Source organism: Giraffa tippelskirchi, chromosome X, assembly GCF_054371585.1.
Source record: "Giraffa tippelskirchi isolate mGirTip1 chromosome X, T2T-mGirTip1v1.2.pri, whole genome shotgun sequence".
Classification (NCBI taxonomy): Eukaryota; Metazoa; Chordata; class Mammalia; order Artiodactyla; family Giraffidae; genus Giraffa; species Giraffa tippelskirchi.
Genome location: NC_137289.1, coordinates 84,231,786 through 84,470,207, shown reverse-complemented (window position 1 = coordinate 84,470,207; position 238,422 = coordinate 84,231,786). Strand labels below are relative to the sequence as shown.

The 238,422-nt window shown below is 38.7% G+C and overlaps 2 protein-coding genes and 1 non-coding gene across 4 annotated transcripts; 2 read left to right on the top strand and 1 right to left on the bottom strand.

Annotated features, from left to right (window-relative positions):
- Positions 1 to 18,284: 18,284 nt before the first annotated feature.
- Positions 18,285 to 193,739, bottom strand: NEXMIF (neurite extension and migration factor). 2 transcript variants are annotated; one of them, XM_081566914.1, is made up of 5 exons: positions 193,158 to 193,697; positions 96,649 to 96,710; positions 24,042 to 24,167; positions 18,975 to 23,346; positions 18,285 to 18,378 (listed from the first exon to the last, which is right to left on the bottom strand). In XM_081566914.1, the coding sequence occupies exons 3-5, from the start codon at positions 24,118 to 24,120 to the stop codon at positions 18,285 to 18,287; spliced, it is 4,545 nt and encodes a 1,514-aa protein (XP_081423040.1). In that variant the 5' UTR covers positions 24,121 to 24,167; positions 96,649 to 96,710; positions 193,158 to 193,697. The 2 variants fall into 2 exon arrangements, with proteins under 2 accessions (XP_081423040.1, XP_081423041.1); XM_081566915.1 differs by lacking the exons at positions 18,285 to 18,378; positions 96,649 to 96,710 and having other exon boundaries at positions 18,681 to 23,346; positions 193,158 to 193,739.
- LOC145535678 (EP300-interacting inhibitor of differentiation 1-like) lies at positions 140,224 to 140,769 on the top strand. Its single transcript, XM_081564059.1, has one exon. It carries the CDS (start codon positions 140,224 to 140,226, stop codon positions 140,767 to 140,769), a length of 546 nt encoding a protein of 181 aa, XP_081420185.1.
- TRNAF-GAA (transfer RNA phenylalanine (anticodon GAA)) lies at positions 159,893 to 159,964 on the top strand. The gene has a single exon. It is a non-coding gene; the product is annotated as a tRNA-Phe (tRNA).
- Positions 193,740 to 238,422: the final 44,683 nt, after the last annotated feature.

The following is a 238,422-nucleotide window of genomic DNA, read 5'->3' as shown; positions in this document are numbered from 1 at the left end:
AGGCAAGGCCCAGTTTTTCCCACCAGCAGTCCCTCCCATCAGGAAGCTTACACAAGCCTCTTAGCCTTCTCCATCAGAGAGCAGGCAGAAGAAATTAGAACAACCACAGTCTCACAGCAACTAAAACAAAAATCACATTACAGCAAGTTAATCAGCATGAAAAAGCAGAAAGTTATGTCTCAGATGAAGGAACAAGTTAAAACCCTAGAAAAACAACTAATTGAAGTGGAGATAGGCAACCTTGCAGAAAAAGAATTCAAAATAATCATAGTGAAGATTCAGGATCTCAGGAAAACAAAGGGGAAGATGCAAGAAATGTTTGCCAAAGACCTATAAGAACTAAAGAACAAACAAACAGATGAATAGTACACTAGAGGGAATCCACAGTGGAATAACTGAAGCAGAAGCACCGATAAATGACCTGGAGGACAGAATGGTGGAAATCACTGCCACAGAACAGAAAGTAGAAAAAATGATGAAATGAAGAGAGCCTAAGAGACCTCTGGGACAACATTAAATGCTGTCCCCTATATTATAGGGGTCCCAGAAGGAGAAGAAAGAGACAAAGGACCTGAGAAAATATTTGAAGAGATCATAGCTGAAAAATTCCATAACATAGGAAAGGAAACAGTCAACCAATTCCAGGAAGCACAGAGAGTCCCAGGCAGGATAAACCCAAGGAGGAACACACCAAGACACATAGTAATCAAACTGATGAAAATTAAAGACAGAGATAAAATATTAAAAGCAACAATGGGAAAACAACAAATAATATACAAGGGAACTCCCCCATCAGGCTATCAGCTGATTTCTCAAGAGAAACTCTACAAGCCAGAAGGGAATGGCACAATATATTTAAAGTGATGAAAGAGAAGAACCTACAACCAAGAATAATCTACCCAGCAAGATTCTCCTTCAGATTTGATGGAGAAATCAAAAGTTTCCAGACAAGCAAAAGTTAAGAGAATTCAGTACCACCAAACCAGCTTTACAATAAATGCTAAAGGAACTTCTCTAGGCAGAAAACAAGAGAAGGAAAAGCCCTACCTACAGAAAATAAACCCAAAACAATTAAGAAAATGAAAGTAGGATCATACATATGGATAATAACCTTAAATGTAAATGAACTAAATGCATTGACCAAAAGACTGGCTGAGCAGATGAAAACATGTGCATGTATGCACTTCCACTTCCATATCACTCTGCTTGACCCCCCAAATTGTAAGTAATTATTTTATATTGTTAGGTTAATCATGTTTCCATTATGGCTTTCAACTGTAATCATCTTTTATTTTTTGCCTGGTTATTGATTGTGAAAACTGATAAACATCATTTACTATTGTGATTAGGTAACTATTACTCACTTAATACCATTGTATTGGTTAACAGAAAAATAGTAGAACTCTCTATGACCAAAACTACCATTTAATAGAAAAACCTGTAATCACTTTTTAAAATCTAGATGTATGTCAGAATCATCTTGGAATTTTTGAAAAATACAAATGCCCAGGAATTACATTTTATTCACCAACACTCCAGATATGTTCCTAATGAGCAGTCATGTTTAAAAACAACTGGACTCTATGAGGATCTTTTACTTTTATCTAGTTTCACTTTTTCTATTTCACATTCAGTGCTCCCATTTCATTTAGTTTATGTTTTCCAATTTCTCCATATCTTCTTTCTTTTTTTTGATGTTCTTTCTCAAGCCTTTATCACACATAGTAGAAAAGCTCTTGTATACATATATACATAATGTGTACAATATATGTATTTCAGAAAACTTATGAATTTTTGCCTAGCTAAAAATTTTATGACATTTTGATTCCACTTGTTTGACTTAGTATAAATAGAATGCCAGATTTCTAATTAAGAAAACAGACGTGCAACAAGCAACAAAGGTTTACTGTCTAACACAGGGAACTATAGTCAACAACTTGTATTAACCTATAATGAAAAGTAATTTCAAAATAATATATGTGTTTATATATAAAACTGTATCACACACAAAAAAAAGAATTCTATTTTTTGAAATTTAGTAATGTTTATCTTTTTGCCAGTTTTTCTAAATGTCCTATGGAAATCTAATAATAATGTATGAGATACAAAATTTTAAATATATTTGTGTAGCATATGATTAATATAAATTAATGAAATAGAAATCTATTATTTTTAAAGTATTAGTGACATAACTCAAGATCCTCCTATTCTTGTTTTTCGGCACTTGACAAAATATTCCCAGAAAAATGTTAACATGTCTCACTATGATTATATATTTTTTCTTTTCCATGATATTTCTTCTGATTTTTGCTTTATGTATCTTTGTTTCTTTGTTGTTAGGTGTCTAATGGTTTATGATCATCTTTTTTGTGGATTGTACCTTTTATCATTAAAAATATTTATATTTGTTTCATTTAAAAATAAATAAATTTAATTAAAAAATAGATATTTGAAAATAACCCACATATTTTCAAGTGCAATGTAGATTCAGTTTTATTGATCATTTCTTTTACCTAGATTTTGCTCTGGTTTTCAATGTTGTTGATTTTAGCTCTTTATTATTTCCTTCCTTCTTACTCTGGCTTTGTTTTGCTTTTCTTTTTTCTAGTTTCTTGAGTTAGAAATAGGATTACTGCTCTGAGACCTTTCCTGTTTTCCAATGTAAGCAGTTAGTGCTATAAATTTCCCTCTTAGCACTTTGACTGCCATCCCATATATTTTGGTATTTTGTATTTCCGTTTACATTTAGCTATTTTTTTTCCTTTCAAGACTTCCTTTTTGACTGATGAATTATTTAGAAGTCTGATGTCCACATTTCATGATTTTCCTCTGTCTTTCTATTATTGACTCCAAGTTTGACTGGAGAACTTGGAGTGATCAGAGAACACATTCTGTAGGATTTCAATTCTTTTAAATTTGTTGAAGTTTGTTTCATGGTGTGGTCTACCTTGGTGAATGTTCCATAGTGAAGTGCAAGTTGCCCAGTCCTATCTGACTTTTTGCGACCCCATGGACTATACAGTCCATAGAATTCTCCAGGCCAGAATACTGGAGTGGGTAGCCTTTCCCTTCTCTAGGGGATCTTCCCAACCCAGGGATTGAACCCAGGTCTCCTGCATTGCAGGCAGAGTCTTTACCAGCTGAGCCAGGGAAGCCAAAGAATACTGGAGTGGGTAGCCTGTCCCTTCTCCAGCAGATCTTCCTGACCCAGGAATCGAACTGGGGTCTCCTGCATTGCAGGCAGATTCTCTACCAACTGAACTATCAGGGAAGCCTGATGAATGTTCCATAAGCTCTTAAAAAATTCTGCTATTTTTGGGTGGGGTGTCTTATATATGCTAATTAGATACTGTTGGTTGATGGGTACTTCTATATCCTTACTGATTTTCTGTGTAGTAAGTAGATCTATCAGTTGCTGAGATTGAGATATGGGAGTTTCTAATGGTTGATTTGTCTATTTCCTATTTTGACTCTATAAATTTTTGCTTTGTGAATTCTTGGGCTTAGGTTTTTGATGTGTACACATTTAGGATTATTAAATCTTCTGGGTGGATTTACCTTTTTATTCTATTTAAAGGTTTTATTTGTATCTAGTAATAGTCTTTTCTCTGAAGTCTACTTTATCTGACATTATGTAGGCACTTTTGCTCTTTTTAATTTATGTTTACATAGTATATCTCTCTCCATCTCTTTTCCCCCAACTCATCTATATCATTAAAGTTGAAGTGAGTTTCTTGTAACCAGTACATAGTTGGTCTGTATTTTTGTTTTTTTTTTAATTTACTTGTCCAATCTTTGCCTTTTGAATGGTTTAGACCATTTAAATGTGTTTAGACCACTTAAATTTAAGATGATCATTAATTTGTTAATACTTAAGTTTATCATTTTATTGTTTATTTCCTGTTCATTTCCACTGTTTCTTATTCCACTGTCTTTCTCTTATTGCCTTCCTGTGAGTTACTTGACCAATTTTTACAATTTTATATTTATTTATGTATAGTTCTTTGGGGTGTATTATTTTCTATAGCCTTATTAGTAGTTGCTCTGGGTATTACAATATCCATACATGACTTATTACAGTCTGCTGATATCACATCTCAATTGTGATGTGGAAATCTTATTTCCATTTAGGTTCTTGTAGCCTCCTAATTTTAAAATATTATTGTTTTGAGTATCACATGGAGTTTTAATTTTTTGTTTCAATCATGTCTGATATGGGTTGAATTGTGCTTCCTCAAAAGATATGTTAAAATACTAACACTTAGCTCCTTAGAATGTGACCCTATTCAGAAATAGGGTCATTGCAGATGAGGCCATACCAGAGTAGGCTGGACCCTTAATCCAATCTGACTGGTGTCCTTATAAAAATAGAAGAGACAGAGAAACAGAGACACACACAAGGAAAGCTCCATATAATGATGATAGCAGGGATTGAAGCACTACAGCTACAAGCCAAGTGCTGCTAAAGATTGTCAACAAATCACCAATAACTAGGGAGAGGAAAGGAAGGATTCTCCCCTTTAGGTTTCAGAAGGAGCATATCCCTGCCAACACCTTGAGTTTGGAGCATGTCCCTTCCTTCAGAACTGTTAGATAATAAATTTTTGTTTTCACAAGCCACACAATTTGTGGTACTTTGTCATAATAGCCTTAGGAAACTGATACAGGTTTTGGTAGTGGGAAGTGAGGTGCTGCAGTAAAAATTACCTAAATATGTAGAAATGGCTTTGAAATTGGGTAACAGAGGTTGGAAGAATTTTGAGGTGCTTGATTTAAAAAAAAATAAACCTAGATTGCATTGAAGAGACAATTGGTAGTAATATGAACATTAAAGGTACTTCTTGTGAGGAATCAGAAGGAAATAATGAACAAGTTATTGAACACTGAAGGAAAGGTGATTGTTGTTATAATGTGTCAAAAAGTTTGTCTGAATCATGTTCTGACTTTGGACAGAAAGTAAACTTGTAAGTAGTGAACTTGGATATTTAGTTGAGGAGATTTCTACACAAAGTACAGAAGATAGGGTCTGGTTTCTCCTTTCTGTTTATGATTAATGCATAGAGAAATAAACTGTGGAATGAACTGTTAAGTGGAAAGGAATTAGACAAGTAATAGAAATAAAAGGTATCAAAATTGCAAAAGAAGAAGAAAAACTGACACCATTTGCAGATGACATGATACTACATATAGAAAACCCCAAAGACTCCATCAGAAAACTATGAGAACTAATAAATGAATTCAGTAAAGTTGCAAGATGCAATTAACACAGAGAAATCTGTTGCTTTTCTATACACCAATAATGAACTATCAGAAAGAGAAAGCAAGAAAACAATCCATTTATAATTGTGTCAAGGAGAGACCTGCACTCTCAAAACTATAAAATACTGATGAAGGAAACTGAAGTTGATACAAAGAAATGGAAGTGTATCCCTTGAATCAGAAGAATTAATATTGTTAAAATGTCCATACTACCCAGGGCAACCTACAGATTTAATGCAATTCTATCAAAATATCCATGACATTTTTCACAGAACTAGAATAAATAATCCTGAAATTCATATAGAACCACAAAAAACCCCAATTGCCAAAGTAATCTTGAGAAAAAAGAACTAGGTTAGAAGCATTATGTTCCCAGAAGTCAGATCATACTACAAAGCTACAGTAATCAAACCACATAGTACTGGCACAAAAACAAACACATAGATTAATGGAACAAACTTGACAGCCAAGAAATAAACCCACACACTATGATCAATTAGTCTATGACAAAGGATGCAAGAATATACAATGGAGAAAAGACAGTCTCTTTGGTACATAGTAGTGGGAAAACTGGACAGTTACATGTAAAAAAATGAAATTAGAATATTTCCTCACACCATATACAAAAATAAACTAAAAATAGATTAATGTAAATGTAAAATACCTAAATGTAAAACCTGAAACCTCTTGATGCAAGTGAAAGAGAAGAGTGAAAAAGTTGGCTTAAAGTTCAACATTCGGAAAACTAAGATCATGGCATCCGGTCCCATCACTTCATGGCAAATAGATGGGGAAACAGTGGCTGACTTTATTTTTCTGGGCTCCAAAATCACTGCAGATGGTGACTACAGCCATGAAATTAAAAGACACTCACTTCTTGGAAGGAAAGTTATAGCCAACCTAGATAGCATATTAAAAAGCAGAGACATTACTTTGTCAACAAAGGTCCGTCTAGTCAAGGCTATGGTTTTTCCAGTGGTCATGTATGGATGTGAGAGTTGGACTATAAAGAAAGCTGAGTGCTGAAGAATTGATGCTTTTGAACTGTGGTGTTGGAGAAGACTCTTGAGAGTCCCTTGGACTGCAAGGAGATGCTACCAGTCCATCCTAAAGGAGATCAGTCCTGGGTGTTCATTGGAAGGACTGATGTTGAAGCTGAAACTCCAATACTTTGGCCACCTGATGCGAAGAGCTGACTCATTTGAAAAGACCCTGATGCTGGGAAAGATTGAGGGCAGGAGAAGAAGGGGACGACAGAGGATGAGATGATTGGATGGCATCACCGACTCAATGGACATGAGTTTGGGTAAACTCTGGGAGTTGGTGATGGACAGGGAGGCCTGGCATGCTGCGGTTCATAGGGTCGCAAAGAGTCAGACACGACTGAGCGACTGAACTGAAAACCTGAAATCATAAAACTCTTAGAAGAAAACATAGGTGGATCACTCTTTGACATAAATCATTGCAATAATTTTTGATCTGTCTCCTAAAGCAAGAGAAATAAAAGCAAAAATAACATATGGGACCTAATTACACTCCAAAGCTTTTGCACAGCAAAGGAAACTATTGACAAAACAAAAAGACAATCTACTGAGTGGGAGAAAATATTTGTAAATTATATGACCTATAAGGGGTTAATATATTAATACAACACATATAAACAGTTCATACAGCTCAATATCAAAAAAATCAAACAACCCAATCAAAAAATGGGCAAAAACTAGGAATAAAACTATCATATGACCCTGCAAGCCCACTACTGGGTATATACCCTGGCTGCTGCTGCTGCTAAGTCACTTCAGATGTGTCAGACTTTCATTTCCATATTCCTCTTCACCTAGGTCAATCCTACTCATCCTTAATGTGCCAGTCCAAGTATCAGGTCGGGTTTCTTTATTAGTGGTTCTCATAAAACTATGTTCCTTTCCTTCAGAGCTCTTATATCAGTTTTAAATCATATGTTCATAATTATAGTGATTTTTTAAACTAATGTAAGTTTTATGAGGAGAAAGTCAAAGTCCAATTTTGCTCACCATCAGTATTCTTGGTACCTAGCATAGTTTCTAAGGCATGGTAGGTGCTCAAAATAATTTGTTTAATTGATTAATGAACAAATGTCTGTAGTTGCTTCAGTAATTTATAATTTTGCTGCAGCAGCTCAATATAATAATAGCTGATATATATGGAGTATCTTATATATGTACTAGCCACTATTTTAAATTCCTTTTTAAAAATTAATTAATTTATTTTAATTGGAGGCTAATTAATTTACAATATTGTGGGGGGTTTTGCCATACATTGACATGAATCAGCCACTGGTGTACATGTGTCCCCCACCCTGAACCCCTCTTCCACCTCCCTCCGCATCCCATTCCTCTGGCTTGTCCCAGTGCACCAGCTTTGAGTGCCCTGTTTCATGCATTGAACTTGGATATGATAATATACATGTTTCAGTGCTATTCTCTCAAATCATCCCATGCTCGCCTTCTCCCACAGAGTCCAAAAATCTGTTCTTTGTATCTGTGTCTCTTTTGCTGTCTCACATATAGAGTCGTCATTACCATCTTTCTAAATTCCATATATATGTGTTAATATACTGTATTGGTGTTTTTATTTCTGACTTACTTCACTCTGTATAATAGGCTCCAGTTTCATTCACCTCATTAGAAGTAATTCAAATTTGCTCTTTTTAATAGCTATCTCATTTCCCAAATCCTGTGAGATTGGCACCGTAATTATTCCCATTTTACTGATAGAGAAATTGAGGTAAGCCTTACTGTTAACAAGGCATTTTACTTCACACTCCATGCTCTTAATTGCTAAGCCATCTAACCCAACCTCTTCATTTTCCAGATGGAAAAATGGAGGCCAAGAAGGGAAGTGACTTGTCTAAGTTCTTACAATGAATTTAGTGGCAAAGCCAGGAATAGAACCAAGGATCTTGATTAGTAATTTATAACATTTAACTACTTCATTCTGCTACTGATAATAAATTAACTCTGACATAACTATTACATCTATGCAATTATAAAACATATTATTATGTTTAATATAATGACTCTTTCAATTTCGTCTTTAAAGATGGCATCTTTCTCCAAATAAAGATCAAAAGTTTTTTGAGCTAGGAGTTTACTAATTTTCTTAGTTTTTAGCCTAATAAAAAGACAAATACTTGCAGGTAAGATGCTAGAGTGATTTCTAAGAAACCAAAATAAGAACTTTTAAGAAAACACCTATACATACCTGTTAAACAATAGCCAGAGTTAAGTATTACCTGACTGCCCACTTGGTTCCAAGACTTCACAAGAGTGATCTTTAATCCACAATAAGTCTATGGGAACAATAATCTTGTTGTACTAGTTTGTTTTTTGTTTAAGCAGAGACTCCGGGATACAGAGCCATCAAAGTAACTGATCACAAATTTCACAGTTATTAAATGGATCTAGGCTCATTCTCAACTGATTCCAAAATAGGGGGTAGAGTGGAAGATTAGATATTGATTACTGAGAGTGGCATTTTGTGACATTATTTCCTCCATAACAACGAATGGAAGATTCCCCACACCCCCCACCCAGGTGCTTAAGCACAGCAAATCACTATAGGTAGATCTCGTTTTATTCAGCTTTGCTTAATTGCACTTGTAAGATACTGCATTTTTTACAAATTAAAGGGTTGGGGCAACCTTGCATAAAGTAAGTTTATCGGCACAATTTTCCCAACAGCATTTGTTCACTTCATGTCTCTGTGTCACATTTTGGTAATTCTTGCAATATTTCAACCCTTTTCATTATCATATTTGTTATGGTGATCTGTGATCACTTATTGTTACTCTTATGACTCACTGAAGGCTCAGGTGATGGTTAGAACATTTTTTTTAGCAATAAAGTGTTTTTAAATTAAGATATGTACTTTTTTTGTAGACATAATGCTATTGCACACTTTAAATAGACTGCAGTATAGTTAAAACATAATTTTTATATGCACTGAGAAGCCAAAACATTCATGTGCCTTGCTTTAGTGTGATATTTGCTTTATTGTAGTGGTCTGGAACTAAGCCTGTAATATCTCTGAAGTATATACCTGTAGTAACTTTATGTGACATTATTAAACTGACCAGTGGGTGTTTTTTCTTTTTTATTAAATTATACCTCTCTGCTGTATATGTGAGCTCCTAGAAGGCAAGGCATGTGCTTTATACAGTTGACACAGGGCTTGAGGCACTGACCTTCTGCCCAGTTGAAAATCCACATGTAACTTTACAGTGGGCACTCTGTATCTGCAGTTCTGCATTTGCGGACTCAACCAACCTCAGACCCTATAGTACTGTAGTATCTCCTACTGAAAAAAGTCTGCATATAAGTGGACCTGCACAGTTCAAATTCATGTTGTTCAAGGGTCAAGTGTATTTAAACTTTTGTTTTTTTACTATCTAGCCCAATATCTGGCATAGCCGAATATTTATTGAATAATTGTCAGTATTAATACTTACAATCATATTTTTGAAGTGGTGTAGGCAATATAGTTTATGCTAGAAATAAATGTCTTGAGTTAGAGACATGGGCTTGGATGGGACAAGGACAGAGTGTGTTGTCAGCTTGGGTGAAAAATCTTTAGACTATTCATTGTATGATCTTGAGAAAGTTTACTGTACCTCTCCATGTTCCAATTTTCTTAAATGTAAAATGGAGAAAATGCCTCTTTTGCAGAGTTGTTACGAGAAATAGTAATTCATTAAAGTGCCTGGCATATAACAGACAATAAATAATAGCTATTATCTTGAGTCAGTGGAGAGGAGGAGAAAGACTAAAACTCCATTATATTGTGGGGAAGATATCTTGGAGAATTCATGCCCTTAATATGGGAGTTCCTAACCTGTGAATCCTCTGAAATTCTATGAGAACTTTTGAGTATGTTCATTTTCAGGGGGCAAAGGCCCATTGATTTAATTAGATTCTTAAAGTGGTATGTGGCCTGAAATATTTAATAACTACAGCTCCAATTATTTTAAATAGAATACTGTATAAAAGGGGTGTGATAATCACTCTCCCCCAAATTAAATCCATTAAAAGCTCAACTCCAAGATGTATCAAATGTCTTTAGACAAAGGACTTGCCATCTTCCCCATGAGCTCTGGTACTGTCTCAACTTTGATCAGGAGTCAGGAAGAAAAGGATGTGAAATCACTGGGAAAGAATAGAACCACTTATCCACTACAACCATGCCGTTAGTTTAGTTCAAGAGAAATCTTTCTCTAGGGCCATATTCACCAGAATACACCTCTGAATCCTGCACAGAGTGAAAAATATACATTTGTGATATCCATCACATAGGAAACTCATAGAAATTGGGAAAAGCAAAGACTCAGAACATTAGAGGGGCCCAATTGTGGGGGCTTTACCTGCTCTGCCCCTCATTCTCTATCCTCCCCCACCTCCTTGGTCTGGAAACTCAAAATCTCTTTTTATTCTTTAAAACAATGGCTTGGGAGCTTGGTTTCAGTCTTTCATAGTCCTGGTGAAGAGAAAAAAAGACAATATAGTGCATTTAAATAAAGGATTGCCTGATTGTTTTTTGGTGTTAAAATGATCTTCTGTGAATTGATAATGACTAGTTTTATTTTACATCTCTTCACTTACCAAAATAAAAAGTTGGTAACTATAAAGACTCCCCCTCCATCTCTTTTTCCTTATTTAAAAATTTCCCAAATCTGAAATCTAAGTCTGGAAATCACTGAATTAAGACAATGTTGCAATAGTCCAGGTGAAATACCATGAAAGCTTAAATTAATGCAGTGTCAATGAGCAGGGGGATAGAAAGGCAGGAGAATTGAGAGTGGCCAATTGGATATGAGGATAGAAGAGAAAAGAATTGCTAGTGAACCTTGCTCTCTGGCTTGAGTCACTAACTGGATGAATGGCAGCACCATTCACTGAGCAAGAACATACTCAGGGGATATACGGATAATGAAATGATCTTGAATACATAAGTCTGAAGAACTTGTAGAATGTCCAAGTGGATATAACCAGCCTATAACTGGAAATATAGGATGGGAATGCAGGAGAGATTTGTGGAAATCTAAGTGATAGTTCAAGTGGTGGAAGTGGATGAGATTCTCAAGTGAGAATAGAGGGTCACTTTCTCATACATATTTTTTCAATTTCCTTGAGTATATTTAAAACCAATGAAGTGGGTGTTGGCTGTGTGTGCCACAATGACCTTGTGGTTATCCGGAGCTCTAGGCTTTCACAGGTGGCTCACATGGACTGGGCACTTGGAAGAAAGTCGTTTTCTAGACATAGCCAATATTAAAATACTGAGCACCGTGGCACAAGAACTTAAGAAAGTCTCAGTTAAAAAGAATTATGAAAAATCTGATATATTTTGGGTACTGGGCAAATTAACATGCATTACTTTCCAATAAACAGCTTTGACACTTTGAGACGACTGTATCTCTGTAAAATCCATTTGGATCAGAAAATAAGGACATCATTTGTTCTAAGTCGTTTGAAGACTAGACACACTAGAAAATGATTCCCCAACTCAAGGGGTAGAAAAAACCCTGAACAAAACTTAACGAGTGCTCCCCAAATTTTAACATGAACACAGATCACCTAGGAATCTTGTTAAAATTGAGATTCTGATTCAGTAGAATTGTTGTAGAGCCTGGAATTCAACATTCCTGGTGAGTTCTCAGATGATGGTAATACTCCTATTCCTATTCAAAGTGTTACTCAAAGCATGGTTAGAATTTTCAATGGCAATTTGACATTGATCAGTGGACTTGTCGGGCTTCCCTGATAGCTCAGTTGATAAAGAATCCGCCTGCAATGTAGGAGATCACTGTTTGATTCCTGGGTTGGGAAGATCCACTGGAGAAGGGATAGGCTACCCACTCCAGTATTCTTAGGCTTCCCTTGTGGCTCAGCTAGTAAAGAATCCACCTACAATGAAGGAGACCTGGGTTCGATCCCTGGGTTGGGAAGATCCCTTGGAGAAGGGAAAGGCTACCCACTCCAGTATTCTGGCCTAGAGAATTCCATGGACTGTATGCATAGTCCATGGGGTCACAAAGAGTCGCACACGACTAAGCAACTTTCACACACAGTGGACTTGTCTCAAACATGGTACCAATTTTTTGCAATTCTTTCCTTTTTTCCTATGTTATGTTTGTTTTGAAATGTAATTTTACATATTGAATTGAATATATTAGAGCTTTTATTTTGCATATCGTTTTAAATTTTACTTTTAAAAATTCACTCTTATTGTGTTTTATAATAGTATTAGTTTGTAATGGATTGGAGGAAAACATTGGTCCTTCATCACAGACAGTTTGAGAAACATTGATCTAGACAATGAAGAACTTTTTATTTGGGACATAGAATTTAATTAGAAATGGTTGGTTTCTGTTACATATGATTCTAAAGCAGTATTTTAAACTTTTCTTTTTTATTTATTCCATAAACAATAACAAAACTCAGCTAAGTAACATTATGACAGTTTCACCATACACTCAATCACAAATATTTAAAACCTTTGCAACAAGAACAACAAAACCAGAGGTGTTACAAGAATAATTTACAAGAAAATCTATAAAACAGCAAGAAGCTCACAAATGTTCATTTTCTTTTGCACAATATCACTACACTCGTTCACAACATATTTTGTGTTACAAAATTCCCAACAAAAGTGTGTTTTTTCTTTGTATTGTGGTTTCTAAAACCAGAAACTTTGAAGTAAATATCCTTTTATTAGCACCTAGTGGTGCAGAAAAAGGAAAATTCTCACATACAGACACTTCACAGCACTTTTCTAAGAAAAATATACACTTACAAAATATGTTACAAATTGGCACACTTAAAAATATACAAGATTTTGTAGGCGTCTTAAGTGATCCCTAAGCTTTATTCTTCGATTGACTCTACAGATTATTTATAAAGTTTAAGTCTAAAAGAAAAAGGCAAATAATTTCCTAACATTTTAAAGTTGCAGTGTCATATGTCAAACAGAAACTTAGGTTACATTCATAAAAAGGGCCTTTAACACTTTTAAATTTTCTTAAATGCTTAAGGGGCTTGGGAGAGGAGAAAAAATGGGGATAATCATTTTATTTAGCACCATAAATCAGTAAGTTACTAAAGAGGTGCATTCAGTTTTATGGAAATTAAATTAAGGACTAGTACATTCAAAACTCTGTAGGCAGCAAACTCTAATCAGTGCTACAGAAATCCCAGTAGAGCATCTCAAGCTTTCTCTCATTCTCACTGGGAGTCAAAAACAAAAAGCCTCTTATAGTTTTCATTCTAAGCCTTTTCTTTTGTGCTGTAAAACTAGGCATCTCTCAAAGAGGCAAAATGATTTAAATATCTCCTTTCTTCTTTGTGAGGGGGGTGTCTTTCTCAGACTCAGAAATCACCGAGCCTGTTAGATGGACAGACATCCTTTCCATATCATGTTGATGAGTGTTTCTTTAGTATCTTTAATATCTATTTACTCAGATACCAATTTTAAAAGCCTCATTCACACCGTAAACTTTGAACTAAACCTCTTTCTTTTACATTGTCCTTCTTCAATGCTTTATCTCTTAGTTATTATTCTGAAATCAAGAGTACATCTCAAGTATCATGTAGCTGCATAGGGAGCTCTGCTTCACGACTGTAGCTACTGTTTGGTATTCTGAGAAAAAAAAATGTACCTTAAAGAGTAGCCTGAGTACTGCCATCAAAATAAGCCCATGCTGGCTGAGGACCTTCAAGCTGATACTGTTTCCCAAGTTAAACAGCCCACCTAAAGTTTTTTCTGTCTTATTTTGGTCCTTGAGAAACCTTTACAAAATTCCTGGGCTACACTTTGTTGACAAGATCCCTATTTGTTACTAAAAATATTTGATTTTGGTGCTGTCTTCCAAACACAATGATGGGCTTAGTTAATTTTATTATTAGAAAGTCAATCTCATGTTAGTTTTATTTCATAAAAAGGACATATTCCTGTAGTGATGGGTAGTCACTTAAAAATCTCTAAATGAAAACAAAAACTCCTTAAATTGGGTAATTTCTCAATAATACAGGAGAAAACCAATACTTCTAGTTCTAGCACCAGTTAGGACTAGCTAATGCTTCATTCTCTTCAGCACAGAAACTTAGCTCTCTTTCATTCTTGGAACTGTTCTGAGAGCATCTGTGAATTGAAGATGTGGCAGATCTGCATCAGACTGGTTCAGGTTGGTAAGACCAAGCTTGGTTAAGAGGTTCTTGGGTATGGGTTTTCTCCTTTAGGCAGTAACTGCTAATTAAAACTCACTAAAATGGAAATTTACTAGAACTGCAGAATCTCACATAACAGGACAAAGGATGCTAGCCAGAGTTGTTTACAGCTTGTGAACATCCTTTATGCCTCTCTCTCTTTTATGCACACTTGCCCCCTCCCTATCTTGCCTGCACACATGCAGATGCCTCTTAAGAAGCAAGAAAAAAGGTCAGAGAAGGTGAAAGTTATCACAAAAGTCCACCTAGCACCAAGGACTTCAGGAAGATGGCTAAAGAAGTGATGGTCAAGGTAGTGCTGGAGGTTTGAAAATGAAGAAAAGGTAAGGCCTTAACACATAACTACATAAAGTAACAAGTCAGAAGAGAGAGCTGTGAGGAAGCTGGTATATGAGACACTGGAGAGGCCATGGGTTCAAGTCAGTTATCAAAGCCCAAACATAACACTGAGAGTTTCAAAGAACATTGGTCAAGGCCACTGTTTCAGCACCCTACTCCTCATAGTCCAACAACTAACCAGGGCAGAAAGGGATCAGATCTTTCCTTATAGATATTCAAGGAAAAGGAGTTTCCAACTTTCCTTAGTCATGTAATATAATTCTGCACGTGTGTGCATGTGTGTCTGCATTTAAAATTAGATTTGAAAGTAGCCAAGGCAATGGAAAGTAATTAAGAATATGAAAGTTTCCCTTTGAACTTCCATAAGAAAATAGCCTGGCTAAAGTTCTTATAGTCTGACACTTTGGGGAGGTGGAATATAAGATTATAAAAGAAGAACATTTTTAAGATCAAGAACCGAAATTAAGTAAGGAGAATAATGGAGAATATCACTCCCAGGAAAGAAAAGATTCAAGGGGATTCTGTTGGGGAGGAATTATAGGAAGAAGCTTCTTAGAGAGAAGAGAGAAGGGAGTGGCAATCAGGAAATTCAGACCAAGGAAAATTCCATATAGCTGATTTCAGATATCTATGATAGGGTAAAAACACTACCTTTCTGTCACCGGTCCTCACTCCACTAAGGCAGCTGGTTGAATAAGGAATCTCCAAAAGTCAGGCCTATTATGTTGTTAGAGGGAGGAAAGGATTGCGAGAGCAGAGACAAGACCAACAAAGCTTCCCAAACTGAAGACCTCAGAACATGATATACTGAGAGGGATACAGAGTGCAATTTAGAGAACATTCATCTTCTGCCTAATCCTATTGTTCATTTCTCAAACTCGGTTCCTTGTTATGTATCAGTACAAACTAATTGGTTATAAGCCACCAATTTAGCCTTAAAAACATAAAATTAACTGTAGGCCAAGAAAAAAGGTACTTTAAAATGGCAGTTCTCTTTGGAGAAAGGGATAAACCATGTCCTAGATTAGGCTCCTAATGGGCTCCATAGGAGCGACTGAAAGAGTATCCATTCCAAAGGATTCATGATAGCAAGTTCTGACAAGGAAATTGTTTGTTCCCAACAGTTTTAGGCTGTCCTTCTATCCCACCTCACCCCATTCGCCAAAGCTGAACTGATACTGAGGAAAAGTGGGACAACTGCTCCCATATTTATTTTTATAAACCACACTGTACTCATGGAACATTTTCTTTATTCCTTCTTTCATTGCCACCATTTGATTACATAGAGAGCACTCCATTTCTGTAAATTGGTGACTTTGAGATTTGGAGTCTTGGGGATCAGAATACAGGCAGAGTGGTGATTCCAAACTAAATTCAGTTGGAAAACAGAAAAATAAAAACAAAACAAAGACTAGTTCCGGGGAACCAGCCATAGCATTTAGTAAAAAACAGCTAGCTATCAGAGTGGAGAAATAGAAGAAAATGTTCCCATTTGATTGTTTTTCCTTTTGAATGGCTGCTGAAGAGCAGGAGACATGTCACATCTGGTACTTTTCCATTAAGTAATTTTCCAGGACTCACCACACACTAGTGTCAAAACCTAAGAATAGGCCTGAAGCAGCCTCACGAAATGCTCTTTATCGACTCATCCCCACAGACATACACAATCACACCATCAAGAAGAAAAGTTTGTTCATTTTACTACCTAGTTGTAAGTAGTAGAGCTGGCTGGTAAAAGGAATCATGGACTGGGAAGTGTGTATACTTATATATGTGACAGGCTTCCTTCCATTTCTCTCTGACTACTTTCAAATGTTGCTTCTCTGTTTGTGAATATATTTAGGTGGCAATGACTAGGTAGGTTCATATTTTGCTTAAAATTTTCCTTTTGAAATATATTCCCTTTTTTAAAATCCCCTTTTCCCCCACCCACCTATTCTCCACCCTCCCACCCACAGCCTATATATCCACAAGTTAATAGGTTAGTAACAATATTAGTAAGAATAGTAAGAGTAACAACAACAACAACCAACAACATTAATAATATTAATCCCCTATATCTGTATAGCACTTTACGATCTACAAAGCGCTTTCACATCCATTATCTCATCTGTGCCATAATGCATCAGTCATCAGACACACAGGCCTTCAACTGTGCAAGGAAAAGAGATCAAATGTTAGAAGTCAAGTGGTGAATAGAAGGGAAGAAAAAGCTAGTTGTGAAGGATGTTGGAGCTGTGAAATTTTTTAGAAAGGGAAAGGGCTAAATAAAAAATGTGATTTCAAAAATTTATATAAAAGATTGAGATTTAAGTTTAGTGTGTGGCATCAGATACTCTAGTCATCCTCAGACTAAGTATATATGGCCCCAATTAGTTGTTACAAATTATTCAGTTTATCAAATATATGTATGTGATTCATAGGCATCGAACTGAGATACCTTAACATTTTCTTTAAATGACATTGGCATTGCAAGATTAAACACTTAACACTAAAACCATGATGTGAGTGCACTTCTGACAAAACTGGAATAAAACATTTATGAAACTACTTAAAAGCAATCTATGTATTTCATTTATCTTAGTCTTGATTTTATAGCTATTTTATAATTTATCCCAGACTATTATAAAATATATAAAACTGAGATATAAAGTATCAGCAATATAACTTTGCACTTTAAATAATTTTCAGATACAGATTTTCCTTTTAGAAAACAAACTTTAAAGCAGCTGCTTTGTTTCCTTGTAAAAGTTTCTGTAAATATACTTGGGTCCCTGATGGACTTAGCTGTTGTGACTTTCAGACTTTTCCAACACTTTAACCCTTAGACAATGGAACAAACAGACCTTTATTGTGCCTTATTTAATGGTTCATGTTTCCACACAGGACAGTAGAATTTTAATTTTAAAAATAAGGTATGTATTCTTATATTTTAAATCAATTAATGAGCTTTAAACTGTGGGGGTGAATATGTAAGATGAGGTAAGGAAATTTGGCACATTTCAAACAGTACCCTTTAAGTTTTGGTAAATTGTGTAACACAACATATTTTTCCACTGTGATCTACAGGTGCTATCCACATAAGTGGGGGTGGTTAATAGCAATAATCACTGGAATGTTTCTAGTAAATTAACAGGGACAAGTTCCCCAAATACTCACAACCAAATGTTGATATAGAAGTAAAAATATATACAATACAGTCACTTGTTTGTAGTTTGGCACAATGTTTTCCTTTATTTCCCCTTGGATAAATAGTGCATAAACTACTTGTGCAACTGTATGACTTCTAAAGTCTTTTACATAGAACATCAGATTAAAGTTTGCTTCTAAAGACTTATTCCCACACTTTAAAATTCTTTTCTTTAAGCACTTACATGTCAACATACATACCACAAGGCATATTTTGAAAGAAATAAAACACAAACATCAAATGTCTTTCTGGAAAATGCGAGTCTCTTCTTCAAACACAGGTAAAACCCAAAATGTTGTTTCTGCTTTTAGGAGATTGTAGTCGGAATCCCTGCAGAAAAACCAAACAATTTATGCCATCTTAGTTAGATTTAGTGTATGTCCCACAAAGGGATCATACAATCTAAATTTGTTTACATCATACTAGATGCCGTATGATGCAGAAAAAGATATAAATAGCAGGGGGCACTAGAAAGCACTCCTAATTGCCTTATGATGAGATTTTGTTTTCCAAATTATGCTCTTTTAGTTTAAATCATCTTGGTTTTTTTGTCTATATAACTTTTAAATTCTGTTGGTCAAAATTTTTCTTACTGCAAAGCCCTTCCCTTCCCCAAATCATTCAAAAGCATATTTTAGTTGTATTTTCTCAGTAAGTAAAAATTAATGCTGACTAGCAGAAAAAGTAGCCTTGTCAAAATTTATCCCTAGTCAAGCCACAACAAAATTGCCCAATCTTTTGGGTGGCTTAGAGGTATAGGGATTTTCATGCACTTTTTTCTTTTTGTTTTAATTTGAAAAAGAAAGGAATGGGACAGTTTCTTTCATGCAAACTTTTGCTTTCAAGAGGGAAAAATGAGGGACTGTGGGCTTAGCAGAGTAGGAAAGCTAAGGTGCATCATCTCAGCCATTTTGGTGCAGTATTACCTCAGTTTTTCAAAAGAAGCTGTTCCAACCTCATCCTTGTGGACCTGTTCTCGCTCCATGCGCTTTCCCTTACACTTCTCTTCTCTCAGGGCCTTGGAGCTGGTTTTGTGACGATATAACTTTTTGTGTGTTGGTACATTATTGCCTAAAGTGCTCAGGTTATTAAGCTTTTTATCAAAGAAGGCAGAGCGAGAATCCTCATTATAACCAGACATACTTGCACGACCAGGATCACCTATCGCTGCTTTCCCATTGCTTTTACTCACACCCTTGATAGACCTGTGATTCTTAGTGGCTCCTGGAGAGCCACTGTTGACCTTTTTTTTAGATTCCTGTGGTGTCCCAGCCAATATTTTGAGGGTTTTTAATTTTAGACTATTGGACTCAGGGGAGTAGAATATATTGGGGTCCCCATGGTGCTCCATGGGTTCCCAAAGGGGTTCTATGGAGGCCATCATGAACCTCTGCACATCTGCCATACCAGAGGCAATGTTGGACAAGATATATGACGGCTCCTGAAATTCCCGTTGGTCATCATCCAAAAGGTTGTTGGTGTTGGTGCCCATGTTCATGTCATTCCAGCCTGGGCTGCTCTCCTTCCCCAAAGACCAGTCTCCAGAAAGTCCCTTCTGACTTGGCATCTTCATAGAGGCCACAGGGCCATGTTGGATACATTCAGCCAATGTCTTCCCCATGGAGGATATGCTGTTGATTTGGCCTCCTCCACGACTGATGCCAATTTGCATTTTCTCTCCATTGATTGCAGCCATGAATTTCCCTTTCTTTGTTGACTTAGGGACCTGGCGGGAGGTTTTGCCAGGTGGTTTTTCAGTCCCTTTGTTGTTGCCTTTGGGGGATTTTTTCCTGTTGTTTTTCTGAGAAGAGCTTTGGTTCATAGACCCACTCTTGCTGGGTGAACTTTTCTTTCTTGATTTTGACACCTTGTTGCTGGTACTCACTTGACTAGATGGATCATTAAATGTTGATAAGCAAGGGGCTTTCTGGAGCAAGCTGACAGAATCCTCATCATTGAACATATGAAACTGAAACTGATGGTTATTTAAAGTAAATCCATCATCCACTTGAACCTGCCGTGAAAGGGTACTGCTGTCCCACTTGATTTTCTCCATATTGCCCAGTGTTCCTGGGACACCCTCTTGGAATCCTTTTAGTGTTCCTAGTGTCTTGATATTCTCACATCTGGCAATTTGAGGGGAAAGACTGGGAGTATCAGGTGGAGATATCTCTGAGAGGGAAGAGTGGCGGAATTTGTCAGGAGTGAAGTTGGAGATATCCAGGAGGTCAGTGGACTCCTTTAGTGGTGCTATCTCATCAATGCTCTGCTGGATTACCAGCTTGGGGCTGCAGTGGGCCAAGAAGTCATCAGCAATATCATCATCACCATCCTTTTCACAAGATTTCAAGCTTAAGGAGCAATAATTGCTTGAGTTGACAGATAGTGGGGCAATGGAATCAAAGCTAAAGAGCCGCACGTCGTCCGTATTGACTGAACCCTGCTGGAAAGGAAAGCAGACCTCTCCATTATTAAAGTGACATAATTGGTAAGAATCATCAGATGAGAGCTGGGTGTCTTGCACAGAGGTATATATGACCTTGTTGCAACTACTGCCACCACTATTGAGACAGACTGGATTGTATGTTGTAGCTGTGAGGCTATTTTCCATGGAGACTACTTGGGAGACTCCAAATTCACTGGACTGTGTTGGAGCTACCTCCCTTGAGACTTCAGCCATGAATTCCTGGGAGCCAGAAGTAGGTTTGTTGTGCCACACATCTCCATAGCTGCTTGATTCCATTTTGAAGTTTTGGGATGACTGAAGCAGCTCAGACTCAGAAGGTGAGGAAAGCACACAGTCCTGGGTGGGTTGGAGAGGTACAAATGATTTTTCTGTTTGAGTGAGCCTGTCTTCATTTTGTTCTGGAGAATGATGATTGAAGTATGAGATACCAGTATTATTTGACAAGTCAGAAGCATCTAACAACGTCTGTAGATACCCTCCAGGAATAACAGGTATATTGTTGGCAACATGAGCAGATGATAGAGGCATTTCAGAAGAGCAGCTGGTTGGTAGGAAAGTAGAATTCTTAGCAACCTTTGTCTCATGAAATTCAGATAGATGAGAACTGTTTGAGGTCCCAGGAATAGCTTCATTCTTTGAATTAGCCTTGGAGGATTGGTTTTCCAAAAGAGGGCTCATTTGAACAATTGGCTTGCTTTCTTGCCCAGCTTTGATTTTCTTGGATTTTAACCTGGCTTCACTTTTAAATTTGATTTTGTTAAGCACTTTCCTCTCTGGTCCCTTAAACTGACCATCTTGGGCTTTGACTTTCTCTGAGTCAGGACCTGTGATGTCATTTAAATGTGATCCATTTGTACAGCTGGGGGAAGCCAGAGGTGCTGACTTCAGTGTACCTTTCAGGTCTCCATCTTCTTTACGATTATTAGCTTGCCTCTCATCATTGCAGAATGAAACCTGCTTACCACTTGCTGACGTTTCTATGGATGAGATTCTTTGAATCCTGTGCCTGTTGCCAAGTTTAGATTTTCGTTTGCGAGCAGGTGGCAGAAATGACATCTCAAAGCTACCTGGTTCAAAGCTTTGCTTTTGGCATAAGGATGTTTTGCTGGAGTCTGCATTGCTGTTTCTCTGCTTTTTCTTCTTTTGCCAGAAGCCCTTCAAGGGAGCCAGTTTGGCATATTTGTTGAGCTGATTTTCACTCAAATTAACTGTTGTTTCACTGGCATCCACTCTACCCAACTTCACCAGCATGTTTTTCTCACCTTTAAAGCGGTTGATGATAATATATTTGATAATAACAGGAGGCTCCTTACGGGTTACTTTTCTTCTCTTTTTGGGACACCATTCATCATCATCTTCTTCTATAGAACCACCTGGCAGCCATTCCTTCCTCTCATTTACTTTTTCACCCTCTAGCGAGTCAACATCATACAGATAATCTTCACTATACCTGACTTTTCTCTTGGCTCGTAGCCCATAGTTCTGCTGGGAGGAGGAGCTGCCAGAATTAGTGTCCCGAGCCATATAGCGGCTACAGTCCTTGATCTCCCCCATGGTATCAAATGAGACCTCAATGAAGGAACCACCATCACTGAAATTCCCTGATGCCTCCAAGGAATTGGCAAGATGGCCTTGCTTTAGATTCTTAAATTGCCCTACTTCAGTTCCACTGCATGGTCTATTTAAGGCAGATTTTTCTTCGTTATCCTTCCCATCTTTTTTCTCTGCACCTTTTTCTTCCTGGCCTTCTTCTTTACCTTTCTTCTTGTCCAGGTTTTTATCTTCCTCCCCCCAGATAATGCTCACATCAGGGACCTTGAATTGGGAAAAATCGCTACTTTGCTTCAGGGCCCCAGTCTTAGACTCCCGCTTGGGGCAGGTAGTAAAGACACTGGGAAAAAAGTTGAACTGGGCATCCTCCTGCATCAAAAGGGTGGTCTTGTCTCGGACATTGTCCTGGAAGGACTCATATCGAATTTTCAGGGAGCAGACATCACTTCCCAGTGTTGACTCATCATCATCAAACATGTAGTTATCCACATCTTCTTCAGAGAACAGGTTGACAGACAGCTCATTCTTGGAACAGAGGTCAAGTAGTTCGATCTTACTCTCACTAATGAAAGTCTCAAAGTAACCCCAATCCTGATTGGAATTTGCCAGCAAAGCCTCTTCTGTATTGCACTTATCTAACAGTAATGCCTCATAATAACTTTTCTGACCTGGGTCCTCCAAGTCAATGTCAGGTTTCTCAGCTTCTCGTCTATCTCCTGCCCTTGATTTGTGCAAGGGGAAGCCTAGAAGCTGATCTGAGAGAAGCTGTTCTCCGTATTTCATGTTTTCTCCAGCATTAATACACTGAATCCCTATATCAGAGACGGCACAGGTTTCATAATCCCTGTTTAGATCACTGACTTTTAGACTGATCCCTGGCTCAGGATCTACTGCATCCTTGGATTCCATGAAGCAGCCCAAGCAAGTCCGGCTTGGCTGCATGAGGCAGTCCCCATTCAGAGCTGACATGCCTGCAGGCTCCATTATGGCAAATGGAGCTTTCTCACACTCATTGGGCAATGACCATGTGTTCAGACCCTTTGCAACACCAGATGTAAGGGAGATGGCATTCACAGAAGCACTATTAGCAGCATGCTCAGGTGCTTCAATGAGGCCCAAAGGAGAGGGAGGGCTCTGCATACAGGGCTTCTTAGAGGGTAGAGGCAGGAGACCTCTGGGGTACATCAGGTTCTCTTTTTGAGCCACCGGTATAGACTGGATTGGTGCAGCAGCTTCTAGAGCTGCAAATGACTTCATTGCCACATCCTGGTCCTCTGAATCTAGAGAAAAGGGGGGAAATGACAGAAATAAAGTTAAAGATCTTAGACCAGACTCATTAACTCTTTCCCTTGATCAGTTTCTGGTACTTGATCTTAATTATAAGAGGTAAAGTTCAGCTTCTCTAACTTCAGAACTAGAAACTACAAAGTTAAAGAATGACCCTGATTTTGTACTGAACATTTATGGGAATGAAAAGTAATTATTTCTTTAGGTTCAGCTTTTTCTTCAGACACACACAGCACTCTCCTCAGAAATGAGGGGAAAATGGATTGCTTGATCAATTGGAAAGTCAAAGCTTTCAGGGTGGGAAAATGCTCAGATGGGATATATTCATGATTTTTTAACTATAAAGCCTATTCCTATCCTTCAGACTTACCTCTGTTTTAGAAGCTTCTACGGAATCTAGACATTTTAAACTTCACATCAAAGCAGATTTCTAATTCACTATGAATTTAGGGGAACCTAAGTATTCATTTGCTAGAGATGATTTCGGAGAGCAAAGGCATTGGATTAGATACCTCCTAGAGACCCTTCTAGTCCAGTTACAGATTCGGTGGGATAAAGTTAAGGATTAACACCTATCTCAGAGGTATCCTAGACTTAACTTGCCCCTGCTCTGTGGATACTGAAACTCTATAGCCATAACAAAGGACTACTGGGAGAACTATTGCATACTATAATTAAATTCCCTTACCATTTTCCTTGACCCCATTAATCATAGTGTTTTCTCCGTTGGTTGAGGCAACAATAGCCTTATCTTGTTGGTTATCCATGAATGGAACCTCTTATTGTTTCATTCCAAGTCCAAATGCTGTCCAACCTGCACATTTCAAATAGATAATAATATCAGTCACTAAATTTTTTCTCGGTTTTAAGGTTATTTCAGCTAGAGAGGTCTTAAAAGCTTTACTGGAATTTACCTGTTTCCAGACTGGCTTCATAGCCACTACTGTTTTTGTTTCATAGCTTATACATACCATATAAGTCAGTTTGGAAATTCACAGTTCATTCATACATTCTAGATCCTTCTATCCCCTCTTGGCTACCATACTATTAAAACAGAAGTCTGAGGAAGCAGGCAAACTTACATCTTCTTTCAGATAGTAACACATTTAACCACTTCCAACCCCTGGCCAAAACAAGGCTGTAAAAATGTTTCCACAGATTACTGATATATACTTATATCCCCTTTCAGGTAATGAAATAAAGAACAGCTGCTTCGGACAAATAGTACTAGCAAAAATTAATGTATCATGAAATATATACAGGAGCAATGCACTTAATTATCAAGAATTATCTAATCTTGTCAGATACAACAAGAATACTGTGTCATGGAACATCTAAGTGCCACTGTAACTTTACTCTGGGATGCTGTTTTCCTGAGAACATAAATTTCTCCTCAGAAAAAATCTAACCAAGCACCCAGGATTCATTGCTCTGAATTAAATGCAAAAAAGTGTTGAGAATAGAGAAAATATGCTTTGGCAAAAGAGAGAAGTGGTGGAGACTGCTATGGGAGTTTGATAAGTTGGAAAGGGGAGAGGAAAGGAGCACTTAGGTGCTAGGCTGGATACAGTTACAGAAGTTCTCTCATTTTGTACTTATAATCACCTTGTAATTTTGGCTCTACTAGGTTCTTATTTGTTTTCTTTTTCTGGGCCATGCCATGCAGCTTCTGGGATCTCAGTTTCCCCACCAGGGATTGAACCTGGACCATGGCAGTGAAAGCACTGAATCCTAACCTCTAGCTACCAGGGAGCTCCCTTATTCCCTTAATTTTTTCCAAAAGGGCAAACTGAGTATCATAGATACTGGCTCAGATACTAATAGAGATACTATCATAGATATTAACAATGATTATCAATTATTTGGGCCTTTTCTCCCCTCTACAGAATCAGAAGGCTAAACCCTGAGCAGAAAATCCTTTAGTCCTTTCCTATGACTTTTTAGATCTCAGCTCTAAATGACACAACTTAAAGGTATGTATTTTCCCACATTTTTATTCATACCTTGGCTGTTTATAAAAAAAGATTTAGGAGGATTATAATTTTTTATTGCTGCAATACAAACATCTCTGCACTTGCTTTAGCTCTTCCCTATCAATCAGCATTTTAGGATAACAAATTTTATAGGGTTATTAAAATCTATTATGAGCTAAAATTGATTAGCACGTTTGGAATAACGTACAAGCTGCTTTGCTGATCATGGTAAATCATGCAGTGTAATGGCACTGATATAACATTAGCATGGAGACAGGTATTTTGAAGCAAGAAAATGCTCAGTTAAAGTGGAAAAGCAACCTCTCCTACCTGACCTTCCCTCAGTTGGGTCTGAAGAAGGCTCACAGATCTTGTCCCAGTAGATTGCTATGCACTTCCCCAAAGGCCTTTAGGGCTCAGGTCTCAGAGTCTGGATGACCCATGCCTACAATTGTGTTGGGGGCTGTCCTTGGCCTTTCTCAACTGGGAAAAAATTACGCAAGAAAGTAATTCATGTTTCTGCCTATGGATCTGGGACAACACAGCCTTTGGGACGAGTAGTGCTAATCTCTGGGATACCAGTTTAAATTAATTCAACAAATTTACTATGTACTACCTGTGGTCATGGTGGTGTACCAGAAACTGCAGTGGAAAAATAGTTGACTGAAACTAGATCCTTGCTTTCAAGGTGCTCAGAATTTATGGGAGAAAACAAGTCATAGACAAATGCTAATAAATATATTTTATTCACTGAAATCGGAGAAGGCAACGGCACCCCACTCCAGTACTTTTGCCTGGAAAATCCCATGGACGGCGGAGCCTGGTAGGCTGCAGTCTATGGTGTCGCTGAGAGTCGGACACTACTGAGCGACTTCACTTTCATGCATTGGAGAAGGAAATGGCAACCCACTCCAGTGTTCTTGCCTGGAGAATCCCAGGGATGGGGCAGCCTAGTGGGCTGCCGTCTATGGGGTCGCGCAGAGTCAGACACAACTGAAGCGACTTAGCAGTAGCATTCACTGAAATAGAGGGAAAAAGTTTCTATAGGAGTTCAAAATAGAGAGAAATTATTCAACTTCTAGAAAGGAGGGAAATCAGTGAAGGATTTACTAATAGCAGCGTTTGATTTGGACCTTGAAGGATGGTGTTCCAGGGAGTAGGAATGGGGAATAATAGAGGAGAGAAAGGCATTCTAGGCTTCAGGAACTTCATGAGTTGCCATGAGTCTCTCCCTACTCCAGTCAACCTAAACAACTGCTACAGAATCATAGGCCTGACACTTTCCTTGCATATAACACCCTTTTCCTTATTTGTTTCATTTTTCTTCTTTAAAAATTAATTTATGAAACAAAGATGAATATTTTTTATGATAAAAGGTACAATTCACCAAGAAGATAGACATCATAAACCATTAACAGCAAAGAAACCTTAAATACAAAGAAACAAAGATACAAAAGCAAAAATCACAAGAAATATAAGTGAAAAGAAAAAATATATAATCATACTGAGATATATTAACATTGCTCAGGGACTATTTTATCAAGCGCAGAAAAAACAAGAATAGAAGCATCTTGAATGATGTCATTAATAATCTAAATATAATAGATTTACATTTAATTAATTTATATTAATCATATGCTACACAAATATATTCAAAATTTTGTATTTCATAAGTTGTTATTAGATGTCCATAGGACATTTAGAAAAACTGGTAAAAATATAAACATTACTAAATTTTAAAAAATAGAATTCTTTTTTTTGTGTGATTCAGTTTTATATATAAGCACATATATTATTTTTGAAATTTTTTTTGTTATAGGTTATTACAAGACATTGACTATGGTTCCCTGTGCTATATAGTGAGCTTCTGTTGCTTGTTGCATATCTATTTTTAAAACATTATAAATATAGCATTCTATTTATACTAAGTCAAACAAGTGGAATCAAAATGTCATAAATTTTTTAGGCAAAAATTCGTAAGTTTTCGAAACATATATATTATACATATATATATGTATACAAAAGCTTTTCTACTATGATTGATAAAGGCTTGAGAGAGAACATCAAAGAAAAAGAAGAGATGGAGAAATTGGAAAACATAAACTAAGTGAAATGGGAGCACTGACTATGAAATAGAAAAATGAAACTAGATAAAGGTAAAAGATCCTCATATAGTCCAGTTGTTTTTAAACATGGCTGCTCCATAGAAACATATCTGGAGCTCTGGTAAAAAAAAATACTTGGGCATTTGTATTTTTCAAAAAAATTCCAAGATAATTCTGATATGCATCTGAATTTTAAACAGTGATTACAGGTTTTTATATTAAATGCTAGTTTTGGTGATATAGAATTCTATAATTTTTCTGCTGACCAATCATGATACAATGGTATTAAGTGAGTAATACTTACAGAATCACAATAGTAAAAGATGTTTATCAGTTTTCACAATCAATAGTCAGACAAAAAATAAAGGATGATTACAATTGCAAGCCATAATGGGAACATGATTAACCTAACAATATAAAATAATTACATACAATTTGGGGGGTCAAGCAGAGTAATGTGATAAGTGGAAGTGCATACATGCACATGTTTTCATCTGCTCAGTCAATCTATGTCTTTTGGTTGGTGCATTTAATACATTTGCAATTAATGTAATAATCAATATGTATGATACTATTCCCCTGGAGAAGGGAATGGCAAACTACTCCAGTATTCTTGCCTGGAGAATTCCATGGACAGAGGAGCCTGGCAGGGTAAAGTCCATGGGGTAGCAAAGAGTCAGATATGACTGAGTGACTAACACTTTCACTTTCACTTTCATGATCCTATTAGCATTGTTTTGGGTTTATTTTCTGTAAGTAGGACTTTTCCTTCTCTTGTTTTCTGCCTAGAGAAGTTTCTTTAGCACTTGTAAAGCTGGTTTGGTGGTGCTGAATTCTCATAACTTTTGCTTGTCTGGAAAGCTTTTGATTTCTCCATCAAATCTGAAGGAGAGTCTTCCTGGGTAGAGTATCTTTGGTTGTAGGTTCTTCCCTTTCATCACTTTAAATATATCAGGCCATTCCCTCCTGGCTTGTAGAGTTTCTGTTGAGAAATTGGCTGATAGCCTGATGGGAGTTCCCTTGTATATTATTTGTCAGTTTCCCCTTGTTGGTTTTAATATTTTATCTCTGTCTTTAATTTTCATCAATTTGATTACTATGTGTCTTGGTGTGTTCCTCCTTGGGTTATTCCTGCCTGGGACCCTCTATGCTTCTTGGACTTGGTTGGTTATTTCCATTCCCATTTTAGGGAAGTTTTCAGCTATGATCTCTTCAAGTATTTTCTCAGGTCCTTTCTCTCTCTATTCTCCTTCTGGGTTCCCTATAATGCAAATGTTAGTGTGTTTAATGTTGTCCCAGAGGTCTCTTAGGCTCTCTTCATTTCTTTTCATACTTTTTTCTATGTTCTGTTCTGTGGCAGTGATTTCCAACATTTCTGTCCTCCGGGTCATTTATCCGTTCTTCTGCCTCAGTTATTCTGCTATGGATTCCTTCTAGTGTATTATTCATCTGTTTGTTTGTTCTTTAGTTCTTCTAGGTCTTTGGTAAACAGTTCTTGTATCTTCTCAATCTTTGCTCCGTTCTTTTTCTGAGATCCTGAATCATCTTCACTATCATTATCTTGAATTCATTTTCTGGAAGGTTGCCTATCTCAACTTCTTTAGTTGTTTTTCTGGGGTTTATCTTGTTCCTTCATCTGGGACATAACTTTCTGCTTTTTCATGCTGATTAGTGTTCTGTAATGTGCCTTTGTTTTAGTGACTCCTGGATTTTGGTTCTTCTTGCTTCTTCTGTCTGCCCTCTGATGGAAGAGGCTAAGAAGCTTGTGTAAGCTTTCTGATGGGAGGGACTACTGGTGGGAAAAACTGGGTCTTGCTCTGGTGGGTAGGGCTCTGCTCAGTTCAGTTCAGTCGCTCAGTCATGTCCAACTCTTTGCAACCCCATGGACTGCAACATGCCAGGCCCCCCTGTCCATCACCAACTCCTGGAGCTTACTCAAACTCATGTTCATTAAGTCGGTGATGCCATCCAACCATCTCATCCTCTGTCATCCCCTTCTCTTCCTGCTTTCAATCTTTCACAGAAACAAGGTCTTTTCCAATGAGTCAGTTCTTCGCATCAGATGGCCAAAGGACTGGAGTTTCAGCTTCAGCATCAGTCCTTCCAATGAATATTCAGGACTGATTTCCTTTAGGATGGACTGATTGGATCTCCTTGCAGTCCAAGGGAGTCTCAAGAGTCTACTCCAACACCACAGTTCAAAAGCATCAATTCTTTGGTGCTCGGCTTTCTTTATAGTCCAACTCTCACATCCATACATGACTACTGGAAAAACCATAGTTTTGACTAGATGGACTTTTGCTGGCAAAGTACTGTCTGCTTTTTAATATTCTGTCTAGGCTGGTCATAGCCTTTTTTCCAGGAGCAAGTGTCTTTTAATTTCTGCAGCTTCGTCTTTGTCTTTGGATGTGGCATATCTTTTTTTTTTTTTGGTAGGTTCCAGCATCCTCCTGTTGATGGTTGTTCAACAGCTACCTGTGATTTTGGTGCTCTTGCAGGAGGAGATGAGTGCACATCCTTCTACTCCACCATCTTGAACTGGAAGCCTCTTTTATTATTATTATTAATTAATGTATTTTAATTGGAGGATAATTACTTTACAAGATTGCGATGGCTTTTTTTCCCCCATACGTCAACATTAATTTGCCATAGGTATCCATGTATCCCCCCATCCTGAACCCCTCTCCCACCCCTCTCTCCACCCTATCCCTCTAGGTTTTCCCAGAGCACCAATGCCCTGCTTCATGCCTCAAACTTGCACTGGTCATTTATTTTACATATGGTAATGTACATGTTTCAATGCTATTCTCTCAAATCATCCCACCCTTGTCTTCTCCCACTGATTCCAAAAGTCTGTTCTTTATATCTGTGTTTCCCTTGCTGCCCTACATGTAGGATCATTTGCACCACATTTCTAAATTCCATATATATGCATTAATATACAATATTTGTCTTTCTCTTTCTGACTTACTTCACTCCGTATAATAGGTTCCATCTCATTAGAACTGACTCAAATTCATTTCTTTTTATAGCTGAGCAATATTCCGTTGTGTATATGTACCACAACTTCCTTATCCATTCATCTTACGATGTACATCTAAGTTGCTTTCATGTCCTAGCTAATGTAAATTGTGCCACAATGAACATTGGGGTACATGTGTCTCTTTCAATTATGATTTCCTTGGGGTATAGTCCCAGCAGTGGGACTGCTGGGTCATATGGCAGTTCTATTCCCAGTTTTTTAAAGTAATCTCCACACTGTTCTCCATAATGGTTGTACCAGTTTGCATTTCCATCAACAGTGTAAGAAGGTTCCCTTTTCTCCACACCCTCTCCAGCATTTACTGTTTGCAGATTTTTTGATGATGGCCATTCTGACCATTGACAATACCATTTTCAATCAATACTCACTTTCATTCTCTTCACCTCTACTTTATACTCCAAAATATTTTAACTTAATACTCTAGACCTCTTTTTGCTTCCAGGTATCTTGCTTGATATTCTCTGTGCCTGGAATATCTCTCCCTACTCTTTCTCCTTCCTCTATTCTCTCCTTCCTCCCTTTCCAGCTTTTGTTTCATTTCCCTCTCCTATTCCCTACTCAAAATTTCCTGGCACTTTCCTTGATTCTCCCTACCACAAACAAATTAACTTTTTCCCCTCTCTGTGTTCCCAAAGAACTTTGCTGTTCTCCATGTTTATCATCTTATATAAACATTACTTCTTTATATCTGATACCCTCAAAAGACTAAGCACCCCTCAACTCCATAGGGCTTAGCTCAAATAGTGTTTAGAATATGGTATATACTCTGTAAAAGTTGACTAGAAGATGATGTTGAATGATAGAAAATGATGGGGGAGAATTTGGGGAACAGTAGTTTTTTTTCCCCTAAAACATCAGGTACATATAAGAAGATATGGTTGAAAAGATGAGAACTATACTGTGGAGGCCACCCAAATGTTAGTTAAAGAAGACACTGAAGGGTTTTGAGAAGAGAAATACTATGATTAGAACATTAGGACCAGTGAGACAGCAAGAATGAGAGGTAAGAAAATATGTTAGGAGACAATGTTCAAGTGTGAGTGGTCAAGAAGATTAGAATTAGGGAAGAGGAAATAAAAATGGAAATATTTTAGATTTGAGTAAATTGCAGAGGTATGTTGTAGAGATTTGGGAAATGATTTAGATGTGGCAGGTGAGGGAACAGGAGTTGGCATATGGAGAGGAGAGAGGTCAAAGAGCTCATTTATTGTTGTTTAGTCACTAAGTTATGTCTGACTCTTTGCAATCCCATAGACTGTAACCTGCCAGGTTCCTCTGTTCATGGGGTTCTCTAGGCAAGAATACTGGAGTGGGTTGCCATGCCCTCCTCCAGGGGATCTTCCTGGACCAGGGATTGAACCTGAATCTCTTGTATTGGCAGGCAGATTCTTTACCACTGAGCCACCAGGGAAGCTCTCAAAGAGTTATTGAATGATTGTAAAAGGAGCATTAGGAGTGGTTGGATTCCAGACCAGAGTAACCTCAGAAACACAAGTGCCAGGATGTTTATGAGAATAAAGCAAGATGAGTAATAAGCTTGATCGTCAGGTCCAACATCTATAATGAAGCCAAAAAAAGTCTTAGCTGGATAGGAGGCAACTGACCAGCAAGCTGATATGGCTGGAGAAACTACGGGTTTGGTTAGGGACTGAAATGGATCAATGAAATGAGACTGTTGTAGCAAACAGGTCCGCAGAAGTTCTCCAGGTTAGCCTAGCCAAGATCTATCTAGTCTAAATCTTCCCAGTTCAACTCCAGTCAGCTGACGGATGACAGAATCAGCGTTAGTATAGAGAGTACATAGTTATCCATAATTCTGCTTGGCTAATTCAACTTTCTAACATCTACCAGAATTTCAAGATACTAGGTTAGATATATGGAGATGTGATTTTTTTTTTCAACATTGTATTTGTTCTGCCATACATTGACATGAATCCACCATGGGTATACATGCTTTCCCCCTCCAGAACCCCCCTTCCACCACCCTCCCCATCCCATTCCTCCAGGCCATCCCGGTGCACCAGCCCCAAGCACCCTGTATCATGCATTGAACCTGGACTGGCGATTCACCTCACATATGATAATTTACATGCTTCCATGCCATTCTCCCATATCATCCCGCCCTCGTCCTCTCCTATAGAGTCCATAATACTGTTCTATTTATCTGTGTCTCTTTTGATGTCTCGCATACAGGGTTATCTTTACCGATTGACTAAATACCATATATATGTGCTAGTATACTGTATCGGTGTTTTTCTTTCTGGCTTACTTCACTCTGTATAATAGGCTCCAGTTTCATCCACCTCATTAGAACTGATTCAAATGTATTCTTTTTAATGGCTGAGTAATGTTCCATTGTGTATATGTACCAAAACGTGCTTAAATGAGTCATACAAATTTTTTAAATATAAGAAAGACATCAAAAAAAGATGATCACAGTAAAACACTAAAAAAATTGTATATATCTCAAAAGTATGGTATAATTCTATGTCATCTTTCACGATTAATAGTCCAAAATCCAAAAGATATGCACAAAAACTCATGTAAGAACTGATATCATAGGATGGATGAAGTACAACCACTAACTAGCTGGGTGACAAGGCTCTGCATGTTCCATCTGCCTTGATTTTTGGCAGACATAAGTCTAAGGGAGGGGTCTTCTTTGCTGTTAGGTTCCTGGGCAGCAGCTATAGTGGCTGCATTTTGGCATAGCTCAGTGGTTCAATATTTGGATCTCCATTCCTCTTATTTTTCCCTACCTCACTATTATCTGCACCATCCTTTCTGACATCACTGTAAAGAAATTCCCAAGAAGAACAAGTTCATAGGATCATAAATCAATGAGAAAGTAGGTGAAAATGCATTGTCCATGTTAAAGCACTACATAGATGCTAGAAAACCTTATATGCAATAAGATGTGAATTAGAAGTGGACAGAAACAAGAAGAGGCATTCATGGGCTCAAGTTGGGAATAGCCAGCCTCCCCATCAGACTTATAAACTTTAGTATTTTATTTTTAATTCTTAAAAAAATTTTAACGGGACTTCCCTGGTTGTTCAGTAGTTGGGGATGAACTTGCCAATGCAGAGGACACAGGCTCAATTCCTGGTCCAGGAAGATTCCACATGCTATGGGGCAGCTAAGCCCATGTGCTACAACTACTGAGCCTGCACACCCTAGAGCCCATACTCTGCAACAAGAGAAGCCATCTCAGTGAGAAAGAAGCCCATGCACTGCAACTAAAGAGTAGTTGCCCCAACTGGAGAAGCCCACATGCAGCAACAAAGACCCAGCACAGCCAAAAATAAATAAATAAATAAAAATTTAAAAATTTATATTGGAGTACTGTTGCTTTATAATGTGTGCTAGTTTCAGGTGTACAGCAAAGTGAATTAGTTTATATATATATATATATATATATATATATATATATATACACACACACACACTTATATCCACTCTTTTTAAGGTTCTTTTCCCATTACAGAGTATTTAGTAGAGTTCCTTTGAGTTGAGTTCCCTGTGCTATACAGTAGGTTAGTTATCTGTTTTATATATAGTAGTATGTACATTTGAATCCCCAAATCCTAATTTACCCCTCCCCTCATTTCTGCTTTGTAAACTTTAAGATTGTTTTCTATGTCTGTGAATCTATTTCTGTTTTGTAAATAAGATCAATTGTATCATTTTTTTCAGATTCCATATATAAGCAATATCATATGATATTTATCTTTCTCTGCTTGACTTACTTCACTCAGTATGACAATCTCTAGGTCCATTCATGTTGCTGCAAAGGACATTATTTCATTCCTTTTTATGGTTGAGTAATATTCCTTTGTATATATGTACCACACCTTTATCCATTCCTCTATCAATGCATATCTAGGTTGCTTCCATGTGTTGGCTATTGTAAATAGTGCTGCAGTGAACATCGGGGTGCATATATCCTTTCAGACTATGGTTTTCTTTAGATGTATTCCTAGGAATGGGATTACTGGATCATATGGTAACTGTATTTTTAGTTTTTAAAGAACATTCATACTGTTCTCCATAGTGATTTTATCAATTTACATTCCCACCAACAGTGTAGGAGGGTCCCCTTCTCTCCATACCCTCTCCAGCATTTATTGTTTGTAGACTTTTTGATGATGGCCATTCTGACCAGTATGAGGTGATACCTCACTGTAGTTTTGATTGGCATTTCTCTATTAGTTAGTGATGTTGAGCATCTCTTCATGTGCTTTTTGGCCATCTGTATTTCTTCTTTGGAGAAATGTCTATTTAGACCTTCTGCCCATTTTTTGACTGGTTTGTTTGCTTTTTTTTTATATTGAGTTGCATGAGCTGTTTGTATACTTTGGAGATTAATCCCTTGTCAGGTACTTCATTTGCCAATGTTTTCTCCCACTCTGTGGGTCATCTGTTCATTTTGTTTATGGTTTCCTTTGCTCTGCAGAAGCTTGTAAGTTTGATTAGGTCCTATTTGTTTACTTTGGTTTTATTTTCATTACTCTAGGAAGTGGATCAAAAGTATATACTGCTGTGATTTATGTCAGAGTGTTTTGCCCACATTTTTGTCTAAGAATTTTATAGTGTCCAGCCTTACATTGAGCTCTTTAATTCATTTTGAGTTGATTTTTGTGTATGATTTTAGAGAGTGATCTAATTTCATTCTTTTACATGTAGCTCTCCAGTTTTTACAGCACCACTTATTGACAATGTTGTCTCTTCTCCATTGTATATGTTTGCCTCCTTTGTCATAGATTAGGTGACCATAGGTGCATGGCTTTATCTCCAGACCTTCTATCCTGTTCCATTGATATATATTTTTCTTTTTGTGCCAGTACTATACTGTTTGATTACTGTAACTTTGTAGTACAGTCTGAAGTCAGGGAGCCTTGATCCTCCAGCTCTGTTTTTCTTTCTCAAGTTTGCTTTGACTATTCTAGGTCCTTTTTGTTTCCATACTAATTGTAAAACTTTTTGTTCTAGTTCTGAGAAAATGCCCTTGGTTATTTGACAGGGATTTCATTGAATCTGTAGATTGCTTTGAGTGGTATAGTTCTTTTCACAATATTGATTCTCCCAATCCAAGAACATGGTATGTCTCTCCATCTGTTTGTGTCATCTTTTATTCCTTTCATCAGTTATCTTATAGTTTTGTGAATATAGGTCTTTTGCCTCCTTAGGTAGATTTAGTCCCGGGTATTTTATTCTTTTTGATGCAGTGGTAAATGTGATTTTTTTCCTTGATTTCTCTTTCTGATTTTTCATTGTTAGTGTATAGGAATACAAGAGATTTCTGTGTGTTCATTTTGTATCCTGCAACTTTACTTAACTCATTGAAGAGTTCTAGTAGTTTTCTAATAGCATCTTTAGGATGTTCTGTGTATAGTATCATATCATCTGCAAACAAAGACAGTTTTACTTCTTTTCCAATTGGGATTCCTCTTATTTCTTTTTCTTCTCTGATAGCCATGGTGAGGACTTCCAAAATTACGCTGAATGATAGTGGCAAGAGTGGACATCATTGATTTGTTCCTGATCTTAGAGAAAATGCTTTCAGTTTTTCACCATTAAAAATGATATTTACTGTGGGTTTGTGATATATGGCTCTTATGTTGAGGTAGGTTCCTTCTATGCCCACTTACTGGAGAGTTTTTTTAAAAATCATAAATGGACATTTTCTGTTGATGTGGTGTACCATACTGATTGATTTGCAGACATGGAAAAAAAATCTTGCTTTCCTGGGATAACTCCAACTTGATCATGTGTATGATCCTTTTAATGTGTTTTTGGATTCAGTCTGCTTATATTTTGTTGAGGATTTTGTGTCTATGTTAATCAATGATACTGGCCTGCATTTTTCTTATTCTGTGTGATATCTTTGTTTTTGGTATCAGGGTGATGTTGGCCTCATAGAATGAGCTTAGGAGTGTTCCTTCCTCTGCAATTTTTGGAAGAGTTTCAGAAGGGTAGGTGTTAACTCCTCTAAATGTTTACTAGAATTTGCCTGTGAAGCCATCTAGTCCTGGACTTTTGTTCATTGAAAGACTTTAATCAGTTTCAATTTCAGTACTTGTGATTGTGAAAGTTAAAGTCCCTCAGCCGTCTCCAACTCTTTACGATCCCATGGACTATATACAGTCCATGGAATTCTCCAGGCCAGAATACTGAAGTGGGTAGATGTTCCCTTCTCCAAGGGATCTTCCCAACCCAGGGATTGAACCCAGGTCTCCTGCATTGCAGGCAGAGTCTTTACCAGCTGAGCCAGGGAAGCCAAAGAATACTGGAGTGGGTAGCCTATCCCTTTTCCAGCAGACCTTCCTGACCCAGGAATCGAACCAGGGTCTCCTGCATTACAGGTGGATTCTTTACCAGCTGAGCTACCAGGGAAGCCCCCAAACTTGAGATTGGTCTGTTCATGTTTTCTATTTCTTCCTGGTTCAGTCTTGGAAGGTTGTACCTTTCAAAGAATTTGTCCATTTCTTCTAGTTTGTCCATTTTATTGGCATATAGTTGCTTGTAGTGTTCTTTTATGATACTTTGTATTTCTGTGGTGTATGTTGTAACTGTTTTTCTCATTTCTAATTTTATTGATTTCAGTTCTCTACCTTTTGTCTCAATGTGTCTAAGTTTTATTAATTTTGTTTATCTTCACAAAGAACCAGCTTTTAGTTTCATTGATCTTTGCTATTGTTTTCTTCATCTCAATTTTATTCATTTCTGCTCTAATCTTTATGATTTCTTTCCTTCTTCCAGCTTTGGCTTTTGTTTGTTCTTTCTCCAGTTGTTTTAGGTGTAAGGTTGTGTTGTTTATTAAAGGTTTTTCTTGTTTCTTGATGTAAGACTGTTTTGTTATAAACTTCCCTCTTAGAATTGCTTTTGCTGCATCTCTTAGGTTTTGGACCATTGTGCTTTCATTGTCATTTATCTCTAGGTACTTTTTTGTATGTCCTCTTTGATTTCTTCAATGATCCATTGGCTATTCATTAACATATTGTTTAGCCTCTACATGTTTGTATTTTTTTTTTTACAGGTTTTTCCCCTGTAATTTACTTCTACTCTCACAGTGTTTTGGTTGGAAAAGATGTTTGATATGATTTTGATTTTCTTAAACTTACTGAGGTTTGTTTTGTGGCCCAAGATGTGATCTACCCTAGAGAATTTTCCATGTGCATGTGAGAAAAAAATGTATTCTGCTTCTTTAAGATGGAATGCTCTATAAATATCAGTTATGTCCATCCAGTTTAATGTGTCATTTAAGCCTCTGTTTCTTTATTGATTTTCTGTCTGGATGATCTGTCCACTGATGAAGGTAGGGTGTTAAAGTCCCCTACTGTTATTGTGTTACTGTTGATTTCCCCTTTTATGGCTGTTAGTATGTGCCTTATATGTCGGGGTGTCCTATGCTTGGTGCATATATGTTCACAATTGCTATATCTTCTTGGGTTGATGCTGTGATCATTATGTAGTGTACTCTCTTGTCTCCTGTAACAGTCTTTAAAGTCTGTTTTGTTTGATATGAATATTGCTACTCCAGTTTTCTTTTGATTTCCATTTGCATGGGATATCTTTTTCTGTTCCCTCACTCTCAGTCTGTATGTGTCCCTAGGTCTGGTGTTGGTCTCTCGTGGACAGTATATATCTGTGTCTTGTTTTTGGATCCATTCAGCCAGTCTACATCTTTTGGTTGGAACATTTAATCCATTTACATGTCAGGTAATTATCAATATGTATGCTTCTATGGCCATTTTCTTAATTTTTTGGATTTGTTTTTGTTGGTCTTCTTTCTTCCCTTCTTTTGTTCTCTTGTCTAGCTGTTTTTTTAAATTTTTTAATTTTTTTAAATTAGTTTATTTATCTATTTTTTAACTTTACAACATTGTATTGGTTTTGCTATACATTGACATGAATCCGCCATGGGTGTACATGTGTTCCCCTTCCAGAACCCCCCTCCCCCTTCCCTCCCCATCCCATCCCTCCGGGTCATCCTGGTGCACCAGCCCCGAGCACCCTGTATCATGCATCGAACCTGGACTGGCAATTGGTTTCACATATGATAATTTACATGCTGTTTGATAACTATCTTTAGTGTTGCGTTTGGGCTGCATTTTCTTTTTTGTGTGTGTATCTATTTTAGTTTTTTGGTTTGCAGGTTCTATGATGTTTTGATATAGCAGTCTATATATGTACAGGTTGTTTTAATTTGCTGGTCTCTTAATTTCAAATGCAATGTCCATTTCTTACATTTGTATTCTCCTCTTCTCATGGTTGCTTGTTTTGATATCATATTTATGCACTGATAATTTCCTACTATTAATTTTTCATGTTTGCTTTGACTAATGAGTTTTCCCATTTGTGATTTTCTTGTTTGTAGTTGTGGCTTCTCATCCCCCCCCCCCACACCTAGAGAAGTTCCTTTAGCATTTGTTGTAAGGCTGGTTTTGTGGTGCTGAATTCTCTTAGCTTTTGCTTGTCTGTAAAGCTTTTGATTTCTCTATCAAATCTGAATGACAGCTTTGCTGGGTAGAGTGGTTTTTTTTTTCAGGTAGAATATTCTTGGTTATAGGTTTTTCCCTTTAATCACTTTAAATATATCATACCACTGTCTTCTGGCCTTCATGGTTTCTGCTGAAAAATCAGCTGATAACCTTATGGGGATTGCTTTGTATACTATATTTGCTTTTCCCTTGTTACTTTTAATATTTTTCTTTGTATTTCATTTTTGTTAGTTTGATTAATATGTGTCTCAGCATGTTCCTCCTTGGGTTTATCCTGCCTGGAACTCTCAGTGGGCTTTTCTGATAGCTCATTTGTCAAAGAATCCGCCTGCAATGCAGGAGACCCCTCTTTGATTCCTGGGTTGGGAAGATCTGCTGGAGAAGGGATAGGCTACCCACTCCAGCATTCCTGGAAGCTCTCAGTACTTCCTGAGCTTGGGTGGTTGTTTCCTTTCCATGTCAGGGAAATTTTTGGCTATAATGTCTTCAAATATTTTCTCAGACCCTCTCCCTTTCTGTTCTTCTTCTGGGGCCCCCTATAATGTGAATGTTGATGCATTTAATGTTGTCACAAAGGTCTCTGAAACTGTCTTCTTTTCTTTTCATTTTTTCTTTATTGTGTTCCATGGTAGTGATTTCCACCACTCTGCCTTCCAGTTCACTTATTCTTTCTTCTGCCTCAGTTATTCTGCTACTGATTCCTTCTAGTGTATTTTGCATTTCAGTGATTATGTTGTTCATCTCTGTACCTCTGTTTGCTTGTTCTTTAAATCTTCTATCTCTTTGTTAAGCATTTCTTGTACCTTCTCAGTCTGTGCCTCCATTCTTTTTCCGAGATTTTGAGTCATCCTTACTATAATTTTTCTGAATTATTTTCCAGGTTGTATTCCCATCTCCTATTCGTTTAGCTGTTCTTGTGGGTTTTTTTACCTTGTTCCTTCAACTGTAACGTATTTCTCTGTTGTCCCGTTTTGTCTAACTTTCTGTTCTTGTGGTCTCCTTTCTGCAGTCTGCACTCTTGTAGTTTCTCTTGCTTCTGGTGTCTGCCCCCAGTGGGTGAGGTTGGACCAGGAGCTTGTGTAGGCTTCTTGGTTGGAGGGACTGATGCCTGCCTTCTGGTGGGTGAGGCTGAGTCTTTTCCCTCTGGTGGGCAGGGCCACATCAAGTGGTAAGTTTTGAGGTGGCTATGAGCTCAGTATGACTTTAGGCAGCCTGTCTTCTGATAGTTAGGGCAGTGTTCTTATTTGTTGTTTGGCCTGAAGTTTTACAGCACTGGAGCCTGTAGGTTGTTGGGTGTGCCTGGGTCTTTTTGCTGAAATAGAGACCTCACAACAATTACTATTTGTTGGGGCCTCTGCTACCAGTGTCCTTGCCCCCACAAGTGAGCTATAGCCAACCCTTGCCTTCCCAAGAGATCTTCCAACACCTCTAGTTTGGTGTAGCCTAGGTTCATATGAAGATACTGCTTTGTGGTGTGTTTCAGTGCATGTGAGACCTTGTGGTGCACCCTCCAAGAGTGGAGTCTCTGTTTTCCCCAACCCTGTGGAGCTCCTGCACTCAAGCCCCACTTGCATCAAGGCTAAATGCTTTCAGGGTTTTCCCTCTTGATACCAGACCCTCAGACTCCCTTGGAGGACTATTTTTATGTGGGAACACTTTTGTTCTGTGTGGGTTCGATATTTTTTGGTGCAAGAACTGGTTTTAGATATCTGCCACCTCTTTTCTTGGTGTATTCTGATCATTATTCCCTTGATAGGAGGTGTGACTGATGTGGTGAACACAGCCTGCACTGGGTATTGAGCATGGCATCTCTGTTGTGCTGTGGTTGTCACTGCCCTGTCAGTGGCAGGGTCTCTGCTTCCTAGCTATTGGAGTTAGAGACCTCTAGATCTGTTTCTTAGCTGTGTTTCTGATCTGCAGTGTGAGGTAGGTGGGATTGGAGCACTCCCACTGGAAAAGAAGTCACTGAGTATTCCTTCTCTAAAGCTGTTCACCTGTGAGTGTGCTCTGTTGTGTCACCTTTCACCCACTGTGTGAGCTCTCAGATTACAAGGTTGGTGGCACTGCTCTCAGCCGCACTTTAATAGTGTATATGCTGGCAACTGGCCCTGGTGTCTCTCAGGTATTGTTTTCGATCCACTGAATTCAGGTCCCAGAATTGCATTAAGTGTGGAACAGGACCTGCTGTGGGCACTATTGGGCTCACACTCTGATGTGGCCAACCCCCACGTGCACGTGCCCATAAAATTCACAGTTGCTAAAGCCAGACTTGTCTTGGCTGTGGGAGCACTCATTGTCCATTCAGATGTTCTGAAGGCACTGAGTTTACAAAGTCAGTTTCAGGGGTATAAATTTGCAGTTTGTGCAGCCATGGGGTATAAATTTGCAGCTTGTGAAGGTATAAATTTGCAGTTTGTGCAGCTCTTTTTCCTTAGTTGTACGGTTCTTGGTGTTCAGCTTAATTAATTATTAAGCCCTACTTCTTTCTGTGGGCTACCCACAGATATCTGCTCCTGAGGCTGCCCTGGAGCACATGAGGAGGGGACGTGAAGGAGGAGGTGGCAGCCAAGAGCACGAGAGCCCATCCGGGCAGGACCAGGTGTAGAGGAGAAGGTGGTGACTGGGGGTACAAGAGCCCATCCTTTTGGAGCTTGGGCACAGAGGAGGACATGGTGGTTGGGGGCGTGAGAGCCTGCCCCAGCAGGAGTGCTTCTTAATGCCTGGTTATGCAGGGGCTAGCACACAGGGAGAGAGGCTGCAATGGTGGCCCTGCCTTTTGCGTGTCACTCAATGGTGCTTCACTTTTACGGTGGTCCAGGCTTCTTCCACGAGCAATCCTCATTACAGAGCTCCTCACTACCATCCCCTAAGGCTGTCTTCTCATAGCCAATAGTAGTCCCCATCCCCAGGTCTTCTCTCCAAACCCCATTTTCCAGTACCCATTCCCCATCTGCACTGGCAGACACACATGTTAGGCTGGGGAGCACATGGCTGTGGCACAGACCATCTGCATAGGTCTCACTCTGTCCTGCCTGCCTCAGTCCGGTAGCTGGGCTCTCCTCTGAGCCCCTGAAGCTCCCCTTCTTTTGCAGCAATCTCCCCACCGGTGAGGGGGTTTCCCTAGATGCAGGAACCTCTTTTATTCCTCAGCAACCCCCCAGGGGCACAGGTTCCATCCACTTTCTCTCCTCTTTCTTTTCCTTTCTGGTTCCCTTCACTCTACCTGGTTACACAGGGATCTGTCTTGCTTTTAGGTGTCTGAGGTCCTCTGCTAGTGTTTAGCAGGTGCTTACAGAGAATTGTTCCATTTGTAGATGTATTCTTTTTTTTCTTTTTATTTTTTTATTGAAGGATAATTGCTTTACAATTAGAATTTTGTGGTTTTCTGTTAAACCTCAACATGAATCAGCCATAGGTATACATATATCCCCTCCCTTTTGAAACTCCTTCCCATCTGCCTCTCCATCTCACTCCTCTAGGTAGATACAGAGCCACTGTTTGAGCTTCCTGAGCCATACAGCAAATTCCCATTAGCTATCTACTTTACATAAGGTAATGTAAGTTTCCATGTTACTCTTTCCATACATCTCACCCTCTCCTCCCCTCTCTCCATGTCCATAAGTCTATCCTCTATGTCGGTTTCTCCATTACTGCCCTGTAAATAAATTCTTCAGTACATTTTTCTAGATTCAGTATATGTGCATTAGAATACAAAATTTATCTTTCTCTTTCTGGCTCACTTCATTCTGTATAATAGGTTCTAGGTTCATCCACCTCATCAGAACTGACTCAAATGCATTCCTGACTCAAATGGCTGAGTAATATTCCATTGTGTATATGTACCACAACTTCTTTATCCATTCATCTGTTGATGGACATCTAGGTGGCTTCCATGTGCTAGCTATTATAAATAGTGCTGCAGTGAACAATGGGATACATGTGTCTTTTTCAACTTTGGTTTTCTCAGGGTATATGCCTACGAGTGGGATTGCTGGCTCATATGGTGGTTTTATTCCTAGATTTTTAAGGAATCTCCATACCATCCTCCATAGTAGCTGTGTCAATTTACATTCCCACTAACAGTGCAAGAGTGTTTTCTTTTCTCCACATTCTCTCCAGCATTTACAGTTTGTAGACTTTTTGATGATGGCCATTCTGACCGGTGTGAGGTGATATAGCTCATTGTGGTTTTGATTTGCATTTCTCTAATAATGAGTGATATTGAGCATCTTTTCATGTGTTTGTTAGCCATCTGTATGTCTTCTTTGGAGAAATGTCTGTTTAGGTCTTTTCCCCACTCTTTGATTGGGTTGTTTGTTTTTCTGGCATTGATTTGTATTAGCTGATTGTATATTTTGGAAATTAATACTTTGTCAGTTGTTTCATTTGCTATTATTTTCTCCCATTCTGAGCGTTGTCTTTTCACCTTGCTTATAGTTTCTTTTGATGTGCAAAAGCTTTTAAGTTTAATCAAGTACCACTTGTTTACTTTTGTTTTATTTCTGTTACTCTAGGAGGTGGATCATAGAGGATCTTGTTTTGATTTATATCATCGAGTGTTCTGTTTATGTTTTCCTCTAAGAGTTTTATAGTTTCTGGTCTTACATTTAGGTGTTTAATCCATTTTGAGTTTATCTTTGTGTATGGTGTTACGAAGTGTTCTAATTTCATTCTTTCACATGTAGCTGTCCAGTTTTCCCAGAACCATTCATTGAAGAGGCTCTCTTTGCCCCATTGTATGTTCTTGCTTCCTTTGTCAAAAATGAGGTACCCATAGGTGCATGGGTGTATTTCTGGGCTTTCTAGCTTATTCTGTTGGTCTATATTTCAGTTTTTGTGCCAGTACCATACTGTCTTGATGACTTTGTAGTATAACCTGAAGTCAGGAAGGTTGATTCCTCCAGCTCCATACTTCTTTCTCAAGACTGCTTTGGCTATTCGGGGTCTTTGTGTTTCCATATGAATTGTGAAATTTTTTGTTCTAGTTCTGTGAGAAATGCCATTGGTAATTTGAAAGGGATAGCATTGAATCTGTACATTACATTTGGTAGTATAGTAAGTTTCACAATATTGATTCTTTCTACCCAGGAACATGGAATATCTCTCCATCTGTTTATGTCCTCTTTGATTTCTTTCATCAGTGTCTTATAATTTTCTGTGTACAGTTCTTTTGTCTCCTTAGGTAAGTTTATTCTTAGATATTTAATTCTTTTTGTTGCAGTGGTGAATGGGATTGATTCCTTAATTTCCCTTTCTGATTTTTCATTGTTAGTATATAGAAATGCAAGTGATTTCTGTGTATTGATTTTATATCCTGCAACTTTGCTAAATTCACTGATTAGCTCTAGTAATTTTCTGATACTATCTTTAGGATTTTTTCTGGCCTGAATTCCTTTTGTTTCCTTTTCTTCTCTGATTGCTATAGCTAGGACTTCCAGAACTATGTTGAATAATAGTGGTGAAACTGGATGCCCTTGTCTTGTTCCTAATCTTAGGGGGAATGCTTTCAGTTTTTCACCATTGAGAATGTTTGTTGTGGGCTTATCATATATGGCCTTTATTATGTTGAGGTAGGTTCCTTCTATGCCCATTTTTTGAAGAGTTTTAATCATAAATGGGTGCTGAATTTTGTCAAAGCCTTTTTTGCATCTATTGAGATGATCATATGGTTTTTATCTTTCAATTTGTTAATATGGTATATTACATTGATTGATTTGCATTTATTGAAGAATCCTTGCATCCCTGGAATAAACCCAACTTGATCATGGTGTATGAGCTTTTTGATGTGTTGCTGAATTCTGTTTGATAAAATTTTGTTGAGGATTCTTGCATCTACGTTCATCAGTGATATTGGCTTATTGTTTTCTTTTTCTGTGTTGTCTTTTTCTGGTTTTGGTATCAGGGTGATGTGGCCTTGTAGAATGAGTTTGAAAGTGTTCCTTCCTCTGCAATTTTTTGAAAGAGTTTTAGAAGGATAGGCATTAGCTCTTTAAATGTTTGACAGAATTCTCCTGTGAAGCCATCTGGTCCTGGGCTTTTGTTTTTTGGGAGATTTTTGATCACAGCTTCAATTTAAGTGCTTGTAATTGGGTTGTTCATAATTTATATTTCTTCCTTGTTCAGTCTTGGAAGATTGAACTTTTCTAAGAATTTGTCCATTTCTTCCAGGTTATCCATTTTATTGCCATATAGTTGTTCATAATAGTCTCTTATAATTCTTTGTATTTCTACACTGTCTGTTGTAACCTCTCCTTTATCATTTCTAATTTTGTTGACTTGATTCTTCTCCCTTTTTTTTTCTTGATGAGTCTGGTTAAAGGTTTGTCAGTTTCGTTTATCTTCTCAAAGAATCAGCTTTTAGTTTTATTAATCTTTATTATTGTTTCTTTCATTTCGTTTTCATTTATTTCTGCTTGGATCTTTATGATTTATTTCCTTCTACTAATTTTGGGGGTTTTTTGTTCTTCTTTTTCCAGTTGTTTTAGGTGTAAAGTTAGGTTGTCTATTCAATGTTTTTCTTGTTTCTTGAGGTAGGATTGTATTGGTATAAAATTCCCTCTTGGTACTGCTTTTGCTGCATCCCATAGGTTTTGAGTTGTCGTGTTTTCATTGTCGTTTGTTACTAGAAATTTTTTGATTTCTTCAGTAGCCTGTTGGTTATTTGGAAACGTGTTGTTTAATCTCCATGTGTTTGTGTTTCTAACAGTTTTTTTCTTCTAATTGATATCTAGTCTCATAGTGTTGTGAGATGTTTGATACGATTTCAATTTTCTTAAATTTACTGAGGTTTGATTTGTGACCCAAGATGTGGTATATCCTGGAGAATGTTCCAGGTGCACTTGAGAAGAAGGTGTATTCTTCTGCATTTGGATGGAATGTCCTGAAAATATCAATGAGATCCATCTCATCTAATGCATCATTTAAGACTTGTATTTCCTTATTAATTTTCTGTTTTGATGATCTGTCCTTTGGTGTGAGTGGGGTGTTAAAGTTTCTTACTATTATTATGTTACTGTCAGTTTCTCCTTTTACGTCTGTTAGTGTTTGTCTTATGTATTGAGGTGCTCCTACGTTGGGTGCATAGATATTTACAATTGTTATGTCTTCCTCTTGGATTGATCCCTTGATCATTATGTAGTGTCCTTCCTTATCTCTTGTAATCTTCTTTATTTTAAGGTCTATTTTGTCTGATACGAGGATTGCTACTCCAGCTTTCTTTTCTTCCCATTTGCATGGAACATATTTTCCATCCTCTCACTTTCAGTCTATATGTGTCTTTAGGTCTGAAGTGGGTTTCTTGTAGACAACATATTTATGGGTCTTGTTTCTGTATCCATTCAGCCGGTCTGTGTCTTTTGGTTGGAGCATTTAATCCATTTACATTTAAAGTAATTATTGATATATATATATATATGTTCCTATTGCCATTTTCTTATGTAGATGTATTCTTGATGCATTTGTGGGAAGAGGTAAACTCCATGACCTCCTACACCCCTGCCATTTGAGTCCTCTTAACTCATAAACTTTTAGGCCATAGGTAGCTCAACTCTACTGGCACATCTCAAGTTCCTTTACTTTTGTGAAATAATTATATTTTCAAGACTTCTGCCTTATATCTCTCTCAAGTCCAAGGAACAGTAGTAGGGAAGCCCAGGCACTGTTTGTCAGGTAAATAATGTATATTTATTTACTCTTTACTCTTATTTTCAAAGAGTCCCTCTCTTCTTATTGTCAGACCCATATGGGAAGTATAATGGCACATTAATTACAGGGATACTAACCTGGAACACCCATTGATATGTAAAAGATGGCAAATCTTTGAAAGAACTGTTCCACTGTAGCTTGGCAGTTTGTGAGAATAGAAGAATTGTTTATACATGAATTGTGTTTATAAAAGAATTGTGTCCTAATCACAGAACGCCTTCATTGCCAGGCAGCACTAAGTTACATTTAAAGCTTGAGTACAATAATTGTAGGCTGAATTATCTTTTTACTTTCTCTGTATGATTTCTAATATCTTTTCTTATTACTAATCTAGACAGTTAAATGAATTTTAAAAATATTATTAAATTATTTTAAGAAATATAATAATCGAACCACAGGGCTGAAAAGATCTTAGAAGACAGTCAAATCCCTAAATCCCCATTTTACAATGGGGTAACCAAGTCCCACAAAGGAGAAACTTCTCGGTCAGTGTCACACAGTGAGTTGGTAACACAAAACATTCTTTGAAAAATCCCCATGGCACCAAGTTACATATAAGGTAAGATATATCTTATAAATAAAAATAACCACTAATCAGAGAACTACGAACTTTTTGTCTTTACTGGTGGGAATACTGTCACAAATAAGAAAAATGTCTTTGTTTATCCCAAGGTGGGGAATGGAAGGGAGTGGAGAAAAAGCCAAACCCCAAACCCATCTGGGAATGAAGCACTGGTCTTCCAACCTTTGGATTCTAGGGCTTTGTGTAGGTATAACATTTCCAGAAACATCTCTCTCTCTCTCTCTCTCACACACACACACACACACACACACACACACACGCATGATGTTCATGTATACTCAGAAAAAATCATAGTGTCTTTTCTTATTGTAGAAGTAGAATGCTGCATATTAAACTAGAGTTGGAAGATATGCAGAGGTGAGAATTCATTTGATCTGAAAGTGCTGAGATAAACTCAACTACTTAATAATGCCTAGTCAAAACACCATTTGAAATCTTATATGTAGATTTGAGGGACCAGAGATACCATGACAAGTAAAAAGGCTTTTGAAAAAGTCCCAAGTGATCATAGTAGATTTCTTTTATAGCCTTTTACTTATCTTTTACTTCCTCTTAATCCCCAAAGAAGATAACAATATAAACATCAAATCAACTATTATATTTATTTAGAACCCCTAAGGAATTACAAATGTATCTACTTGTTTCTGGATAGATAGCGATTTTTAGTAAGTAGACAAGTATGCGTGCTCAGTCATTCATCTATAAATGGTTTGAAGTAAATTGAAGACAACACATAACCAAATACAAAGCATCCCATAAGCTAAAATGATACCACTAACCTGGCCCAGGAATTTGGAATCAATCATGGTCCTACTGAAGTCATCCCGTGAGATGATGTGCTAGCTGTTACAGCTAACTGGGTTCTTCACTTTTACCACTGATACAATCTCTGGCCTTCCTTCCTAATTTCAGAGATAGTTCCAAGGCTTTCCCAGTATGTGTACTTGCAAGAGGGGTACCTGTCCTCTATTCTAAGCAGTGAAGAACAGTATAGTTCAGCATTGATGAAGATCTATGGATCTGGGGCTTCATTGAGTACCTACTTCCTTGCATCTTTTGGCTATGTGGAAACTAGAACAAACAGCTGGTTGGAAGGCTGGGACTGTCACAAGTGTGAACATATGCTAACTACTTACACAACTATTAAATACCTGTTTTATATGTTAGACTATATCATGAGAAAAAGAGAAGTGAGAGGCACAAACTCTACTGCCAAGCCATGTATAGTCTAGGAGATGTAGGAGTATACTTGGTATAGCAGGTATCTCTCAGTGTGATAAATCTTGAAAAGTGAAAGTATTAGTCACTCACTCATGTATGACTTTTTGTGACCCCATGGACTGTAGCCCACCATGTTCCTGTTCCATGGAATTCTCCAGGCAAGAATACTGCAATGGATTGCTATTCCTTTCTCCAGGGGATTTTCCTGACCCAGGAACTGAACCCAGGTCTCCGCATTGCGGGTGAATTCTTTACCATCTTAGCCATGCAGGAGACATGATAACTTAGATTGGCTCAAATATTTACTTCTCTATGTTGACTTTACTTTCAAACTATTCTGCTAGCTGTATTAATCTCCATGATAGGTCTTTCAGATATTGGTCCAACTAATATTTTCTTCACTAAGGGGGAAAATTTCCCCCTGATCCATATGCCCAAGGCTTAGAAAAATGATCCATCTTGGATCACTCCATGAAGATAAATGCAGCTTCCCACTTGACTCTGGACTAGCTCTTGTTAAATACACAGCTGCTAGGCAACCCTTAGCAAGTGGTGAGACTACTGTTTCAAATCCCATCCCACCCTCCTCACAGTCCTTTTGCACATATGCTTGTAGTAGGCAGAGCTTGACACTCCTCTCAAACTGATAGGCTGGTAAATGGCTGGATTTTTTCACAACCAGAAGATCTGTCACTACCAAAGGTCAGAGGTCCCAGACATCCTTTACCAGTAAGTAGACTCTACCAGAGTGTCTCTTTGTATAGTTACTTATATGTAGAGAAAAATACTTTAAGATGAGTTTGACCATTTACAATAGTAGTGTTATAACTGCTATAGAAGTTTTACTCAGCACAGGAAGGAAAAATTCCAATAACCCCAGAAAAGCACCCAGAAACCCAGTGCCATATATTCACAGACTATGTACCTCTTTCCAAAAAGAAGGATTTTTGTGATATTTTTAAAATTTTTTACATGGGGCCAGGAAAGGTTATCCAAGGGAACAAGAGAAAGGATAGGTGTACAAGGTGGGGATACATCAGAAAAGAAGAGGGGTTGAATCTAAGAATACATATGTTGCCATTCTAGTTGGAGTTCTGCAACAACAGCTCAGCAATCATCTATCACTATTATCTCTCTAGTCTGGCCTCTGGAAATTCATTACTGTAACCCATAGCCAAGGCAGCAAAAAAGCCCTCATAGCAACAGAATCTGTGAAATAGCACTCAGCTCAAGCCAATCCTGGATAAAGCCGTAAAGATGGCATTCTGGGACATGGTGCTCATTAAAGTCTAAATAGGAAGCACTACACTGCATGTGCAATTCCAAAGCCTACATTTGCTGAGCATCAGCAGTCAGCTCTGTAGGACTTGTCCCAGTTCCAGCAGCCAAGTCAACAGCAGGGAAGAACCCTCAGGGCCAGACGTTCTGGAGGTTCACCTACTGATGAGAAACCCAGGTCCTGGAAAAGGCAAGGATAAGTGCTGTTCTTTCCTAGTGATCCTTTCTTAGGTTCCTTTGCTATCTCCTCATCAACTGGCAGGGTCAAGTGTTTTTCAGAAGGACTGTTGTCTGCAAAGACAGCAAGTATTTATCTTTTCTATGCCAATATCTGGGCTCACGTGCAACTTCTAATCTGAGCTGTCCAATACAGTAGCTACTAGTCACATGTAATTATTTAAATCTAAATACAAATTAAAGTTAAATAAAATTAAAATTTCAGTCCCTTAGTCACATGAGTCATATTTCAAGTGCTAAGTAATCACATGTGGCTACTGGTTACGATATTGGACAGCACAAATACAGAACATTTTCATTATCAAAGAAAGTTCTACAAGATAGAACTGTTATTCTTACTCCCCAATCATCTAGACACCTTCTCTGCATTTTTAGCACTTTATTTATCTTATTGGTCTCACAAAAGAGAATTGATCTCATCATATTCCTCAATTCATCAGTAATCAAAATAAAGCTTCTTTGTTTGTCATTCTTCATTTATTCCTACACTCTTCCATAGTTAATCATTGCAATGTGGTAAATGTCTATTTTTGTGTGTGTTCTTTTTAAAGAACATACTGTTTTATGTGTATATTATAAATTTTATGAAAATTATACCATGCTATAGATCTCATTCTTTTAATTTTACTATGAATCATGTTTTTAAGATTCATCCATACTTCTATGTGTATATCTAATCTGTTGTTTTTATCTGCTGCATAATGCTCTGTGGTATTCACCCACCACATTTAACCTATTTGCTCTCACTATAATTATAATAACCTAGGATTCCTGGCTTGGGCTTCCTAGGTGGCTCTAGTGGTAAAATTCTTGCCTGGAGAATCCCATGGACTAGGGGGCTACAGTTCACAGGGTGGCAAAGAGTTGGACATGACTGAAGCAACTTAGCACGGCACGGCAGGATGCCTGTCTTAGCATTTTATAGAACTTCTGGCAGAAATTCCTGGCTCACAGAACATCTTCAAAGAAAATCATATAAAAAATACTTGTAATTTGAATATATGACCTCACTTTTAATGGTGAGTATCTTCACTCTCTGGAACACACTCTTGCCCTACCCTTCAATAGTGTAACTTACTGATATTCCTTTTTGCCTGTTAATGGTCACTGTCCATTTTTTGCTTGGCTCTTGTCTTATAGGAGGTTTCTTCCCTATTCTTCATTCAAAATAATGTTTTTTTCATTAGTCTTTGGTTCCTATTACCTGGACTTAGGTTATGTTCCTTATCTCTTCTGTTTATTTCTGAGTTTTCCTGTAACTCCTTTTCTTTGCCTTGCTGCCACTCAAGATTCAGTTCAATAGGCAGTTTCCTGGCTAAAGTTTTCACTGAGCAGTGGGGGTTAGAAACCTAACAGGAGACAAGATTGCTGCATTGACATCCAGAGACATTCAGCACCTAGTGGGAGGTTTGTGTTAGCTTGGCACACTAGGGAAATAACCTTTTAATTCAATGCAGCATACTTCATTTATTGTAGTGTTATCCAGTTTGATGATGTTTGTAGAAAACATCTCCAGAGAGATTTAAGATTTCAAAATCACCCTGAGTTTGAACTTAATTCAACTACTCCAGAAGGCTAAAACAATGCAAGATGACACTTTAGACACTTCATATGCCAGGCATTATTAGGCCAGATAATGTCATGCCAAATTAGAATGTTTGTCTCCTGGGTAGGAAGGAGGATTGGTGGGAAGGAGAGGTTGTAGGTATGTGCTTTAATTAAAATCATCTTTCAGTATTAATGACCTAACTTTTAAAAAATGATTAATCTATAGAGATACAAAGAATGAATTTAACAGGGGATACCTGATGTCATTATGGTGACAGAAAGGGAACAAAAATATGTTCTAATCATCTTTGATAAGGGATGAAACAAATTGGAACTCATTTAGAGGAAAAAGTCCAGGACAAGGGGATCCAAAACTGATGGAAGAAAACTGATGGAACTCAGAGAAGAAAATTCAAGATGTGTTTTCTGTCTTCCAATGCTTGAAGACTAATCACAAAAAGTGAAGTGAAGTTGCTCAGTCGTGTCCGAGTCTTTGCGATCCCGTGGACTGTAGCCCACCAGGTTCCTCCATCCATGGAATTTTCTAGGCAAGTGTACTGGAGTGGGTTGCCGTTCCCTTCTCCAGGGGATCTTCCCAATTCAGGGATCAAACCCGGGTCTCCCACATGGCAAGTAGATGCTTTACAACTAAATTTGTGATTATTCCCTATTTCCTACCCAGTGGCATTCAGATGTCTTTTTAAAAATTTTATTGAAGTGTTGTTGATATACAATGTTGTGTTTAAATTCTGCTGTACACCAAAGTGACTCAGTTTTACATACATGTGCTGTGCTTAGTCGCTCAGTTGTGTCCGACTCTTTGCGACCCCACAGACTGCAGCCTGCCAGGCTCCTCTGTCCAAGGGGCTTCTCCAGACAAGAATACTGGAGTGGTTGCCATTTCCTCCTCCAGGGGATCTTCCCAACCCAAGTATCAAACCCAGGTCTCCCACATTGTTGGCAAATTCTATATATATTCTTTTCCACTATGGTTTATCACAAGATATTGAATAAAGTCCCCTGTGCTATACAGTAGGACCTTGTCGTTTATCTACCCTATGTATAATAGTTTGCATCTGCTAGATTCATTTAGTCAGACCACAATGGGAAGTAACTTGAGGAAGGAAGACTGTAGTTCAACATATGAATCAACAGAGATGTCCAGAGACAAAACGGGTGTTGAGGGAGGAGCACAGGGGAAAAAGTGAGCTCAGTGGCTCTATTCAAGCAGAGGCTGGGCAAAAATTCAGCAATATTAAAGAACAGATTTGAGTATTGGATGGAGAAGCTGGACTAGATGATTCAAATACTTTATAATTCAATGTGATAGCAAGAAAATCATTTGCACAAGTCTGAAACAAATTCAAGGAGCTGTTAAAGATATAAAAAAATACAGCAAAGCCAATAAAATTGGGTCCTACTCAAGCTACTCCATAATATGTGTGAGAAAGAGAATAACAGAAGACATTCCCATACTCTGACACCAATACCACCTTGGATATGGGCCCATAGCAGCAAGGAGCATGGCCTGTCCATGGACTCAAGCCATATTGAGTCAAGTTTTTATAAAGCACAGAGAGACTCTCTCAGGAACATGGAGCTTTGGGCACTGGAGAAATGCTATTAAAAAATAAAATCTTAAAGAACCAATCTATAGTTTTTTTTTCTCAGCCAAAGTCATGACAGTTTTTCCAAAGCAATTAGGATACATGCAAATTGGCCTAGGTAGATAAGGATTCTTGCCTTCAATACATTGGCACTACCTCCTCTCCCAACCTAAAAAAAGTGTTTTCTCCAGGAAGGCCTTGACACATTTTTCCAGGGCTCTGCCCAAAGTTTGAAAGCTCAATGACATGACACTCCACTTGGCTGGATTTTATTGCCTGCTGTACTTTTCAGTTTCCCTTCTAGCCCAGACTCAATTATAATCAAGGTTTGCAGAAGGCACACAACATGCAGGAAACCTGTCACATAGCCAGTTAAGTACAAACATATCCTGAAAATGAAAATCAAATGTTAACACAATGAAAAGAAACTCACAGCTTCTTCAGAAGTATTGAATAAAGACAGAGATGTGAACGTGCTTTTAGCCTAGCAATTCAGTCCCAGTCCTGTTATATAATATTCCATCATCTCCCATATCTGCATACTCTATATCTTTATCCAATTGTTTATGTTTTAGCACATTTATAATGAAGGTGTAAATGTTGCTTTCATAAATTTTATTTAGTAACACATGGTTGCTCTAGTTTTCCAAAACAATAAACATACTTTGCCCCAGCCACCCAGTAAACATGACTATTCACTATCTTCAGGTCTCACCTGTGTGTTGACAGGACAAAAGACACTTTATGCCCTAGGGAATTGCTCCAGTATGGTGGTAGTTTCTAGCATCAGAATTGGTTAGTTTGAAATCCCTGATTACACAGATGAGATTTATTTCAATAAATCTGGTCTGTGGAATCAAAGATTCCAAATCAACCTTAAAGCTCTAGTCCGAAAGTAGTTACCAGTTACTGTTATACATCCCCTCAGTGCCTAGTAAGCCCAGGGCTTACTAGACTAGGGTTTAGTAAATATCAGTTTCTTTTTCTCCCCTTTTCTCTCTACACCTATTTCAGTTCCAGAGGCAGGTGATACATGATAATAATAATAGCTAATACTTAAGTAGTGCTATGTTCCTTCAGAGATAGATAAAAGTAGGGGTGGGAAAAATAAATTAATCAGTATTGAATGAAGTTAGTAGGCTGGCTGCTAGTCTCCAGTTTACTCATCTGTGTAACAAGAGTACAGGTTTCCCCTGCTATCTGAAAGAAGAGTACCCCTAGAGAACCTTTTGTAAGTCAAAATGGTGTAAAATGAAATAGCAGTTACCTTAGGACACATCTTGCTAATTGATACACAAAATAAAGATAAAGCACAGATGCTCACAGACACAGTTCAACAGTATGGTGGCGTGATGTTGAAATACTGAGTGTAGCTCCTGGAAAGGAGCTTGTTACTGCCACTCTCACTGATCTGGGTGTACACCGCCTCTTGTAACAGCTCTCTGCAAACAAACACTGAACACTATTTTTGATTTTCATTTTTTTTTTCAGTAAAAGTGAAAATCCTCTTCTGATTTACTTCAGTTTGTGGAAATAGGTACTAATGTAGGTCTCTCATAAAAGTGAAGTGGTGGAAAGCGAATTTTCAAAAAGTGGGGGATACATGTAATAGTTACTTCATAGGGTTAATGTGAGAGTTAACTGGTTTATGAATATACATAAAGTAGCACAGCACCTGGTTCACAGTGGGTCCTCAAAAGTAGTAGTTATCTTCTTCTCCCTCCCCAGCCCAGAATACTATTTTAAAAAATTCTGGCAGTATGCTCTTAAGTTGGTAGGTGAAATCCCCAGGATCTTTGAAGGTAATTCAAGGCAGGAGGCACAGAAACCAGCTTTGAAGCAACTCAACAGGTTGGAAGAGGAGAACTACCTAAATGGGGCAGTCTGGTCCTTTCTTCATCTTTTCTGTTGATCTCTAAGATATTCTGTGGTACTTATAGCAATGGGAATGATAAAGTTCCTATGATTGATCTATTTGGTGCCTGAAAAGTATTCTTAAGTTGAGAGGGGTGCTTTAGAACCTGATGTGAGATGGTTTAAGACAAATTAAAAAACTTGGCCCTCTGCCATGCAACTGAGCTCCCCCATGGCTGCAGACTGGATGGTTTTACATGGCTTTAGTATAATTCTACTTTTTATTCCCCTCTTCCCCTCCCGACTAGTGCTATCCTGGTGACTGAATCTCGCCTTTCCCCCATATCCTGAGAAGCTGATGCTGTTAATTTCAAAACAGCCTGAGGTCGAATCCAGAAACCATTTGGGAATTTAGGTGGAGGGAGGAAAGAGGGTTTTGCCTCCAGAAAGCTGATGCTAAAAGCCTCTGTTACCTTTCCCTTCCAACCTCTCCTTGGGGAAAAAGAAAACCCTCTATTTATACTACCTGCCTCTGCTGAGAAGGAGACTTAAGAGATGTGGGACTGATCCCTGGATATGAAGGCCGCCTTGAGGAGGAAATGGCAACTCACTCCAGTATTCTTGCCTGGAGAATCCCCATGGACAGAGGAGCCTGATGGGCTACAGTCCATAGGGTGGCAAAGAGTCCAATATGACCGAGGTGACTTAGCACACACTCACACCTCTACTGAACTTCTTACATTCAATGACAGTTTCTATCTTGCTTATTGCCTCACCTAGTTATGCATCAAGCTTTGATGTAGTATCCCTAGAGTCATCTGTGCCCAACAGATATGAAGGAAACAGGACCTTCTGGGGAAAACAAACAAATATGCTATTAAAGCTGTCATTCCAAAGTCCTTAACTCCTTATTTCCTCTAGTATCGACTACCTCCTATTTTCCAAATGCTAATTGAGTTTTTTCCTTAAGGCAGCTAGTTCTTGAGAGGATGACTGGTATGTGTGTGGTGGGGGAGGGGAACGGGAGGAATCAAGTAACAATTACACTTTTTAGTCAGAAAAAATCAAATCAGATGGTAATCAAATCCAAGGAGAAAACATAAAGCTTTGCTTTCTAAATCTATTACTTAACTAAACACAGCTGTTAAAGATGATGTCTTTGTTGTGCATGTGTATCTATAATAATGCTGTTATTAGTATTCAGATATTGTGCTGAGAACCCTCCCCATCTCGAAGATATGCACTCAGGACTGTCTCCAAGACTGGGAGATTCTACACTGATCCATCTACAACCTCACCTGGTTTCTCTATATGCACAGTATAGGAAAGGAAAGAAACTAACATTTATTGAGTGGAATTCTACCAAGTACTTTAAATACATTTATTATCCTAATTTAAACAGTCTTGTGAAATATGTATTATAATCTCTTTAATATATAAGAAAATTGAGACACAGAAGAAAGTTAACTCTTTCAGGCCCACCTAGCTAGCAGGAAGGGAATCAGGATTCAAGCTTAGCACTGAGTTTCTCCAAAGCTCACAGTCCTTCCACTTATCACAGGCTTCTTCCAAGATGCCTGGGCTGAGGGCTATGGTTCAGTCTTTGGTGGGACCATCAAAGTGGACTCTCACCCCGAGACTGATAAGACAACTTTAATTCAGTAACATGCTGCTATAAACAATCCACTTGAACTCTTTACATACAAAACATTCCTTGAAAGGAAATAAAGACAGAAAGGAGAGACGAGGTTACAACAGGTTCCCAATCTGAAAAATACCTGAAATCAAGAACCAGCACTTATTTGAGGGTTTTTTTTTTAGGTCAAACTTACCAAAAGACCCCCAACACAATAGTGTCTTATCCAAGAACAGACTTTTTCACAGCTAAGAAAGTAATATCTATTATTTTTCCATGACCATTCCTAATTAAACTGAAGGAATTAAGTGAATGTGATGACGGGGCTATACAGGACTTGACAGTTTAGTACAATTATTACATTCATCCTGATATATCCTGAAAATTACCACCCAGTGAGTCAGGAAAATAAGCATCATCTCTGTTTACAGATGAGAAAACTAAGGACCAGGGAAGTAATAACATAAAGTTGTTGAGATGGGGCAGGATGGGCCCTGAAGTTGTGAATGCTATTGTATCTTCAGTACAGTTTTAAGTAGGGGAGTGACATGATCAAAATCACATTTTAATAGTAGTCTACTCAGGATGAATTGTGAGAGTTAGAGCTGTAGCAGAGAGGAGTGTTGGACTAGAAGCCAGGGGCTCTGGGTTCTAGTCATAGTTTTATCACCTTTATTAACTTGTGAAACTGCCAAAGGAGAATAAATATCCCTGCCATTTCTCTTTAACAGGACTCTTGGGGACTCAAATGAGAGAAATAACGGATATAAATACGCTTAATATGTCATCAGATCCTTAGTGACTAGAGAATTAGTCAGTTTTTAATAAACATTCTGGAGGATCATTTATTCTGTTGTCACTTATGGTACCTGAGTACACAGTCATGACAATCTAAAACATTCTTAGTGAAGAAATAAGACCTGAAAATACGCTCTAAGCTTTTGGATACTTTAGGTACTTTTTAAAATTGAAGTATAGTTGTTTTACTGGGAGTACCAGACCACCTTACCTGTCTCCTGAGAAACCTGTATGCTGGTCAAGAAGCAACAGTTAGAACCAGACAGGGATCAACTGACTGGTTCAAAACTGGGAAAGGAGTACAAGGCTGTATATTGTCACCTTGCTTATTTAACACAGAATATATCATGTGAAATGCCAGGCTGGATGAAGCACAAGCTGGAATCAAGATTGCTAGGAGAAATATCAACATCAGATATGCAGATGATACCATTCTGAAGAAAGTGAAGAGGAACTAAAGAGCTTCTTGATGAAAAAGAGTGAAAGAGGAGAGTGAAAAAGCTGGCTTAAAACTCAACATTCAGAAAACTAAGATCATGGCATCTGGTCCCATCACTTCATGACAAACAGAAGGGGAAAAAGTGGAAGCAGTGACAGATTTCATATTCTTGGGCTCCAAATCACTGCAGATGGTGACTGCAGCCACAAAATTAAAAGATGCTTACTCCTTGAAAGAAAAGCTATGACAAACCTAGATAACATATTAAAAAGCAAAGACATCACTTTTGCTGACAAATGTCTATATAGTCAAAGCTATGTTTTTCCCAGTAGTCAGGTACAGATGGATGTGAGAGTTGTACCATAAAGAAGGCTGAGCACCAAAGAACTGATCCCTTTGAATTGTGGTGCTGGAGAAGACTCTTGAGAGTCCCTTGGACTGCAAGGAGATCAAACAGTCAATCCTAAATGAAATCAATCCTGAATATTCATTGGAAGGACTGATGCTGAAGCTAAAACTCGAATACTTTGGCCACCAGATGTGAAGAGCTGATTCACTGGAAAAGACCCTGATCCTGGGAAAGACTGAAGACAATAAGAGAAGAGGACAGCAGAGAATGACATGGTTAGATAGCATCACTGACTCAATGGACATGAAACTGAGCAAACTCTGGGAGAAAGTGGAGGATAGAGGAGCCTGGTGTGCTACAGCTCATAGGGTTGCAGAGTCAGACATGACTTAATGACTGAACAACAACAGCAAAGTTGATTTACAATATTATATTAGCTTCAGGTGTACAGCATGGCAATTCAGTATTTTTACAGATTACATTCCATTATAGCCTATTAGAGGCTTTGCCAGGTGGTAAAGAATATGCCTGCTAATGCAGGAGACACAGGCTTGATCCCTGAGTCAGGAAGATCCCCTGGAGGAGGAAATAGCAATCTGCTTCAGTATTCTTGCTTTTAAAATCTCATGGACAGAGAAGCCTGGCAGGCTACAGTCCATGGGGTTGCAAAAAGTCGGACATGACTGAGCATCCATGCACACCTGATAGCTTATTACAAGACAGTGGCTATAATTCCCTGTGCTATACAATATATCCTAATTGCTTATCTATTTTACACATTGTAGTTTGTAACTGTTAATCTTATACCTCTACTTTGTCCCTCCCCTCTTCTCTCCCCCTTTGGTAAACATCAATTTGTTTTCTACATCTGTGAGTTTGTTTCTGTTTTGCTGTATATATTCATTTGTATTATTTTTTTAGATTCCACATACAAGTGATAGCCTACATTATTGTCTTTCTCTGTCTGAGAAAGAGACACTTTCAAAGGTGAAACACTTTGTTTCACTTCACACAATATCCTCCAAGTCTATGCATGTTGCTGCAAATGGCAAAATTCTGTTCTTTTTGTGGCTGAGTATTATCCCATTGCATATATGTACCACATCTTCTTTACCCATTCATCTCTTCATGGGCATTTGGGTTGCTACCTTATATTGGTAATTATAAATAATTCTTCTATGAATAGTTGTGTGCATGTATCTTTAAATTAGTGTTTTCATGCTTTTCTGGATATATACCCAGGAGTGGAACTGCCATATCATATGGTAGCTTTATTTTTAGTTTTTTGAGAAACCTCTATACTGTTTTCCATAGTGGCTGTACCAATTTACATTCACACCAATAGTGTATAAGGGCTCCCTTTTCTCCACATCCTCACCAACATTTTTATTTGTGTTCTTTTTGATAATAGCCATTCTGACAGGTATGAGGTGATATCTTATTGTTGTTTTGAATTAGGTAACTTTATTGAATTAAGAATATGATGAATGTGATAGAATTGCTGGCTCTCATCTGGCTACCTCTTTACCTAACCTGAGTTTCCTCAGAACTCACTAGGAACCAAAGGAAGCAGCCTCATTTAAAGATCAAGGTATATGCAAGAAGGCAGGCAGAGCAAGCTTATGAATCACAGGAGAGAGACAGACAGCATGATGCCTCCTAACATCTGCCATCATGGGGTGCAGGATGAAGAGAAAGAAAATCTCCACATTCACATTTTAATTTTTTCCCAGTACACAGACAGCTTAATGAACTTTCATAATATACCTAGATAAAAGTCTTAGACCAACGAGTCCAACATTAGGCTTGCCTGTGGGCTATAGACAAGCAGCAGCATCTTGACATCTATGACAAGGTTTTGGGGGAGAGAAAGGAAATTGTTATCTTAACCCATGTTTTCTTTATTCCCCTCTTCTTGCTCCACCTCTTACTGGCCCCCTTTCACTTTTGGTCTATCTTCCCAATTTTCTTGTTTCAACCAGTTTTGTGCTATCATTCACCTCTTCTGGTCACAAAATGTTCCAAAATATTTATAATAGTTCTGAAATAATTGTTCACATTCAGATAGGGTAATCCCACACCCATCCTCCCTTACAATTTGTCTGAATTGGTGGGTTCTTTTCTGCCAGAATGCTGGGCCTTGAAAAGGTGAAAGCCAGTATTATAAAGACAGTGTCTGAAATGTGTTCAAGTTATTAACAGTTCAGAACTCCCACTGATACTACCTAATAAAAGACACCTTGCTGTTTGCAAATACAACACAGAATCAGTTTAGAATCTGTCATTTTGCTCATGCCTTGCTCATTACTGAACCTGCTCTGCCAGAGAGGTATTCTTGGGTTCTTGAAATATAAAGAATTGAGACAAGGAGTTGGAGTTTTCCATTCAATGGGTATGGAGAGTTGAAATTTTTTTCAGTAGGTTAACATGACAAAGTCTGTTGCTACTTCTTACCTCTGCCCCCAGCTTGAATATACTAGGGCTCAATCCTGTTACCTCATGGTCGCAGGTCTAGCTGCTGACACTATCTAAACCTCTGCTGTAATCCATTTGTCATCAAGAAGCTTTGGAGTGATAAGGTAATTTGTGATTTTATTCCATTTTGATGGAGAAGCCACAGTAGCCTCAGAATTGTAATATCTGCTAAATTACTATGGAGAATTATATAATACTTTAGAGCCAATGATTTCCAAATATTTAATTACAGCTAAGTGATTTCTTTGGTATTTTTCTGTAGATTTATACTGAAAACATACTTTATACATTTATTTACTTACAGGTAGGGCTAATGGTAAAGAATGCATCTGTCAATTCAGTAGACATAAGAGACGCAAGTTCCATCCCTAGGTCGGAAAGACCCCCTGGAGGAGAGGATGGCAACCCACTCCAGTATTCTTGCCTGGAGAATCCCATGGACAGAGGAGCTTGATGGGCTATGGTCCATAGCATTGCAAAGTCAGACATGACTGAAGCAACTTAGCATGCTTGCATGCACTTACTTGGCTTATTTATTTATTTAACCATAAAAGTGATCAAGGACCAGGGGACAAGATGTACAGGGTACTTTACCTGGAAATGGCCTGGAGGCATTTGTACTATCTTAGATAAAATCCTGGCCCTATTGAACAGAGAAGGAAACTCATTCAAGCAGAAGGGGAATTTCTGCTTGAAAATATGAACATGCATGCAAAAAATTTCATCAGGTACTGAAGATAAATAGAGGGTGTTCTTGTTCTAGTGTGCCTGACTGGGTGGTACAGACAGCATTCACAGGTGAATGGCAATAAACAGTTCTTGCTGCCAACATCTCTCATATGCTATCTTTCATTTTTTCTTGAGCTCTTCCAAGTGAAGCTACACCATAGTCAAGGTTCATGAGGAAATACAGGGATGTAGGTTTTGAACCAGTTAAGCTGGAATCACATTACCCTTAGGAGTGGCCTCACTTTATTCACAGAGAGTATGATTAACTTACTCTTCCTTGTGGACCCGGCTTCCTTGGTGGCTAATATGGTAAAGAGTCTGCCTGCAATGCGGGAGACCCAGGTTCTATCCCTGGGTCAGGAAGATCCCCTGGAGAAGGAAATGGCAACCCGATCCAGTATTCTTACCTGGAGAATCCCATGGACAGAGGAATCTGATGGGCTACACAGTTCATGGGATCACAAAGAGTCAGATACGACTGAGCGACTAACACTTTTTTTCTTCAAGATTAACTTATATACGATGAACAAGTCAACTTTTTAAGGTTAAAAATATAGTATTTATCCTGGACAAGTTATATATCAGATTTACTAGCTGCTGACCACTCCCCCAACACAACCCCAACCCAACTACAGGAAATTATATGAACTGAAACCCAGGCTGCTATTTAAGCAGCTGCTGATAGGACTGAGTTAAATTCCACACATTTGCAACTACTTAAAGAGCAAGCTGCAGAATACTTTGCCTTCAGATGAATGCGAGTGAGTCCAAAAAACTAAGATGACTTATCACCTCATGATGTCTAATGACAAGGGTATTAACATTTATCCATCACTGTATACTAGAAGGTTGATATTATTTGCATTTAACCCTTACAAAAGCCCTGTGAAGTAAGAAGGAATTAACATCGTTATTTTATAAATGAGAAAACTGAAGCTTCTAAGAGAGTTTAAGGTAATTTGCTCAAATGCATACAGCCTTTTACCATGGTGCTAAGACAATATGTTCAGGCCACATACAGAAATTTTAATAGCAGGGAGAGATGTGTGTGTGTAAAAGGGAACAGTACTTTCCTAAGTAACTAAGAACATTGCTACTTCAATGTTTTTCTCTTATCTTCATGTAATTTCCTCTCCATTTACAGTCTTTTTGTGCTAGTGTTCAGTTTGTCTTTGGAACTTTCTTAATTTCTTTTCAGAGATGAAAGAGTCCTTCATTTTAATCCAGGCACACAAACATAAATGCTGATTCTTCCAGCTCTAAGAAAGCCTAGAAAAGATTCTTGCCCATGCTTGCTGCTGGAAACAGGTCAGTTGCAGAAACCACTCATTGATTCAACTCTGGGAATGCACTGTATTTTCATTCTATAGGTGAAATAACCATTTATCGTTAAAATGTATTTATAAAGGAACAGACACTTTTCTTCCCATAAAAGTCACCTATGATGTCAGAGTTCTGTTAACTGAGACACAATCTGACTTTTATTATGACCCATTGTTCTTGTTCTTGTTATTTTCTTTTTTAGCCAATATCTTGTTTTCAATAGTCATTCTTCATGTCTATCATCATCATCCTATAAGGGGAGCTAACAAATGGGTTTTTGATAGTAGGTGCCTATCTCTACCTTAATTCACCCTGCACATTGTTTCCAACCACACTATTCATCAATATCCTGGCTCAATTACTCAAAATGAATCATCACCTCTTATCATATCAAATCCAGTCTCCTCTACAAGGCTTTCAAGGACTTCCATAATCTGGCTCCACCATACCTCAGCAGCCATACCTAGCACTATGCACAGCACTCGACATGCTTACTATCCCAATATACGCAAGGTTTCCTTGCATTCTTCCTTTCTGCCTCTCTCTAAATTCCACCTTCCAAGGACCAGACCACTAAAAATAAAACCTTTTTCTTTTCCTTATGTTTTGTGGATCCAACCAGAATTTGTGCTCCTGAAAGCAGGTTTTCAGGATTTTACATCTACTGCCATACCATACCCGTAGCACAGTTCTGGGTATGCAACAAGGAATCACTAGATCTTTGCTGCTTGATTCCAAAAAATATTTCCTTTGGGGAATTTAGAACATAGATTTATATAATTTATACTTGGAAATGTCTGGGAGAAGATAGACTCAGTTTTCATCTGTTTGTTACATTTTACTAATTGCCTTTAATGTACTTCCTCCACCAGAGTCAGTCTCCTTTAATTATTCCTGGGCATTCTTTAGGGAATTCCACCAAGACACCAAAGGAAAATGAAATCTAACTACATTTAAATGATGTAATTGCCATTGGCCTTTGTATCAAACACAGGTAAAGGTTGAATTTTTTTCTTTATTAATGTAAACTTTAATCAAAGTGTACAAATGAGCTAAACCTAAGCAAACCTGGGTATATAATGAGGCCTGGAATTCTATAACATAATCTAGTTGGAAGCATGATTCACATATGTGATAAAATTGTGTGCTTTCAACATTTCTTGACCAATCTGATAAAACTGTCTTACATTTTCATAGTACTTTATGGGTTATAAAATACTTCATGTCTGTTATTTTGTTTGATTTCTGTAATAAAACTATGAAACAGATATTATCTCTCTTTTGGGTAAGGTGAAACAAATTCACAGTCAGAAAAGTTAAGAAACCTACCCAAGGCCTTGAGCTAGGAGAAGAAAGAAACAAGGCCTAAACCCAGGTACAGAGAAGTTGGGTGGGGAAGGGACAGTAAAGCACAAGAGGTGCCTGGTAACTTAGCTGAACATCAACTGTGTGCTAGGTACTGTCAGATGACACAAATATGAATCATAGTCCTACCCTACAGGCACACAAATGTGTGAGAAATATATATAAAGGCCAGACAACTGTTAGTTAAAAGAAAACTAAGTCCCAAAGTCTTCACATCTAATGTTCCTTTTCCTACAATTCTGTTGCAAGGATTCAGTTCCCACTTACCACCTTCTGTCTCTTCTCTCTTTGGTGCTCAGAGGCCACCTTCTGAAATAGCTACAAAAGAGACTCTGCTGAAGCCCTATGGCTTTCCAGAGAAAGAATAAGAGCACATTAGTTGGAAAGGAATATGGGGAGAGGTTGCTAGGGTCTCATGCAGAGACAACCAGATCAGAAAGTTAGTGGTGTGAACACATGAGAGCAAGAACTTTGTATTTTGGTCTATTACCAAATTACCAAATAGAAAACTATAAGAAGTATGTTTGGAAGAGAGAGTCAAAGGAAGAGTACATGAAGAAAGAGGTAGAGGAGGAAAAGAGGGAAAGAGAACAAGAGAGAAATCTTAGGTTTGGTGTATATGAAATTTATACTAAGACTTACTCTCTTACCAGGATATAGTATAGCTCTGTTAATGGAGGCCAGTGGTTTATTGATACATGTCCTGAGGACAAGGCAGTGATGGACTAATTGAGAATTTGATAAGTCTTCACAATATAGGGAACCAATCAAATGATGTGAATATCTGAAAGTCTGTAAAGTATAACTGTAGGTAAGAACTTGAGTGCCCTGAACCAAAATGGTAGCTAAATAACAGTGTTGCTGTTGTTTAGTTGCTAAGTCATGTCTGACTCTTTTGCAACCCTAAGGACTACAGCCCACCACGCCACTCTGTCCATGGGATTCTCAGGCAAGAATACTGGAGTGGGTTGCCGTTTCCTTCTCTAGGAGATCTTCTCGACCCAGGGATCAAACCTGCATCTCCTGCATTGGCAAGTGGATTCTTTGCTGTTGAGCCACCAGGGAACCCCGTTCTCTGCTAAACCAGAGATTAAAAAGGTCAAGGGAAGGAAAAGTGGCTTAAGGATGCATCTCTCCCTCAGTAGCTCCATTTACTTTGAATTCTTCTAATTTACTATGCCAGAGAGAAGTCTCTAGGAGCTGGCAGCATCTCCTAGGAAGGCAAAATCCTTATTACCATGACAAAGAATTCTGAAACTTTCAAACTAGCAAGAGGACTCCTTCTGAGCTTAGGTTTGGAAATTTGGCAACTAACATATTATACTACTTAGTAATTTAGAATATTTTAATAAAATAAATTTCATATTCAGAGTTGAACAAGCCAGGAGGCAGGAAGGGCCATCATTTCTAAATCCAAAAGTGTCCACAGAAACCAGAAAACCCTAAGTCCCCCTACTATAGGCCATTCCCCAATATGAGGCCACCTACATGGGCCTTATTTCCTACCATATCACGTCCCAACATTTCTACATGGCTTTCAAGACCTACCTCCAAACAATTCCTGCTGCCCTGGTTATTAGGTTTGGCTTTATTACTCCACAGACATACTCTTCCTCCTATCTTCCTATGTGCTGTCATTGATAGCTCTATCTGGAACACCCTCTCCTCTGCATCTCACCCAGTGAAATTATACCCATATGTCAAAGTCCATCTCCTCCTTAAAGTCTTTCCTGACTATTAGACACTTTGCTGATCTCCCTCATATCTGAAGTGTAAATGTGATCTGTAGTAAGGATAATGGAAGCAGTGTGGTGGAGAATTTAAAATAGTACTAGAAGATTAGGAGAAATTTTGAATTCAAGTTCCAGGTCTGCTAGTAAATAGAGTAAATGACTTTGGCAATGTTATCTAAACTTCAATTATTTGTGTTTTGTTATATTTCTACTCCATTATTCATTACTTGTCTACCCTATGCTTATTGTTGAATCCTATCTAAATCCTTCCATTAAGGATTTTACAGTCTACTAAATGAGATGTGTATATAAACAATTAGAAGTAAAAATAGAAAAAGTGGTTAAATATTAAGAGAACGTCATAGAAAGTTCCTCAAGAGGTTAGAGGAAGCTTGCATTTCCCTCTGTAGAAAATAGCATTGGAACTTGCCCTTGGAGCATGAACAAAAGTATTCTAAGGATCAAAAAATACGTAGGAAAGTGTTAGGAAACAATACATAGGAAAATGCCATACAAATGCAAGGGCCAGTAGTACTTTAACTGGGGTGAGTGGTAGAAGAAGCTGTTCCAAGGAAAGATAAAGTGGAGCAACGAGTGCTTCGGTCCCTTATTTCTTTCGGCACAACCTGCCAAATACTTTTCTTCAGAAGAAGCAATGGGCTCCCTTGACGTCAGAGTTGCCCTTTTCTGCCAGCACACAAAAGAGCCTACATTACATTGTAGTACATGAAAACCTTCCAGAGCCACTTGCAGCAGGGGACTCAGAAAGAGCCTCAAATAATGCTCAGTAACTTTGGCAGCAGACCGCCAATTTGAGGAGAAGCACTGCTATGTCTCACATACCTCCAAGACAAAGGGTAAAAGAACATACCAGCAATATGAATGAGCTGGTTTTTATCTTATATTCAGGATAAGGGCAACTGTCTCAGGCCCCACTGTTAAGCAGTTGTTGGTGGTGGTGGGGTGGGGACACACTACAGCAGCTACTTAGGTATAAAGCAGAGGAGGAATCTGACAGCAGCTGAAATACTATAACATGTACTCTCTCACCAAAGCTCCACCAAGAGGCTTGTTGTCCATCTGTAAGATCCTCCCTCCTCCAAGTGGTTCTCCAATCTACTGGTTGCAACCACCAACTGGGTTCAGATAATACAGACCATCCTTTGGTAAATGCTTTCAGCAGTTTTAGGTATGAGTATGTGTGTGTCTCCTCAGGATGACTCTCCTTCTTCTCCTCTACACAAAGAAATCATTCTAATGTACAATGCTAAATTTCATTTCCATAGTCTTTTTCTTCATCCTTACAGGACTTTTTTGGGGGGAAAAAAACAGGGTTTGGCTGGCCATCTAGTCCAGTATTTAGCTCAAAATGATATTCCAACAGTATTCAGGTTCATATAAATTCATCTAAATTAAATTCAATTCAGACACAAATTCACCATTGGTATTAGTTTTATTATTAATTATAGTCTTTTACTGGGCTGTGCTCAGGGTTTGTTAGGAAGCACCTGCTTATGCCTTTTTCCAGATGTTCAATTCTGCATCTCCCTTGAAAGGGTCACATACTTGCCAAAACTCCTTCATGGGTGGTGGAACAATTTGGCTTGTGCACCCCTCCTCAAGAAATATATAGCTAATGATGAGAACATACAGTGTCAAACTGAAGAGGGACAAAATGGTTCTGGTGACAAAATTATCTCTATTACAGATGAAAACTCCTCAATTTGGAATTTTTTTCACAGCCTCCCATTCACTGCTCCGAGGAGTTACCTTGTCAGACGTACCCTAGGACAGCTCTAGCCTTCATTACTTATTTGTAATAATAATACATTGAATTTAAGGTACTGATTATCATGTGTATCATATAACGTATGTGAAGTGAAATTAGTCACACAGTCATGTCCGACTCTTTGCAATCCCATGGACTGTAGCCCATCAGGCTCCTCTGTCCATGGAACTCTCCAGGCAAAAATACTGGAGTGGGTGCCATTCCCTTCTCCATGAGATCTTCCTGACCCAGGGACTGAACCCAGGTCTGCCTGCATTGTAGGCAGATTCTTTACCATCTGAGCACAAAGGAAGCCCTTATATGATATATTTATTTATATTTAATTATAATTTAATCTATGTATTTTATAATATACTGCTTTATCATACATGTATACACAGTACATTAAGTGTGTTAGTCACTCAGTCATGCCTGACTCTTTGTGACCCCATGTACTGCAGCCCACCAGACTCCTCTGTCCATGAGATTTTCCAGGCAAGGATACTGGAGTGGGTTGCCATTTCCTTCTCCAGGGGATCTTCCCAACCCAGGGATCGAACCCGGGTCTCGATTCTTTACCGACAGGCAGATTCTTTACCGACTGAGCTACAAGGGAAGCCCTTACACGGTACATTACATTCACAATAATTTAATACCTATCTGTGAAGTAAAGAACCCAGCAGGCCTGCATTACTCAAATCATAAACATTCTCAGAAGGGCCTACTTGTATGACTAGACTTTGGCTGGCTCCTAGGAACTGAGGTCTTAGAATGTTCCCTGTGCTACTGATTAGGGCACTGTGCATGCCTGAAGTCTTGAACCACATTATACCAACTTGTGTGGCTAGTTTGTGTAAAAAATGTAATTTATGCTGAACATCTGTTTTCTTTCTTTTGTGGGGGGGAATTGTTCTGAAGTTTTGGTAACTACAATCAGCACTAAAGTTACCCAAATAAAAACCCTGGACTATTAGGCTCAATAAAACTTCCCTGGCAGAAAACATTTTGCATGTGTTTCTGAAGTTCATTGCTGGGGGATTTAGTATGTCCTGTGTGAATCCACTGGGAGAGGACTCTTGGAAGCTTCTACCTGGTATGCTCCAACTTGTGCCTGATCTACCATTTTCCTTTACTGATCCTTCTTTTAATCCCTTTGCTGAAATGAACTGTAGCCTGACTATAATGACTTCTGAGTCCTGCAAATCCTTCTATCACACCAGTGAATCTAAGGATGAACTTGGAATTCAATAATACAATCTTACAATGTCATGAGGATTATCATTTCCATTTTACATATAAGGAAACTGAGTTTCAGAGAAATCAAAAGACTTCCTCAAGAGTGGAGTTAGTGCTTGAGCTGAAACTAGAAAACAATTCTCTCCAAATCTCATTCTTTTCCTATGACACTAAACTCTTCCCTAAGTAAATTTTGTTGAGCTTGGAGGGGTAGATAAAATGGTATCAGGTATCTTTCAGCTCTGACAGCCCATAATTATATATCTAGAAGCCTACATAAAAAAAGAAGTACAGCTTTTAAAAAATCAATTAATTTATTTTAATTGGAGGCTAATTACTTTACAATATTGTGGTGGTTTTTGCCATACATTGACATGAATCAGCCACGGGTGTACATGTGTCCCCCACCCTGAACCCCCCTCCCACCTCTCTCCCCATCCCATCCCTCAGAATTGTCCCAGTGCACCAGCTTTGAGTGCCCTGTTTCATGCATCGAACTTGGACTGGTCATCTATTTCACATATGCTAATATACATGTTTCAATGTTATTCTCTCAAAACATCCTACCCTTGCCTTCTCCCACAGAGTCCAAAAGTCTGTTCTTTACATCTGTGTCCCTTTCGCTGTCTCGCATACAGGGTCATGGTTATCATCTTTCTAAATTCCATATGTATGTGTTAATATACTGTACTGGTGTTTTTCTTTCTGACTTACTTCACTCTGTATAATAGGTTCCAGTGTTATACACTTCATTAGAACTGAGTCAAATGCGTTTTTTTAATAGCTGAGTAATATTCCATTGTGTACATGTACCACTGCTTTCTTATCCATTCATCTGCCGATAGACATCTAGTTCGCTTCTAAGTCCTTGCTGTTGTAAACAGTTCTGCGATGAACATTGGGGTACACGTGTCTCTTTCAATTCTGGTTTCCTCGGTGTGTATGCCCAGCACTGGGATTGCTGGGTTGTATGGCAGTTCTATTTCCAGTTTTTTAAGGAATCTCCATACTGTTCTCCATAGTGGCTGTACTAGTTTGCATTCCCACCAACAGTGTAAGAGGGTTCCTTTTTCTCTGCACCCTCTCCAGCATTTATTGTTTGTAGACTTTTTGATAGCAGCCAGTCTGACTGGCGTGAAATGGTACCTCATTGTGGTTTTGATTTGCATTTCTCTCATAATGAATGATGTTGAGCATCTTTTCATGTGTTTGTTAGCTGTCTGTATGTCTTCTTTGGAGAACTGTCTATTTAGTTCTTTGGCCCGTTTTTTTGATTGGGTCATTTATTTTTCTGGTATTGAGCTGCATGAGCAGTTTGTATATTTTTGAGATTAATTCTTTGTCAATTGTTTCATTTGCTATTATTTTCTCCCATCCTGAAGGCTGTCTTTTCACCTTGCTTATAGTTTCCTTCGTTGTGCAAAAGCTTTTAAGTTTACTTAGGTCCCATTTGTTTATTTTTGCTTTTATTTCCATTACTCTGGAATGTGGGTCATAGAGGATCCTGCTGTGATTTATGTCAGAGAATGTTTTGCTTATGTTTTCATCTAGGAGTTTTATAGTTTCTGGTCTTACATTCAGATCTTTAATCCATTTTGAGTTTTTTTTGTGTATGGTGTTAGAAAGTGTTTGTTTCATTCTTTTATAGGTGGTTGACCAGTTTTCCCAGCACCACTTGTTAAAGAGATTGTCTTTTCTCCACTGTATATTTTTGCCTCCTTTGTCAAACATAAGGTGTCCATAGGTTTGTGGATTTATCTCTGGGCTTTCTATTTTGTTCCATTGATCTATATTTCTATCTTTGTGTCAGTACCATACAACTTTTAAAATTCAAAGTTTATTCAAGTCATCTCTTTCTATCCCCATTTTGCACACATCAATTCTGTCCTAGAGTGTCTGAGGCTCTACTGACATTCTACAAGAATTCACGGGCAAGGAAAATACTATAAAGAATGACTAGTTCTGCTATGCATACTTTTTCCCAAACATTTTATCTAGTCCTTGATAAATAAAACTGTACACATGGATATGAGAAAGACCCTGCCTAGATTTGTTCAGTATCAATATCAGGGTAAGTGAAAGTGAAAGTCGCTCAGTCATGTCTGACTCTTTGAGAACTCATGGACTCTAAAGTCCATGGAATTCTTCAGGCCAGAACACTGGAGTGGGTTGCCATGTCCTTCTCCAGGGGATCTTCCCAACCCAGGGATATAACCCAGGTCTCCCCCATTGCAGGTGGATTCTTTACCATCTGAGCCACCAGGGAAGCCCAAATGGAAGGGAAAGTTTATAGCCTTCTCTGACCTGATATTGCCAGCATAATGTTGCCTTGCTCTAAATTCCCAAAGGACATACACATCTGTGTAGTCTGTCTCACTAACTATATCTGTGTGTTCTGCAAATGGTAGGGGAAGAGATTGTGCCTAGGTAGGATAAAAGATAAAACTTATGAAATAAATCTCCTTTCACGAAATTCTTGTTTTGGATTTATTTGGGGGGGGGGACATGCTGTGTGGCTTGTGGGATCTTAGTTCCCCAAACAGGGATCAAGCTAGGGTTCCCAGCAGTGAAAGCTCAGAATCCTAACCAATGGATTGCCATTGAATTCCCCTGCCCTGTCATGAAATTTAATATTTATAAAACATGATATATATATATATATTTTTTTAAATTAGTTTATTTATCTATTTTTTTAACTTTACATTATTGTATTTGTTTTGCCATACATTGATCCCTCTGAAAATATGATATATATTTTAAAGAGAACACTAAAGTAAATGAATAAATTAGGCTGCAACCTTGCTTTTATCCCCAATATTAAAATATCATTGGGTGAGTTTCAAAAACCTGGGCTGAGCTTTGCTTTGCAATGCTCTGCAAGATTTTCCACTGAGCAGGAAAAATGGGAAGACACCCACTTGTGTAACAATCAATCTTTATCTCTGGCAATACCTTACTAAAGGATCTTTCTGCTCTGATTTTGGCATTGGCAAGTCCACTTTCATTATAATGTTTGGGGATCTTCACAGATTTATATCATGAAGAAAAGAAGTCTGTTTATGTGGAGAATGTTGAGTTAGTTGTACAGTGTGGATCCTTGTTGTTGCTGTTGTTCACTCAGTCATGTCCAACTCTTTACAACCCCATGGACTTCAGCACACCAGGCTTCCCTGTCCTTCACCATCTCCCAGAGCTTGCTCAAACTCATGTCCATTGAATTGGTGATGCCACCCAACTGTCTCACCCTCTGTCGTCCCCTTCTCCCCCTGCCTTTAATCTTTCCCAGCATCAGGGTCTTTTCCAAAGAGTTGGCTCTTTGCATCAGGTGGCCAAAGTATTGGAGCTTCAGCTTCAGCATCAGTCCTTCCAATGACTACTCAGGGTTGATTTCCTTTAGCATTGACTGGTTTGATCTCCTTCCAGTCCAAGGGATTCTCAGGAGTCTCCTCCAACACCACAGTTCAAAAGCATCAATTATTCAGTACTCATCCTTCTTTATGGTCCAACTTTCACATCCATACATGACTACAGGAAAAACCATAGCTTTGACTATATGGACTTTTGTTAGCAAAGTAATGTCTCTGCTTTTTAATATGCTGTCTAGGTTGGTCATAGCTTTCCTTCCAAGGAGCAAGCATCTTTCCATTTCACAGCTGCAGTCACCATCTGCAGTGATTTTGAGCCCAAGAAAGTAAAGTCACAGTTTCCATTGTTTCTGCATCTATTTGCCAAGAAGTGATGGGACCAGATGCCATGATCTTCATTTTTTGAATGTTGAGATTTAAGCCAGCTTTTTTTCACTCTCTTCTTTCACCTTCATCAAGAGGCTCTTTAGTTCCTCTTTGCTTTCTGCCATAAGGGTGGCATCATCTGCATCACTTCAGTTCAGTCACTCAGTTGTGTCCAACTCTTTGTGACCCCATGGACTGCAGCCAGCCAGGCTTCCCTGTCCATCACCAACTCCCAGAGCTTACTCGTGTCCATCGAGCCAACTTTTTCACTCTCCTCTTTCACTTTCATCAAGAGGCTCTTTAGTTCTTCTTCACTTTCTGCCATAAGGGTGGTGTCATCTGCATATCCAACCATCTTATCCTCTGTCGTCCCCTTCTCCTACCACCTTCAATCTTGTCTGGCATCAGGACTTTTTCAAATGAATCAGTTCTTCCCATAAGGTGGTCAAAGTATTGGAGTTTCAGCTTCAGCATCAGTCCTTCCAATGAATATTCAAGCTTGATTTCCTTTAGGATTGAACGGCTGGATCTCCTTGCAGTCCAAGGGACTCTCAAGAGTCTTCTCCAACACCACAGATCAAAAGCATCAATTCTTCGGCGCTCAGCTTTCTTCACACTCCAACTCTCACACCCATTCATGACTACTGGAAAAACCATAGCTTTGACTGGATGGATCTTTCTCAGCAAAGTAATGTCTCTGCTTTTTAATATGCTGTCTAGGTTGGTCATAGCTTTCCTTCCAAGGAGTAAGCGTCTTTTAATTTCATGGCTGCAATCACCATCAGTAGTGATTTTGGAGCCCGAGAAAATAAAGTCTGTCACTGTTTCCATTGTTTCTCCATCTATTTCCCATGAAGTGATGGGACCAGATGCCATGATCTTAGTTTTCTGGATGTGGAGTTTTAAGCCGACTTTTTCACTCTCCTCTTTCACTTTCATCAAGAGGCTCTTTAGTTCTTCTTCACTTTCTGCCACAAGGGTGGTGTCATCTGCATATCTGAGGTTGTTGATATTTCTCCTAGCAATCTTGATTCCAGCTTGTGCTTCATCCAGCTCAGCATTTCACATGATGTACTCTGTATATAAGTTAAATAAGCAGGGAGACCGTATAAAGACTTGACGTACTCCTTTCTTAACTTTGAACCAGTCCATTGTTCCATGTCTGTTTCTAACTGTTGCTTCTTGACCTGCATACAGGTTTTTCAGGAGGCAGGTAAGGTGGTCTAGTTTTCCCATCTCTTTAAGAATTTCCCAGTTTGTTGTGATCCAAACAGTCAAAGGCTTACAGCGTAGTCAATGAATAAGTAGATGTTTTCCTGGACAATGAAGAAGTAGATGTTTTCCTGGAATTCTCTTGCTTTTTCAATGATCCAACAGATGTTGGCAATTTGATCTCTGGTTCCTCTTTTTCTAAATCCAGCTTGAACATCTGGAAGTTCTTGATTCATGTACTGTTGAAGCTGAGCTTGAAGAATTTTGAGCATTACTTTGCTGGTGTGTGAAATGGGTGCAATTGTGCGGTAGTTTGAACATTCTTTGGCACTGCCTTCTTTGGATTGGGATGAAAACTGACCTTTTCCAGTCCTGTGGCCACTGCTGAGTTTTCCAAATTCGCTGCCGTATTGAATGCAGCTCTTTCACAGCATCATCTTTTAGGATTTGAAATAGCCCAACTGGAATTCCATCATCTCCACTAGCTTTGTTCACAGTGATGCTTTGTAACGCCCACTTGACTTTACATTCCAGGATGTCTGGCTCTAGGTGAGTGATCGCACCATCCTGGTTATCTGGGTCATAAAGATCTTTTTTCTATAGTTATGCTATGTATTCTCACCACCTCTTCTTAACATCTTCTGCTTCTATTAGGTCCATACTGTTTCTGTCTTTTATTGTGCCCATCTTTGCATGAAGTGTTCCCTTGGTATGTCTAATTTTCTTGAAGAAATCTCTAGTTTTTCCCATTCTATTGTTTTCCTCTATTTCTTTGCATTAATCACTGAGGAAGGCTTTTTTTTTTAATCTCCCCTTGCTATTCTTTGGAACTCTGCATTCAGATAGATATATCTTTCCTTTTCTCCTTTGCTTTTTGCTTCTCTTTTTCTCTCATCTATTTGTAAGGCCTCCTCAGACAACCATTTTGCCTTCTTGCATTTCTTTTTCTTTGGGATGGTTTTGATCACAGCTTCCCATACACTGTCACGAACCTCTGCCCATAGTTCTTCAGGCACTCTATCAGATCTAATCCCATGAGTCTATTTGTCACTTCCATTGTATAATCGTAAGGGATTTGATTTAGGTCATACTTGAATGGTCTGGTGGTTTTTCCCTACTTTCTTCAATTTCAGTCTGAATTTGGCAATAAAGAGTTGATGATCTGAGCCACAGTCGGCTCCCAGTATTGTTTTCACTGACTGTCTAGAGCATCTCCATCTTTGGCTGCAAAGAATATAACCAATCTGATTTCAGTACTGACCATCTGGTGATGTGCGTATATAGAGTCATTTCTTGTGTTGTTGGAAGAGGGTGTTTGCTATGACCAGTATGTTCTCTTAGCAAAACTCTGTTAGTCTTTGCCCTGCTTCATTTTGTATTCCAAAGCCAATACTGATACTCCAGTCATAAGGGAACAACCTAGCCCAGAGTACCAAAGTCAATCAAGAATTCCAAATGAAACCCCAAACAGTAATATCTACTGAATATGCCAGTGTTTACTTCATAAACTGAAGTAGCATTGATTTTGTGAGGGTAAGGAAGCTATAAAATTAGCTCCATTTGGAATGAAGCTGATGTATTTTCCTTTCTTTTTTTTTTTCAAGTTGATGTATTTTAAACAACTGCTAAAGCAAAAAGAAAAATTTTTAAATACTGGGTCACTTTAATAACTAAATATCTACCTGTCCTGATGCAGGAAAAACAGATCATGTCTTCAAGACTGAGTTTTATTTTACTTTATTTTCTTTTTAAGAATATTTACTTATTTTTGTATTTTATTCATTTATTATTTATTTGGATGTTTCGGTTTTAGTTGCAGTACACGAAATCTTCATTGCATCATGTGGGATCCTTTGTTCCAGAGTACAGAACTCTCTAGTTGTGGCATGCAGGTTCAGTAGTTGCAGCACACCATCTCTCCAGTTGCAGTGTGAGGGTTTAGTTGCTCTATAGTATGTGGGATCTTAGTTCCCTGACCAGGGATCAATCCCATGCCCCTTGCATTGCAAGGCAGACTCTTAACCACTAGACCACCAGGGAAGTCTCCTATTTATTTATTTGATTGCACCGGATATTTAGTTGCAGCATGTGAACTCAGTTACAGCATATGGGATCTAGTTTCCTGACCAGGGATTGAACCCAGGCCCCTGCATTGGGAGTGTGAAACCCTAGCCACTGGACCACCAGGGAAGTACCCAAGACTAATTTTTAAATGTATGATACCACCTAATATATGTATCATTTTATATTCTGTCTAATCTGATGAATAAAATTTAATAATTCACATTTGTGTGATAAATTTATAATGTACTTATATATTTCATATTGTTCATCTTATGTTGATCCCTAGCAATAACTCTACATGTGAATGAGTAGGTGTTATCCTCATTTTACAGATGTCATGGATAGAAGGCTAGGAGAGGCCAAGCACTAGATAGCTGGCATTAGAATACAGGTATCAATGTTCCAAGCTTCCTCTGCTTTGTAGATAGGCTAGTGGCACTAGAGGTAAAGAATCTGCTTGCTAATTCAGGAGACATAAAAGACATGGCTTTGATCCCTGGATCAGGAAGATCCTCTGAAGTAGGAAATGACAACCCACTCCAGTATTCTTGCTTGGAAAATTCCATGGACAGAAGAGCCTGATGGGCTACAGTCCATGGGGTCGCAGAGTCAGACATGAATGAGCTCGCACACACACAGCAAGGAACACGAACATGATGAGATGCTGCATACTCCATTCCAGGTCAAAACTCATTATCTAACCCAAAGTTTATAATTACACAAGTTTATTTGTTGAAATACTAGCCAACATGAAACCCAAGCCTAGTTTCCTGAATTAGTAGCGAGGTACATGCTGTGACACATAAATCTTGATTACATTTCCTGATTTTGACTCAAATATCCCTTTACTAAGGAAAGAGGAGAGGACGATACAATTTTAACAGTCTCCCAGAAACTTACAAAGATTTCTGACTCCCATGGGGCTAGCAAGTACCCTGCCATCTAGTGGTCATTTATAGAAATTTCATCTTTCTGGTACCCGTGAGAGGAAACATCCTTTGGATATTCCATTTTCCTTCCATAGGGAATATGGTATGAAAGTGATCACTATTCCAGTCAAGCTCAGCAGCAGATACACCCTACTGCACCATACACACATTCTTTAGTCAGACTTCTTGGAAAGAGATTGAATTAAATATAGTTTAATCATAGCAGCAAATGCACTCCAAGTTATATACCCAAGTGAACGTATGTCCACACAAAAACCTGCATGTGATGTTTTATAGAAACTTTATTCATAATTTCTGAAAGCTATAAACAATCAAGATTTCTTTCAATAAGAGAATGGATAAACATCTTTACAATGGAATATTATTTAATGATAAAGAGGAGCTATTTAAAAGAACTATTTGAAAGAACTACTGTCATGTGTGACAACATGGATAACCCTTAAATGCATTTTGCTAAGAGACAGAGAGCACACATAAAGGCTACATATTGTATGATTGTATTCATATGACACTCTGAAAAAGGTAAAACCATAGGGATAGGATTCTCATCAGTAGTTTCTGGGTGTTGGGAAAAAGGAGGGTAGTTGATAACAAGGGGAATACACAGAAGAATTTTGAGAGTGACAGAACTCTTCTTTGTGGTTTTGGGGTGATGGATACATGATACTATGCATTTGTCAAAAGCTATAAAACAATATGTCATAGATAATAAGCCTTAGGGTATGCAAATTAAAAGATCAACCAGGATGTCAAGAGATAAAGGATGGAATGAAAACTGTGACAAAGGAATCTGTGTTACAAATGTGTGAAATAACTGCACTAGGTGAGAATAGGTGACTTAACTTTGGAAAATCATGTTTTGACTGGAAACTACAAGAGCAGAAAGACAAAAGCTGAGGACATTCATTACCACTAAACCCACCCAACAGGAAATCCCAAGGGGAGTTTTTCAGGTTGAAAATAAAGGCCAAAACTCAAAGTAACTCAGAGCCATATGAAGACGTAAAGACCTTTAGCAAAGTTAAAGTAGTGAGCAAATGTATAAGCCAGTATTTTTGAAATTTTTATTTCTAACTTTACCTTGTATTAATATTTTCTATGAGATTTAAAATATGCAATTTGTGGCATCAATAATATAAGGGGAAAGGTGTTGTTTAGAGCTTTTTTTAATCTAATTTAACTCACATTGGTTTCAATGCATGATAGATTGCTTGAACTATGGTATGCTTAGCTTTCATTCTTTGTTACAGCTGAGTACAATTCCATTGTATATATATATATATATACACTGCACTCAATATGCCAGCAAATTTGGAAAAACTCAGCAGTGGTCAATTCAGTTCAGTTCAGTCGCTCGGTCGTGTCCGACTCTTTGCAACCCCATGAACTGCAGCACGCCAGGCCTCCCTCTCCATCACCAACTCCCAGAGCCTACCCAACTACCCAAACTCATGTCCTTTGAATCGGTGATGCCATCCAACTGCCTCATCCTCTGTTGTCCCCTTCTCCTCCTGCCCTCAATCTTTCCCAGCATCAGGGTCTTTTCAAATGAGTCAGCTCTTCGCATCAGGTGGCCAAAGTACTGGAGTTTCAGCTTCAACATCAGTCCTTCCAATGAACACTCAAGACTGATCTCCTTTAGGATGGACTGGTTGGATCTCCTTGCAGTCCAAGGGACTCTCAAGAGTCTTCTCCAACACCACAGTTCAAAAGCATCAATTCTTTGGCACTCAGCTTTCTTTATAGTCCAACTCTCACATCCACACATGACTACTGGAAAAACCATAGCCTTGACTAAACGGACTTTTGTTGGCAAAGTAATGTCTCTGCTTTTTAATATGCTGTCTAGGTTGGTCATAACTTTCCTTCCAAGGAGTAAGCGTCTTTTAATTTCATGGCTGCAATCACCATCTGCAGTGATTTTGGAGCCCAAAAAATAAAGTCAGCCACTGTTTCCCCATCTATTTGCCATGAAGTGATGGGACCAGATGCCATGATCTTAGTTTTCTGAATGTTGAGCTTTAAGCCAACTTTTTCACTCTCCTCTTTCACTTTTGTCAAGAGGCTCTTTAGTTCTTCTTCACTTTCTGCCATAAGGGTGGTGTCATCTGCATAGCTGAGGTTATTGATATTTCTCCCAGAAATCTTGATTTCAGCTTGTGCTTCCTCCAGCCCAGCATTTCTCATGATGTACTCTGCATATAAGTCAAATAAGCAGGGTGACAATATACTGCCTTGATGTACTCCTTTTCCTATTTGGAACCAGTCTGTTGTTCCATGTCCAGTTCTAACTGTTGCTTCCTGACCTGCATACAGGTTTCTCAAGAGGCAGGTCAGGTGGTCTGGTATTCCCATGTGGTCATAGGACTGAAAAAGGTCAGTTTTCATTCCAATCCCAAAGAAAGGCAATACCAAAAATGTTCAAATTGCCATACAATTGTGTTCATTTCACATGCTAGCAAGATTATGCTCAAAATCCTTCAAGCTAGGCTTCAGCAGTACATGAAACAAGAAATTCCAGATGTACAAGCTGGATTAAGAAAAGGCAGAGGAACCAGAGATCAAATTGCCAATATCTGCTGGATCACATAAAAAGCAAGGGAATTCCAGAAAAACATCTACTTCGGCTTCATTGCCTATGCTAAGGTCTTTGACCATGTGGATCACAACAGAGTGTGGAAAATTCTTAGAGATGGGAATACCAGACCACCTTACCTGTCTCCTGAGAAACCTGTGTGCAGGACAAGAAGCAACAGTTAGAATCGGACATGGAACAACTGATTGGTTCAAAACTGGGAAAGGAATACGTCAATGTTCTATATTGTCACACTGCCTGTTTAACTTCTATGCAGAGTACATCATACAAAATGCCAGGTGGGATGAATCACAAGCTGGAATCAAGATTTCCAGGAGAAATATCAACAACCTCAGATATGCAAGTGATACCACTCTAATGGCAGAAAGCAAAGAGGAACTAAATCGCCTCTTGACAAAGGTGAAAGAGGAGAGTGAAAAAGCTGGCTTAAAAGTCAACATTCAAAAAACAAAGATCATTGCATCTGGTCCCATCACTTCATGGCAGACAGATGGTGAAAAAGTGGAAACAGTGACCTATTTTATTTTCTTGGGCTCCAAAGTCACTGCAGAGGGTGACTGCAGCCATGGAATTAAAAGACGTTTGCTCCTTGGAAGAAAAGCTATGACAAACCTACAGAGTACATTAAAAAGCAGAGAAATCACTTTTCTGACAAAGATCCGTATAGTCAAAGCTATGGTTTATCCAGTAGTCATGTACAGATGTGAAAGATGGACCATAAAGAAGGCTGAGTGACAAAGAATTGATGCTTTAGAACTGTGGTGCTGGAGAAGGCTCTTGTGAGTCCCTTGGACTGCAAAGAGATCAAACCAGTCAATCCTAAAGGAAATCAGTCCTGAATATTCATTGGAAGGACTGGTGCTGAAGCTCCAGTACTTTGGCCACCTGATGTGAAGAACTGACTCATTGGAAAAGACCCTGATGCTGGGAAAGCTTGAAGGCTGGAGGATGAGGGGACAACAGAGGATGAGATGGTTGTATGGCATCATCGACTCAATGGACATGAGTTTGAGTAAGCTCCAGGAAATAGTGAAGGACAGGGAAGCTTAGTGTGCTGAAGTTCATGGGATTGCAAAGAGTTGGACACGACTTAGCAACTGAACAATAACAATATATACATATGTTACACATTCTTTATTCATTCATCTTTGATTAACACTTGGGTTGCTTCCATATTCTGGCTATTGTAAGTAATGCCACCATGAACACTGGTGTACTTGTATTTTTCATAATTTGTGTTTTTGTTTTCTTGATGTAAATACCCAGAAGTGAAATCCCTGGATCTATGGCTGTTCTATTTTCTATGTTTTGAGGAACTCCCATACTGTTTTCCAACATGGGTGCAACAATTTACAATCCTACCAATAGTGCACAAATGGTACTCTTTTCTCCATACTCTGATAAATATTTGTTATTTATTGTGTTTTTGATAGTAGACAATCTGACAGTTGTGCAGTATATTTCATGGGATCATTGAGGATCTAAATATAATATATATAATTTAGATTATACATATATAGATATATATATAATATATTACTTATATATAAGTAATTATAATATATACAAGTAATTATATATATATTTATATATAATATAATATATATTTATATATATTTAATATATATATATAATATATATATTTATTATATATATAAATAATAAAGAGGATCATTATTTAGATGAGGATCTAAAGGAGAGATCATTGTGGTTTTGATGTACAATTCCCTGATGATTAGTCATGTTGAGCATTTTTTCTTATGACTCTTGGCCATCTGTATGTCTTCTTTGGGAAAATGTCTGTTAAGCGCCTCTGCTCATTTTTTACATTAAGTGGTTTGTTTTATTTTTGGTTGAATTGAATGAGTTCCTTGTATAGTCTGGATATTAACCCTTTATGAGAAATATCATTTGCAACTATCTTCTCCCATTCAGTAGGCTGCTGTTTCATTTTGTTGATTGTTTCCTTCACTGTACAAAAGATTTTTAGTTTGATGTTGTCCCATTTATTTAGTTTTGCTTTTGTTGCCTTTGCCTGAGGAGACAGATAAAAAAAAATCACTAAGATTAATGTTAAAAAATGTACTGTCTACATATCTTGCAGATTTATGGTTTCAAGTCTTACATTTACATCTTCAATCCATTTTGAATTTATTTTGTGTAATGTGAGAAAGTAGTCCACTTTGATTCTTTTTAATATAGCTGTCAAGTTTTCCCAATACCATTTACTGAATATAATTGTATCATATATACACATATCTGTATATATATTATATATTCTTGCCTCTTTCACTGTATATTAATTGACCATTTAAGCTTGAGTTTATTGCTGGCCTCTCTATTCTATTCCATTGATTTATGTGTCTGTTTTTGTCCCAGTACCATACTGTTTTGATTACTGTAGCTTTGCAGTATAAAGTCAGAGGTCATAACACTTCCAGCTTTGTTCTTTCTTAAGATTTCTTTGGCTCCCATACCTCCATTTTTAAATACAATTTTCCAATAAAAGGTACTAGGGTTCTTTGGAGAATTGGTAAATTCTAGGACTAGAGAAAGGAAAATATCAAATAAGCCTGAAGTATCTTATAGTACCAGAAAATAAGGCAGTACTGAAAATATAACATGAAGGAGGCATTTCAAAGGGCCATAGGAGCCAAACTCAAAGAATTCCTGATGGACAAAGCTGTGAGAACAGCTGTGTCTGATTTATTTTGAGCAACAAAATAAATGAGGTAGTATTGGATTAAAACTCAAAGTATAAAATAAATATATGTGAGTTCATACACATATAAATGTAAGAATAAATTAAGGTATAAAAGATACAGATATTCCTTATGGATGATTCCAAATAATAAGTGTAGATACTCTCCCTCTCTGAAGGACAAGCTTCAGTGGGACCTACACTTGGTGAGCTACTTCCAAAGAATAGAGAATGGAAAGGCAAAAAAAGAAACTTTACTTTGGATAAAAATGGCAAACATTAGGTTAACAAAGTGATCAAAGTTAAGTAGTGATATTAGTGATACATCTTGTTGATATTATGTTATTGCTGCTGTTCTGTCACTAAGTTGTGTCTGATTCTTTGTGAACTCATGGACTGTAGCATTTCAGGCTCCCCTGTACTTCACTGTCCCCTGGAGTTTGCTCAAATTCATGCCCATTAAGTCTGTGATGCTAACATCTCATTCTCTTCCACCTCCTTCTCCTTTTGCCTTCAATCCTCCCCAGCATCAGGGTTTTTTCCAATGAGTCAGTTCTTCATGTTATGTGGCCAAAGTACTGGAGCTACAGCATCAGTCCTTCCAATGAATATTCAGGGTTGATTTTCTTTAGGATTGACTGGTTTGATCTCCTTGCAGTCCAAGGGACTCTCAAGAGTCTTCTCCAGCATCACAATTTGAAAGCATCACTTCTTCAGCACTCAGCCTTCTTTATGGTCCAAATGTCACATCCATATATGACTACTAGAAAAACCATAGTTTTGACTAGATGGAACTTTGTCAACAAAGTGATGTCTCTGCTTTTTAATACAATATCTAGGTTTGTTATAGCTTTCCTTCTAAGGAGCAAGTGTCTTAATTCCATTGCTGCAGTCACCATCCACAGTGATTTTGGAGCCCAGAAAATAAAATCAGTCACTGCTTCCACTTTTTCCCCTTCTGTTTGCCATGAAGTGATGGGACCAGATGCCATGATCTTCATTTTCTGAATGTTGAGTTTTAAGCCAACTTTTTCACTCTCCCCTTTCACCCTCATCAAGAGGCTCTTTAGTTCCTCTTCACTTTCTGCCATTAAAGTGGTATCATCTGCATACCTGAGGTTGATGATATTTCTCCTGGCAATCTTGATTCCAGCTTGTGATTCATCCAGCCCAGCATTTCATATGATGTACTCTGCACAGAAGTTAAATACGGATGGTGACAATATACAGCCCTGTGCTACTCCTTTCCAAATTTTTAACCAGTCAGTTGTTCCATGTCCAGTTCTAACTGTTGCTTCTTAACCAGCATACAGTTTTCTCAGGAGACAGGTAAGGTGGTCTGGCATACCCATCACTTTAAGAATTTTCCAGTTTGTTGTGATCCACATGGTCAAAGGTTTTAGTGTAGTCAATGAAGCAGTGTATGAATAGTGTAGTCAACAGCATAGTCATTGAAACAATCAATGAATAATGTAATCAATGAAAAAGAAGTAGATGTTTTTCTGGAACTCCTTTGCTTTCTCCATGATCCAATGAGTGTTAGTAATTTGATCTCTGGTTCTTCTGCCTTTTCAAAGTCTAGCTTGTACATCTGGAAGTTCTTGGTTCATGTACTGATGAAGCCGAGCTTGAATCCTTTTGACATAATCTTACTAGCATGTGAAATGAGTGCAATTATATGGTAGTTTGAACATTCTTTGGCATTGCTCTTCTTTGGGATTGGAATGAAAATTGACCTTTCCAGTCCCATGGCCACTGCTAGGTTTTCCAAATTTGATGACATATTGAGTGCAGCACTTTAACAACAGCATCTTTTACGATTTGAAATAGCTCAGCTGGAATTCCATCATCTCCGCTACCTTTGTTTGTAGCAATGCCTCCTAAGGCCCACTTGACTTTGCACTCCAGAATGTCCAGCTCTAGGTGAGTGACCACACCATTGTGGTTATCTGGGTCATTAAGACTGTTTTTCTGTAGTTTGTCTCTGTATTCTTGCCCCTTTTCCTAGTCTCTTTTGCTTCTGTTAGGTCCTTACCATTTCTGTCCCTTATTGTGCCCATCTCTACATGAAGTATTCCCTTGATATCTCCAATTTTTCTAAAGATATCTCTAGTCTTTCCCATTCTATTGTTTTCCTCTATTTCTTTGCATCGTTCACATAAGAAGGCTTTCTTATCTTTCCTTGCTATTCTCTGGAACTCTGCATTCCGTTGGGTATATCATTCCCTTTCTCCCTTGTCTTTCACTTCTCTTCTTTCCTCAGCTATTTGTAAAGCCTCCTCAGACAACCATTTTGCCTCTTGCATTTCTTTTTGCTTGGGATGATTTTGGTTACTGCCTCCTGCACAATATTAGGAACCTCTGTCCATAGTTCTTCAGGCACTCTGTCAACCAGATCTAATCCCTTGATTCTATTCATCACCTCCACTGTATAAGTGTAAGGGATTTGATTTAGGTCATACCTAAATGCCTAGCTATTTTTCCTACTTAATTCAATTTAAGCCTGAATTTTGCAATAGGGAATTGATGATCTGTGCTACAGTCAGCTCCAGGTATTGTTTTTGTCGACTGTATAGAGCTTCTCCATCTTTAGCAGCAAAGAACATAATCAATCTGATTTCTGTATTGATCATTTGGTGATGTCCGTGTGTAGAATTGTGTTGTTGAAAAAGGGTGTTTGCTATGATCAGTGTGTTCTCTTGACAAAACTCTGTTAACCTTTGCCCTACTTCATTTTGTATTTCAAAGCCAAACTTGTCTGTTACTCCAAGTATCTCTTGACTTCCTACCTTTGCATTCCAACTCCCTGTGATGAAATGGACATTTTTTTTTTTGGTGTTAGTTCTAGAAGTTCTTATAGGTCCTTCATAGAACCTGTCAACTTCAGCTTCTTTGGCATTACTGATCAGAGCATAGACTTGGATTACTGTGATATTGAATGGTTTGCCTTGGAAATGATCTGAGATCATTCTGTCGTGTTTTGAGACTGCACCCAAGTACTGCATTTCAGACTCTTTTGTTGAATATGAGGGCTACTTCATTCTTTGAAGGGATTCTTGCCCACAGTATTAGACATAATTGTCATTTGAATTAAATTTGCCCATTCCTGTCCATTTTAGTTCACTGATTCCTGAGATGTTGATGTTCAATCTTAACATCTCCTGCTTGATGACGTTCAATTTTCCTTGATTGATGGACCTAATTCCAGGTTCCTATCCAATGTTGCTTTTTACAGCATTGGACTTTACTTTCACCACTAGACACATCCACAACTGAGCGTCATTTTTGTTTTGGCCTAGTTGCTTCATTCTTTCTGGAGCTATTAGTAATTGCCTGAACTCTTCCCCAGTAGCATTTGAATACCTTCTGACCTGGGAGGCTCATCTTCGAATGTCAAATCTTTCTGCCTTTTCATATTGTTCATGGGATTCTCACAGCAAGAATACTAGAGTGGTTTGCCATTTTCTCCTCCAGTGGACCACATTTTGTCAGAACTCTTCATTATGACCCATCTGTCTTGGATGGCCCTGCGTGGCATTGTTCATAGGTTCACTGAGTTATGCAAGCCTCTTAGTCACAACAAGACTGTGATCCATGAAGGAAATATTATGTACCCTCCTAGATATAATGTGATGAAAATGGCACTTTACTTCTGTGGTAGTCTTCTGCAAAAGGTCTTCCTTGGGGGCTTGTTGGTAAAGGCTCTGCCTGCCAATGCAGGCAACCCAGGTTCAATCCCTGGGTTGGGAAGATCTCCTGGAGAAGGAAATGGCAACCCACTACAGTATTTTTGCCTAGGAAATACCATGGACAGAGAAGCTTGTTGGGCTATAATCCATGGAGTCACAAAAGAGTTGGACATGACTTAGTGACTAAACAATGATAACAACAGTCCTCTCCAAAACCAATAACCACAGTGTGCTCATGAGAAAAACATCAGACTAACAGAAATTGAGAGGCCTTCTACAAAACGTCTAACCAGTACTCTACAAAAATGTTAGAGTTACAGAAAAAAAGAGAAAAACTGAGAAACTGCCAGAGATCAGAGATGAGTAACGGCACATGATGATTAAATGCAATGGACTGATTAAACCTTGGACCTATGTTCTTAATGAGCAATTGTAAAAGGAAATTAAAAAACAATTTCATGTTAATTAATTGTATCTGTTGAATGCATACATTCATCGTAAAATTGTTTTAGGGTACCTAAGATTTTGCACTTACTAATGTTCCCATGGAAAAGAAATGCAAAAAAGCAAAATGGCTGTCTCAGGAGGCCTTACAGATAGCTGAGAAGAGAAGAGAAGTGAAAAGCAAAGGAGAAAAGGAAAGATATTCCCATCTGAATGCAGAGTTCCAAAGAATAGCGAGGAGAGATAAGAAAGCCTTCCTCAGCGATCAATGCAAAAAAATAGAGGAAAACAACAGATTGGGAAAGACTAGAGATCTCTTCAAGAAAATTAGAGATACCAAAGGAACATTTCATGCAAAGACAGGCTCGATAAAGGACAGAAATGGTAGGGACCTAACAGAAGCAGAAGATATTAAGAAGAGGTGGCAAGAATACACAGAAGAACTGTACAAAAAAGATCTTCACGACCCAGATAATCACGATGGTGTGATCACTCACCTAGAGCCAGACATCCTGGAATGTGAAGTCAAGTGGGCCTTAGAAAGCATCACTACGAACAAAGCTAGTGGAGGTGATGGAATTCCAGTTGAGCTATTTCAAATCCTCAAAGGTGATGCTGTGAAAGTGCAGCACTCGATATGCCAGCAAATTTGGAAAACTCAGCAGTGGCCACAGGACTGGAAAAGGTCAGTTTTCGTTCCAATCCCAAAGAAAGGCAATGCCAAAGAATGCTCAAACTACCACACAATTGCACTCATCTCACATGCTAGTAAAGTAATGCTCAAAATTCTCCAAGACAGGCTTTAGCAATACGTGAACCGTGAACTTCCAGATGTTCAAGCTGGTTTTAGAAAAGGCAGAGGAACCAGAGATCAAATTGCCAATATCCGCTGGATCATCAAAAAAGCAAGAGAGTTCCAGAAAAAACATCTATTTCTGCTTTATTGACTATGCCAAAGCCTTTGACTGTGTGGATCACAATAAACTGTGGAAAATTCTGAAAGAGATGGGAATACCAGACCATCTGACCTGTCTCTTGAGAAACCTGTATGCAGGTCAGGAAGCAACAGTTAGAACTGGACATGGAACAACAGACTGGTTCCAAATAGGAAAAGGAGTACGTCAAGGCTGTATATTGTCACCCTGCTTATTTAAGTTATATGCAGAGTACATCATGAGAAACACTGGGCTGGAAGAAACACAAGCTGGAATCAAGATTGCCGGGAGAAATATCAATAACCTCAGATATGCGGATGACACCACCCTTATGGCAGAAAGTGAAGAAGAACTAAAGAGCCTCTTGATGAAGGTGAAAGAGGAGAGTGAAAAAGTTGGCTTAAATCTCAACGTTCAGAAAACTAAGATCATGGCATCTGGTCCCGTCACTTCATGGGAAATAGATGGGGAAACAGTGGAAACAGTGTCAGACTTTATTTTTTTGGGCTCCAGAATCACTGCTGATGGTGACTGCAGCCATGAAATTAAAAGACGCTTACTCCTTGGAAGGAAGGTTATGGCCAACCTAGATAGCATATTTAAAAGCAGAGACATTACTTTGCCAACAAAAGTCCGTCTAGTCAAGGCTATGGTTTTTCCAGTGGTCATGTATGGATGTGAGAGTTGGACGGTGAAGAAAGCTGAGCACCAAAGAATTGATGCTTTTGAACTGTGGTGTTGGAGAAGACTCTTGAGAGTCCCTTGGACTGTAAGGAGATCCAATCAATCCATCCTAAAAGAGATCAATCCTGGGTGTTCATTGGAAGGTCTGATGTTGAAGCTGAAACTCCAATACTTTGGCCACCTCATGTGAAGGGTTGACTCATTGGAAAAGACCCTAATGCTGGGTAGGATTGGGGGAGGGAGGAGAAGCGGACCACAGAGGATGAGATGGTTGGATGGCATCACCGACTCGATGGACATGGGTTTGGGTAGACTCCGGGAGTTGGTGATGGACAGAGAGGCCTGGCATGCTGCAATTCATGGGGTTGCAAAGAGCCGGACACGACTGAGCGACTGAACTGAACTGAATGTTTCAAGAGATTTTTCTCCTGTCATTGTTATATAGAAAAAATTCTATCTTTTGAATAGACTACAGTACGTTTATTTCTTTATAACATAAGTTAACTTGCCAATTTTTAAAATCAGGATATTGTGATGAACAAAAAAGAAACAATTTCAGTTACAATAGTATCAAGAAGAATACAATACTTATGAATGAATTTAACCAAGGAAGTGCAAGACTTATACACTGAAAACTACAAAACACCATTGAAAGAAATTAAATAAGACCTAAGTAAATAGAAAGATATCCTGTGTTCCTGTATGGGAAGACTTAATATTGTTAAAATAGCAATATTGAAAAGAACTAAAGAATCAATGCAACCCTCGTCAAAATCCCAGTGACCTTTTTGCAGAAATAAAGAAGTTAATCTTAAAATTCATATGTAATAGTAAAGGACTCAGAATAGCCGAAATAATATTTTAAAAGAATGACAAATTTGGAGGACTCACACTTCCCAATTTCTAAACTTACTGCAAAGCAACAGTAAATTAAATAGTGTGATGCTGGCATGGGGAAAGAAATACAGATTAAAGGAATATAATTTAGATTTCAGAAGTAAACCCATAAATGCATGATTAGAGTTCAACAGGGGTGCTGAGGCCATTCAGTGAGGAAATAGTCTCTTCAACAAATGCTGCTGAAACAACTGGAGAGTCACATGCAAAAGAATGAAGATGTACCCTTACCTCCACACCATATAAAAATTGTAATGAAAATGAATCAAAAACTTAAATGTAAGAGCCAAACCTATAAAACTCTTAGATGGAAACCAAAGGCATAAATCTTCATGACCTTGGGTTCGACATTGGTTTCTTAGACAACACCAAAAGTAACAAAAGAAAAAAAAATAGATGAATTGGATTTCATCAAAATTAAAGAATTTTGTGCCTCAATGGGCACTATCAAGAAAGTGAAAATACAATCCACAAAATGGAAAAAAATATATGAAAATCATGTATCAAGTCTAGTATCCAGAATATATAAAGACCTCTTACAACTAAACAACAAAAAGACAAACAATCTTGGGCAAAGGACCTGAACAGATATTTTTCCAAAGAAGAGCTACAAATGGTCAACAAGCAAATGAAAAGATGCTCTATGTCATTAGTCGTTAGAGGAATGCAAATGAAAACTACAATGAGATACCACTTCACATCCACTAGGATAGCTATAATTTTTAAAAGGAAAATAACAAGTGTTGTTGAGGATAGAGAAATTGGAATATTGACACAGTGCTGGTGTGAATGTAAAACACTGCAGCCTCTACAGAAAATAGTTTGGTAGTTCCTCAAAAAGTTAGACATATAATTACCAAACAATCCTGTAATTCCACTCTTAGGTGTATACCCAAAAGAATCAAAAGCAGTGTTCAAATAAAAATTTGTACATGAATATTCATAGCAGCACTATTCACAGTAGCCAAAAGGTGAAAATAACCCCAATGTAATCAATTAATTAATGAATACACTGTGTGGTTTATCCATTCAGTGGGATATCATTTAACCACAAAAAGGGATGAAGTACTCATACAAGCTTTAACATGAATAAACCTTGAAAATATTCTAAGTGAAAGATTTGTTGTTGTTTAGTCATTAAGTTGTATCCAACTCTTTGCGACACTGTGGACTGTAGCCCACCAGGATCCTCTGTCCAAGGGTTTCCCAGGCAAGAATACTGGAGTGGGTTGTCATTTCCTACTGCAACGAATCTTCCCGACCCAGGAACACGTCTCCTGCATTGGCAGACAGATTCTTTATCATGGTGCCACTAGGGAAGCCCCTAAGTGAAAGAGGTCAGCTACAAAAGGCCATTTGTTGTATGATTCTACCAACATAAAATATCCAGAATAGGGAAATCCATAGAGACAGAAAGCTGATTAGTGGTTGCCAGGGGCTGAGGAGAAGGGGAAATAAGGAGTGACTGCTTAATGGGTATGATGTTTCATTCTGGGTTGATAAAAATGTCTAGAACTAGAAAGTGGTGAAGGTTGCACAACACTGTGAATGTTCATATTAAATACCACTGAACCATATACTTTAAAATGGTGAATTTACTGCTATATTAACTTTACCTCAATTTTTTAAAACAGTGAAAAATTTAGCTTTTAAAATTTTCACAGCTTACTGAATTTCAGGAAAGAGTTTGGAATGAAACTCCCCCTGCTTACATTGCTTAACAGACTCAAAACCAATTAGGCAAACTGTTACAGATAAAAATGCAGGAGAAAAAGTCCTGAATTGGGACTCAACCTAGTTCCCAACCTAGCTTGCCACTAATTTGCAGGTGACCTTGATAAAATCTTTCTGGCCCCCCAGTTTCTCCTTCTGTAAAATAACAGTATATGTGGAGGGGGAAGGGTTGCTTAATGGTCTTTAAGGACACTTTTATCATAGAAAATTTGATTGTAAGTGAAATATTTGTTCACTGAAAGCAATACCCTGAGTGCTCTGAGAACTTTCACAATTGTAAGGCTATTATTAGCTTTTCTAAAAACTTAAAAAAAATTTCTCATCCTGTTCTTATTTACTTTTTAAAATTGTACTCAGTGGGGAAAAGGCCAGGGTAGGATGATTTGAGAGAATAGCACTGAAACATGTACATTACCATATGTAAAACAGATGGCCATTGCAAGTTTGATACATGAAGCAGCCGGTACTCTGGGACAACCCAGAGGGATAGGATGCGGAGGGAGACGGGAGGGGGATTCAGGATGGGGGGGGGCGGGAAACACATGTATACCTGTGGTTGATTCACGTTGATGTATGGCAAAAACCATCACAACATTGTAAAGTAATTATCTTGATTAAAATTAATTAAACATTATAAACAGTGAAAATCACTTTTCTTCTACAGTTCAATGAGTTTTGATAAACACTCACAGTGATATACCCACTACCACAACAATTTAAGATACCAAACAGTTCCATCACCCAAGAAATTGCCTTGTGCTCTCCCTTTAGAGGCAATCCTTCCCTAATTCCTGGTAACAACAGATCTGTTTCCTGTCCCTATGGATTTGTCTTTTTCAGAATGTCTTATCCTTTTTATAATTACAAAATACTTATTGCAAAAATAGATCATATAGTAGAATTTATTTAGCTGATCCCCTGCTAACGGACATTTCAATTGTTTCCAATATTTTGCTTCAAAGGCTTTCAGATATTGAGCACTTACTCTGTGCTAGGCCTCATGCTATAAATAAATTTCCTTTATCCATTCCTGTTTATAATCATCCCCATAATGTTGCAAGGTACCCACAATTAACTCTGCTTTTCTAAAACAAACAAACAAAAAACACAAACCCATCTCACCAGAAGTTAAATAACTTGTCCAAATCACACAGCCAATAATTATTATGGGCTTACCCAGTGGCTCAGTGGTAAAGAATCTATCTGCATGCAGAAGACAGAGGAGACTTGGGTTTGATCCCTGGGTCAGGAAGATCAAACCACTTTGGAAGACAGTTTAAACTAAATATATTCTTACCATATGATCCAGTAATTATGCAACTTTGTATTGATCAAAGTGACCTGAAAACTTATGTCCATACAAAAACTTGCACACAAGTGTTTATAGCAGATTTATTTATAATTGCCAAAACTTAGAAGCAACCAAGATGTCCCTCAATAGGTGAAGAATAAACATACCATGGTACATCTAAACAATTTATTATTCAGCAATAAAAATAAATAAGCTATCAAGCCATGAAAATTACTGACCAGTATTCTTGCCTGGAGAATCCCATGGACAGAATAGCCTGGCAGACTACAGTCCATAGGGTCTAAAAGAGTTGGACATGACTGAAGCAACTGAGCACACAGCACAATAATTATTACAGCAGAAGAGTTCAAACTCAAATCTAAGACACTCTCCTCAATCTCATTAGTACCCCCCCACATTCTGACAGGTAAATAAGGCCAGTACTATCATTCTTCAAAGACAAATAATATTTTAACATAGTTTTTCTTCTTTTTTATGAGTCAGTGTTGATACATTATTAACTGAAGTCCATAGTTTACATTAGGGTTCACTCTTTGTTGTACATTCTATGGGTTTTGGCAAATGTATAACGATATGGATCCACCATTACAGTATCATACAGAATAGTTTCACTGCCCTAAAAATTCCCTGTGCTCCACCTGTTCATTCTTCCTTCCCTCACCTCGAATTTCTGGCAATCACTGACCTTTTTACTATTTCCATAGTTTTTACTTTTCCAGAATGTCATATAGTTAGAATACTAGAGCACATATTCTTCTCAAGTTGACTTCTTTCACCTAGAAATATACATTTAAGGGGTTTGCTGAGGCATTTATGAGACCGATGTGCAAATCTCAAGCAACTGGCTTGCATAAGTGTCATATAAAATGTTTCTTCTTTTGAGAGCACCAAACCCTCAAATAATGAGTCTTACTTTCCTCCTTCTAGTATTTTCCATAGGAGCTCTTTTTATTTTTTAATTTGGTATTCAGCAATTTTCATGGCTTTATAGCTCATTTATTTTTATTGCCAAATAATATTCTATTGTGTGGATGTACCATGGTGTGTTTATTCTTCACCTATTGAGGGACATCTTGGTTGCTTCTAAGTGTTGGCAATTATAAATAAATCTGCTATAAACACTTGTGTGCAAGTTTTTATATGGACATAAGTTTTCAGCTCACTTTGATAAATACAAAGTAGCATAATTACTGGATCATATGGTAAGAATATGTTTAGTTTAAACTGTCAAACTGTCTTCCAAAGTGGTTGTGCTATTTTTCAATCCCATCAGCAATGAACTCCTGTTGCTCCACATCCTAGCCAGCATTTGGTGTTGTCAGTGTTTTGGATTTTTGCTATTCTAATAGGTGTATCTATTATATTATATACTGCTATCTCATTGTTGTTTTTTAAAAGCTGATCTTTTTTGTAGTAAGAAACACATATCCAAAAAATTACTATATAAACCATTTTAAGTGCATTTCAATAGTGTCAAGTATATTTACACTGTTGTGAAATTGATCTCCAGACCCTTGCAGAACTGAAACTCTATACTCATTAAACAACTCCTCTTTGCTCCATTCCCCCAGCCCCTGGCAACTATCATTCTATTTTCTATATCTATGAATTTGACTACTGTAGATATTTTGTATAATTGTACTTATACAGTATTATCTTTTTGTGTCTGGCTTATTTCACTTTGCTTTCAAGGCTCATCAATGTTGTAGCATGTGATGGAATTTCCTTTCTTTTTATATGATGCATAGTATTACATTGCATGTATATACCACATTTTGCTTATTCATTCATCCATTGATGGACATTTGGGTTGCTTCTACCTGCCGGCTATTGTGAATAGTACTGTTCTGAACACGGATGTGCACACTGACATTTTATTTTGCAATTCCCTCATGATATAAGATATTTGGCATCTTTTCATATGCTTATTTGCCATTGGTATATATTCTGCTCAGATCTTTTACCTGTTTTTAAATTAAGTTGTTTGTTTTCTTATTGTTTAGTTTTTAAAGTTCTTTATATATTTTGGACACTGGTCCTTTAAAAGAAAACATTTCTTCCCAGTCCATGGTTTGTCTTCTTATTTTCTTAATAGTGTCTTCCACAAAGCAGAAGTTCTAAGTTTTAATGAAGCCCAACTTACTAACTTTTCTTTAATGGTTCATGCTTTTGGTGTTGTATCTAAAAAGTCATCACCAAACACAATGTCACCTAGATTTTCTCCTTTGTCATCATCTAGAAGGTTAATAGTTTGCATTTTACATTTTGGTCTATGATGCATTTTGAGTTAATTTTTGAAAAAGATGTAATGCCTGTGTAGATTTACTTTTTTGCACATGGACGTCCAATTGTCCCACCAGCAGTTGTTGAAAAGACTATCCTTTCTCCATTGAATTGCCCTTGCTTCTTTGTAAAAGATCGGTTGGCTGTATGTGTGTGTGTGTATTCTGTTCTACTCATCTATTTGTGTATTCTTTTGCCAATACCACACTGTCTTGACTACTGTAATCTTATAGTAAGTCTTAAAGTTGGATAGTGTCAGTCTTCCAGCTTTGTTCTTCTCTTTCAATAATGTGTTGGCTATTCTATGCCTTTTACCTTCCCATATAAACTTTAGAGTGTTTGTTGATATCACCAAGTAACTTACTGGGATTTGACTGATATTGGGTTAACTTTATACATAAGTTAGAAAGAACCAACATCTTGATATTATTGAGGCTTTATGTCCATACACGTGGAATATCTCTCCATTTATTTAGATATTTGATTTCTTTCATTGTATTTTTGTTATTTTCCTCATATAGATGAGGCTTCCCTAATAGTTCACCTGGTAAAGAATCCGCCTGCAATGCGGGAGACCTGGGTTTGATCCCTGGGTTGGGAAGATCCCCTGGAGAAGGGAACGGCTACCCACTTCAGTATTCTGTCCTGGATAACTCCATGGACTTTACAGTCCATGGGTCACAAAGAGTCGGACACGACTGAGTGACTTTCACTTCACTTCATGTAGATCATATTTTTATATATTGTACATATTTTGTTATGTTTATACATAAGTATTCCATTTTTTGGTGCTAATTTAAATTGTATTTTAAATTTCAAGTTCTAGCTTTTTATTGCTGGTATATAAGGAAGCAGTTAACTTTTGTATATTAGCCTTGTATCCTATAGCCATGCTATAATCACTCATTATTTCCAAGAAGGTTTTTTGTCATTGTTGATTCTTTGGGATTTTCTACATAAATAATCAGTCATCTGTGAACAAATATAGTTTTTTTTCTTCCTTCCTAATACCTTTTACTTCCTTTTCTTGTCTTACTGTATTATCTAGAACTTTTCAGTAAAATGTTTAATAGAACTGGTGAGAGCGGACATGTGGCTTCTCTCATTCTTCATTTTAGCAGGAAAACATCTAGTTTGTCACCATTAGCAGTGAGGTTAGCTGTAGATTTTCAGTAGTTGTTGTTTATCAAATTAAGGAATTCCCCTCTATTCTTAATTTACTAAAAGTTTTTTTTAATCAAAAAACAGTGTTAGATTTTGCTAAATGCTTTTTCATCATCTATTGGTGTGATCATATGATTTCTCTTCTCTAGCCTGTTCATGGATGTTCTGGCCTGTGATGGAGTACATTAATTGTATTTCAAATGCTGAAAAAGCCTTGTATACTTGGAATTAAAACCTACTTGGTTGTGTTGTATAATTCTTTGTATACATTATTGGATTGATTTGACAATATTTTTGAGGATTTCTGCATCTATGTCCATGAGAGATACTGGTATATAGCTTTCCTTTCTTGGTCTCTGTCTGGTTTTGGTATTAGGATAATGCTGGCCTTATAAAACGGCTTAGAAAGTATTCCCTCTACTTCAATTTTCTGTTAGAGATTGTACAGTTTCTTCCTTAAATGTTTGGTTATATTCACCAGTGAACCAATGTGGTCCTGGTGCTTTCTGTTTAGGAAGGTAAATCATTGATTCTATTTCTTCAATAGCTATATAGGCTCTTACCTTTTACATATGGCATTCCCTGGCTCTCTAATCTCTAAACAAAGATGACCCCTTCAAATGAAATAGAAAGGAGTTTTCTTGTTGTTGGAGGAGGGAGTACATTTCTGCCTTCTAAAAAAGGTTCTAACACTTTTCTGTCACATCTGTAACATTATTTCTAGTAGGAATAAAAAGCAAAAATAAAAGTCATAATATAATTAAAATTGTAGGACCTTTCCTGTGCTCAGGAAATGGCAACCCACTCCAGTATTCTTTCCTGGAGAACCCTGTGGACAGAGGAGCCTGGTGGGCTGCTGTCCATGGGGTCGCACAGAGTCAGACACGACTGAAGCGACTGAGCATTAGCATTCCTGTGCTCAGATGGGCAAAGGCAACTTTTCACTTCAGGGTGTATGATTTGGAACCTATGAAACATGGAACTCTGTTACACAAGAAATCTGAACAGAAAATCACCGGAAAAGTCATAGAACTGAATTTACATTGTTTTTTCTTTATTTGTGGAAACTTCAGAGGAGCTAGTCACCCCCAGCTTAATAGTTCAACAGCCTAAAATATCCAACCAGAAATTTTGGGTCAACACTGAACACTAAGCAGAGACCTTAGTTCAGTGGCCTCATTTAACAGATAAAGAAATGATTCATATAACATGCTGGAGCTTGAACTCAGGTTTCCTGATGCCAAATCCATTGTTCTTTCTACTGTAGTATAATACACACTGCTTTTGCAGCCCTCCTCAATATCCATACCCGCAGTGCCTAAGTTTCAAGACTTTCCAGTACCAATCACACTTGCATCTCATGCAGAGTTTATCACACAGTAGGTACTCACTGTTTGGCCGAATGATGAGAGTGTTCAATTTACTACTGAAGGAGCAGAAATCAGAGCAGAACCTGGGAAAATCAAAGCCAGTTTGGTGGAATTGGTTTTTAAACAGGATTACAAAATAATTCTATGAGAGGAGACTCTATCAAGAGGAAGAAAGAAAATATATCAACATCACTTTGGTACTTTTGAAAAGAAGAAAATTTCAGTGTGCTTTCTTCTCTAGACAGAGGAAGATAATGAGTGCAATTTATAAACTGAATCATCCTTGTACTACTTGAAAACTGCATTCCTTTGTAATTAGGATTTTTAAGAAAATTACAATTACAGAAAGCTTGTCTCAAGGATAAGAGTCTTTTTTATTTATTTTAATTTTTAATAAATGCTAGACTTCAAGGATAAAATGGGGAGAGATGTGGGGGTGGAGGCTTCCTAGTGGGTTTACATTAAATACCATACGTTAGTATGTAAATTACTGTTCTTGCTTAATCTTGTGCCAATCATATAGCTCTAACTTTAAAACCTACGCAATATGGTCTACCATAGCCTTGGCAGAAACAGATCAAAGTAAAAGTAACCTAAGCTCTAGTTTGCTGGAGTATGGTGCAATAAAAGAGCACTAAATTGAGCATTAGCAGCTCTGGGTTGTAGTCCTATTTAGGACATTATTATGTCACCTTAGGCAATTCATTGCTCCTCTAGGCCTTAGTTTTCTCATGTGTAAAATGGTCCTAACAACTTCTAAGGGTCAATGTGAGGATCAAATGAAATAACACAAATAAAGTTTATCAACTGCTCTACGAATTAGAAGTGATATAATGGCTCAGCAGAGCAACCTCATTTGCTTCTTCCAAAACTCAAACTGGATTGTTCTTCCAATGATCAAACTGGAATCAAAGGACTCTAACACAAAGTCCAAGGATTACTCATAACAGCTAATATTTATTAAGTACTTATGCCAAGCACTGAACTTTATATACATTATCTCACATAATATTTACAACATTTAATATTAACAACTGAGACATTCAAGATGGTGGAGGAATAAGACAGGGAGAGTACCTACCCCCCTTCCTCGTAAAAATACATCAAAAATTCATCTGCAAGTGCAACAACTCCTACAGAACAACTTCTGAACACTGGCAGAAGACCCCAGACTTCTAAAAAGGCAAGCCAACTTCCTCAGAATGAGGTAGGGAAAAAGATAAAGATAAAATAAGAGACAAAGGATTTGGTATGGGGACCTGTGCCTCAGGGAGGGAGTCATGAAGGAGGAAAAGTTTCCACACACTCAGAAAACCACTCACAGGCAGGGATGGGGAGAGTTTCAGAACCACAGAGGGGAATGCAACAACAGGTGCTTGGAAGGCAAAATGGAGATAACTCACCATAGAGAAGTTAACAGCACTTCTCAGCCAAGAAGCAGTTTATGTGTCCACTGCAGCCAATGGGGGCTGGGCACTGAGGTTCAAGCATTGAGGTGGGGGGTTAGACCCCAGGGAGAGAACCAGAGTTGACTACTGTGAAGATATTCTCAGGGGGCTAGTATAACAGAGCTGAGGGAGTTCAGAGAAAAGCCTGGGCCCACCTGAGAAGCAAGAGATCATTGTCACGGGGACCCTCTAACTCTCCACACTCACAGATGCCAGGACCCCACCTTCCTGAGTGCCAAAGGTAGGATAACCTGGCTGTGGTCTGCGACTCCAGAGGTAGAAAAGCTAGCACAACTGCAGTTTGCAATACCAGAGGGAGGAACACAAGCTGCTTTAGTGCCAGAGCTGGCATGGGTGCCTGGGGCAGAGGACAGGAGGCTGCTATGGTCCCAACCCCAGGGGTATCAGCTGCCACCAACCTGTGAGAGGCATGGGTCACTGTCCATATCTTCCTGGAAGCCTGAACAGCTTAGTTCTGCAAAGGAACCCACAACCCAGGGCCAACCCCGCTGGGGAAGCACACAACCCACCTCAGACTGTGGTGACTTCCCACAGGTCTCAGCTGTGGCGGGCACTCCCTACATATCCCAACTGTGTCTGCTGTACCTCTCCCTCTCCACAGCTCAACTGAGTAAGTGAGCCCCAATAAGCTGCTACTTTCACCCCCTCCTGCCTGGGCAGGCAACAGACACAGGAGGGTGGCCTACAAGCAGAGGCAGGGCCAAAACTAAAGTGCACCAACAGGGGGGCTGTGTGAGCAAAGGAGAGATGGGGAAATTGCAGGTGCAGTGGATTAAATCCCCACAATTAGCCTGAGACTATGGGCTTTGGGGCAATTGTGGACTTCGGGAGCAAGTACAAGCTGGGGTAAGGCAAGATCTGAGACTGAGCTGACACCACACTGCCCACAAAAGGTCCAGAGACCGTCCTAGAAATATTGGAGAACTTTCTGTGTAGGCAGATTGACTGGAGCAAACTGTAGTAAGGACACTGTCTTACTATGACTCTCTATTTTTTTTCTTTTTCACATTATTCTAATGTTGTTCTTTCTGTATTTTTACTTTAATTTTTATTTTTATAACCTTTTTCCTTTTAAAAGTATCTTATTTTTAAATAAATTCATTTTGTTTCCTATTTTTACAGTACTCTAGTTATATTGCATTTTTTTTGTTGTTGTTGTTGAATGATTTTTTTTTTAATAAATTTATTTATTTTAGTTGGGGGCTAATTACTTTACAATATTGTAATAGTTTTTGCCATACATTGACATGAATCAGCCATGGGTTTACATGTGTTCCCCTTCCTGGACCCCCCACCCACCTCCCTCCCCATCCCATCCTTCTGGATCATCCCATTGCCCCGGCCCTGAGCCCTTGTCACATGCATCGAACATGGAATGGTGTTCTGTTTCACATATGATAATATACATGTTTCAATGCTATTCTCCCAGAACGTCCCACCCTCACCTTCTCCCTCAGAGTCCATAAAATTGTTCCATGCATCTGTGTCTCTTATTCTGTCTCGCATATAGGGTTATCGTTACCATCTTTCAAATTCCATATATATGCATTAGTATACTGTATTGTTGTTTTTCTTTCTGGCTTACTTCACTCTGTATAATGGGCTCCAGTTTCATCCATCTCAGTAGAACCAATTCAAATGTATTTTTTTTAATGGCTGAGTAATTTGAATGATTTTTTTTTTATAAATTTATTTATTTTAGTTGGGGGCCAATCACTTCACAACATTGCAATAGTTTTTGCCATACATTGACATGAATCAGCCATGGGTTTACATGTGTTCCCCCTCCTGGACCCCCCACCCACCTCCCTCCCCATCCCATCCTTCTGGATCATCCCATTGCCCCGGCCCTGAGCCCTTGTCTCATGCATCGAACATGGAATGGTGTTCTGTTTCACATATGATAATATACATGTTTCAATAAATTTATTTATTTTAGTTGGGGGCTAATTACTTTACAATATTGTAATAGTTTTTGCCATACATTGACATGAATCAGCCATGGGTTTACATGTGTTCCCCTTCCTGGACCCCCCACCCACCTCCCTCCCCATCCCATCCTTTTGGGTCATCCCATTGCCCCGGCCCTCAGCATTTGTCTCATGCATCGAACATGGAATGGTGTTCTATTTCACATATGACAATATACATGTTTCAATGCTACTCTCCCAGAACGTCCCACCCTCACCTTCTCCCTCAGAGTCCATAAGATTGTTCTATGCATTTTTTAAAATAAATTTATTTATTTTAGTTGGGGGCTAATTACTTTACAATATTGTAGTGGTTTTTGCCATATATTGACATGAATCAGCCATGGGTTTACATGTGTTTCCCATCTTGAACCCCCCTCCTACCTCCCTCCCCATCCCATCCCTCTGGGTCATCCCATTGCCCCAGCCCTGAGCATTTGTCTCATGCATTGAACCTGGAATGGTGTTCTGTTTCACATATGATAATATACATGTTTCAATGCTATGCATTTTTTCCATGTTTTTGATTTTTTATTCTTGCTAGTTTAGTTTTTAGTATTCACTTTCACTTTTGAGTTTGTTTATTGGTTTGATTTCTCTCTTTTTTCTCTCCTGTTTTTATCTTTTTTCCTCTTTTTTTATCTCTTCTTTTCTCTTTATAAGTGTGTGAGTTTATTTGGCTGTTCTGGGCTGTTGAGCATTACTTTCACCATTAGTCTTGGGGTTTTGTCTTCTGTGCCTGTGAAGTCTCAGTGCTACAGTAAGAGGTAAAGCCTGAACTCCTGAGGGGGGGAGACCTGAATTCAGGACTTTGAACCACCAGAGATCTCCCAACCCCATGGAACATTAATCAGAGAGAGCTCTCCCAAATGCTCCCATCTCAACACTAAGACCAAGCCCCACCCAAAGGCCAGCAAGCTCCAATGCCAGATGCCTCACATGAAACCTTCAGTAAAACAGGAACACAAACCTTCCCATTAGTAGACAGGCTGCCCAAAGCCATATCAAGCCCATAGAAACCACAAAACACACTATTGGACACAGAACTGCCATTTAGAGAGACAAGATCCAGCTCCATCCACCAGAACACAAGCACAAGCCCCCACCCCCACCCCAGCCAGGAAACCATCACAAGGCACTGGTCCAACCCCATCCATGCAGGGCAGACTCCACAAATAAGAGGAACTATGACCTTCAAGTCTGCAGAAAGGAAACCCCAAACACAGAAAATTAAACAAAATGAAAAGACAGAGAAACATGCATCAGATGAAGGAACATGGTAAACACCCACAAGACCAAATAAATGAAGGGCAAATAGGTAGTCTAACTGAAAAAGAATTCAGAATAATGATAATAAAGATGATTCAAAATCTTGTAAATAACATGGAGACACAGATAAATAGACTGGAGCCACAGATCAAGAGGATACAAGAAATGTTTAATAAAGACCTAGAAGAAATAAAGAATAGAAAATCACTGATGCTCAACACAGTAACTGAGATTAAAAATATACTACAGGGAATCAATAGCACAATAACTGAGGCAGAAAAATGGATAAGTGAGCTGGAAGATAGAATGGTGGAAATAACTGAAGCAGAGAAGAATAAAGGAAAAAGAATAAAAAGAAATAAGGACAGTCTCAGAGACTCCTGGGACAACATAAAGCACACCAACAATTGAATTATAGGGGTCCAAGAGAAGAACAAAAGAAAGGGTATGAGAAAATATTTGAGGTAATTACAGTCAAAAGCTTCCCTAACATGGAAAAAGAAATGACCACCCAAGTCCAGGAAGCCCATAGAGTCTCATACAGGATAAACCCAAGGAGAAACATGCCGAGACAGATATTATTCAAACTAATGCAAATTAAACACAGTGAAAAATATTAAAAACAGTGAGGGAAAAGCAACAAATAACGTACAAGAGGATCCCTATAAGGCAAACAGTTGATCTTTCAACAGAAGCTTTGCAGGCCAGAAGGGAGTGGCATTATATACTTAAAATGATGAAAGGAAAGAAGGTACAACCAAGATTACTCTATTCAACAAGGATCTCAGATTTAAAGGAGAAAACAAAGATTTTACAGACAAGCAAAAGCTAAGAGAATTCAGCTGTACCAAACTAGCTTTACAGCAAATGCTAAAGGAATTGCTTTAGACGGGAAACACTAGAGAATGGATATATAAACAAGACCCCTATATTGTCTACGAGAGACTCTCAGACCTAGGGACACACAAAGACTTAAAGTGAAGGGCTGGGAAAAGATATTCCATGCAAATAGAAATCAAAAAAGGCAGGAGAACAAATACTTATATCAGATAAAGTAGACTTTAAAATAAAGAACATTACAAGAGACAAGGAAGGACACTATATAATGATAAAAAGATCAATCCAAGAAGAAGATATAACAACGATAAATATATATGCACCCAACATAGGAGCACCTCAATATCTAAGGCTAACAACTATGAAAGGGGAAATTGACAGTAACACAATAATAGGGGTAAACTTTAACACCCCACTCACACCAATGGACAAATCATTCAGACAGAAAGTTAATAAGGAAACACAAGCTTTAAATGATACATTGGATCACTTGGACCTAACTGACATCTACAGCACATTTCAACACAACACAGTAGATTTCACTTTTTTCTCAAGTGCACAGGAACATTCTCCAGGATAGATCATATCTTGAGCCACAAATCAAGCCTTGGTAAATTCAGAAAAATTGAAATCATTTCAAGGATCTTTTCTGACCACAACAATATAAGATTACATACAAGCTATAGGAAACAAACTATAAAAAAAAACCCCACAAACCTGTGGAGGCTAAACAATATGCTTCTGAATAACCAAAAAGTCAATGAAGAAATCAAAGAGGAAATTAAAAAAATACCTAGAAACAAATGAGAATGAAAATATGACAACTCAAAACCTATGGGGTGCTGTAAAAGCAGTGCTAAGAGGGAAGTTTATAACAATACAAGCCTACCTCAAGAAACAAGAGAAACATCAAATAAACAACCTAACCCTACACCTAAAGCAACTAGAAAAAGAAGAACCAAAACCCCCAAAGTTAGTTGTTGTTCAGTTGCTAAGTTGTGTCTGACTATTTGTGACCCCATGGACTGCAGCACACCAAGGCTTCCCTGTTCTTCACCATCTCCCGGAGTTTGCTTAAACTCACGTTAGTTGAGTTGGTGATGCCATCCAATCACCTCATCCTCTGTCACCACCTTCTCCTCCTGCCCTCAATCTTTCCAAGCATCAGGGTCTTTTCCAGGGAGTGGGCTCTTCATATTAGGTGGCCAAAATATTGGAGCCTCACCTTCAGCATCACTCATTCCAATGAATACTCACAGTTGATTTCCTGTAGGATTGACTGGTTTGATCTCCTTGCTGTCTGTTCAAGGGACTCTCAAGAGTCTCCTGCAGCACCACAGTTCAAAAGTATCAATTCTTTGGTGCTCAGCCTGCTCTGTGGTCCAACTCTCACATCCATACATGACTACTGGAAAAACCATAGCTTTGACTATATGGACGTTTGTTGGCAAGGTGATATCTCTGTTTTTTAGTATGCTCTCTAGGTTTGTCAAAGCTTTTCTTCCAAGGAGCAAGCATCTTTTAATTTCGTGGCTGCAGTCACCATCTGCAGTTATTCTGGAGCCCAAGGAAAGAAAATCTACAACTGTTTCTCCATCTATTTGCTATGAAGTGATAGAACCAGGTGTTGTGATCTTAATTTTTTGAATGTTGAGTTTCAGGCCTGCTTTTTCACTCTCCTATTTCACCCTTGTCAAGAGGCTCTTTATTTCCTCTTCACTTTTTGCTATTAGAGTGGTGTCATCTGCATATCTAAGGTTGTTGATATTTTGCCCAGCAGTCTTGACTCCAGCTTGTAATTCATCCAGCCTAGCATTTCGCATGATATACTCTGCATGTTAGTTAAATAAGCAGGGTAACTATATACAGCCTTATTGTACTCCTTTCCCAATTTTGAAGCAGTCTATTGTTTCACTTCTAGTTCTAACTGTTGCTTTTTGACCTGCATACAGGTTTCTCAGGAGACAGGTAAGGTGGTCTGGTATTCCCATCTCTTTAAAAAATTTCCACAATTTGCCGTGATCCACACAATCAAAGACTTTAGCATGGTCAATGAAGCAAAAGTAGATGTTTTTAAGATATTAAAGACCAGAGCAGAAATAAATGAAAAAGAAATGAAGGAGACAATACCAATGATCAATAAAACTAAAAGCTGGTTCTTTCAGAAGATAAACAAAATTGACAAATCATTAGCTAGACTCATCAAGAAAACAAAAGGGAGAAGACTCAAATCAATAAAATGAAAAAGGAAAAAGGAGAAGTCACAAAAGACAGCACAGAAATAGAAAGAATCATAAGAGACTACTACTAGCAACTTTATGCCAATATAATAGATAATCTCAAAGAAATACACAAATTCTTACAAAAGTATAACCTTCTAAAACTTAAACAGGAAGAAATAGAAAATATGAACAGTCTAATTACAAGCACAGAATCTGAAACTGTAATAAAGAATCTCCCAACAAACAAATGCTCAAGGCCAGATGGCTTCACAATTGAATTTTATGAAAAGTTTAGAGAAGAACTAACACCTATCCTGGTCAAACTCTTCCAGAAAATTTCAGAGGAAGAAAAAAATCCCCAAGTCCTTCTGTGAGGCCACCATCATCCTGACACCAAAAGCAGACAAAGATGCCACAAAACAGAAAATTATAGGCCAATATCACTGATGCCAATACATGCAAAAATCCTCAATAAATTCTAGCAAACAGAATCCAACAACACATTAAAAAGATCATACATCATGATCAAGTAGGCTTTATCCCAGGGATGCAAGCATTCTTCACTATAGACAAATCCATCAATGTGATTCACCATATTAACAAATTGAAAAATAAAAACCATATGATGGTTTTTATAAAATAAAAACCAACAGATGTAGAGAAAGCTTTGACAAAATTCAAAGTCCATTTATGATAAAAATTCTCCAGAAGGTAGGCATAGAGGAATATGCCTCCACATATTAAAGACCACATATGACAAAACTACTGCAAACATTATTCTCCACAGTGAAAAACTGAAAGCATTTCTCCTAAGATCAGGAACAAGACAAGGGTGCCCACTCTCACCACTATTACTCAACACAGTTTTGGAAGTCCTAGTCACAGCAATCAGAGAAGAAAAATAAAAGGAATTCAGACTGGAAAAGAAGTAAAACTCTCACTCTTTGCAGATGACATGATACTATACATAGAAAATCCTAAAGATGCTACCAGAAAATTACTAGAGCTAATCAATGAATATAGGAAAGTTGCAGCATATAAAATCAATACACAGAAATCCCTTGTGCCTATACACAAAAAATGAAAAATTGGAAAGAGAAATTAAGGAAACATTCACTAAATAAAAAGAATAAAATACCCAGGAATAAACCTACCTAAAGAGACAAAAAACCTGTATGCAGAAGAGTATAAGACACTGATGAAGGAAATCAAAGATGACATAAACAGTTGAAGAGATATACCATGTTTGTGATTGGAAGAATCAATATTGTGAAAATGACTATGCTACTGAAAGCGATCTACAGGTTCAATGCAATCTCTGTGAAACTACCAATGGTATTTTTCACAAAACTAAAACGAAAAATTTCCCAATTTGTATGGAAACACAAAAGACCCCAAAGAGCCAAAACAATCTTGAGAAAGAAAAACAGAGCTGAACAAATCAACTTTCATGACTTCAGACTATACTACAAAGTTACAGTCATCAAGACAGGATGGTACTGGCATAAAAATAGAAATATTGACCCATGGAACAGGATAGAAAGCCCGAAGATAAACCCATGCACCTATGGGCACCTTATCTTTCACAAAGGAGGCAAGAATATACAATAGAGAAAAGACTGTCTCTTCAATAAATGGTGCTTGGAAAAGTGGATAGCTACAGGTAAAAGAATGGAACTAGGACACCTTCTAATACCATACAGTAAAATAAATTCAAAATGGATTAAATTTTAAATGTAAGCCTTTTTGAAATAATAAAGCTCTTAGAGGAAAACATAGTCAGTACACTCCTTGACATAAATCACAGCAAGATCCTCTATGATCCACCTCCTAGAGTAATGGAAATAAAAACAAAAATAAACAAATGGGACTTAATGAAACTTACAAGATTTTGCACAGCAAAGAGAACTATAGAAAAGGTGAAAAGACAACTCTCAGAATGGGAGAAAATTATAGGAAATGAAACAACTGACAAAGGATTAATCTCCAAAATATACAAACAGCTCAATACCAGAAAAACAAACAATCCAATCAAAAGTTGGGCTTCAAAAAAATGGGCAGAAGATCTAAACGGATATTGCTCCAAGACATACAGACGGCTAATAAACACATGAAAAGATGCTCAATATCGCTCATTATTAGGGAAATGTGGATCAAAATAGCCATCATCAAAAAATCTAGAAATAATAAGTGCTGAAAAGGGTGTGGAGAAAAGGGAACCCTCTTGCACTGTTGGTGGGAATGTAAATTGGTACAGTCACTGTGGAGGACAGAATGGAGATTTCTTAAAAACGAGAAATCAAACTACTGTATGACCCAATAATCACATTATTGGGCATATATGCTGAGGAAACCATAATTGAAAAAGCACGTGTACCCCAATGCTCACTGAAGCATTATTTACAATAGCTAGGACATGGAAGCAACCTAGAGGTCCACCAACAGATGAATGGATAAAGAAGTTGTGATACATATATACAATGGAATAATACTCAACCATAAAAGGGAACATACTTGAGTCAGCTCTGATGAGGTGAATGAACCTATAGCCCATTATACAGAGTGAAGTAAGCCAGAACAAGAAAAATAAACATCATGTGTTAACACATATATACAGAATCTAGAAAATGGCACTAATGAACCTATTTGCTGGGCAGCAATGGAGACACCAACATAGAAAACAGACTTTTTGACATGGTCAGGGAAGGAGACAGTGGGACGAATTGAGAGAGTAGCACTGAAACATATACATTACCATATGTAAAATAGATACCCAGTGGGAATTTCCTGTATGATGCAGGGAACCCATACCCAGTGCTTTGTGACAGCCTAGAGGGATAGGATAGGGTGGCAGGTGGGAGAGAGGTTCAAGAGGGAGGGGACATATATATACCTATGGCTGATTCATGTTGATGTATGGCAGAAACCAACAGAATACTGTAAAACAATTATCTTCCAATTAAAATAAATAAACTGTATAAAAGATGATGCTCCAGAAGAAAAGAGCCTAGGAAAGGAAAATAAATAAGTTCATGTAAAAGAAAGGAGAGGGGAATTTTCAAAAGAAATACATTGTCAAAAATTCCAAATGTCATGTAGAAGTAACATAAATTAAATATGCATAAAAATTGATATGTATACAAATTGAAGCCAAAAATTATATATTGTACTTTCTTCTAAATAAAGTCTATTAGTAGTAAAAAATATTATCTACTATGCAAGAGAAATTGCTATTATCCATATTCTACAAAGCAAAATAGGCACATTAAAGAAGCAGCAACATAGCTATGGTCCCATAGTAAGCATTAACAAAGAGGAATTCAAGGCAACTTATGTTCAAAAGCTTATGATATACTCTTCTACCTCCATAGAGTTCAGACCACAAAAAGGCTTCCTATAATTGTATATATAAACAATACATTTAAGCTCCCTCACCCTGGCACCCATGGTCTTCCAAGATAAGGCTTACACAGTTTACCTTTCCAGTGTCATCTCCCAATATGTCTTCCCCTTTCATTTTCCCTTTCCTTCCATATGTCACAGGTAGTTCATGTGCCATGGGATTGGTTCCTTCCCATTAGTGCATAAAAAGTATTCTACTTGAAATAGAAGCTGTCTGCATGTCAGGGTCTCATTGTTGATAACATTCTCCTATGTCTGGTATTAAAAACTGAAATTTACATATTTAGCATAGTAAACTTATAGACAAATCCAAACACTCCACCGGTTTCATGTATTCACTTACAGCTCTGTTCCTTAGCTAGTAGCAGTTTTAACATAGCCTAGATTGAGGAGACAAGCAGTCAGAGGTAAGAATATTTGCATTTACATGCTCTCAGCAAAAGTCATCTACTTCTCTCAGCAAGGTAGTTAGGGTCACCTAGCCATCACTCTGAGCCTGTAAGCTAGTTAGAATCTTTGAACCCACCTCTGCCTCCCTCCACAAACTTGGAGGGGGAATGAGCAGTATCCTACAGTCAGTTTCTTACTTTGTTGACTACCCACAGCACAGTAACAGGATTATCAGTTTCCTCATAGGGTTTCAGCATACTAAACTCCTGAGTTATGTAGGAATAAAGCCTCTGTGTTGTTTGCCCTTGCTTTCCAGGAATTAAGAAAAATCTGTAAGTAAGGGAGTTGGGTTGATATGATAAATACCCATCTGAACATAAGAGAAGGAAAATTTTAGCTTCAAAGAAAATATTTCTGTGATTCAATTAATCCCTCCCCTTTCAACTATATAACTAATCATAATTTGCTGAAAAACATGCTGCAATGATTTAGTGAAGATTAGATAGAGTTCAGAATTGGACCTGGGAAATAATTAGGAGGTAGAGTTTCATGCTGTCAGTATTTCTAGCATTCTGCCTCAATAAATAGTGACTAACACATCTCAGAAGCTATTCTATTCACTATTATTAATAATCACTAACAATGATCCATTTGGTACATACAACTGACACATAGGGTCCAAACAACTTCCAAACTTAAGTAAAATTGTGCACCATATACATGCATCCCTTCACACCAAATTAATATATAGTTTCCCTAGCTCAATAGCTTCTTTTTAAAAATATATTTAAACAAGCTTCTTTGTTAACTTCTTAAAACAGATATTTATTGCTGTGTTTAATATTTCATATTCTTTTGACAAGTAATGAGTTAAGATATCGTATCCTTTATAAAGATGCCAAATTAAGCTCACTTTCTCTTCATTCAAGAAACTGATCAGCTAAATATTAAATAGGGCAATATGACACTAAGAGGAGGAGAGGAAGGCTAAAGATCAGAGTCAGGGCTACAAGACACAGAACAAGTCTCAAGAGGACAAGAAATAGAATTAAGAAAAGTTGAGAGTAAAAGAAAATCAAAGGAAAGAAGATAAGATTAGAGAAAGATATCTAAAGGTAAACATTCAAGAAAAGCCTATCATTATTTCCTTACTTTTTTCCGAAACACAGAGTTTAACTGCTTGTCCAAGGTCATAAAAGAGGCAAAACTAGGACCAGAGGCCAAGTATTTTGAGGTAAGTATTTTGACTCCAAGTGCAGCACAACTGTAGCTTTCTCTCCTGGTGTGGCTGATCTCTGGAAGCTGAGTTAGGAAAACCTACTCTAATGAACAGATCACAAATCTAAGAGTAACACTGCTTTTTAATTCCAGAGAATACTGGTCTACCTATGTATGTTCTTTATACTTTAGTTCCTCCTACTGTCAAACAGTAATCATAACAACAGGTCCAAAATTCTCACGGAAGATGTGAGGCTAAAGAACAGAAGTGAGAAAGCACTTAGAAAAGAATTATTTCATTCAATTGAGATTCTTTAAGGAGCTGCAATAATTAGAGACAAAAAGCAAACAATTCAGTATCCACATTACTCTGCATTAAATTCAAAATTTAAACAAAACAGAAAGCAAAATGAAAGGTAGATGGCTAAAATAACATGCTGAAAAAATTCATACTGTAAATAACTGTTCCAAGGCACCTGCTTGAGACAAAGCACTTTTTTAAACAAGTGCTGTCCACAGGTGCCACCAGAGACTAGAGAAACTCTATGCATTCTAAAGGCAAGTCCTGTAAACTTTGTCAATGGATGAGATTAAATCAGTATTCTATTCAAGACAATAGGTTCTTGTGAAAGCATCTAGGTAAGAATATGTACATACATGAATATAAACACACATACATTTTTTCTTTCACATAGCTAGTAGCTACATCAGAATTAGAAGCTATATCAGAACTGGAATATTATAATCACAGCATTTCAGAGCTTAACAGTACCTTAGAATTGGTCGTGGACACTGTTACTCAGAATCAGAATATCTGAGTTGATTTGTTATAAAGAGAGATTTATTGTCATCCCTGTAGCACATCTCAACAAGATGGGCAATGGGCTGCCCATTCTTACTCCAAGGAAATGGTGCTGCCAGGATATTGACATGTTATTGTACTTAATCATCACAACCAGTTGCCAGGGCAGGAATTATTGTCCTATTTTGCAGGTAGGAAAACTCTGAGCTCAGCAAGTTTAATTGGCAGACCCAAAGGGAAAAGCCAAGAACCAACCATTAATCAGTCAGATCCCTTCATTTTACAGATAAGTATACATTTCAACTTTGTACTTTGTATCCTGCATGATTGCACATCAACAGTAGCTCTGGGTACAACTCTAAAAGGCAAATAGTCATCTTGCTGGTGTTAAGTCTACATTCACAGTACTGTTGTGGAATCTGAAGTGTTATAGAGGCTCACAGTAGTATACGGATCCAGGCTTAAATATTCTGAAACACTTATTCTACTTCAATACTCAGCCATGTGCCAGGTCTCATGCTATTTACTGCATGGGAGTTCACTTCAGTTCAGTCGCTCAGTTGTGTTCGACTCTTTGCTACCCCATAGACAGCAGCACACCAGTTTTCTCTGTCCATCACCAACTCCTAGAGCTTACTCAAACACATGCCCATCAAGTCGGTGATACCATCCAACCATCTCATCCTCTGTCATCCGCTTCTCTTTTTGCCTTCAATCTTTCCCAGCATCAGGGTCTTTTCCAATGAGTCAGTTCTTTGCATCAGGTGGCCAAAGTATTGGAGTTTCAGCTTCACCATCAGTCTTTCCAATGAATATTCAGGGCTGATTTCCTTTAGGCTGGACTGGTTGGATCTCCTTGCAGTCCGAGGGACTCTCAACAGTCTTCTCCAACACCACAGTTAAAAGTTCAGCTTTCTTTATACTCCAACTCTCACATCCATACATGACTACTGGAAAAACAATAGCTTTGCTGGATGGACCTTTGTCAGCAAAGTAATGTCTCTGCTTTTTAATATGCTGTCTAGGTTGGTCATAGCTTTTCTTCCAAGAAGCAAGCATCTTTTAATTTCATGGATGCAGTCACCATCTGCAGTGATTTTGGAGACCCCAAAAATAAAGTCTGTCACTGTTTCCATTGTTTCCCATGTATTTTCCAAGAAGTGATGGGACCAGATGACATGATCTTAGTTTTCTGAATGTTGAGTTTTAAGCCAACCTGTTCACTCTCCTCTTTCACTTTCATCAAGATGTTCTTTAGTTCTTCTTTGTTTTCTACCATAAGGGTGGTGTCATCTGCATATCTAAGGTTATTGATATTTCTCCCAGTAATCTTGATTCCAGCTTGTGCTTCATCAAGCCCAGTGTTTCTCATGATGTACTCTTCATATAAGTTAAATAAGCAGGGTGACAATATACAGCCTTGAAGTACTCCTTTCCTGATTTGGAACCAGTCTGTTGTTCCATGTCCAGTTCCAACTGTTGTTTCTTGACTTGCATACAGATTTCTTAGGAGGCAGGTAAGGTGGTCTGGTATTCCCATATCTTTAAAAATTTTCTACAGTTTGTTGTGATCCACACAGTCAAAGGCTTTGGCATAGTCAATAAAGCAGAAATAGATGGTTTTCTGGAACTCTCTTGCTTTTCTATGGTCCAATGGATGTTCACAATTTGATCTCTTGTTCCTCTGCCTTTTCTAAATCCAGCTTGAACATATGGAATTTCATAGTTCATGTACTGTTGAAGCCTGGCTTGGAGAACTTTGAGCATTACTTTGCTAGCATGTGAGATGAGTGCAATTGTGCGGTACTTTGAACACTCTTTGGCATTGACTTTCTTTGGGATTGGAATCAAAACTGACCTTTTCCAGTCCGGTGGCCACTGCTGAGTTTTCCAGATTTGCTGGCATATTGAGTGCAGCACTTTCACAGCATCATCTTTTAGGATTTGAAATAGCTCAACTGGCATTCCATCACCTCCACTAGCTTTGTTCATAGTGATGCTTCCTAAGTCCCATTTGACTTCGCATTCCAGGATGTCTGGCTCTAGGTGAGTGATCACACCATCATGGTTATCTGGGTCATGAAGATATTTTTTTTGTATAGTTGCTCTATGTATTCTTGCCCTCTCTTCTTAATGTCTTCTGCTTCTATTAGGTCTACACTGTTTCTGTCCTTTATTGTGCCCATCTTTGCATGAAATATTCCCTTGGTGTCTTTAATTTTCTTGAAGAGATCTCTCGTCTTTCCCATTCTATTGTTTTCCTCTATTTCTTTGCATTGATCACTGAGGAAGGCTTTCTTATCTCTCCTTGCTATTCTTTGGAACTCTGCATTCAAACGGGTATATCTTTCCTTTTCTCCTTTGCCTTTAGCTTCTCTTCTTCTCTCATCTATTTGTAAGGCTTCCTCAGACAACCATTTTGCCTTTTCGCATTTCTTTTTCTTGGGGATGGTCTTGATCACTGCTTCCTGTAGAATGTCATGAACCTCCAACCATAGTTCTTCAGGCAGACTGTCTATCAGATCTAATCCCTTTAATCTGTTTGTCACTTCCACTGTATAATCGTAAGGGATTTGATTTATGTCATGCCCAAATGGTCTAGTGGTTTTCCCTACTTTCTTCAATTTCAGTCTGAATTTGACCATAAGAAGTTCATAACCTGAGCCACAGTCAGCTCCCGATCTTGTTTTTGCCGACTATTTAGAGCTTCCCCATCTTTGGCTGCAAAGAATATAATCAATCTGATTTCAGTATTGACCATCTGGTGATGTCCGTGTGTAGTCTTCTCTTGTGTTGTTGGAAGAGGGTGTTTGCTATGACCAGTGCTTTCTCTTCGCAAAACTCTGTTAGCCTTTGCCCTGCTTTATTTTGTACTTCAAGGCCAAGTTTGCCTGTTACTCCAGGTATCTCTTGACATCCTACTTTTGCATTTCAGATGCAAAGGACATCTTTTTTAGGTGTTAGTTCCAGAAGAGCTTGTAGGTCTTCATAGAACCGTTCAACTCCAGCTTTTTCAGCTTACTGGTTAGGGCATAGACTTGGATTACTGTGATATTGAATGGTTTGCCTTGGAAACGAATAGGGATCATTCTGTCGTTTTTGAGACACCCAAGTACTGCACTTCGGATTCTTTTGTTGACAGTGAGAGCTACTCCATTTCTTCTATGGCATTCTTGCCCACAGTAGTAGATGCAATGGTCATCTGAGTTAAATTCAACCATTCCAGTCCACTTTAGTTCACTGATTCTTAAAATGTCGATGTTCACTCTTGCCATCTCCTGTTTGACCACTTCCAATTTGCCTTGATTCATGGACCTAACATTCCAGGTTCCTATGCAATATTGTTCTTTACAGCATCGGACTTTACTTCCATCACCAGTCACATCCACAACTGGGTGTTGTTTTTGCTTTGGCTCCATCTCTTCATTCTTCTGGAGTTATTTCTCCAGTGTTTTCCAGTAGCATATTGGGCACCTACTGACCTGGGGAGTTCATCTTTCAGTGTCTTATTTTTTCACCTTTTAACACTGTTCATAGGGTTCTCAAGGCAAGGATACTGAAGTGGTTTGCCATTCCCTTCCCCAGTGGACCACGTTTTGTCAGAACTGTCCACCATGACCCGTCTGTCTTGGGTGGCCCTACACAGCATGGCTCAAAGTTTCATTGAATTAAACAAGGCTGTGGTCCATGTGATCAATTTGATTAGTTTTCTGTGACTGTGGTTTTCACTCTGTCTGCCCTCTGATGGATAAGGATAAGAGTGCGTGGGAGTGGGAGCAGACAAAAGCAAAGCATAGTCCCTGTCCCTGGGGAGCCTCTAGTTTATCTAGGAAAGCTGTGTCCGATGCATGTGAAACAAACAATTTGACAATAATACAAGGTAGACTGTATAACTGACACAAACCCAACATTACATGACTGAATATATAATTGGCATGAGACAATTACAGAAAAATTAAGACTAAATATATAATTGACTTCTTGCTTTTTAACTCCACGTTGGTTCATAAATGACACCCCCATGCATTTTTGGGTTGTTATGGAACCTCAGGAAACTTTCTATTTGCCTTAATTTCTAGTTAAAGTGGGCTGAGCTCTGGGACTGGTTTGGCAATGTTCCAGTCCCTACTGTTTGTGAGCTGCCTCCCATTTCCAGAGAGGCCCCTAGAGGGCACAGAATCTTTAAATCAATGGTATGAATTGTGTCAATTTCAGTCACTAATCAGGAAGTCAGTTTAATCAATATTTCTATAAAGAATGCATACTTCTTTAATCCTAATACATATTTCTTTACAATTCAGATGCAGGATTTATTTTTAGAAGATATGCAGGTATACAATTAAAGCAGTGATTTATATGTTACATTTTTAAGATGAATTTTCAGCTTCATCATGAAACTGAATGATGAACTTTTTATTTTATGCATCAAAGCTAATTGAAATAAATTCTTTCATGATCATTTGGAAATATCTGGAAATAAGGCCACTGTCAGGAAGCAACAGTTAGAAATGGACATGGAACAACAGACTGGTTCCAAATAGGAAAAGGAGTACGTCAAGGCTGTATATTGTCACCCTGCTTATTTAACTTATATGCAGAGTACATCATGAGAAACGCTGGGCTGGAGGAAGCACAAGCTGGAATCAAGATTGATGGGAGAAATATCAATAACCTCAGATATGCAGATGACACCACCTTTATGGCAGAAAGTGAAGAGGAACTAAAAAGCCTCTTGATGAAAGTGAAAGAGGAGAGTGAAAAAGTTGGTTGAAAGATCAACATTCAGAAAACTGAGATCATGGCATCTGGTCCCATCACTTCATGGCAAAAAGATGGGGAAACAGTGGAAACAGTGTCAGACTTGATTTTTTTGGGCTCCAAAATCACTGCAGATGGTGATTGCAGCTATGAAATTAAAAGACGCTTGCTCCTTGGAAGGAAAGTTATGACCAACCTAGATAGCATATTAAAAAGCAGAGACTTACTTTGTTAACAAAGGTCCATCTAGTCAAGGCTATGGTTTTTCCAGTAGTCATGTATGGATGTGAGAGTTGGACGGTGAAGAAAGCTGAGCGCCGAAGAATTGATGCTTTTGAACTGTGGTGTTGGAGAAGACTCTTGAGAGTCCCTTGGACTGCAAGGAGATCCAACCAGCCCATCCTAAAGGAGATCAGTCCTGGGTGTTCATTGGAAGGACTGATGTTGAAGCTGAAACTCCAACACTTCGGCCACCTGATGCGAAGAGTTGACTCATTGGAAAAGACCCTGATGCTGGGAAGGATTGGGGGCAGGAGGCGAAGGGGATGATAGAGGATGAGATGGCTAGATGGCATCACCGACTCGATGGACATGAGTTTGGGTAAACTCCAGGAGTTGGTGATGGACAGGGAGGCCTGGCATGCTGCGATTCATGGGGTTGCAAAGAGTCGGACACGACTGAGTGAGTGAACTGAACTGAACACAGTCAAAGCCTTTGGCGTAATCAATAAAGCAGAAGTAGATGTTTTTCTGTAACTCTCTTGCTTTTTCGATGATCCAACGGATGTTGGCAGCTTGAACATCTGAGAGTTCTCAGTTTATGTACTGTTGAAGCCTAGCTTGGAGAATTTTGAACATTACTTTGCTAGCATCTGAGATGAGTGCAACGGTGAAGTAGTTTGAACATTCTTTGGCATTGCCTTTCTGTGGGATTGGAATGAAAACTGACCTTTTCCAGTCCTGTGGCCACTGCTGAGTTTTCCAAATTTGCTAGCATATTGAGTGCAGCACTTTCATAGCGTCGTCTTTTAGGATTTGAAATAGCTCAGCTGGAATTCCATCACCTCCACTAGCTTTATTCATAGTGATGCTTCCTAAAGCCCACTTGACTTCACATTCCAGGATGTCTGGCTCTAGATGAGTGATCACATCATCATGGTTACCTGGGTCTTTAAGATCAGTTTTGTATAGTTGTTCCGTGTATTCTTGCCACCTCTTCTTAATGTCTTCTGCTTCTGTTAGGTCCATACTGCTTCTGTCCTTTATTGTGCCCATCTTTGCATGAAGTTTTCCCTTGGTGTCTCTAATTTTCTTGAATAGATCTCTAGTCTTTCCCATTCTATTGTTTTCCTCTGTTTCTTTGCATTGACCACTTAGGAAGGCTTTCTTATCTCTCCGTGCTATTCTTTGGAACTCTGCATTCAGATGGATTTATCTTTCCTTTTCTCCTTTGCCTTTCCCTTCTTTTCTCTCTCAGTCTTTTGTAAGGCCTCCTGAGACAATCATTTTGCCTTTTTGCATTTCTTTTTCTTTGGGATGGTTTTGATCACCACCTCCTATACAGTGTCACAAACCTCCATCCATAGTTCTTCAGGCACTCTGTCTATCAGATGTAATCCCATGAGTCTATTTGTCACTTCCACTGTACAGTCGTAAGGGATTTGATTTAGGTCATACCTGAATGGTATGGTGGTTTCTGCTACTTTCTTCAATTTCAGTCTGAATTTGGCAATAAGGAGTTCATGATCTGAGCCACAGTCAGCTGCTGGTCTTGTTTTTGCTGACTGTGTAGAGCTTCTTCATCTTCATCTTCAGCTGCAAAGAATATAATCAATCTGATTTTGGTATTGACCATCTGGTGATGTCCATGTGTAGAGTTGTCTGTTGTGTTGTTGGAAGAGGGTGTTTGCTGATTTACCACCCTGTAAATACTATTTACAGCATAATATTTCTTTATATTCTCAGAATTGGATCAAAAGTTTCAAGCCTCATTCAAACTTTTTTGAAAAATCAGTAAAATAAGCAGCCTTCTAGACTTTTAGCAGTAATACTAGATGCCAGAATAAATGGAACTATATCAAAGGTTTGAGTGAATATGAATTAGAAATCTAGCATTCTATTCATACTTAGTAAAACAAGTGGAACCACAATGGCATAAATTTTTCGGCTAACCAAAAATTCATGTTTTCTAAAATGCATATATGATATTATACATACTATATATGTATGTATGTATACAAAAGCTTTTCTACTATACTTGATAAACACTTGAGAAAGAACAACAAAAAAGGATGGAGAAATTGGAAAACATAAAGTAAATGAGATGGGAGCACCGAACATGAAATAGAAAAGGTGAAACAAGCTAGATAAATGTAAAAGATATCATAGAGTGCAGTCGGTTTTATAGATGGCTGTTCATTAGAATCACATCTGCAGCTTTGGAGAAAAAAACAATACCTGGCCACTTTTATTTTTCAAAAAAATTTGAAGAAAATTCTAATGCACATCTGGATTTTGAAAAGTGATTACAGGTTTTTCTATTAAATGGTAGTCTTAGTGTTATAGGATTCTATTATCTTCTGTTGACCAATCATGATACAACAGTATTAAGCAAATAATAGTTACATAATCACAGTAGTAAAAGATGTTTATCAGTTTTCACAATCAATAGCCAGACAGAAAATAAAAGATAATTACAATTGCAAGCCATAATGGAAACATGTTTAACCTAACAGTATAAAGTAATTTTTATTTTGGAGATCCAACAAGTCCATCCTAAAGGAAATCAGTTCTGAATATTCATTGGAAGGACTGATGCTGAAGCTGAAACTCCAATACTTTGACCCCCTGATGCAAAGAACTGGTTCACTGAAGAAGACCCTGATGCTGGGAAGGATTGAAGGCAGGAGGAGAAGTAGACAACAGAGGACGAGATGGTTGGATGGCATCACCGAATCAACGGACATGAGTTTGAGCAATCTCTGGGCATTGGTGATGGACAAGGAAGTCTTGTGCTGCAGTCCATGGGGTCACAAAGAGTCAGACACGACTGAGCGACTGAACTGAACTGTTAAAGTAATTACATACAATTTGGGGGGTTAAGTAGAGTGATATAGTAAGTGGACATGCATACATATAGATACTGTCATTCAGTCAGTTTATGTCTTTTGGTTGGTGCATTTAATCCATCTACAGTTAAGGTAATTATTCATATATATCAGATGGTAAAGAATTGGTCACAATACAGGAGACAGGTGTTTGATCCCTGGGTCAGGAAGATCCCCTGGAAAAGGAAATGGCAACCCACTCCAGTATTCTTGCCTGAGGCATGGACAGAGGATTCTGGCAGGCTACAGTCCATGGAGTCACAAAGAGTTGGACAAAACTGAGCGACTAACACTTTGGGCTTCCCTTGTGGCTCAGACAGTAAAGAATTTGCCTACAATGTGGGAGACCCGAGATCGATCTATGGGTCAGGAAGATCCCCTGGAGAAGATAATGGCAACCTACTCCAGTATTCTTGCCTGGAGAATTCCATAGACAGAGGAACCAGGCAGGCTACAGACCATGGGGTCACAAAGAGTCAGACACGACTGAGGGACTAGCACTTAAACTGTTATGATCCTTTTACCATTTTCTTCAGTGTTTTGGGTCTATTTTGGTTAGATCTTTTCCTTCTCTTGTGTTTCCTGCCTAGAGAAGTTCCTTGAGTATCTGTTGTAAAGCTGATTTGGTGGTGCTGAATTCTCTTAACTTTTGCTTGTCTGAAAAGCTTTTGATTTCTCTGTCAAATTTGAATGAGAGTCTTCCTGGGTAGAGTATTCTTGGTTGTAGGTCCTTCCCTTTCATCACTTTAAATATGTCATGCCATTCCCTTCTGGCTTGTAGTTTCTGTGAGAAATCAGCTGATAATCTTATGGGAGTTGCATTGTATATTATTTGTCATTTTTCCCTTGCTGCTATTAATATTTTATCTCTGTCTTTAAATTTTGTCAGTTTGATTACTATGTGTCTTGGTGTGTTCCTCCTTGGGTTTATCCTGCCTGGGACTCTCTGCGCTTCCTGGACTTGGTTGACTATTTTCTTTCCCATGTTAGGCACGTTTTCACGTATTATCTCTTCAAATATTTTCTAGGGTCCTTCCTTTCTTGTCTTTCTGGGACTCCTATAATGTGACTATTGGTGTGTTTAATGTTGTCCCAGAGGTCTCTTAGGTTGTCTTAATTTTTTTCATTCTTTTTAGTATATTCTGTTTTGCGGCAGTGATTTCCAACATTCTGTATTCCAGGTCAGTTATCCATTCTTCTGCCTAGGTTATTCTGCTATTGATTCCTTCTAGTATAGTGTTCACTGCTGTTTGTTCTTTAGTTCTTCTAGGTCTTTGGTAAATATTTCTTGCATTTTCTGCATTCTTTTTCCAATATCCTAGATGATATTCACTATCATTATTTGAATTCTTTTTCTGAAAGATTGCCTATCTTCACTTCATTTAGTTGTTTTTCTGGTGTTTTATCTTGTCCCTTTATCTGGGAAATAATCCTCTGCATTTTTATTTTTAACTTTCTGTAATGTGGTTTTTGTTCTGGTCCCTGTGAGACTATAGTTCATCTTGCTTCCTCCCGTCTTCCCTCTTGTGGGTAAGCTTCCTAATGGGAGGGACTGGCAATGGGAAAAACTCGGTCTTGCTCTGGAGGGCAGGGCCATGCTCAGTAAAACTTTCATCTGACTCTCTGCTGACGGGTGTGGTTGTGCTCCCTCCCTGTTAGTTTGTTGAACTGAAACAACCCAGCTCTGGAGTCTACAGCCTCTATGGTAGAGTTAATGATGACCTCCAAGAGGGTTTACAACAAGGGGGACCTTCCAGGACTGTTGTTGCCAGGGTCCCCAACCCTATCTCCATGGCGAGCCACTGCTGATCCATGCCTCCACAGGGCTCTGACACTAGCAGGTACGTCTGGTTCAGTCTCATGTGGGATCACTGCTTCTTTACCCTATGTCTTGGTGTGCACAAGGTTTTGTTTAGCCCTCCAAGACTGGAGCCTCTGTTTCCCCCAGTCCTGTGGAAGTCCTGTAATCAAATTCCACTGTCTTTCAAAGTCAGATTGCTGGGGGATTCCTAGTCCCTTGGCTGGATCCCCAGGCTGGGAAGCCTGATGTGGGGCTCAGAACTTTCACAAGCATGGAAGAACTTCTTTGGTATTATTGTTCTCCAGTTTGTGGGCCACCCACCCAACAGGTATGGGATTTGATTTTATCATGATTGCACCCCTCCTACTTGTCTCACTGTGGCTTCTCTTTTGTCTTAGGAGGTGGGGTATCTTTTCTTGGTGGGTTCCAGTGTCCTCCTGTCGATGGTTGTTCAATAGCTACTTGTGGTTTTGCTGCTCTTGCAGGAGGAGGTGAGCACATATCCTTCTACTCTACCATCCTACCATTTCTTTTTGTGGTGAGAACATTAAAGATCTACTCTCCTAGAAAAATTCAAGTGTATAATACAAAATCATTAACTATAATCACCATGCTTTACGTTAGATCTCCAGAGCTTTTTCATCTTATAACTGGAATTTTTTATTCTTTGACCAACATCTTCCATTCTTCCCACCCCTTGCCCCCCACCCAGCCCCTCAAAACCACCATCTTACTCTCTGTTTTATGAGTCTATCTTGTTCAGATTCCACATATAAGTGAGATCATACAATATTTGTCTTTGCGTGACTTACTTCACTTAGCATAACGCCCTCAAGTCTACCCATGTTGTTCCAAATGGCAGGAATCCCAGATGGCTCAGCGGGTAAATAATCTACCTCCAATGCAGGAGATATAGGGGACATGAGTTCGATCCCTGGGTTGGGAAAATTCCCTGGAGGAGGAAATGGCAACCCACTCCAATATTCTTGCCTGGAGAATCCCATGGACAGAGAAGCCTGGTGGGCCACATTCCATAGTGTCACAAACAGTCAGTCACAACTGAGCGTGCACACACACACACACACACATAATATCTTTATCCATCAGTGTTAACAGACACACATTGTTCCCATATCTTGGCTATTGTGAATAATGCTGCAATGACCATGGGAATGCAGATAGATATCTCTTCAAGACTATGATTTTACTTCAGATTTTATCTGATTTTATTTCCTTTGGATATATACCAAGAAATGTGACTGCTGGATCAAAGGGTAGTTATATTTTTAATTCTTTTAGGAACTTACATACTGTTTTCCTAGTGGTTGAACGAATTTACTCTCCCACCAACAGTCCACACTGGTTCCCTTACTTCCACAGCTTCACCAAGAATTGTTCCTTCTTGTGTTTTTGATATTTTGGGGGGCTCCAAAATCACTGCAGATGGTGACTGCAGCCATGAAATTAAAAGATGCTTACTCCTTGGAAGGAAAGTTATGACCAAACTAGACAGCATATTAAAAAGCAGAGACATTACTTTGTCAACAAAAGTCCATCCAGTCAAGGCTGTGGTTTTTCCAGTAGTCATGTATGGATGTGAGAGTTGGACTATAAAGAAAGCTGAGTGCCAAAGAATTGATGCTTTTGAACTGTGGTGTTGGAGAAGACTCTTGAGAGTCCCTTGGACTGCAAGGAGATCCAACCAGCCCATCCTAAAGGAGATCAGTCCTGGGTGTTCATTGGAAGGACTGACATTGAAGCTGAAATTCCAATACTTTGGCCACCTGATTCGAAGAGCTGACTTATTGGAAAAGACCCTCATGATGGGAAAGATTGAGGTCAGGAGGATAAGGGGATGACAGAGGATGAGAAGGTTGGATGGCATCACCAACTCAATGGACATGAGTTTGGGTAGGCTCCAGGAGTTGGTGATGGACAGGGAGGACTGCCATGCTGCAGTCCATGGGGTCACAAAGAGTCAGACACGACTGAGTGATTGAACTAAACTGAACTGATTCTAACAGGTGTCAGGTGGTATCTCACTGTGGCTTTGATTTGCATGTCCCTGATGATTAGTTATGTTGAGCATATTTTCTGAATCTATTGGTCATTTGAACATCTCTGGGAAAATATCTAGTCAAGTTTTTTTTGCTCATTTTTAAATTGGATTTTATATTTTACTATTGAGTTCTGTCAGTACATTATATATTTTGGGGATTAACCCCTTATCAGATATATGATTTGCAAATATCTTCTCTCATTCCATAGGTTGCCTTTTCATTTTGTTGATTGTTTCTCACCAAAACAATAAGCATTTATGCTATCTTTACTTAGAGAAAAGTTATCTATGTGTTAAATTAAGTGAACATATCTTTGAATCTTAAAAAACTAAGGTAAGGTTTTTTTTAAAGAAATTCAACTACCGTCAATATTAGAAGAAATTAAAACACTGGCTTTTGTAGCTAATTTTTCAGCCACTTCCTTTATAGATTGGAAAAGATGAATTCCTGCTTTTTAATTCCCAAATGACTTATTCTATTTATAATTAATATATAATGAATAAGCAAACACTCTATACTTAGAGATAAAAGCACTGCTTTTAAAAGCTAAATTAACATTAACATTTTATTAGTTTTTTATAATCCTCCTGCTTTAAGTGCATTCCTCTCCACTTGGTATGACTTTCTTTAAAACCTTATCAGTAAACATAAATTCCTGAATGAGTTGTCCCTAACCCTGAAATTTCTTACTTTTATATGAAGGGATGACAGCAAAATATCCAGGTAACTCCTTTTCTCCAGCAGTTGAGAACTTCGTACGAAAATGAATTGACATAGCATAGCATCTGCTGTGACCTATTAAACTCTCCCAACAACTTAAATGATAATATAATTAAATCTGTAAGCATTAAGATATTAAAATACATTTTTGTATGTAGACCTCTTACACAACACATTTTAATACACTTTAGAGCCCAATTTGAAATCTGATTTATCCACCTAAATTATTCTTATTCACCCTATTCTGTCTTCACTTGTACCATTAGAATATGAAAGTATATTTTATTCACTGTTGTGAAATAAAAGAACTTGAGAGATTCAGAGATATTTTATTTAGTTAGGTTTCTAATCTAGGCAAAGCCCTCAGTGAAACAAATAATTAGTGTTTGGAATAGAAAGCTAAACAGTAATTCAATACATCAATTTGCTATTTTTATTCTTAGTCTTTAGCCATTACAAACAGACTCAAAAGAATGGAAGATTAATGTACCATCAAGGCTATGGTTGGAGAAGGCAATGGCACCACACTCCAGTACTCTTGCCTGGAAAATCCCGTGGACGGAGGAGCCTGGTAGGCTGCAGTCCATGGGGTCGCGAAGAGTCGGACACGACTGAGAGACTTCACTTTCATTTTCATGCATTGGAGAAGGCAATGGCAACCCACTCCAGTATTCTTGCCTGGATAATCCCAGGGACGGGGGAGCCTGGTAGGCTGCCGTCTGTGGGGTCGCACAGAGTCGGACACGACTGAAGCGACTTAGCAGCAGCAGCAGCAAGGCTATGGTTGTTCTCAAACTGTCAGTTCCTACTAAAGAAGCCCCACATTACACTAGTCATCACACAGTTTATATATCATGGTCCACTTTCCAGAAGACTAAAGCAAGACAATAAAAACTTTCCACACCATCTTTTATGAATAGTGAAAGAAAATACACCAGATACCTTTAACAGTCCACATACTGCTGGTCAGGTAAACCTTAAAAGTCTACCTGAATCAAAGCTCTATCTGATGCTGAAGTATTTCCATTGAAGAGTATGCTCACTATCTTCTGAAAGTAGTTATCAAATTCCATGCTCATGTATGTTGAGACAAACTTTCTTTCCCTATAGCTTTGGCCATATAATAGACATCTAATTCCTCTGTCTTTCAAGCCTTTGATATATATAAATACAGAAATCATGCCACCTCTTCCCAGTCTTCTCTTTTTTTAGGGTAAACAACCTTACTCCTTTAGTCTTTTCTATAACTCCACTTTCTTAATAATAATAGCCCTGATTTCTTTAGTCTTAGGTGATGTTACACAGTAGAAAAGGTAACTTTAATCTCTGTGCTTTGGTAGAAAACAACTGCTTCTTTTAAGAACCCTATTCTGCCTTTTATTCGTTATACCTCCATCATTCCTTATCCAACATTATCTTCTTTCTCTCCTTCGCCTTTCTTCTTTATTCTTTAACTGGCCATCATGCAACACGAAGAACATTTAAATTATTTGTGATATTTACCTTGGATGGTTCTAAATTTTAAAAGTTAGGTGAGTTTGTCCTTTTGTAGGTTTTATGAGGCACTTACATCTGAAAACTGAAAAAGTCGAACTCATAGAATTAGAGAGTAGAATGATGGTTGTCAGGAGTCTGGGTAGAGAAAACGAAGAGATGTTGATCAAAGATACAAACTTAGTGTTATAAGATGAAAAATTCTAAAGATCTAACGTACAGCATAGTGATTATAGTTAATGATACTGTATTATACACTTGAAAGTTGCTAAAAGAGTAGATCTTAAATGTTCTCATCAAAAAGAAAAAAAAAGAAATGATAATTATGTGAGGTGATGGATGTGTTAATTAACCTTATTGCAGCAATCATTTTGCAATATATACGTTTATCTATCAAATCATCACATGGTACACCTCAAACTTATATAACATTCAGTTCAGATCAGTCGCTCAGTCATGTCTGACACTTTGCAACCCCATGGACTGCAGCATGCCAGGCTTGGCTTCCCTGTCCGTCACCAACACCTGGAGATTGCTCAAAATCATGTCCATCGAATCAGTGATGCCATCCAACCATCTCATCCTCTGTCGTCCCCTTCTCCTCCTGCCTTCAGTCTTTCCCAGCATCAGGGTCTTTTCCAATGAGTCAGTTCTTTGCATCAGGTGGCCAAAGTATTGAAGTTTCAGCTTCAGCATCAGTCCTTCCAATGAATCAGTTCAGTCCAGGCGCTCAGTCATGTCTAACTCTTTGCAACCCCATGAATCGCAGCACACCAGGCCTCCCTGTCCATCACCAACTCCTGGAGTTTGCCCAAACTCAAGTCCATCGAGTCAGTGATGCCATCCAGCCATCTCAACCTCTGTCGTCCCCTTCGCCTCCTGCCCCCTAATCCTTCCCAGCATCAGGGTCTTTTCCAGTAAGTCAACTCTTCGCATCAGGTGGCCGAAGTATTGGAATTTCAGCTTCAACATCAGTCCTTCCAACGAACACCCAGGACTGATCTCCTTTAGGATGGGCTGGTTGGATCTCCTTGCAGTCCAAGGGACTCTCAAGAGTCTTCTCCAACACCACAGTTCAAAAGCATCAATTCTTCGGCGCTCAGCTTTCTTCACAGTTCAACTCTCACATCCATACATGACTACTGGAAAAACCATAGCCTTGACTAGATGGACCTTTGTTAACAAAGTAAGTCTCTGCTTTTTAATATGCTATCTAGGTTGGTCATAACTTTCCTTCCAAGGAGCAAGCGTCTTTTAATTTCATAGCTGCAATCACCATCTGCAGTGATTTTGGAGCCCAAAAAAATCAAGTCTGACACCGTTTCCACTGTTTCTCCATCTATTTGCCATGAAGTGATGGGACCAGATGCCATGATCTTAGTTTTCTGAATGTTGAGCTTTCAACCAACTTTTTCACTCTCCTCTTTCACTTTCATCAAGAGGCTTTTTAGTTCCTCTTCACTTTCTGCCATAAAGGTGGTGTCATCTACATATCTGAGGTTATTGATATTTCTCCCAGCAATCTTAATTCCAGCTTGTGTTTCTTCCAGCCGAGCGTTTCTCATGATGTACTCTGCATATAAGTTAAATAAGCACGGTGACAATATACAGCATTGACGTACTCCTTTTCCTATTTGGAACCAGTCTGTTGTTCCATGTCCAGTCCTAACTGTTGCTTTCTGATCTGCATACAGGTTGCTCAAGAGACAGGTCAGGTGGTCTGGTATTCCCATCTCTTTCATACTCAGGGTTGATTTCCTTTAGGATTGACTGGTTTGATATCCTTGCAGTCCAAGGGACTCTCAAGAGTCTTCTCCAACACTACAGTTCAAAAGCATCAATTCTTCAGCACTCAACTTTCTTTATGGTCCAACTCTGACATCCATACATGACTCCTGGAAAAACCATAGCTTTTACTGGACGGACCTTTGTTGGCAAAGTAATGTCTCTGCTTTTTAATATGCTGTCTAGGTTGGTCATAGCTTTTCTTCCAAGGAGTAAGCATCTTTTAATTTCATGGCTGGAGTCACCACCTGCAGTGATTTTGGAGCCCAAGAAAATAAAGCTTCTCACTGTTTCCATTGTTTCCCCATCTATTTGCCATGAAGTGATGGGATCACATGCCATGATCTTAGTTTTTCGAATGTTGAGGTAAACGTCAATTATATCTCAATAAAACTGGAAGAAAAAATATATTTGCTCTGAAGAATACTGTTGAAACCTGAAATTGCTTGCAGAGGAGCTGTTTATGTTAGAGACACAATAATACAAATATCAAAATAAGAATGTGTTCTGGACATGTTTGCCTGTCATATATAATCTGTAGTTTGAAGACAAGTGCTGTCAAAATAGAATAAGTTTCATTCTTTCCAATATTACCTTTTGAATCCAAATATGGAGCACCTCAAATGGCTCATTTACCTTAAAAAGGCTCTTATAAACATCGAACTCATTCTCAGTATCTAATACCTACCTGGTTCCCTAAGTATACAAGGATAATATTAATAATAATAATAATATTATTATTATAATAATCAATTAAACAGTATAATCAATTATCAACAGGATAATCAATTAAACAGTAGCTATCCTAGGTCCACCAAACTACTAATGTAGTTTTAAAGATAAAGTGTCAGAGTTGTAGATGATCTTTCCCACTCACATTATAATTCTTACTTGCCTGATTTCTTTGGCCTGGTTTTATATCTTCCAGACTCAAATATGCAAATAGATAGACAAATATACAGATAATGATATGTGGCTTCCAGTAACTACATTTTTACCATGTTCACAATGTACTAGAGGCAGACAGGTACTTTGATGAACTTTTTGATCAAGAATGATTATGAAACAGGTAGTCATATACTGGTAAATGTTTAACTACCATTTTGAGGTGTGAGGAGGACTAATTTGTTGCCTTTGCTGATTTCCATGGGACAAATACCTCCAGTCGAGCTAATTTCAAGCTACCAATCACTGTACATGAACTTGTCACTGAACATAAGCTTGGAACTGGGAAGCAATGTGCACAACTGGCTGTCAAGAGCTGATTCAAGCCAGCTCCAACACACCACTGGATACAGGCTGGAAATAAATTAAAATAGATTCCTCTCCACCCCACTCCACTTCCAAGGGAAAGAAAATCATTCCCAAGACATTTTGTCTTGTTTCCTTCATGGGTAGACAACACAAGAGGCAGATTAAAACAAAGAGATATCCCATACAATTGATGCATGTAGTTTCTTAATTACATAGGGAAGAAAATAGTATGCCCCCTATTACATTTTTAGTGAGAAGACAAGATTAGAGAAAGAAAACCACAAAGAAAATGATGAAAACAAGGGTTGGAGAGAGGTTTAAGTTACTTGGGTCTTTCAGCTTGCAAAAGACAATGTTGTAGAGTAGAGAAAGAAGGGGGTGGGTTTGTAGAAAGGAAAATCATTCTTTAATAGAAAAGGTTTTTAACCTGTTTTGGAGGAGATAAAAGGAGGAGAAGAAGTGTGACTACCTAATAATCACCAATGAGAACAGAAAAAGAAAATGGAGCTTAAACTGCAGTGGAAGGTATTTGAGGTACTATGTTGAAAGAGATGACAGAATGGTTGTAGGAATACTGTATGCACCATGCAAATTTCCAAGTACTACATCATTTCAAAGACTCCTATTCTGTTGCTGTGCTCCAGGTATCCAGTAGAACTTAAAACAGTTATGCTCATAACCATATAACTGACCATATAACTAACCTACTCTAGGCTTTCAAGAGTAGGAAAGGAGGGAACTCCCTGGCACTCCAGGGGTTAGGACTCCATGCTTTCACTCCAATGGCCCAGATTCAATCCCTGGTTGGGGAACTAAGATCCCATAAGCAGCACAACATGGCCAAAAAATATGTTTAAAGAAAGAGTAGGAAAGGAAATGGAAGTCTAGATTGGTATTATTATAAAATTAATGCTACTAACTTGCTGTGCAATTTCAGGTCAGTTTCTTGTTTACTGACATCTGATTTCTTCTCCAAAATAGCAGACTTTAAATTATAATAATACCCTCCATCTCACAGATAAAATGGGTTCTTATTACTCCTGATTTTAGTGATTTTCTTGCCTACCAGGCAATTGTGACATGCTAAATTAAGCTGAAGTCACTTAGGGCAACAAACCACTGTAGAAAAACAGTGTTACATTAAGGTTTTTGTCATTCTAGCCTTACAGAGAAGTGGAAAATCTCATCTTTACCACAGCCCCTGAAATCTTCCCCCTTCTAATCTTCTCTTTCCTTATCAGTGCTAGTGGAGTCAATAGCCTACAATCCCCATTAGGGGTCATGATTTCTCCTCTGCATCTAAAATTCAAACAGCTCATGATTTACAACACCTGCACATGCTGAGAATCCACCTTGCACAACTCTCTAGAAAAGGCACACGTGATAGTTTTAGACAGGATGGAAATTAATTCCCCCCCAATCTTCTACACATTCCAATAGCCCTATATGCCAGCAAACACAAGAACTGTCTTTTTAATCTCCCATACACTGACCAGATTCTCATTTTGGCTACCTCAGAGGGAAGTATTAATACATATTAATTACATCCTTACACAAACAGACTATATAATTATAATTGTTTTGTTTCCTGCTTTTCTCACATTCCACAGTTCAGCCATGCCAACAGAAAGATAATGAACAGAAGAAGAATTTCTTCACTTTCTTTTCGTGCCCTCTTTCTTCCTACCACTTGTGCATTTTTTTAAAAAGGACTCTTCCATCTACAAAGGTAAAAATGCGAACACCAGAGGAGGGCTGTGAACTACTGTGAAGAAGACAAAACAAGAGTAACAGTGCAGGTCTGAAAATGAAAGGTTCAGGTTATCACAGTAGTCATCCATGAGGACAAGGATTATATGTAACTATCCACTTAATTTTTTATAAGAGGAAGGGAAATATTCATTGGGAACATAATAAGACATTTAAGTGAGTCACTGAAAGGAAAAAATAAATTCTGAGCTTATGAGAAAGCCACAGTGATTTCTTATTTAAATGACATAGCACACAGATATAGTCTATAAATATGTTATATGTATGTATATGTATATGTGTGTGTGTTTTCCAAATAACTGGTGAAAAAGAAGAGAGTGGTAATCACTGTAGATGGAAGAACTAATCAAAACAGGTCCCGAGTAGCAAATACCATGGACTTACAAGCCTTAGCCCTGTGAAAAAACTAGTTTCAGTCCAGAATAAACTGGAATATGAGTAAGTATAAATTTTAATTAAAAATAATGAAAAGTGGAACCTAGAAAGCCTTGATGTTTTGATATAGGTGCGTGTGTATGCACAATGTGTTAAAACCTGTATATGGAGGAACACAGTCCCTACAATCTGAGTGATAACTAACCAGATTAAGCGTGGGAAAAGCAAAGAAATAAATAATTTAATTAATTAAGAAATTTTTTTTTTATTTAAAAGCAATTTTATAAAGGAAAGCCTTATGATACTAGATATTAAGTTAAATATAAAATTTGTTTAAAACAACAGAATCAAAGTGGAGTAATTTTACCTTAAATTTGTTTTCCAAAGCAAGTTTTGAAAACATGTAATAATATCTTTTGATTAACATATTACTATGCTCCCAATGATATCTGAAATGGTCATGCCCAACAGCCAGTTTGCCAATAGGCTGTTCCTTGGATAGGTGCTATTAACAACACATGGCAACAATGAGTGGGTGTACTTTGAAAGCTCTAGACAGTGTGCACAACTTTTGTTCTGCTTCAGGATCCTTCCTTTTTTTTAAACTGTTGGATTTTTAAGCTCTGCCTTAAGCTCTCAGTCATGCTGAAACTGAAGAGTTCTCCCCAACAAACTGCAACCTACCATGCTGTGCTGGGCTGTGCTCAGTCGCTCAGTCATGTCCGACTCTTTGCGACCCCATGGACGGTAGCCCGCCAGGCTCCTCTGTCCATGGGGATTCTCTAGGCAAGAATACTGGAGTGTGTTGCCATGTCATCCTCCAGGGAATCTTTCCAACCCAAGGATCAAACCCAGGTCTCCCACATTGCAGGCATTCTTTACTGTCTAAGCCACGAGGGAAGCCCAAGAATATTGGAGTGGGTAGCCTATCCCTTCTCCAGGGGATCTTCCCAACCCAGGAATCTAACTGGGGTCTCCTGCATTGCAGGTAGATTCTTTACCAGCTGAGCTACCAGGGAAGCCCACATCCTACCATACTTGGGTATAAAGAAAACAGGGTTTTCATACGTCATTCAGCATCATCCTCACATATAATTACTAGCTTCCAAGGTGGCGCAGTGATAAAGAATCTGCCTGCCAAATGCAGGAAACATGAGACCCTGGTTCAATCCCTGGGTCGGGAAGATCCCCGAGAGTAGGAAATGTCACCCACTCCAGTATTCTTGTCTGGAAAATTCCATGGACAGAGGAGCCTGGCAGGCTACAGTCCATGAAGTCACAAAGAGTCGGACACAACTGAGCACACACACACATTCACATATAATTATGATATAAAGAGAATATGGACAGCAAAAATTTAATTAAAAACCTGCAAATATGTACAAGTATAAACCTCAAGTTTTAATTCTTCTGTATAGGTTTGTGATAGAATTCTAGTAACCTGCTCAAGCCTTACTTAGGATAAAAATAATTGTCCTCATTTTCTTCAAAGAATGCAGTCTGTTGTCACTATGAACTAAGTCCAGTTGTCATTAAAAATAATTATCTGGGAAAAGTAAATATATATTCCCTACCCTGTGATAATCTCACTCACTGAGTTATTCTAGATCATTCATCTCTTCTCAGCACTTTGTGCCATTTAAAACAGTTAACATAATTTGCCTTGCATTGTTCTTTATTTCTCTTAACCCAATTAGACTAAAAACTAGGTGGTGGCAAGATGCCACTACGTGGCAACTTATCTCGCATTCCCCACAGAGCTTTTCACATACTAAGTATTCAATGCCAGTTAAGAATAACCCTTTGGGTCTTCTCCTTGGGATCTGTGAGAACAGTCCCAGCCCCAGACTCTTCTTTGGGCAGTACCACTGAGGAAGTACCACAGAGTACAGTTCTAACTGTAACTCTGTAGCATTTTTAATTGCTCTATCTAGGATTTTAAATCATCAATATTAATGAAAGCTCTCAAAACTTATGGGTCCTGTTTTGAGTTTTCAGTACTTTCCCCCATCTCCTAAGTCTCCTTCCTCCCTACACCACTTGCCTCAAGACGACAGAGAATAGTGGCTTGCAGTAAACCTCCTCGACTCCCCTGGTGAGCCTCATGAACACCTAATACAGGGGGCTAGAGAGGAGAGACTGAGGAAATTTCTCATTCACAGATGATTTGCCTGATCTCTCTTTAAGTGAACTAACGAAGCTTGGTTACTCATCTAAACCAAAATAGCTTCTCTATACTTTTGGCTGTAACTATATCAAAGCTCCAAAATATTTTGGAAGAGAATAATTTGAGTTATTAGATCTGTGATTCAATTCAGTAATTCAACAAGCATTTTCAGAATGCCTCCTATGTACAAGGTGAGATAAGAAGGAATACAAACACAAGAGACTAGGATACCACCTTAAATGTATCTAGTAATATATCCTGCACCATTTTTTCAGAAAAAACAGTTGGATATGAATGCTTTAAATGGGCCAGGGATTGCCCTGATTGGTTAGAGATTTGCAGATATAACAATTGGGGTAGCTAAATAAATAAATAAATAAACCCCACCAGGGCAATTATTTGTAAAGATAATTAATGGTAATCTATTATTAACTATTGTTAACTATCAAGTAATTAAGTGCCCCCTGACTACAGGAAATAGAATCCCTGAATCAGATCTTAATTAGATCTTATTTATTAACTTATTAATATCTCCTATGTGCATGACTTGGTAATTGGTGCTGAAGGGGAGGAATTACAAAGAGAGGTAGATGCCATGAAAAATAAAGATGATCCAATCATAATTTTCCCTATGATATAAAATAGAGGCCACACCCCCTTGCTCTACCACTAATATACTATGCCTTAGTTCCCTCCTTCAGGAATCTCTGTGAGTACACACATGGATCAAAGTAAAAAATAAAAGTGCTGCATCCCCCCCAAAAATGCAAATTCTCAGTTGAGACGCTGCTCAAATAATTCACATTCTCCCTCTTGTTTGGGGTAAGTGCTAGAAACCCCAATAAAGATTCAAACATTATAATATACAACAAATATAGATCAAGAGCTCAAGGTATATTGAAGGGGTGGAGGAATGAAGGAGATAGTCAGCAAGAGAGGAAGGAAAAGTGAAGATGCTAAGCATATGGGACTATATGGCTAGCTAGCTAACAAATGAATCAAGTTCTACTGTTTCCAGTATACACAGAGCTATTCCAACATTATACAAACTCACTTGTGACGTAATTCAAGAATTCAAGAGGACAATATATTTGACCACTGACAAAAACTGAGTTTCTACTTAAACATGACTCATAATATGCTTCAAAAATAAACAATAACAATTCAAAGGGGAAAGAAAAAACTATATACAAAGTCCCCTAAATGCTTCTTTCTCAAAACATTTTCAATTAGCAGCTCCCAAGAACAGTACAGGGCTTCCCACATGGCTCAGTGGTAAAGAATCTGCCTGCCAGTGCAGGAGACAGGGGTTCAATTCCTGGGACAGGAAGATTGCCTGGAGAAGGCAATGGCAACCCACTCCAGTATACTTGCATGGGAAATCCCATGGACAGAGGAGCCTGGCGGGCTATAGTCCAAGGGGTCGCAAAAAGGATCAGACATGACTTAGCGATTAAACAAACAAGAACAGTGTAACAGAAGAGGAGACATCAAGCTTATTTCATTTCACAACTGAATCTTTCTGCACAGTTGTAGAGAACATTCTTTCCTGACAGCAATTTAGTTATCCACCTTAGGCTTACTTAATGTGTTTTCAGAAATCCTGCTTTGAGAATTTTCGAATAGAAACAATTAGCACCCATTGTAATTAGCATCTTCTTTCCCAAAGCTAAAGGCTCTACTTTGCCAAAACCATAGATTCTCCCAGCCACCCTCAATTGCTTCAACTGTTAGCTTTATATTCCTAGCTTTATAGGGCAAAACCATCTTCATTTTCTCTTTTTTTTTAAATGGAAGACAAGTTGATATACTTAGTTTCATGTGTATAGCATGATTGTTATTGTTGTTGAGTCGCTAAATCATGTCTGACCCTTTGCAAACCCACGGACTATAGCATGCCAGTCTTCCCTGTCCTTCACTATCTCCTGAAGTTTGCTCAAATTCATGTGCATTGTGTCAATGATACCATCCAACCATCTCATCCTCTCATCCCCGTCTCCTTTTGTCTTCAATCTTGCCCAGCATCAGGGTCTTTTCCAATGAGTCAGCTCTTTGCATCAGGTGGCCAAACCACTGGAGCTTCAGCTTCAGCATCAGTCCTTCCAACGAATATTCAGGGTTGATTTCCTTTAGGATTGACTGGTTTGATCTCCTTGCAGTCCAGGGGACTCTCAAAAGTCCTCCAGCACTACAATTTGAAAGTGTCAATTCTTCAGCACTCAGCCTTCTTTATGGTACAACTCTCACATCTATACATGACTACTGGAGAAACCATAGCTTTGACTACACAGACCTTGGTTGGCAAAGAGAAGTCTTTGCTTTTTAATGCACCTTCTAGATTTGTCATAGCTTTCCTCCCAAGGAGCAAGCGTCTTTTTATTTCATGGCTGTAGTCACCATCTGACTTTCAACGAAATCACCCTAGAAAACTTGAACTTGGTTCCAAATGATGAAGCTGCTCCACTATCAAAGGATGAGGGCCTGTCACCTTAAGGTAGATTCTAAGCAACATGCTGCAGGCTCTGGAGACAATCTCTAGGGAGAAGTGCCCAAAACACTTAAGCAATGGCAGTTTTTTGAGAATAATGTTTCCTAAAGTGACCAATTTGAAAGGGGAAATATGTATTTACATATGTAACTGTTGATTTTTTAAAGAAAATATTATTTTTAAAATATTTTAATGACAATCTAATACTTTGTTATTTTTAATTTATTTTTATACAATTTTAATTAATTAATTGGCTGCACTGGGTCTTCATTGCTGCACATGGGTTTTCTCTAGTTTTCTCTGCGTAGGGACTACTCTCTAGTTGAGGTGTGAAGGCTTCTCAGCACTGTGGCTTCTCTTGTTGTGGAGCACAGGCTCTAAGTTCATGGGCTTCAGTAGTTGTGGCCAGTGGGCTCAGTAGTTGTGGCGGCTTGTGGGCTCTAGAACACAGGCTCAATAGTTGTGGCCCATGGGCTCAGTCACTCCAGGGCACATAGGATCCTCCCAGATCAGGGATCGAACCTGTGTCTCCTGCATTGGCAGGCAGACTCCTCTCCACTAAGCCACCAGGGAAGCCCAATTTCCTAGACTTTTAGCAGTAATACGAGATGCCCAAATACATAGAACTATATCAAAGTTGAGTGAATATAAATTAGAAATCTAACATTCTTTTCATACTAAGTCAAACAAGTGGAATCAAAATGTCATAAATTTTTTCACTAGGCAAAAATTCATAGATTTTCTAAAATATAATATACATTATATATATATGTGTATATATATATATATGTATATATATATATATACATACATATACACACAAAAGCTTTTCTACTGTGCTCGATAAAGGCTTGAGAAAAAACAACAAAAAAGAGAAATTGGAAAACATAAACTAAATGAAATGGGAGCACTGAATATGAAATAGAAAAAGTGAAACAAGCTAGATAGAAGTAAAACATCATCATATAGTACAGTTGTTTTTAAACATGATTGCTCATTAGAAACACATCTGGAGCTTTGGAAGAAAAAAGCAATACTTGGGCATTTATTTGCATTTTTCAAAAAATTCCAAGATGCATAAAAATTCTTATGCATCTGGATTTTAAAAAGTGATTACAAGTTTTCTACTAAATGGTAGTTTTAGTGATATAGAATTCTATTATCCTCTGTTGACCAATCATGATACAGTGGTATTAAGTGTATTCACTTAATTAATAGTGATTAATAACTACATAATCACAACAGTAAAATCACATAAAATATGTAAAATTACATAATCACAATAGTAAAAGATGTTTATCAAATTTCATAATCAATAGCCAGACCAAGAAAAAAAGATAATTACAATTGCAAGCAATAATGGAAATATGTTTAACCTAACAATATAGAATACTTACATACAATTTGGGGGATTAAGTAGAATGATGTGGTAAGTGGATGCGCATACATGCACATACTTCTATTCATCCAGCCAGTCTATGTCTTTTTTTTTTTTTAAATAAATTTATTTATTTTAGTTGGGGGCTAATTACTTTACAATATTGTAGTAGTTTTTGCCATACATTGACATGAATCAGCCATGGGTTTACATGTGTTCCCCTGCCTGGACCCCCCTCCCACCTTCCTCCCCATCCCATCCCTCTGGGTCATCCCATTGCCCCAGCCCTGAGCATTTGTCTCATGTGTCTATGTCTTTTAGTTGGTGCATTTAATCCATCTACAGTTAAGGTAATTATTCACATATATGTTCCTATTACCATTTTCTTAGTTGTTTTGGGTTTATTTTACGTAGGTCTTTTCTTTCTCTTGTGTTTCTTGCCTAGAGAAGTTCCTTGAGTACATGTTGTAAAGCTGGTTTGGTGGTGCTGAATTCTCTTAATGTTTGCTTGTCTATAAAGCTTTTGATTTCTCTGTCAAATCTGAATGAGTCTTGCTGGGAATAGTGTTCTTGCTTGTAAGTTCTTCCCTTTCATCACTTTAAATATGTCTTGCCATTCCCTTCTGGCTTGTAGTGTTTCTGTTGAGAAATCAGCTGATAACATTATGGGAGTTCTCTTGTATGTTGTCATTTTTCTTTGTTGCTTTTAATATTTTATGTTGGTTTTAAATTTTTGTCAGTTTGATTACCATGTGTCTCGGTGTGTTCCTCCTTGGGTTTATCCTGCCTGGGACTCTCTGCATTTCCTGAACTTAGTTGACTATTTTCTTTCCCATGTTAGGGTAGTTTTCAGCTATTATCTCTTCAAACATTTTCTTGGGTCCTTTCTCTCTCTCTTTTCCTTCCGAGACCCCTATAATGCGAATGTTGGTGCATTTAATGTTGTCCCAGAGGTCTCTTAGGCTGTCTTCATTTCTTTCATTCTTTTATCTGTATTCTGTTCTGTGGCAGTGATTTCCACCATTCTGTCCTCCCAGCTACTTGTCCATTCTTCCGCCTCAATTATTCTATTGATTTCTTCTAGTGTATTGTTCATCTCTGTTTGTTCTTTAGTTCCTCTAGGTCTTTTGGCAAACATTTCTTGCATCTTCTCAATGCTTGCCTCCATTCTTTTTCTGAGACCCTGGATCATCTTCACTACTATTATTATGAATTCTTTTTCTGGAAGGTTGCCCATCTCCCTTCATTTGGTTGTTTTTCTAGAGTTTTATCTTGTCTCTTCATCTGGGACAAAACACTCTGCTTTTTCATTCTGATTAACTTTCTGTGATGTGGTTTTCATGCTAGCTGCTGTTGGATTGTGTTTCTTCTTGCTTCTTCTGTCTGCTCTCTAGTTCATGAGGCTAAGGGGCTTCTATAAGCTTTCAAATTGGAGGGACCAATAGTGGGAAAAACTGGGTCTTGCTCTGGTGGGCAGGGCCATGTTCAGTAAAACTTTAATCCAATTATTTGCTGATGGATGGGTTTGTGCTCTCTCCCTGTTAGTTGTTGATCTGAGGTGTCCCCATCCTGGGATCTACAGGCTCTATAGTAGGGTTAATGCTGACCTCCAAGGGGACTTAACGCCAGGGGCCCCTTCCAGGGCTGCTGCTGCCAGAGCCTCCATCCCTGTGGGGAGCCACTGCCAACCCACACCTCCACAGGAGACCCTCCAAAACTAGCAGGTATGTCTCATTCTGTCTCCTGCGGGGTCACTGCTCCTTTCCCCTACATGTTGGTGCACACAAGGTTTTGTTTGTGCCCTCCTAGAGTGGAATCTCTGTTTCCCCCAGTCCTGTGGAAGTCCTGAAATCAAATCCCACTGGCCTGCAAAGTCAGATTCTCTGGGAATTCCCAGTCCCTTTGCCAGATCCTCAGGCTGGGAAGCCTGGTGTGAGGCCCAAAATCTTCACAACAGTGGCGGGGGGGGGACTTCTTTGGTATTATTGTTCTCTAGATTGTGGGTCGCTCACTTGGTGGGTATGGGATTTGATTTTATCGTGTTTGCACCTCTCCAACCATCTTGTTGCAGATTCTTCTTTGTCTTTGGACGTGGGGTATCTTTTTTTTCGGTGGATTCCTGCATCCTCCTGTTGATGGTTGTTTCACAGCTAGTGATTTTGGTGCTCTTGCAGGAGAAGATGAGCGCATGTCCTTCTACTCCACAAGGCACTGGATCACCAAGGAAGCCCCTTGATTACTTTATAATCACAGCCCATATATCTTGTCTCTTGACCTCAATTACAAGTGCTTCTTGGCAAGGACACTTTTCAAGGTGGCAGTGTGCACAGTCTGTTAACACCTTCTGCATAGATCTTAAAAGACATCCATGTGAACTGAAGGTTATGAGTTAAATAGTAATAGTAACAATAATAATAGTAATAAGAATAACACAATATAAAATTAAAATTAGAGTACATATTTTGTACAAGACACTTGCTGAGCATATATATTCATCCTATGCATTAAATGCCTCTGTAGTGAACTGAATGGTCAGGCAACTCAGTTAGAGGCTTAACTGACACCTCCCCATTCCTCTACCTGAACTGCTCAGTTCTAAGGCTGAATTATTTCTTTGCCTTTAGTCACTGATAATAGCTCATATCAAGTCTGGACTGCTTATTTACCAATGTTATTCTGCATTCCCATAGACAGAAGCCCTTCCTTATGAATAACATTCAAAGGTTATGATTATTCTCTATGTCTTATTTTTCTCCTGTGGTAAAAAAAAAGTGTCTTTATTTATTTAAAAATTGATAATTACCTTCAGGGAAACTACTGGTTGGGAATGTAATTAATACAAATGACCTACTCCTCCATGATAAACAAACCAAATCCAAGTCAGCAGACAAAGAAGTCAGATGTTTAATATTGGTCCCATGTCCTCAAAGTACCATGGACTTGAACCACATTAATAATTGTACTAGTTTAATGTAGCTGCTATAACAAATTACCACAAAAGGAGTGGCATAAAACAACAGCAATTCATTCCCTCACAGTTCAAGAAGTCTAAAATCAAGGTGTCACCAGGGCACACTCTCCTTTGGAGGCTCCAGGGGAGAGTCCATTCCTTGCAGCTTCTGGTGGCTGATGCCATTCCTTGGCTTATGGCTGCATCTTTCCTGGCTCCATCTTCACATTAACTTCTCCACATGTCTCTTTTCTTCTGTGTGCTTGTGCTATCTTCCCTTGCTTCTTTCTTGTAAGGACACATGTGATGGCATTTAGGGCCCACCCAGATAATCCAGGGTGATTGCCTTATTTTGAGATCCTTAACTTAATTGCATCTACAAAGACTCTTTTTTTCAAATAAGGTAACTTTAACAGGTTCTGGGGATTAGGGTATTATTAATAAATTATCTTCTTAAGGGCTACCATTTAACCCACTATAATGATCAATAATTAAAAAATAAATACACTTATTAACATCTCATAAAAAGTTCAAAATAGCTAAAAAACTAATAAGGAAGATTTTGTTAGGAAAACTGAATATGTAAAAAATAGTAGTGGTTGTTAATATGCTTACCAAGACAATAGAGATACTAGTTGAATATACAAATATGCACAAGTTGTATCTTTTCAGTTACATCTGCCTATAAAGATAGTACAACTAGGGGTGTCACCATTTCAAAACAATAAATATAAGCCTATAAAACTATAGAATTTCAATGAGATATTATCTTGAGAATAAAAGATGCTAGGCATAAGTATGGAAAACAGGAAGAAGGCAAGGCATCTTTGATCCAGCTGCTGCTGCTGCTAAGTCGCTTCAGTTGTGTCCGACTCTGTGCGACCTCATAGATGGCAGCCCGCAAGGCTCCCTCGTCCCTGGGATTCTCCAGGCAAGAACACTGGAGTGGGTTGCCATTTCCTTCTCCAATGCATGAAAGTGAAAAGTGAAAGTGAAGTCGCTCGGTAATGTCCGACTCTTGGCGATCCCACGCACTGCAGCCTACCAGGCTCCTCCATCCATGGGATTTTCCAGGCAAGAATAGTGGAGTGTGTTGCCATTGCCTTCTCCACTTTGATCCAGAGAGATCTTTAAAAACAAGTGATACTCTCATCCACTTGGGATTAAGGTGGGAGTACCTTTGACCCACCTTGATGATTATGACTCACTAGTACCAATACTTCCAATCCACAGTTCTAATTAGTGTTGGCACTCATTTACTTTTTTTTTTTTTGAATATTCAGGAAACACAGGAATGTGCTAAATGCTATAGAGCAGTGGTCTTAAAACTGTGGCCTGTATCATGAAGATTTTTCAGTGAATAAGGAAGCAATGATAGTTTCAAGGGAATCCACTGGAAGATCTTAAACATTCATCTATATTTTCATAAATCTGAACTGCCTGAGAATCTGAAAAAAAGGTCTCCTTTAACTATGGGCCCTTCCCCATCTTTACTAAAGAAATGCATACTTCTTACCTGTTCTGAATCTTAATACCCACAAAGTCCCATGGTATAAAAATCTCCAAGGCACTAAATAAAGGAATAATTTCAAATATTGGTGTAGATGCTAAAAAGTCAATTATTCTATTAACTGGGCAAAACATAGTTTTGCAAGGCAGATAGCATCTAATTCTTTGAGCAAAATTAAAGGAGGATGTTCAGCTTATAAATCATTAAAATAATTTTTGATAATAGACCATTGTAAGTTGTGGCAAATAACTTGAAAGGAGATCAAAGAATTGGGTAACAATGATAAACAAAATTTCCATTCCCATTCCATTACACGAGCAAGATTATGATCATTTATATATAAAAAAACATAAAGAGGTGGAAAACGAACTCCTTGCGGGGAGGTTGAGCTGCTTGCACTATGCCTGAAATGAACGAGCTGTCCGAGCTCTATGAGGAGAGCAACGATCTGCAGATGGATGTGATGCCTGGTGAGAGCGACCTTCCGCATATGGAGGTAGGCGGAGGGAGCCAGAAGCTATCCCTGAACCCCTCCCACGCCAGGGCCCCACTGGAGGAAGGCCCAATGCAGGAGGAGGCGGCCCAGCCAATGGGGGAGCCACAGGGGCCTCGAGGCCTAGCTAGCCGGCCCAGCCCTGCGGAGCAGCCAGGTGAGATCGCGGGCACTGATTTCGAGAGCGATGACTATCAGGAAGAGAAGCGGCTCAGTGGTGCGGGCTACAGAGTATCAGCGGCCCTTGAAGAAGCCAACAAGATGTTTCTGAGAACCTCCAGAGCCAGAGAAGCAGCTCTGGATGGCGGGTTTCAGATGCATAATGAGAAGACCCCGTTTGATCAGTTGGCTTTTATCAAAGAGCTTCTTTCACTTATGGTTGTCAATCATCTGACCAAAGAACTCGGCTATGTTGAGATTATTGATAGAGAGAGAATAGTTAAATGTTGTTAAGAGAGGAGGACACTGCTTGAGGAGAGACCCAGCATTCCACTGTCTTTTGGGTTCATTCCAAATAGTTCCGTGCCAATGAAAAACTTGATCTTGTTGTTTGTTTGTTTGCTTTTGCAGAGTATAATAAGGTAGTGACTGCACAGTTAAGAAAAAGGAAGAAAATTGTTAAAAAAATTATCTTAGTACTGTTGAATCCTGTTTTGAAGACTGTTCTGAGACACTTATGGCTTTGACTTTGTTGTTTATTCAGATTAATTTCTTTGCATTGGGGGAAATATCTTTCATGTTTCACTGTAAGGAATGGCTTTCCAGGAATAAGTTATGACCAAGATAGACTTCCAGTACAAGAGCCCACTGATATTAATTATATGAGAAAAAGTAACTGATTTATCCACCTTAGGACATGAGATGTCTTTGAGTTATTTGGACTAAAAGAATATTGAGAAAACTTTAAAGATTCAACTTTGTGATCTATCCAAGCTGTGGTTATCAAAGGGTAAATTTTTAGTGTAAAATAAATCTTCTACTGAGTATTCTTCAGTATCCCAAAGGATAATCAAGTCCCAAAAGAAGTGTTTGTCATGTGTGCTATATCTTAAAATGTGTTTCCAAAAACAACTGAGATTTTGTTTGTACATGTATCTTGATCATTTTTAAAGTTACTGTAATCTTTAATTCAAGAAAAATCCAGAAAGAAAAACAACAATACAGTATACTAATGCATATATATGGAATCTGAAAGATGGTAACGATAACCCTATATGCGGGACAGAATGAGAGACACAGATGCATGGAACAATTTTATGGACTCTGAGGGAGAAGGTGAGGGTGGGTCGTTCTGGGAGAATGGCATTGAGACATGTGTATTGTCATATGTGAAACAGAGCACCATTCCATGTTCGATGCATGTGACAAGGGCTCGGGGCCGGGGCAGTGGGATGATCCAGAGGGATGGGAGGGGGAGGGAGGTGGGTGGGGGGTTCGGGAAGGGGAACACATGTAAACCCATGGCTGATTCTTGTCAATGTATGGCAAAAACTATTACAATATTGTAAAGTAATTAGCCCCCAAGTAAAATAAATAAATTTATTAAAAAAAAAAAAAGAAAAAGAAAAATTATGAATAGAAATGTAAAAAAAAAAAAAAAAAAAGAAAAATCATTGCCTTGAACATTTTTAAAAGTCAAAACTTAAGATGCCATTAATAAAGCTTCAAATTTAGACAGTAAAATGTACATGAAAGTACAAAGAACACAAACTATTTCAAACATCAGTATATACTAGAGAATTTTCTGTTTCACTTGCTCTTTTTTTCATTTAACTTTACAAGCAAAAGACTCTGGTTGAACTTCATAATGTAAAAACTGTTTAGTGAAAATTATCCAGTAAAAGGAAAGCCCTACATCTAAAAAAAGACACCATGAACAACCCTTAAAAGTTTTAAATCTGCCCAGAAATCCACCTCAGTATCTGAAGTTTCCCTCTGTCTCCTCCTCTAATTAAGTTTGTTTTTTGGTTATGCACCAGCATTCAAGATAATAAAAGCTACTTTTTCTGTGTAAAAAATAAAGAAAGAAAGAAAACTTATGCTAAGGCTGTCATACTCTGGCAATAATTAATACTGATCTATAGGCATGTCAACTAATTAAAAAGATACTATCCATTTCATTTATATATATTTGCTATAAAAGTTTTATAATTTTTTAAGGTTTTATAATTTTAATGAAGACTCATTCCAGATGATTTTTAACCTTATGGATTTAGCGTTTCAGGAAAAAAATTCAAGTATATACATGTATACATATAGTTCAAAACAGCTTGTGATATAGTACCTTGAGAGGTAAAAGGGAAATAGACATTTAGACAAACAAGGACACCATTGTTCACATTATCAAGGAAAGCTTCATGGAAGTAGTTCAGTTTTTCAATACAATCCAGTTAATATGTAGGCATGTATCATTTAGCACCTACAGTAAGTATCAAGGCACCATTGCTTAGTGCCATGTAAGTTTTCAAAAGAAACAAAACAAGGTCTCTATCTTCTCAGCGTGTATCATTTGGTTAATGAGGATAAGAATGGTACAGATTTCTTAGTCAAAGGTGAAAGATGAGTAGTTCATAGGTGGATAGAATAGTATGGACCTAGGGCAGAGGGGAAGAGGCAGAAAAAGGCAAGAACATAATAAATGAAGAACAAGTCATCCAAAAGCAGGATATGTGACATTTAACCATTTAGAAGTGTTATAAAACTGAAAGGCTTCAAACTGAAACACCTAATCTGTTAGACCTCTAAAGTACAATGGATACAGTGCTGAAAAACACTAAGTTAAAGCTACAGAAAAAAAAAGCTACAGAATTCTGTTACATAGCAAATTTGTATTGAATAAACTAAAATTAGATAAGGATTAAAATTAGTTTTAAAAGGCATTTTTACACAAATAAAAAATGGACCAATTATAACCAGATTTTTACTGGTTAAGATAATTTATGAAGGGACAGGTAGGTTATGGTACCATAGGTAAGTAGATTATGGAAGACTCCATACCCACGGCAGTCATAAGCTTCAGGCCATAAATGTGTGTGCATACTGGGGGGAGGCAGGTAAGACAATGAAGGGTGGAAAAAACATTGGGAGGGCTAGGTTACAGCACTGGCAAAGGGTCTAATGTGCTAGAAAATAACCACTTCAAATTAATATTTGGGGAGTGGAATATTCAAGAAGATACCTGAGGGCCAAAGGAATGAAAGTAGAAAGATCTCTCTTATAGACTTTGCCATCAAGACATTTTTGTTTTAGAAAAGTTATCAGACATTCATAACACTAATTGATTTTCACAAAGAAGCGCATAGATGGGGTCTCTTTGGGAAATGTCTGCTACATTTTGGCTTGGAAAGAAAAGATCTTTGCTAGTGCACCTGGGCTCCTTTATTAAAAATGTAATTAACATCTCTTAGAAGGAAAGCTCACTGTGGTCCCCAGCTATTTTGTGAAGCTCCTCACTCAGGTATGCTGTGACAAATTAAACCTGAGCAAATGGTATCTGTCATGTGTTTAGTACCAAAGGGATAGCAGTCAGAAGAGGAAGGAGATAGGTTTGAGATATTAAACTAAAAGAGAGAAACAGGAGAATGCCATTGGCTAGGAAGATTCTCTGAATACACCTGAATCCTGAGGGCTACATATCTCTCTTTTTGCTAGCCTGATGACTCTTTTGGATCTGGGGTGGGAGATTTCAGAATGAAGAAATATAGAGTTTCCTAGGCTACCATTTAAGTCGATCTTTTGAAATATTATTCCTAGAAAAATTACTATGGCTCTTCTTTCTTATGAACTTGCAAGCAGATAGGGGGATCCATTTAAGAGACAAAAGAGATATCACAACTGAATGTAGTACATGAACCTAGAATGGATCCTGAATTAGAAAAAAAAAGTAATGGATATTATTGGGTCAATCGACAAAATAGGAATACAGAATATAAAGTATTATCTCAATGTTAAGTTTACTGAACTGTGATTATTTAAGAGAATTTTCTTATTCTTTGGAAACATACACTAAAGTAGCTAGGTTAAGGAGACATGATGTATGCAAGTTATTCTAAAATGGAAAAAGATTATTATGCACATACATGAGAAAAAGTGATAAATACAGTGAGGCAAAATATTAACAATAGGCAAATTTGGATAAAGGGTATACAGGTATTCTTTGCATTATTTTTTTGCAAAATTTCTATAAACTTGAAATTATTTAAAAGGACTATTCACTTCTCCATCAACAACAGAAAAGTCATATATATTTAGGAATTCAGAGTGACATCAGCAGGAATGATAAAGATCTCAAAAAAATCCTTTCCTTCATCCAACCAATGAGATCACTGGCAAACGCTGTTATTAATTAAGATTTTTGGAACTTGGAAAATTAACCAAAGGCTTGCAGCAATCCAGGAAGTGTTATTTAAAAAACTAAAAATAGAGTTACCATGTGATCCTTAAATTCCACTCCTGGGTATATATCCAGAGAAAACTATAATTTGAAAAGAAACATGCACCCCAATGTTCACTGCAGCACTGTTTACAATAGCCAAGACATGGAAGCAAGCAAATGTTCATCAATAGATGAATGGGCAAAAATGTGGTGTATATATATACACATACACACACAAACAGACACACACATATATAATGGAATATTACTCAGCCATAAAAAAGAATGACATAACATCATTTGCAGTAACATAGATGATCTAGAGATTATCATACTAAGGGAAGTAAGCTACACATAGAAAGACAAATATCTTTTTTTAATTACATTTTTCATTTTGTCTTGGAGTATAGCTGATTAACAGTGTTGTGATAGTTTCAGGTGGACAGCAAAGGGAGCCAAATGTGATATTGCTTATATGTGGAACCTAAGAAAAAGATACAAATGAACTTATTTACAAAACAGAAATAGACCCACAGGCATAGAAAACAATCTTCTGGCTACCAAAGGGGAAAGGGGGGAGGGATAAATTAGGAGGTTGGGATTAACATATACATAGTACCATATATAAAATAGATAAGCAACAAGGACAGGGAACCATACTTAATATTTTGTAATAACCTATAAGGGCAAAGAATCTGAAAAATAATTATATATATATATGTATGTATGTATATATCAATCACTGTGCTGTATACCTGAAACTAACATAACATTGTAAATCAACTATACTTCAATTTTTAAAAAAAGGTAGAAATGAAAATCCAGCAAACATTTACTCAAGAAAAATGGTTGTATCTCAGTAAGACTGAGATTTGGTAGTTTTTAAAATTTCCCTATTCCCATCCCCATCCCCAACTCCAAACTAGTCTTAAAAACTAAGAGCCCACAATTACAGTGAAAACCAGCAGTCACAGGAGAGTGTAGAATGGGATTGGAGCTTTTTCAAAGCTCCATTTTCAGATAATTATAATTATTTGACTTATTGGTTCCCTGAAATATCCCACTCACAAGCCTTGTTTTTATTTAAGCTGACTGAGATCTCTCCCAGTACAAACATCCTTTTCCCCAGGGGCATTTGCTGAAAACGATCTGTGGCAGTTGTTTAACGTCATAGTTGTCTAAGGCAGCAGATAACAGATGGGGCAAACAACAGGCTAACGAAAAAGCCTAAAAGGAAAATCTGGGGAAATATCTATGGGGGTTTGAACAACTCTGGCATATTCCCAGGAATCTCAATTGCCATGTTCATGTGTAGAGCTGTGATCATGCCCAGGGCTATGTGCATGCTCAGGAAATATCTGAGAAGGGTCTAAGCTCTCACATTTGGCTGACCTTGAGCCTCTATACAAGCAGGGAGTGAAAGCTAAAGTAAAGATGTCAACTACCTGCTTAAGTGTTGAAGACATGCCCCCAACATACACAAAGAGCCCCTTAGCAAAGACTGGGAGATTTACTGGTTCCAAGTAGCAACCTAGACATTCATCAACAGATAAATGGATAAAGAAGTGGTGGTACATATATACAATGGAAAATTACAATGGCAACTCACTCCAGTATTCTTGCCTGGAGAATCCCAGGGATGGCAGAGCATGGTGGGCTGCCGTCTATGGGGTTGCACAGAGTCGGACACGACTGAAGTGACTTAGCAACAAAATGGAATGAAATTGAGTCAGTTATAGTGATGTGGATGAACCTAGAGCCTGTCATACAGGATGAAGTATGTCAGAAAGAAAAAAACAAATGTCATATATTAATGCATATATATGGAATCTAGAAAAATGGTACTGATGAACCTATTTGCAGGGGAATAATAGAGACACAGATATAGAGAATGAACTTGTGGGCACATTGGGTAAAAAGAGGGTGGGACAAACTGAAAAAGCAGCATTGACATATGTATACTACAATGTGTAAAATAGATAGCTAGTGGGAAGCTGCTGGAAAGCACAGGGAGCTCAGCTCAGGGCTCTGTGATGACCTAGAGGGGTGGAATGGCAGGAATGGGAGGGAGACTCAAGATAGAGAGGATGTGTGTATACATATGGCTGGTTCACACTGTTGTACAGCAGAAATTAACACAACATTGTAAAGCAATTTTATTCCAATAAAAAAATTTTTAAAGGAAATCTCAGTCCAATCATTAGCTCAGCATTAAGCTAGCCAATCAGAGACTTAAGTGGCCAAGTACGAAAAAGAATACAGACTCTACAGATTAATTCAGAAAATAAACAACTACAACAAACCTTGAGAAGGTAGTAGAGGATCTGACTTCCAGATATGCCACTGTATTACTTAAAACATCCAGTTTCAACAACAACAAAAAAATCATTACCAAAAGCCAAGAAAGTATGACCCATACACAGGATAAAAAGTAAAGCAATCAATAGAAACTCTTCCTGAGGCAGCTCAAATGTTGAATTTACTAGACTTTAAATTGGTTACTAAAAGTATTTTTCATGAACTAAAGTAAATAATATCTAAACAACTAAAGGAAAGTATGAGAACAATATCTTACCAAATAGAGAATGTCAATATAGCCATAAAAATTATGAAATGAACCAAACAGAAATTCTGAAACTTAAAACTAAAAATGAAGTGTAAAGTTCACTAGAAGAGTAAAATTGAACATTTGAGCAAGCAGAAGAAAGAATCAATGAACTTGAAAATAGGTTAATTTTTGATTAACAAGTCTAAAAAAAAGAAAGATCAAAAAATGAAGAAAAATGAACAGAGCCTTACAGACCTGAGAGACGCCAACATACACATGATGGGAGCCCCAGAAGAGAAGATAGTACAAAGCGGGCAGAGAGAATATTTGAAGAAATACCGGCCAAAATATTTCCAAATTTGATGAGAAACGTTAATCAACACATCCAAAAAGCTCACAAATTCCAAGCAGGATAGACTCAAAGAGCTCTGCATCTAGACATATTATACACCTATGATAAGTTCATCAGGATTATTTTATTTAAATGTTGGTACAGAAACGGGAGGAAAAAGGCTAGTGAGAAGAAAGGGAAGAGAAAATCCAGGGGAAAAAAGTTAGAATTTTAGATGATTGTTTATCACTCAAAGATCAGGGCTGTAGTATTTAGTATGTGAAAACATCAGGGAAGTAAATTTCAGGAAAGCCATATAAAGAATACACAGTAAAGAACACTCCCATTTCAAGAATGTAGTGACGTTTAGAATAGTGGTCTGATATTGAGCCATTGCTGAACATTGGTCATAATATCTATAGACTACATAATTGAACTATTGGTCGCTATAGTTGTTTCCCTTGCACAATTATTGGATATTTCATCTTCTTTTTAATCCCACTATGACTTCCCATAATCTATTGACATATAGGTGAAACTCATTTTTAAAAAATCATAATAATATACTCTAAAACTCAACAGAAAAATACATGTAAATCATGTGATACTTGGGATTACTTGTACCACCACTTTTCTCCTTTGTCATAGATAATAGAGAAACAACAATATATTGATATTCAAATGGATTATCTTTTATCAAACCAAGAAAATATCTTCAACATTATGCATCACTGTTGAACTGTATCATATATATTAATGGCTGAAGACTCAACTACAACTCCTGAACTTCAGGAACTTAAGTGCCCTCCCAATGCAGAAACCCCACACAAACTCAGAGGGGCAGCAAAGGAGGAGGAATGGAAATCAAACATAACTTCCCAAGGAAGTCCACAGACTAAACTCTCTCTTCCATCAGCAGAACTCAGAATTCACCATTGTGCCATCATGAATCTCATCTGACATAATGAGGATGGCCGAAGAGAAGAGGAAAGGAGGGAAACTGAAAAGGGCCAGGTTTCCAGGACTTTACCAACACTTGCTCTTGGTACAATATTTGGTCATTCCCAGAGCCCCACCCTGTGTTACAAACCTTAGCCTTTTGCACACTGTAGGTAGAGGTTTTACAAGAGTTTGCAATCCCTTCAGGGCTACACCAAAGGAATTCTTACTCCAGTCTTTGTTTCTACTCAAACACCAGCACTGTGGTAAAGCCTAAAAGAATGAACTTCATTCATTACCTATAATGTCAAAATCGAAAAGGTTAATCTCCATTAGTCAATGGAAATAGGAGCAGATAGGAACTTATCTGTCACACAAATGAAAGGGCTCTGAATTGAAGCCCACATACAAAATGACAAACACATACCCAGATGCTCTGGCATCCCTTCTGTACACCAAATGGCTGCACTCCTTCCTCCAATATGCACTGCTCTCTCCTTGGATCCTGCATGTGCACAACTGCAGTGCCTGGGTTCATCAGAGTATCTTTTTATGTGTAAGACTGTTGGGGGAAAGCCTAGGCAATCATCACAAGTGCCATCCCCCACTTTTCCTCTCAGCTCAATCTAAGAGAAAGAATCCAATCTGTCCTAAAATCCCAGGAGGACCTCTTAAGACAGCTTCTAGGCACTTCCAGCCAGATTTGTATCCTAAAACTTACAGCAGCCCCTGATGCCTGCTCTACAAGTAGGAATTGAGGCATATGAAGTCTGGGAATCACTAGAGTCAGAAGTGAGACAGAGACAAAGAGACATATCCAGGCAAGCATTGGCAGGTAATTCTGGTCCTCAGGTGTACACTTGTATCTACAAACCCAGAGGAACCCAGTACCTCGAGTGAATGTCCCTTTAAGTTCAACATGATGCACACTCATTGCTTCACAGTATAGTGATACTATTCAGGTGCTCTGAGAGTCTTTTCTATATTTACTTCCATGGATAACCCCCAACATACACACATGTATAGTACATGTGTGTCTGCATGCACATACACAAAGAGAAAGAAACACAGCAAGTACGAGGGAAAAAAGCAGAGACCAAATCAAAACAACTTCTATCAGACCCAGGCTCTTCACCTAGATTAGAGTTTCTCAAGATGGCCACTGCTAACATAATGAGCCAGATAATCTTTTTTCATGGCCAAGGGGAGTGGGTGGCAGTGGCAAGGCTCTCCCATCAATTGTATAAAGTTTAGAAGCATCCCTGCCCTGTTCTCATTAGATGCCAGTAGCAACCCCTCCACCTAGTTATGACCAGAAATGTCTTGAGACATTGCTAAATGTCCAAAATGGCAAACTTTTCCTCTTTCCCCTTGAAGATGACCAACTTAGACCAAAAGGGTTTGCCCAGCATGGCTCCAACCAGTGCGCAAATTGCCACATTACAAAAATATATGCAAGATTAACTAGTCAATCCTTTTAGCAGAGAGTCAGGGAGGTTAGAGATTTTCATAACCAGAAGTCCATTTCAACAAGAAGAAAGTATCCCTGCCACCTACTAATGAACCTCCTCTATGACAGCCTATTCAAAGATTATCTTGGCTTTCTTCTGACAATTTCCCACATAGTGTTCAAGCACCAAGTGACCCAGTGGGCCTCTCCACATGTGATTTCCTGCCAAATAATTTTCCACAATTGCTCTGTCAGCAAATTTTCATATTTGTCAAGCAAATTCATATAGATGTGAATATATATATCTTTCCATTTCCAAAAATAACAGGAAAGGAATTAGACTAGAGAACTGATGGGCTTCTGGTTCAAGATGGTAGAGTAGAAGGATGTGCTCCTCCTGTGAGAGCAACCAAAATCAAAACTAGCTATTGAAGAACCATAAACAGGAGGACACTGGAACCCACCAAAAAAATATATCCCATGTCCAAAGACAAAAAGCTGCAATGAGATGGTATGAAGGGTGCAATCATATCCCATACACACCAGGTGGGTGATGCACAAGCTAGAGAACAATAATATCAAGGAAGTTCTCCCACTATTGTGAAGATTCTGGGCCCCACGTCAGGCTTCCCAGCCTAGGGAACCAGCAAAGGGGCAGATAACTCCCCAGGGAATCTGACTTTGCAGGCCAGTGGGATTTGATTTCAGGACTTCTACAGGACTGGGGGAAACAGAAACTCCACTCTAGGAGGGCACAAACAAAATCATGAGTGGACAAAGACCAGGAGAAAGGAGCAGTGTGACCCACAGGACACTGAACCAGACCTACCTGCTCGTTTTGAAGGGTCTCTTGGAGGCATGGGTCAGCAGTGGCTCCCCATGGGATGGAGGAACTAGCATCAGCAGTCCTGGAAGGGGCCCTTTGGTGTAAGTCCTCTTGCAGGTCACCATTAACCTTTCTATAGAGCTAGTAGACTCCAGGGTTGGGTTACCTCAGATCAAACAACTAACAGGGAGGGAACACAACCCCACCCATCAGCAGATAATTGGATTAGAGCTTTACTGAGCCCTGCCCACTAGAGAAAGACCCAGTCTTTCCCACCATCAGTCCCTCCCATCAGAAAGCTTACAGAAGGCTCTTAGCTTCATCCACCAGATGGCAGACAGAAGAAGCAAGAAGAAACACAATCCAACAGCAGCTAGAATGAAAACCACATCACAGAAAGCTAATCAGAATGAAAACACAGAGAGTTATATCCAGATGAAAGGACAAGATAAAACCCCAGAAAAACAACCAAGTGAAGTGGAGATAAGCAACCTTCCAGAAAAAGAATTCATAATAATGATAATGAAGATGATCCAGGGTCTCAGAAAAAGAATGGAGGCAAACATTGAGAAGATGCAAGAAATGTTTGTCAAGACCTAGAGGAACTAAAGAACAAACAGAGGTGAACAATACACTAGAAGGAATCAATAGCAGAATAATTGAGGCAGAAAAATTGACAAGTACCTGGGAGGAGAGAATGGTGGAAATCACTGCCACAAAACAGAATATAGACAAAAGAATGAAAAAAAAATGAAGACAGTCTAAGAGATCTCTGGGACAACATTAAATGCACCAACATTCGCATTATAGGGGTCCCAGAAGGAGAAGAGAGAGAAAAAGGATCCGAGAAAATGTTTGAAGACACAATAGCTGAAAACTTACCTAACATGGGAAAAGAAAGAGTCAACCAAGTCCAGGAAGCACAGAGAGTCCCAGGCAGAATAAATCTAAGGAGGAACACACCAAGACACATAGTAATCAAACTGACAAAAATTAAAGACAGATAAAATACTAAAAGCAACAAGGGAAAAATGACAAAAAACATACAAGGGAACTCCTGTAACGTTATCAGCTGATTTTTCAACAGAAACTCTACAAGCCAGAGGGAATGAATGGCATGATATATTTAAAGTGATGAAAGGGAAGAACCTACAACCAAGAATACTCTACTCAGCAAAACTCTTGTCCAGATTTGACAGAGAAATCAAAAGCTTTCCAGACAAGCAAAAGTTAAGAGAATTCAGCACCACTGAACCAGCTTTACAACAAATGCTTAAAGAACTTCTCTAGGCAGGAATCAAGACAAGGAAATGATCTTACACAAAATAAACCCAAAATAATTAAGAAGATGGTAATAGGATCATATATATGGATAATTACCTTAACTGTAAATGCATTAAATGCACCAACCAAAAGACATAAATTGGCTGGGTGGATGAGAACAGTTGTATGTATGCACTTCCACTTACCACATCACTCTACTTAATCCCCCAAATTGTATGTAATTATTTTATACTGTTAGGTTAAACATGTTTCCATTATGGCTTGCAATTATAATTATCTTCTTTTTTTGGTCTGGCTATTGATTGTGAAAACTGATAAACATCTATTACTACTGTGATTATGTAACTCTTATTCACTTAATACCATTGTATCATGATTGGTCAACAGAAGATGATAGAATTCTATATCACTAAAAAACAATTATTTAATAGAAAAACTTGTAATCACTTTTTAAAATACAGATGCATAAGAGAATTATCTTGGAATTTTTTGAATAATGCAAATAAATACCTAAGTATTGCTTTTCTTCTCCAAAGCTCCAGATGTGTTTCTAATGAGCAATCATGTTTAAAAACAACTGGACTATATGATGATGTTTTACTTTCATCTAGTTTGTTTCACTTTTTCTATTTCATATTCAGTGCTCCCATTTCATCTAGTTTATGTTTTCCAATTTCTCTATCTCTTTTTTGTTGTTGTTTTTGTTCTTTCTCAAGCCTTTATCAAGCATAATAGAAAAGCTTTTGCATACACATATATATTACGTATAATATAATATGTGTATTTTAGAAAGTTATGAGTTTTTGCCTAGCAATAAAATTCATGACATTTTGATTCCACTTATTTGACTTAGCATGAATAGAATGCTAGATTTCTAATTTATATTCACTCAAAACTTTGATATAGTTCAATATATTTTGGCATTTAGTATTACTGCTAAAAGTCTAGAAAATTCATCTTAGTGATTTAAAAAATTGAATGAGGCTTGAAACTTCTAATTCTGAGAATATAAAGAAATACTATGCTGTAAAAAACTAGGAAATTAACATGTGATACAGTATTATTAACTAAAGTACAGGTTTTGTTCAAATTTTACAAAAAAAAGATTCTTTAAAAGAAATTTCTAACTATTAAAATGGACTGAGCTGATAGTTGCACTTCTCTGTAAATATACTAAAAGCCACTGTATACTTTAAATGACTGACTGGTATGGTATGTGTTTTATATCTAAATGAAGCTTTTTGAAAAAAGAACTGATGATGGGTTAAGTGTAGTGGAGCTTATTTACCTAAAAAACCTTACTGGCTCTATCTTCAGTTAGCTGTTTTGTCATGAACTAGAATGGGCTAATAATCCACGCTCTGCTTATCTACTGAGGTGTGGAGAGGATCAAATGAGATAATGAATGTGAAAGTACTTTGAAAATACAAAGCCCCACACAATTATGTTTATTATTTCCACTAATTTCCAGGCTTGCAAAACTGAGAGGAGGAAATAAGCTCTCATGAGGTAAGATTGGATATTCTAATTCCCAGGGTCATAGTGCAAAGGTAGAAAAGAATGGGGTGGGAAAACAACTTATTGGGCTTTGAAAATGAAATCCACAATGAGATGGATGGATGCCAAGTACTAACATCAGATGGTAAAAGATTTCCTGTAGTTAGGGCACAGAAGTGTTAAATATCAAATGGGCATGGGAAGCAAAATTATAAAGGAAACATCATTTTACTTAAAACTTTAAGTCTTCTAAATTTCAAAAAACATTCTCTCTCAAACTGTGTGCCTTGAAACACAAATATTTCTCAAAATATGAATACTAATAGATGTTTTCAGCAAATGAGTTTAGGAGAAGTTGCATCTATAGAGTCACAATATACATAAACAGAAAGACTGGGAAGATATGTAGTAAAGAAATTGTTCTATTTTGTTTAATCCATTATATCCTTTAACATATTTGACCTGAGAACCCTATCTTTCTATCTATCTTATCTTTCTGTCTCTTTGTCAAGATCAGACTGAGAAATGTAACACTCAAGGGATTTCAGAATCAAAACAGACTAGAAAGAAAATGAGTCAGTAAGGTGATTGCTGAGCATACATGTGATAGCATGTATAAAAATACAATCCAGAATGATGAATCCATCTTCCCAGAGCACTGATCAAATTTTTCCTCAGGTAGCACATCTAGTTCTGGGCTCCCAAAGGCCACGAAAAAGAGCTAAAAAAGACAATGAAAGTGATAAAATTCATTAAAAGAATGAGTTGAAAGATCTATGTTATGTACAAATCAGAGACAGCAGAAGGATAACTTAATAAGAAACGAGGGAGCAACAAGGAGTGTTCAATGTACAGCTATAACCCAAGACACACTGCTCTTGAGTCTGCTTTAGTTTCCTTCTCACTGTCTGCCTGCTGCAGGTCCTTTCTGACTCAATTTTTCTCTTGTTCTACAAAAGGTGTACTCAGTTTCCTCCTCTGTTCCTCAGCTCATTATACTACACATTCCAGTTCTTGTCCCATAGCTTTCTGCCCCCATCTTAGTGCATACCAGATGACTTGATCCTATCCTAGGTTTTAGATCCTAGACCTACGTGTCTCTCCTGCACTTCACAGGAGAGGTATATGTTGCATGTGAGGAAGATATTCCTAACAGAGTGGGTGTAGGATAATAGCGTTTCATGGACAGTATTAAAAGTGAATACCCATCTACCTTTTTAATTAGGTGCAATTTTATTTTGAGGAAAGAACACAAACTATAGAAGAATAGAAGCCAAGTGAGACCAAAAAAATCCAGAATCACATTTTATAGCAGTTGGAAATTGGCAACTAGCATGAAAAAAACGTGAGTGGAGTCAAATACAGGAACTCTAAAGAGTCCTAGACAAAAATTAAAAAGGGAAACCCTAATATTATAAAATGTGGCTGTGCCTGAAAACGCATCATTTGAATTATGTACATGTTCACAAACTTATTCTTTTTTTTTTAATAAATTTATTTATTTTAGTTGGGGGCTAATTACTTTACAATATTGTAATAGTTTTTGCCATACATTGACATGAATCAGCCATGGGTTTACATGTGTTCCCCTTCCTGGACCCCCCACCCACCTCCCTCCCCATCCCATCCCTCTGGGTCATCCCATTGCTCCGGCCCTGAGCCCTTGTCTCATGCATCGAACATGGAATGGTGTTCTGTTTCACATATGATAATATACATGTTTCAATGCTATTCTCCCAGAACGTCCCACCCTCACCTTCTCCCTCAGAGTCCATAAAATTTTTCTATGCATCTGTGTCTCTTATTCTGTCTCGCATATAGGGTTATCGTTACCATCTTTCAAATTCCGTATATATGCATTAGTATACTGTATTGGTGTTTTTCTTTCTGGCTTACTTCACTCTGTATAATGGGCTCCAGGTTCATCCATCTCAGTAGAACCGATTCAAATGTATTTTTTTAATGGCTGAGTAATATTCCATTGTGTATATGTACCACAGCTTCCTTATCCATTCGTCCGCTGATGGACATCTAGGTTGCTTCCATGTCCTGGCTATTATAAACAGTGCTGCGATGAACATTGGGGTACACGCGTCTCTTTCCATTCTGGTTTCCTTGGTGTATATGCCCAGCAGTGGGATTGCTGGGTCATATGGCAGTTCTATCCCCAGTTTTTTAAGGAATCTCCACACTGTTCTCCATAGTGGTTGTACTAGTTTGCATTCCCACCAACAGTGTAAGAGGGTTCCCTTTTCTCCACACCCTCTCCAGCATTTATTGCTTGTAGACTTTTGGATAGCAGCCATTCTGACTGGTGTGAAATGATACCTCATTGTGGTTTTGATTTGCATTTCTCTAATAATGAGTGATGTTGAGCATCTTTTCATGTGTTTGTTAGCCATCTGTATTTCTTCTTTGGAGAAATGTCTGTTTAGTTCTTTGGCCCATTTTTTGATTGGGTCGTTTATTTTTCTGGAATTCAGCTGCAGAAGTTGCTTGTATATTTTTGAGATTAATTGTTTGTTGCTTCGTTTGCTATTATTTTCTCCCATTCTGAAGGCTGTCTTTTCACCTTGCTTATAGTTTCCTTTGTTGTGCAAAAGCTTTTAATTTTAATTAGGTCCCATTTGTTTATTTTTGCTTTTATTTCCAATATTCTGGGAGGTGGGTCATGGAGGATCCTGCTGTGATTTATGTCGGAGAGTGTTTTGCCTATGTTTTCCTCTAGGAGTTTTATAGTTTCTGGTCTTACGTTTAGATCTTTAATCCATTTTGAGTTTATTTTTGTGTACGGTGTTAGGAAGTGTTCTAGTTTCATTCTTTTACAAGTGGTTGACCAGTTTTCCCAGCACCACTTGTTAAAGAGATTGTCTTTTCTCCATTGTATATTCTTGCCTCCTTTGTCGAAGATAAGGTGTCCATATGTGCATGGGTTTATCTCTGGGCTTTCCATTTTGTTCCATTGATCTATATTTCTATCTTTGTGCCAGTACCATACTGTCTTGATGACTGTGGCTTTGTAGTAGAGCCTGAAGTCAGGCAGGTTGATTCCTCCATTTCCATTCTTCTTCCTCAAGATTGCTTTGGCTATTCGAGGTTTCCTATATTTCCATACAAATTGTGAGATGATTTGTTCTAGTTCTGTGAAAAATACCATTGGTAGCTTGATAGGGATTGCATTGAATCTATAGATTGCTTTGGGTAGTATACTCATTTTCACTATATTAATTCTTCCAATCCATGAACACGGTATATTTCTCCATCTGTTTGTGTCCTCTGATTTCTTTCATCAGTGTTTTATAGTTTTCTATATATAAGTCTTTTGTTTCTTTAGGTAGATATATTCCTAAGTATTTTATTCTTTTTGTTGCAATGGTGAGTGGTATTGTTTCCTTAATTTCTCTTTCTGTTTTCTCATTATTGGAGTATAGGAATGCAAGGGATTTCTGTGTGTTAATTTTATATCCTGCAACTTTACTATATTCATTGATTAACTCTAGTAATTTTCTAGTAGAGTCTTTAGGGTTTTCTATGTAGAGGATCATGTCATCTGCAAACAGTGAGAGTTTTACTTCTTCTTTTCCTATCTGTATTCCTTTTATTTCTTTTTCCACTCTTATTGCTGTGGCCAAAACTTCCAAAACTATGTTGAATAGTAGTGGTGAAAGTGGGCATCCTTGCCTTGTTCCTGACTTTAGGGGAAATGCTTTCAATTTTTCACCATTGACACAAACTTATTCTTGATCAATAGGTTAGAAAGACATTTTATCCCATTTCCCAAAATTCTGAACAGAACCTCCAGCCACAAGGACAAATTCATCCTCCATTGCAACATTTGAGGATTTCCAAATTTGGAAACTAAATGTTCAACTCTTTCAGGCCATATGGCAGAGGGACAGTGACTGAATACTCAGTGGCTAACTGTGAAACCACAAGAGATGGTGAGAAATGTGGTCACAGCCAGCTTTTAAAGCTTTGACCCTGCTTGCCAGACCAGAGAGCAGCACAGGGTAGGGGAACAAGCCAAACAGTGGCAAATCTACACACCGAAACTGAATCTTGCAGTATCCTTTCTGCCAGAACCACAAAGTAAATAAGGAGAGAGAAAAAAATCCCTTTCTCAAAACAGACCCAGAGTGGGTGTGTGGCTTCAATCCGACAGTCTCATTTTACTTCAGTGCTTTTGGGCAGGGTGGGGAGGAAGAAAGGAGAGAGAGGAGGAGGTGAGAGAAAAAACACAGCCATTTTTGTAAATTAAATTTCAGAATCTTTTCATTATGCAGCTTCCACTCATTGAGTTTTTTTCCTTCCAGCCCCCTCCTCCTCCTTCCTTAAAATTCTTGCTCCATTCACTACCCACTCCTTCATGAACACACACACACACACACACACACACACACACACACGCACACACAGTGTTGCCCTTGATATGAATCAAAGCAGACAGAGCAGCTTTGCCTCAGTACCTGCCTCTGTAATAACCAGGGATGTAAATAATATTCAGGAGGTTTTTTTGGTCTTTAGAAGGGTTTTAACAATAATGGTGCATTTCCACTGTTACTCAGAAAAAGCTGAAAGGAAACTAAAAGGTTTAATAGGTACAAATATTGTACTTCTTCTACATCAGTAAATAATGCCAAAGTGGAAGAATGGCAGTGTATGGCAACATACTGAATGATGCTGTTTCTGGTAATCCTCCAGCAAAAGCCTTTGTGAAGTTTTACACCGTTAATCACATTAAATTGACCTCTGAGGGCCAGGACATAATGTTCTATTATTGTTGTGTGTTTGTTTGTTTTTACTATTTAATAGCTCTCATTTTAAAGCTTAAGCTTAACTTAAATAGGGGATGATGCAGGAAAAAAACAAGCAATTCGAAGTTTGACTTGATGAATCTGTACAGAAAAGAGTATGAGATTTGGACACAGATGCTTAGGTCTCTGGCCAAAGAGAAATTATTGATGTGACGCATAAGACTGGGGAGTCTAGGGAGTCTAGGGCTTCCATTTTGAATTAATCAAGCTGTGTTCTTTAGACATTTGATTAATTTATTCTAATTCTCAAAAATGGCTGTTGTTCCCCTCACCTTCCAAAGCCCAACCTGGAGTGACATGGTGAAGAATAGCACAGAAACCTGCATGTTCACAAGCTGGGCTAGTACAAAACATTTCCCCAGGGTCAGCAATACTTGCATGTACAAGAAGCTATTTTGAGGGAAGTTTTACTAAGTCCTAAATATGTATTTTTTTTCTCTCAGAAATTCTATGAAGCAAAATTAGTTGACTGGGCCATAGGCCATAAAACCTAATTAGTTCTGTAAGGTTGTTTAATGTTTAAGCCTAACCGTCAGTGGACAGCCATACCAAAGAGGTTTTCAGAATTCAAAGCCTCAGTGCAGAGGGACAAAAGCTAAACATAAGATAGAAAGGAATCAATTTTTCTTTTTACTTGGGCACCAGGGGAAAACAAAATCCTGAGGAGGGAAAAGAGAAATTGGTTACAAGGCTTTCAGGATTCTACAGGGCTCTGCGGAATTAACCAAAGATCTTACACAGGACTAACAAAACATCTACATTTTTCTTTCTAGGCACTCAGGTTACTGTGCACATAGTATATTCTTCATCCTCTTCACAGCCTAGTAAAATAGGAGAAGCAGGTATTCTCCACCACCCTAAAATACCTTAGAGGCTTTGTCCTCCTGTCAGAGTCTCCAGAGTTTTACTACTGAGTGATACAGATGCATACTGCATAAGCAGAATTGAAGTGCTGCCTCTAATTCAGCTTCATCAAAGCTTAAATCCACAGAACAATGATAAACTTTGCATTTATTTTCCAACATCAGCCACCTCATTTGAATGACACTACTTTAATGACAATAAATGTTGCATGGGCACCATGAAGTGAGAGACATCACCCTGCATTAATACCCCATCTGCCTGCCATCTCACTAAGATCCTGAGGCATGTTTCAAAGCAAGCATAGGAGAATTTATACCTAATTAAAATCATAGGGGAAATGGAACGTCAGAGACAGAATTTAGTTTCTTTTTTAGAATTAGAGTATTTTTGAGGTGTCAGACTATTCTGTTCACCAGATTTGCTGAGGAGGGAGGGTAGAAGAGGAGAGGGAAAAGGAGAGGATGTATATATATATTTTAATTTTATTATAAAATAATTTTTTATATATGGTGATTTAGTGTCAAGGAAGTATTAGAAAGTGGACTGATTTTTGCCCCTACATTTTTCTGTTTTTCCCCTACGTGTCTAAGCCTAGCACTGCTCTTCTGTTGGAATCAGAAATATATATATATATATTAATATACAGCTTCCCTGGTGGCTCAGCCGGTAAAGAATCTGCCTGAAATGCAGGTGACCCAGGTTCAATCCCTGGGTTGGGAAGATCTCCTGGAGAAGGGAATGTCAACCCACTCCAGTGTTCTTGCCTGGAAAACTACATGGACAGAGGAGCCTGGCAGGCTATATAGTTCATGGGGTCGCAAAGAGTCGGACATGACTGAGTGACTAACAACAACATTAATACACATGTATGTATATTTTGGGAGAAGTGACAGTGAACAGTTGAAGGATGAAGAAACAAGAGTCCAAATAAAAGGACTTGGCTTTTTCAAAAGTTTAGTATCTATCTTTGCCATCGAGTTGTAAATCCTCAGGCTGCAAAACAAATGGAAGAATAATAATCTAAAAGTTTTCTTGTTTCTCACCCTCACATTTTTTAAAAAGACTTAAAGCACTCATCTAATGAGGGAGCTAAGACTTACACAGACTATCTTACGCGTGGCCTTAAAGTCGCAGCTAAGCAAGCCATTTTGTTCTATATAGCAACATTATTACACTTAATCTTGTGCATTCAACAAACGTGGGAGAGAGAAGAGATGAGAGAATGAGGGAATGAGGAGATATGGCACCCAAGATGGAAGTGGGAACACTGGGTTCAGATAAGTTGGAAGATTTTAAATTTATCCAGCACCCATGTACACATAATCAGATAACATCTATGGATGGTGTGGAAGCTTTTCCTCGGTCTTCACTTAGGCTCATCAGACCCTTTGCAAAAATTCTTATCTCCTACATTTATTCAAAGCTGCCCAGCCACCAGGGTCAGTCAGGGCCATGTGGACCTGGAGTCATTACCTGGCTCTGTCATTAACTTAGATACTCTTAAGTAGGGAAGGAGCATATTGATTGCATTTACATTGACTAATACTTTGGGTGGAAAAGGAGAATTAAAATGTTCAAGTTTCCAAAAGACTTAGCTTTTTTTTAAGTAAAAAGAATCAGCAGAATTCATAATCTTCACTCAGTTCACCTCAGAACCTCTTGCAGATAGCAAAGAAGTAAAGTTCATAGGTTCAAATAATTAAAAGCCAGTCCCATCTCCCATTTTACTATAGCAGATTCAACTACTCAGTCATGCTTCCAGGTTCCTCCATCATCCGTCCATCTCAGAGATCCATAAAATATTAAAGCTAAGAGAACTTTCTCACCAATCTCTCTACCCTTGGAGTAGGCATTTGTGTCTAAGACCACTTACTCCCTGCCCCATCCTTTATCACCAGAGTTCAAAAGTCTAGTTCTCAGTCCCTTTGCTACCCTCCTCTTTCTCTGGGTACTCACCCTCCCTCAGCCCTGAAACTCAGCCTTTCCCATTTGCCAGCCAAACCTAAAACCACCTCCTTCCAAATACTCCTACTGCAAAATTCAGGCTTAAATTAAGAAAGCAGGGAAAACCACTAGAGCATTTGGGTATGTTTAGTTGCTAAGTCGTGTCCGACTCTTTGCGACCCCATAGACTGTAGCCTGCCAGGCTCCTCTGTCCATGGGATTTCCCAGGCAAGAATACTGGAGCGGGTTGCCATTTCCTTCTGCAGGGGATCTTCCTGACCCAAGGATCGAAATCACATCTCCTACGTCTCCTGCATTGGCAGGCAGGTTCTTTACAACTAGCACCACCTGGGAAGCCCAAATCAAATCCTTTATGATTATACAGTGGAGGTGATGAATAGATTCAATGGATTAGATCTGGTAGACAGAATGCCTGAAGAACTATGGATAGAGGTTCATAACATTGTACAGGAAGCAGTGACCAAAACCATCCCAATGAAAAAGAAAAGCAAGAAGGCAAACAGGTTGTTTGAGGAGGCTTTACAAATAGTTGAGGAAAGAAGAGAAACAAAAAGCAAGGGAGAAAGGAAAGATACACTCAACTGACTGCAGAGTTCCAGAGAATAGCAGGGAGAGAAAAGAAGATCTTCTTAAATGAACAATGCAAACAAGTAGAGGAAAACAATAGAAGGAAAAGACTAGAGATCTGTTCAATAAAACTGGAGATACCAAGGGAATATTTCATGCAAGGATGGTCATGATAAGGGACAGAAACAGTAAGGACCTAACAGAAGCAGAAGAGATTAAGAAGAGGTGGCAAGAATACACAGAACTATACAAGAAAGATCTTAATGACCTGGATAACCATGATATCACCTACGGCCAAACATCTTGGAGTGTGAAGTCAAGTGGGCCTTGAAAGTGAAAGTGAAAGTCACTCGGTCGTGTCTGACTCTTTGCGGCACAATGGACTATACAGTACATGGAATTCTCCAGGCCAGAATACTGTAGTGGGTAGCCTTTCCCTTTTCCAGGGAATCCTCCCAACCCAGGGATCGAACCCAGGTCTCCTGCATTGCAGGTGCATTCTTTACCAGCTGAGCCACAAGGTAAGCCCAAGATTACTGGAGTGGGTAGCCTATCCGTTCTCCAGCAGATCTTCCCAACCCAGAAATCAAACTGGGGTCTCCTGCATTGCAGGCAGATTCTTTACCAACTGAGCTATCAGGGAAGCCCTTAGGAAGCATTACTATGAAAAAAGTGAGTGGAGGTGATGGGATCCCAGCTGAGCTATTTCAAATCCTAAAAGATGATGCTGTGAAAGTGCCACACTCAATATGCCAGCCAATTTGGAAAACTCAGCAGTGGCCACAGGACTGGAAAGATCAGTTTTCATTCCAGTCCCAAAAAAGGGAAGTGCCAAAGAATGTTCGAACTACCGCACAATTGTGTTCACTTCACGTGCTAGCAAGGTTATGCTTGAAATCCTTCAAGCTAGGCTTCAGCAGTATGTGAACCAAGAACCAGATGTACAAGCTGGGTTTAGAAAAGGCAGAGGAACCAGAGATCAAATTGCCATCATTCATTGGATCATGGAGAAAGCAAGAGAGTTCTAGAAAATCATCTACTTCCACTTCACTGACTACTCTAAAGTCTTGGACTGTGTGGATCACAACAAACTGTGGAAAATTCTTAAAGAGATGGGAAAACCAGACCACCTTATCTGTCTCCTGAAAAAAATCTATATGCAGGTCAAAAAGCAACAGTTAGAACCGGACATGGAACAACTGACTGGTTCAAAATTGAGAAGGGAGTACATCAAGGCTGTATATTGTCACCCTGTTTATTTAACTTCTACACAGAATACATCATGTGAAATGCTGGGCTGGATCAATCACAAGCTGGAAACAATATTGCCGGGAGAAATATCAACAACCTCAGATATTAGATACCACTTTAATGGCAGAAAGTGAAGAGAAACTGAAGAGTCTCTTGATGAAGGTGAAAGAGAGTGAAAGAGGAGGCTTGAAATTCAACATTCAAAAACCTAGGATGATGGCATCCTATAATTCTATCATCCCATCATTTCATGGCAAATGGAAGGCAAAAAAGTGGAAGCAGTGACAGATTTTCTTTCCGTGGGCTCCAAAATAACTGAGGATGGTGACTGCAGCCATGAAATTAAAAGACGCTTGCTCCTTGGAAGGAAAGCTATGACAAACCTAGACAGTGTCTTAAAAAGCCAAGACATCACTTTGCTGACAAATGTCCATATAGTCAAAGCTATGGTTTTTCTAGTGGTCATGTACGGGTGTGAGAGTTGGACCATAAAGAAGGCTGAGTGCTGAAGAAATGACGCTTTCTAATTGTGGTGCTGGAGAACTCTTGAGAGTCCCCTGGATTGCCAAGAGATGAAACCAGTCAATCATAACCCTGAACTGATCTCAGCATGAGAAGGACTGATGCTGAAGCTGAAGCTCCAATACTTTGGCCACCTGATCCGAAGAATTGACTCATTGGAAAAGACCCTGATGCTGGGAAAGACTGAAGGCAAAAGAAGGGGTGGCAGAGGATAAAATGGTTGGAGAGCACCACTGACTCAATGGACATGAATTTGAGCAAACTGTGGGAGATAGTGGAGGACACAGGAGCCTGGTGTGCTACATTTCACAGGATAGCAAATAGTTTGACACAACTTAGTGACTGAAAAACTTTCTTCAGCCCATCATGGCCATTAGGTGGCGCTGCAGACAGTTAGCTCACTCTTCAACTCCTTGGCAGCAGGCTCTTTGGGTATGGCAACCGTTGATTCTGGAGAGTTGTGATCTGAAATACTCTGTAAAAAGCACAATTTCTGGTTTGTACAAATGGTTTTAAGATTAAGGGAGTGATCAGGTAGAAACATAGAAAAGTGTTCTTGCTTTCTTTTTTCCCCACATCAGTTCTAGCCAGCATGATAAGACTTACTATTAATATCTTCTTGCCTTGTTCATGAATGAACAGAGATATCCTAGGAATAAAAGTTGGCGCCTTTTGCCAAGTCTCCCAGTACAATCCCTGAAACCCCCAAAATAGAAGAACAGGAACTGGGCACTGGAGTGTGCATGTGTGACAAAATATTGCTGTGTAAATTATTTGGGGGTTATATACTATTTGGGATTAGCTGCACCTCAGCACCTTTCCATTAGAATTTGATAGTTGGTGAAAAGGAGACAAAGCTAGCTGCCTAATATCTGCAGCAAGCAAGGACAATTAGAAAACATTCATTTTTGTTCTGTTCACACTTCCATTCCCAAACTAACCATATGCTTTCTAGGTTTTGGCTTGACCACCTAATTGACATGTACTAGCATACAAAAATGATTTTTTTAAAGTATTTCATAAACGTTCACCTTTCAGACTTAGTTTTCATATTTCATTTTATATCAAGAAGCTAAGTTCAGCCCATATGCAAATGTACAGACAATTCAGATTAAGGATGAAGGTCTGACAAACAAATGTTAGCCTACACAGTCAAAATTTAAACAAAACATAAAGGTTACTGGAGTAAGAGTCAAGAGAACTGGGTCTAACTCACATGGAAACTTTGGACAAAGCTCCCTCTCTTTGAGACTTTCTTTTCTGGGTATACCACTATAAACCCTACCTGCTTCACAAAGGGATTAGAAGGGTCAAACAGACTACTTTCTAAATGACTTTGAAAAATATTAAGCTGTGCTCAAAGCAGAAGCATTGTATTTCCCCTAAGGGCCTTCATTCTTATACAGGGTCATTTATTCATTCAGTGATAAAGTCTGTGTACTATGTAGTATCACAAATAGATTCCAGAAGTGGCACTACTTTCGATTTCTCTAAAAAATTTTTTTTCTTATACAAATATTTTTTTGCCAAGCTGAAATCTCAGTTTCCTGACAAGGGATTGAACCTGTGGCCATGGAAGTGAAAACATTGAGTCCTAACCACTGGACTTCCAGGGAACTCCCTCTCTCAAATTTTATGATGCAAAGTTTTGAAGGGTAAGAATAGTGGGAGGAAGTAGTTCAAGTAACTGACAAAATGGAATGTTTCCAAAAGAAAGCAACTAGGAGAGAAAGGAGTCAATAAATCTGTCACATGAAGAATGTCTGAAGGAATGCGTGGGAAATGTTTAGTCTGGAGCAGACTACAGGAGCTAATGATGATTGTTTTAAAAAATCTAAAGGCCTATCACACACAAGAGAGATTAAGTTTTTTCATGGCATAAGGCACACCAAAAATCAACCAGGCTCAAAATGAAAAAAATTAACCCACATGATGGAAATATGTCAAAGGGGCACAGGAGTCAACTGAAAAAGCTCCCAATGGCCAAAGTTGGAAAAATTTGAGAAACAAATAAAGTAGTATTGGATTATAACCCAAAGTTTAAAATAAATAATCATGAGCCAATACTGATACAAATAACTGACTGAATAAATAAATTAAAAAATAAATGAGAGAGAATAGCACATCTCCAGTGCATAAAAATTCCAAATAATTTATGTAGACATTTCATCCTCATGGAAGTGGTGCATAACGCCCCAGTCTTAAAGTGTAGACTGCCCAAAGTAATTCCTTCTAAACAGTACACAATGGAAATAAGGAAAAAGTAAATTGACTCTGGAGAAACCTAACAAGCACTGCCTCGGCCAGGTGATCATGGTCAGCATCAGCAGTGAAAAATCATGTTGATAGCATGTTGATATGATGTGATGAGAATAGTATTTCACCTCTCTGGTCTTCCTCTCAAAAACACAGTATCCCAATCTAACTATGATAAAAACATCAGACAAATCCCAACTGGGGGACATTCTACAGAATACATAACCATGAAACCTCAAAATTGTTAAGGGAGCACCAGCTTTGGGTTCCTGCATCATACATCAAACTCGCACTGTTCATCTATTTTACATATGGTAATGTATATGTGATGGAATTCCAGCTGAGCTATTTCAAATCCTAAAAGATGATGCTGTGAAAGTGCTGCACACAATATGCCGGCAAACCTGGAAAAAACAGCAGTGGTCACCGGACTGGAAAAGGTCAGTTTTCATTCCAATCCCAAAGAAAGGCAATGCCAAAGAATGCTCATACTACGCACAATTGCACTCATCTCACACGCTAGTAAAGTAATGCTCAAAATTCTCCAAGCCAGGCTTCAGCAATACGTGAACCGTGAACTTCCAGATGTTCAAGCTGGTTTTAGAAAAGGCAGAGGAATCAGAGATCAAATTACCAACATCCACTGGATCATCAAAAAAGCAGAGAGTTCCAGAAAAACATCTATTTCTGCTTTATTGACTATGCCAAAGCCTTTGACTGTGTGGATCACAATAAAACTGTGGAAAATTCTGAAAGAGTTCAGAATACCAGACCACCTGACCTGTCTCTTGAGAAACCTGTATGCAGGTCAGGAAGCAACAGTTAGAACTGGACATGGAACAACAGACTGGTTCTAAATAGGAAACGGAGTACGTCAAGGCTGTATATTGTCACCCTGCTTATTTAACTTATATGCAGAGTACATCATGAGAAATGCTGGGCTGGAAGAAACACAAGCGGGAATCAAGATTGCCGGGAGAAATATCAATAACCTCAGATATGCGGATGACACCATCCTTATGGCAGAAAGCGAAGAAGAACTAAAGAGTCTCTTGATGAAAGTGAAAGAGGAGAGTGAAAAAGTTGGCTTAAAGCTCAACATTCAGAAAACTAAGATTATGGCATCTGGTCCCATCACCTCATGGGAAATAGATGGGGAAACAGTGCAAACAGGGTCAGACTTTATTTTTTGGGGCTCCAAATTCACTGCAGATGGTGATTGCAGCCATGAAATTAAAAGACGCTTACTCCTTGGAAGGAAGGTTATGACCAACCTAGATAGCATATTTAAAAGCAGAGACATTACTCTGCCAACAAAGGTCCGTCTAGTCAAGGCTATGGTTTTTCCAGTGGTCATGTATGGATATGAGAGTTGGACGGTGAAGAAAGCTGAGTGCCGACGAATTGATGCTTTTGAACTGTGGTGTTGGAGAAGACTCTTGAGAGTCCCTTGGACTGCAAGGAGATCCAACCAGTCCATCCTAAAGGAGATCAGTCCTGGGTGTTCATTGGAAGGACTGACGTTGAAGCTGAAACTCCAATACTTTGGGCACCTCATGCGAAAAATTGACTCATTGGAAAAGACCCTAATGCTGCGAAGGATTGGGGGCAGGAGGAGAAGGGGATGACAGAGGATGAGATGGCTGGATGGCATCACCGACTCAATGGACGTGAGTCTGTGTAAACTCCGGGAGTTGGTGATGGACAGGGAGGCCTGGCGTGCTGCGATTCATGAGGTCGCACAGAATCAGACACGACTGAGCGACTGAAGTGAACTGAACTGAACTGAACTGAATGTATATGTTTCAATGCTCTTCTCTCAAATAATCCCATGCTCTCCTTCTCCTACTGAGTCCAAAAGGGGTGGGGAGGGAGGTGTGAGGGGGGTTCAGGATGGAGGGGACAATGTATACCTATGGCCGATTCATATTGATATGGCAAAAACCATCACAGTACTGTAATTATCCTCCAACTAAAATAGACAAATAATTTTTAAAAAAACTGTTAAGGGAAAGTGTGAGAAGCTGTCACAGTCAAGAGGAACAAAGGAGGGTACTGGAACAGAAAGAGGGTAATATGAGGATACTAAGAAAATACACATACAGACTTTAGTTAATAATAATGTAGTAACATTGGTTTGTTAATTACGACAAATGTCGCATAGTCATGGAAGATATAAATAATAGGTGAAACTGGGGGTTCGGTATATGGGAATGCTCTACTCTCAGCACCATTATTCTGTAGCTCTAAAACTGTTGTAAAGAAAAACAGGGAAAGCTACAAGAAAATATATTTCAGTTCAATTTAAGAACAGGCTTTCTGAAAAAAACAAAAGGCATCCAAATTGGAAAGGAAGAAATAAATTTATCTCCGTACACAGATGATGTGGTTATATATATAGAAAAACCTAAAGACTCCACAAAAAACCTGCTAGAGGTAATAAATGAATTCAGAAAGTTTCGAGACACAAAACCAACATGCAAAACTTAGTTGCATTTGTATATACTAAAAATGAACAAGCCAAAAAAACAAATTAAGAAAATTATCCCATTTACACTAGCATCAAGAAGAATAAAATATTTATGAATAAATTTAACCAAGGAGGTGAAAAACTTGCACACTGAAAAGAACAAAATGTTTCTGCAGGAAACTAAAGACACTAATAAACAGAAAGATATTCTTGTTCAAGGATTATAAGACTTACTATTTTTAAGATATCAAAACCACCCAAAGCAATCTATAGATTCAATTCAATCTATATTTTTAAAAAAACCCAATAACATTTTTTGCAGAAACAGAAAAATTCATCCTAGAATTCATGTAGAATTTCAAATAGCCAAAACCATCTCAAAAAGGATAACAAAGCTGGCAGCATCACACTTATTGGTTTCAAAACATACTACGAAGCTACAGTAATTAAAAGAAAAACATGGTACTGGGATGAGGACAGACATATAGACCAATGGAATAGAATAGAGAGCCCAGAAACAAGCTTTCACTATGTGGTTAAAAGATTTTCAAGAAGGGTGCCAACACCATTCAATGGGAAAAGGGCAGTCTTTACAACAGATTGTGTTGGGAAAACTGGATATCCACATAGAAAGGAAGTTGCACCCTTACCTTATATCATATACAAAAATTAACTCAAAATGGATCATTGTAAGAGCTAAAACTATAAAATACTTAGAAGAAAACATAGGAGGAACGCATCATAATGTTTGATTGGGAAATGATTTCTTGGATATGATATCAAAAGCAGGCAAGAAAAGAAAAAAATAAATTAGACTATATTAAAATTAAAAACTTTTGTGGATCAAAGGAAACTACCAACAAAGTAAAAGGAAAATTCATGGAATGGGCAAAAATATTTGCTAATCATACAATCTGAAGAAGTATTCATATCCAGAATAAATTAAGAACCCTTAACAATTTAGCCAACAAGCCCATGAAAAGATGTTCAATGTAACTAATCATCAGAAAAATGCTCATTAAAACCACAAGATACCACCTCACAAACATTAGGATGGCTATTATAAAAAAATAGAGAATAATAAATGTTGACAAAGATATAGAAAATTTGGAACTCTTACTGTTTGTGGGAATGTAAAATGATTCAGCTGCTATGGAAAACAGTACTGCAGTTCTTAAAAAAATTAAAAATAGAATTACCATATAATCTAGCAAGTTCATTTCTGGATATATACGAAGAGAATTGAAAGCAGGGTCTCAAAGGAATATTTATTCACAGCAACATTATTCAAAATAGCCAAAAAGTTAAGCAAGTCAAATGTCCATTGGCAGATGAATGGATAAACAAAATGTGATATAAACATACAATGGAATATTATTCAACCTTTAAAAGAAAGTAAATTCTGACACATGGTACAACATGGATGAATCTCGAGGACTTCATGCTAAGTGAAATAAGCCAGTTACAAAAGGATAAATGAATACTACAGGACTCCACTTATATGAGAAACCTTGAATAGTCTAATTCATAGAGACAAAAAGTATAATGGTGGTTGCCAGGGTCTGGGGAGAGGGTAGAAATGGAGAGCTATTGTTTAATGGATACAGAGTTTTAGTTTTACAAGATGAAAAGAGGTCTAGAGATGGATGGTGGTGATGGTTGTGTAACAATGTGAATGTACTTAACTCCACAGAACTGTACACTTTAAAATGGTTAAGAAAGAAAGAAAGAAAGAAAGTGAAGTCGCTCAGTCGTGTCCGACTCTTTGCGACCCTATGGGCTGTAGCCTACCAGGCTCCTTCGCCCATGGGATTTTCCAGGCAAGAGTACTGGAGTGGGTTGCCATTTCCTTCTCCAGGGGATCTTCCCAATCCAGGGATCGAACCCAGGTCTCCCACATTGTAGGCAGACGCTTTACCGTCTGAATGGTTAAGATGGCACATTTTTGTAATTTGTATTTTGCCACAATTAAATATAATAAAATAAAAAGAATGAGCATCTGGAATGGACTGCCTTTGGGAGCATTACCTGCCTGTAGATACATCTAGGCAAGGTAATCTAGAAAAAGTAATTAATGTAGCATGTAAAAATTATTCAGATGACTTCCTAGTTATTTCCAAGAGGCAAAAAAACATTTGTGGCCAAGATGTCAATATAAGGTTTAATGGATAAACATACAAATGTCCAGGGTGTTAGTGCTTCTAAATGTTGTTATTTGCTGCACAAAGCACCAGTGAGGCACAATTTATACTTGATTTCTGTTAGCAGGCAGTTAGAAATTATGCAATTGTTGGTTTACCTGATTCGATTATACACCTTTCAGTCCCAGGGAATCCTGCTGAAGAAAGTTTTACATATGCAATTTATAACCCCAAGAGCATAACTATCTTACACCCAGTCTTAGAAATAGTCCTGCACACATAGCTCTCACCTAGTAAAACACAATTTCCCTGAAATGTGGGGATATTTTACTCACCTACCACTCCATTATTACTCCTACCACTTCCCTTGTCCCAGCTACAGTATCCTATACTTAGTAGGTATTCTTTAAGTATATAATATCTATGAATGACTTTGAACTTCAGATAAATGGAGTGAGACAGCCACTTTAATACACCTCCCAGAAGTTAAGGGCCTGTCTCATATATCAAGGCAGTTCCAAACCACCATAAGTGCCTTTAATGTATATTAAGGTCTCTCTCTGCCTGACTGTTGAGTTTGGATATTAGTCTTCTCAAGTCCTAGGACTGGGACTTACACAATTGGCTTTCTTGGTTCTTAGGCCTTTGAATTCAGACTGGAAGTACACTGTTGGCTTTACCGGGTCTCCAGTTTGCAGGCAGAATTTTGTGGGACTTCTCAGCCTCTATAATCACATGAGCCAATTACTTATTTTGTGTGTGTGTCACACACACACACGCACACACACACTATTGATTCTTTCTCTCTGAAGAATCCTGACTAATACAGATTTTGATCAAAAGTCCCCTTCATGACATTTAAAATATTTGATCATAAATGATTCAAAGTTACAGGCCGGAAGACTCATTAGGGAAGCCAAGTATACATATACAAACCTATCCCCAATTGGGTGAGTTTTAATTTCAGGTCAAAGATTAACTTTCTATTTGGCCAAAGTCTTACTTGCTAACTCAAAAATGGAAAGGTAGTAATTAACTAGATCAGTGGTTCCCAACCTGAGGTCCCTGGTCTTAACAGACCACAACGGTAATCATCGGGAACCTCAAGTCATTTTTAATATTTCAAACCTTTAAAGAAAATAGAGTACTTAACTGTCATACAGCTGCCCCAGTTATCTAAACACCAAATATCTTTGCTTTTCCCTGGAATTACAGCAATCAAGCACAATAATATTGCTTATTTATGCTGATTAAAAGCTCTGACATACACATATGTGTTGTATATGAACACAGAGAACTATTATTTAATAAATGTAACTTTTTCAGAAGAAATAACAACCTCTTCGAAGCATTAGGCCTTATGAAAAATGATTAGAAAAGGGTTTGGGAGGGCTTGAAAATATTGGGAAGTACTGATCTCACTGATCTGTGGCTGAGGTACCTTGCAACTCTTTCAGGTCCCATATCTACTTGCCTCTCTTGTCTTTCCTAGTGAAGACTGCAGTCTTCACCTAACTGAGACACTGGAAACAGACTAATAATGGACTTCTTGGTCTGCCATGCTCTTTGGGTCTGAGGACAGCTGTGACGTTTCTGCAACCTCCTATGTCCCTACAGCCACACATTCAGACCTGATTGGTTAAGCAGGGGGCTTTACATAGGCAATAAAAGGCAAGATTTCCCATGGCCAAGCTGGCCAGCATACAGGCAAGTTTGCTGCAGTTTAGATGCTGTAAGTGCCACTTCACATTTCCCAAAGCCTTTGATAGGTGTAGCAGGTTCAGACTCCCACAGAGAAGTTGTCTGCCCAGTTTGAAGGAGAAATGCTCCTCAGTGCCTAAAGCCACTCCTTGTTATAAAGGCAGCTTTAGCTCTGCAGCTTTTGCTGGGGGGAGGGGAAAGAGGTGTGGAAAGAAGCTCCCTTGAATTGAAACTTGAATCTGGGGGTAAACACAGCTGGGACTTGGTCCAACACTGGCTTCTATAACCTGGAAACAAGAGCACCCTATGTCCTAGCAAAATACACATTTGCTGAGTCTCGTCCTGCCTATTTCTAAACCTCAATCAACTGCAGAAATAAATATCTTTAAAAAGAAAATCTTTTGGCAGGGGAAAGGGCTCTTTTTAGAGGAATTTGCTTAATTATTTCAATTTAAAATCTTGAACATTTTTAATCCCGCAGTCCTCACTAATTTGCAAGCATACACTCACTCATGAACACACACAGACACTTAAACACACACACACACACACACACACACACACACAACAGCCCTGAGAGAGCTTGAGGCAGAAATGCAGTTAGCCACTAGCGTGACTCCTGCCTTTCCAGCCCTGTGTGAAAGAATAGAGCCTGGAACTGAAAAATTGAACCTGTCAAGTGTTTCTGAACAACTACTGTGAATTGACATTTGGCCCACCTAAAGAAAATCACAGGCAGCAAGGGCAAGTTAGCAATGAACTAAACTGGTTAAAGCAGAAGCATGGTGAGCTTCAGTGAGCTAAGGTCTGACTTTCTAAGACCCAAGACGACCAGGAATAACTGTGCTTCCACTTAACTTTATTTTATTTTGTAATCTTAGCATTCTGCTTTTTTTTTTTCTTTTGCTGTGTAACCTTGAGTGAGTAGCTTAATCTTTCGGTGCTTCATTGTTTCAAACACACTGAACTGTCTAGAGTGACAAACCATCACCTCTCTTCCTACAGGTCTTAATAGTTGAATGTTGTTTTGCATGTACAACAATGAGTGGAACCAAAATTGTACTCAACAACTCTAATCACGTATGTGCATGTGTGTAGAAGTGATGTGGCTTAGTCAGGGATGGAGCCCCCTCCCACATAAATGCTGAGGAAGTTTAAACACTATTGTCCTGTCTGTGCTTCAGCTTGGAAAAATTGAACACCTGACCTCACTCCCATAGAACAGGGAAAACAATCACTATCTTTTCCTTGGGGTGGCTCTTGGGGTGAGAATTTGCTCCTCATGGGCCTGAGGGGTACCGCCTACCCTTGGAGGTTGAGGGATGTGTCAGGGTATCTCTTGGTCACACTCCAAATTTCTGACCACAATCTAACTGTTATATATGAATAATTCAGGAGCAGGAGCCCTGAAAATGTCAATCTAGATTTTGTTGTTGTGTAGAAGAACAAGATCTAGTCAAAGGACAGGAAACATCTTGCTGGGGAATATAGCATGGTCCTTGTTTCTTCTCTGCATAAGTCCCTCCCTATGCTATCGATATTTTAATGGTTATATAGCAAAAGTGTGCCTTAAAAATTATTCATTGGCAAGATTTCAATGTACAAATCTGTCTTTTGAAAACTGTGCATTATGACATTATAATGTTAAGTGGGGAAAAAAAACAAGGTACAACCACAGAAACATTAAAAACATACAGGAAAAATGTTCAGAAGATAAAAATATTAAATCGGGCAGTCCTTGATTTCTTCATTTTTACACTCTTCCATATTTCCCACACTTCATTAAAATGGAATTTTCATAACAAATGATTTCAGTTTTAGGTTTCTTTTTTCTCTTTTTTCACCATGGAAAGGTTTCATGTACAGGATATGGAGTCAGGGGTCTCAAATAAATTAGATGGACATGTGGCCTTGTTAAGTAAGTTTCCTTCTCTGGGCTTCAATTACTCCTTCAAAAAATGAGGTAGGAGACTGACAAGGCAGTATCCCTAGAGACCCTTCCAATTTTGCTCTTCAATGTTTTATAGCCAAAATCACTGAGCTGGCTGAGCTGCCTAAAGCCTTTGCAAATTGTTCTCTGGTCCTAAGAGCTATCAATTAGTTGGATTCTCCAATTTTCTTGTAATGTATTTAGGTATTACTTTATAATGAAAAATATCATGAAAACGTAAGGTACATGTAATTGACTCTACAATACAGCTAGAATGGGAAAAAGAAATGTAAAAAAGAAAATGGAATACATCCCTAAACAAGATGTTGAATGAAGGAAAAGAAAGCTAGCTGCAGAATAACACATACATTAGGATATTATTATTTATATAAATTAAGAAAGACACACAGGACAATTCTATATATTGCTTCTCACTCTCTCTTCAGTCCCTTGGTCATGTCTGACTCCTTGTCATCCCATGGACTATAGCCCACCAGGCTCCCCTGTCCATGGAATTCTCCAGGCAAGAATACTGGAATAGGTAGCCATTCCCTTCTCCCGGGTGATCTTCCCAACTCAGGGATCAAACCTGGGTCTCTTGCATTGCAGGCAGATTCTTTATCACTTGAGCCACCAGGGAAATCCATATGGGTATATAAATTATATGGAAGAATACATACCAAATTAATCTTTGCCTCTGGGAATGAGTGGAGAGGAATAGGGGATTGAATTTAACTTGTTTATAAGGTGTTATTTCTCCCACTGGGAAAAGAGCTAAAGCAAACTTTATGTTGAAAATGCTAACAGTTGTTGTGCAACATGAATAAGGTCTGGAGATCAGCTATACAACATAGTGCTTAGAGTTAACAATACTGTACACTTAAAGATTTGTTAAGTGGGTAGACATGTTAAGTGTTCTTACCACAATAAAAAAAAAATGTTAAGTTTGTCAATTCTGAGTCAAGATCCAGGTGTGTTTGTTATATTATTGATTCTCAATGTTTTTCAGTATTTTTCTAATCACTCAAAATAAAACATGCCATTTTTAAAAGCAAAAGGTTGATTATTTTTTTCCATATTTTTCAAAATCTGTTAAATGTTCATGGATTATTTTCATATATAGTAAATGAATTTAATCTCAAAACTAGGGAAATGGAAAAGAGAAAAGAGTAATGAGACAAAGAAAAATGAAAGAAGGGGTCACCAGAATGAGATACAGAGAAGCCCTGGGAGCCTCAGGAACTTTTGGCCCAAAAGTAACCAACAAACTCCATAAGCCAAAAATTTAATGAACGGACCTATTGCAAGATGGGGGCTTTTGGGTGTTCATCCCTCATCCCTTACTATACATATTTAAAACCCTACTCTGTCTCATTGATTTTCTGCAGACAGAAACTTCCAGTGAGTCTCCTCCAATTACCTAGCCTTTCAGGGACAAATTTTCCATCTTGCCTTCCAAGGCGGCTGCTACAACACCACAAATCACCTTCTGCCATCCTTTCTTGAGCCAAACTCCTACTGATTTCCAGAAATCATATGGGGAATATGACTTTCTGAATTTATTCCCTCACAGTACTCAGTTCACAATATTTTTTAAACTAAATGTCTTACTGTAAAAGTTGAACCTGCTGAAGATAAAAGCTTTTCCTTTTTCCTCTATTGTCCTTCCCCAAGCTAAATCCCCCTCATAGTCAGAAATGCCATTTTATCCTACAACTCTGAAGAAATTTCAATCATCTTGGTTCTTTGCTGCATACTGATTGACAATTTGATCCATTTGCTTTTATCAATTCACTGTCTCTTGACTTCTCCCAAGGCCCCTTTGTCAGTTCTTTCCCCCAGCCGTCCTTGCTTTCTGTGGGCACCTCACAATATAATATTTTTGAATGGCTCTTCCTACCCTGAACTTCTGCCACACGTAGGAGCCATAGCTCTTGGTTGATGTAACTGAAGTGCTGGTTCCAGACTTAAATCTCTAAGGGTAGCAGTGACCTTGCATCCAGCCACACAATATGCCAGGAAAGCAGCTATAGTCAAAGGAGATACGGATCATGGGCAACATCAAGTGGAAGGTTGAAGGCCCTGCTGATATGTGAACAGGGTAGGCTGTGAAGGCGAGGAAAAGTTAAATGGAATGGATGAACACAGGCTTCATGTGTTCAGAAGTGATAGTCCCTCTTACCTCACAATTCAGAGACCACTGACAGGGCAATCTAAGGGAAGGGATCAGGGCTTGGTATATAGTAATCACTCTGTCCCTGATTTACAGTATGGCTTTGTGAAATTCACTTTAAAGTACCAGAGACTCAATTCCCCCATCTGGAAAATGTTACCATCATGGAAATTGTTGCTGTGGGAAAAGACCTTGGAGATTAGCTCTTGACCGAGCCCTCATTTCACAGTTTGAAAACTCAGGCCCAGGAAAGGGAAGCAACTTGTCCTATGTGGTCTTCAATATTTACCTTTCTTAACTCCATGAGGTTGTTTGTGAGGTCACATGAAATAAAACATAGGAGCCCTTTGAATCCTCTAGAAGAGAGGGGCTATAGAATTCTAAGGTGTTATTTTTGGCAGCCTTAGTGCCTTTGGTCTCTTAACATAACTGTCTCATGAATGAAGACATACCAATCTTAGTTTTAATTTCCTCAGGACCACTGAACACACAGCTGTCTCTCTCAGCTGGCCATCTCAGCAACAAGCGCAAACAACAGCTCTCTGCCCTATCATCCACTGCTGCTTTTCCTACCTCAAACTATCCCAGCTGCTTGAGCATTCCTTCTATCTGACAGGCTGGAAACAACTGGTAGCCCCAGAGTCCTCCTCTGAACTCACTGTAGCCAATACTGCCTTACATCGTGTGACATCCAGCATTTCCATGCCATAAGTAGGACACATGGAGAAGGAAGAAGTTCATTATAAAGGGCCTTCTAGAGGGATCTCGGGAGTGAAAACAGAGCCATGCAAATCAGAGAAAGGCTGAAGAAAACCAAAGGACAGAGGGCAAAATAAAAAGCATACCTAGGATCATACTTTTTCTTTCAGTGCATACTATGCCAAAATGGCTCTTCATTTAAAAGAGCAATTTGAGGGTGTTCCTCTCTAGTATGTGGCCTGGCTGTGTGACTCAGAATTCTGGATTCTTAAGTCTAATAAGCTGATTTTTCAGAAAATAAAAGAACCCCGTTCCTGGCATTAGCTGCATCCACTTTAGGCCTCTATTAACCAATGGTGCTCAGTACTGGAAGATATAAAAGTCATATCTGAGGGTCGAATGGCAGAGGTGAGAATCAAAAAGGAGAGATTAGTCCACCTACTGCTTTTCAGCATCTTTCAGTAGTTGGCTAAAAGTGACTTGTCCCTTATGAATCATGAGTTATCAGGGTCAGCGATATCATGACATTACCATCTTATCTGGACAATAAACAAATGGGTTTTTCCATTTATTCAAGTGCTAAATATATGTACATGTAGCAACAAAAGCATTATTGAAATAAAGCAAAAAAAAAAAAAAAAACAGTGGCTTATAGGAAAAGGGTGAGATAAATGACGAGGAAGGCTAACTCTAGGTTCTCTTCCCAGATCTATATAGCAATATCCTGATCCTGGCCCCTCTGCTTAACTAGTGACCACTGTCTTCAAAATTAACTGGTGTATTTGCAGCCTCCTTCAGAGACAAAGTGACAAATTTGGAGTCTGGTTGCTCCTACTGTATTATTTCCATATGTCTGAGTAACAGACCAGGAATACTCACCTCTTCCCCACAAATGCACATATGGAAGGATCTAGGTGAGCCATGGTCCTGGATTTACAACCTACACCTTGATCTTGTGTTATCAAGTATGCCTACCTCTCTGTCTTCACAGCGTAACTTTCAAACTGTTTCTTCCTCAGATGACTGTCTTTTTGTTTAGCTTTAAGTCAAACCACATAAATCTGAAAAAAACTCATTGTAGCACTGCATAATTCCCTTTTCTTTCACTTATTTAGCCAAATGAATTTGACTATGTCATTTATGAAACATCTTAACATACCAAGGCCACAGCTTTACACATATAGGATTTGTTATGGGAAAATGCAATGTGACTTACAGACTATACATATAACATACATTAAATAGACAATGGATACACCTCTTCTCTTACTGAGATGTGAAGTACACAGGCAGCCCTACACAAACACCTGAAGATGTACTCACAAATATAGAGATCCAAGAAGGGAAAATGTTACTGAACTACCCCAAGAGGAAACTGAGAACACTGACTCTACGTTAAGGAAACTCCTACAAATCTAAGCGAAGAGAGACTTGAGAAGGCAACAGTTATGCCAGTGTACAAAGAAGCTGTGTAACAGGGTCTACTGACTCTTTGGGCCTTGGACAAAAAAGTGCCAACAAGTCAACACAGCTCTGTAAAGGACAGAGTCCTTTCACAAATGCCGCCCCCATGCAAACTGGCTAAGCATGCTGGAAGCCTCAAGTATCAGGACACAGGGGGTCACCAAGATGCCAAATAAACCCTAGATTCTACAAATCAACTGAATGCCTTTTTCATAACCTACTCTTTTCTGTTAATATTTCCTCAATCAACAGTTACTTCAGTCATAGAGGTGAAGTTTGTTGCTATGAATAAACAAACTTCTCCCCAATAGGAGAGAAATTCCCTTTAACAAAATAAAGTGCAACAGGAATCTGCAACATGTTATTCCACCTCTCTTACAAAGATTGAGAGGAAGAAACATATTTAATACTTGGTATAGTTTCTATCAACTCTCAGTTCAGTTCATTTCAGTCACTCAGTTGTGTCCTACTCTTTGCAACCCCATGAACTGCAGCACGCCAGGCCCCCCGTCCATCACCAACTCCCAGAGTTTACCCAAACTCATGTCCATTGAGTTGGCGATGCCATCCAACCATCTCATACTCTGTTGTCCCCTTCTCCTCCCACCCTCAATCTTTCCCAGCATCAGGGTCTTTTCAAATGAGTCAGTTCTTCGCATCAGGTGGCCAAAGTATTGGAGTTTCAGCTTCAACATCAGTCCTTCCAATGAACACCCAGGACTGATCTCCTTTAGGATGGGCTGGTTGGATCTCCTTGTAGTCCAAGGGACTCTCAAAAATCTTCTCCAACACCACAGTTCAAAAACATCAATTCTTCAGCACTCAGCTTTATTCACAGTCCAACGCTCACATCCATACATGGCTACTGGAAAAACCGTAGCCTTGACTATACGGACCTTTGTTGACAAAGTAATGTCTCTGTTTTTTAATATGCTGTCTAGGTTGGTCATAACTTTCCTTCCAAGGAGTAAGCGTCTTTTAATTTCATGGCTGCAATCACCATCCACAGTGATGTTGGAGCCCAAGAAAATAGTCAGTCACTGTTTCCACTCTTTCCCCATCTATCAACTCTGCTGCTGCTGCTGCTAAATTGCTTCAGTCGTGTCCGACTCTGTGCGACCCCATAGACGGCAGCCCACCAGGCTCCTCCGTTCATGGGATTTTCCAGGCAAGAGTACTGGAGTGGGGTGCCATTGCCTTCTCCATCTATCAACTCTACTATGTTGATAATGTCCAGTTGAGTTCCTTGTACACGTATCTTTGTAGTATTCATAGCACCATAGGCTTTGGAAACAAACCCAGCCACAGACCTCAAATCCAATAACTAGGTCCTTGTTGTATTCTACCTATGCCACAGTATCTCACACCAAACCTCAGTTCTTATAGGACCAGTCTTCCTTCCTCACCTCTGGTCTTCCTATGACAGCCATCTATATATGTATTGTTCAATATGGTAGCCACTAACCACATATGCTTATTAAGCACTTGAAATGTGACTGAATTCCAACCCCTCGTCAGAAGTAATGAGAAGCCCTGCCTCCAAATGTCAACAGAGGCTGAGGGGGGGACCTGAACTACCACTTCAACCTGTCAGTAACAAAGACATTACACTCCCTTCCCCTGCTGAAGCAATGTCAGAAAAAGCTAGCTAAAACAGAAGGTTTGAATAAGATCCTGAGTCTCATAATGTAATACAAAAATGTACAGGTTTCTATTAAAAATCACTTGTCATACCAAGAACCAGAAATATTTCAAGCTGAATGAAAACAGGAAATAAATAGATGTCGAAGCTAAGATGACAGCGATATTAGAATTAACTAGCAATGATTTTAAAACAGCCATGATAAAAATGCTTTGGTAATAAACTACAAATACTCTTAAAACAAATGAAAAATACAAAGTCTCAGCAAAGAAATATAAGATACATGCTTAATGACCAATTAAAATTTTTAGAAATTAAAAATACAATAATGAAAATTTTTAAAAATATCAATATATGGGCTCTAAAATATAATGAAGAGGACTAAGGAAAGAATTAGCTAACTTGAAGACCAAATGATAGAAATTATGCAATCTGAACAACAAAGAAACTCAAATTGAAAAATAATGAACAGGGTCTCTGTGGGACTATAAAGAAATATCTAACTTTCCTATCATTAGAGGAGGCCTGCAACAATGGGATAAAGAAAGGAGGACAGAAAAAGTATTCAAACAAATAATGGCTGAAAACTTCCCAAACTTGGCAAAAGACATAAACCTACAGATTCAGGAAGCTAAGAGTATATGCAGTGAAACACAGGAACACAGGGGAAATCAAGAAATCTAAGATGAAGGAAAACCAAGAGAATGTGTTGCTAACAAACCTGCACTAAAAGAATGACTAAAGGAAGGTCTCTAAACAGAAAGAAAAATATAAAAGAAGGAATCTTGAAACCTCAAGAAGTAAGATGGGACAACAGAAAGAGTAAACGTAAGAGTAAATACAATTGACTTTGCTTCTCCTGTTGAGTTCTCGCAATTATGTTTGACAATTGAAGCAAAAATCACGACACTGTCTGATGTAGCTCTAAATATATATAAAGGAAATATCTAGGACTATAATAGTATCAGTGAGGGAGGATACAAGGACTTAAAAGGAGGTAAGGTTTATTTAAGCAGGTGAAATGTTGATACTAGTAGACTGTGATAAGTTACGTACAGGAATTCTGGAAAATAGTGTCGCAGTTTCTTAAAAAACTAAACATACACTTACCATATGACCTAGTAATCACAGCCTTGGGCATTTTCCCCAGAGAAATGAAAACATGTTCATACAAAAAAACTTTATACTAACCTGTACAGCTTTCTTTGTAATAGCCAAAAACTGGACACAACCAAAATGTTCCTCAGGTAAATGGTTAAACAAACAGGTTTCAAGGTAGCTCAGTGGTAAAGAATCCACCTGCCAATGCAGGAAACAAAGGAGACCCAGATTTGATCCCTGGGTCGGGAAGATCCCTTGGAGAAGGAAATGGCAACCCACTCCAGTATTTACCAATATTTATGCATGAAGAATCCCATGGACAGAGAGACTGGTGGGCTGTAGTCTATGGAGTCACAGAGTTGGACACAACTGAGTGACTGAGTACACACACATGCAACCTGTACAGCTTTCTTTGCAAGAGCCCAAAACTGGGCACAACTAAAATGTTCCTAACAGGTAAATGGGTAAACAAACAGCAATATATACATACCATGGAATACTGCTTAACAGTATAAAGAAATTTACTATTTATACGCAAGACAACTTAGATCTCAAGGGCATTATACTGAGTGAAAAAAGCAAACCTGAAAAGGTCACATATTCCATGACTCTATCATTTTTGAAATGACACAACTATAGATTCATTTTTTAAAAAAATATTAGTGCCAGGGCTTAGGGATGGAAGGCGTGAGGGGGTGAATGTGACTGTAAAAAAAACAAAAAAAATAGGTAGCACAAGACAGATCTTTTTGGGTGATGGAATAGTACTTCATCTTGATTGTGTTAGTGGTACACAAATCTACACATGTAATAAAATGACATAGAACTAAACAAACCTGTTGTTCTAACATCAAGTTCAAGGTTTTGGTCTTATACTATAGTTAGGTAAGATTGAACTATTGGCAGAACTAGGTGAAAGGTACATAGGACCTCTCTGTCCTTGAAACTTCCTGTGAATCTATTATTTCAAAACGGAAAGAAAAAAAATCAAGTCACTGTCTCTACTATAACCTCTGAATATGTCAGGTTATATGGCACAGGGGAATTAATTGCAGATGGAATTAAGTTTGCAAATCAACTAACCTTGAGATGGGGAAATAATCCTGCGCTATTCATCCAAGTAGACTCAATGTAATTACCAAGGTCTTTAAAAGTAGAAGAGGGAGGCAGGAGAGTGAGCTGTCAGAGAAGGAGACGTGACAATGGAAGCAAGATTGAAGTGATGCAATGTAAGGACTCAATCCACTGTTGCTGACTTTGAGAATGTAGGGAAGTCATGAACCAAGAAATGCAGGCAGAATCTAGAAGCTGGAAAAGACAAGGAAATGGAGTCTCCCTTACAGCCTTCAGAAAGGAATACAGCCCTGCTCATAACTTAATTTTAGCCCAGTGAGACCTATTTCAGATTCTTGACCTCTAGAATTGTAAGATAATAAATTTATTATTTATTTATGTTGTTTTAAACCACTGAGTTTTTGGTAATTTGTTACAGTAGCTACAGGAAAATAATACAATCACCAACTAGGAGTTAAAAACTAACCCACTCAAAGGTGGCTTTTTGCAGAGAACATTCAATTCATTAGTCAGAAGTCTATAACTAAGGACTGTAATCCTGAGTCAATGGTCAATATACCAGGGCTAATGCAATCTGCAATTCCACATCACCAATGATATCAATAATAGAAATCTTGCCTCAGAATTGCAGGGAAAAGAAACATGCTACTCCTTATGAAGTGGGGCCTGCTAAGCCAACGCAAACATAAGAACAGAAGCATTTGTGCCATGGAGGCTGGAAATCTTGTTTCAGTTTAGCTAGAGGTTAACTGTTTGTCAGGGAATTTCCTCCTGGGTTAGTAAAGAGGGCATTTATACTTATTTTCAAACAGGGGGACTGTAGAAATCATAGGAAAAATGCATTAAATTCGAAAAAGGATGGGGTTAATAAAGTTGGGCGGCACAGGAGGAGTGATCGGTAGAGAGGTGAGAAGCGACTGCGGTGCAGGAGCAGCTAGCGGCAGTTGGGAGATATCCCACGTCCAAGGTCAGGGGCGGCAGCTTCACTTTCCTGGAGCAGCCGTGAAGAGACAGCCCATGTCCAAGGTAAGAGAAACCCAAGTAAGACGGTAGGCGCTGAGAGAGGGCATCAGAGGGCACACAGACGGAAAGCACAATCATGGACAACTAGCCAATCTGATCACATGGACCACAGCCTTGTCTAACTCAATGAAACTAGGCAATGCCATGTGGGGCCACCCAAGACAGACAGGTCATGGTGGAGAGGTCTGACAGAATGTGGTCCACTGGAGAAGGGAATGGCAAACCACTTCAGTATTCTTGTCTTGAGAACCCCATGAACAGCATGAAAAGGCAAAAAGATAGGACACTGAAAGATGAACTCCCCAGGTGGGTAGGTGCCCAATATGATACTGGAGATCAGTAGAGAAATAACTTAACAAAGAATGAAGGGATGGTGCCAGAGCAAAAACAACATCTGGTTGTGGATGTGACTGGTGATAGAAGCAAGGTCCGATGCTCTCAAGGGCAATATTGCATAGGAACCTGGCATGTTAGGTCCATGAATCAAGGCAAATTGGAAGTAGTCAAACAAGAGATGGCAAGAGTGAACGTTGACATTATAGGAATCAGAGAATTAAAATGGACTGGAATGGGTGAATTGAACTCAGATGACCATTTTATCTACTACTGTCGGCAGGAATCCCTTAGAAGAAATGGAGTAGCCGTCATAGCCAAACAAGAGTCTGAAATGCAGTACTTGGATGCAATCTCAAAAACGACAGAATGATCTCTGTTCGTTTCCAAGGCAAACCATTCAATATCACAGTAATCCAAGTCTATGCCCCAAGCAGTAATGCTGAAGAAGCTGAAGGTGAACGGTTCTATGAAGACCTACAAGACTTTTTAGAACACCCAAAAAAGATGTCCATTTCATTAGAAGAGACGGGAATGCAAAACTAGGAAGTCAGGAAACACCTGGAGTAACAGGCAAATTTGGCCTTGCCAAGCTTTGCCAACAGAATGCACTGGTCATAGTAAACACCCTCTTCCAACAACACAAGAGATGACTCTACACATGGACATCACCAGATGGTCGACACTGAAATCAGATTGATTATATTCTTTGCAGCCAAAGATGGAGAAGCTCTATACAGTCAGCAAAAACAAGACCAGGAGCTGACTGTGGCTCAGATCATGAACTCCTTATTGTCAAATTCAGACTTAAACTGAAGAAAGTGGGGGAAACCACTAGACCATTCAGGTATGACCTAAATCAAATCCTTTATGATTATACAGTGGAAGTGACAGATTTAAGGGACTGGATCTGATAGACAGAGTGCCTAATGAACTATGGACAGAGGTTCGTGACATTGTACAGGAGATAGGGATCAAGACCATCCCCAGGAAAAAGAAATGCAAAAAAGCAAAATGGCTGTCTGAGGAGGCCTTACAAATACCTGTGAAAAGAAGAGAAGCAAAAAGCAAAGGAGAAAAGGAAACATATTCCTATCTGAATGCAGAGTTCCAAAGAATAGCAAGAAGAGATAAGAAAGCCTTTCTCAGCAATCGATGCAAATAAATAGAGGAAAACAATAGGGTGGGAAAGACTAGAGATCTCTTCAAGAAAATTAGAGATACCAAGGGAACATTTCATGCAAAGATGGGCTCAATAAAGAACAGAAATGGTATGGACCTGACAGAAGCAGAAGATATTAAGAAGAGGTGGCAAGAATACACAGAAGAACTGTACAAAAAAGATCTTTATGACCCAGTTAACCCCAATGGTGTGATCACTAACCTAGAGCCAGACATCCTGGAATGTAAAGTCAAGTGGGCCTTAGGAAGCATCACTACGAACAAAGCTAGTGGAGGTGATGGAATTCCAGTTGAGCTACTTGAAACCCTCGAAGATGATGCTGTGAAAGTGCTGCACTCAATATGTCAGCAAATTTGGAAAACTCAGCAGTGGCCACAGGACTGGAAAAGGTCAGTTTTCACTCCAATCCCAAAGAAAGGCAATGAAAAAGAATGCTCAATTGCACTCATCTCACATGCTAGTAAAGTAATGCTCAAAATTCTCCAAGCCAGGCTTCAACAATACATGAACTGTGAACTTCCAGATGTTCCGCTGGTTTTAGAAAAGGCAGAGGAACCAGAGATCAAATTGCCAACATCCTCTGGATCATCGAAAAAGCAAGAGAGTTCCAGAAAAACATCTATTTCTCCTTTATTGACTATGCCAAAGCCTTTGACTGTGTGGATCACAATAAACTCTGGAAAATTCTGAAAGAGTTCAGAATACCAGGCCACCTGACCTGCCTCTTGAAAAACCTGTATGCAGGTCAGGAAGCAACAGTTAGAACTGGACATGGAACAACAGACTGGTTCCAAATAGGAAACGGAGTACGTCAAGGCTGTATATTGTCACCCTGCTTATTTAACTTCTATGCAGAGTACATCACGAGAAACGCTGGGCTGGAAGAAGCACAAGCTGGAACAAGATTGCTGGCAGCAATATCAATAAGCTCAGATATGCAGATGACACCACCCTTATGGCAGAAAGTGAAGAAGAACTAAAGAGCTTCTTGATGAAAGTGAAAGAGGAGAGTGAAAAAGTTGGCTTAAAGCTCAACATTCAGAAAACTAAGATCATGGCATCTGGTTCCATCACTTCCTGGGAAATAGATGGGGAAACAGTGGCTGAGTTTACTTTTGGGGGCTCCAAAATCACTGCAGATGGTGATTGCAGCCATGAAATTAAAAGAACCTTACTCCTTAGAAGGAAAGTTATGACCAACCTAGACAGCATATTAAAAAGCAGAGACATTACTTTGCCAACAAAGGTCTGTCTAGTCAAGGCTATGGTTTTTCCAGTGGTCATGTATGGATGTGAGAGTTGGACTGTAAAGAAGCTGAGTGCTGAAGAATTGATGCTTTTTAACTGTGGTGTTGGAGAAGACTCTTGAGAGTCCCTTGGACTGCACGGAGATCCAACCAGTCCGTCCTAAAGGAGATCAGTCCTGGGTGTTCATTGGAAGGACTGATGCTGAAGCTGAAACTCCAATACTTTGGCCATCTGATGTGAAGAACTGACTCATTTGAAAAGACCCTGATACTGGGAAAGATTGAGGGCAGGGGGAGAAGGGGACGACAGAGGATGAGATGGTTGGATGGCCTCACCGACTCAATGGGCATGATTTTGGGTGGGCTCCGAGAGTTGGTGTTGGACAGGGAGGCCTAGCATGCTGCAGTTCATGGGTCGCAAAGAGTTGTACACGACTGAGCGACTGATCTGAACTGAACTGAATAAAGTTGGTAAAAAAAAAAAAAAACTCAGCAGAAACAAGCTAAACTTTTATAAGACAGGAGAATCTGTTTCACTCTTTTCTCTTCCTCAGTATCCTAGTGCTTAGCACATAGTAGATGCTCTAAATGTTTGCTGAATCGAATTAGAAATGATCATTAATGGGTCCTTTCAGATTTAGAGTTCCATTAGTCCTCATACTCTGCCATTCTCCAAACTGCTAAGAATAGAAACAAAGGGATAGGCAAGAAATATTTATTCATAGATAGGAATAGCATATATTCTTACCATTGCAATTGCATAGCTCATATGTGGCATGCTTGCAGAGGTTAAGGAGCATTGCCTTTAATATACGATGTTAGATTTCCAGGATGGCTAACATTGCAAAAGGCCCATGAGTCCCAAGGGTCCTTATGACATCTGGACACCACCTCCCTCTCTGGCTCCATCAACATACTTAACAATCAGTGCTAGCAAGAGTTTCCTATTTTTGTCAAGACAAAATTTCTCTTTGGCTAAGAGAAATATATAGAGATAGAGAACTGAAGAGAGAGCAATGGAGGCAAGTAAGTGTGAATGAGCTTTTATGTAATGTATTTTATATATTAATAATGAACTTGCAGAGGTTGAGTGTTGAACAAAATCTGAAAGTTAACAAGTCAAAGATTTGGAGAAACTAGCCCTGACTTGGCTTTGGTGAGAACAGCAACAGCAGAATGAGTACTAAGTGGCTCTTTCATAATAAAAAGAATGCCTGTGAAGGCTAATCAAAAAAATGCTTATAATGGTAGCTGAGAGATGTAAACCACAAGTATACTAATAACAGGCTTTTTTGAAAAAGTCGTCTTCATGTCTTCCCTTTCAAGTTACCTTGACGATGACAGTCATGCGACAGGAATTCTTGTAACAACTGGGCAAAGGCTAGTGCAGAGGTTTTTAACTCACAATGTATGGTTGGACTTCCTGAAAACGCATGAAACTGTCATATCCTTAAATCAGCACAATTCTGAAGAGAGTATCCTTGGCATTCATCAAATTTTCATAAGAGTTCATGCAAAAAAAAAAAAGGGTAGGAACCACTGAGCTAGACAGTGATGGCCCATTTTTTCTACTCCCCTACTTAGTAAAACTCTTCTTTAGAATGTGTTCTAGTAACTTAGTAAATAAAGAGACAGAGGGTCTCTGTTTAAGCAAGTTGCAGAGACCTGGTCTCTGGGTTAATAAATCACATGGATGCCTGGAGTGACATGGCAAATATTGGAAAGGAAGATGGGAAGAATTCATTAGCACCACAAAATTTAAGTTACTGCAATAGACAGGAAAGAAAAGATCATTATTGACATTTCAACTCAAATTCACATGTGGATTTCACCTTTGGGATCATCCTCCTGCCACCTCACCAGGTTCTGGACAGTCTCCCAAGCCCTAGATATCAGCTGATAGGTATGTGTTCAGGAAATGTGGACTCATTTTGACAGTGGCCTAAGTAAAGCTCAATTATGAAGGGAAAGCTTGAAAACATCTGCAAAAGCAACTCTAAATGACTTCACATTTTCTTCTCGTCTACATTGTTTCTTTTCCATAGCAGGCCAGATTTGGCCTGCGGGCTATAGTCTCTTTTGACTCTGGCCCTAGATCAATGAAAACCAATCACAGATACTTAAGACTGGAAGGCAGTTTAAAAAGTCATCTTGTCCATTACAGAAAAAACAAATGGAAATATACATAATATATGTAATATGTATATATATATTTCATTCATATATTTGTATATTTGGCAAAACCAATATTTGGCAAACTATTCTGGACACAGAAGTACCTGTGAACTTCTCAAAACATGTTCTAAAAAGAAACTAACACAGCACTGTAAATCAACTATACTCCAACTAAAAAAAAAAATGTTTTTTAAAAGAAGAATTCAGGGAATTTCATAATTTCACTGCAGGGCCCTGGATTCGATCCCTGGTCAGGGAACTAAGATGCTACATGCTACAGGGAGGGCTAAATAAATAAATATTTAGAAAAGAATAATTCACATTTCAGTTGCTACCACTCTTTTTTGTCTTACAACTATTCATACTATGGTCAGGATGATCTTTCTAAACCCAAATGCCTTCTGATATGCTTTAAGCCTATAAACTATTACCAGTCTTTCATGAAAGAACAGTCACTCTCCAGTGAGCAGACAACACCTGTTTGTGTGTGCATGTGTGTGTATGTAGACGCACAAATGCATTTTGGAGGGATATCTTTAGATCCAATAATCTAACTCCATCAAGCCCAAAGCTTGAATCATTTCTTGTATTCTTATCCTCCAGAAAGACTTCTTAGCTAGGAAAAAGACAGACTGAACTAGTTAAGGGATTATGACATTTTCAAAGCTCATTCAGATTTTACAAATATAACCACCTCCCCAAACCAAGAAGCACATTTGATTTAAAAGTGACCTATAGTTAGGGTGACCATAGAAACTTTTTGTCCAAAATGGAACACTTGAGAGTAAAATAAGTATGCTGGGACAACCAGGTATAATCCACAACATATGGCCACCCTACTTACAATCTTCCATGGAAGAAATGCTTTAACTTACCCTCAACAAAATGAATCTCTATTCCTTGTTGTCAATAGAGGATGGCTTAACACTACTCTAGTAGTCATGCCCACAGTATAATCTTGTTCTCTAACCTCTAAACCTCCCCAGGTTAAACATTAGGAGCAACTTCTTGCTTAGGCTAGCCACATAAAACTTAAGATGGGCTATTGAGGGAGAGAGGTATAACTTTTAAATGGGATTTTGGGGTGTTTGAGAAAATCGTAAATCATTAACTATGTCAAAATCACCCTACTGAAGATGGAGAAATGACTTATGAAGTTCCTTTTAGAAAAATTAAAATTATGTTCGTAGTAGTTGATCCTGAAGACATCAGTCCTTTTTCTACTGGAGAACAAGAGAGGGAAAGACATTGAGCCACAGTGCTTATCTATAGAAAATGAGACCAAAAGGAACACATTCCTTAGCAGAGGCCTGCAAACCACAGTAGGCAATGAGGGACTGGCCTCACCCTCAAGTGCAGTTGGCCCAGAAAAGGCCTTACCATCAGTAAAAGGCAGCTTCCTCCCACACTCCACTTTCCTGGTTGACCCCACCCCAGACCACATTCCCCAACATTTAATGTGCTACTGTGGCACAAGGACAGTGTTGTTTGAGAAGAGAGGAAAGTTCACCTCTGTCTAAAATGAAATTTTCTGGGAGAGAGAAAAGGTCTGAGGTTAAAGGTAGCTTCGAGTGATACTGTTTTGTCCAGTTCCCTTTGTTTTGTTTCCAAGCAGCCCTGGAGAAGTGGCATGAAGAACCCAACCAAGTTCCTTGTGTCTAACCATATGACATTGGGTTTGAAAAGGTGTTTTCTGGTTGAGAAATTGTCAATTAGGGAGCTAGCTGATGGGAAACTTTTCAGAGGAGGCAATGGGGAAGAAAAGAAATTAAAATGTCCAACTCTGAAGTTTTTACAATAGGAAAAGTAGGAAAGCCAGATGACCTATTCCTTAGTATATCATTTCCCTTCCCTATCATCTAGTTTGGTTCTTCTCTCCTTTTGCTTACTGCAAGAAGGAACACCTAAACCATATATGTGCCACCAGATAAATAAGTTTAAAGATAATATAACAGAATCAAAGGCCAATTAGAATCTCCTTTTATCCCTTTACTAAGGGTTTGGAGAAAAACAAAGTATTCACTAGAACTGGACTTAAGAACACAGAAACTGCAATCAATGGTTCTTTGGTTAGGCTGGTACCTCTCCTAAGCAAATTCTTCTGTGCAACTGGGATCTCTACCAGTGATTGTGTCAGAAAGTCATGAGCATATATGTTTAAAATCCAGCCCTTATCACTTTTTTTCATGTCTCTTCTCTCACCTCCTAAACACAAGCAACACTGCCACATCTTTATCTGTCTCTGTTCACTGAGTAGTTTACAGGTAATCAGACAATTGTGAAAAAAAGAAAAAGGGAAGAGAGTCAGACTGAATAAAACGGAGAGAAAGCAGCAGTGTGCTGTACTTGTTTGACTTTGGCAACAAGGTGTAATAGGTTTGCTTGTGTGTGTGTGTTTCAAAAAGCATTGATGCATCGAATATTTATTCACTGAACAGGTTGATTTATTTAAAAGACTTGACATATGTCGGATTCTACCATGTGCTTACATAATTGTTACCCATTTATCAGAGCTGTTATTTAGCCAAATATTTGTTTTAAAAGCATTTTCCTTTAAATGACTTTCTCTAGCCCACTGCACAATCAATCCATGGTTCATTTTAATTATGTAATGTTATGTTACATTATGTTAACAACAGCTATTTGGTGGAGGTCTCTGAAATCTCATCTTCCAGGGCCATTTCATCTCCATCCAAAATCTATTTCTTTTTCCCCTTGTAATAAATTCTGGTTAAAATCACATCATAGGGAACATTTTAAAAATATGTATAATGCTTTTTCATGTTATGCTATTTTACACTTTTGATTTCCAGAAAAAATGCAGTTTCTCAACATTCTGCTAAAATCACAGATCTGAATATTAATAACCTAAAAAACTGGCTATAAGGACAAAAGTATGATTGTGTGTGTTGAGGGTGTGTGTCTGTGGGGTGTGGAAAAGCAGTTGGAACAGCAATGGGAGAGCTAGGTGGATAACTAAAATAAGAGAAAGTAAATGGAATCAAATTTCAAAACAAATTTTGTTGAATCACCTTTCTCCATCTGAATACATGTGCAGAAAGAATTATATTTTTTCAACTCAAATGCATTCAGTTTATCTAGGTTCTGTGGGAGGTGAAATATTAGAAGGAATTTCCAAGAAACAAAAATGTTTAATCACTAGCTGCCATGCCTAGTTTGAGTTCCTCTACTGTAAATATGCCATCTGCAAAGGCAAGAGGCTTGTTTTGACCTCCCAGGTCAAGAAGTGTGGGGACTAGTAAAGATGAGGTGTGGGAGGGAGGAAGGGAAATCCCACCATCACACAAGTGAATCTCTGACCTAGTAAGCAAATACGTTTTTGTTGTTACTGTTGGATAAAATGTACAAGTCTTCCAGAAATTAGACACTGTAATAAAAATGTACCAGCCCAAATTTAAATTGCTCACTAGACAGATGGTTAATTATATTCACAGCCACATATTTCACTGGGATAGAGTTTCAGACACTCAGCCAGTTTTATTTGATTAGCCGGTTTCCCAGTTAATATGTAAAATGACAGTTACTTAGGGCTTTTTTGTTACCTTCTAAAAATATATTTTAAATAAGTATAAATTCTCCTCAGCCATGACAATTTCATGGCTGTAAGTAAAACGTTTGGTCATGTTAACCTATGTGTAAAAGATGTAAGAGAGATTCATCCCTCGAAACCCAAATGGTCTCTATAGTTCAGAGAAGACCACTGGAGCACATTTTCTCACCAAGCAAAATATCTCAGCAACTATCAGCACACTCTTCTCCACGATCAGAAACAACAGAAGAGATATTCAAATCCCAGGGTAAAGTGTTTTAGATGCTTTTTAAAAACAGCCCTGGGAGGCCTACACACAAATCATGTCTTTGCAGATAACAGTGTAGAAAATGGAATGCTAGGAAAAGGCCACAGAGCTAAGTATATTGCTGTGCACAGAATTCAACAATATGCTGGGAGCCGAAACCCAGAAGCAAAATACCAAACCCACTTATTCCAAAATGCAAACAGAAGCTCGAAGAAAATCAAATGTGTTGGTGTCGAAATGGGGATGCCATTTTTTTTTCACTTAGAAAAAAGACAGAAAACCTTGGGCGGGTTATTCGGTCCATCATGGATCAGACAGAAGCAGTCATGCTGAAACCATTGGATTCCTCAGCAGAACGGCGCCAACTCAGCGGCGCGTTTTCCACACTTTCCCAGAGCCTGGCCCGGCTCCCCGTGTGGGCTCGAGGCCTCCCCGCCCCACCGGGTGTGAGAGAGCGGAGCGGCCGTGTGCTGCCGGGCGCGGCAGAGTGAAGCGCCAGAAGCCACGCAGGAAAGCGTCGATTCGACTGCCACCGAGAGCGGGAAGGGGCAATGGGCCAATTACGCAAAGGTGACATGCCGCGTGGGGCTCTACAGGGCTCCCAACTTAGATCTGCCCACGGCCTTGGTTCGTTGGCGAGTGTTCAGTGGCGCTCTGTGGTCGCCAGTGCAGCCCAGCGGGCACGGAAGGTGTCGGCGACGGCGCTTCGCACCTTTGGCCCTGACTCCTGATCGCGGCCGCCTCGTGGGTTTGCCCGCTGACACCGGAGAGTGCAATGTTAGTGCCCGTTCCCCAGCCAGGATCTCCCCGGCGCCGGCCCGCAAGGAGGCGGCACTCAGCTGGTCCCCGCCGCCCCGCTCTGAGCGCTGTGGCTCCGGCCCGCTCGCTTCCCCTCCCCCTCGCCGCCACCCCCTCCCCCGGCGCAAGCACACAGGCCTTTCCTAGATTGCAGTGCCTGTCGGGACTAACCGGGATCTCTCGCCCTCGCGGCCTCACTCCCTCATATACAGACAGACACACGCACGCCATTCTCACACAGACGTCCTCCCTTCTGTTTCCCCTTCTTCCTCTTCTCGCTCGGCTTCCCCCAATGCGTTCCACCCCCTGCCGCCGCCACCCCGCGTCAACGGGGAAGCCGGCGAGAAGGCCGGGGGCTGGATGGCAGCGCTTGTACTCACCTCCCAGGCCGACTCCGGAGACACGCGTCGCCGGCGGACTCAGGCAGCTGGCGCTGGGGCTAGCGCGGCCGCAGTCAAGGCTGGGCTGCTGCCGTCGCCGCAGCTGTTCAAGCTGTCCCCGCCGCCGCTGTTGCTACTGCTGCCGCCGCCGCCGCCGCCTCTGCCTCAGCTCCATGCGCCGGGCCCGCCAGGTGGACGCGCCTCTCTCCCTCAGGCGCCGCCGCCGCGGCGGTGCTGGATGGCTTCAGAGCTGTCTGGTTATGGCCCTAAAACTCAGCGCCTCAGTGGCCGCCGGCTGCTCCTGGGGTCCGCTCTTCTAGTGCACCGCCGCCTGCTCCGGCCGGGGCTATCTCACCAGTGGGCTGCGCGCGCGGCGCTGGAGCCTGCTGAGTGCCGTGGCTGCGGCCGTCCGCAGGAGGGGAGAGAGGAGGGCGGCTGCTACTGCCGCTATCGCTGTTAAAGCTATTGCTAAATGCTGCTACTGTCGCTACTGCCACTGCTGTGGCGGCGGCTGCTGCTGCTGCTGCTGCTGATGCTACTGGTTTTCCTTCCCGGGTTCTCCCCCTGCCTCTTCCCCACTCCTCCTCCCCCCCTCCTCACTTTCTCCACCTCCTCCTCCTCCCCCTTCTCCTCCCTCGCCGCTTTTCTCAGAGCCTCTGCGGGCGCTGCCTGGTCTCCTCTTCTCCGTGAGCTGCCTCTGCCCATTCAGAAAGGTGCCCAGAGTGGGATTGCCTCGGCTGCCACCATCGCTATTGCCCCTGCCATTGTTTCCTCCAACACGGCTCTTCTTGCTGGACCCGTTCCCCCATCTACCTCCCTTCCCTTCCACAGCCCTCCTTTTTCCTCCCGCGCTCTCTTTACCCTCTCTACAGTCCCTTCCCATGTGCCCCCTCCCACTTTGTCCGTCTGTCCCTCCCTCCCTTCAGGCTCCCGGGAGCGCGCACTGCGCGGCCACCTGTCATAAAGGGCGCGCACCCCCTTCCCCACCCCCACCCCGCCCCCCACTTTCATTCTCGCAGCCAGTCCAGTCCACCGCGCCAGTGGCGCGTTCTTCCCCGCCAGACACGCAGCTGGACATCACTCTCACACGCCTTTTAGGGTAGTTATGTGTGCAGAGAGGGCGCTCTGAAGTTTGGGGAAGAATATTTCAATGTTCAAAGGAGACGCTTCTCCCACCAAGCGTCTAACCATTCAACCTCTACCTACCCTTAACTTCAGAGTCTAGGCCCTCAGGAGGGTGAGTTGTGTTAGAAGGGCTGGATGGAGGGCCATTTTCCAGAGAACTGGAGATGGCTGGGTTTTGTTTGTTTGTTTGTTTTGTTTTGTGGGTTGTTTTTTTTTTTTTTTTTTTTGTAATGAAGAAGAGGAGGGAACATGAATATGCCTGGAAGGAAATGGGATGTACCTGACTGCTGTCCTAGAGAAATCCCTTAGGTGGTCATTTACCATCGGAATTCATGGGAACCCAACAGGAAAAGCAAGCAACTGGAGAGCAACGTAGAAAGGACCATTCAGCACTCCTGGAACCCTGAGTGTAAGGTTGGGGCCTAAGCCCCTGAGTCATCACCACTAAGAACCAGGGCAAATGATGGAAAGGTTAAGTGCTAGAACAGAAGGTATAAAACTAAGCTACTTTCTGTGCACTTGTTCCAGCAAGCCTTTACCAAAGCACAGTTTCTCCTACCTGGCAGGGCCCAATTTCAGGTGTATTTGCTGCCACAGCTTCAACCTCATTTTGCTGCCAAGGTTCAGGCTTTGAGACCTTATATATGCAACTCTCACCATCACCCTCAGCAGAACCTCTATGACCTGTCACACAATCCTTCTTCAGAAAAGCACAGATTGGGAGGGTCTGTTTCCCTTTCCCTGGCAAAGCAGGAAAGACAAATGTTCTAGATATCCCATTGCCAACAAGGTCTGGGTTACCTTTTCTAGTCTGAGGCACTCTCCACGAGTCTTTCTTCACTGAGAAGTAGTGTCTGGGCACAGGGAGTCATTTTACAATTCCTCATCTCCATGCCTTGGGTTCTGCCATTCCACCTGCTTGGAACACTCTTGTCCTTTCTCCCTATCGTTTTATAGCTGTTAAACTCATCCATAAATAATAGCTCATCTACAAGTAATTGATAATTATTGAGTTCCTAATATGTGCCAGATTCTATGCTAAGCAATTTACATGAATTATTTTATTTAAGCCTCGCAACAAAAACAATTTTATTATTCCCATTTTACAGATGAGAAAATTGAGTCACAAAGAAGGTACATATATGTATCTTGAGAATAAAAAGAATATCTTCTTTATCTTGCATTTGTCAGGCACTGTGAGAATATATTCGCGTCTTTCAGGCACTGGGGTAAATGTGAAGAAAAATAAGATTTGGCCTCTTCCCTCAAAAACAAACAAAAAGGTTAAACATGTGAAATGCCATGCCACCTCTCTATTGGCTGGATCTCAGTGGCCACAATGGATTGCTATTTTCCCGTTGTTGGAAAGCACGTTGTTTTCACCTGTATTAACCACATATGCTAGTTTTCCTTTCAGAATTAGTCACTTTTTAGTTACCAGTTCTAATTTGTGTCAATGACCTTCACCTAGAAAGTACCAGGAACACACCCAAAGTTGAACAAGTTAGGTTTATTACTTGTTATGGTGAGGGAGAATGCACACCATAGATGTTATGGGCTGAAGTGTTTCCCCTTCCAAATTCATATGTTGAACCCTAACTCCTAAATACCTCAGAATGTATTTGGAGTTGCATCTTCAAAGAGGTGATTAAGTTAAAATGAAGTGGCTAGGGTGAGCCCAAATCCAGTATGACTGGTGCCCTTATAAGAGGAGAAAATTTGGACATACAAAGAGACACTAGGGGCACATGAGTACAGAGCAAAGATCATGTGCAGATACAACAAGAAGGCAGCCATCTGCAAGGTAAAGAGAGAAGTCTCAGGAAAAACCAAATATGCCAGCACCTTGATCTTGGACTTCTAGCCACCACAGAACTGTGATAAAAATTTTAAACCACTCTGTCTGTGGTATTTTGTTATGACTGCCCTAGCAGACTAATACAGTATGAAACTACAAGATGTCTTAGTAAAAGAGTGGTGGAAAGGACTTATTACAGGATTTGGGCTTTGGTTGGGTGATTTGGGAGAGAGTCTAAGAAAGTAGGGGGGATTCATTCTATATTGAATGCTGTCAGAAAGCAAGGACAATCCTATGATTGTGCATCTTAATATATCTTATCTATAGGGAAGGTGATTAAAGTGAGATTAAAATGAGAATTAATCTTTTGTGGGTGGCACAGTGACCTTGTCTTTGTCTGTGCTTAGACTAAATTATGAAGCAGCTTTGCTTTCTCTCACTGTATCATGTTCTCAGGGTAACACTGTCTGATATGGGTATTTTGTGAGATTGTTTACATCCAGCAGGAGAACAACATGGCCTACCTGTGCCTACCTGTGAGTGCTAGGCCAGCTTTCAGATGTCAAGAGCTGCTTTTTTTCCTTTCTCATATGTGACTACTTAACACCATTCATTAGTTGTAACTAACTTGGCCTTAGGCAAGTTACTTCTCTGTGCCTCAGTTGTCTTATCTATACTTGAGGGAAATTAAACATAGAATAGTTGTGGGAACTATAAACAGAGGAATATTCATAATGTCCTTAGAACTGGGCTTGCAACACAGGCAGCATTCATTGAATATGGGCTATTATCCATTTATCTCTTCTCCAACATACCATTTAGCATGAATTACATGTAGTTATATGTTGATACACTCTCTCTTACTGGACTATAACTTCCCTGAAGACAGGGATACTGTCTATTGCCATAGTAGTAACAGATAACTTTCACTGAGTGCTTTCAGTGGGCCAGGCACTATTGTTAGCTGTAGTTACTCCAAGAAAACTTCAGAGGCCCCATTCTTACCTGTAGGCTAGCCTGAGTGTCCTCCTCTATGCTCCTACAGCACCTATGTTTACCTTAATCACTATACTCAGAGTATGATACTGATGTTATCGGCTTATGTGTCTTCTTCCCTTTCTATACTGTTCACTTATAAAGGGAAGAGTAGGTACTTTTAAAATTTACAAATAAAAATTCTATATATTTAAGCATACCATGTGATATTTTGGTACATGTATACATTTTGAAATGATTACCACGGTCAAGCTAATTAACACATCCATTAACCAGTCAATGATCATACCAGTCAATCCTAAAGGAAATCAGTCCTGAATATTCATTGGAAGGACTGATGCTGAAGCTGAAACTCCAATACTTTGGCCACCTGATGTGAAGAACTGACTCATTGGAAAAGAGCCTGATGCTAGGAAAGATTGAAGGCAGGAGGAGAAGGGGACGACAGAGGATGAGATGGTTGGATGGCATCACCTACTTGATGGACATGAGTTTGAGCATGCTCCGGGAGTTGGTGATGGACAGGGAAGTCTGGCATGCTGCAGTCTATGGGGTTGCAAAGAGTCAGACATGACTGAGCGACTGAACGGAGTGAAAACATCCATTACCTCACATAGTTATGATTTTTTTTTGATATGGTGAGAACACAATATCAAATCTCTTAGCAAAGTTCAAGTATAAAATACAGTATTATTAACCACAGTTACTATGCTGTACATTAGATTTTAAGAACTTATTCATCCTGCATAACTGAAACTTTATACCCTTTGATCAACAGCTCTCCATTTCCACCATACTCATCCCCTACCAAACACATTTTTGAGTTCAATGTTTTTAGATTCCACATATAAGTGAGATCATGGAGTATTTGTCTTTCAGTTTCTGGCTAATTTCATTTAGGATAATGTCCTCTAGGTTTATACATGTTGTCACAAGTGACAGGATTTCTTTCTTTTGTAAGGTTAAATAATATTCCATTGTGAATGGGTGTGTGTGTGTGTGTGTGATATTTTATTTATCCAATCATCCATTGACAGATATTTAGGCTGCTTCTTTGGCTATTGTTAATAATGCTGAAATGAACATGGATATCTTCAAGATACTAATTTCACTTGAAATCAGATACTTGTAACTTTGGTGCCCATGTCTGATTATAGTGCCCAGCACAATAGAGGTTCTGCATATAAAGGCATTCATTGGATTTTCAGTCCATTCTTTGCTTTGTCTGGAGTGGAACTCAGGTCAAGGTAGCTATCTTGTCTTAGCTCACATTGCCCCTTTCTCTGGGGTTTTATTGACTGAAAAAGTAACAAAAGATCTCTTACATAGTGTTCTCCCTGTATGGTAGATCTAAAAGAGAGAATCACCATAAGACTTCAATGAAGGAAGGTACCATTTGGGAACAACTAGCCCCTGCTATTTAACAGTCAATTGTAACATGTCCATTGGGACAAAGTGGAATAATAAAGGAGACTAGGACCTAGACCTTGGGTTTTGACCTTAATTTTGCTGTTGTCAAACCGTGGTATTCAGCAAATCACTGAACCTCTCTGACTTTCAGTTTCTCCATGGGGGAAATATATAGAGCATAATCTCTTTATTCACCGGCTAATAGAGCTTGATAACAAAAATTAAAGAGTATTTACTGGAGTTTCTCTTTGGGAAAAATATTTACTTCTTCCATTATTTCCAAGTTGCATGCTTGGATGAGTCTTAACCTCTGGAACTGGTGTTCCAAAATGGCTACAGCCCTTCCAATGCCAAGCAAGTGCCATGAGTATTAAGGTTTTTCAGCCTGCCATACTCCCTAAAAGTTCCACAATTCAGCCTATTCCCAGTGAAGCACTGAAGGGAACTATAGTACCTGGAAACTTTGGAGACATAAGAGGGGTTTCTATACTGGAGTTGGACCCAAAAAGTTTACTTCCATCATGCTGAGGAAAGACATAGGATATTTTTCAACTCAAATTTGTGTTCTACCTTAGCCATAGGGATAAAATAAGGTGAATGACAGAATAACATTATCATAGTATCACATGCATATACAAGGGCAGAAACTACCATATTACTTTTCATATAATGTATCACCATTGTGCCCAGAGACTATGTAACAATCATAATAACAGCCTCTGGCTGGGACTTTATGGCACTTTCCCTGGCGAATTCCAAAGAATGGCACAAAGGAACTCAGGGGGTCCAAATTTGAGAGGGCAGTGAGTTGAAACCAACATTAACTGTTCCTCTTGTTTGAGGGGCAGCACCCAGCACATTGAGGGCTCTCATTAAATATAATGGAACTGACAAATTTCCTCAGTACTTCCTTCCTTTGTCCTAAACAGCATTAGGAAACCATAGCTTTCTCCATCCTGACTATAGACAAATGTGTCCCTTTTTTTCCTTTCCCTAGAAGGGTTCTTGAGAGTCCCTTGGACTGCAAGGAGATCAAACCAGTCAATCCTAAAGGAAATCAATCATGAATATTCATTAGAAAGACTGATGCTGAAGCTGAAGCTCCAATACTTTGGCCACCTGATGTGAAGAACTGACTCATTGCCCTGATGCTGGGAAAGATTGAAGGCAGGAGGAGAAAGCAACAACAGAGGACAAGATGGTTAGATGGCATCACTGACTCAATGGACATGAGTTTGAGCAAGCTCTGGGAGATGGTGAAGGACAAGGAAGCTTGGCATGCTGCAGTCCATGGGGTTACAAAGAGTCAGACACTACTGAGCGACTGAACAACAAAGGTTTGCCATAACTTTCCTTCCAAGGAGCAAGTGTCTTTTAGTTTCATGGCTGCAGTCACCATCTGCAGTGATTTTGGAGCCCAGGAAAATAAAATCCGTCACTGCTGCCACTTTTTCCCCTTCTGTTTGCCATGAAGTGATGGGATTGAATCCCATGATCTTAGTTTTTTTAATGTTGAGTTTCAAGCCAGCTCTTTCACTCTCCTCTTTTACCTTCATCAAGAGGTTCTTTAACTCCTCTTCGATTTCTGCCATTAGAGTGGTATCATCTACATATCTGAGGTTGTTATCTCTCTGGGCAATCTTGATTCCAGCTGTGCTTCATCCAGCCCAGACAATGCAGAATGAGGGCTGAGAGAGAGATGCGAATAAGTCAGGGCCTTTTTGGTCAGGAGACCAAAGGGGTTTGAAGGTCCCTGTGCCAGGTAGGGGTGGCCCTGAGAGAGAAGGACTGTGCTAGGCAGTGAGAAGAGCATGAGGAAGTGCCAAGGGGGAATGGTCAACAGCATATTTGGGAGCCAGTGACATGTCCATCATGGACAGGGATTGCTCTAAGGAGGAAGCCAAATTTGGATGTGTTGAATGCATCCAAATTAGGAAGGCTTTGGAACTGTACAGCATTTTACCGTTGAATTCTTGTTCTCTACTTTATACTGAATAAATGTGGAAAATAAAGATCATGGTCACACATTAGGTAGCTAGATGAGGCACTGAACCTTAGTGTTCAGATTATAGCAATGGTAAACATTTGTGATTTATGATGGACTTTCATCGTAATGACATATATTATGTCATTCTTTCATGACAGTCTATTAACAAAACAGTGCCCCACTGTGGACATTCCCCTCTTTGAAGCCTTAAAATGAACAAACAAAACCTGTTGATTGAGTTCATTGGTCTTCGAAGGTAGAGCTGGGTTGTAACATCTGGGCTCACAAATCAAAGCCAAATGAGCAAAGTACTGATTCCAATCAAGTGTATCTAGGGTGTCCTGCCCCCATTTTCCCAGCATGCTCAGATGCCTTGGCTGTTGTATTCAAAGCCAGTCTAAGCAATGACAACTTCTCCCACTGAGCGCTTTCTCAGAAAAAGCCTTTGAAATATGCTAAGACAGGCTGAGTGACTTAAAGTTAGAGAACTGAGGTTTGTAGAAAACCATTTCCATCTTCAGTTGCCATGGGCCATTGGAAAAGCATTAGATGAAGCCATAGGCCCTAAGTAAGGTGGGGGCTTCCCAAGTGATGCTAGTGGTAAAGAACTCGCCTGTCAATTCAGGAGACGAAAGAGATGGGTCTGATCTCTGGGTTGGGAAGATCTCCTGGAGGAGGGCATGGCAACCCACTCCAGTATTCTCGCCTGGAGAATCCCACAGACAGAGGAGCCTGGCTGGCTACTGTCCATAGGGTCACAAAGAGTCAGACACGACTGAAACGACTTAGCACAGCACAGCACAATACAGCACAGGGGTATGAGTGGGTGGTGAGGAAGTGTCCAGACTTAGAACAGGACCATGGACAGAGATCAGCAGGCATCTTTAACCAGATCCCACAGTGAAATGCGGCCCTCCATCATGTGGCTGTACGTTCTGTGTTCTGTGGACAATGTATGGAATGTGTGATGTGGGTTTTGGGCTTCCTTGGGTTGGGCACCATCAGAGTGCCCTGCACAGTGTGATCTCCCTCTCAGGACAGGCTCACAGGCCTTATTTAGTGTGGGAGGTATTAGCAGTGTCAACTGTAGTCTGTTGGAAACTTCAGTGTAGTCTTGTGGTTTGAACAGTAGCCCTAGAGTAAGGAGACGAGCCAGACTGAGCTCAACAAGCCCTAGAAACATCTGATTCAGGGCTTCTTGGACATGGTTCCCTCTTCTCCTTTAAAGAAAGGACCCTGAAGGACTCGTCTTCATATAAAATCCAGTACTCCAGAGTTTGCTTCATTCCCCAACTGCCACAAACCCAGGTAGAAGAAAGCAAGGTGAGCTGTGTTGTAGTAGAAAAACACTAAACTTGAAGCAAATGACCTCGAGTTCTGACCCTTACTAATATAATCCTGGACAGTTTACAGAATCTTCTCAAAGCCACAATCTCTTCATTTGTATAAAGGAGATAACAATTATAATCTCTATTCACAGAAAGAAGTTTATGAGTAAGGCTTGGCATATACAAGGATAAAATATATGTGTCTGCTTCTGCATGTATTCTAGAAGTTCCTGAAATCTTTTCTGTAGTAAATCTTTCCTAAGTCATCGATGAAGTCATGAGTTTCCTTCTGTCTACACTAGTAATTCCTATTGTATCTTCCTTTTACTCTGTTATTAGCTGATACTCTTGTTGTTGATGTTGATAATGGTGGTGATGATGGTGAGATGATGATAGTGATAGTACAATGTGGTAAATAATGACTGTCTCAGATCATGGGACAAATAATACAGATAAAGGGGGAGTGAGTGAAGATTACTTTAGGAAGGAAACTAGCTCTGGTTGAGATTGAACCCTGACCTTCCCTGAACTAACCTAGCCAGGTCGGTCCATATAGGCAATCGTGTCAAATCTCCAAGGACATTGCACTGGGGATTATGCAGCAAAATGTGTGGTCTAAGTAGATCCTGCCCAGAATGGAAGATGTGTTTCAAAAGAGTAAGTGCAGAATAATGCAAGAAAAGAGATGTTCCCACCCATCTAACACAAATGCTCCCTGAGCACACTCCTTGGCTAAATACAAACCAATCTATTGGCATCTAGGAAATGTGGAGTCAATACGCACCCAGAGCAGTCAGTGAGTGTCCTCACCTTTGTTAAAAAAAAACAGAGTATTCTCTCTAGTTACTTCAAACCTTCAAAATCTTCAATTGCTTCCTAAAGTTTAAATAATGAAATGTCAAAATCCCTAGGCTTATAACCATGAAACAGTTTCAATATCTTTCCAGTTCTATGTAGCTAGTGCTGCAATCACAAGAACATCCTCCATTTAATATGTCCATATCTTTGTTCATGCTTTTCTCTCAGCCTGGAATGCCCTTTCTGCACCTTTGCACATCAAAATCCTCCTCTTCCTTTAGGGTCCTGGAAGTGTCATGTCCTATCTAATGTCTTTCTTAAATCTCCTTGTATTATTTTCCTAGGACTGCTGCAACACATTATCACAAACTTGGTGGTTTAAAATGACATAAATTCATTGTTTCATAGTAGAGGCCAGAATTTCAAAATCAAGTGGTCAGCAGGGCCATGCTCCCTCCAAAGGTCTAGGGGAGGATCTTTTCTTGCTTCTTCCAATTTCTGGCATTCCTGGTATTCCTTCATTTGTGGCAGCATGACCATAATTTCTGCCTTCATCTTCATGTGACCTTCTTGCCTGTATCTCTGTATTGCTCATCTTCTTATATGGACACCTGTCATTGGATTTAGATTCTATCTAGTCAATCCAGGATGATCTCATTGAGAGATATGTCATCACTTAATTAAGACCCTTTACCACATAAATTCACATCCACAGGTTTGAGGGGGTTAGGACTTGGGTATGTCTTTTTTAGGAGGTCACCATTCAACCAACTACATCTTCCAAGACTAAATAAATATCCCTTTCTTTTGACCTTATGCAGCATATTCTGTAATATATATTAGAGGTTTGTGAATACAATTCTGTCTCTCTGACCTGGGGGCAAATTCTGCAATGCCAGGGACTATGTCTTATTCATCTCTGTGTAACTCATCACTTATCCCAATGCCTGAAATATAGTTGATGTTCAATTGGTTATTGTCAACATTTTTAAATGGTCAACATTTTACTTCTGGAATAGAGGGAAGCAGCTGTGGAAGACAGGCTGGAGCAATAAAGAACTATTTATCAGAGTTATGATGTAGAGTAAGTGCCTCTAGAAAAGTATTGGCTCCCCCATCTCCAGGAGTCAGTTGTTACTCCTTGCAGTATTATAATCCAAACAGCAAGAATTTCTTTAGAATTATCAATTCAAACTACACTTTCTCCTTCAGCATATTTAACTGACCGACTATGTGCCAAATGTTATGCTAGGCATGACACAGAGATACCTAAATCCACAAGATATAGATATTTCCCTTTATGAGCTTAGTGTCTATCCAGAAAGGAAACATATACACATATGACATTTGTGAGGTCAGATACAAGCATCTGCAGATAGGTGTGACTGAAGGACTACTGCCAAAGAAAAGTGAGAGAGTCATTTTGTTGTTGTTCAGTTGCTCAGTTGTATCCAACTCCCTGGAACCCCATGGACTGCAGCACACAAGGTTTCCCTGTCCTTCACCATCTCTCAGAGTTTGCTCAAATTCATCTCCATTAAATGCAAGAGAGTTCCAGAAAAACATCTATTTCTGCTTTATTGACTATGCCAAAGCCTTTGACTGTGTGGATCACAATAAACTCTGGAAAATTCTGAAAGAGTTCAGAATACCAGACCACCTGACCTGCCTCTTGAGAAATCTGTGTGCAGGTCAGGAAGGAACAGTTAGAACTGGACATGGAACAATAGACTGGTTCCAAATAGGAAAAGGAGTACGTCAAGGCTGTATATTGTCACCCTGCTTATTTAACTTATATGCAGAGTACATCATGAGAAACACTGGGCTGGAGGAAGCACAAGCAGGAATCAAGATTGCCGGCAGAAATATCAATAACTTCAGATAGGCAGATGACACCACCCTTATGGCAGAAAGTGAAGAGGAACTAAAGAGCCTCTTGATGAAAGTGAAAGAGGAGAGTGAAAAAGTTGGCTTAAAGCTCAACATTCAGAAAACTAAGATCATGGCATCTGGTCCCATCACTTCATGGCAAATAGATGGGGAAAAGTGGAAACAGTGGCACATTTTATTTTGGGGGGCTCCAAAATCACTGCAGATGGTGACTGCAGCCATGAAATTAAAAGATGCTTACTCCTTGGAAGGAAAGTTATGACCAACCTAGACAGCATATTAAAAAGCAGAGACATTACTTTGCCAACAAGGGTCTGTCTAGTCAAGGCTATGGTTTTTCCAGTAGTCATGTATGGATGTGAGAGTTGGACTATAAAGAAAGCTGAGTGCTGAAGAATTGATGCCTTTGAACTGTGGTGTTCGAGAAGACTCTTGAGAGTCCATTGGACTGCAAGGAAATCCAACCAGTCCATCCTAAAGGAGATCAGTCCTGGGTGTTCATTGAAAGATCTGATGTTGAAGCTGAAACTTCAATACTTTGGCCACCTCATGCAAAGAGCTGACTCATTTGAAAAGACCCCGATGCTGGGAAAGATTGAGGGCAGGAGGAGAAGGGGATGACAGAGTTTGAGATGGTTGGGTGGCATCACTGACTCAATGGACATGAGTTTGGGTAAACTCTGGGAGTTGGTGATGGAGAGGGAGGCCTGGCGTGCTGTGGTTCATGGGATCACAATGGGTCAGACACAACTAAGAGACTGAACTGAACTGAACTGAACTGAAGTCAGTGCTGCCATCCAGCCATCTCACCATCTGTCTCTTTGTTCTCCCCATGCCCTCAATCTTTCCCAGCATCAGGGTCTTTTCCAGTGAGTTGGCTCTTTGCATCAGATGGCCAAAATATTGGAGTTTCAGCATTAGTCCTTTCAGTGAATATTCAGGGTCGATTTCCTTTAGGATGGACTGGTTGGATCTCCTTGCTGTCCAAGGGACTCTCAAGAGTCTTCTCTAGCACCACAGTTTGAAGGCATCAATTCTTTGAATCTCAGTGGTCTTTATGACCCAAATCTCACATCTGTACATGACTACTGGAAAAAACCATAGCTTTGACTATATGGATCTTTGTCAGCAAAGTGATGTCTCTGCTTTTTAATATGCTATCTATGTTTGTCATAACTTTTCTTCCAAGTAGCCAGCGTTTTTTAATTTCATGGCTGCAGTCACCATATGCAGTGATTTTGGAGTCCAAGAAAATAAAATCTGTCACTGTTTCCACTTTTCTCCCACCTGTTTGCCATGAGGTGATGGGACTGGATGCTATATCTTCATTGTTTGAATGTTGAGTTTCAAGCCATCTTTTTCTCTCTTCTCTTTCACCCTTATCAAGAATCTCTTTAGTTCCTCTTTGCTTTCTACCATTAGGGTGGTGTCATCCACATATCTGAAGTTGTTGATATTTCTCCCAGCAATCTTGATTCCAACTTGTGATTCATCCAGCCTGGCATTCTGCATGGTGTACTCTGCATATATGTTAAATTACCAGGGTGACAATATACAGCCTTGACATACACCTTTCCCGGTCGTAAGCCAGTTCATTGTCCCATGTCCGGTTCTAACTGCTGCTTCTTGGCCTGCATATGGGTTTCTCAGGAGATAGGTAAGGTGGTCTGGTATTCCCTTCTCTTTAAGAATTTTTCACAGTTTGGTGTGATCCACACAGTCAAAGGCTTAAGTATAGTCAATGAAGCAGAAATAGATGTTTTTCTGGAATTTCCCTGCTTTTTCTATGATACAACAGATGTTGGCAATTTGATCTCTGGTTTCTCTGCCTTTTCTAAATCCAGCTTGTACATCTGGAAGTTCTCAGTACATGTACTATTGAAGCCTAGCATGAAGGATTTGGAGCATTACCTTGCTACCATTCAAAATGTGTATTACAAATATTTGGGCATGTGTCCACTCCCACACTGAACTGAGAATTCCTATCTCCTTGAGGGCAGGAAACTTGCTTCCTTCTCTTCAGGCATATATTTGTGGAATAAAATGTTTAAATAAGTGAATGAGCTGAAGACTTTATGCATACTTTTATACCAACCATGGCCACACAGATGAGTGCTCCTAATGGTTTCTTCCAAAGAACAGTTGATTCTCTTTTGAGCCTAGTTTGGTCAACATGTGTATCAACAACCAGATGAGGCTGGGCTAATTGCTGGGCTCCTCATTCAATATGAGGTCACCCTGACCAGGACCACTGTCTCGACAAGAAGTTCAGGTCCAGGGTTGGTGTGACCCTAAAGATAACCCATCCCATAGAAGATGCCCTCGTGTCTCCTTGCCTGAAGTCAAATGGCCATAGAGAGGGAGGGGAGGTTATAAGAGGAAATAGGAAGAGCAAAAAGGACAGTAGGGAAGGAAAGAGAAAGAAGACAAGGAGGGAAAGATGGGGTGGGGGGAGAAAGAGCTAGGAAGGAGGGGTAACAGAAATAAGCAGATGTGCCACCTTAAATCAGATGATGGATGTTTTAGGTATTAGCTAATTGTGCCATTCTCATGTAAAATAATATCCATTGAATTCTAGTCATGCACTCTGACTAACAATGAGCACATGTGCCCTTTACACTTTGTAAGAATAATAGCAAGGTACAGTTGACATAGGCTCTTGGTGTGAGGCAGATATATATTCAAGCCCTGAGCTATGTGACTTTGGGCAAAGAGCAACTCTCTGAGGCTCATTTTCCTCATATTTAAGACGAGAATAATATTGACTTTGAAAGATTATCTACCTTACAAAGATTAGTGGTACTATAAATAAAGTGCTTGGTAAATAGGAGGTCAACAAATGATAGCTACTATTATTATGTGCTTTCAGGAGGCTGCATAGTGAAAAAACACAGACTTCAGAGACAGATCAAGGTTTGGATCCTATTTCTGCCATTACCAGCTGGATTTCACATCCTCCTTCTGAGAATTAACTCTGTCACCCTTTGAATTGCTACCTAGGAAGTACAATATAAGAGGTAGAAGCATGGTCTCTGGAGTTTTAATCCTGGTTTATTGTGTAACCTAACATTTCAGAGCCCTAGTTTCCCCATTTCAAAAGTGGGAGGAATAAAAATAGTACCAATTTCCTAGGGTTGTTGTGAGGATTAATTGAGTTAATTTATGTCAAATGCTTAAAATTGTTTCTGCTAGATACTAAGATCTCAAAAAAATTACCTATTGTCAGCTTAAAATACTTTCTACACTTACCATTTCATTTATTTCTCACAGCATCCTGTGTATTCCATTCTCATTTTAAAGTTAAGAAAACTGAGGCTCAGGCTTCTTCAGACTCCTATAGGTAGTGAATGACAGAGCCCAGACTAAAAGGTGTTTTCTCAGTAGCTTTCATGTGTCCCTCTTCTCCTCCACTTTAAACTCTAATACCTGCACTGTTTCTCAGTGCTTTTCATTGAATGCCATGCAATGTGTCAGGTGTGCCAGAAACTCATTCTGGAAACGCAATATAGACTCATTCTCTACAGACATGCTGATGAGCTTTGAGCCTACTTGTTAGAGGAGATATGACTTCTGAACATTCACCTACATATCTATCACATTCTATGAAAGCTAGATCTACCACTTCCTCCTTTGCAGAAGTCATTGAATATTGTCTTCCTCCAGAAATCAGAATTCTCTTTCTTTGTACATTTGGTCATCCTGCCAAAATGCCTTCACTTTTGTCTGGCCTAATCAGCTAGAATCTAAAGCTCTAAAATATTAATTTCCACAAACACACTTATAACCCAGCAAAGTTGGTTAAAAACACATTTATGTAAAGAAAATTCTAATTCTCTATTGACTTCCATTATAAAGTTAACAGCATGTTTCCATGGAAACTGTCCCCACAACACACTGAATCAAAGCTCTTGGTGAAGAAGGGTCAACTGTGCTGTGTTGCCTAGGACTGGGCAAGACTGGGCAGTGTGTGAAATGATTTACATGAAAACAAAGTGATATATAAATAGAAGATAGTATTAGTAGTAAGAGCAGTACAAGCATCTGCTCTTGGCCCCACAGCCATTCTTGCCTACTTTCAGTTTTTGTAGGGGCTTCCCTACCTTTGATCTTTATAAGCTGTACTCTACCCTCCACCCCAATACCTATCATGAGCACTCCTTATCATGCCTTGTTGTTTTTTGACCTCCGTAGCACTTACTAATACTAATTGTTTTACATATTTATGGGTTTTTTTGGCCCCTCTCTTTAGAATGTAAGCAACATGAGAATGAAATTTGTTTGTTTGATTTCACTGTTGTATCCCAGCACCTGGAACATCTTGCCCAGTATATGGTAGGTGTTCAATAACTATTTCTTGTGTATGATGGTTACCTTTACTTATTTTTTATTGACACATAGTTGATTTATAATGCTGTGTTAGTTTCTGCTGTACAGCAAAGTGATTCAGTTTATGTATACATTCTTTTCCATTATGGCTTATCATAGGATATTGAATACAGTTTCCTCTGCTATACAGTAGGACCTTGTTTATCCATCCTGTGAATAATAGTTTGTATCTTCTAACCCCAAACTCCCAATCCATCCTTCCCCCACCCCCTTTGGCAACCACAAGTCTTTTCTCTATGTCTGTGAGTCTGCAACAATTATTTATTGAACAAAGGAAGGGGTGAATGAACGATTGAATGATGACTGTTGCTCCCTCTGTATGAAAAATCTCATCTATATGTCTCAACCTCCTCTACAACCTCTAGAATGCAGCAGAAGTATCACTTCTTCAAGTAAGATTTCCTGCTGCCTTAATGTTGGTTGTATCACCCTATCAAATCTTGTTATTACAGCCTATGCTTTTCCTATAGAACACACTTGCAATTAAATAAAAAATTCTATATTATTTGTTGTCTGTCCATCTCAAGACAGACACTCCATGTCGGCAAAGATTACAATGTGTTCACCTCTATATCCTTAGTATCTAGAGTAGAGCCTGACACATAAGAGGAGCTTAGTAAATAGGTATGAATGACTGAATGGAAGTTGTGTCAGTTATGGAATGGAACAGAGGGTCTCAATTTAAGCACTTACTGTTTAGCATAGAATTCAGACATGTCTAGAGGAGTGGGGGATTAGTGTTTTTAATGATCTATTTAGATGAAGGATTGAGACTTCTGGGAAATAATTCAGCCTAAGGAAAAATAGAATGGAAGCTGACACGGTTGGACAGATAGCATGAGAAAGGTAAAACTGAGTAGAACATTAGTTGCAGTGTCTACCACTTAGTTTGCTCTTTGTCCCAGGTCTTGGGACATTCAAGCCTGAGTTTTAAAAAGTGTGTGATGGGAGGCAAACCAGTGAGAGCTCTTTTGCCAAAAACAGAGCAGATTTTAAAAACATGGTATAGCTCTGCTTTGGGATCTTTCTTATTAAATATAGCCTAAACATGGAGCTACAAGAAGACCCATGGTGGCTTCCAGTTCAAGATGGTGGAGTAGAAGGACATGTGCTCACTCCTCCTGCAAGAGCAGCAAAATTGTAACCAGCTATTGAACAACCATCGACAGGAGGATACTGGAACCCACACAAAAAAGATACCCTACGTCCAAAAACAAAGAAGAAGCCACAGTGAGATGGGAAGAGGGGCGCAGTCACATTAAAATCAAATCCCATACCCGCCTGGTGGGTGACCCACAGACTGGAGAACAATAATACCAAAGAAATTCTCCCACTGTTGTGAAGATTCTGAACCCCATGTAAGGCTTCCCAGCCTGGAAATCCAACAAATGGACTGGGAATCACCAGGGAATCTGACCTTGAAGGCCAGTGGGATTTGATTATAAGCCTTCCAAAGGACTGAAGGAAACAGAGATTCCAGGCTTGGAGGGCACAAACAAAATTTTGCATGCACCAAGATCCAGAGGAGAGGAGCAGTGACACCACAGGAAACTGAACCAAAACTACCCGCTAGTGTTGGAGGGCCTCCTGTGGAGCAGTGGGTCGGCAGAGGCTCACCACAGGGACGGGGGCACTGGAAGTTCCCCCTTGGCATAAACCCTCTTGGAGTTCGCCATTAACCTGTAGAGCCTATAGACCCCCCAGGGCTGGGTCACCTCAGACCAAACAACTACCAGAGAGGGACTGAAACCCCACTCATCAGCAGATAATTGGATTAAAGCTTTACTGAGCAAGGCCCTGCTCACCAGAGCAAGACCTAGTTTTTTCCCATCACCAATCCCTCATCAAGAAGCTTACACAAACTTCTTAGCTTCATCCACCAGATGGCAGACAGAATAAGCAAGAAGAAGCACTGTCTCACAGCAGCTAAAACAAAAGTCAAAGTACAGAAAGTTAATCATGATGAAAAAGCAGAAAATTATGTCCCAGATGAAGGGACAAGATAAAATCCCAGAAAAGAAAAAGAAAAAAAAAAACTAAATGAAGAGGAGATAGGCAACCTTCCAGAAAAAGAATTCAGAATAATGATAGTGAAGATGATCCAGGATCTCAGGAAAACAATGGTGGCAAGATTGAGAAGATGCAAGAAATGTTTACAAAGATCTAGAAGAACTAAAGAACAAACAGAGGTGAATAATACACTAGAAGGAATCAAGAACAGAATAACTGAGGCAGAAGAATGGATAAATGACCTGGAGGACAAAATGGTGGAAATCACTGCCATAAAACAGAATATAGAAAAAAGAATGAAAAGAAATGAAGACAGCCTAAGAGACCTCTGGGACAACATTAAACATGTCAACATTCGCATTATAGGGGTCCCAGAAGAAGAAAGAGAGAAAGGACCTGAGAAAATATTTGAAGAGGTAATAGCTGAAAACTTCCCAAACATGGGAAAGGAAATAGTTAATCAAGTCCTGGAAGCACAGAGAGTCCCAGGAAGGATAAACCCAAGAAGGAACACACCGAGACACATAGTAATCAAACTGACAAAAATTAAAGACAGAGATAAAATATTAAAAGCAACAAGGAAAAACGACAAATAACACACAAGGGAACTCCCATCAGGCTATCAGCTGATTTCTCAACAGAAGCTCTACAAGCCAGAAGGGAATGGCATGATATATTTAAAGTGATGAAAGTAAGAACCTACTACCAAGAATATTCTACACAGCAAGACTCTCCTTCAGATTTGATGGAGAAATCAAAAGCTTTTCAGACAAGCAAAGGTTAAGAGAATTCAGCACCACCAAACTAGCTTTACAACAAATGCTAAAGGCACTTCTCTGGGCAGGAAACACAAGAGAAAGAAAAGACCTACAGAAAATAAACCCAAAACGTTAAGAAAAAGGTAATAGGATCATACATATTGATAATTACCTTAAATGTAAATGGATTAAATGCACCAACTGAAAGACATAGACTGACTGGGTGGATGAAAACATGTGCGTGTATGTACTTCCACTTACCATATCACTCTGCTTGACCCACCCCCACAAATTGTATGTTATTGTTTTATATTGTTAAGTTAATCATGTTCCCATAATGGCTTGCAATTGCAATTATCTTTCATTTTTTTTCTTGCTATTGATTGTGAAAACTGATAAACATCTTTTACTATTGTGATTATGTAACTATTACTCACTTAATACCATTGTATTATGATTCATCAACAGAAAAATAATAGAACTTTATAACACCAAAACTAGGATCTAATAGAAAAACCTGTAATCACTTTTAAAATCCAGATGCATATTAGTTGAACAATACAAATGCTCAGGTATTGCTTTTTTTCTCCAGAGATCCAGATATGCTTCTAATGAGTAGTCATGTTTTAAAAAACTGGACTATATGATGATTGTTTACTTTTATCTAGCTTGTTTCACTTTTTCTATTTTCTATTCAGTGCTACCTTTTCATTTAGTTTATGTTCTCCAATGTCTCCATCTCTTCTTTTTTTTGATGTTCTTTCTCAAGCCTTTATCAGGTGCAATAGAAAAGCTTTTGTATACATATATATATGTATATATATTTTAGAAAACTTATTAATTTTTGCCTAACTAAAAACTGATGACATTTTTGAGTCCAATTGTTTGACTTAGTATGAATAGAATGTTATATTTCTAATTAAAAAATAGATATGCAACAAGCAACAAAGGCTTACTGTATAGCATAGGGAACTATAGTCAATATCTTGTAATAACCTATGATCAAAAATGATTTCAAAAATAATATATTCATCTTTGTATAACTGAATCAACTTTCTGTGCACCTGAAACATCATAAGTCAACTATACTTCAATAAAATATATGTATTTAAAAAAAAGAAGACTCATGGTGCAGAAAATAAGGTCCTTAACATCAGCTCCTGATGGTAGCACCATCTTTGGCAGATATTGGCTATGGTGACAGGGATGCCAGCAGTGGCTTCAGCAGCTCTGGAATATAAGATGCCTGCAGTTTAAGTGCCCCAAGGAAGAAGAAAATGGTGGAGATAAGTTTCAACTGAGAGGACTGTGTTTGTGAGCACATTTCTTGGCAACACCTAAACACAATTAGGTTACAATATTCTAATCCCTATCTAGTAATTTACTTTGTAGAATTTATTTTGCCAAGTCTAGGATATTCTGTTTCTTTTGGTAATAACCAGAGACAATTTAGCCTCAGCTGCCCCAGTCACACCAGCAATTTTCAGCAACATTCACGTCTCTCTCCTTCCATGTTTTCAACTGATTATGTTTTTTTTAATTTATTTTTTTATTGAAGGATAATTGCTTTACAGAATTTTGTTGTTTTCTGTCAAACCTCAAGATAAATCAGCCATAGGAATACATATATCCCTTCCCTTTTGAAACTCCCTCCCATTTCCCACCCCATCCTACCCTCTGCCCCTGTTGAGTTTCCTGAGCCATACAGCAAATTCCCACTGGCTATCTATTTTACATATGGTAATGTAAGTTCCCATGTTACTCTTTCCATACATCTCACCCTCTCCTCCCCTCTCCCCATATCCATAAGTCTATTCTCTATGTCCATTTTTCCACTGTTTCCATGTAAATAAATTTTTCAGTACCATTTTTCTAGATTCCATATATATGTGTTACAATACAATATTTATCTCTTTCTGACTCGCTTCACTCTGTATAATAGATTCTAGGTTCATCCACCTCATCAGAACTGACTCAAATGTGTTCCTTTTATGGCTGAGTAATATTCCATTTTGTATATGTACCACAACTTCTTTATCCATTCATCTGTCGATGGACATCTAGATTGCTTCCGTGTTCTAGCTATTGTAAACAGTGCTGCAATGAACAATGGGATACATGGGTTTTTTTTTAATTTTGGTTTCCCCAGGATATATGCCTAGGAGTGGGATTGCTGGGTCATATGGTGGTTTTATTCTTAGTTTTTTAAGGAATCTCCATACTGCCTTCCATAGTGGCTGTATCAATTTGCATTCCTACCAACAGTGCAAGAGTGTTTCCTTTTCTCCACACCTTCTCCAGCATTTATTGTTTGTAGATATTTTGATGATGGCCATTCTGACTGGTGTGAGGTGATATCTCATTGTGGTTTTGATTTGCATTTCTCTAATGATGAGCTATGTTGAGCAACTTTTCAAGTGTTTGTTAGCCATCTGTATGTCTTCTTTGGAGAAATGTCTTCAACCAGCTATTTTTTTTAATAAAAAAATAACAGCTTTATTGAGATATAAGTAACATAACAAACAATTTACCATTTTGTTTTTGGCTACACCACACAGCATGTCAGATCTTACTTTCCCAACCAGGGATCGAACCTGGATCCCCTGCAGTGGGCGCAAGGAGTCTTAACCATTGGACTTCAAGGAAGTCCCTCAACAATTCACCATTTTAAAGTGTACAACTGAGTGGTTTTAGTATATTCACAGAGTTGTAAATCACTTTTAGAACACTATCATTGCCCACAAAAGAAACAAGACTATTCTGTACCCATCAGCAGTAATGTTCCATTTTCCCCTATCTCCCCCTGAGCCTACACAACCACTCATCTATTTTGTCACTATAGATTTGCTTATTCTGAACATTTCACATAACTAAATGGGTCATACAATGTGATAGTTGAGCTATTTCAAATCCTGAAAGATGACGCTGTGAAAGTGCTGCACTCAATATGTCAGCAAATTTGGAAAACTCAGCAGTGGCCACAAGTCTGGAAAAGGTCAGTTTTCACTCCAATCCCAAAGAAAGGCAATGACAAAGAATGCTCAAACTACCACACAATTGCACTCATCTCACATGCTAGTAAAGTAATGCTCAAAATTCTCCAAGCCAGGCTTCAGCAATACGTGAACCATGAACTTCCAGATGTTCAAGCTGGTTTTAGAAAAAGCAGAGGAACCAGATATCAAATTGCCAACATCCTCTGGATCATCGAAAAAACAAGAGAATTCAAGAAAAACATCTATTTCTACTTTATTGACTATGCCAAAGCCTTTGACTGTGTGGATCACAATAAACTGTGGAAAATTCTGAAAGAGATGGGAATACCAGACCATCTGACCTGCCTCTTGAGAAACCTGTATGTAGATCAGGAAGCAACAGTTAGAACTGGACATGGAACAACAGACTGGCTCCAAATAGGAAAAGGAGTATGTCAAGGTTGTACGTTGTCACCCTGCTTATTTAACTTATATGCAGACTACATCATGAGAAACGCTGGGCTGGAAGAAGCACAAGCTGTAATCAAGATTGCCGGGAGAAATATCAATAACTTCAGATATGCAGATGACACCATTCTTATGGCAGAAAGTGAAGAGGAACTAAAAAGCCTCTTGATGAAAGTGAAAGAGGAGAGTGAAAAAGTTGGCTTAAAGCTCAACATTCAGAAAACTAAGATCATGGCATCTGGTCCCATCACTTCATGGGAATTAGATGGGGAAACAGTGGAAACAGTGTCACACTTTATTTTTGGGGGGCTCCAAAATCACTGCAGATGGTGATTGCAGCCATGAAATTAAAAGACGCTTACTCCTTGGAAGGAAAGTTATGACCAACCTAGACAGCATATTAAAAAGCAGAGACATTACTTTGCCAACAAGGGTCTGTCTAGTCAAGGCTATGGTTTTTCCAGTGGTCATGTATGGATATTAGAGTTGGACGGTGAAGAAAGCTGAGTGCCGCAGAATTGATGCTTTTGAACTGTGGTGTTGGAGAAGACTCTTGAGAGTCCCTTGGACTGCAAGGAGCTCCAACCAGTCCACCCTAAAGGAGATCAGTCCTGGGTGTTCATTGGAAGGACTGATGTTGAAGCTAAAACTCCAATACTTTGGCCACCTCATGCGAAGAGATGACTCATTGGAAAAGACCCTAATGCTGGGAAGGATTCGGGGCAGGAGGAGAAGGTATGACAGAGTATGAGATGGCTTGATGGCATCACCAACTCGATGGACATGAATTTGGGTAAACTCCGGGAGTTGGTGTTGGACAGGGAGGCCTGGCGTGCTGCGATTCATGGGGTCGCAAAGAGTCAGACATGACTGAGCGACTGAACTGGACTGAACTGAACAATGTGTGACTGCCTTCTTTCACTTACTATAATGTTTTCAAAATTCATTCATGCTGTACCATGTATCAGAGCTTCATTCCTTTCAGTTGATAAATAATATTCCATTGTATAGATATGTAACTTTATTTATCCATTCATCAATTGATGGACATTTAGGTTTTTCCATTTGGGAGCTGCTATGAATAATACTGCTATAAACATCCAGACTAGTTTTTGTTTTCATTTACCTTATGTATGTATCTGGAAGAACAGTTTCTGGGTTATATATGGTTATATTTCATCTTTGGAGTAGCTACCAGACTGTTTTCCAAAGAAGCTGTACCATTTTACATACCACCAGGAATGTATGAAGGGTCTAATTTCTCTACATTCTCACCAACATTTGTTAGTTATCTTTTTGATTATAGTCATCCTGTGCTGTGCTGTGCTAAGTCGCTTCCATCGTGTCTGACTCTTTGTGACCCTATGAGCTGCAGCCCACCAGGCTCCTTTGTCCATGGGATTCTCTAGGCAAGAATACTGGAGTAGGTTGCCATGCCCTCCTCCAGGGGATCTTCCCAACCCAGGGATTGAACCTGCATCTCTTATATCTCCTGCATTGGCAGGCGGGTTCTTTAAAGCCACCACCACCTGGGAGGCCAATAGCCATCCTAGAGACTGTGAAATGGTGTATCATTGCAGTTTTTATTTGCATTTCCCTAGTGGCTAATGACATTGAACATCTTTTAATGCACTTATTGGTAACTTGTATATTTTCTCTGGAAAAAAACTTTATTCAGATCCTTTCCCCATTTTTAATTGGGTTATTTGACTTTATAATTGTGTTGTAAGATTTCTCTATGTAAAATGTGGTTTGCAAGTATTTTCTCATTCTTTTGGTTTTCGTTTTCAGTTTCTTAATGATGTCCTTTGAAACACAAAAGATTTTAATTTTGATGAAGTTCAATTTATCTATTTTTTCCATCATCACTTGTGCTTTTGATGTCCTATCTAAGAAACTATTGTCTAATTTAAGGTCATGAAGATTTATTCATATTTTCTTCTAAGGGTTTTATAGTTTTTAGCACCTACTTTTATATCTCTGCTCAATTTTAAGTTAATGTTTTTATATGGTGTGAGGTGAGTGCCAACCTCATTCTTTTGTAGGTGGATACCCAACTTGTTTGTCCTAGTACCATGTACTGAAAACACTATTATTCCCTATCCCATTCAATTGTCTTGGTACCCTTATTGAAAGTCAAGTGAGTGTAAATGCTTTTGTTTCTGGGCTTTCAAATGAATTCCACAGATCTACATTTCTATCCTTAAGCCAGTACCTCATTGTCTTGAATACTGTATCTTTGTACTAAGTTTTTAAATTGCAAAGTGTGAATCCTCCAACTTTTGCTCTTTCTCAGGAATGTTTTGGCTATTCTTGATTCATTGAATTTACACGTGAATTTTACTATCAGCTTATCAATTTTTCTAAAGAATCCAGCTTGGATTTTCATAAGGACCTGTAGAACAAATTGAGGTTGTGTGTGCACGTGGGAGCTCAGTCATGTCTGACTCTTGGTAACCCTGTGGACTTTAGCCCACCAGGCCCCTCTGACCATGGGATTTCCCAGGCAGGAATACTGCAGCAGGTTGCCATTTCCTTCTCCAGGGCATCTTCCTCACCCAGAGATTGAACCCACATCTCTTGTGGCTCCTGCACTAGCAGGCAGGTTCTTTACCAGTTGAGCCAGGGGTGACCTAGGGTAAAACAGTTTAGAAAAGATTTCTCAGCAAATCAATAGGTCTCAAAAGTTTACAAAGAACCTTCATACTGGAGCATGGGGCTCTATCTCTCTCTCAGAGAATTTTCAGTAGCTGGTCCTAGCCAAAACTGAAAGAGAGAATCTGACATAAATGTCTAGCAAGTATCCTGCTATAAGACTATCTGGATGTAAACCCATGGCTGATTCATGTCAATGTATGGCAAAAACTATTACAATGTTGTAAAGTAATTAGCCCCCAACTAAAATAAATAAATTTATAAAAAAAAAAAAAAAAAAAAAGACTATCTGGAATATATCTCTGAACTGCATAAATGTGCCAACATGCCCTCTCTACCTAGCTATCTTACAGGTACTTCAAAATTAATTTTTTACTTTCTCTACAATTCTACCCTGTCCCCTAGAAATGTCAGAGTCATCCTTGTCTTCCTTTTTGCCTTCATCCAAATCTATTCTACCTCAGCAATCTCTATTGAATATGCTCCCTGCCCCACCCCTCTCGCCTTCTTTTTGTTCCTACTGCCACTGCCCTAGGCCAGACCTTGATTCTGGACTATTATAGAAACTTCGTCACTTTTGCTACTTTCCTTTTGTTGACCTTATGTGATTTTCCATATCACAGCTGGCATGGTATTCTTAAAAATGTAAAACTCATCCTATCATTCCCTTGTTTAAAAACCATTAATGGCATTTCAATGCTGACAGTAAAAGCATCCTTACATCTTTAGCATACAAAGCTTTACATGACCTATATCTTAGCTATCTTTTCAGTGCCTCTTCTCCTTACCACTTAATTTCCACCCTCCAGTCATATCAACTGTATTGATGATCATCCTGTTCGTGATGCCAATTGTCTTGCTGTTCACACTGTCCACAGTGTTAGCTGAACCCGTGGTAGGCAAGGCGCGAGCTAAGAGGCTGGAAAAAGACTGGAGGAGCCATAGGAACTGCATGCACGTTTATTCTCTCCTGGCTGACGCAGCAGCAGTAGCAGCAGCCATAGCATAACGTAACAGAACACAACCTCTCCCTGGCTTACACAGCAGCCGTAACAGTATTCTCTCCTGGCTGATGCAGCAGCTGTAGCAGTAGACACACTATAATCTCTTCTCTTGTGGCTGACCCAATGGACACAACCATGACACAGCAGTAATGTCGCCAATTTATGGCTGGAGCTCACATATCCCTACAGAACAAAATAGCTCGTGACCAAGCGAGTACCTCATTACGCACATGCGCAGTGCTACAGATGATCTCAGTTGTTAGTCACTATTTACAAAACGTGGGGCAAAAGACCCTAAACACACCGTCTTGGCTAATTTGCTCTCTCCCCACACCAACCTTCTTAAATTTTCCTAATATGCTATGCTTATTCATACCCCATGCCTTTGTACATCTTATTTCATCTCCTTCCCATGGTCTCTGCCTGGTGAACTCATATTTATCTATCAGTCCAGTTCACAAGTCACAAGTCACTTCTTTTGTGAGGACTTTTCAAGCCTGAGGTAGTCAGTTTGTTCTCTATGTCATGTACAATTCACTGTTATAAGCACATCGTGTTATAATTGCTTTTCTAACATCTCTGACTCCCCCACTAAACTCAGTGGTGGAAACTGGGTCTAGGTTGGAATCATCTTTACGTCCCCAGCCTCTAGCACAGCACTTGGTACAAAGCAGGCATTAAGAAAATCTTTGTCAACAATCAATCCTTCAATAAACAGTATGGTCTTATTGGGGCTTTCAGCAAAATCACATTGGCAAATGGATAGAAACCTCATGAACACCTGGACTCAGATGCTCACAGTGATACATCTAGATTTTAGTACCAGAAAGCTTCTTCTACAGATAAAAAGGGATTTTCTCTCACTAGACAAATTCATTTTTTAGAAGAATTTTTAAAAATATTTTAAAAGAATATTAGGATTTCACATGTATAAACAAATAGGAAGCTAAAGATGAAAACTGTATTCATTTCAGAAAATACTTTCAGTCTTTTGATGGGAAGGGACTTTATTTAAAATTATGGTCGGAAGCAACCTAGATGTCCATCGGCAGACGAATGGATGAGAAAGCTGTGGTACATATACACAATGGAATATTACTCAGCTATTAAAAAGAATACATTTGAATTAATTCTAATAAGGTGGATGAAACTGGAGCTTATTATACAGAATGAAGTAAGTCAGAAAGAAAAATACCAATGCAGTATGTTAACACATATATATGGAATTTAGAAAGATGGTAATGATGACCCTACATGCAAGACAGGAAAAGAGACACAGATGTAAAGAACAGACTTTTGGACTCTGTGAGAGAAGGCGAGGGTGGGATGATCTGAGAGAATAGCATTGACACATGTATATTACCATATGTGAAATAGATCACCAGTCCAGGTTCAATGAGTGAGATAGGGTGCTCAGAGCTGGTGTACTGGGATGACCCTGGGGGATGGGATGGGGAGGGAGGTGGGAGGGGGACTCAGGATGGGGGACACATGTACACCCATGGCTGATTTATGTCAGTGTATGACAAAAACAACTACAATATTGTAAAGTAATTAACCTCCAATTAAAATAAATAAGTTAATTTTAAAAATGGAATTAAAAATGTAAAAATGCAAAAAATATATAAAATTATGGTTAATTACACACACATATACTAATCATTAAGTAAACAATTTGAGAGCTCATATTCATATTGTATTAAAATAATTATATGTGTTTTAGCAAAGGGAAAAAATATGGTTGTTTTTGTTAAAATAAAACACCTTAATTCTCTTTTTTAATACAGTCTGGCAAAAAATAACACCAATATTCATGATTAACCTGTTGAATAGTAGATGACTTGTCTTCTAGTGACCTCACAAGTACCTGCTTCAATTAGCCATAGCAAATAAAAAAAAATTTCATCACTTAGTTTCCTTATGTAAGTACAAAATCAATCTGAAAAGAGGAAAAATATGTCATTACTTCAGAGTGTCTTGGTGTGTACCTTAAAAAATGAAGCCTACATCTACTGCTGAGTTGCATAACCTGCATTAATGCTATAGCAAACAGCAAGAAAGCATTTTTCCAAGAAAAATGTCACGATGTTGTAGTTAATAATTTGATTCATGAATCAGACAGATAGAGGGTTGGTCTCAATGACCTCTTATTTCCCTTCCATCCCCTTCCCTTATTTCCTTCCATTGCCAATATTTTATAGTTCCATGAAAAAAAGTCTTCTTAGTCTGTGATTTAAATATATTTACTTTAAATAAAAACTGCTTTACTACAAAGCACATTTGTATGTCTTTCATTACAAAACCAGAGATGGACTTTCATAATAGGGAAAATTGGGACCAAATGATAATTTTAAAAGCACACACTCAAGAATGCAAGAAGTCTTTTCAAATGACAGTTAAAAGGAGGAGGGAAAGGTCATTTTCTGATAAAGTATTAATAATACTTCTCAGTACAAATTAAACAGTACGATAGAATCTTGCATTAGAAAAATTAGTATAAGGTCAGAAACTACCTACCTCTGGTAAATCCTTTTAAAATAGCAAACTACTGATCTATTTTTTATTTAATTAATATTTTTGAACTGCTTATAATTTAAAGTTACAATCTTTTTGATACAACCAGGATATATTCATCTTTTAAAATAATTATTTTGTGATTTCTTTTAGGGTCAATTTTCCCACCTGATGGCTTTCCTCCAGATGTAGAAAACCTCCAGCAAGGCTTTGAGAGGAATATAGCATAGTCAAGGTCACTGGTTCTGGTATCAGTCTTGGGGATTCAGATCTCTTATGACCTTAGGTTAGCTCCTTAAACGAAATGAAGTAAAGTTTTACTAGTTATAAAATAGGTTGTAATAAGGATTAGGTGAGACAACTTTCTTCCAATAAAAAATGATCAATAATGGTTGGTATTATTAGGGTGCAGCTCACAAATGATCATTGGCATTTAGAGCTGCTTGAGTCTTTGTTTTGTAGGGCTTTCTCAAACATATCTTCATTTTTTTTTTACCTTTTCATAAAACTTTGTCTTATTTTTCTTACATAAAGAGAGAAACAAAAAAGGGGCAGGAACTTTTAAAGACTACAAATGTGAGCCTGTGAGGGTGGCTAGAGATTTTAGCTGTTCACTTGGATTCATAAGGGGCTTCCCAGGTGGCACAGTGGTAAAGAACCCGCCTGCCAATGCAGGAGACACAAGAGATGCAGGTTCGATCCCTTGGTTGGGAAGATCCCCTGGAGTAGCAAATGGCAACCCACTCCAGTATTCTTGCTTGGAAAAATCCCATTGACAGAGGAGCCTGCAGGCTACAGGCCATGGGGTTGCAAAGAGTCAGGCACGACTGAGCACACATGCAACTGGAGTTACAATTTCAGTCAATGATTTTTTTCACTGTGGAAAGGAACAAGATGGCCTTTCATTTCACTTCACAAAAATAGGAAACAGGATGAGAATCACTGACTTAAGTTGTAGCCAACAAAAAGAGCAGATTGATTTGTTGAATAAGAGTTACTTATCTAGTGTCTCTAATGTGCAAAGTTCAAGGCAAATTCCCACTATAGGGAAGATGCCCTCTTTGCTCTTGAGGAGCTTACAGTTCTGTGGATGAGGTAAGAAAACATAACTTTGTTTTAAAATGAAGTATAGTTGGGCTTCGCAAGTGGCACTAGTGGTAAAGAACCCGTCTGCCAAGGCAGGAGACATAAGAGATGCAGATTTGATCCCTGGGTCGGGAAGATCCCCTGGAGAAGGGAGTGACTACCCACTCCAGTATTCTTGCCTGGAGAATCCCATGGACAGAGGAGCCTGGCAGGCTACAGTCCATGGGGTTGCACAGAATCAGACATGACTGCAGTGACTTAGCATGCACACGTCTTGGCTGTTGTGAATAGTGCTGCTTCGAACATAGGGGTGCGTGTATATTTTGAATCATAGCTTCATTCAGATATATGCCCAGGAGTGCAATTGCTGGATCATATGGTAACTCTATTTTTAGTTTTCTGAGAAGCCTCCATACTGTTTTCCATAGTGGCTACATCAACTTACAATCCCACCAACAGTGTAGGAAGGTTTCCTTTTCCTTACACTCTCTCCAGCATTTGTTATTTGTAGACTTTTTAATGATGGCCATTCTGACTTGTGTGAGATAGTACCTCATTGTACTTTTGATTGGCATTTCCTTAATAATTAGCAATATTGAGCATCTTTCCATATGCCTATTAACCATCTGTATATCTTCTTTGTAAAAATGCCTATTTAGGTCTTCTACTCATTTTTCAGTTTTTTTTTTTAATTGTTGTTGAGTTATATGAGCCATTTGTTTATTTTGGAAATTAAGCCCTTGTCAGTCACATTGTTTGCAAATATTTTCTCCCATTCTGTAGATTATCTTTTCATCTTGTTTACAGTTTGCTGTGCAAAAAGCATGTAAATTTGATTAGTCCCATTTGTTTATTTTTGTTTTCATTTCTATTTCATTGGGAGATTGACTTAAGAAAACATTGGTAAGGTTTCTGTCAGAGAATGTTTTGCCTAGGATTTCTTCTAGCAGTTTAATTGTGTCATGTCTTATGTGTAAGTCTTTACACCATTTTGAGTGTATTGTTGTACATGGTGTGAAGGTGTGTTCTAACTTCATTGATTTACAGGCAGCTGCCCAACTTTCCCAGCATCCCTTGCTGAAGAGGCTTTTTCCCATTTTATATTCTTGCCTCCTTTGTCAAAGATTGACCATAGATATGTGAGTTTATTTCTGGGCTCTCTGTTCTTTTCCATTAATCTGTATGTCTGTTTTTGCACCAGTACCACACTGTTTTGATTACTGTAACTTTGTAGTATTGTCTGAAGTCCAGGAGATTTCTGCCTCCTGCTTTGTTCTTTTTCCTTTTATGGTTTCATATGAATTTTAGGAGTATTTGTTCTAGTTCTGTGAAAAGTGTCATGGGTAATTTGATAAAGTTAAATCTGTACATTGCTTTGGGTAGTACGTCCATCTTTTTTTTTCTAAATTACTTTTTAACTGCAGGAAAATTGCTTTACAATGTTGTGTTGGTTTCTGCCATACAACATCATGAATCAATCATAACTATACATATAGCTCCCCCCTTTTGAGCCTCCCTCCCATCTCCTATCCCACCATTCTAGCTCATCATAGAACACCAGGTTGGGCTCCCTGTAATATGTAACTTCTCACCAGGCCATCTTAATATTAATCATCCTAATCCAAGAGCATAGGATATCTTTCTATTTCTTTGAATAATCTTTAATTTCCTTTATTAATGTTTTACAGTTCTTAGCATATAAATCTTTCTCCACCTTGGTCAGGTTTATTTCTAGATATTTTTTCATGTGTTTTTTTTTTTTTTTTTTTTTTCAAATTTAGAAAAATTTAATAACTCACATAGTCAACAATAGCTTCATTGACAGATATAGACATTCTTATCAGTTTCACTTTTAAAAATATTAATAAAATAAGCAAAAATGATATAACATTGAATTATTGGTACAGTAACCAATAATCACAACATATTAAGGGAAGAAAGGGAATAGGTGAATTTTTTTTTTTTTTTTTTTTTTTATCTTTTTTTTTTTTTTTTTTTTTTATAAATTTATTTATTTTACTTGGGGGCTAATTACTTTACAATATTGTAATAGTTTTTGCCATACATTGACAAGAATCAGCCATGGGTTTACATGTGTTCCCCTTCCCGAACCCCCCACCCACCTCCCTCCCCCTCCCATCCCTCTGGATCATCCCACTGCCCTGGCCCCGAGCCCTTGTCACATGCATCGAACATGGAATGGTGCTCTGTTTCACATATGACAATACACATGTCTCAATGCCATTCTTTTTAAAAGATATATGTGTGTATATATATATATAACATTTTTTTTCTGATATTTCATTATTAGTATAAAGAAATTCAACTGATTTCTGTATTTAATCTTGTATCCTGCTACCTTGCTGAATTCATTTATCAGTTCTAATAGTTTTTGTGTGAAGTCTTTAGGGTTGTTTTATATATAGTATCGTGTCATATGCATATAATGACAGTTTTACCTTTTTCCTTCCAATTTGGATACCTTTTATTTCTTTTTCCTATCAGATTACTGTGACTAAGACTTCTAATACTATATTGAAGAGAAGTGGTAAGTGGGCATCCTTGTTCCAGATTTTAGCAAGAATGCTTTGAACCTTTCATGGTTGAGTAGTCTATTGGCTGTGGGTTTGTCATAAATAGCTTTTATTGTGTTATGTTCCCTCTATACTCACTTTGGTAAGAGTTTTTTAATAATGAATGTATGTTCAATTTTGTCAAGTGCTTTTTCTGCATCTATTGAGATGATCATGTGGTTTTGTTTACTTCTTTTGATGTGGTGTATCATATTGATTGATTTGTGTATGTTGAACCATCCTTGTGAACTTGGAATGAATCTCACTTGCTCACAGTGTATGATCTTTTTTATATGTTGCTTGACTTGGTTTGCTAATATTTTGTTGAGAATTTTTGCATCTATATTCATTAAAAACATTGGCATATACTTAGAAAACATAAGTTTAAAAGCAAGATTCAATGTGCTGAGTGCAGATAGATTAGCACAAAGTGTGGTCAATTTCTCCTAATACCTTGAAACATTATCTCTTGACATAGCAAGTATTCTTTATTCATTTAAAACATTAATCCATGCATTTTAACTGAAGACCCAGAATCTTGCTTCTATCTACTTGTTCTCAACACAAACAGAGCTTAGGTCTACCTTCAATTTTCCAAGCAAATTGAGAAGGGCAGAGAGTTCTCACATTAGCAAAAGATCTCACTTTTTTGGTAATTGTTGCAACTGCTTTCTCACAAAGCTCTGTTGTTACTATCATTATTGGTATAATTACAGAGAGCCAAATGGGCTGCCATTTCTCTGGCAGGTACCATCTGCCTTTTCGAATTAAATTGAGCAAATTAATTGGTTGCTAGATCTCTTATTGATGTAGTGGACATAGTGATCTGTGGTGGTAACAATAGTAGAGAGCAAGGTTTGAGTACTAACTCTACCACTAACCAGCTGTGTGACCTTGGGAAAATCATTTTCCTCTCTATGCCTTCATTTCCTCATCTGTAAAAATGGGGCTAGTAACAATAATCTCACAGAGTTGGTGTGAGACTGAAATGTAAAAGTGTTTCATAATCTACACAATTGTGTGCATGTGGGTCGGGGAGTCATTTTGTTTTTGAAAGCAAGTTGGTCTTCCTCCAGTCCAGAGCATCTTTACAATTATTGGGATTTCTCATCCAAATTGATTTCTTTTTATCACAATGGGGTTGTGAATATCTTAAAGAAAGCTTGCAGGTTCTCAGTTAAACATTTTCAGTTTACTCATCTGGATGAAATATTTTGGGACCTGGTGATCACTTTTTCTGATTTCTCTCTTTATAAAAAGCCAAATTCCCACCATCTCAGAGGTAGGGTTTTTTGTTAGCATAGTACAGGAGGGGGCAAGAAGATGATGATGATAAATAGTGTTGAAGATGTGAAGGGGCTTTAGAAATTAAATAGTCTAACTTCCTCATTTTATGCTTCCCTGGTGACTCAGCTGGTAAAGAATCTGCCTGCAATGTGGGAGACCTGGGTTTGATACCTGGGTTGAGAAGATCTCCTGGAGAAGGGAATGGCTACCCACGCCAGCATTCTTTCCTGGGAAATCCTATGGACAGAGGAACCCGGTGGGCTACAATCCATGGAGTCCCAAAAGAGTCTAACGTGACTTAGCAACTAAACAGCAATGAGTCCTGTCTGCCTTTCAAGCTTATCATAAGGATGTAATGAAACAATAGATATGAATGGGGCTTTTGAAACATTAGGTACATTTTTGTTTTAATATGGTTTATTAGCACAGTAGCAAATGCAGGTTTAAGCAGTTCACAACATAGAACCAATCCACTGAGCAACTCCTACTCCATGCCGTAAAGTTAACAGCCTAAGATATTTTACTACAGGTTTTCACAAGGTCATCATTGCATTTTGGGTATCCCTTTACTCTCCAGATTTGGGGAAGCAGAGCCTTCCTGTTTTTAGGAGGGCAAGTTTCCATTCCTGATCCATATGAAAATTGAAAATGTCAGAATTGAATAAGCAGAAGGGAATGAATAGACACTGTGGACAAATAAAAATATTGACTTTTATTAGGTGATGAGAAAGTCGGCAATTATGGTCTCAGATTTCTGCTGTTATTACAATAGAAAACTATAAAAATGAGAAAAGTAAAGATAGTTGCTTGGAATCAATTGTGTATGTTCATAGCTTTTGTTTTAGTTGTAAGATTTCTATTCATTTAAAAGCCAGAAGAGGAGAGGGCTTTCACTTTTTTCTGATATAGTGGTGGGACCACAGTAAAATAAAATAAAGGGTAGCTATAGGCCTAGGTTTTATTTATGTGTATGTGTGCACATTTAAAACCACCCCTTGCTAAAGGATGATGATACTCAAAAGCCTTCAGAGATAGTGTGACATCTGCTCTGGGGGAGTCACACTTGGGATAAGTTGATTGACCATTTTTGGCACATTCTGATCTAAACGGGATTGTCTATTGGCTAACCATCTTTTTTTAATTAGGTCCAACTCTCAGCAGGCACATATTTCCATCTGGTTAAGTTTAGAATGCAAGCTGCTTTTTTTTTTTTCAAACTACCTTAAACCAATACCAGTCTAAGCAAAGGGGTGATATTATATCACTGTTGTCTTCCTTTAAAATGCATTTTCTTTTCCCTTTGCTTTAAATCAAGGGTGAATGTCATAGTTTTGAGGAATCTTCAAGCCTGGATTTAAAGAAGAGCAAGGATAAATATTTTTAAAAGATATAAAAAGAAATGGAGAGAAAGAAAATGCAGACATCTACAAAAACTGGTGCACTTGGATGGTAAAACAAGAAGCTAATGTGTTAGATGCCTGCATTCTCTCAGTGGAGGGAGGTAGCCGTAACGAACAGGTACTTAGTGCATAGAAAGCTTTCTGCTACTTGGGTCTCTCAATGTTTCTATGTCAAGTACTAGCTTTTGAGACAGTACATCATATTATCAAGTCACATAGAGATACAAGAAAGATGACAATAAGCAAAGCAATTTGGTGTATAACATACTAGTGCAGGACAGTAAATCAGAGGCCTGAGGGCTTTGCTTGGAATCAGGTCAATAACGGTGTTGTTGGCCTTTGCTTAGCCTCCTCTGCCCTTCATTTTTGGTATTAATTCCCATAGGAGAGTTGGTTTGTTTAGGGATGGAAGGTGAAGGGCAAGTCAGACGATTGAGAAACATGGTTACTATTTCTTTAGAATGTGTTCATAGCCCTGATATTGACAGAGCAGCCTGAGGCAGAGCCTCTTATATCCAGGTGCTTTGTGATTCTGTCATAGGCTGGGGTTTGGTGGGTGTCCCATGGTTGTTAGAAATTTGTAAAAACACTATTCATTTGACTAATAGTCTGGATCTGGCTAGCAATGTCAGGAAGCAAGTTCTGGCTGGTGTCAGAAATCCAGGGGTGGTTTTTTTCAATTAAACATTTTGAATTTTGAAATATGTAGGCTCATAAGAAATTGCAAAAATATAGAGTTCCCATGTACTCTACATCCAGCTTTCCCGAATGATAATATCCTATATAACCATAGTACATTAGCAAAACCAGAAAAATGACATTGGCACAATATTATAAACTACATACATGCCTTATTCAGATTACATCAAATTTTACATGCATTTATTTATTTGGATATTTTTAAGTGAAATCTTATCACATGAAAACTACCACTACCATCAGGATACAAAAACCTTCCATCACCAGAAATAGGTTCCCTTGTGCTACCCTTTTACAGTCAGTCACACCAGGAGTGTTCAGTTTTAACTAAATTTTAACCTCTCTGAAGTGGCATCTGTTGGGAAATACTCTCCCGAAACCCCTCTTCCAGATCAAACTGCCATGTCTTACCTCCAGAGGAACACTGTTTTCTCATTAGTCTCTGGTACAAGTGTGAACAATTTTCTCTTTGCTTGGTTTCTCTTAGCACAGCTCTGAAAGGCTGAAATGTTTAAAAGACAAAAAAAATGAAGGGAGAATACAAAGAAAATAAAGAAGCACAAAACATACACACAAAAAATCAAGCTTCCAAAAAACTTGTTTTTAAATCCACCCATTCAATGGACATGAATTTGAATAAGCTCCAGGAGTTGGTGATGGACAGGGAAGCCTGGCGTGCTGCAGTCCATGGGGTCACAAAGAGTTGGACACGACTGAGTGACTGAACTGAACTGACTTAACTTGCTTACAAGGCTCTTAAGCCATATTCCATGCTTTATTCTGCCTCCTTAGCTACTTGTGCTTAAGCCCCTAGACAGTGGTTACCACAACTCCTAGATACCTTGACTCTTTACTCACCCTCCAAATCTCCATATGGCAGGTGTCACTGTATTTCCTGTTACCTATTCCTTACTTTCCTTTCTTCCACCAAGTACCCCACACCTTCAAGCCCATATGGCCATCCACTCAGTTACAGTTTCCCAGCTAACATTATATCCACAACTGATTGGTGACTAAAACAACTAATTTTCTCATCCTTCAGGTGAGACCCTGACCAATAATATATAAGCACACCTCATTGAGAGTCAATTTCTAGGTAGGTTAATAAGAAGTCCGGGGTCCCCGAGGAGGAGAGAGGGGTCTGGGGCTCTCAAAGGAGATAGGGGTCTGGAATTCTCAAGGAGGAGAAAGGGACAAACATCTTTTTTTTTTCCCCTACATTCCTTTGTCTTAGTCACATAAAATGTTTTTTTTTTCCTTTAAGCCCTGAGCTGATGATTACACAACAAAACAATTGTTTAAACTCTGTTCTAAGGATTATATAACAACAATGTATCCTGCTTGAGGACAGTTTCTCTTTTTTGAAAACCTTCTGACTAATCCTTTTATCTTAAAATGTATATTATGGGAGTGGGTCTGGTAAGATCTTTCTAGTTAGTTCTAATCCTGTCATCTTAAAATGTAAATTGTGGGAGTGGGTCTGGTAAAATTTTACAACCTTGAGACATTCTTTTGATTTATTGTAATAATCAATTAGAAAACCATATAACTTCCCTTCTAAGACTAGCAAGTGCGGCACTCTCCATCCCCCTTCTGCTGTCTATGTCAGAAGCTTTCTCTGACCCTTTTCACTTTAATAAAACTCTGCTACACAGGCTCAGCTGGTAAAGAATCTGCCTGCAATGCGGGAGACCTGGGTTCGAACCATGGGTTGGGAAGATCCCTTGGAGAAGGGAAAGGCTACCCACTCCTGTATTCTGGCCTGGAGAATTCCATGGACTCTATAGCCCATGGGGTCGCAAAGAGTCTGACATGACTGAGCGACTTTCACTTTCACACAAAAGCTCTTGAGTGATCAAGCCTGGTCCCTGGTCCTGAAGCTAAATCTTCTTCAGAGATCACAAATCCGACATCATTCACTGTAAGCTGTCATCATTTTATTACACTTTGATTTACTGCTTTGCAGATATCACAGTTTTTACAAATGAAAGGTTTTGCCATTCCTGCATTGTCAGATGATGGTTAGCATTTTTTAAGCAATGAAACATTTTAAAAATTAAGGTATGTACATTGCTTTTTAGACATACTGTTTTGCACACTTAATAGGCTACAGTATGGTATAAATGTAATTTTTATATGCCCTGGAAAACAAAAAGTTGGTGTGACACACTTTATTGCGATAATCACTTTACTGCTGTCATCTGAAATGGAACCCACGATATCTTCAAGGTATGCTTGTGGTAGTAGCATAAAACCTTAAGACCTCTTGCTACAGAATTCCAGAAAGTAACCATAACATCACTTAGAGTTATACAGCATGTTCTCACGTATTTGTCTGTAAGAGGGTCTTCTCTTACAGACAAATGTGTGAACTCAGGGGAAAGGACTATACGATTTTTCTATGGCTGTATAACAAATTACCACAAACTTAGGTACCTAAAGAAACATTCATTTACTACCTCACAGTTCTATAGAAGTCCACACATAGTGTAGCAGTGTTCTCTGCTCAGAGGCTCACAAGGCTGAAATTATGATATTGGCAGGAGACTTTAGCAAAGAATTTGCTTCCAAACTCATTCAGGTTGTTGGAGAATTCATTTCCTTGAAGCTGTAGGATAGAAGTCCCTACTTTCCTCCTAGCTATTGGCTGGGGAATCCTCTTAGCTACTAGAAGCTGCGCCTCTCCATTGGCAGTTCACAATATGGATGTTTGCTTTATTCCAGACCAGCTGGAGTTCACTCTCTGACTTCTTCCTTGGAGAAAACTTTCTACTTTTAAAAGTGCTCATGTGATTAGGACAGGCCCACCATATAATCTCCCAATTTAAGATCAAGTATGCCATAGGATATAACCTAATCATAGGCATAAAATGCATCATTTTCACAGTCCTTGGGACTATTCAGGACATGAACACCAGGGAGAGGGAAATCTTCTTTTTTTTTTTTTTTAGAGTTTTGAGCTCTATTTTATTTATTTTTAATTTATTTATTTATTTTTCTACTTTACAATATTGTATTGGTTTTGCCATAGATTGACATGAATCTGCCATGGGTGTGCATGAGTTCCCCTTCCAGAACCCCCCTCCCTCCTCCCTCCCCATCCCATCCCTCTGGGTCATCCTGGTGCACCAGCCCCGAGCACCCTGTATCATGCATCGAACCTGGACTGGCGATTCGTTTCACATATGATAATTTGCATGCTTCAGTGCCATTCTCCCATATCATCCTGCCCTCACCCTCTCCCATAGAGTCCAAAATACTGTTCTATACATATGTGTCTCTTTTGCTGTCTCGCATACAGGGTTATCTTTACCGATTTACTAAATTCCATATATATGCGGTAGTATACTGTATTGGTGGAGAAGGCAATGACACCCCACTCCAGTACTCTTGCCTGGAAAATCCCACGGACGGAGGAGGCTGGTAGGCTGCAGACCATGGGGTCGCTAAGAGTCGGAAATGACTGAGCGGCTTCACTTTCCCTTTTCACTTTCATACATTGGAAAAGGAAATGGCAACCCACTGCACTGTTCTTGCCTGGAGAATCCCAGGGACGGGGGAGCCTGGTGGGCTGCCGTCTATGGGGTCCCAGAGAGTCGGACACGACTGAAGCGATTTAGCAGCAGCAGCAGCAGCAGCATACTGTATTGGTGTTTTTCTTTCTGGCTTACTTCATTCTGTATAATAGGCTCCAGTGGAAATCTTGAGGGATATTTTATAATCCCACCTACCACAGGACACACTTTTTCTTTTTAATTTCCCTTGAATGCCTTATTCTCCATCCAGAATGAAGGCTGAATGAAGTATTAATATATCATAATTTCTCAACTGATGTGCCATGAACAGGTAATATGTAAGGTCAGATATTGATTCCTTCCATCTTTGGGAAGATAAATCAGAATCTGTGGTGAATGATCCCCTAAGCTTAGTGGACTCAAGCAATGAGCTGTCTTGGTCACATATCTTGGGAAGCTGTGAAAATCTTAGAATTTTCCTATGTGTGTTTGACATGAAAGAGATCAGAAACAACTGTAATAGTTTTGGAATATCTAAGCAAGCTATTCAGACCAGTATGAAATGTGTTAAGAACTTAGATTTGACAACTGTTCTAGACAAGGACACTGTGATAACTTGACAATGACTTGAATATGCAAGGTACTATTTAGAATACAGACATGCTACCCAAGAATTGTGTGTGTATGAACATTAAAATTCAAATTGAATTTTCCCAATATATGATTAAATAGGAAAATGTATGAAGCAATAATTATACATCTACGTGAATAGGCACACATAATGTGCTGTGTGCATAATCACTCAGTTTTGTCCAACTCTTTACGATCCCATGGACCTTAGCCCACCAGGCTCCTCTTGTCTATGGGGATTTTCCTTGCAAGAATACTGGAGTGGGTTGCCGTGCCTTCCTCCAGGGTATCTTCCCAACCGAGGGATGGAACCCAGTTTTCCTGCATTGCAGGTGGATTTTTACCATCAGAGCCACCATGGAAGCCCAAGTTTGTGACAATAACAACATAATTGTGGATGGAAGAATTGGTATAGGAGGAGAATTTTGTGTAGGACTAAAGCACAGTGGAAGTGACAAATAGATTTAAGGGACTAGATCTGATAGACAGAGTGCCTGATGAAATATGGACAGAGGTTTGTGACATTGTACAGGAGACAGGGATCAAGACCATCCCCATGGAAAAGAAATGCAAAAAAGCAAAATGGCTGTCTGAGGAGGCCTTACAGATAGCTGTGAAAAGAAGAGAAGTGAAAAGCAAAGGAGAAAAGGAAAGATATTCCCATCTGAATGCAGAGTTCCAAAGAATAGCAAGGAGAGATAAGAAAGCCTTCCTCAGTGATCAAAGCAAAGAAATAGAGGAAAACAACAGAATGGGAAAGACTAGAGATCTCTTCAAGAAAATTAGAGATACCAGGGGAACATTTCATGCAAAGATGGGCTCAATAAAGAACAGAAATGGTATGGACCTAACAGAAGCAGAAGATATTAAGAAGAGGTGGCAAGAATACACAGAAGAACTGTACAAAAAAGATCTTCACGACCCAGATAATCACGATGGTGTGATCACTCACCTAGAGCCAGACATCCTGAAATGTGAAGTCAAGTGAGCCTTAGAAAGCATCACTACAAACAAAGCTAGTGGAGGTGATGGAATTCCAGTTGAGCTATTTCAAATCCTGAACGATGATGCTGTGAAAGTGCTGCATTCAATATGCCAGCAAATCTGGAAAACTCAGCAGTGGCCACAGGACTGGAAAAGGTCAGTTTTCATTCTAATCCCAAAGAAAGGCAATGCCAAAGAATGCTCAAACTACCGCACAATTGCGCTCATCTCACATGCTAGTAAAGTAATGCTCAAAATTCTCCAAGCCAGGCTTCAACAATACATGAACTGTGAACTTCCAGATGTTCCAGCTGGTTTTAGAAAAGGCAGAGGAACCAAAGATCAAATTGCCAACATCCACTGGAATATTGAAAAAGCAAGAGAGTTCCAGAAAAACATCTATTTCTGCTTTATTGACTATGCCAAAGCCTTTGACTGTGTGGATCACAATAAACTGTGGGAAATTCTGAAAGAGATGGGAATACCAGAGCATCTGACCTATCTCTTGAGAAACCTGTATGCAGGTCAAGAAGCAACGGTTAGAACTGGACATGGAACAACAGACTGGCTCCAAATAGGAAAAGGAGTACATCAGGCTGTATATTGTCACCCTGCTTATTTAACTTATATGCAGAGTACATCATGAGAAACACTGGGCTAGAAGAAACACAAGCTGGAATCAAGATTGCCCGGAGAAATATCAATAACCTCAGATATGCAGATGACACCACCCTTATGGCAGAAAGCGAAGAACTAAAGAGCCTCTTGATGACAGTGAAAGAGGAGAGTGAAAAAGTTGGCTTAAAGCTCAACATTCAGAAAACTAAGATTATGGCATCTGGTCCCATCACTTCATGGGAAATAGATGGGGAAACAGTGCAAACAGGGTCAGACTTTATTTTTTTGGGCTCCAAAATCACTGCAGATGGTGATTGCAGCCATGAAATTAAAAGATGCTTACTCCTTGGAAGGAAGGTTATGACGAACCTAGATAGCATATTTTTTTTTTTTTTTTTTTTTTTTTTTTTAGATAGCATATTTAAAAGCAGAGACATTACTCTGCTAACAAAGGTCTGTCTAGTCAAGGCTACAGTTTTTCCAGTAGTCATGTATGGACGTGAGAGTTGGACGGTGAAGAAAGCTGAGCGCCGACGAATTGATGCTTTTGAACTGTGGTGTTGGAGAAGACTCTTGAGAGTCCCTTGGACTGCAAGGAGATCCAACCAGCCCATCTTAAAGGAGATCAGTCCTGGGTGTTCATTGGAAGGACTGATGTTGAAGCTGAAACTCCAATCCTTTGGCCACCTCATGCGAAGAGTTGACTCATTGGAAAAGACCCTAATGCTGGGAAGGATTGGGGGCAGGAGGAGAAGGGGACGACAGAGGATGAGATGGCTGGATGGCATCACCAACTCGATGGACATGGGTTTGGGAGACTCCGGGAGTTGGTGATGGACAGGGAGGCCTGGTGTGCTGCGATTCATGGGGTTGCAAAGAGTCGGACACGACTGAGCCACTGAACTGAACTGAACTGAAGCAAAGTTTGTATTAACTAAAACTAGATTGTGATAAATTTAAGAATTTGATTGTAACCTTCAGGGTAATTATTAAGGAAATAACTAAAAATACATAAAAGGAAAAGAGAAGGGAATCAAATTTACAATACAAAACAAAAATCTGTTAAATACAGAAGAAGACAGTGTTGAAGTCAATTAATTAAAAAAGGCATAAGACACAGGAAACAAAGAACAAAATGGCAGAAGTAAGTCCTTCCTTACCAGTAGTTACTCTAAATGTAAATAAATTAATCTTTACAGTTAAAAGAGAAGAAACATGAGCCAACTAACTATACACTGCCTACAAGAAACTCACTTAAATTCAAAAACATAAATAGGTTGAAAGTAAAAAATTGGAAAAATATATCTGATGCAAACTCTAACCAAAAGAGGGTTGCGGTGGCCATAGCAAAGTCAGAAAAAATAGACTTTAAGTGAAAAATTGTTATAAGAGAGAAAGAAGGACATTATATGTTGATGAAAGGATAAATCAATAAAGAAAGTATAACAATTATAAACATACACATATCTAACAAGAGAGATCTCAAATATATGAAACAAAATTTGACAAAATTAAAGGGCAAAATAGATATTTCTACAATAGTATTTGAAAACTTCAATAATCCACTTTCAGTAATGGATAGAAAAACACTACTACTACTACTACTACTACTACTACTGCTGCTGCTGCTACTACTGAGAATAAATGCCCTCCAAATAAGTGTGGGGTTTTTCCAGATTAGTAAAGAAATACAACTTTTAAAAAGTTAATCATTACTCAGAGATAAAGAATACAATGAATTACTATATTAACGTGAACAATTTTCTAAGCTTTGTGTCTCTTGGGTGTAATGTGTAAATACATCCAGCTAGTTATATAAGAATATTTTTCACTTCATTTTTATGTTGTCATGGTCAATATCCTTGGACTCTTATAAGTAAGATATTAAGAATAAAGTCTACTTTTATTCTTAAAAAAGAAAAACTAGACATAAGATAATAAGTAAATAATGGACTTAAGCAACACTATAAGTCAACCTAACAGACATGGCCAGATACAGAATATTCCAAACAACAGCAGAATACATGTCATTCTCAAGTGCAAATGAAAATTCTTTTGGGTAGACCATACTTACAAAATAAGTCTGAATAAATTTCAAAAGACTGAAACCACACAAAGTATGTGGTCCAACAACAATGGAATTAAACTAGAAATCAATAACAGAAATAAAACTGGACAATTTACAGGTATGTGGATATTAAACAGCACATTGTTAATCAATGGGTTAAAGAGTAAAAAACAAGGGAAACTAGAAAATATATTTTAGTGAATGAAAACTAAAACACAACATACCCATACTTAGGGGATGCTGAAAAAGTAGTACTCTGAAGAAAATCTATTGCTGCAAATCCCTGCATCAATAAAAGATCTCAGGCAATTCCCTGGTGGCCTAATGGTTAGGATCCCAGGCTTTCACTTCCAAGGGCGTGGATTCAGTCCCTGGTTGGGGAACTGAGATCCAGCAAGCCTTGAGGCACAAACAAAACAAAAACAAATAGCCCATGTCTTAAAAAAAATCTAAAAGTAATATGTAAATTTACACCTTAAAGTACTAGAAAAAGAAGAGGAAATTAAACACAAAGCTAGCATAAGAAAAGCAATAATAAAGATTAGAGATAAATGAAACAGGGAATAGAAAAACCAGAGAAAATAAAACCAAAAGTTGGTTATTTAAAAAGATCCAGAATACTGACAACATTGTAGATAGACTAAGCAAAAAAAGAGAGAAGACTCAAATTACTATAATCAGGAATGAAAGGGGAACATTGCTATCTATCTCACTGAAAAAAAAGATTATGAGAATACTATGAATACCTGCATGAAAACAAATTGCAATAACCTAGATGAAGTGAACAGATTCCTAGGCTCCTCCATCCATGGAATTTTCCAGGCAAGAATACTGGAGTGGGTCACCATTTCCTTCTCTAGGAGATCTTCCTAACCCAGGGATTGAACCCAGTTCTCTCGCATTGTAGGCAGACGCTTTACCATCTGAGCCACCAGGGAAGTCTCTAGAAATACATAAACTGCCAAAATAGATTCAAGAAGAAATAGAAAATCAGAACTGACATTTATATAAGTGAACAAGCTGGATTAGTAATAAAAAATTTCCTAACAAAGAAAAGTTCAGGAAGAGAGTTTGAAAACATTTAAAAAAGAATTAACACCAGTTATTCTCAATCTCTTCCAAAAAAAATACAACAGGATAGAATACTTCCTAACTCTTTCTATGAGGCTAGAATTACTCTGGTACCAAAGCCAGACAAAGACATCACAGGAAGAGAATATTATGTGCACTAACTCTGAATGCAAACATCCCCAACAAAATACTAGAAAACTGAATCCAAGATCATATTTAGACAGTATATATCAATTGTCCACATGAAACTCATAAACTAATGTTACTTCAATAAAAAATAAATCTAAAATAAATAAAATAAAACCTTTTAACTTTCAAGAGAAAAAAAGATCTAGTAGAATTTATCTCAGGAGATATTCAGAGAAGTAGTATTCATAACGGAGAAGGCAATGGCACCCCACTCCAGTACTCTTGCCTGGAAAATCCCATGGACGGAGGAGCCTGGTGGGCTGCAGTCCATGGGGTCGCGAAGAGTCGGACACGACTGAGCGACTTCACTTTCACTTTTCCCTTTCATGCACTGGAGAAGGAAATGGCAACCCACTCCAGTGTTCTTGCCTGGAGAATCCCAGGGACGGTGGAGCCTGGTGGGCTGCCGTCTATGGGGTCGCACAGAGTCGGACACGACTGAAGCGACTTAGTAGCAGCAGCAGCAGCAGCAGCAGCAGCAGCAGCAGTATTCATAACAGTCAAAAAACTGAAAGTAATCAAAATGTTTTATCAACTTGTAGATGGATAAAGAAACTATGGGTATACTCATATAATAGAATACTATGCAATAATACAAAGGAGCAAACAACTGATACATAATAGACCATAGATGACATTCAAAAACATTATATTAAGTGAAAGAATTCAGAAGCTGAATGACGCTATCTGTATTAGGTACAAAGTATTACTCTGGGTGGTACTGTGGAGGAATTGTAAATGAAATTTCAAAAGAAGCTTACAGTAAAGAAAGACACAAATACTCATGTCCACAAGTCCAAACTGTGAAGGAAGTTTGAGACCAGGAGAGATGAATTTCAATTGGAGATAGCAACATAAGTTTTTTGAAAGATGCAAATTTTAGCTGGACCTTCTTTGAGAAATGAATAAACCTTGATAGGAAAGGTAAGGTACAACAGCGCTCAGTGAAGCAGTGATAAACAAGGGCCAAAAGGTAAAAGTAAAACATATGGAGGGTCTTAAATGCCAGTCTGAAGAATTCAGTTCAGTTAAGTTCAGTCACT

Coding starts and splice junctions, on each gene's coding strand:
- NEXMIF (XM_081566914.1), bottom strand. CDS start 24,120: ATGGATAACCAACAAGATAAGGCTATTGTTGCCTCAACCAACGGAGAA. Junction 23,347..24,041: donor TAATGGGGTCAAGGAAAATG/GTAAGGGAATTT, acceptor CCTTTTCTCTAG/ATTCAGAGGACCAGGATGTG. Junction 18,379..18,974: donor GCTTCTTTTGAAAAACTGAG/GTAATACTGCAC, acceptor GTTTTTCTGCAG/GGATTCCGACTACAATCTCC.
- LOC145535678 (XM_081564059.1), top strand. CDS start 140,224: ATGCCTGAAATGAACGAGCTGTCCGAGCTCTATGAGGAGAGCAACGAT.